Source organism: Anguilla anguilla, chromosome 9 (genome assembly GCF_013347855.1).
Source record: "Anguilla anguilla isolate fAngAng1 chromosome 9, fAngAng1.pri, whole genome shotgun sequence".
NCBI lineage: Eukaryota > Metazoa > Chordata > Actinopteri > Anguilliformes > Anguillidae > Anguilla > Anguilla anguilla.
The window spans coordinates 11,663,908-11,923,680 of record NC_049209.1 but is presented as its reverse complement, the minus strand read 5'-3'; the positions used below and the strand labels follow the sequence as shown (position 1 = coordinate 11,923,680).

Genomic DNA, 259,773 nt, shown 5'->3' with positions numbered 1-259,773 from the left:
TTTTTTTTCTTTTTTTCTGCATGGCAGAGTTAGGTTATGCATTTTGATATTCTCATACCACAAAGCTATTGTTTTACTTGACTTTTTTTTTTTTTGTTTGTTTATTTTTGCTGCCAGCAGTGATATGATTGACAGACATATGGATTGGTTAAAAGAGAACAAAACCAAAAGCTGTCTTCCAAATGAATGAAATTAACACCCCCACAGAAATAATCCGATATTTAAATAATCTGATCAAAGGAGGTTTTTCCCTCTAGAAACTGAAATATGATGCATTAGAGATCTGTTTGTTATTCTATTACTGACATGACCCGTTCAGATTGGGTTTGAAGTGAGTGCAGAAATACCTCCCATCACAAATAATACCCAGACTGAATTTTAAATTAATCAAATCAACCTTCTATTGGCATTTTCAGGTTCCTTTTGCTTTAAGATTAAATGTTTCATACATTCTAAATATACAGATATAATCTGTATTGTCATTAAAGCTAATGCCATGACATGAAGCTGCTGCAGTTACAAAATGATTATGATGATGAGGATGATGATGATGATGATGATGATTATTATTAGTAGTATGCCATACTTAAAAATAATGGCTTCAATATTATGTTTGTTATATTATTATTATGTCCTTTCATACTTTTTGATTCTCTTCATTTCATCCATATTTCACAAAAGTTTCCAGTCTCTAAATCTGCCAGTCATATGCAAATGTCTTACACGCTCCTCTTTCAAATTCTTTACCTAGGCATAATTAAAACTAAGAATAATTAAAATTTTGATTATTTTGATTAAGCTCAACAGGAACTTTGCTCTGTTACCACCAGTATCAATGTGACAGTTTCACCAGTCACAATATGAAAGGATGAGGTCACAGAATATTTTCTTGTTTCTGATGTCAAGCCGTGTAATGAACATGCTTCACACAGTGGTTCACTCTGATGTTCTACAAATATCTTGCTGATCCTCATTAAACAGGGAAATGTCCAGGTCACACATGAACACGATTTTTTGTCCAGTTACAAGGTCAAAAGATTCCCTTTGATATAGGCAAATTAAATTTCCACCCAGTATCCATACCTGTCCATTACATTTGCTTATTTGATATATTAAATTATGTTATAATTCATAAATGTACAAGCTATAAACTTACAACCTACAATCTTTTATACAGATGAATATCCTCCCTCGTGCCAAGGACTGCTTCATACCAAATATATCCAGTCTGGCAGCGCAACACAATTCACATCTGTATTGCGTGATGCACATAATGAACAATCTCAAGATACGAATGTGGAATTTCCATTGAGCAATGCCCTCGACTGGGAATTTGTGTCAAACAATACAAAAATTAAAATGCACACATACAAACTCCAAAACGAGCCTTTTATTATGTTAGTTATAGGGCTGGGTTTTTATGTGAACAGACTGGTTTCATGTTTTATTAAACATGAAGAGAGTTATTTCTTAAGAAATTATCCATGCTGCATTTATGCTCAGTGAGCAAGTATGATTTTCTTGTTTAGATTTTTTTTTAAACCATTATGTCTTTTAAGAGTTTATAATTTCATAGAGCTCTAATTTGAAATGTTAAAAATGTGAATGAGTCCAAATAAGCGAATGAGTCTTCGGAATATTTTGTTGTGGAAAGTTGTTCGATGAATATTTTAGAATATTTTGGATAATTCCATTCACACACATTTGAGACTTGAGGGGAAATTATCTTCATAACATTTGCAATTTTTTATATGATTAAATAATTAAATAAGTGCAGTGAAATGCTGCTCAAATCTAGGAGTTATAACCCTTTTTAAGCAATAGGAAAAAAAATCCCTTGACCTCAATTTCATCCACTGGGAGCTGGAAATAAGTTAATTTCATATTTTCAAGAAAGACAGATGCATTTTGAATGCACTGCTCTGACGGATATTAGCACACCCATAACTAAACGATAAAGATGTGAGCATGGCTACCTTCAGTATGCGCTGTTCCTTGGGGTATTTTCCAGCTACAAAAGGCCAGTTGTACCCTCTGCTTTCTCGTATGTCACTGAGAGGCGTCACTCATTCTATGGCATAGCAGAGCCTTCTTTATAAGAAAACTAGTGGGTTACGCCTACCTTAAGGGGACAAGAATGATACAAACTTAGACATCTCTGCTAAGCCTGTATTCTTTGAAGAGAATACTTCTTATGCCATTTTATACACTGTGCTTTAATGTTTAGAACTTTTTGCACTAGTTCTAATAACATTTATTTTCGGAGATGGTTTGGAAACTGTGCTATATAATTCAGTTGTATAACAAATATTATATCATATCTGTGTTTCTAGTCTTAACCTGTATCTGTAATGTTTTACCGTTTCTGTTGTATTTTGAGCAGAACCGTTCCTGCTCAATGTTTAACCCCAATAAAGACATACAAGCGTTCTGTCTTAACCTGCAGCCTCTTGTTTTGTGAAAGGACGAGGAAAAAAGAAGATGAAAACGCTCAACTATGTTTTACTGTTTATACTTTACCTGTTTATATCACTATTAAATCCAAATGCTCTGAAAGTCTTTTTATTTAGAAATAAAATTAGAATGAGAATGACTCCTCTACTGTCGTCTCTGTTTACATGTGGCATGTGTCAACAGTTTGTGACTTTGGGTCTTGATATAACAAATCCTTGCCTAGAAACACTTCGAGCCAGCTTGGAACCTAACAATATGATTTTTTTAGAGGGAGGTATACTTAAGGAAATCATCTTTATTTAAAATAATATTGTTTAATTGAGAATAAAATTTGTTTGCAAAAGAGATGTGGCATACCACCTGCCTAGAGAATTCGTCAGATCACTATGTCAGGTTTCAGTGTGAACAATGTCAGGATATACACTATATGAACTGAAGTATCTGGACACCCCTTGGTCTGGGGCTGTTTCTCATGGCCCCTAGTTCCAGTGAAGGCAAATCTTAACGCAATGATATTTTAGATGCTTCTGTGCTTCTGTCTTTGTGGCAACAATCTGTCCTGTTTTAGCATGACAATCTCCCCAGGCACACAGTGAGGTCCATGGTGTGGGAGAACTTGACTGGCCTGCACAGATTCCTGACCTCAACCCCATCCAACACCTTTGGGATCAATTAGAAAGCCAACTGTGAGCCAGGCCTAATCACCAAATCAGTGCCTGGCCTAGTCTAGTATAAAGCGTTCCCAGCAGATTGAAGGCTGTTTTAGCAGCAAAAGGTGGACCAACTCCATGCCCATAATTATGGATGAGATGTTGGATGTCAGATGTCCACATGTAGTGTATGTTACGTATAAGTATATTATGCGTACATGCATACAGTACATAATTTGTGCGGTGTGACAAGATGTTAAGCTGTGGTTCCCACTCACTGTGATCTCAAAATATTCCATTTCTGACAGTCCCATTTTGTTTTGTTTTTTTGAACTGCTGAGTGCATCCCCATATATCACTATAACAAAGAGATACATTTTTACTTTAATCATGCCCCATCTTCCCGCACATTTTTGAATGCAACAACCAATTGAATGCAATAATAGTAAACTGTTTTAAATGGTATAGCTGGTGATGATACTATACATAAAATATATTGACAAATTGCCATTGATTCAGCTCTAAGGAAGTTTTTACATTTTCAGATTACTTTTCAGATCATTACATTGCAGCCTTCATAGGGCATGTATATTATGAGGAATGAAGTTCTTCTTAACTTCATCGACTCACTTAATAAATATAAATCTTTGTTGTAAGACACTCTGAATAAGTGGAAGGAATATAATGCAATGCAATACATTCAAACACACAGTGTCATGTAAAAACAGTAAATTAACCAGGGGTTTGGGGTAAGATTTGTTCCTTCCTGGTTTTGAAGAGAACGTTCTCTTTATTAGGACTGTGTTTTATGCCACTCAAAGTAAAAATTTGTGAAAACACCTGCTCCCAAATAACTTCACACATTTGACCTTTAGAAGGTGGTTTCACAGGAGAGACTCTACAGTTGAAAATAATGTTGAATGATTCCTTCAGCTGGAACTCATAGACTTTAGCCCAACAACCACGACATATTGACACGGACACGCACGTGTGCGCACACAAAGGTTATTTCTAGCAAAATGAAAATAGAAAAGGGTAAATGCTTATGAATGCAGCTGCAGCAGCTATTATGTTGCTTTTAAATAAATTAAATGCTTTCTCCTTGAATTAAATCCTCTGTATAAATAAGGGTGGTCAACTCAAGATATAATGATGCTACTCTCCTCAGTATATCATGGCAATTCACCAAAAAATATTAAATTGAACCTTGTAATGTGGTACACCCAGTCTCTAAATCTGTGTGTGTGTGTGTGTGTGTGAGAGAGAACTTTACCCCCATAAGCTCTCCACACTAAAACAGGAAACTGGCAAAAATGTGTATGGCACCTCACAAAATCAGTGCAGGTTATGGCAAACAACTTTATAAACGCTGAAAGAGATAATTCACCACCTAGTGGTTCTGCATTGCGGTGCAGGTCATGGCCAACAGGTATATGCACATTGAGAGAAACTGTGCCACCTAGTGTTTCAATATTTTCTGGGAAAAAAAAAGAATTCCATGTTTAAGCAAAGGCCAACTGGTTGCTAAACTTGAGTAAATCTACTTACACTAATAGGTTACTGTTAATTATTATTTCCTGCTCATGTCTCCTGTCTGTTCTGGTCACTCATTGGTGGCCTTCTTTTTTTCCTATTTTCCTTTTTGGATAATAATGTGATAGACATTGCGGTATGAAGATAGGTTAGCTGTGCACTGGTATTCACTTTTTTTTCCAAGACTAATTATTGTTTAGTTTTGCTATCATAAATGGGCCTTCTGTGCCTACTGGTAAAATGGAGGTGAATGTAATGTAATGTATGTGTCATGGAGTGAAACCATGACCTGTGGATATTTACAGTTTCAAGCATGCGCATATGGTCGAATGCATTTAGACCCGTTCGTGTTTTTTAATTGCGCGCAACGTAACAACCATATAAAGTAACGTGAGGAGGGGAAAATGTACTTACCATTGTTTGTGTGTTCCGAAGGTGAATTATAAATGAACGAGAACGAGAAAATATGGCAAAAAAAGAAACAATGTTCGTTTTACCGCGAATTTAAAATAGTTTTTTTTTTTTTTTAAACGACCGCAATTTCTGTTAAATGAAATTGGTAGCGGTACCGTTGTTTGTCGTAAATTTGTGGGGGTAAAAAAGTTCAATTATTGAAGGTAAAATGTAACATTCATGTTAAACGTCGTTTTATTTTGCATTATATTAAAAGTTAGCAAACACCAACCAAACATACAGCCGGTTTTTCTTGAAGCCTTCCAAGGAAGCGCGGGCTATGCCATAGGGCTTTTTCATGAGGGTGTTTGGGACACGTCATGTGTGAAATCCCAAGGGGGGAGGATGAATACATTTGCTTTTGTTTTCCGTAATGGGAAATTCATTATTCACATTCATTTGTTTATGCATAGTAATTGTTTATTGTTTGTTCTTGAAATGTAAATGTAAAATAAGACAAAATGATATAGGGAAGAAACTTTATTTTTTTTGTAATAGGATTGCCGGGGGAGGGGCTTGGGCTATATAAGCCAGAGGAAAAGGTGAGATTTTTATTTTCTGTGTGTGCTGGGTGGTCATACTAGACCCGCAGCTTACTCCAACAGGTAGGGCCTACTAGGCATAGCCTACTGTGTTTTGTTTACTCGTTTTTGTTTTGTTTTGTTTTGTTTATGGTATTTGTTGTATATATATTTTGTCATGTCGTCACCTGCACCGGTTCTGGGTTTGAAGCACGTCTCCCTAAACCTGGGTGAACAGAAGTTTTTGTCTCCTGCCACTCTTTTGCTGCTCCAGCTGCCGCTGGACTCCCTCACAGTATGTGTAGAGTATGTATATGTAAAGTATGTATAGAAACACACAATTGAACATGGTACATGGTACTACATGTTGGCCAGCTGATGTAGTAGTAATCAGATGAATGTGACTTACATAGAATTCTACAAAGCGGTTTAAAGATACATTTTTGCTCACGATAAATAACATTTCATCCATTTTATTTGCCAGATGAAATCTTGTTTTGGAGATTTGGACAGACAAATGAACCACTTTCAAAAGCCTGCAAGTGGTTTGCAACCTGTTGCATTCTCTTTGACCAGTGGTAAGTCGCTGTGGTGAGGCTGTGCATGCACCATGAGGCAATGTGGTTCCTGAGTTATTTCAGTCACCTGTCGTGAATCCCTGCACAGAGCACTTACACAATAGTAGAACAATTGACAAAAGGACATTGTATAGACGTTTTCTACTGTAAAAACTAAAGTTTTGTAGTTACATAAGTGTCACTTTGCCAGCAGAGGGCACCATTGATGAAGGCTAGAGCAGAGGACACCTGACGTTATGGGACTAAATTTCCTCCACAGTACCCATGTCAGTAAGTTTGTGTTGTATCATAGTTACCAGAGCTACAGTTTGTTTCTGATCATGTCCAAATGTTCACGTTTTGTTTGTAGAACAAGTGAATTAAATTATCATTCCTCTTCTCCTTGTTTATTCTCACAGTGATTTGAATGACTTCTTACCCACAGACAAAAAGATCAAGTAGTTTATTCTTTTGTGAGTTTTCATTTGATTATTTTCTTGCATACATCTCTTATTCTTTCAAACTGGAACATCATATGACAGTTATGTTAATGGAGAAAGCGATCGCATAATGGACATGAGCAAGTCACTGACAACTTTAGTAAATCTTTGGAACAGGTCTGTGGTTTCTGGGTGTTGAATTATTCCCAAGGAATGTGTGTAGTGTGCCACACATCTTTGTGGAATGTCTTCTAATGTCTGTCCTCACACAGTATAAACATACACTTGCACGCACGCACGCGCTGCCCGTTGTTGTATTGTGAACCAGAGCAGCTTCTTAGAGCTTAAACATCTTTAAACAACTTCTCTTGGGAAAAGAAAAAAAACAAAACAATTGAAACCAAGTTCCATGCTCAGTATTGGAAAGTGATAAAAGGCATATTTATATTAAGATCATTTTTATCGCCCTTGGAATGGTTCAGCTTCAGTGAGTCCCTTCAGAGGACCATGCTTTAAGGGAGTAGATAGAGGATGGCGCTGTACATCTGTTGGACAGCTTGCCAGGGACTCATCATGGGAGGATGTGTGCGGTCAGAGGCAGGCTTACACCTGCTGTCTAATGCAAAGTTTCAAAGTAAAGCCTCACTGCACAACAAGATATACAATTCAACTAATGTTTGTTCCACAGACATGCCAATTCATTTATGAAAATTACTTAATGCATTCCATGTTAAAAGTAGTAGCCTTAGCAGACAATCACACAGGGCTAAACTAACATGTCCCCATGCTCTCCTGATGGTTCTAATCTCTTGTGTGTGTGGCAGAGTATTGACCCTAGATCTTCCATAAATTAAAGACAGCCATTCGGACCATAGCCTGGGTCAAATATCAATGACCAACTATGCAGTAATTATTACAGTCTCATTTAAATTATGCTCATTTTCAATTAATGTTACAGAGGAAGCACATACCTAGGCTATGTAACATAGCTGTATTTAAAAAATTGTAACAATGGACTCGGAAGGAATTCATTACAAATTACCGATCCGATTTCAATCAATTTTTCAAATGGGCAAATGATTTGAAAACCGGTCATTCCAGCCCAAAACCGGGATTGGCATCCCAGAGTATATTGTAAGTGTTTTTACAAAGCAGGTAATGCAGCAGTTGGGTAAATGGGGTTTTGCGAGTTTTCTCTAAACCTAACCCTAAAGCCAAAGCCTGTTTGGCAGGAAGCAGGACACAAAGCTGATTCATCTGGTCGTATATTCAGCTTGGCTGGCAGACAGGGAGGGAGTCAGTGCCGTGAATAACGTGCTGTCCAGATACTCTTAGAAAGTAACGGTTTGGGAAAACATTTTTCCCTCAAGCTGGACACGGTAGGAGGGGCTGGCCCTGGTTGTGCTGGTTTTAATGAGCCCATTGGGCCACTGAGGACGCACAAACAAACACACGCCTCTCTCAGCCAGATGGTGACAGCCAAGAGAGCAGCATGTTGGCCGGAGCGGCCCTGAGTAGTAAACCAGCTACCACTCCCAGAGAGAAGGAAACAACATAAATATGTGCACATAAATGTGATCGTTATCACCGCTGGTTTGTTTGCGGTGCTTATCCAATTGGATAATTAAGGCCACAAGAGTGTGGAGCAGACAATGGGCTGCCAATGTGTGTGCCAGGAGCCTCTTAGGGAATGCCTCAGAAGTGGGGGTTCAGACGGGCAAACCATAAAAGTTTTTTTTTATTTTTTATTTATTTCTTTAAGAAACATGAGGAAATTATTAGTCCCCTCTATTTTAATCATACTTTTCCAATTTATCCCTGAACACATTCCGTGATATTAAAGTCTCCCAGCCTTGTGACAGATGCACAGACAGGAGTGAGCTGTGCCAAGTGCTGACAGATCCCGCTGTTTCAAAGGAAGCTTGACACTTTGAGGACTACGGAGGAATGGCTCAGCACATGTGAACGAAAAAGTGGCCATGGCTTCTTCTCTCACCCCCACCCCCCACCCCCCTCCAAGAGGTCTCGTGCTGCAATCCAGAATCATCTCACTTTGGAAGAGTATATCTTTATCAGCATGCAATTGACATACAACAGTTGTGAGGCTTCAGTATCTGAGAGAGATGACTTCTTAAAGTGTGGGGTTACAGTTTCAGTCACTCAGACAGTGTGATCATTCAGCAAGTGGCACTTAATGTGATCTTAGTGGGCATCTGTTTGTGTTAAATTCAAGTGTGCAGCTATTGAAATAATAAACATATATACACACACAAAAATAGTATGTCTTGTGGTATGTATTCCCTGTTGGGTACTTTCTTAAAAATATGATAAATTTCATAGTGGAAGGTATGTGGCTAGTTTCAAATAGAGCATACTGCTGCAACCTCCCCATAGAGTTTAAAAGAAAGGTCCATAATATTGGCTCAGTACAATATATTGGAGATGAAACATTATTATGCCTTGACTGAAAGTTCTGAGTCACAGCACATCAGCTATTTTGAAAAGTCAGCAATCCTCATTCAGTGTCATAATTTGAAGATAGATAATGGATTTCTCAGAGTCCAAACAACTTGGCCCATGTGTCTGAATGGCACACATGGTTCAAATACATCAACAATAAAATTACACGCCTCTTATGACATTACATGCGATAGAGCAAGTCTCTGTCAGGAGTTACGATCATCATTTATGGTGAGAGTCCTGTGAAATTTATTTGCCTGTAAAGAGATCTTCATTGTGTGTATTTGTGTATCATTAAGTTATTTGACATATGATTCACATATGTCTCTTTCTTTTAAGTGACAGAACAGACCACATGCAAACATATTGAGCTACATGTGTCAGCATCATGCTTTAATGCTTTTCATTCAGATGTTTTAAAGATGTAAAGTCCCATATGGTGTTAAAAGTGTTGGTATTTCTTCAGCTAGAGACATGATCTCAGATAGCATGTAACTAGTTAGTCATAAAAGAAATGGAAGAATCAGGGACATTTGGAAAGTGAAATCATGAACATGACTTGAGAAAACATTCAATTACACAGAAACAATGTGTTCACGTGTGAGCTCATTATTATTATAAACATATTGGCCACTCATGTGTCTTGGTGTGCTAATTTAATCAATATGTGCTAATTTAGTTAAAAATGAATATGGACGATGTGTGTATAGAAGCATAAATACAAATCACAAAATATCTGTTTTAAAATAAAAAATAAAGAGTTCTGATGATCACAAAAAAAATTTTTAACTTAAAAGTAATATTACATAAAACAAATAATATTTTGCACTCCTGATGGCAAAGCAGAGGCTTCAAGCCTAGTCCTAACGATGCAATTAGCCATCAATCATCAGGATTATTCATGGCTGTGGAGTGATTAGTTTCATTCCAATGGTGCAGAATGGGCTACATTCAGTAAGGTTCAGTTACTGCTGCATCAGTGCCCCCTAGCTGCTCTCCAGGGCCCTATAGTTACCTGTTATCATCAGTGTCCCCTAGCTGCTCACCAGGGCCCTATAGTTTACCTGTTATCAACAGTGTCCCCTAGCAGCTCTCCAGGGCCCTATAAGTTACCTGTTATCATCAGTGTCCCCTAATGCTCTCCAGGGGCCTATAGTTTACCTGTTGCCATCAGTGTCCCCTGGCTGCTTACCTATAGTTTACCTGTTATCATCAGAGTCCCCTAGCTGCCCACTAGCTAGATGACACTGATGATTACTTGTAATCATCAGTGTCCCCAAGGTCCTTACTAGTCACTAGAGCCCTAGTGTACCTGCTATCAATAAGCATCTTCCTTAGCCAGCATTACGTCTTCTGGAGTGTGTTGGGCGGCTTGTAGTGTGAAAAATAGTCACATGTTTTATTATGAGTATTCATTAGGTTCATTTCAATCGCTTATTTTTTCCATCTTCGTCTCCTCAATCCTCATGTGACCTTGAGGTGGATTAAGGTCCATTAAATGGTCCTTAGAGGAATGAGGAGGCTTCTGGAGGATGCTTCAGTGAGGATACATAAAGGAGGGTGCAGCCTTTGTGGAAGTATCACCTGTGGATCCACCTCTCCATGTCTACCAGACTGCTATGTTTGTAATTTATGTTGCTTCAAACTGATTCTTCACTGAGCAAGGATATTCCATTTGCCTAATTCATGTTGCCTCAATTCCTCTGTCCTCGCATCTCATCCTTGCATCTCCTTCTCATGTCCTCTGTTGGGTGGAGCTTAGGAGCAAAGAAAGAACACGAGGAAGACATACATGGACTGAAAACAAGTTATTGGAATGACCCCACACTGTTCATGAGCTTTAGCTGCACTATTTCATTTTAATGTTCTGATTTTGTTCTGTAACTTTTTATGTCATTGCCCTGTTTGCCTGGGTTAACACTCAGTCCCAAAATAAAATTGCTTTAGTGCTCGAAATTTCCTCAGTAATTTTTTTTACTGATAGAATCTAGTATTTCACACAATGTCAAGACAGCAAAATAGGGTGGAGCACCAAGACTAAATAAATTATTTGCAGAAGTGGTACATGAAAACCTATTTTGTACAACAGCTGGTATACCATTATTTTATTGAAGGACTGTTCTTCAAAGCCTGAACTAACTTTGCATGCTGCATAATTACCTTGTTGATGTTGAAGACACATTTCTACTTGGCTATTTAAAAATATCTAAATTTCAGTTTTAAATTAAAATTTGCATCACACCATTCGCTGTAACCCTGGGGATTAGGATGACATTCGTATGCATATCTCATGAATATATCTAAAATTCCTACAAAACCCACAATCCATTGCTCCACCTCACTTTGTCTCTGTTCAAATTACATTTAAAAATGGCATTGCTGTTATTATTGGCATCAGACAGTCATAGCTGCACAGCTGTGTCAGCAGGCCAATGTCCTCTATTAATTTGGGAGGCAGCACACTAATACGTTCTTCCAGGCATGCAACTAGCCACAGATTATTTTCACCCTGAAGTCCACCTGCCACAACTGTGTGTCACATCCATCAGGACTATAGTACATTATCTATCGGTTGGGGATTTGAAACATTCACAGGTATTTGTCATAATTTAACACAAGAATAATGTTCATATTAGCTATATAACAGGTGAAAGTAAAGATATGTTTCCTGAAACAAATATTGTATAACTTTAAAACATGCACTTATGTCTCCATCAGCAATCCATCAAAACTTTGATCAACAGGTCTACAGTAGCCACAATTTCACATATTGACATATAATGCTTCAGACCACATTCCCTAGCCTCTTGAGATGGCAGGCTGAAGAAGCACAGGGCCAAGTTAGATGAACATATGTACTGTAGGAAACGTGGTATTATTGCAATTGTTATGGTGCACTTTTTGTCAGACATATGGGTCAATGCGTTTGCTGTATCATACTATAGTCTTTAAATAAATCATTCGGCATGCAGGCTGATTTTATCAAGTGTATATATAGAGCACAATTTGTGCATGCAACTTTTGAAAACGTTTTTGTTGAGTTGTGTCATTTTTATTATGTATCTACAGTAGGAAATAATTTCTGCGAAAATACACCTGTGGGCGCCACTTAACTAAGTCTGCAAATCGTGCTTACATGCCATCTGACCGAAGCAGTAGGATAATGTTCCGACAACCAGAAGGTTATTTCATCTTCACGTGGTGGCCACATCAGAAATGAAACTCCTGAAGTAGTCATGGAGTAGCCTATTTCTTCAGAACTATGAAAAACCCAACCATAACTTTACTTAAACCTGGTGCTCTTCCGCTTATTATTACAATACATTTTCCATTTAGTTCCCATATAATCATCTGGGTGCTCTGTCCGCGGGACTGATAGGATTTAATTTGGTTAACCCAACACATGCAGTATCCAATCAGAGTAAAGGAGGAGGTTCCCACAAATCTGCCCTGCAAGTGGTGATTTACCGGGTTGCAAGCTGTATCGTTTATTCTGATCAGATAGAAGATAAAGAGTGCCCTTTTTCATGTTGGTCCGTTGGTCGAAGTTACTGGTCATTTGTGGATCAGACCCTAGAAAATAAGTGATTATGCTAAAATAGCAACACCTGACACTGTTTACAATGGCATCTAAAGGCTTCTCGAAAAAAAATGTACTTCTAGAGGAGAAAGCATTGAAACCCGAACTTCCTTCAACCTGCACGTGCAGGAAACAGTGTAACAATTGTAAGATATTCCTTGGATTCTTCGTGTTATCCCTCTCTTTGCATTTTATTACATTATTCTGCTATTTGGACCTCAGATCTGAAGTAAAACGCGAGATTTTACAGAAAAACCGGGATGAAATTCTAACGCCGGGTGCAACTGCTCTCAGTGAGCTGATTTCCCCCGAATTCCAGATTTTGGACATCAGCTACCCTGCAATGGAACAAGAGGTAACTGAAAGTGACTTTTGCAAAGTAGCAGTAGCCTATACCCTAATCATTTCAAAGAAATGTTTACAGCCTGTCTGTTTCGAGTGAAAACGTTACAAGTAAAAAAAAATAATAAGAAAACGCTTTGCTATTCAGGCACAGTTATATTAGGCTATTGCATATTATTGGTTTTGGTTATTGTGTCGATGTTGTTAGTTGTCGTGGACTAATGGTCAAATGCGTGTTTATTTTATACGATATTTAACGTGATACGAATAAATTGCTGTATCATGCGCATATAATTAACTGTAGCCTAGGCATACAATTAACCAAATAAAATGATTATGTTTTGGCTAGATTGAACTGTTCATTGGCACCTACATTTTATATGTGATCCGACATTTGCAGTGATTTATTATTTATGAAAACGTTTAATTTCGTAGCCCAATGGTTCTAGAGAGGGCTACCAGATTATACTCTAGTAGCTGGACTGCCACGAACCGCCCGACGGGGGTCAAAGAGTTACCAGGGACGTTTATGGCTTTGAGAAGCCTGAGGTTTTACTGTCATTGTCAGTCAGTGTTTCTGTTGGAGTTATAGATTTCCGAAATCATGTGGTCATTCCATGAAGGAATATTGTGAGAAATGACTCGCGATTGTATTTAAATGATTCATGTTACCAGTATCCGGTCCTGAATTATGGAGTGGTGCACTTAAGAAGGCAGTGTGCGATATGAGGTTTAAAGGTGGTAGTAGTGTGCTTTTTAACGTGCACAGAAAAACTTGGTGATATGCACTTAATCCTTACATACAAACCTATAATATAAATAAAAGAAACGGAGTCAAATTATTGAGGTAGAGTGCAAAAAAAAAATATATATATATATGTTTGCATGAAAAGTATTTCATTAGACACATTCATGAGCTATTCCTTGTATCTTCTACATTATACATTTTCGTTTTTCTGCCATGTTCCATTTCTAAAGATTTAAAGCACTGCATTGGTTAATCATGTTATCAGTTTACCTGAGAGAAAAAAAGGGTCCAGTGTGTACATAGGGTGTGTTAAGTTACTTTAACAAAACATGTATTTACATGCAGCACTAATTGTTTGGCCAGTCACTGTTTTTGTGCCTGAGTGAATGGTATGTTGTTCTGAAGAGGCTGATCAGAGACAGTTCAGTCTGTGACTGGAAATGGTTATACTGCCCAATTACTTCTTCTGCACCTTTTACAACTGTTTTAAAAGGAGGCATTGGTTCCTAAGAAGTTGATTTTATTTTATGCAATGTTATTAAATCTTCTGCAGATTGTAAGGTAGGTATTTTTTTTTTATTGATATAATCTCAGTCATTGATGCATGATAAACTGGTCACATTCTAGTCACCTGAAGAAATTCTGAGGAACAGTATTTTTAATGATGCATTTTATAAATATTGCACTTTGCTCAGGTCAGTAATATAGAGCACTTGTACGGTTAGAATCCCTGACTGCAATTCAGTGCGAGTCCAAGACATTTTGATGGCTTCATGAAGTTTTTGAGGGGGAAAAAAACTGCTTAGACCTAGGGAACAAATATGTTGTGTTTCCTGTGAAGGGTTCAAGTGACCCAGTGTTGCATGTTGAGACGGGCAAACAGCTGAACTTGAGACAGAAACATGCCAGTCTTACAGGATTCTCACAGATTCAGCTCTCTCCTTTAAGTATTGACAAGTCACTTAGACTTTTCCCTCCTTTATCATATAGTCTTTTCTGGGTTGGTTTCAAATGGAAGTAGAAACAACAAAAAAAAAACTAAGCCATTTTGGGTTGTTACTGGAACCCATTCAGAAGCATGGTCTTCTTTCTCGCTATCCTGTGAACCTTCAGACTGTGAGCTTGCTGCAGGAAATGAACCAGTTTGCCACAATTTGTGGTCTTATGGGTGAAAGGAGAGGAAAAGGATGTATGCGGAACATCTGCAGTCTAATAGATTTATTCACGTAAGCGTGGGCGTCCTTTTCCTAGTAAGACAAATAGACAATGCATTTCAATTATGTGCAAATTAGAAAGAACAAAAAAGGAAATGCAAAAAAAAAAGAGAAGAAAAATCCATCTGGGCTTCATTGGTACTGCAATCAGATGGGATGCAGAAGTTTTAGTGTTTTGCTGCAGTCCTGTTATTGGAGCGACACAAGACACCACATCATAGCCTCTGACCTTCTTAACAAATGCAGGAAGACTTTCAGGGTGCTTAGTGTAATTTTGTCAAGCTTGCTGTCCGAGATTTAAGTTACCATTATTTCCGTGGACCACCTAAAGATGGAACTAGCAGCAAGGGGGGTGTGAGCAAATGAAACTCATCTTTGGGGCTTAATAAAAATCAGACCATTGTTTGTGGAAATTTGTAAATGCTGCGGTTGAGTTTAAGGATTAAGACTAAGTAAACTAGCTTGGTGAAGTGAGTAAATAAATGATTAGAACTTCCTAGGGTATTGTGGCAGGCTTCCAGAAACAGTGTGAAACTCCTGACTAGCATAGCAGCAACCGCGCAATAATCCGGCACCAACCCTCGCTATTGAAATTAAATCAAATCGTATGCTCTGTTCAGGAATTTGATCTATGACAGGAAATTACCTTAATGGCTCTATTGTGTGACGGCACTATAATGCTCGACTCCATTAAAACGAAGATGGCGGAGGAACACACACAGGTTAATGGAAGCTGCTGTTCAGAGCATTCAATAGAAGCCTGTGGGATCGCTCCATAATTCAAGTTTATTTGGGCCCATTTGGGGTGTGCATGCTTGCCAGGCCATTGAAAAGGCAATTGAGACATTTCAGCAAACCTCCGGTTTACTTATGCGGTGTTTAGGGTGGAGAGTTGTGAAAGGAAGGGTTTAGAATGATGGTCTGAGAAAGAAAAAACATAATGTCATTAGTGTAAAAAACAAAAGAAGGGGGGAAACCAAACCCAAGCTTAGTTTATTCCAAAGGTGGACTGTAATAACTGAGATGTTGTTAATGCGCTGCCACATGTATCTCAGAGCAATGTGGGATGCCTTAATCACAAAATGGCTTATGACCCTTTTCCACTAGAGTAACCTTTTCCAGAACTCAGGAACATTCGGTTTTCCATCTCCAGGAACTTGGGCGATTTTGGTTCCTGGGGCATCCTATCCCCCTTTTTAGTCCATGCTTGCGAGGTAATACTGTTCAATGGTGAGGGTTAGGGTCCACAAACTATTGGAGTGGAGCTTGCGGTACTGAACATTGCCAATTGGCCAAAAGCAATATTTGCAAGAATCGCCAAGCAGGCCAAGAGCTAAAATACGGGCAACAGAAAAACATTTAGCAGTAGCTAGGGAGCTTGCAAGTCCTCAAACAAAGGGAAAAATTGGAATGGAAAAACAAAACCAGAAAACATCATGGACCAGCAATAACGTGCAAGCTATAATCAGTGTCTGGTTGGTGGACGTCATTCAGAGGCAATTTTTTCTGTCACGTCCTCCTACTTTGCCTACGTTTTCACAAGGTGTGGTGGGAAAACAAAAATGAACACAGTACAGGAACCATGTAGACCCTGTTGTGGATAGTTCCTGCATTGTGAACCCAGTGGAAAAGGTCCATTAGTCTGCTGATTTGTGGACTACCTTGATCCACCTTGAACATTGCAGTGTCATACATTTGTGATATACCTTATGCTTTATTGCTTCTCCAAAGGAATTTGCTTTCTGCGAAATGTGAAACAGAATTTGCTGTTTAATAGCTTGAACAGAATTCTTACTTTAAAACCAATTTCCTGTGATGTTTTGGTCAACCTTCTCATCTGAGTTAGAAGGCATTTCAATATTTAGTCATTTCTCCAATGAAGTAAATATTGCAAATATCATCTGGTATATATGTGTATTTATTTATAGTGAGAATTGAGGTCCAGGAGGGGAAGATATACAGGCATAAATGTAAAAATATATAAGTAAATAAGCAGTTTTTAAAGGCCCTGAGCCAATAATAGACTGCAGTAGGTATACTTAATTACGTTTTTTAGATCCTGCACACACCTAGTGAGCAAAAGCCAAAATCTAGTGGGTGTAGTGGCTATAGAATGTATATTGGGTGGAAATTTACGTTGAGACACGTTTTGACATAAACAAACTCAGGGCCTGTATCAACGAAGCAGGATGATGAAGTTAGCAGGGTAACTGCATTGCGTAAAACTGGAACCCTCTCAAATGTGGAACATGAACTGGTTATCCAGCTAACTCAGTAATCCTGCTTCGTAATACGGGCCCTTGGTTAACCACAATATAGCTCAGGTTTGACCTGGATATACTGTAGCTTGGCTTCATCTTAGTTGGCTAGAAAACTCACTTTTCCACCAAATATAGCTGGGATTTCACCTGTTGTGCAGTCCATGCCCATTGAAAATAAATATATGAATTAGAAAACATGGGTTTGATTAGTAAACAAATGGGCTGAATTTGAAATTCTTTACATTAGGTGCCATTGTGTACCATTTACAGTAGCTCCTCTGTCAGGAAGGCAATGTACCAGGCTGGTATGCTGAGGGCTTTGTCCAATGCATGTTTCTCATGAACATTCTCATAAGGATCTGTCACATAATGGTTTCCCATTGTGTAGGATGGTTTTTGTTACACTGGTTATGACGCTGACATACAGATTAAAAATTTGTATAGAATTGATGACAGAAAAGCATTACATTAATATTTCAGTCTCAAAACAAGCAGAAATGTGCAAAAGAAAAACAAAAAACAAGTGTTTTGAGCATGTGTGTTGAAATGCAAATGAACCAAAATGTGGAATTTTGGTATGGTTCCCACTCTTTTTAATATGAGCACTAATATGTATTCTATAGCATATCATGTATTTTATCTGTGACATGGGATAACTAATCTGGTGCTACCTTGCCTTTGTTATGACATGTTGAAGTCTTGTGGCAAATGGATATGCGGGTTCATGTTACTGTAATTGATTATTGTTGTTGCGCTGTTAAATCTATATACCAATTCCTAAGGGAAAGCTTCTACTGGATCTAAAATGGCACTTTATGTTCACATGGTGCCGTCTCCACATGCACAGGTCTGACACTAAGTCGGAAAACTTAGCTAAATGTCTGTTGCGTGACACCGATGCCAACCCTCTTTAGGAACCTGACCTTCAGACTGATTACACTGCCTTTCAAGACAGCTTGAACATGTCAGTTAGCTGGTGCATTACTCGCAGCTGAAAATGCACTTAAAGCATAACGTGTTTTGCCTTGTCATTTTTTTTCCACCCTAGGTAAATCTAGCCATGAAATAGACTAGCTGTGAACAACAATACAATGACAATGACTTCTGATAACTTCGTTTTTAGTCAGGCGTTGCATGTGCATTGTCACATAATGTAGGCAAAATAACAGGAAGTGGCACTGAGACCACAGACAAAGTTGCGATGTGCAGTTGTGTGATAAATGGACCGTTTTGCTTATTTGGTGGACCGGATGGCCATCTGTATATTTGCCATCTGTGCCGGTTTGTAATACAAACAACTGCACTGGAATAACATTACATTACATTACAGGCATTTAGCAGATGCTCTTAACCAGAGCAACCTTCACAACTTTTTACATAGCATTTACATGGCATCCATTTAAATTAATCAATTATATTTTCCTACCTATCATTTCAGCCCATGTGTTTAATTGTTCATAATATTTGTATTGCTTTCAGGTTGCCTGTAAAGATTTACAGTGCAGTGATTTTTCATATACATTTAAACATAAATTAATGAATTCTGATATTGTCTTCTGATACAAGGTGAAGCAACAGTATACTGACCATAGCCTTGTATCAGTACTTTTAACCTCATTGCAAGTGAACTAGAAATGCCTATAGTGTGGACTTGGTCCTTTGAGCTTGTTGATTTATTACACCAGTTATAAAGTGGGTATATTTTTGCTGGTTAGATTCCCCATTGTTTTTCTGTCATAACTCTGTTTTTTCTGGCAAGACATTTTTGGGAGAGTGCCTCATATGATCACTTTGATTGTGTACATTACTTGTGTACTTGGGTGTTTACAATGAGTTTCAATGAGGGGGAGAATAGCTATATCATATTGAGTATTTACATAATACTGCAAATACAATCCGTGGTCTGGCTCCCAGGCTATAATGAACAGACTTGGGGCATTGCATAATTGAATGAAATTACTTGTGTATACCCATATTGTTTTTCATGTCATTTGTCACTGGTGATGTTGGCAGATCTTTGATGAAACATTAGTGTTCCTAAAAGTAATTTTAGGCCAATCACGGTTTTTGACATTTGATAACATCAGCATTGAACAACATCAAGCAATTATCCTTTGGCTTTCTCAGGTGAACTCTCAACTAGTGAGGTCAGGATGGAATAACTGTGATGGCGATCTTGTTTTTTCCTAATTTATAATAAAGGATTGTATCTAATCTTTAACCACAAGTGTTAATATTTTTATAAAATTACTCATGCTTTAGTGAGACACCCATGTTTGGTGTTTTTTTATTTAATCAATGCTGTGCAATCTGGAATTTACGCAATTACACCTCTGGGGTATACTGCTATGTTTGAAGAAAATCTGTGGCTTTTTATGGGATTTCATTGATGGCATGATCACTATGTGATTTGGAACAAAAGTTTTTGAGCTTGGTACTTTGGTTCTATGTGAAGCAACGTAGTCCAAAACACACAATAACCTTTATTTTTGTGTGTGGTTTCTTGGTCTCAGTGGTATATTTTATTGCAACAACTGGTTTTATGGAAAGGTTTGAGACTGTACAGTATGTTCAGTGTTTATAAATCTAATTTCTACAATGTTTACCAAAAATCTGATCTAATCTAAGAAATCTGGTTTTCCAAAAATATGCATAGTGTATAGAAATAGCATTGTGAGTTTCTGAAGACACTACTGATCCAAAGGGCATCTTTTTTTATTTTCATTGTTAGATGGACATTGAGCTATACAGTTACTCTTAACAGTTTATAAATCATTCTTAGAGAATCATCATACCAGGCTCATCACTGAATCCAAAGTTGCAGTGATGAACCCATCAAACAAAGCTTCTTGGCTTCTTTTTTTACAAATGTTATTTGTTTGCTTAGTTGTAACATAATCAATTCATCAAACTCTTGAAATTGCAAGGGAGTTTCATAAATACACTTGCTTGATTCTCTTTTACTCTTCGGTTATCTGTTGCAGACAAGCCAGCTTAACATTTGAAATGATCTGTACATCATAGGACTACTATTAGTTGAAGAAAGCCTTTGAAGTGGCAATGTATATAGTTAAAAAGTGATTCTCCTCTCCAATCCTCTGCTGTCCTTTGGGCTTTGTTCTGAAGTATATAACTACAGCTGGTACAGTTTTTGGTCTGTGCTCAGTGAATTTATATAGCCTGTATAATCACTGCATATAGGCCTAGATGTAATTCTTGTGTTATCATAAACAAGCTTCGGTCTTTGAAATGAGAAGGGAATGGCATAAGACTCTTCTGATGGGGTAATTCTCTTTCACAACAGCAGTACCCAAGGTGGCATAAAGCATACTTCTACCAAACTGGCTCTGAGGTGCACTGCACAACCGATCTGCACCGTTGTTTTAATGTATTTTAGTGTATCACTAATTAGAGCAGAACATGTGAGGGGGCCAAGTCTCAGATGTTCTCATTTTTTTCTGGACATCTGTTGGCTCTCTGGTCAGTCTTGGAATTTAAAAACATTTATACGTGGTTAAGGGGAGATTTTATGTTTTATGTATATATGTCAGCTTGGCAAATGATTTGTTCTTCATATGATATTATCTGTGGTTAATGATTTGTTTCTATATGTTTTGAGGAAATTTCAGAAATTTCCACAATTGGCTGGATGGATCTGTAGTTTTATCGGTGTGCTAAATCAGCATCCATCCATCAAGTTTTTTCCTTGTAAATCTGAATTTTGCTTCTGTTCAAGTCTCAATGTGTTTTTTTTTTTTTTTCTTTTCTTTTCTTTCCCCCCCTTAACATTGTGGTCTGCTTGCAAGTCAAAACATCCTTTGCCATTACATTGCGTACACCTCTGTCTGTACCTGAAATCAGCATTGCATTGTAATTTAGTTTAACAAAGAGGTGTCCTTGGAAATGACAACATTCTTTTCTTTCATCCATGTCAGCCTCTCTTATCGTGTTACAAATATGTTTCAACAAGAGTTTGAGCCTCGCAAATGCTGCCGTGACAGCATCATACAAAATTATATTTTGTGTTTGTCACGCAACCTATAAGATCTTGAAATGAAACACCACCAAACAAAAACTAAGGCAAGGAATGTTCTAATTCGTCATTTGTGATGGAAGGCCTGCCAGGCTTCCAAACTGTGTTTAAAAAAAATAAAAAAATAAAAAAATTTTTTAACTGGATTAAAATAAACAGTTTAATTTCAATCAATCTAATTATTGTTTCTAATAGCACATATCCACATTCCTCATTCTTTTTCAGCAGAGTATTTGGGGCAATATATTTTTTTGGCCCTTAGTTTTGTATATGGTATCTGCATCCTTTCCACTATCACAGCTCAAACTCAAAGAAATTTACAGTCTACTGTAATCCATCTCCCTTTTCCTCTGTAAGTAGAGCCTAAGGTGTAAACGCATCACGAGACAGTTATGCCAGTTATAAAATGCGATATGATTTTTGACGGATTCAAAATGAATCCATCACTATTATTTTGACATTTGTGTTGGATTAATCAAAATTCAGTGCAATAATCCGATAAGGGGATGGTTCACTTTCTGACTGAGGTTAGTGAAAAAATGCAGAGACCAGATATAAATATATTTGAGGAATCTGACATTTATACTAATGAGTAATGTGACATTCTGAAAAGCAGAATTTATTTTAAATAACATGTTAAGCTATTACTGGTCATCATTTATCTTCTCTGCAATCCTTCAGTGAGCTGTACACTAGCTCGGACAACTGGCACGAGCAGAGAATTCAGGCATTTTCCACAATGGGAATTAAAATTCTGTTTTAACATCTCTGGTGCTGACAGAGTATATACACAAATGGCTAGTGTCAGTAAAACCAATATATATATATATTTTTTAATGAATTTATGAAATTAATTAAATTTGTTTTGCACATATGCAAATGTTTTTTAACTGTTTTATTTAGTTTTATAATTTACTGTAAAATAAACCACATGGGTTATTTGGTAATTATACTCTACTTATTCTACTAATAGTGATTTATGGCATGGGTTTTCAATCTTTGCTGATCCAGCAGACCCCCATTATAAGTTAAGGGTTATATTTTTAAAATATCCAAATCTATATTTAGTCATTGCATATCAAGTCTGGCCAGGGAACCCCTACAGTACCTTGAAGGACCTCCAGGGGTCTGCGGACCCCAGTTGAAAACCCAAGATTTAAGGGAATCATTTTGTTTCCCATTTGATTATCCCTTCATAGCATTGCATTGTTTTGGGCTGGTTTCTCCACATATGCTAAATCTGAAATGAGATTATATGTGCCAGGTTGTTTTTATTACATTTTTTGTCAGATGATTTAGCTTAATATAATGTGATTGCAGCTGAACAGGTTCTATCCGTTAAATGATCAGAGAGAAGCAGTCATATGTAACTTAGAAACTACACTGATATTTTGAGAACCAAGGTTGATGGCAGAAACCACTGTGACGGAATGGAGAAATGATTTGCTTTTGAGAAGTTCCATGAACATTTTAGAAAATTTGCTGTATTTGGTGACTTTGAAAATGGGGAAAAGGCATAAGCCAGCCATCACTGTAGCTGTGAGACAGATGTGGAGCCGAGTTTTACGGAACGCGTTTCATGTGGTATTCTGGTTGTCCCAAATTGGAATTGTTAAAAGCCACAAGTCACAGAATCTGTGCCAGGAGGAAGGGCAGGGCGAGCAGAAGGGGGAACAGACAAAACAGTGGGGAAAAAGAGAAAAAATAACCGAGGTAGCAGGTGGAAAAATGTATTTGCCAGATTGCTGACAGGTGCTCCACAGCCTCAGTCTCAAGGTTCAAATAGAAAACTCGGCATGGGGAACTGGATGGCTGTTCAGTGTTTGGCTGTGTGCCGCTCAAAGCAAGATGTGGCTTTTCAGCTACTTACCTCTGCAAGTATACAGAATTGTTGGAATCACATCTTTAAAACCTGCATTTATACGGTGGCCACTTGCCAATAGAATCCAAACACAAGCATTCCCAGGCCAGTCTTTTCTTCAGAGAGAATTTTGCTGACAAAGACAATTTTACATATGCACTTTCTGTCTGAACACATTCAAACATCCACATTCCAGCATGTATGTGTACATTTCAAAGGGTGATGTCATGAAAAAAATATTTTATGCATATCTTAAAGTTTAATGCAACATCCCTGAGGCACTTTTACATCTAACGTCAGCTTTTAAATGTTCATGTGGCTTCAAAAGAAAGAACGTTGTGAAAAAACATCTTTAATGAACCCTTTAAAATCTGGCATTAAAGACTAAAAGAAAGGTGGAGCCAAAAAAAAACTACAAATAATGACTCTGGGATAAAGCTGTTGAAAACATTCCAGGCTTTTGTTTGAAAAGGCCAGATGACAGTATGTAGTAAAATTGTTCTAAGCTCAGAAATGAAGAGTTGGGATGATTGTACTCGCTCTTTTGCTGTTGCTTTTTGGGTATGCAAATGAGTGCCTTTATCAGTATTGGTGATCACAATCAACTTTAATGTTTCAATACAGGCATTATTTTTTGGATATTTTTTACACAATTATTACAGTGAATGGGCTCCATTAAAACCAATTTAAGGTTGCACAAGGAATTGTCAACGAGCATTGTCAGAGAATTGGGAAATTGGTTATTGAATGTAGTCTAAATAAATCTATAATGTCTCTTGCCTTGAGGAGACATTTATGATTACACCATGTATGTAGGTATAGAGGCATGTCTCTCTCTGTTTCAATTTTTATTCTCGCAATTGCAAGCCGAGATTGTCTTCGTTTCTGAAAGTGTCATCTAAAAATATTTGTGATTCCACTGACCAGATGCAGCTGAGAGGCATTATTGGGAAGGGGTGGGATAAGGGGTGTCTGGAAAACCCCAGTCCTGTTGTTGACATGCAGAGTGTTTTATCTCAGTTGCAGTGTGAATTGACTTTTGGAAAAAGTGTTTGTCACATATGAAAAGATTTCAAATGCGTAATGTCTAGCGTACACTACAAAATTTGTAGTCATGACGATTGCCGCGCACTCCCCCCTCCAATATCTGTTTAATATAAGACACAATTGCGTCTCTCTCGATCTAGTCTCAGTCTGCGAGAATATAAAACTGATTTGATTTTATCACAAGTCTTTAGGCATGGCTTGTGGCTGTGTGTGTACTGTAAGTGTTCCCAGGATGGAAGTGCCAGTGATTTTTTTTATGAGACCGTAAATGTGAGATGCTCTCCGTTGCTGTGATTTTGAAAGTCATGTGGTGTACGCAAGCCATTGCTTTCCTGGTTCGTCTTTCTCTATCATCCTCTCTACTGTTCCAGCTCTTAGAAAGCTATTAAAGAGGGATTCATTCTCTAGTAGTGGTATCGCTGATAAGGTCTGGATAGTGTCGGTCTGCAGCTTTCTGTAGTCACATGACACAACGAACAGCTGTGATTCCTTTTGCGTCTGCATTGCAGAAATATAAGTAAATTGAGATTGAGTGTCCATTGTTATTTGAACAGGTTCCAAAGCAGCACACTTTGTTTCGCAGTGTCGGTGGATTGTCAGCCCTTCCTGTTATTGATAGCAAGGACAGTTTCATAATTCATCCAGAAACTTTAGTCAGGCAGCTGCTTTTGGACCCCCTACAAGTTAAGGAAATGCCTTGTGCATCTTGCTAACCTCATTGGTTGCCAGTGAACAAGACCAGGCAAATCAAGGACTGGGCTTGTTCCAGAGAAACTGGAATCAGAAGGTGGCAACATGGCTACTCACAGACTTGAGAGGAGGTTACTGTCAACAAAAATAAATAACATGCTTCAGTAAACCTTTTTCTTTTTTTTGTGTACATTAAAAAAAAAAAAAAAAAAAAAAAAAAACCTTGTGAACAGTATGAATGTTGTAATGCAATGTTTCAATAAAGTGACTGTTTCATTAGGGCATGGAGAACAGTGTGACCACTCTTAAAAGGGAGCAGAGATTCTCAGCCAAATATCACGTGAGGATTTTGAATGTTCCAGAATAATCCTGGAGGGAAATTGAGTTTGGATTAGCTCCATTAAAGTATCCCCTTGTACATTAGTGCTGCCATAAATTGATGACACGCAAATAATTCTTGTTTTTGTTATTTTTTCTGGCTTTTTAAAATATTTTTAATGGAAAGCATAAATGAAATGTATAACTGATGAAATTGCTTGTCCAAAACTAGTCTGAAATTCATACAAAATTCAAGTTTAGGAATGATTTGGAATGGGCTACTCCCTTGTGTTTGGAAGTTTGACATCAGTCAGATAATATAAAGAATCCAGCAACAAAATGCCCATTACTAAAACTGCTTTTACATTACAGGCATTTAGCAGACGCTCTTATCCAGAGCGACTTACACAACTTTTACTTAGCACTTTTACATTGTATCCATTTATACAGCTGGATATATACTGAAGCAATGCAGGTTAAGTACCTTGCTCAAGGGTACAACGGCAGTGTCCTTACCCGGGATTCGAACCTACGACCTTTCGGTTACAAGCGCAGTTCCTTACCCACTGTGCCACACTCCGTCCTTTTGAACATGTAAATGGGCACCTAGCCATTAACTTCATATTTCTCACTATAGATTGGTTTTATTGCTTTGTCTGCCACAGTGTGTTCTGATTTTGGGCCCCATTTGTAGTGTGGGAACATGTTGAGCTGGAGCGAAGTTTAAATAACATTTTCACAGTATTAGTGGTCATAATTTTAAGAAAGAGGCTTATGAATCATGTGACAGGTATCTCTTGGCTGTTGACAAAAAAGCAGCCTGTTTGTTGTGTTCAGAATGAAGGGGGGAAAAAACAGCTTGAGAACAGCTTACTCATGACTTGCTGAAAGGCCCAGACTTTGTTTGGGAATATTTGTGATTTGTGTTGACAGATTTTTGAACTCTCTGAAGAGTTTCTGATTATTTTTATGTTAAGGTACATCAGCTCCTTAATGTTGAGGTGCATCCACTCGATAAACTGGACTTCTTTTCAGGCTTCATTGGAAATTTCACAGAAGCTTAGAGTTTTTTTTATTTTTTATTTGTTAAAGTAACAATTTGTTTAACATGCTCAATGTCAATTATCACAGCACAATGAGCCTTGAGGTAACTAGGCTGATCATATCAGTCTGGGGAAGACTGAAACTGTCTTTAGGATTCCACAGTGGAAGATCCACTGATGAACACTGACAGATGTACTGTACTGGTCGATGCCATCATCTTCCTAAACCAGTCCGCATGTGCAAAGCAACATACCCCTCTGCATTTTTGTACACTCCCTGAATGAACGTAACCTTGACTTGTCACTGAAGGCAACACTGCATCAGTCTGTGTTCAGAAAGTCTATATTAGAATGTGTTTGCGCTTAGACATGCCCTTTTGCCCTCCAATTTTTGTGGTTAATCCTTTATTCTTAACAGCCAAGCTATTCTTAACCAGTTATTCGCCTTTTTTAATGAAGTGTGGGCCAGAATGTACCAATTCTGAAATATTTTCTCATTGTGGTTCCATGTGTTCCTGGTTGTGTTGTCCACAGTTTCATCAGCCCATGTTAAAACCACCCAATTTTATGTGAACTGTGTAAACGTTTTCTTAGTGGGGGTTTCTCTGTCTTGCCCTTTGCTTGTGTTGTTCTCAGAATGATAATTCTCTTTAGTTTGAGAAATACAGATGCAGTCTGCTGTGTGGGTTCAGGACATTTATCTCATGGGTCTCATATGATGCTATTAATTTTCTCTGAAATGAAAAACTTGCTTTTGAAAACTTGTCGTGGCATCAAGATCACGACGCGGAGTAGGCTTACAAAATGTTACCGAATCCCTCGAGAATCTCAAATATTCAGACCCAAGATTCTCAAAATTGCGGCTTTTGCTACTGTGGTAATGCCTGGCCCATTGCCACACAGTGTCTCATGAGTTGGTGAGGTGAGTCCGTTTGAAGACTTGAACACTGCTGGATTCCACCTGGCTATGGAGAATCCTGGTTCCAAGAAAATATCTACCTAAAGGAGTGATGCACTGAAGTGGGCCAGCCAGCTGATTTATGTGATTTTGAGCTAGTAAAATGATGGTAATTACTTAAGTGTCTGTCAGCACTCTGCCAAGCATTTGACCGATCCATCTAGCATACCAATTTCAAAGTGTATGTGGCTTTTAGGGGAGGGGGTGGGCTAGCTTAGAGCTTCCATGACCATACTGCTGGTGCATCTGTAATGTATAATCTGTAAACTAAGGCACACAGCAGTTTGTCAAGGAGTGAGGCTTTCAAACACTGCCAGATATCAATAATATGTCAATGAAGGGAAAGACCCTCCTTCCTCCTTGAACTGTGGGGTGAATTGAATAGATAATTCATAAATGTCAAATCTCGTTGTTCTAATGCAAATAATGATTCCACATGTTATTGGGGGATATGGGGGGACACTGTATGCTTTAAGGTCCATTTCAGTATGAGGCCAATTCTTTGCACTGTAACATCAACATTTTCAGATCAAGAGGTATTGGCTAAAGGACAAAACTCTTTCAATGATTATACATTTTAAGTCATTTTTAATCAAAGCTCTTTCTCTTGAAGATGCAGATTCATTTTATTCCAAGGCATTTTGGACAGAGAGATTTGGGGATTACTTTTGTCAGTATTCCAAAGGAGGCTGACTGATCTTGTGCCCACAATGTTGGTTTCTTATTTTCATGAGACAGCCAAACCCTGGTCTGATATTGTTGCTGAAGGAAAGACTATAATTTTAAATAGAGATCCGTCTGCATGTGAGTATTACAGGATCCCCCAACAGCTTGGACAGCTTTTAAGTTTGGAAAGTCACTGATATTTTTTTTCGGCAAAAAGCATCCTTAAAAGAAACGGAATATAAAATGGCTTTATCATAAAATAACTAATTCCGATGTTGTGTTTTTGCTTTTGTCTTACAATTTGTATTATTATATTATATTAAATATTCTTACATACCCATTGATGTTACTTTACCATTGATGTTACTTTTGCAGATTACATTTCTGTAATGTGAAATTTTTCACAGATTACATTTTTTATACATATGTTTTACACTGTTTACTGCATACGTGTGTAGGTGCACACATGCATGCACTGTTAAATTTGTCTAAACTTATTTAACACTAAATGCATTTAACAATGCGCTATAGGTTCCATGTTATTCTATACTATATATTACACCATGCACATATTTGGTGTAAAGAACAGGGATTCAAACATGCCATCTACTTTAGTGTGCACACATAAATGGAGGACACTATGCCATTACCCAATTATAGGGAGATTACTGCATTGACCAAATACATCTCCATATGTGTTCATTAAACAAATTAAACTATCCCACAGATGAGATTTGTGAGCAGTTTTTGTTTTTATTTGTCCTGGTGAGACTTGCTGGGTTTGTGAGTTGACGGCTGTCTTCTCCTGTATGTAGTTACATTCAGGTACTCATTTCCTTTATGCTTGTTTGTTTGCTTTAGCCTTCTATGAATGGTGGTCTTTCATTTTCAGGGGTATTTGTTGAGTAGTCCCTTTCTGGAACGTTTCTTTCCATTGCTAGTCAGTCATCGAATGACTGTTGCTTCTACCTGCATAGGAAGCCTCCAATCTGTTGAAGGCATTGGCATTGTCTCATTTCAGCTAGTAGTGTGCACAAGTGTTTTTTCGTGTTGTTTTGAGGAAAATGCTGTCAAATGTGGTGGGTATTTGGACCAGATGGCAATACTCAAAGGAGGTGAAAACTCAAGCAGCTGTAAATATTTTACTACAAGTGCTGTTTCACACAGATGTCAGCATTAAACAGTCGTGATTACAGATACCACAGTTTTGGGGGTTTGAAAGACAAGAGTGCATGGCCTTGGACAGATCTCTCCGGCACTTGGAAAAAGGTTCTGACCGCTCTTGAAATGTGAAAGGGCATAATGATCAGTGTTCTTTAATTAACTTTTCATTACTAGTGCTGCACCTTAGCACACTCTAGAGTAGTTCTCTGGGTCTAGATTACCTCAAACTCTTATGAGAAAACTGTCTCTCTAGCCTTGAGAAGAGGATGTTGAATTGCTTTTTCATAATGGAAAGATGTTGGCACATTGTTGAAGGATACCTCTGATTTTGACCTGTGAGCTGGAAACTACTTGTTATTGTTAGTTCCTGTAATTTGAATCATTGCTGTGAAGTTACCAAGGCGTTAGATGGATTTTACCATTAATTGAATTTATCTGGAATTCAATTTTAACCCTTTAACTGTCACTCATTTAAATAGGTACTGAAAAAATGATTTAACCAGGAATTCCTATAAATAGAAGATCAAATGGCAATGTCTAGCAGTTTTTTCATAACTTGACCTACCGTATGGTTGAGATGTCAGTTTATGGTAAAAGATGCCATTCACAAACTATTTTATTTCTGAACATTTTTCCTGAAAAACAATCATTTTGACCTCATTAGAACCTTAAAACACTTCTTTTTTTTTTTTTTTTTTTACACTCCATCATTAAGTTTTTGGCATGGAAGAGTCCCATAATTTCTTATGGCTAGGCACACACATCTGTATATATTGACATCATATAGCTTTTCTACTTTAAGATGAATAATGAAATTGTTTATATGAACAAAATTGGACAACACATTACTTCCAAGTATCATGGAGTTCATTTTTATTAATTTAATCTCAGACTCATTAACTAGGTATACATACTTGTGAATATTTACAGTGAGCACCATAATGTTTGGGACAAAAACTTTTTTTCTTTCATTTGGCTCTGTACTCCACAATTTTAGAATTGTAATCAATTTGGTTTCAGCATGTATAAATTACAGCACTTTACATACATAGTGCCAATTCCAGGACACCATAATGTTTGGGACAAATAGCTTCTCAAGTGCTTCTGATTAGTTAGGTGTGTTCCATTGTTTCCTTAATGCAGGTATAAGAGAGCTTTCAGTATTTTGGCTTGATTCTAGGCTTTTCATTGCCTTTGAAGTCTGTTATTTCCGTTTGTCAACATGAGGATCACAGCTGTGCCAATGAAAGCCAAGGAAACCATTATGAGAAATTTATAAGAAGAACAGTCAGAGATATAGGCCAAACTTTGAACTTACCAAAATAAACTCTTTGGAACATCAAGACGGCACTGGTGAGCTCAGTAATCACAAAGGGCTTGGTTGGCTAAAGATGACCTCTACAGTTGATGACCTATAATTCTTACCATAATTAAGAAAAAAACACCAAACGCCTGTCTGACAGATCAGAAACACTCTTTTGGAGGCATAGATGTGACAGTGACTACAGTCTGCAGACAACCGCATGGTTTTGTAAAATTTTGGTATAATGCATTTTTGACATTGTTCATATTTGACAACATATTCCTATTCTTTGACGTCTCTTCTGTCTGAAAAATGAATCCCTTACCAAATTCCTGCTTCATGCCCTAATCTTTGTGGAGTGATTTATGGTGCTCTCTCTGTCTTCAAAGTGGGAAAGTGTGGGAACTTCTGGTCAAAGTTTTTTAAAAGTCAGCTAAAGGGTTAAGGTGTAACAGAAGACCTGAGACCTGGGCCATCATTGCAACATGAAGAAACCATTACAGCAGCATTATCAAATGGTGAATTTGGTCAAATGCGAGTGACTATGGGTCTTCTGATGACCAAGAAAGACTGGTGTCAGGAGCCAGGCCGTGCCACTGGTCCAGCTGCGCACCATCTGGACATTGCTGCAAACAACAGGAACATCTGGAGGTTTTTTAATGGATGAGCCCTTCGATCACATCGGGCCATAGCCAAGGGAATCCTGGGTTTATTAGGTGATTACATGATGCTGGCTGGTTGATCACCAGGACCAACAGCTATTTTCAGCTTCCTTGACAATGTGGATGGTAACATTTGCTGTCTGCCAATGTGTATTTCCTGTACAGAGAAGTCCGTGCAAGGTTTGTCTGTCACCTCAGGTCTACCATGAACTTTTATTGTGGTGCACAATCAGAGTTACTGTTAAACATTTTGGGAAAATGGTGAATTAAAAAAATGCTTGTGAACACTACTGTTGAGGTATGTTCACAGCTCTCCCCAAGTGCGTATTAATTACTGTGGCAGTAAGTTTATTTAATTAAATTAATTGAATTTATTTTGTTGTAAAAATGTGGGGAGAAAGAAATTAATGTGCTCACACAGAGTACCATATAATAATATTTCTCCCAGAAAGCTAGTCAGCTTCATATTTTGTGTACCAATGAAAGCAGTTCATAATTGTATTTCCACAGAAACTGAGCATCTCTGCAGAGAGGGAACTTGGTACATCTGTCTAAGCGGCTTAAAGGGTCCTGTTCTGGTTTATGTCTGTCTGCCTTTTCCCCCAGCTATAGCACTGGACCAAGAGGTTTGCAGAGTTCACATGGCATAACAGTCTCTCTCTCCTATTATCTCCGTCCACAATGCATCATGTTGTTCGCATGCTATGTGCGATCTTTGTGTATTTGAACTGTCCTTTTTTCTCACCATAAAAATCCTTGGAAAAGTGAAAGCTTTTGAAACTTGGCCAAATGGAGTTCTAAAAAAGAGTTCTAAAACATCAGGAGATGGGATGTCAGGAAAATAAACAGGGGTTGGCATATTGGCATGAGTTTTATACATGTTCTCTTTATTTTCTGGGAAAACTTGCAGAGGCATATAAGGTCAGTTGGCTGCCCAACATGTTCTACGATGAGTCTGCTGCCTCTTAGATAATGCAAATTGTCAGACGTGTTGCGATCCATGTTGCATTTTGTGTTTTTTTTTAAATATCTGAAATATGTTTAGTGTTCATATAGTGTGATAATTTGTAGTGAGGCAATCCTGCGTTCTCAGAACTGCTTGTTGGATAATTACCAACTTGTGAAATAAGCAAACTTAATCATGGCATCGTTAGTCTCTGTTCCTCTATTTGCCATTTTGTTTTATATGCTCGTGTGTGTCAGAAAATAAGTATTTGTCACTGGCCAATGCAGTTTGATTAGCGGTAGTTCTTTCACTGAAAGTTTCAGATGTGACCCAGTCAGAGGGAAATCCATGTCAGAGCTAATGAAAAGCAGAAGCAAAGTCTGAGAATTACACTGAACTTGTTTGGTTTCTAAAAGTAAATCTTTAGCTGTGTAAATAATCTCAGTTTTGAAAATGACACTTATGACCACAGAGTTGGCAAAGTGAAACTACTGCATATGAGAACCAACCTATGTTTGTGGAGTCACAAAAAGTTGCCATTGTGCTATCATTTGAAAATTAAATATGCCCAACTGTTTTCAGTGCTAGCAAAGGAGAATGAATGGGACCAAAATATTAACCTCAAGGTGATGTCACTTCAGTTGCAGTCCAAAAGAATATACATTTGCAATGGTAATACTTTATTGCATTGTATTGGACTCTGTACTAAAGCTTGTAAATCACCTGGGACAGGGGGATCTTCCAAATTAATACAGTATGTGAACAGAATAGGGAAAAATGGCTTCCAGGATAAATCCTAAAATGTCTTTTCTTTTTTTTTTTTTAAATTGAAATTCACTGCACCACATGAGGCCCTATAGTCTGTAGTCAAAGTTCCGGGCCTTGGCCTCCATTGTATCATCAGCAGATTTATAACCAGGAGTATACTGTGGTAGGGCACAATAGACCTTGTTTGGCTAGGGTGGGTCATCTAAGCTTCATCAGGTTAGTGCGACTTGAATTACTCCTTCCATAGATAAGTCTGACGTCTTCAGGCTCCCAGTGTTCAGTGAGATACACATCTCTTTCTGTTAGCACTAACCTACGGTGCAGTGTGGACTGTGTGGTGCAACATAATCTGGTTTGCATGAGAGTGGCTGGAGGATAGTATGCGGATAGTGTAGTGGGTAGATCAGATGAAAAATTGAGGAAGTTGGCAATTCCAATGTGGGCTGGAAGGGTAAAAAAAAGAAAAAGAAATCCTGCAATTGAAAACATTTATGGCTTTTGCACAATGAGGGGCTTGAGGTCAAATTCTGTGGGAAAATATGAAAAAATATGTTTGAATCTACATTGTGCCCCTAGAACGCAGAAAGGGTGATGAAAAGTGTGGGGTTCCTCCAGCCACTGTTCAGGCAGTCGTACGAGAACTGTGTAATATTTAATAATGCAAATATCATAATATGAAAACAAGCTACTTGTTTGAAAAATTGAACATTTCAGCATAAAAACAGAATGAATACAAAGACTTAAGGGGTTAAGCTACCCTACTTTGACCATGCAGAGGTAGCATAATCCTGGCTGTTAAACTGTTGCATTATTAAGAACATTTAAAAAGCAACCATGAAATCAGGGTGCCAGATGGAGAAAATGTTGCATGTTTGAGTTTAGTTTAGTTTAGCCTTGAGTCTAGACCATTGAACTCAGAACTGATGTTTCCAATCTTGAGAGATAAGGAACAGCCATTCTGGTTTTAATGCATTGTATTTGTGCTGTTGTGTAAACCAACATCTCTCATGCTAGGTCCATGGGACATACCGCATGTGCTAGTTCTTCCAGTTAGAAGAGAATTTGTTTTGACTGAGCTGTGTACTGATCTTATGATAACTGTTTTGAACAACAGAAAACACTCTGCCTCTTGGGGTTGAGTATCTGTTTCAAATCCGATGTTCAAACCCCTGTGAACATTGTTAACATTGAATGCTAAATACAGACTTTGTTTTGCATACAATATGCTGTTAAAGCAATCATTTACATTTTTTGTCCATTTCTTGTCAATTTCAATTAAATTCAAAATGAGGTGCTACTATGAAATGATTTTGATGCTATGGGTGATCTCCAAACATCCCTAATGTCCTACTGCCACACACCGTGTGACAGCCCTGAGAGGGAGATGCAGCAGCGTTGGGTTTGTACCATAATTTGCCACATGAAGAGAGAGAGTGCCCACCCACACCAACACAAAATCAAATAAACGAACACCTTCACCCTTCCCCATCACGGGTTCCAGGCAAAAACAGGCTAAAACAATAATACAGATGAAACTAACAAAACGAAATGGAAGCTTTTCAGTACTCCCTTATCCAGAGCTAGCTGTAGGATTTTGGTGGTCCTAAACAAGGATGTTAGAGGATGAACCAATCACGGAACCAGGGGGATGGGTTGTACAATTAAAATGTCTTAAAATATATGCATTAAACTTCAGTTCTGTGGCCCAGGCATGGCTGTGGGCCTAAACGACTGCATAGAGTCAGCAGTCGGCTCTGCCACTGTCAAAGCTGGCCAGCTTTTCAGCTGACCAGCTCCCCTGCCGCTTTGCATTTGTCCTTGATGCTCTGCAGGACTAGAAGACTCATTCTCTGTCTGTGTGTTCCCCCCATATTGTGCGGAGGAGCACACCTTTAAGAACTTGGGCTGATTAGTTAACTCAGGTGATTGTGCACCCTCCACCAGCAGGCGTGGGAAAGACTAATCTGATTCTCCATCAAATCTCAATGCCACACCTGTTTAGGTTGTTTAGGTTGACTGATGCTAGTGCAGGCTACAACAAACTGCTAATCTAACTCAGAACTGTCAATCGTGTAATAAATCTATAGAAATGAGCACACAGTCCCTGTCAGTTACAACTAAAATTAAGCCCTACAACAATCAGATTTCCTAGACTGAAAACCGCAGTTAACAGCTAATCACATTCTGTTATGCGAATGCAGCTCTGAAAATAAATTTTCTCTATTATCCACATTGTTCGATTTATTATGAAACATTAATGATAACACTGGGGAAAAAATGGAAACTGATTTGAAAACTCTAGACTAGATGTAAACACTTGCATACAAGTAAGTTGTATTCTAAATATAACAAGTACTCATTAATTCCTAAAAAACATAACCACAATAAACTGACATCTGCACAAGTGTATATTCATGATGTTCACCCAGCTACACACACACTTTGCTGATTTTGATGATGATACGAAGTCCAAATATTTCTTTGCTGGGAGGTTTACACAGACACAATTTCTGCTAAATGCCGACACCAGCGCTGAATGAGACTGGTTCAACTTCTGTCACTGATAGAACTTCTGCAGTGTCCTAAAATTTGTCCAGAAATTTGTACCTTTGTACAGAGATAAACTGCTTCTTTGCTGGGAGTCAAAGGTGAATCCAAAGAATAGTTAGGAATTTCATTCATGAGCTTACATGACAATTGGCAGAGAGAACAGATGGAGAGGCCATTGAAAGAGATACCAATCCCACTTGTGTAGGCAGATTCATGACATCCCTTTCCTCCCCTATCCAGCACAAAATCTCAAACACAACAGGCGTGACCGCACAATAGCTTCCTGGAAGTCCATGAATGCTAATGGGAGGCAGAAGCCCGAAGACACCACAGTACATTTATTCATTGGCATACAGGAAATTGTATTGCCCAATCCACAAGAACTATCTGTAACTTCATGTAATTTAAAACAGCTTTTTAACCTGTCGCTGACAATAATTTAATGTATTTTAAACCCAACGGCTCTAAGGACTGAATTTTAGCCATAACACCAGACAGTTAATACAATTGTAATCTTACTTTGCATGGTTCATGTAGGTGATCTTGTATAATGTTATGGGTTATTGTAAGTTAAGTCATGAACTTGTTCCACCCTTAACATGCGATACATTTATCGCCTTTAGACATTAACACTACCATGAGCTTTTATGCTCATCTGTTTTGGCTTCATAATTTAATATTACGTAATTTATATCAAAGCCAAACTTTCAAAGACGCTGGTTGGTGACTGGTTTTCATATTTTTCTGCCGGGAAGTTATGAGGAACAAAATTTTATGGCTTGAGGTGCTTTGGGCTGAGCAGAACTCCACACACTAGTGAAAGGGGATGGAGACAATGCATGCTTTGGATGAAAATAAAAAAAAGATGTCCATGCTGGAAGACATTTTTATTTAGTTTTTTTTTTCCAATATTTAAACCTGTAAAAATGTTCATATTGTAATAGGAGGAAAGTTGTGTAAGACTAATGTTGTCAGCATAAAAAAGTATTTTTAGCATTCTTTTTACAAATTAAATGTGACTGTTTTAAGAGGGTTAAGGAAATGGATCTAATGTAAATAAATCACTTTGAGCTGTTCAACTGTGGATTTAAGAATGATATTTGTTTTGCTTTTTAGTAATAAATTGTTCCCTTGTGTAGATTCACCAAACTGCACATATCTCTATATATAGAAGATGTTTTGAGGCATTGCTATGGTGGTTCGACAGCTCATATGCTGCTATATATCAAATTCAATAATTCAGTGTTTTCAGGTTCAGGTTTCAAATAAAATTCAGTAAAAGTACTTCAGCAAAATTAATATGTCATTCATTTGGAAATAACTGACTCACCTTCATGGTTGGTTCAAACAAGGCAGAACTTGGTGCTCAAACATTTTAGGCTGCATTGGCGCCGTATGCTAACTAAATATGATTTATTAAAGAATCTGGGCAAAACAGGTATTTGGAAAGGTACAAGTTATGCGTCCATCTTTGACTTATTGCAGAATGCCTAAATATCTTTCATTTAATTTCTGGTGCAATTACCACAATTTTTTTTTTTTTTTTTTTTTAACGTATTCTCTGAGCTTAACCATTGCAGTGGATTTTCATTTGACGGATGATGACATTGCACAAATTACATCTGCACAATCTTTCTGGTTTTTACTATTCTAATTATTGTCACTGTTGCTGTTGTTATTGCTGTTATTGACATTTGTTCAGTTATGAATGTGTAACACAATGTTTTTAAGGGTATATACAATTGGATTACCACCATGGTCCAGTGTATTAACATTAGCGATTTACTGTAGCAAGGTGACGCAAGTATTTTGTATCGCAGCTGAATGGGAACAGTTTGGTGAGCTGTGGAAAAGAAAGGGTATGTCGTCTGCAAAACAAAAAAGAAAAAAAAAACAGAACACAGAGTGGGGAATGTAGGTTCCTGCTCGCTCGCTGTGCTGCCCGTGGATACCTGCCAAAAGCAATGGCTTAAGGAGTCCTGAACACTCGCATTGCTACAAACGTAGCTAATTTATTTTGAAAGGCCATAATTCCTCATATGTGTGGCCTCCCACCCCCTCACTGCTTTCTGTGCTCAAACTTGAGACTAATGCTATGACAAAGTTCATTCTTGATCAAACGTGATTGTGCCAGAAAAATTTGACCTTGTTAAATCCATAGCATGGCCGTGTTTGACAGCCCTTAGAACACAAGCCATTGTGGTATTCTGGTGTTTGCTTGTTGTGTTGAAATGGAATCATGTTCCACTATAACAGATGCTATGTATTAGTTTGTTCCCCAAAGCTACAAATGAGAAGCCACATCCCAAGCGCTTCGCTCACGCACTCTTGTCCCTTTCACAGGCGGTCACAGTCTTATGATGAGAGTTTCCATTTTCTAAATATATTTACACATAGTGTGAACTTGGATTGGATTGTTGAACTCTGTGTATATTAGTGTTGGTCTGGGCTGAGTAAGTTTCAGGCCATCCATACTAGGTTTGGGTTTTGGGACCTGGGATCATGGGTTTCCTGGAATCATTTTCAGTCTCGTCTACTGAGGAAATTAACACAAGAAGTCTGTATTTTTACATTCCTGGAAATGGGAGAAATCGTAATATGCAATGCATAGTTAACAAGTAAACCGATATGATATGCGATACTTTTTAAATGCATGAGAAATTTCTTCTCATACAGACTACATTTTAACAGCCTTGCAGTTTGTTTTCCTGTGCATAGATTTGGGGATAAAATGGGCCTGTTCTTCTGTTTCTTTTTTTTTTTGCCCACCTTATGTCCAACTAATCAACTGTCAGAATAAGCCATTCATAGAGGTAGCACAGTTAGCTTGCTGCCCAAGGATATTGTCTAAAATATTTCTAAGCTCATGGGCCCGTATGGATTAAATTCATATTGATCGTCTAGCTATCGGTAACATAGCCTGAAAGCACCTTTTGCACCCAAAAAGTTGGACTATCCCTTTAAGCATTTTGGTCAGGGTACCTGCTTGGGCTCTTGCCATTTTTAACTAGGGTGCAGTAAGCTGTTAGAATACACAATGGATATATTTTCACCTAACAGACAGGTTAATGATAAAGTACCATTTAATAATTAGATTTTAATCACAGAAGCTGACACTTTGTTTAACCCCTCATTTTCCAGGCTACATATGATTTAAGTCACGTTTCTGAAATATGCTATACATGCCATGGAAATTAATTTACACATATTTATAATGTGACTTATTTTAGTAGTATATTGTAGCATAGATGCAGTATGGATTCTCAACAGTCATGATGCCTGTCACACCCCGCCCTGGACGTATCGAAGTGTCCTTGAGCAAGACACCTAACCCCTAACTGCTCTGGCGAATGAGAGGCATCAATTGTAAAGCGCTTTGGATAAAAGCGCTATATAAATGCAGTCCATTTACCATTAACCATGTTCCTCTAAAATAGAATAAAATCATACATCCTCAGCAGAAACTGTTGTGTGAATGCGGTGGAAGTTCTTGCCCATTTTATCCAGGGCAATATCAGCTCATTCCTAAATTGTCTTGCACAGGTCTGCACTAGTTTCAGCATTTCCCACAGGGCCAAAGGTCAATGCTAAATTATACATGTTTAAACATGCTACTGGCTTTTTGTCAGATTTACTGGCTACTGTCAGATTGTGCCTTGAGGCTAGTTCTATCTGAATTTGTTCAAGATCTTGCAACATCTAGATCAGATGCCTGTCTGAGATTGGCTGATGAAGGCTGTATTGTCTCATAGTAGTGCACAATAAATCTAGTTCCAGAGACAGTTCTGATGAATTAGGTTTGCTGAATAGGTAGTTGGCAAGGCTTTCAGGGAATGACCAACATTTGTGTTATTGCACCTACTGTTCCAGGAGTGAGAGTGCAACCATTTACTTAAGGCAATCTCGCATTCTGTTCACTGTGAGAAAGCAACACATTTTCACTTGATTGCAGTTGAGCATTGTAGTTTAAAAAGCAAGACGTATTTTTTGTCACAGTTTTGTGAGTTCAGTAATCATCAAAATTAACTGGCTAAACTAAGTTTGTGAAGAAAACGTGTACCAAGCCACAGTGAAAACCCTGCAAACTTCAACAGAGTACTATCACTGCGACTGCTGCAGCTCAGAAGGTTTGAATAATTCAAACACCTTATTTTCTCCTCACTGCTGTTTTTCTTCATGAAAATGTGATCCATTACTGTTTTCACTTGGTTTGGATCCTTCAAGTTTCAATGAGAAATGGAGCACCGATGCTACCATCTGAACAAGCTCTGGGAGGCACATGTATGCTCTCTCCTAAAACACAAAGCAAACAAAGGTTTGGAGAACGCTGCAGTGTACAAACACTCTTCTGTTATTTCAGTGGAACAGAGCTCATCAAGGACAGTGGGTGAGTTAATTTTGCTTTTACTGACTCTCAGTATTTTGTTGACACTTTCTCAGCCAGAAAGACAGATGTTCTTTTTGGATTGTTTTCTGAGACAGGTTCTCCCAAGCTTCCCGTAAGAGCATGGCTCTCCTTTCTTTCCACCGCAGAGTCCACCTGGTGCTCTTTGGTTTCTGTAAATTATTGAGTATCTCCTTGGTTTTGGCTTATCTGATAACTTAAGAGTATCAGAATTGTAGAGGCTGCTTGATCTAAAACAAATCAATAAAAGGGTAGCCCCTAGCTATGATGTTTTATCCCTTTGGCATGGTGTTCACATAGCATTCCTGAATGCGATAGCACTCTTACATGTGCCAAATATGCTGTACGTGTCAAAGCAGGATCAGAGTACACCCACACACACACAAAAAAAATAGGACTGTCACTCAGTCTGGCTTTTTTCCTGTACACAATATGAGGTGGTTTTGCCCAGTTAATTTGAGTTTTGCACCATTAGTCACCCTGACCCTTCAGAGTAGCTAATGCTGTTTATAAAATGAAGAAATGTTCTGCTCTCTTTATTTGGTGTTTTTAAGGGGGTGAACAAGGGGTGGGGTGGGGTAGGGGTCTGTGGGAGGCTCTGGGTGGTCTGTGAGTAACATTGCAAAATTAGTGGAGTCCTACATTTTTTTTCTGATGGTGCCCTCTGGCCATCCTGTGATTGGCCAAGCTGAGACCCCACACCACCCAAGAAAGGGCCATAGCAGCTCAACCACATTGCCTGATGTGTCTTCTCAAAAACATTACTAATGCGTGTGTGTTCTGCAACAACTGGCTATCTATACAGTAGAAATTGATTGGAAAGGCCTGTCTGCTGTTACAAATAACACTTATTCTCGCACCAGAGCAGGCTTTTGCTGAATTTAACTATAGTCAATCAAATTGACCTTTATGGTCTCATCCCTCCCAAAAGTTCAAGGGTCAATTGTATTTGATGGGTAGATTCTTATAGTTCTCAGTGCCCTATTTCCTGAGGAAAAGCAAAACTAACTCTGTAGCAAGCTTCAGTTTCTCCATTACAGTGCAATAGAGGAGATGACAATGTCCTCCTCTGAAAGGTGCAATTTAAAACTCACTGCAAACAGTTACCCGCATAGAAATGCTTCTCCACTCAACAGAATCATGTTGCACAGTCTAGACAATGTGTCTCTCTGGCTTTTCAGGGCCCATCTTATTAGGTTAACGTTTGGCAGGTCAGCATCCGAATCTGTGGCAATCTTCTTTCAGGGGCTCCTCTTTCCGCTTTTACACCCATTACCAGTCCGAGCCATTTATCCTCCATCACTAATTCCCTTTCAGCGGTATCCCTCTGCTCTCCCTCATTATCTCGTCCCTTTCTTTCTCGTACGGTATCTCACTTCTCTACTGATACTAGTATGAGGCTCAGGCTGTCCAGATTTAGGGATTACTGCTGATTTAAAGCTGGACGGTACTGTGGTTCCTGACATCAGAGTAAAGTATTTCAGTTAGGACATGAAACTACATCCCAGATGTTGTGGCAGCGTTACAAATGTGTAATTTGATTAAGGAACTGGAGGTTTGAATGCACCCCCCCTATACATAATTTTTAAATGAAAATTAAATGCTCATCTATTTGTTAATTTTGTTGAGTAGCCTTTTTTTGTATTTTACCCTTCTTATGTAAGGATATGTTGTAGGAAGTATTTTAAAGCAACTGAAGTAAAAACAGGATTTGCTTGTAGAACACAAAATTGATTGTTTGGTCTTATCCTTAGATGGCCCTGAAGCAGTGTCAGAAACAGCTTTTGAAAAGTGTGGCTCTTGGCTTTTATCCTTCTGCTCTTGATTTAATAAGAATTATATGCACACGATAAACATTATGGGGAGTGTGTCAAAATGTGAACAAACATGCACAGCGTTCTGCGTCTGTTAAAGCCGCCTTCAAAGATTTCATGTTTACCACTTTTCAAAACTTGTTTCAGCAGTAACATTGTTTAAACATGTAAACAGAGTCATCTGCTTCAGTTTAAAAAGATGTTTGAGTGAGTGATATTTAGCTTCATTCTTGTGTGTCTGTGTATTCTCAGTATTTTATGGTTGAGGATTAGACATACTTGATCTGTTTTACAGTAATGAGATACATTAATAAGGTCTCGGCTTGTATCATGAGAAAGCGTTTTCCTGTCGTCTGTGTAAAAATGACAGTTGGTATTTGAATTTACAAGGTACTGTGGGAGTTGTGGTGTGAAGAAGCATGTCAACAGTATTTTTATGAGGTAGTCAAATGCACAATAAATTAGTTCAAGTTGTGACTGCAAAGGATTAACAAAAAAAAAAAAATGATTTGCAGTGTTCAGGTAATGCATCATTCACCAGGTCTGTGATGAGGAATAACTTCATCTCAGCAAATGTTGGTATACCCTCAGTTGTGGCCACTGTTGGGTTCAACATATAAGTTTATATATGACTTATGACTATATATGTATGACATCATAAGGACTGTCTTCACATGGACATAGCATGTTGAGCTTGAACTTCAACAAATTGAATATTTTTACGAGCAAACCAATTGCACCGGACTCATTCTACAAAGCAGCTCAGTGTCATAAGCAACGAAGGACAAAGCGAGTAAAGCAGAGCATGCCCTTGGTATATTGAGTTTACCCAAGAGGTATAATGAATTGAAATCCCCACCATGCATGCTCAGAGGGCAATTGCTCCTGCCAGACTTTTCCAAACAGAATTCTTTATCCGCCCAGCATGAAACCAAATACTTTAAAGGACCTCTGGGCTTGGAGCTGAGATTGCTTTATTTGCTTAATCAGGGGATCTTGTTCAGCCATAATAAAAAGTATTTGGCTATTGCCTGGCTTTGAGATTTGCATATAAGTGTTTAGTGCTTGATTTAATTTTGGTTGCAGAAACTGGCATGGTGATTGGCAAGATGATTCTTTGGTGTGTCTGCTATATGACTTCTTATTCAGTAAAAGAGGTGTTTTTACCAGGGAATAAGAAATAAACATGAGGGTGGGCAAGATTAAGGGTATCATCGGGCACACATCACCTGATCTGCTAATGACGTAACATGTACTTGTATGGCAGTGTTGAGACTGGTGAGGAACATGAACTTGTTATTCATGTTTTCCATGAAATTAAAAGATCCTCTTTGTGAAGTAACAGCTTTCATGGTCTGGCAAAGCTGTTCCTGCTCCCCAACCCCTCCCCCCCCCCCCCCCCCCCCCCCCCCCGATGTAAACACCCAACACTTGCTAATATTATAGAATTGTCATTCTAGGTTGTTGAGCTATTAAAAACTGTTTACACATAATTTGAACGTTACATATAATTATTAGTTACAGTGTTTTCTTCATGTTCAGTGATTAGTATGCATTTTATTCTTCCACACTAATACATAAATTGCATTTCAATCAAGAGAGGCAAAGAGATGCAAGATCACTGTATCGTTACCGAGTCACTGAGTTGCTCCAGAGGTAATTTCAAAATAGTTTATCATGTCGATGAATCCAAGGACTGAGAGAGAAAATCTGTTTCCGCCACTTTCTTTCCAGAGCTACCATTTGCACATTTCATTTCAAGTGCATATAGTGCATTATCATTGTATATGTCTTTATTTTTTTCATGTGCATGCATATACTCACTTTGTAAACCTGGTACTTGTAGTTTTAGAGAAAAAAGGAAAAGAAAAGATGCCGAAGACTATGCCAGGCTAACCTTGTATCCAGCTGCTGCAGATTACCCTAATAAAAACCTGGAAAAGTTATTTACAGAGAGGTAACATTGTTTCACTGTTACAAAGATGAGAGCAAGCTGATTTTTTTCAGTAGATATTAAGCATTTGAATGTGCAAATGGGGTGCTCGGCATAATTATGTCTAGTCATTAGAAAGCAACTTGGACTCTACATCTTAAGACACTAAAGGGCCAGTCTCTTACAGGGTGTATGTGTGTGTAGTGAATGTTTGTCTCCTTGGCAAACAATGAAGTATTTTTAGGTATTGTGAGTGCCGTATGTTTTAATGTTTGCCATGTGTGCAGTTGGTGATAAATGCCAGTATTTGGGAAAGGAAGCAACTGAATGGCCTAAAACCTACCTGCAGGTTACCTCCAGCTGTGATCCAATCCCTGCTGACTGGAACTTCAGCTCTTTCCATGTTGCCACGCACATTACCTCCATTTAAAGGCTTTAAAAAAAGGGTGTGTGCATCCTCTCAAAGGCAGAAATGCACTGTATTTGCACTACAGGGCTACAATAGAAAAACACTTGGATAGGTAAAAAAGCTGGACTGTGAATGACAGGTGAACATCTGTGTATAGAGTTATTGCATGGGAGGGAGCAGGACTGGGCACAAACATGTAAATGCTGAGTCATACCAATGTATCAGAATCACCTTTGCAGTGTATAATCATAGCAGTAATGATGGGGATCATCATCCCAGAGGAAGGCATCAGTGTCGTAAATCTATAAGATGCCAGGAAAGCGCTGTATTTGGCACAAGGTTATGGGTGTTGCTTGTTTTTTTATTTTATTATAATTTTTTTTATAGGCCGAACCATACCTGCTTATTCAGCATTTTTTGTGTGGAAATTGTGTGCCTTTTAAATTCACAATAATTCCAAACCGGCCTATTTTATAGTTCTCAAGGCCACGGCAATGTCACCTAATCACCAAGAATAAAATAGTCTGGCATGGTGAGTGTCAGACAATTTCGTCAGGGGGCCTCATACTCGCCCATGTGAAAGGCCCGTGTCTTTCTTGCTTTCTAACCACAATTCATTACTGAACCCACGCCAGAAAGCATGATAAATGTGCAGATATCTGGAATCATCCTTTTGTTTAAATTCCTTTTTTTGAGAGAGATTGCTTCCTGTGGAGATATTCAATTGACTTCTGGTTGCCAGTGTGTATTGTGTCATGTTTTCTGGATGAGATTGAGAGATGGAGTTTGGGATAGCACTGATGGATCTTGCTGTTCTCACACCTTTTTTTCGGGAGCGAGAGTAAGACATTGATTTGTGTGACCTCAAACACTCTTGAATAGGTTACTTCTGGTCCTCATGCACTCTTGGTTAGGTTCTTGTTTCTTCAGTCATGAAAACAGCACTTCAACTGTGATCCTCTTTTATGAGGACTTTAGGGCTATGAAGCAGAGACAGAAAGGAGCACAACAGGAGGTAGTTTCACTGTATGAGCTGTGGAAGGTGCCGTTTGGAAAAGGAAAAATATCAGCAAGACACTCATCCATGTATCAAAAAGTTAATGTCTATTCATATGGCATATCCACTGAAGGAATCTTTAAAGCGTATTGTACAAACACCTTTTGGCTTATTAACTTTCTTCAGGGAATGGTATATCATGTAAAACCCACATGTATTTAAACCAGCCTACTAGTCATTCAGTTTAGAAAAAAAGAACATTCCATGGTTGTAAAGATTAGGGCTTTTGGGAAATAATACTTACTGTTATATTTTGAATTCCTTTTATATTAATTCATTGGGGGTAAAGCCTGAATATGTGCCTTGCAGATGCAGTGTGAAACAAAAACCTAAATGAATATACTGAGAAAAGATTAACTATTTATAGCGAAACCCCAGAACTGTATGTAGCCTACCGGAACAAAGGCTCTTCTAAAGCATTTTTATAAATGCTTGTTTCATCTAATAAAACGCTTTCCATTTTAGTCATTCAGCACCTCTTGGAGCATTCAGTGCAAACTTGTCTTCACAGCAAGTATCCGTACACCGTGTGTTTCAGACAAGTTAGAATAAGGTGGTTCATGGATTTAAGATTTGTAACACCCAACCTCTGTATAAATAAAACGAGACATGCAATGTTTTCTTGGGAATCTCTCTCTTTTTTTAGAAATTATACAAAGCAGTAAGTGCAATGCTAAATGTTAATGTAACATAGCTTTTCAATTACAAAAGCACAGTGTGTTACCTTACATTGTTTCACAGCATTGTTTCTGAACGCAGAAAGCACATATCTGGTTTTCAGCATGTTCGAGGTTTTGACAAATGCACTTTGTGCAAGATATAGGAAGGAAAGGTTGGGTGTGAATGCACATCTGACGGCTTGTGTGGAGTGTAAAAAGTGAATTATGTCTAGCAACTAACAGGTCATGTAATCAACAGCAACTGTTGATGTGAAGACCAAGAAATATTGTCCTAATGCAAGCTATCACTTGTTCACTTGTTCATGGGAGCCAGCATGAGCCCCACCCAGCAGGCCCAGTAGCTGTTGAAGGATGAGTTTGCTCTGTATTTGATTAAATGCCTACACTACATTTGACTATATGTATTTCACAATGTTCTATGAGCACAGGCTTTCGTAAATAAAGAAAGACCCCTATAATGCAATATATAAAAACATGAACTGCTTGAAGCTGTTGAATAACAACCTGTCGCTGAATATTTGTCAGATGTAAATATCAGTTTACTTCATTGATGAATCTTGGCACTGGCTGGCAAGATAATATTTCATTTTGTTACTGCTTTGCATTATATTATGTGCAAGCGTCAGGTTTCAAACTGCAAAAATAATGCAGTGGTTCATTTATTTCTCTCAATGTTTTGCCTTCAACAGGACAAGCCTCATATAGGTTTTCACCTCACAGAGGAAAGTGAAAGGGTCATTCAGCGGACCAAAAGGAGTCTGAATAAACGACTTGAATCAGGTATGGGGAATTTCTTTTCATGGTGTTCATGTTTTTGATTGGAGAGATCCTGCACCACAGTTTGGTAATAACGAGGGGGCCTGAGGGGACTGGGCCCACCCAAACAGGATGCTAGCCTCACCCACTAAATATATCAGATTGTTCTCATATAAATCCATAATACCAATTCATCTCTTTGTAAGTACTGCATGAATCCAGTACATACACAAATAACCTCATTGTGCACACAATTTTCAAGTTTAAAGTTACGACTTTTATAAATCAGTTCAGTGGAAATCATTTTGCCAGTTACAAATGATATTGCATACTGTTGTTCATTTAAAACCAATATGCACTTTTGAAAGACACGTGGTCCAAGCCCCTGATGTTGACCTCTGGCATCTGTTATATTGCACCTGACACCTCGTTTTGTCATAATACCCTTGCAGTCATGTGCATTGACTGTAATTATGGGATGTAAATTCCTTGCAGGTCCCATTTAAAAGGCAGACTGTCAATCTGGAGTGTGCATGCATCACTGCTGTTAAAGTAACTGCCTGCTAGTTGAGTTATCACCTTGTTTCACTAGTGACGTGAGGTTAGGATCAGCAAAGTAGGCACTGCTTACCCAGTAAAAATTAAACAGAAATGAGATTTTCTTAAGGAATGGAACTTTTTATTGTTATGTATATTTGTTTATATGTATTTTTATTTTGCATATCCACTTTCATTTTAGTGGGGTTTTTTAAAAAGAAAAATGAAAGATGAAAGAACTTCAATTGGTTCTATGTTAAAAAGCCCTGCCTTTTTGAGTCTAATCTCTCTGCTCTTTGGTGTATGCCCGCTTTGGTCCTGAAAAACTACACAAGGTACATCAAAGAGCTCAATGCGTTTAAGCATAAACGTGTTAATAATGTTGAAAAATCACATGACTGTGAGTGTGCGCATCAAGAGGCTGCATAAACGTGAATCAGAATTACAATACGTCACACTGACGGAAGATAGACAGCAACCAACAGAGCATAGTGATGCACGTTGTATGGGTTGACTGAAAATCAGTGGAGACCCCATGGTTTATCCCTGGATTGGGTGGGTCGGGTCACAAAACATGATGTTCTGATTAATAACAGATGGATGGTGGAGAGGTGAGAGAAATTTGTGAGATGAATAATATTATTTTAGATCAAATACAAATGTATTATTACATCTTTCAAGCTTAATTTTTGTCTGGTATCCATCGGTCCTTTTTGTGCATCTGTGAGAAGTTAATTGACTGCTAAGTTACTCAGAAATGCAAGGCACATTTTTTTAGTTTTTTAATAAACAAACTCTGTCATTTAAGAAGTGTGATTCTCGGAGTAGTGTAGACGAAGGAATTGACTATTTTGTGTTTTTAGCCAGTTCATATATGAGTTCTCGGCTGGATTAATGAAATCATGAATGAGCAAGTGTCAGAAATGTGTCTGGTTAGCCAATTTTTGGTTATTCTTTATTAAACCAAACAATGTAAATGAATGAGAATTAATCTTGAGCATTTCTCCCTTGAAATCAAATGCAAAAAACATGTAGCTTAATGACTGTTACTTTATGAATTAATTTTTATATTATTTCAAGAGGGTCTGAGCATAAAAACAGTAGCATTGCTCAAAGTCTGGCATATGGCCCACAGGTGACCTAATTTATGTTTGTTTTTTTTCAAGAAGCAGCTGCAATGTAGGACTTGTTAACTTTTTTTGAAAGTAGCTTTAGCAGTGTGCAGTGTGGTAAACCGTATTCAAAAATTTCTGATTCTGATCTTCACATCAAAATGATACTGCAACAATGCATAATAAATTTGTGTTAACTAACAGGCGCACTTGTGAGAGACATTATTTGTTGGTATGTGCTGTAAACAACTAAAAACTACGTTTTTCATCCTTCAGAGGTGGGTATCATGTGTAAATACAAGATTTATTTGACGTCGAGTCGATCTTCATTAGAAGTAAATCTGGCTTTCTGAACAGCCAGTGCCTACCCAGCCACAGTCCTCACTGCATGTTGCAGGGTTTCACCCTTATTCCACTTTCATTAATCTGTCAGCAGATACAGGTTTATGTCCTGAAGCGGTGTCAAAAATATGCTGGTAGTTTACAGGAAATGACATCAAATTTATGGGCCAAATTGTATTCTTTTATAATCTTTCATAGCAGAATACAATTTGCTCATGTCACTTTCCTGAGTCCAGCTGTTGCTTGGACCTAATACTTGCTGTCTAAATACTCTCATTGGAAATGGTGGAGGTCTTTGTTCTAAAGCTCATAGACCAATTTGAAAGTTACTCCTGGCTTCCAGCAGTAATGGTGTTGTCTTTAACTTTAATTTGGGGAAAGTAATTCACAATGCTGTACCCGTTCTCCATTCCAGCATGAGTGCTATTCTCAGCTTTCCAAATGGGCCAGAGACAAAAGGCTTAGCAGTTCCTATATGTCTTCCCAGGTTTACCACTGTACCTCCAAGTGCAGTTTGTGCCACCGTGCACCCTGAGATCAGTGAAGTTCTTATTGAGATTTTTGTGTTGAGCAACCACCTCAGCCTTGATGGCAGTACACCATGGCACAGCCAAAACCTGGAACAGCTGTGGAGAGGTCATTCAGACTGGTGAAGGTAGCACACAGGTTTTTATATTGTATGTTGCATTCTATTTTATATATAATAGGAGTGGCATAGCAGCACAGTCCAATGGAATGAATATATAGCACGGCTTTGTTGAATGCTCAATTCGGTTTGGTCACTTCAGACATTATATCATATATATATATATATAGTCAAATATGTAAGGGATAATCCCTCTCGTTATCGGGAAATAATGGCCCACACTGAGGCGAGGACCCCCACGATGCGAGGCAACACTCTCTCTTTAGGGGTGTTGGCCAATTTTTATTTAATGAAAAAAATGTTGTTGTTTAATATCGTTCATTTTTGGTGAATTTATTTTGGGTTTGTGGTTTTGCATAGCAGATTTATTGTGTTGATTTAACTTACTGTAATGCAAATGGTATTTTTTATTAGTTGATGGATGATTGATCTCAGTAAATTTGTTTCATATTCATTTTGATTTATTTGAACTAGTAAATTAACTGTAAACCAAAATTCTGTCATTTATTTTTCTTTTGTAAAGTAATTAGCCAATGTCTACAGCAGACCTCCAAGGTGGCAATCGGTCATTATTTTTTGATAGCGGACATATATTTTCCTCATGTTTTTTTATGCTTTAAATGCCTTTTAAATGGCAAAATGAGTCAAGATAGTGACTCATTTTGCCTTTTCCATCTCATCTTAGTTTTTTCAGCTGAAATGTTTCTTTCTCCATCGTATGTTTTTTCTCCATGCTTCATAGATGAACAAAAAGAAGCATGCAAATATAGGATATAATATACACTAAAGTACTTAACAATTTTCCTGGGGATGGCTAAATTGGGCACGAGGCTAAAATCAAGGTAATTACCTTCTTTCCATCACCCCGCTGTCTCAATTTGACAAGAAGGGAGTTCTTTTTGATGTGGTGTGCTGTTCAAGGTGAATGCCTTGAATGAATTCATTACAATGCAAACACTTGCTGCCTTTATTCGCCTCCAGGAGTAATATTCCTGCATTTCTGTTATGGGCTCCTGCTGCTTGCCCGTCATGCAGAATTGACATAACTACCATAGCCTCCCAGAGAGGTTACTTTACTCTTGTAATGACTGTGCCATTCAGCTATTGTTCCACCCATTTAATCCAAAAATCACTCAGTGAAAAAGCCATTTGTACATGTTAGGCCAGCCTTGCTGTTTTGCACCGTGGATTTAATTACAAGGAAATATAGCAGTTTTCTTATTTGCATTGGCATTTAGAAGCAACATTCTTAAAGGATCCCACTGAAACATCTGCTTCTGCGTTGCATAGGCATCCACAAAAGATATGCTGTGAACATGCATTCATGAATCTTGTTAGTATATACAGAGGTGGTGCATCTTAAATGTAACAAAGTTAAATTTGCAGCTGAACAGGCTCAAATTGTATCTGCCATTGAGGGGACACAGTCCAGCACAGCAGTCACACTCGTTTCAATAGGCTGATGCTACCACAGTCGTAGTAAGGCATCCTATGTTCCAGAGTTCTTCAGTAGTATTCAGTATTGCATATTGATGCCAGGATAGGGGATTTATTTTTATAATTCAAACAGATGCATGCAAGCTCAGCGGCAATTATGAAGGTGGCACATCATCTGTAATATGTCAAAGAAATCTTGGCAGCAAGAAGAAACACCAGAACTTGTGCTAGCCATATTGAGATGTCTGCTTGGCCATAAAAAAAAACTAACAAAAAAAGACTGTGTTTCAAACTATAACAGTAGAGAATCACAAAAAAAAATCAATCCTCAATAGCCCTGCTCAAAAAAGACCAGCTAGGATTTTAAACTGGTTTCAGCTGTGTTTTGACCATTCTAGCTGGTCATAGCTGGTCAGTGGCTGGACTAAGCTGGACTGTGGCTGTTTAAAGCAGGTTAAACTGGTAGAGTAAGCTGTTGGACTAGCTGACTATAGGTTAAAACCAGCTAGCAGCATCCAAAACATCACTTAAACCAGCCTGAATAGCTTAAGCTGGTCCAGGAAACTGCAATCTGTGAAATATTTGCTGATGTGTTGTTTTAATACTTTTTTTTTGCATTCACAAATATTAGAGAAATATTTTTATTGATTCTGGCAAAAAAAAAAAAAAAAAAAAAAACATGCAAAAGCCTGTGCTGAAAATGGCTTGCTTGGTTAAATGTCTGGTTTCCAGTGGGCGAGGCTAACTGGGTGTTAATTACATAACAAAAACCTTAAGGCCAGTGAAATCCTTTCTACATGTAATATGTCAATGATGCTGTCACCACTTTTGTGTGGGTAATGAAAGCTAAGTTGAAAATGCCAAAGCATTGCCCCTTCTCAGGATCTGGAGAAAGCAATATGCTTTTTTATTTTCCCATAAATGGAGAGACCTACAATAAATGGGTTTTGTTTCTGGACCCCACCGGTACTGCTATATTATGATAACCAGTATAATTAGTATTTGCAGTTCCCATTTTCACATGGACCTTGTTGCAGAACATGGTGGATTGGTATGTAGACCTACCGATAGCTAGCAAACAATTAAATAGCTTTCAGGCTTTGACATGTGGAAACAAAGACTTTTCTTTACTAGGGTGAAATGACCGGAGTTTGATACTGCTATAAAGCCTGCTATAATGTGTACAGTAATGTACAGCAGCTCAGTGTTACAAATTTATTACACATTGATCTTCAGGTTTAACTATGCGGCAGTGAAGCCCTAGTAGCCTATGTCTGGTAGTGCAAGGTTACTGCATGGGACAATCTGCACTAACCTAGCTAGCAATGAGGAATTGTTTACATATGACCTGTCTTATGGATATTAATGTTAATGAGCACAGGATACATACCCATCCTGTCCTTGTTTTCTGAACAGGTCACAACAATCATATAGTATTTATTACAATTTAATGGTTATAATTGGGTTAAAAACCTGAAAGCAATATTAAGAAGACAATTAGTTGTCACTTCTGAGGAATATAACCACAATTTGAGTCCGGTTTCCTGGACCTTTAAGTTGAATTTTTCAGCAGGGCGTTTATTTAACACTGCATTATAATCATCTTGTTGCAACAAACAAACATTTGTTTGTAAACAGCCTTATGCAGAAAATGCTTTGAAAAGTTTTCATTAACGAGTCTTTCCCCAAAAAAGTTATCACCCTTAATACCTCTTCACAAATCTGAAGAATAACTGGTTAAATGTCATCATGAGATGCACAAGAGTAGACAAAAAACCCTACCTTCTTTAAAAGTGAAAGTTCACTTTGAGTAAAAATAAAAATGAAAATTTTCGGTTTTAGTGCAAGTTTTCAATTGCCCCAGACAGTTATGTGCAATGAATGGTATTTGAGATATTTATAGATGTTTCTGACAACCCTCCAGCTTTACTTGGGCTGGTTTTGCAATATTTGGGGTTTGTGGTCTAAAGCAAGAAATTATGTTCTGTGTCACTCTGAGAAAGAGTTGTAATGTTCAACCCTGAAAGTGATCCATTCCTTTAAGCTCACTGCAGAGTAAAATTAGCTACACGTGGCCCAAAGCATATCCAGTACATGCAATTGTCCTTGACTCATTATCCCAAGGCCATGACAAAAACAGAAGAAAATATTTTGTTTAATTTGAGATGAAGATGGACATCAGGACATCATTTTCATCTCTCCTATACAATATCATTCAGGTTCTATTTCATGGATAACTTTGTCCTAAACTCTGCTGCGGTGGAACAAGTCTAGAAGACTAGAACAATCAAATACACTCTCAGCATAACCACTGTTCCATCAATCATAGTTGAGTGAGTCTAGCAGGAAGAGCATGTGTCGTACCTGGACCGAGTGTGAAAGGTACCACTGAACGTAGTGGAACACAGCTACCATTTTTATTAAAACATAGGAAAAATCACCCATTGGTGTGCAACGGAATGAGGTTGTATCAGTAACTGGTGGCACAGTGGTGCAGTAGGTAGCACTGTCGCCTCACTGCAAGAAGCTTGCGGGTTCGAATCTCGGCCTTTCTGTGTGGAGTTTTCATGTTCTAACTGTGTCCGTGTGGGTTTCCCCCGGGTACTCCGGTTTCCTTCCACAGTCCAAAGACAAGCAGATAGGCCAATTGGAGACTCTAATTTGCCCATAGGTATGAGTGTGTGAGAGAATGGTGTGTGTGGTGTGCCCTGCGATAGATTGGCGGCCTGTCAGGGTGTATTCCTGCTTCTCGTCCAATGCATGTTGGGATAGGCTCCAGCACCCCCCGCGACCCTGCTCAAGATAAGCGGGTATAGATAATGGATGGATGGATGTATCTGTAACCATGAAGAACTTTTCTTCCCTTTCATGCAGAGGTAGAATTGAACAAGAAAACAAGACACAAGCAAACCTCTAGGAATGTGTGTGTGTGGAGGGGAATCTGAAGACACTGACATGTTAATCCCTGCTTCCCTACATTTTGCTTATATTCTTCCTTTCCATTAGTGAAAGGAGACGTAGAAGCAGAATCTGGTTGTGTAGACTAATCGCACCTTTTTCCTGTGATGGATGGCTGCAATCTATGGCAAGATCTGTGTATGACGTCCTAATCCTTTTTGATCTTTTACCATTGCAGTTTTAAAAGGCACGGGAGGAACTCCACCCCCATTTACACCAGTTCCCCTGTGTAATGGAACTACAGAAACACAGAGAAGCCTGAGTGCTAATCTTTATTGAAAGGTACAAAATGGTTGTAATTTTCACCTGCTTGTCAAACACATAGAGGGATTAAGAGGTCACTGTCATAAGTGCTTTTACAACAATAACCCCGAAGCATGTCTTGACACGGGTTGCCCTCATCATCGTGCATGAAAGCTGGGGGCTTTGTTTTTGGCTGACATGCCATTCTTCCCCATAATCATCACCTGCACGTGTCACCAAATTTATGGAAATTCTTTCAGACCTCTGAAGCCGGCTGTCTCTACCTTTCTTCAGTCAGACAATGGAGAGAAACATTCTAACTTTCAAGTTCAATTATCTTCTGTTGCCAGAAAATGGGCTCGACATGACGACGTCTTTATTCAGTTAAATTTATATAGCTTTTCTGTAGTAGGGAAGCGTTTTGCCTTTGAAACATATTTAGCAAAGCGGGGCCTGGCAGCTGGGCAAGAACTGTATGTAGGCCATACTTTCCACTGACCATGATAGATGTAAGTATAGACCGGTATATGGAATCTGGATGCATAGCCAATGGATTCAGTAAATCAAAGAAGCATTAAAATCAGATATTAGATGCTTTTGCCTGAATTTTCTTTTATGATTTGCATGATCCGCTTAATCTCTGTTCAAATACCAATGGTCTATGAAATTACTCAACTTGACAGTTTATTAATTGCAGGCTTTAATTCAGTCTTAGTCAGGGATTCTAAAGATTTAGCAAACACTGGAAAAACTGTGTACACATGTAATTTGACATTGGTTCAGTTCAAATCTTTTTGTTCACTTAGTCTGTACACTGAATAATTCTTGCTTAATTCATGTTCATGGATCTCCAATAATGTCAATTTTGACAATCATCTTTCTTTCCAAATGGTCCTGAAGTGTCTTGCTGTGAATAGTACAAAAAGACCATGTACTGAAGAAACCAAGACATAGTTGCATTCATGAAAAACGAAGATTGACGTGTTTGATTTAACCACTGCAGTGTGTCATTGCCTTTGGGGCCTGAATGAGCCCTCACTGGCTTGATTCTTCTCCCTCCATCTCAAATTTTTGCCATGTTATTGCCAACAGCCATGCAGCTGTTCACCCTTGAGGCTCCCCCAAATTATATTAGCAAATCTGTTGTAAAAGTTCAGTCTGAAATGAAATCTGTACAAATATAGTTGTTTGTATTAGCACACTGACCCAGCTGTTTTATTGGTCATTTGGCCTGATATTTCTCTGCACGCATCAGAAGAGACCTCATTTTACAATGAATGTTCATTGAATGTTCGTTGGCTGACTCATTGGTTTGAGGAACAGACCATTTGTTTTTAATGTTCTTATTTGATTTGAAGATTATATCTGTATCATTTTCACAGTCCAGGAGGTGGCTCATATTAGCCAGATGGCTCCATTGTGCTTTATGCAACTTAGGAAAAACAAGACGTCAAATTTCTAAATTTGGGACTGCTTGCATCCCTATAGTGACACAATTAGCTGACAAATATGTATCCCCTTTTCCCCCATATGACATTTTTGTTAACTCTACATTTCAAAATAATACAATTTAACATGGCCATGTCAAGCAAACAGTCCCAGGGCTGCGCAGTGACCCTTTGCCCCTGTCTTTTGGTACAGGTCCCCCCAGACAATTGTGTGGATATAATGTATAGGTTACAGGTAAGGGAATCTCATTCCAAGAGTTTATTTTGGTCATGTTGATGCAATCACTTGCTGTTCCTCTTGTAGAGCAAAACCTGGAACTCATTCTAGTTAATGTTAGCTGAAGACACTCAAATGACTTTATGACATCTAGGACTGCCTCACTAGCTGGCTATTGTTAAAATGACCAAAGCCACTATTTGTTCAACACAGCTTATGTGTGGAAGGTTCATTTCTGTTGCCTTTTCATCAATGAGACTGGATCTAAAAGCAGCTAGTCACAGTCTCCTCAAAGCAGACCTATGGTCAGTTGGTTTCAGTTGTTACATTTTCACTGCTGTTTTGGGGGAAATTGCTCAAGGAGAGAGATGATCAATAAAAATCCACTCTTTGCAGGGCAGATCCATTAAGTCTTCTATATTAAATGAAAAACTGGTCTGTAATTCCTCAAGATGTTTTTAAGCTACCGTTTAGGTTTTCATTTGTCTTTCCAGTGGATTCAAATAAGTTACTTTGTCACAAAGCATTCTTGATGCTTTGTTTGAATCACCTGTTGATTATTGCACTCTTGACAGTCCATCCAATATACTGTAAATTACAGCATCAAACCTTGCTTTTATTACATGAAGACCATTCTCCAAATGCAGTCGGTTTACATTCTGTTTCCATAAACAAACAGCTGGATTTCCACAACTGGTATATCACAAAAGGGCGAAAATCCTTGTCCGTCTTGGTATGAAAGTCAAAATCTTCCAGGAAAGTGATTGATTTTAATGCAAATCTACCTGCACTGAAAGTAAACACTGATTACCAGAAGACCTGTAATATTAATTGCATGATAGTTTTAAGTTCGATGTCTGTAGGTTTTTCTCCACAAAGTGAGTCACATCCAGCCTTTAAACTGTTAAAAAGGAACATAGGAAATTATCTTTCCAAAAATGAGGCTAATTTTTGTTGACCCAAGATGTGATTTGACAAGACAAGTGCAAACAACCTGCTAATCATTATTTAATTGGTTGAATTTGTTTCCCTAATATAAAATAATCAGAATACTGTGACTGCACATTTGAAGAAGGGTTCATTATAAATCAGTGAATTATTGTTTCATGAATAAATTGAAGTAAGATGAGAAAGGTAAGCAGTTCATTGACATTTTTTTACTGGCCTCAGGGCCTGCTGTTTTTCAGTACGTTCCACAATTAACTGTTTAAGTAATGAAGTGGCTAGAGTCTGCGCACCTTGTTTCCAGGGCCTAAAATGTGTTGTTGACTGAAATGAGACCACGAAAGATACTTTGGCTTTCCAGAACTGGAGTTGGATAACCCTGATCTGTAGAGAGTATTGGTTTCTGATGGATGTTAGTCATCTGTAACATAAGTATGATACACTGCAACTATGGGATCTGCACTACAGGACTCGGTGCTGTGTGTTCTAAATAGCTAGGACTGCTCTTGGATATGACTTAAGAGACATCTACATTATCAGTCAGAGAAAGTTGTTGGAGGATTTGCCAAAATCAAAATTCTCTTTCATGTCGATGCACTTTGCTGTTAATAAATATTCATTATGCCTTGCAAGCCTTTTTTTCCAACAGATGTGTTTTTGTACTGTGTGTTTTGAAAATGTGTTTTCAATGTTAAGGCCCTCTTTGATGCTAATTTGTTCCATTCATTATACACTTTTATCACTTTTTAAGCCACAGTCTGTTTGCACATTAAATGTGGTGATTCCTTCAAGACCTGGATTCTCTTGGGTATATAACTGTTTCGACCTAGTTCCCCACAGAAGACAAGCTAAGCGCCTTTCTCTTGTTTTACTTTGCCTTATCCTTAACACATTTCAGTATTTACTGCCCGTTTTCCACCCATTTCGTCTTCATATTATATATATATATGAAAAAGTGTAAGAAACATACAAAGAGGCTATACAAGAACATTTTCTACATACCAGAAATGGGAAGCATAATGAAATGTACCCAAAATAGTTGTAATTCACATAAAATATTGACAAGTTGGTCCGGACGGTAATGGAATTATCAGAAGACCTAGGAGTTTGCAAGTAGTCCAAAATAATCCTGGTGGAATCTTGTAATGTGTGAAGCTGCATGATTCCCAGTCTTTGCAGATTCTTAAGATGTATGCACCTCTAGGACTAAAAACCCATGATTTAGCACAGATTGTTGTTAAATGTGAGAGTGTGTCAGACTTTAGTTGTCGGGAACTCGACTTGTAATTGTTATTGATGGCAGAAATCGCATGAGCCTTGTGAATAAATGCTCCCTCGAGCCACTCTGTTACTGAAGAGACTGGAGAACACATGGTGCACCAACAACTTCATGAAGGGAAAACATTTCCAATGGTAGTGTGGCCTGGATCTGTGTGTATCCTCTACTTTAACTCATCATTAAATGTTGTTGTTTGTTGTTTTTTCTCCCTCAGAAATGCGTAAATTAATAAATTGATGCAAAGCACAAGTGTTGATTTAATCCAGGCTGTTGTAACAATGAAGTCATTGAAGAATGCACAACTAAATGAAACATCTGATGAGCATGTTTTCCTGGCAGTGCATGTCTCCATTTCAGGCACAAAGTCATGTTGCGGATGGCACCAAAATATTTTGTGCTTCTTTTGCCCTGTGTGTGTAATTCTGCAAAATGTTTTGCAAAGTTCCTATATTTTGACTGCAGACACACTTATTTACAACATATTTTGGTTATACACACCTGAAATACCAACTTATATACAAGCACATTGTATAATGAAGTGCTCAGTCAGACATGACAACTTGGTGTGAACCGAACCAAAGAAGAAAAAGCAGTTCTTGACAGATGCGCAGATTTTGATTCAGTGGCTTTGTTAGTTCTGACATACGATATGCTTAGGGAAACCTTTGATGTAAAGGAGATAAACTACTTTTACATTTCTAAAATGCAGAACTTGTCTTATTTTGTCCTCAAAATAATTACTACATTTTATAGGTGCCGTAGTCAGTCTGCTATATCCCGGCAGTAAATGAAGATTAATCAGCTGGATAGAAATTTAATTCATTAGTGGCTCTGGATAGATATTTCAATCATTAATGCACCTTTGATTCACATTTGGTTGCTTGTCTTTTTCTTGTTTGAGGCCTTACTGTATTTCACTGAAATAATTATTAGACCATTCATGAAAAAAGAGTTTTCTGATCAGATATGTAGCCAGGTAATACAATATCATAACGTACATGTGGTTATTCCACATGGGCCTGAATGCCTGCTAGTCAGGGACATTTTAACATTGGTCAGTGATTTTCAGCTAGTTGTTTTAGTTCCTTTGATTATCTTCTTTTTGTTCAATGTTATTCATTTTAGTTAAACAAATATTCTGAGATGTGCTTGTAAGGTTTTGTTTCCACAGCTCAATCTTTTTTTCCCAGACAATATATATAATGAGCTCTGTAATGTTTGGGACAAAGACATATATACAGGTATAATATTTATATTTTTTTTGATCTGGATGTCTACTCCATAATTTTCGATTTGTAATCAAATAAGCATATTTGTATATAGGACATTGTGCTTGGACTAGTGCATGGACTAATATGCTTTTCACTGTAGATCAGGCTTTTAGCAGCCATTTCCTAAATTCTCAAGCGTGAACATTCTGTCAGGAACACTTCCTCCTTACATATCCATTTCGAGAGTAATTTAATGTTTTGATGCAAGGATAGCTATATTCAAAGCCTGTTTACTTTTCGCATCAAAGAATGCATTGAGCTTGATTTGAATGAAACTCATCTGGAAAAAATAAAAATTTAAGCCAGCATCTTGGGCAAATTGTTGTTTGTTTGATCTTCAAGTGTTTTGAGGAGAAAATGATTGCAGGGAATGCAGATAAATAAACATTGCTCATTAGTAAAAGTAACGTTCAGGCATCTATCAAGCAAACATCTTGCTTAAAACATGTTACAAAGACGTTAGGTGTATATATATATATATATATATATATATATATATATATATATAGCGTAATATTCCTATTGATAGTGTTTTGAAAACTTTATAACATGCAACTAAAGCAACTTTTCAGTCAGGCTTGCTGTGGGTAATGCCTTTTGGGAATGTGCATGTTGTATTTGTTTATACATCTTTGAGAACATGGGTAGTATTGGTCACATGAAAAAGCAGTTGCTACCAGTGCAATTATCAATATTGTTATAAGCACTCACTTCCTGGGCAACTTAAAACTCTCATCCCTCTCATTTGTACAAATTACAGATACATTTCCATAAACTGAAATTGCCCACGGAGCTATGCTTTTGGTATTCCGTTGCACTGCCATTCACAATTCCCATTTATTTAAAAAAATGTTATGTCATGCAGTTAATGTTCATTATTGAATTTTTTTTTTAATTCGAAATTCTGCATTTCTGAATGCCATCTTCTCATGTTCCATGTAAGGCCTGACTTTCAGTTTCACGCATGTGAAGAACTCCTCAGACAGAGAGAACTTACTGCAAAAGGCAGTGCTCTTGTTACAAAGGCCACCACCTTGTGAGTCATTTGCCTTAATCATAAAAAATCTCAACTCCCAAAATGATAATTGCTCCCAGCCACACCCCACTTCCATTGAATACACAGACAAAGCCTTTTGTAATACAAGCGCAAGATCAGAAGACATCTGCAGCTTTGACTTTTTACCCTTACGTGTACCAGATTTCAGATAAGTTTCTCATTATGAAAAATTTGTGCAAGTGCATCCAATACATTATTTAAACGACATCGGGAACACATCTTAAGGATCTAGAAGTGTTCATTTTTGAATGGTGAAAGGGTACTGATGAAACTGTCACCTGATTAAAACAATTGAAAAATGCTACAAAATCCATACAGGAGAACCTCAGAGATACTATTGCATTGGGGAATACAGATACATTTCCATAAACTGAAAAAGAGTTTTTCAGAACTTTTCTGTGATTTTCAAAATTTGCCAGTTTTAAGACTGATTCTTTCTGGTTGGAATCGTTTTTTAAATTAATCTAAATCATTTGAATGTTCATTATTTGTAAATATGTCAGCAGCTACATGATCGCAATGTTTATGTTTTGCTATTCAGATCATCTCCAGTGACCCACTATTTTTGGTCTCTGAACAGTTTGTTGTTCTGACCGCTCTAAATCAAACATGTTTGATTTCGCCAGTTGTATTCTTCATATTTACTTTGATAGCTACTCATTCTGTAGTCCTTTTTGTGTCAGCGATGATAAACTTTAATTTTAATAAGGCACAGTTATGGAAGCTACTTTTTTTTTCCCCACACCACATTCAGCCACTTACCAAGGTTTTTTTTTTTTTTTTTTTTTTTTTTTTTTTTTTTTTTTTTTTTTTTTAAACTCTCCACGGTTCTATTGTTGATCATGCTAAGTGGTCCTCATAATTACAGGGAAAAGGATTTCGGCAGGATAGTATATGCGAAAGTATAGATGATGAGACCCTCTTAAAACTAGTAGATCATGCACGAGGAAGAAAGGATGACCTCTCCAGTTAAGATATGTCTGGGCCATGGTCTGTTCCTGTTGCACACTGCACTAGACCCCTAGCAGAGAAAAAGCCACTAAACAGTCTTCACTTGAAATTATTTGAATTAGTCCATGTTTAACAAAGGGAGTTATTTAAACCCTGTAAATTATTCCTTACGCCTCACTGGCCACTCATTGTTCATTTTCCAGTTATGCTCTGTATGCTTTGGTGGGATGAGTTGGATGACTGTTGGATGACTGTTTTACCTAAGTGAGCTTCCGTCAGAAAATGGAGGTGGTATGTTAACTCATTTAGAGCACCGATGTGCTTTATGATCGCCAAATATAAGGTTTTCATTCTGCATGTAATATTTAAAAATGGAAAATTAAATATTGGTTTCACTGCTGATTTCAATTGGCTCCAAAATATTTTTAAAAATGTTTCTTCCTTTTTAAACTGCCTTGCCTGCATTGTGCTTTTAATTTTAAGGGTCATTTCCAGGATCAATCCTGAAAATGAACCGATCCCATGTTTAATTTTCGCCAGTGTTTGTTCTGATATGGCATTTGGTATGTCCTTAGGCTTGCGACTATATTCAGAATGAAAAATAAGCATCATCGCATTAACTTCTTTCTGTGAAGATGAGGTAGAGTCGAGTAAAATATTTGGTGTCATTTGGATTTTCCATTAATATCATTGTTTTAAATTATAAGTAATCATATATTTTTATACTATCATTACATTACATTACAGGCATTTGGCAGACGCTCTTATCCAGAGCGACGTACAACAAAGTGTATAACCATAACCAGGAACAAGTATGACGAAACCCCTAGATACCTAGAAACCCCATCAATTTGTGGAATACTGATGAGTCCCATTGTCTTTTTCAAGCATACCTTTTCTATGACCCATTTTCTTGGCTTTATTTTGGTAAATAAATGAAATCCTGAATTTTTCTTTGATGTGCAATGGCTTGGCTGCCTTGAAATATGATCTAACATTGGCTGCTTGTGCCAGTAAATTATGGCTTCATTACTCTACTAATCATCACTGTTAAGAGCTTAGAAATGTTTGAAGAGGATGAGGGAAATGGTGTTAATAAGCATGCTGCTGTGAATTCTGAATTTCGGCTTTGGCATGGCCTGCACTATCAGCAGCAGCTGAGACAGCTGAAGCATTTAAAATGTACTGATTTAGTTTTAAAATCAACAATTTAGACTCCTTTTTACATAACTGTTGTGTGTGTGTACAGATATTTAGCATGTTTCTTTTCATGATATACCCAGGACACACCCTCGTGAGTCATAAGTTCACTCGAGTTTCAGGCAAACTTCGGATTGAAAGCGCAGATGTGTTCGAACGGCTGTCTGGGGTTTCTAGTCCGTTCTAGTCTGGCCTGATTTAATTTAATCTTTTATGTCCTTCAAGCTGAGAGATGACATCAGATGCAACACATTATGAAAAAAATGAATGGAAATGAATGGGTCACTCTGACCTTCTGGGCGATGTAACACAAGGGAGCCTTTGTGAGCAGCAGACAAAACATGGGTTGGTTCCATTTATTGTGAGGATGAATCAAGTGCTTGTAGCAATGAATTGAACATCTTAAATCTGATTCCTAGTCAACACGTATATACACAACCGGTCGTCCTCACATAGTCCTTGCGTTTGTTTTTCTCACTTTTGTTTTAACTTATGTAATTCAATATTGCAGATAAATTCACTGGCATCCTTGGTTAGCTTGGATGGGCTTTATTCTTACTGAATCTCTTTCTTTCAGAGTCAAATGGAAAACGAAAAGAAAAGAGAAAAGGTAACACTGGACAAGTGGACTTAATATACTGTAAAACTATTTCTATGAATCTACCATATGAGCAATACATACCCTTCATAAAAATGACACAACACCTTTGGCACAACATAAACATTCATAAATGCAAGTCAAATACAAGTAGGCATATGGAGCCAGATTGTGTTGACCACTCAATGAATATAGTAAAATTGCATTTGTTTATTGGCTAATACTGTAAAACAATCTTAATTATAAATAGTATGCGTCATATTTATATATACACATTACACATTTTATTATATAAAATATTATATTATACTACTGTAATTCTTTGTCATTTAAGGTAAGAAGGGGCCTCCTGGTGCACCAGGCCCCCCAGGGCCTCCAGGACCACAAGGGCCACCTGGAATTCCTGGAATACCTGGAATCCCAGGTAGCAATGCCATGGGACCCTCTGGGCCACCTGGTCCCCCTGGGCCCCAAGGACCACCAGGACCACAGGGGCCCCCTGGCCCTCAAGGACCTGCAGGTACTTTATGTAACTGCAAATTATTTGGCACTCAAATGTAGAAAATAAAAATGTAGATCTCCGGCTTGGATTACAAAATCTATTGTCTGTGTATGGAAGTGGGTTTGAGCTGGCAATTATTTAGGGCAGTGTTTTTTAAACTGTGGGTCAGGATCCAAAATTGGTCACAGAAGTATATTGGGTGAGTCCCTGGAATCTGTCTATAGTTCATTAGGTTTATGCTAGTATATGTATTTCACAGGTCCCTGAAAAAGAACCAAATTAGGTCCAAAGTAGGGTCCTGTTATTAAAAAGTTTAAGTCAGTCATTTTTTTGTTTTAATCAAAAGGCAAATGTGTCACAAAGTGGTGGCGTTTTGAAACAAGAGCTTTTTCTGTCTAGGGCTTTCATTTGGAATATTCCATTTCAAAGACATTCTATAGATTCAAATATTTATTGCAAAATTGACATGAGAACATCAAAGTTGCATCGTTAATGCATTGCCAAGAAATACTTGTTATGTCCACAAGGGAGAGCAAGACAGCCTGTGCAAAAGTAAAAGAATGTATTGCAGCGATGGACTTTACAAAGACCGTGCGGAACTAGGATAACGCTAATGCTTTATTTAGTTGCCAAAGTTCGTCATCAGACCAGGGGGGTGTACTATGACATAAGATTATGGGGTTAGCGAGCTAAGCTTTAACCCTTTGAGCAATCAACTGCTTTGAAAAAGCAGTCTCCATTCCTGGAGGATCCCATCGAGCTCGGGGGTCTCTTTGCAGGGTGGCGGCTATTTAGAGGCCCAATAAATCTGTTGGCTTTCTCTGAGGATACGCTACACAAAAGATATAGATTATCAACAGATGGAATGCAATGCATACAATACATACAAGTTTATGAATAAGCTTTGGTGTAATTGTTTCAGACAAAACATTATTAGCATTAAGTTTAGGAGCTTTAGAATGTGCAGTTCAGAAATAAACTGTAGGATAATTAGTGAGTGTCAATTTATTAATTATGAATGGTAAGGCAAATAAGGTATTAACCTACAAATTACATGATTAACACACAATTTTTGGCAGCAACCCGTTTTTTTGCCAGGGTTGTTTTATTATGGCTGTTTCATGTTCTTTGTATCTGTCCATTACATCCGTCAGTGTCAGTCTTTTTTCCTCAGGAGAGAAATACACTGCTTGTGTATGGTCCATGCTGAACCACTGTTTAGGTGTGTGACGATACATCGGATTGATGTGTCTGTTCAAAGGGCAACAATCCAATCCAATCAATACAACATGCGAAGATTGATTTGTAACGTTATGAATCATAGCAAAATATTTATTTAAATGTCCATAATCTTATACCGGTTTGCCCTCTAGCAACACTGCCAACATTATAGTTTACATTTCCTACTTGACCTCATCATCACTCACACTAGTGCTTGTTAAACATGACGTCAATAGGTTGGACCCTTGATAGGTCATATATGCACGTTGTAAGAGAATTGTGTTGGCTGGATTATATATATCAATGTCTTACTATATCAGATTGTGATATTTTTTGTGAAATTTTGTGAACTTTTTTTTGTCCCTGGTGAGTTACAGATATCAATAAAATGTTTATTAAATGGTTTGACTTTTGTTTTTTGTTTTACAGGAGGCTTGGATAAAGTGAGACTCAGAGATTCTCAGGTTTGTTAGCATGTGCCATTGTCATTGTGTTGTTTCACGGTAGATTTAGATTGGTCTTTGTACATTCTTAGTAAATTTTTAGTACAGTATATGCACATCAGCTTCTGGTCATTACAGAAAAAATCATTTTTATATTCGAAAAATGTTTCCCTTGAATGACTTTTTACCAGATTTCTCATTTAAAAAATGACAAGATGTTGATTTTCTTTAATGTTTCTCATGAATATATTTAACAAAATATTGCAAACAGTATTGTGCACTGGCTCCTTTTAACTTGTAAGTTATAAGCAGTAAGATTAGTCATTCCCCTCAAAAATAATAAAATAAACTATTGTTACATGCTCCTGTGTTCCTCAGCCTGCTGTAGTACATCTGCAAGGCCAGGAGACAACAATTCAAGTAAAGGAAGGTAAGCGTTAAATTTTAGAAGCTAGGTCACATTTATACAGTCTCCTCGCAAATAATACTATTAATACTGTCCTTCTTGTTTTGTACTGATTTTTTAGTAATAACTTTTAAGACACCATTCCACTGTCAAAGAATGAGTTTATAAAGTTACTGAAAGTTAAAATTGGTAGTACATTGAATAGTTGCGTTTCTTTAAATGTGTACAATAATGAAATGTGTCATTCACTGAGTAGAGCCTTCTGAAGTGTTTTAACGAAGAGAGCTGTGTGCACACTTACCCAGCCGAACGAGAATGTAGAACTCTGCCTTCGGATGACGGATGTTGAGTGACTGCCCTTTTCTCACGCTGAGATCTTTCAGAAGGCGTCCTCAAAAACTGGAAAATGATATCCATACACCACAAGGTGTTCAAGATGCACTCGCGCTCCGGAGAGCTGGAGGTGCTGGTCGACGGCACCTACTTCATCTATAGTCAGGTAGAAGTGAGTACGGTCTTGGGCCTAACTCCATACCTCAGCCGCATGCCACTCAATCCATCTCACTGCAGGGCTGCCCCGTAAGCCTGGAGCCCAAATTCACTGGGTTCAAGAGGAGTCAGCTGATTTCCTGGTACCTATAGACAGTTCGCTAATTTTATTCTGGCTATTCATTGCGAGTGTACCTTTTTAAAAAATAAAAACAAATAAATAAATAAAAATGATAATAAAATGACGAGCCAAGTTGCCCTGTCCTCGTCATCATCTTATGTTCTTAAGCATGATTAAAGACTAGCAATGAAAATCCATGGTTTTGCATGCACAGTATCATACAGCAACTGCAGTGGGAATGGAGAAAGAATTAATGGATGTTGAATCTGCAGTAGGTACCACATGCAAATTTAAGTTTAATACAAGTAGTAGTTGGCATTGAAATCAAATGCATTGGTGTCCATCCTTGCTTGACTGATCCGTTCAAAGAAATGGTCAGCTGTAGAGTTGAATTAGTCATACTATTGAAATGTATTTGTTCAGCATGCCTTTATATTTGTAAGTATTGATGGTTTTGTATTCATCACTGTGTGTTAGTATACATAAGTATGCTTAAGTATGCACACATTGCTGCAAGTTCATTATACAAACACACTTTTCTTCGTGCCTTTGCTTCTGCCATGCGTGGCTGCCAGGTTTACTACCTCAACTTCACTGACATCGCCAGCTACGAGGTGATGGTGGACAAAACGCCCTTCCTGCGCTGCACGCGGAGCATCGAGACGGGCCAGCGCAAGTTCAACACCTGCTACACCGCAGGGGTGTGCCTGCTGCGAGCCCACCAGAAGATCTCCATCAGGATGGTGTACGAGGATACCTCCATCAGCATGACCAACCACACCACCTTCCTGGGCAGCATCCGGCTCGGCGAAGCTCCGCCCACCAGCCACTCTTGAGCGATGCTTTACATGTTGGCTTCTGTCCCATGGAAGAAAAGACTCATAGTCAATCAAAGTCTCCCTCCTTACTAGCTATGTCTAAGTATGCCCCTGTCCCCAGGTACAAACACATTTATGTGGTGATATGGGATCAGCACATTTCAGAAGGACGCCATATCAGCCACTTAGGACTGAAGGCAAAACCATGCTTTTCATTTCCTCCAGCAGTTCTTCAAGCATGTTCCCAGGCTGCGCGTACCAGAGCTGCAGGCTTTGTAGCATCAAAGGAGGAGAAATCAAACTCCCGTCACCCACCCATGCAGAATAAAGGGGAACACCTCGTGCTAGTGCTAAGTGTCACAATGTGTGTGTGGGTGTGTGTGTAACAGTGTAACAGTTATATTACAGTCCTATTATCCAACAAAACGGGCTTGTTCAGAAACTGAAATGGGCAAAAATCTTGGCCAAACTGTTTTGCAGAAACAAGATAGCTGCAACACCCAAAGTCCGGAAGAGATTTATGAGCAGGCATTAGCATTATTCACTGAACCACAATTATGGCTGTTAAACATACATTACTATATGCTTGTCATGTAAACTAACTAAATACTCAGCTTGACATCCACCTGTTAAACCAAGCAAAGGACTGAATTCAATATAAAGAACCTGTGCAATCACTTTCTTGCATTTAACATGTCCATTAAGCCACAAACAAATGTACAGTAGCTTGTGTCAAATTTATAAACAAGAAAAATGTTTTGAGTTAAAGTATAATTTCTATGTATGAGTCGGAGGTTTGACATCTTTCTATATGGATGCTCACTTCAAGTTCACTTTTGTTCAACGGCCCACTGAAGTCTCGCTGCTGATTGGTTAAACCATACCATCATGTTAACACAAGAAACCTGGCTGATAAAAATATATATCTACTAAATAAAATAAGCATTATGTCGTTCTATATGTATTACTTAAAATGGTTGATATGGATTGCACAGAATCTGTTTATTCAAACACTGTTTGGTGAGTTTAGTTATCAAGAAATGGAAATTCACATAATGTGCTTGTAAATACTGAGTTAGTCCATGCCATAGTTAAGAACAAATGTTGATTGAGCTCTGGTTATAGTAAGAAGCTTGTAGCCCTCCATAACTCAATAGCTGATTCAGTCTTGAAATGCATTTAATGAAGTATGTCCATCATTAGCTTTGCTGATATTAATGGATTATTTGTGGAAAAGGGTCACAGTAGTTCCTAGTTGTAAATTGTAATTACTAAATGGTCCTTAGGTACCTCACTCCCTCTTTTTAGATAGGCAGCTAGAATCTGTGACAGCCAAATACAGCCTTTGTATCTCTTCCTTTTATTTTGGACTGTGAGCATGATCAAAATTGGTCAAAAGGTCAATATTAGGCCTTTTTAAGTACTTTTCATAAATTTTCAAAAGTGTATCTTAAAAAAGACCTTGCGTAATTACAAGTGTGCTTAACTAATCAGATATAAACATTTATTGCAAACAAATAACATATTTTGATTCTGTGTCTGACCCATCAAACCTGTATAGCATGGTATATTTGCACAATGCTTGCTCTATTTCCCATAGAGAAAGTGGTGTGGTAATGTCCATGTGGCTCAAATCAAATCTGAATCTGGCTGTAGCCTCTAATCTCAAGGGCAGTGCAGTCCTCCAGCACATGAACTGTAGCTGTTCAGTGGAAAAAGTGTTTTTTTTTCTTATTATTATTATTCTTTGTGTAGGGGGGACCCATGTGCACATAAATATACACATTTTGGTTTGTAGCAAGAGCAGTGGGGTGTCATGTAATGCCAATGCTAAAACTTAAGATTGGCCGAAAAATGCACTGCTGCTATCAACAATTCCGAGTCAAATGAAAACATAAGATAAATTGTCTTGATCTTAAGCAAGACACCACAAAAAGGTCAGTGCACAGAAATGAAAGCCATACAGGGTCTGAAGAGTCAGTGTCTTAGGCCTATTACGGTTAGGTGAGGGAATAAGCCTAATTATTATGTATGTATGCTAGTGTTCTTCATGGTGATAGCAATCATGTCACGCACATTTCTCTTTAAAGATTGTCTCTTATTACCAAGGCCAGTTTCACATGGAGTGAAGCAAGTTGATTGGTCATTACTACACACACATTTAAAGTTGTGAAATATTTAGTACTTATTATTAAATATTTATGTGCTTATTAATTCACAACAGTATTATAAATAGTTTTTGTTTTAATTTTAACTTAACATCAATTTTTATGTTAACATAAAAACATATTTTTCAAGCCACAAAACACAACTTATGAGTTTTGAGAGCAATTCGAGATCAAAGTGTTGTTAAATATTTGGGTATTTATTGAATTATAGCTGCCCAAACTCTAGAAATACAATATTACATTCAATGCTGTTTTACCAGTAGGATGGGTAAATATGCAGATTCTGAAGCAAGAGGTAATATGTGTTTAGTATACCACCCCCCGTTAAGTATCAGATTTATGTTTGGTTGTTTGATTGTTTCAAAGTTGAGGTCCTTATCCAAGTTAAAATGAGACAATGGCTTTTATGACTCCTTATGAAATGAAAATATGCCACGAGGCCCACTTGCACTGAGATCTGTGTATCTTTGGCAGTAGTTAAAACAAGACAAATAGTTTTTTTTATGCCCCACCAGTTAACAGCATGTTCTCAAGCGGTTTGTTTGGATGCGAGTGGACTTTGAACTTCAGTCATTTGGAATTTGGTCACAGTTTGTGATTGTATTTGTAAGATTCAGCAGAATGCTAAAGGAAAATGAATCTAGTTCATTTGAAATTCAAAGTTTATTTAAACAGTCTGTATCAACCTGTTGAGGCCAAACTCTTTGTTTCACTGTATGGTCAATGTTCACATTGAGTGCACACATTTTAAAATTCATTTACACGTCATATCACTGAATAAATGTATAATTTTGCTGCCTTGGACAGCTTGTCTATTTTTAAAAAATATGTATTTGATTTGTATGTATTTTGCATTTATAACATATACAGCATACACTAGCTGATAACTAACATTTCCATCACATCACTAGCAACTATGGTTTGTTATCCTGCTTCACAGAACATATTGTACATTTGTATACTGTATTGTGATTGTACATATGTACATAATAGTAATACTTTTTGTAAATTGACTTCATTTCATGATTTATACAATTAAAGTATTTTTCAGTCATAACTTAATTGCTTGATGACCGTTTTTATTACCACTGCAAATACATGCACACATACTTTCATATAGCCGCAAACTCTCCAGCCAACCCGTTCACACTCTGATGTCCAGCAAAGCTGATGTGCTCTGTCTCTTGCACCACAAACAATTTGCTCCCATTTAGTCTTTCTCTCCCCCTCTCTCTGATGGGGTTTTCTTCAGTAAATAGCTCAATATACATACCACTAGTTGTAGCCAGGCAGATACTGTTCCTAAAGACTATAGCACCCCCTTTTGGTCAAACACCCAACAGGTCTATCAAGATCCTGACAGAATGCTCCGTTTGATATTCATCCAGGTGCAACATTATTTCTGTTTAATGTAGCGAAATAGGACGTCAGAAAGAGACATGAAAGTTCAGACAAAAAAGTGCATGCTGTCACTTTCTCATTCCACCCTGACTTACACAGAACAAATAATTGACATGCTGATACATGAAAATCTGAATATGCAGTTACTCAGTGAACTACTTTAAGGTGCTACTCCCTCAGATTTTGAGTCACAAATATTTAGCCACATGCAGTGCGTTATTACTGATCTTAATGTCCTCTGTTGACGAATTGTCATTCCAAGACTAGCAGATCTACTTAAGAGATCCTCAATCAACTATACACACATATATGTGTGTGTGTGTGTGTGTGTGTGTGTGTATGCGCCACCAACTGATTGAGATCTGACCTGACCTGTAATTTCTTTTGGGTTGCAGCACCTTTCATTGTATGGATGTTGTATGCATTCTAACGAAAATAATTCTTGTACAACAGACAAAAATATTTAGTCAAAGAAGTCAAAGCTAAATTGAGATGATCATATTGGCTTGCATGGCTAATTTATACTCTAAATCAGTGGTTCTCAACAGGGGGGCCGGGGCCCAAAAGGGTCCTGGAATATTTCCATGGACACAAGGGGCCTTGGGGACAAAAAGGTTGAGAACCACTGCTCTGAATAACTCTGAAATCCACTCGGGCAACCAAAAATATATTGGAGCCACTTGGGTAATTCATCACAAAGGGAAAATGTGTCACTTTCACAATATAAAACAGCCACCTGTGGAAATGCCAATACACACTTCTGTCTCGTGTGTGACATTTGACCTTTGCAGAAATGGCTAACGTCCATCCTGAATCAGCATTGTGGGTAGGAGGAGCACAACAGGAAGAACAAGGCCCCATAAGAAGGCTCACACCCGTACGGGCACCTTTCATAAACATGAACATCCTCTCACCTCTGAAACAGTTCTGACACCCAGCATCAGGATAGGAAGCTAACAAAAGGGATTCACTGATGGTAAAAGGGATTTTTGCAACAAAACACTTGTGTCTCTTGAAGTTGTCAAATAAACATCCTCATTCTTTGGAACTGTGTATTGGTACAGACTACAATGGCTTGCTACAGTCAAGAGGGTGTAACCTGCAATTACAATGGCACTCTCTGTGCTTGTCATTTGTATGGATGTTCATGCTTTACACACCCAGAGACCTTTGCATTGATCTACTGAAACCTGAAAGAAGAATGTGAGACCTGGCATTAAGCACCCAAAACATAAAGAGAAATAACGTTGTATGAGACCAAGGCTTCCCTTGATGCCAGGCCTGTCAACTCAGGATCAGTTAAAAATGAGGTGTCAATTAGGTAGTCCCTGGTGACCAAATGATACTTGAGTCCAAATATGTAGCTTCCTCCATTTGAAGCCCAGTGTTCTTCAATTTTTTAACTGTTATGTGAGCATCTTTCCACTCATTTTTATTTGTATATTAATTTGCATTCACCCAAGAAGGACCTTGTTCAAATTCATGTATAACTGAAAATATTGATAAACTTATGTAAAATGTAATGACAAGCACTGCGCAAGCCTGAAAATGGCACAGAGCAAAGCAGTTTTACAATAACTGTGAAACAGAAAACACCACACAAACAAAAAACAATAACTTTTATAAAACACTGAATAGTCACGTTTAAATAAAAAAGCAAAACATATCCCAGTTCATGCATTCATGCTTCCAATTAGCTAACACAGTTTTTTAGTATCATCCTTGTTGCTGCTGTAGCAGAATTAATTTGAAATGATCCACAGTCAACTGCTGAATTAACTTAAACTGCATCAGAGCTTTTTCCACAGATCCACTCTCCATACATTTCAACTTCAGTTTCATCTTAAATAATGGCAAAGTATAAAAGTACATTTGATGTGCAGAGTATGCCAGCATGAAAATATGCATTCTTGCATTCACCAGAGTTCAAACAAAAGTTAGGTGTCACATTTCACAGAACGAAAGACATCTTCTATTTGGCTCCTGGTTGTTGAAATACATGAGTGGTAGTTAGAACTCTGAAGATGAAATCCCAGGAATGAAATATGTATTCAGCTTTTTCTGTTATCACTTTGCAAAAGCCAATTAGGACAGCAATTCCAGACAAGAACGTTACAGGTAGCCTTGCTCTCTCCTTCAATTATGCTTTAGAACAGATGCCCAATATTTAGATAAAACATGGATTACATGTGGAGAAAATGCATAGGCCTATAGTTGATATTGGAACAACTATATTAAAATTTTACTTTCACTGATAAGAGTGGCCTGCAATGTTCACAGAAAATTATACGCAGGGCTCTATGTGCAAGCACTGGATGACGTGGTCAATAAAGCTTTTTTGTTCACAACATTCATCTTGTTGCTTTTTGGAATCAGCAGTCAGGTTCACCAAAAGATTTAACTGGAAATAAGTTTTTATAAATTCAGAGAGGTGAAAAAATAGTAGACAGTTGATGTGCAAGCAATTGATTGTGTGCATGTGTGTGCAGAGTTAGTGGTATGTTAAATTCCTCCAAAACAAATTACGCTCAACTGTTTTCCCCCACATTTTTTGACTGAGCCCCTAAATTTATTCATTTAGAGGCTCAGTCAAAAAAGAAAAATGTAGAACCATAATATCTTATTGCCTTAAACCAATCCAAAAACTTTCAAACATGTTTGAAGAGGTACAATAAAAAAAAGTTGTCTTATGGATCATACAAGAAAGTCGTTCAACTTGCATTAAGCAGACAGAAGCAATAAAGGCAACAAAATGATTTTCAAAAAAATAAATTAAAAATTAAAAAAAAACCCTAGAAGGAACGTTCACAGAAGTGGACCAAATGAAATTCAGGCCTCCCCATAACAGGCAGTCAGACCTGAAGGTCCCCCAACCTGCCTTCAAACAACTAAAATGCACCAACAAAAAAGAACACACCCCCAAAACAGAGAAGGTTTACTAAAGAAACTAAAATCATGTCCCCCAAAAATAAATAAATAAATGAATAGCTCAAATGGTTATGAGGGATGAACACATAGGCTCCAATAAGGACAAGTGAGGCTAGGTTCCCAATTAGCACAGGTGCAGGTATTTCTCTATAACAGCAGGTGTGGATGGTTCCTAATCAGCACAGGAGAAGGGCACCCATATAGTACTTCAGGGAAAAAAGCAGCAAAACATAACAAGAAGAGTCCTAAAAGCTACATTTAAAGATGGCTTTTTTCATAATTATTGTTTTTTATTTTCTTTTATTTCTCCTTGCAATTATGTAAGTATTTTATGCTCAATTCAGTTTATATATTATATATATATATATATATATATATATAGTTTGTGCACAATTGTATTTTTTATACAGATTATTCCTATTTATATTATTATTTAATATTGTTTCTTAATGTATCTTCTTGGACATTATTTCATGTATTGTGTTCTCACTTTTAATTCCTAGTTGATCATTTTTGTGTTTTTATTGTCCTTTTCTGTTTAGCACTTTGGGCTGCAAATGTATGCAAGATGCTCTACAAATGAAGTTAATTATTATAAATCAATCAACTTTTATGTATTGAGCGTATTTTACAAAGCATTTGTCACAATACATTTCACAGAATACCCCTGGCTTCACAGTAGAATCCATCCTCTTCTGGCTAGCTCAAGATGTGGTGCCATTGGATCAAAACATGGTCGTCTTGCAAAAGAGAATTGAAATCCCCTTGCAAAAGAGATTCCAATCTCAACAGGGCATTCCTGGTTAAATAAAGGTTAAATTATTATTATTATTTTTTTTTTTCAGTCAATTTTTAGTCAACTGTTTTTCAGCTCAGGACAGGTTGTATGAAGCATCTGATGGTGGGGGACTGGGGGGCGGCCTCAGGCTCAAGAATTGCTTTGGATTCGGGGCAGGTTCCCTTGGTGGGAGAGGGAAACAAGAAACGAGACTATAGAGTTAGGGAACAGCAATGGAGAGCAAACAAACATGGTTGAGATGGCAATATATGTCCCCACCAAGAGTTTCCAATGGCAGCACAGGCATGAGAAACGAAAGAAATCTACCCACTCCCCAGTGAAAACGGGGTCACAGCTGTCTGGTGACAGACATTATTATTATTCCCTTCTCTATCTCTTTCTATTTGTGGTTATATCGGTACATGTCAGTAAAAATGTTGTCATTGTTGTCACTTTGACAAAAAGGTAATTATTATTTCACTATCGGGATAAAATGGTTTAATGTTTAGCATTGAGTAAAGATTAACCAATAGTGTCAATTTAGGGTGTGGGTGTGGTGAGAATCTTCAGCAAAGTCTTCACACCTTTCCCTCTCACCTCTCAATCATTGGGTCTCGGTTCAAGGAAGGTGTCAACCTTTGATCTAAATCCACAAATTAACTGTTTGAAAATGTCCCTGAAAGTGCTGTGCTTTGGCAAAAGTCAATCAAAATAGATGACAACTAATCTTTAGCTGACTATGAGCTATACAAACTCCAAAAAGAGTTAAGGAGATTGCTTTGCTGTTACAGTATATGTACAAAGCAAGTAATTAACAGTCAAGCCGGAGTTAGTGGCACTAAGATGACTCGCCCCCTGGTCCTCTTTAAACTTAGGTCTCCCCCTTGGAGTGTGCAAGATCCCACTGTGTTCTGAGACACGTCTCCTCAAATCTTTTCAATGAGAGTAATTAAGACACTAATACGATGTCCAAAGCCTCCCTATGAAAGTCCTGAGAACAATATTACATCCGCTCATAGGGGGAATAATAATGGGTAGGGGCTGCATAAATAGTGCATTATAAACTCAGGACTTTACCCCCACAAATTCCCCCTGAAAACCTTTCAACCACTAATACCAGACTGACATAGACCCCCTCACTTCTTACTAACACTAAAATAGTTGTCTGTTTCTGTTAAGGATTGGTGGACATAGCCTACATGTAGCCTATTACAACCGCAACAATACGTGCAACTGGCGATTCTATCACCAGTTGACAGTGAAAATAAATTGGGAGAAAATAAATCTCACTATGCCAAATTAAAATGGCAATAAATTGTGTAGTTTACAAAGCACTTTTGGTTACTACTTAATTTTTAATTTATGGTCATTGGAGTTATCTTGTTGCATGCAATATTGAAATTGGGTTGTCATAGACGCAATAAAGAAATAGGTGGTACTTCGTCATCTTTCTCAACACGGACAGATTATTTGTGTCAAAGCTTCAATGTATATAATATTCCACGCAAACAGAATATTGCGTGGAATATGAAATAAATAGATAAATAAATAAATAGATAATCGTTTTGGTCATTTAGGATTTTTAAATTTCTTTACTGATATTCAAGTAGCCTACATTTTTCACTTCATTTCAACTTTATTCAAGACTCTTCTTAAATAGAGGTCCATAGCAGGAGTACACACAGACTGGTGGGACTTTGCAATGCGGTGCAATACCGACGTGTTAAACTGCCCAGGTGAGAATAGCAAAAGACAATGAATGCGTCACTTCTGGGTTTTCGGTGCAAATCCGCGAACCGTAGGCTGTTGAGCATGTGAATAGCTATACGCCTATCGTGATGAGATCAAATAACAAAGTGAGAAAATCACAGTTTTCATGAATTATAATGATTATGTGTATCTTAATGTCCAAAGAACCCAGCAAGTGGCCAAATGTAGCACATGCGTATTTGCTGGACGGAAACGTGTGCTCTTAAAAAGCTTGAAAAGGGAAACGTTTCCTGTCAAATATTTTATTGTCCTAATTGCGATAGCCTCCACATATAGGATCAGTCTTCCCATCGCATTTTTATTTGTCAATGTAGCTTTGTATTAAACTACATTAGGTATGATCAGTTTAAAAAATGGTGTGTTTAGATGGTGAATACGGATTAAACAGTTCCGTTTTGGTTTAAGGGTCGACTGCGGTCAAGATATGCCGATTTATTTCTGTAAACTCACTAATTCGTGCACCATAATAATTAAACAATTCGCGATATCCCAATACATTTACATGACGGGGCAAAAAAAAAGCGGGCTCGTCCGGGATTTGAACCCGGGACCTCTCGCACCCTAAGCGAGAATCATACCCCTAGACCAACGAGCCATAGAGCTCAAGCAATGGTGGATACGTATATAGTTCTAGTAGTAGTAGATAAATCTATGGAAACTACATAGTATGTGAATTTTAGCTCCATGCTGTTAACAAAATATTTCAGCAATGTTGATGTTTGGTAACAGTGATATCCATACCGAAACAGTCATGAGTCAGATGGACACAATATTGTTTTTACTGCATTGTTTCATTAAAGTAGTCTTATGGAAGCGTCTCTTTCAAGTAGTCTAACTAGTCGCGTTGGTAAACGCCTCACATACACAACTACTTTGCCTAATGACTGGGATCAATCGATCGACCGCCATTATAATAGCCTACAGACGACGAGGCAACGGGGAAGATATTTTCAGAGCATTGTACTAACCGCCTATTAGGCCTACATGTCGTAAACACCCACGGTGCCTAATTTTGAACATTTGAATGTTTGTTGTGATTAGAACAAGTTACTATAAACATATTTAGATTGAAACAAATGTTAGGGCTATAGTTATATAATAAAGATTTGAAAATGCATCATTTTGCTTAGCATATTGTCGTGGGACGGGTATGCTTGTGATTCTAGATGATTGTGGCCAATGCACTTTCCATAGTCACACCAATCAAGTGAGTACCCTACGTTGCACGGGTACGTTCACAAGTTAGTTTTGCAGTCTACGCCCAGTTGACTGACGTTACATAGGCTACATTGCACATTTTCGCGTGAAAGGCTGTTTTATTATTTTAATGAAAGCGCCACATAGACATCGATATTTGCTCATTACGTGACCCTGGCCTTACTTAACATTATTTGGGAACCAATGTAGCCTTGACAAAAATAAGACAATTACACGGTGTCAAACGAAAACCTCCCACTACAGAGAATTTATGTAGCCTATGTTGATGATGAAATAGAAGCCCTTAGACGCTCTAGCCGAGATCATTTAGCCACTTAGTCATAACTCCCTAGATAAGGATTTAATCCCAAGATAAAAGATCAACATAAATAAACAATTTAAATCATCCATCCATCGTGCAAAAAGCTAGCATTTGCTATGTGTATTATTATTATTATTATTATTATTATTATTATTATTATTATTATTATTACTACTACTACTACTGCTACGTAGATCTAAATATTTTCTTATAATAGTTTTGGTAGCCTACAACTTTTTTCGCAAGACAACAAATGTATGCAAAATGCATTCATTGTTCATCCATTTGATTTTAACGTCTGATAACTCGGTAAAGAATACTTCGGACATGTTTTGAGTGCGGGGACATTTACGCCAACATGAATGTGGTTCATTCAAGCACACTAGGCTACCTGAGAAGAGTGTCATTCATCTGTAGTTTAGTTGTAAATGGGCGTGGCCTGGGAAAAGTCAGGAGATATAAAGGGTCAAGCCACAGCCATCCCAAAATATTCCCAGCAAGAAAGACAGGACGTTTGGATACAATTTACACTTGGTTACTTCTGTCTGGATTACAACACTGCTGACTGCATTAAGAATATCCAAACAATTACTTTTATTTTCACAACTGAATTTCCAAATTGTGGAGGAGTTTTGCGATTTTACTGAAATCTACAGCAACCAAGTAAAATGAATTACTTGTTTGTCATGACATTTCTTCTGTGCACGTATTGTTGTGGAGGTATCCATTGGCTGTAAGTATGACGTTTTTGTACTTTGGACTTTTTTAAAAGCCAGGTCTAACCCTCTGCTTGTTCAATGTTTCTTTTGGCGTGCCACATTTTGAGACTGTTGGATTCTGCGTGAATAGTAAATGGAATGTTTGCTCTTTTTTCTAGTGGGCTCACGGTAAATGGGAGCTCAGTGGGCTGGAACCAAACCCATCACTGCAAACTGTTAGAAGGTCTGGTTCCTGATCAGTTCCAACTTTGCCGGAGAAATCTGGAGCTGATGCACAGTATTGTTCAAGCGGCCAAACTCACCAAAGTGACGTGCCAGAATACTTTCACGGACATGAGATGGAATTGTTCATCGATTGAGAATGCACCGCATTTCACGCCGGATTTGGCGAAAGGTAATTTCATTTCTAAGGTGTTTTACCTTCTTGTTTTTACTGAATGTTAAATGTGGCCTGATGGTCAAACGCTTTGTGATAGCCTATAAGAGCAGAAAAGCAATACGATTACTGTAATATGTTCGTGTATTTTTGTTTCATTCTAGGTACACGAGAATCTGCATTTGTGTTCTCGCTGGCTGCCGCTGTTGTTAGCCATTCTATTGCTAGAGCGTGTGCGTCTGGCGAGCTCCCCAGCTGTTCTTGCGCGCCTGCACCGGCTGAGCAGGCGGGGCCAGACTTCAGGTGGGGCGGATGTGGTGACAACCTTCGCTACGGTCTTCAAATGGGCTCCGCTTTTTCTGATGCACCTATGAAAAACAGTAGATCTGGCTCGCAGGCATTCAGACTGATGCACCTTCACAACAATGCTGTTGGGCGACAGGTATTTAACTCATTAGATTATGTTTAAAAATGTCCAAAGTTAATCGCCAACATATCGCACAGTTTAACCAATTGCTCTCTCCCTTTCAGTCACTCATCGACGCTATGCAAACCAAGTGCAAGTGTCACGGAGTATCGGGATCTTGTTCAGTCAAGACATGCTGGAAAGGACTACATGATATTAATCACATTGCGACAGACCTGAAGTCCAAGTATTTGGCTGCAACCAAAGTGATACACCGTCACGTGGGGACCCGTAGGCAACTGGTTCCCAGAGAGCTGGATGTCAGACCTGTGAGAGACAGCGAGCTGGTCTACCTGGTCAGCTCCCCTGACTACTGTGCACATAATGATAAGCATGGATCATTTGGAACACAGGACAGGTATTTCCCATTATTTGTATTCATCAAAGTAAATTGCAGTGGCAGTCTACATCTGTGAAAAGTTCGAGTCATTTGTAACAAAAATGTTGGTATGAAAATATTATTGAGCATACCAACTAAATTAACAATTTTCATTGTATTCTCTCCTGATACAGAGGGTCATTGAATTCTGAAATCCTACTAACTTGTATTAGTAGCAGAACTGAGAGCGTTGTTGAAGAATTGCATTTTTTTCTTTCATTAATGCATTTTATTATGTAGTGTATTTATTATGTAATGCAGTGACTAACATTTCACTGCAATTACACATACTACATGGTATTAATTCATTGGTATGTTTTCTTTTGCCCCTAGACAGTGCAATAAAACATCCAATGGCAGTGACAGCTGCAGTCTAATGTGCTGTGGGCGTGGCTACAATGCATACACTGAGAGGATAGTGGAGAGATGCCAGTGTAAATACCACTGGTGCTGCTACGTCACCTGCAAGAAGTGCGAAAGGATCGTGGAGAGATATGTGTGCAAATAATATCCTCCAAGGGTAGTGGGACTGAAGACAAAGCACTATACTTGCTCACCACATTTGCTTTATTTCTACATCAAGTGGAGGAAGACAACTTCCACAGTTCCCATTCAGGGCAAGGAACAATGGGATGGGGTTTTTCCTGGTCATCGGCTGAAGAAAGGTCCCTGAGACAGACTCCGTAACACAGCACAGAGAAAAGGAGATAATCTCAACTCATCCTCTTTCCTCAGACACCTTGTTTGAAAGTTGATTCCTAGGGTTCGGCTAAGGCCTATTGCTCCAGCTGATCGGAGCTTTGTCAGAAGACTGTGTTAGTTGCAGAAAGGGGCTTACATGATTGATTGGGAGCAATAGAAGTGCAGGCTTAGGGGGTCAAATGTTCTTTCAATGGAGAACTGACTGAATGGATCACAATGGCGTGAATTACAAAAAACACTATTCAAGCAGTCCGCAGATGCTAATTGCCCAGGCAGCTTTTAAATTTCTGAAGAGCTTCTTAAACACAGTTAAGCAAACAATTCTAATCGTTACTCATTAACTGATTTCAAAAAGAATAACTGTTCTTCGATGTTGTCTGAAGCACTGCAACTCAAACTGCATGTACAGTTGCCAAGGGAGAGATACATTCACTGTCCAGTCACACTGCACTGAAAAGTGAAAGAAAATGATACTGTTGGTTTTGTTTTCTTGCGAAAACAAAACTAGTACTCAGTTAATTATTCATTTACATGAAACTATACATGTAAATAATTAGCCATTTATTACAAAGAGTGTAATTTTATATTTATTTTTAATAAACATTTATATAATGCTTTGTTTGGTCTTTTATAATGTACTTTACATATAACAATATGGAGCAAGAAGCCAAAATATGGTAACTTGATCAGTATTGCAGTGATCTTGATACATCTTGACAGAATTATTATCACTGAAATATATGTCATATATATGTATGTTTTAACTAAATGTTAACAAAACACACGCATGCTAAACATTTCACAATATCACTACTTCCCCAAATCATAGACGAGATATATGGTCTACTAAAGTTAAGCATGGAAAAGGTCTGTCTGACAGTTGACACTTGAAGTCCTAACTGTGACCTTCAGAATACCAAATTAAGCATTCCCGATTCAGCTACTGTGAAACAAAACCAGAACTTGAGGATGAGCCAGACATTGCGTTCACTTCCTACTTGTCATTACACAGCCACCAAACAGATATGTCAAAAAGATTGCCAAGCAACATAGCATTTAAGGTAGACATGCAAATAAATGATTTTCATTCTGTAGGCACCATTGTTCATAGGCTTTTGGACCAGGTTTATAACTGTCAGAGTGCTGTAAGTGTTCTCTTATCTCTTAGTTATGTGGGGTCTAAAAATGAACACCTATTTTAAGTAACTTATCAAATACTTTATTTTAACTGGGTTAATAAAAGAATGTACTGCAAATCAACAATAACAGAGTAGGCCAAGTTTAATTTTGGCTGAAGACCCTTTCTTTTTCCTTATTGCAGGCCACAAATCATGCCAGGTTTCGTCATCATCAACATCATAAATTAATTTATTTGTGGACTATCAGGTACCATGTCATCTTTATCAGCTCCTTCTATTATTCTTAGAGCTGGCCATAGTTTATTTATTTAGTATTTATAAGTTGATGAAAAAGTACTGATGGATTTCTTGACTGTCTGTGGGGAATGAGTGTTTAAGTGACTCTACACAGACTGGGGACAGGAAGGGCATTTTTTCCACAAATAAATCTTCATAACAGTCCACTGAGAATCAACAGAATGTCTGAAAGCCAGATCATAATGGCCATTTAATTATCCATGTGCTGTAATTGCAATGAGAATGGCAGCATTGCTATGATACAATACAGTAAACGCATCCACGTAGTATATTCATGCTCATCCACAGAAGAGAAAAAAGCTGAGAAAAGCTGTGATCATCTTGAGTAAGTGAATGCAGGGCATCTCTGAAGAACCCAGGTTGCATTTAGGTCCATACCTGCAGCTTTCAGAATGGTTTGACAAACATGTATTACCAAAAGTATCTGGTCACAGTTAAACTGACTGTCTTGCTGTATCCCTTACATGTTGGGAAATGTCTGCAAAATGCCTTTAAAATACAGATTTATTTTCCCTTGCTACAATGACCCGCCAAGGCAATGTGTTAAAATGCCTTAAATCTGAAAAAAAAGAATTAAATGTTACAAAAAGTAATATACAAAGCAGACATTGGGGTTTATTTATTTTTTCCTGCTCCATGTCCAAATATACAGCAGAAAGTTCACAGTAATTATTTTATTGAATTTATCTTCCGTTTTGGTTTTATTGGCAGTCCCTGGCACTTTAGCCTATACGAAAGTTAATATCATGTCCTAATTCTAACTGTAGACATACTCATTGGGCCTCATTCACTGAACACAGAAAAAGTAGCCTAATTTATAATTGATTATTTATCATAGCTAAACAGAATAAAAGGTATACAGAGATGGTGGGCCTCTAAACTCTTGCGCTCTGCTTAATAAATAGAAAGCAAGGTGAAATATTTTGTTACAAGTTGAAATATTTTGTTACACATACTTTGACATTCAGAAATATTCTTTGCTGAATAATTGTTCCTTTAAAAAAAAATCATAGTATAATCTGGTTGTTTTTGAATCTGAATGATCTATATTTAATGTAAAAAATTGAAGCATTGTTTCACTTTCATACAATACAATGGATTTGTGCAGGCAATACAGTCCATCATTGAAGTCATGTGACCATTTATTGTGAGCACATGTAAAGAAAATCTGCCTCGCTGGCGCAAACCAGGCAACTGTGTGTCAGTGTCAACAGAGATAAGGTAAAGAAGCTCTATCTGGCATCTGTCTCCACTTTCTATAAATTTGTCTTAGTGTTAACTTTAGATGTCATATCTCTAAGATGAAGTGCCTTTTCATGATATGAGAACCCATCACAGCATAATAAAACAAGATAAGGACTTCACAGAGAAATATCAGGGACCTTTTTCCAGTAGCCTTTTCTGCTGACAGCTTGTGCTCAATTGAACTTTATCTTACCATTGTTACAAAATCAAAGGGCAGGTATTTACAGGACACTTTTAAACTGTGTGTTGAAGACCTACTTTCTTAAGGACGATACCAAAAATGCTTCTTCTGCCGTTCACATAAAACTCACAGTGAACAGTGTGGTTGGAGAGTCTGGCAAATTATTTATACTTTTGGTTGAAAAATTCCTTGTGTTATGTTAGCTGCTGAGGTTACTGTAATAATGTTTTTTGAGTACCTAATAAATAAAGCCGTAAAAATCTGACAGTCCAAATGCTAAATTATTGCAAAATTATATGAAAAGTGATTTAGCATATCCTAGGACGGCTATTACCATGGAGCTGAATTCTTGGACAAGATTGTGTACTTTTTAAACACTGCTCTAAGGCAATAAATCATTTTAATAGTACACATGGAACCTGTTGAGGCCATTAAAATTTACATGTAGTTTGACTGCTGAGAAATATTGAGCTTAGCGGTAGATTCTCCATTGTAAATTTTGTCCTTTAAAAACAGTTGCCTCACCTTGGGAGGTGATGATCTGCGATCACAGATGCTCCAGAAGGTATTCTAAGTATTTCTGCTCAACAGGCTCTGAGGAGCTGCGTGGCTTTTCTTAGGCAGAGATAATGGAAGAGGTGACATTCAGCAGGAAACATCCCCCAGGTTAATTTAGGATATTGCTCAAGTCTGTTTCCAACCCGTCCTCATTCAAACAAGTCCAGAAAATTATACATAAAAAGCTAACTGAGAACAAAATGTAAATTAGTGTAGAGCCTGTCTTCTAATTGAATGTTACTACATTCCCAAACTACTAGAAGCCTACAGCTTTACCAAGTGCCCGAAAGCTATATTTGTGTAGGGCGTAAAAACGAAACTTAAAAAAAACCTATGTTGATTTCAGTTCCGCACAAGTCACAGATATTTTCTTTTTTTAACCGGAGTAGGCAAATAAAGACTAAGATCTTAGCATATAAATGCTGGAAGGCATAATGTAGTTAGTTAAAAACAGCAATAGATAATATATTATCAAGGAACAGAGAGAATAATTGATGAGCATTGTCTTGGTGCATTTGTGCTATGATTGATGGGCATCAAGAAAATTTCACATAGATGTCAATCATTTACATGCAAATGCGGGGACAGAGATTTACAACTCAGAGGCTACTTCTCTCACCAATTTGGGACACAACTCAGCCAGGAGACACATTGCAAAAGAAGCAGGTGCTTTGTACTTCCAAATTTAAAAGCACATTCTATATTTAAGTTTAGCTTGTAGAGTTTGCGCTGTTAGGGGGAACTGAAAATCACTCGTTGAATGTGGGAGCCACCTAATTTAAAGCAGAATTCAGACAGAGGCGGTGCATTTTGCTTTTTCTTTGAGTGTGCTTTGTGAGTGTGCAACATGTACTATATATATCAGAAATCATATGTATAATATACCTGATGAAAATTATGTTATATAATCACAAAACTTTGTCGTGAACAGTCTGGGTAATCTAAAAGTGTACGTATTTACACTACACATGTATACTACGCATTCAAAGTTATTTGTCAAGCAAAGAAATGTGAGAGAAAAGAAAAATGAACTTGGCTCTGAGCATGCTGAGCTTAAACAGAAGAAGAGTAGAGTCTGAATGATAATCATGGAGGCATTTTCGAAAGCCTGTTATACTCCATAGGGCTGTTTCTCAGGCAGTCCCGACTTCTCACTCCAGTCATGTGCCTCTCCACACTGCAACCCTAAATGCATGGAAAAGATTTTCATCAACATGATGGAGTGATTCCTCTTCCATTCAATTTGCCCTTGATAACTCTGGCTTTGGCTTCTCTGCTGGTGCATAACTTCACCATCACTATTCGACACAGGAAGGGTCTGAGTTCCTCCTTGAGGGAAATGTGAGTAAGTAAGAATTGTCTCTGTCAGCTACAGAGACACGGAAGACAAATGCTCCCTACCAACAGGCTTATGGGCAAACTGCAGACCTTCTGATGCCTTTGAACAGCTCAAACATATCCCTTCCTCACGGTTCTACCTGATGCTCTTAATTTATTCAGATTGCCCATTTCCTGATGGAAGGAAATGAAAAGGGAAGCGGCACTTGTGTGAAAAGATGGGGGGAAACAATAAAAAAGAAACTGCCAAAAATCAGGTTTTTCGGGTAAAATTTAAGCAGTCTGTAAAATACTCAAGAACCAAGAATTAAAAAGTAGACTATGTTGCTCACCCCCCCCCCCCCTTAAAAAAAGGCCAAACTGAACGTGTTTGCAGAACAATTGTTTAAATTCAGAACTGCTTTTATATATTAACTGCTGGCTGATGACTTAAAAAGAAATCTTGTGTACTTTCAATAAAACAAATACAATTTCATATTATATCTGAAAATTCATGAGAAGGGATTAGTAGAAACACCCGTCAAACATATTATATATCCAGTGGTATTTTCAGATGTTCTTGACACCCGGGTCGAGGAGCATGACATAAAATTGAATCCACAGAAGTATAAAGTCCTGCATGTTATCCACATGAGGCACCCACTGCCCTGTCAAATTTGTCCATTAACCAGAACATCTTGGAAGTTTGCAGCACTGTCAAAGTCCTGGAGATCACCATCCAGGATGACTTTCAATGGGACTTTCACTCTACGTCGCCTAAAGAAATTTTGTGTTTGAGAACAATAACTAGAAAGCTAGAAAGCAGACAGAAGTGAGCCTGCAACATCATACTTAGAGATACATAGGGTACCCAGATGCACTGGATGTTCTCTCCAACTGAGCACCCTATTGGAGAGATGCACGTAACTGCATTTTGTTAAAATCTTACTTCAAAGACTGGCTACGCACACCCCCCCCCCCCCCCCCACCCCCCCTCTTAGGAAGGAGGTCCCCAGTTGGCCATCCCCAATATTTTTTTGTTCCAAACATTATGGTGCGCACTGTATATTTGCTTCCTAGATATGTGACCAAGACACATTTCATTGATATGCAGCCGGTGGCATTTCAGCCACGTCTGTGTTTAAACTCCATTACCCCTTCTTTTTGCCATTTAAACAGGTAAATATTTGCCTTCCCTCAAAGCTTAGCGAAACATCCCTGACTTCCACAGGCAGGGCTCCCTTAGGGAAGCTGCCACGGAAACCAGAAGGCTCTCCACGATGACACTAGCGCTCCCAACTGTATAAAGCTTATTTTTCAGTAATAAAATGTCACCCCTGTTACATACTATATTGCTCCTACAAATGCAATATGGTGCAGGGAAGTGGACAGGTTTTTCTGATAAATAAAAAAAACAAATTACAGAAATATAAAAACAGATTACTCTGATAATCACAACAGAACTGAGTAATGCATGCAGCAATTATAATGTTAAACTAAATATGCATTTTGCATAAGGTTTATGTAATAATCATCTGTCACAATGGACTAGAGATATGACTTTCTCCTTACAGTGACCATCTCACATTCAGAAAATTTGTAAAGCCCTCCGGCTATGTAAAATCATTAGCTCTGGGTTGTAGTCAGGGCTTTTCCTGTTTCTGAGGCCAGGGGCTCAGTTAGCAAAAGCACAAACAAGAACTACCACAAGATTAATTGCACTTAAATGCTAGGATTTTTTTTCAGTGTCTGTGTTTATAGTCTTGGAGCAGTCCTTAATTTAGCAAAGAGTAATCATAACATTTAAGTCATAATGACCTCTCAAAAGGCAAAAGTGGACAGAGAAAATAAATGGTTTTCACAGTTTTTTTCATGTGTGGTTCCAGTGAATTGTGCCTGCTTGACTCTTTCAGGATGTGGGTATAGTTTGAACATAATTGACACACTGAGAAACAATTTCCTGATAAAAAACCATATCAAAGTATACAGAAAGGACTTATGTTGATATGTTTTTTTGGTAGGTGGGGGATTAGGCAGTATAACCATGTGCAGCACTTCCAAATAAAGCCAAAATCAGATCAAACCCTCAAATGAGGGCTTTGTCATGTTGTGTGTAATTAATTGACACCAAATTAGACTGTCAACACTCAAGTTCTTTGGCTCCTTCCTGAGTGAAAATGAATTGGAATAACTGAGTATCTAGCTTCACACTTGTTTATGTGAGTCTTTGTGTTCACAGGCATTGGTAGGCTTTTTCAGTGACTGCTGCAAAAAAAGGGCCAACTGGGCCTGCTGAGAAGAATGTTGGTGTGACCACCCACATACATCTAGAATAAGTCATCCTATAGAAAGGTTGGTTAAACTTTGTGACTGTGCCTCCTTTAAGGCTCCAGTTTACCAAATGAAAATAGACTTGACAAAATGTCAGTTCATAATGTGTTTGCAAAAAATAAATAAATAATAGTAATTAAAATAAATTTTAAAGCTGCTTTTAAAAAAATATCCTTCATGATCCTTCTTACAAATATGTAACCATAGAGCTGCAGGTATGCTCTACATATGCTTCACAAAACTAAAGTCTTGTACAATAGTTTAAAATAGTTTGTATTTTTTTTAAAGTTAATTGTTGCTTTCTTTCATTTTTAGCATCAGACAATTAAGAGACATTTTGCATTTTGTTGAACACTGTGGCATTCCATGAGGCTTTCAGCCGGGTCCAGAGACTCTTCCTTATCATCCGTGCAAATGTTTGTATTTTTATTTTTTAACTAACACAGCATCATGATTAGAATTTGGTGCAGTGAATTCTTAGCTACAGTGTGGTTGTGTACTTTGTTTAACTCCCAGAGTGAATGGTGTCCCTTCCCCCAATATACACATTGTTTGGTCCCCTTCCATCTCTGATGGCTTAGTGATGTCTCACTGTAAAAGGTTCACCAAACAGGTCCTGTCTTCTCCTGGTCACTTCCACCTACTTTAAGAAGTACACTACATCTCTGGATTTTGCATGAAGAATCCTGAAGACTCCTCGGAACGTCCTGGGCAAATTAGATGTGTGTGTACAGAGCTCACTCAGTACTAATAGCATGACTTTTGGAAATAAGTTCAATTTGAGAATAAAAAATAACATTCCAAAGGATGTCAAAAAGAGTGCGACTCGATTGATACAGCACATAGATATAAAAGGTTGCTTGAATGGGATCACAATATCCAATGACTTGACAAAAGACAATCAGTGGAAATTATTTTATTTTGCCTATCATTCAATAATGAAAGGATATCCCTGAGATAATTTAAAAAACCAGTCCTTCTGTTCTAGTGTTGGTATTGTTCTCCTGACAGTGACAGGACTGGGCAGGTACACGTCTCCACTCAAATGACACTAAAATACCCATTGGTCCATGAGCTGAAGTCACTAGTTTGGTGTACTGCCAGGCTTAAGGGGCACAATGAATGTCCAGTTGTGTTTACGGAAGATTAGTTGATGTAGGCTGCTCACACACTCAAATACCACAGATCCTGTAGGACCTTTGTTAAAATGAGCTTCTTCCCATGACTTCACAAGGTAAAGCTGCAACTGGGATGCGGCTCAGGTGAGCGGCATCATAAAAGAAACCTACTTTTAGAGGTGTATTCAGTATCAGCAAAAAGTGCTGAGCTTCACATATGCAAACCAAACAGATCTGTTGATATTACATTTAAGTAGTCAATGCACCTGGTCAGAACACTCCTATATGGTTCCTACACTGAGACATTAGGAGGAAAACACCCTGGGCAGGCCGCCAATCTATTGCAGGGCACACACACCATTCACTCACACACTCATACCCACGGACAATTTTGAGTCTCCAGTTTGCCTACTTGCATGTCTTTGGACTCTGGGAGGAAACCGGAGTACCCGGAGGAAACCCACACGGACACGGGTAGAACATGAGACATAGTTTGCAGATTAAAGTTTCTAGTCTGCTTAAAGGGAGGCAGTTTAGCTCTGTTTTTCAGTGCCCACACAATAAAAGGTAAAATTGTTGTTGACTGCACTCTGGGATGTAGCAGTTCTCTGGAGGTTTCCAGGAACCAGGACCATCCTCTTGATGAAGGGACGGAGTCTGGGTACTCCCCTGCTATCTGGATTTCTGCACTGCTCCTCACTCGCTTCTCAAATTATCTCAGGAATTTGGTCCTCCTTTTTCAGTCCCTGGAAGCTATTTTCACCTGATTTAGAGCCAGTTAGTCTGAACAATTGCTACAAATTGGTGCTTCCACATCTCAGATGGAAAACAATACAAATGGTCTGTTCTAGAACAAATAGCTACAAATGGCTTCAAAGTTCCTTCCTAATTTTGTGAATGTCATTAAGACCATTCATTAAGTACCAACACAGTCAATGTTACAGAACTAAAAAATGAATGAATTGAAGAAAATACATCTGATCTAACCCAAGAGAAACAACAAAAACAGTTACATTTGAAATGCATCTAAATTCAGATATTGCCTTAACGTTGTGCAGCAATACCATGGATTTTCATGCAAATGTGATCACTTTTAGCTGTGTTTGTAACACACGTTTGCCAGAAAATCTCTTCCAAACCATGTGTCTGTCATCTCTACACAGACTTTCTGTTCTCTTGTGACCTCCACTGTTTACAGGTTACAAGTCAGCCATGAGGAAATGTGAGTAAATTAGAATTTTCCCTGGACAATTCACACAATCCAGGCATATCACTCCTCATTTAGTCTCCTACATGTCCAACAAACAACAGAACATTGATAGATGGTCACTACATTGTGGAATTTCAATGAAAACAATTAGGCTAGTTTTTTAGTGAACAAAGAAAGGGTACCACATTCCAGTGTTGTACCCATAGAAATACATTGACTCCTGACTCCTCCCCCTTCTTGTTCCACTCAGTAGAAAATTCCTTGTTCTCCCACTGAAGAAGATAGTTGAGGCAGTGAAACATACACTGTATGGCCAAAAGTATGCAGACACCTGCCATCCAACATCTCATCCAAAACACATGTGAAGCAATTTGCGCCAAACATTATGGTGCCCTGAAATGGGGGGCACCATAATGGGAAGTTATGTGCCAATGCGAGAATTTTTTTTATTTATTTTTTTGTCCCAAATGTTATGGAGCTCGCTGTATATTAACAGTATTCAATTAATCAGGAAATTTCTTTGGTCCAGTGACACTAATCACAAAGAGTAGGGGGTTCCCCAGAGCCCCGACTAAATCTCAAAACTGGCTCTTTCAACCTGCCACCTAATTATCCCCTGATTTTACTCGCTAAAAATTGTTATCTCCCTTTCCATCTTAACCACGGTGTGGTGAGTGTAAACTGCTAATTAATGCTAAAACTTTTACGATACACCCTGAGAAGTAAACTCGACTAGCATATTTTTTCTGACCAGAGTGTTATTCCATAGGACACTTCTCAGTGAAAAATAGCATAGCTCTACCTGTATTATTATAAGGAATGTATATGGCTCAGTTTACCAGTGAACTGTAGGCAAGTGGTGCAATAATTGTTGCAGCAAAAATATCTTTCATGCAGTGATTTCAGTACATACCTGTAGCCAACAAACAGCACTAAAAATGTAATACTTTCCTTAATAGTGCTATTATTGATAAGTCAATAACAATAACAATCCCCCCATGAGCTAGAACTATTTGATCATTAACTGAATTATAGCTCCTGCTACTTTGTTGTCTTTACAGTTGTTTTTCAAAGAAATGCCAAAGTGCCAAGCTTCCATGCATGCAACAACTACTGTAACTTCAATAATCAAAACAATGCCAATGAAGGTGGATTCATCCTTCCATCCATTATCTAAACCTGCTTTTCCTGGGCAGGCTTTCAGGGGTGCTGGAGCTTATCCCAGCACCCATTAGGAGGAAAACACCCTGGGCAGGCCGCCAATCTATTGCAGGGCACACACACCATTCACTCACACACTCATACCCACGGGCAATTTTGAGTCTGCAGTTTGCCTACTTGCATGTCTTTGGGCTCTGGGAGGAAACTGGAGTACCCGGAGGAAACCCACACGGACACGGGTAGAACATGAATGTAGCAGTGCCACCTTGTGGTAGTCTTGATACATGACCACTGATTGATAATTAAAAGTTAGAGAAACTAAACTGAAAGTCCAATGTAGCACTTCGTACGTGACATTGGGGTTTTACAAATTAGTTTCATAAAGGTTTCATTGCCTTGTTTCGTGAAAGAATATAGTTTGACGCTGTCCTCGGTTGCAAACCGACATATTTTCATAGAGGACGTGGGTCTGTGCATATTCACAAAGTCTGGTCAGTTTAGTAGGCTACATTTCACTGGGGGGAAGACTTCAGGCCCATCAACACAGCTTCATGCAGCTATTTAATTTCCCAGTTCTCTCATTAAAGCACAAACCAGCCCGCATATGCCCACACACTGTAAACTACTTTCCCATAAGCCACTTTTGCGAAATATTCTGAATACAGGAAGTGCGTCACCGGAATATACGGAGAGTGAGAGTAGTCATATCTTATTGACAACAACAGCACGTAGGAATAAATAAAATGGCAGCTGCAGTTGGCTCAAATGAGGCTCAAATGTCTGAGTCAGAATTGCCGAAACTTTCTGACTTATTGGATCGTGGATGGAAGCTATTCGATGATGTGGACAGCACAAACGAACCAACTGGATCCAATCAAATACAGGTTAAAGTCAAGCGTGGGATTATGCATTTGGAGGAAGCAACGCGAATGGTAACCCAGCTCGACTTGTTCAGGTAGCTAGCTAACATAAGCTACACACTTTGTTAGCTACGAGCTAACGTACTAATACTATTACAGTACTAACAGTGGCGCAGTGGATACTTGTAAGCTTAGCCAGTTGGTAACGTTACAAGCGTATCTTGCGGTAATTTAGTTGTTTAGAGGCAGGTTGCCAGCTAGCTCACAACAACATTTAGAATAGCTGGTAGCTAGCTAACGTTAGCCCGACCCGCAAGCGTAGAAATGTGTTACCTCGGTGGCACAATTATGTCAAGAACGTTTATAATGGCATCATAGCGCGAAAGTTTTAAACCATATCGCTGCAACCCCCTACAGAACAAAAGAAAAACTCTAGGCTACACCTTATTGCTGAATTCCCCTCATCAGTCAGTGTGAATTCCAAAATGCATTATGCTACATCCTCGCCTGCTTAGACTTTAGTGGATGCCTCTGCCCACTTTTTGCAGTCGGTCACATATGCACATATTGCCTCTTGAAGTTACCGTCCATTTCCCCATAAGGTCCATCCTGACCAGTACAAATGGCTCAGACACCTGAGCAGTTCCAAATGATTTAGAATTGGACAGTAAAATATTGGTAACCTTATATACAAAGAGACATGAATACATTAAGTGTTGTTTGATGTTCTTCTTCTGGTACCAGGGCAGTTATGGAATAAGATGCTGTCCTATTTCCATGTCAATGATTACTCAGTAATAACATCTCTGCCCGTGGCAACCCATAAACATGGCTGAGGCTCACTTCAGTTTTCTTACGTACTAACTATAGATTTGCCCCTGCATTTTATGGAGTGGTGTTGGGATGTGCTCCGTGTCATATGATAGTTGTAATACTTGAATAACCAATTTTAGGTGAAAGGGAACTTTGACAAGGTTGACCCTACAAGGTTTTATAAGCACAGGGCTATGGCATACTTTCTAAAAATAATAAAGTGTACTTTGTTGACTTTTGAACTATTATACAATTCAGGAAAGTATACTTGGGCTGATATATTTGAACTTCTTAGCAACCTTTAGTACATCAAGTATACTCAAGTTGGCAACAAAAATGATAGCTACTAAAATACTTAACTAAGCCTCTAGTGCTCACTGTATTTTTAAGATACTTTTGAGGTTTACTGATTAAACAGTGGGCCAGTTTAGTCCCAGAGTTGCGAAAGTCACACTAGTGGGTCTATATTTAAACGTCACTTGTAGCCTACAGTTTCTTTTGAGGGGTTCCATCGCTATATTTGTTTAAACGCTATGAATCAGATTAAGCGGGTGACTGACGAGTGTTTTATTTATTTATTTTTTTAATACATGGTAGGTTTGATCTAAATGCAGTGACCGCATTTAAATCATTCGTATCTCGATATAATTTTGCCGCCGTGGTAACACATGTTAACGTGTCAGGTACTCTTCACAGTTAGAATAAATTTTAGGACAGCGATTCCGGCATTGCTTGCGTCGAAAAGGATGCAAGATTTCACTTGCAGTTACATCTGTCCAGGCTGAAAACAAGTCAGGGGTTTTTAACGGTAGCTAAGAAGAAATTTTACGACAACGTTATCTAATTACTTCGCTAGCTAACGGTAAACCACTGGCCGACATGAAGTGATTTATAAATTGCTTCATAGATCATTCTAGCATTTGCAGGCAAAGTATTCAACTAGGTGATTGCTTAGTTTGTAATTATCATGTAACGTAAGTATTCATTTAGGTGTGATTTTAGCGACATGGCTAAGCTAACGTTGGCTATAATACAGTGATGCTGCGATTTCTAGGTAAATGGCTACTGATTTGTGTACGCGTAATACATTGTAACATACGTAGATATCTAGGCAGCTTACGACTTGTTTTCCTATTGGTTACGTCCGTTACGTGCTTGATTTAACAGCCGAAATGAAGAACTGGAAGAAATTGCAACTGCAGATCTGAAGTACCTGATGCTGCCTGCACTTCTCGGAGCCCTTACAATGAAGCAAGTGAATTTGGCAAAGCGGCTGGAGCAGGTCCAGAGTGCAAGGGTTTACTTTTTGGACTTCTTGAAAAGATGCAAAGAATACGGAATGATGAGTTTTGAACTTCCCAAAACAAACGACAGTTCTGCCGACACACCGGAGGAAGCAGAGAATGGTCCAACACCATCTTTCAACCCTCCAGATTTGATTGCCATGGCAACGCAGAGACAAGCAAAAATTGAAAGGTTCATTTTTTTTCTGTTGTGACTTAAACTCTTATGTAGTTTTCGTAAATATAAATGCATAGTTAATAATTATAACGTTAGCTATAATAATTACGACATTTCACCAGTGCTCTAAGTACATATTTTTCTGTACACACAAGCATCCACTGAAGGTTTTCCACAATATTATTTCCCCCCTCAGATACAAACAAAAGAAAGACACAGAAGCCAAGCTGACAGAAATCAGGTCTGTGGTAGAAAGTGGGAAAGCTGAGGATGAAATGGTTCGGGACTTCTACCTCCTCAATGTCAGAAAATGGATTGTCATTGCTTTGGAAGAAATTGAGAGCATTGACCAGGAAATTCAGATTTTGAAGAGAATGGATGCATTTAAACAGGTACATGTCTTTAAAATCTTGCTTTAAATGTAAAATGGTTGGGGTTATTGTCTTTAGTACGGGATGGGTAGGACCTAGCGTACACTGATTTGATTTAGCCCCCCCCCCATCCTTACTAAAACATTTTTCTTTTTAAATGGTTAGAATCCAGCCAAACCATCACAGTCCCAGCAGAGGCCTCCAATGAAGCCCTTCATTCTCACTAAGGATGCTGTTCAGGCTAGGTATGCAAGTGCAATACATTATAACATTTTGATTGGCTGCTGGGGGAAAAAAAAACACTGTAATTGGAATGCTAACATGTAATTTTTATTGTCTTTAGAGTGTTTGGTGCTGGCTATCCCAGCCTCCCAACTATGACAGTGGATGACTGGTATGACCAGCACAGGAAGCATGGAATGCTCCCTGATCAGGGAATCCCACGCAGTGCAGGTAGGATAAATCTGCTTCTGGTGTGCAAGCGGTTTTACTTTACAGCCATTTAGCAAATGCTCTTATCTGGAGCAACTTGCAATCAAACACAAGTGCTACCTTTGGGGATCAAAGTGCAGTAATATCCTAGAGGGAGAGTTTTTTACAGCCTGGGGTCGGTCAACCCCATTGTGGGGTACCCTTAACACCTCTGTCCTCTTTCAGCTGAAATTGACAATGAGGAGCGGGAGAAGGAAGAGAAAGAGCGACAGATTGAGAATGACGATGAGGAGGCTTTGCAGAAAGCTCGCGACTGGGACAACTGGAAAGACACCCACCGAAGAGGCTACGGCAACCGCAAAAACATGGGCTGATGCCCGTCCTGTTCAAAACGCCATCTTTCAGATGCACAGTATTCACAATGGTTTCAAGAATTCCAAGACACGCAAAATAAATAATTTTGAATAGACCGGTCAAGAGTTGCCTGTGGTGAAATGTGGCAACAACCTGTTTTAATGATGCTGTTTTACCTTAGATTAGACAAAATTCCCCTGTGTCTGCTTACTTGATATTACTTCTTTGGCTGTAATACAATATTGGGAATGTAAAATACTGGGTATTTGTTCTTGAAAGTGGCAGGGGTTAGTCAAGGTTGGTATGTCCTGTTTTCCTGAAGATCAGTCTTTTGACACTTGGCCGATTATACATTTGTTGGAAAATCCCATGTTTTCAATCCCTTTGCATTTCAAAGACGTATTATTCTTGTGCTTGATGAAGACAACTTCAAAGACCCTATGGTTTTTCTTCTAAATTTCCCCTTTATCTGATCCCTGGTGTACTCCCATTTTGAAGCTGGGCAGTTGAGAAATACATTTATTTTGTAAATATCAGTACCGCCATTCGTGTTGCCAAAATATAGCGGATAAACTTGGCTCTGCTGAATGTGTCAACACAAGAAGTCAAAGTGTACTGCCGTGCAGGATATAAGGATATGTTATAGTTTCGCTACTTGGGAGAAATTGACTCCATCTGTTAAGGCATTTACTTGTGATGTGGATATTCCCTTCTCTTGGTTAAATCCATGTTTAGTTTTTACCAGTTTATTGTGAATAGATTCATTGAATTTACTCATGTAAGTTGCAACGTTGTCATAAAAAGTTGGCGCGGGTATCCCAGTTTTATCTTTTACGGCCTCTTCAAAATGTCCATGAGGCAGTTCTCTTACCCCTTAGATATGATAAAGCATTGTATTCTCATTTTGACAACTTAATGAAATCAAATATAATCATGGTTAACAAAGCCTACTTCTGAGCATCGAAGCTGGTCAACCCAATTAGCTTCAAGTGAACGGTCTTGAGGGATCAGGCTAAGAAAGTGATGTGATACAGTAACACTTTGAATCTTTAACATTTCCCTTTATATCAAGAGGCCTTAAATGGATTCATAGCTTCGTGTGATGGATGCCTCTGAGCCAAAAAAGAGACACAACTTTCTTTCATGAAGAGATTCTGCTTGTATAATATAAATATGTATGATCTGTTTTCTTTTGCTGGTACATATTTGAGTTTATTTTTGTGCATTTTACAACATGTATTTTACATTGTTTTGTGCATTAAAGAGGTTACCCAAATGTGGCTTATTGCTTACCTAATCATTACGCATCTGGAATCATTTATCATTTTATTTCAGTTTTGATGTCACTTTAGGTAAAAAAAAAAAAAAAGTATTGATACATTCTAATGCACATCATTTGAGATTTGTGGTAACATGCTTTGTGTGTAATCCCCGCAAATGAAACCCTAAGCAGGGTCTATGAAAAAAGTCTGCTTTATTTTGCAAAAATAATTTTTAAGCTAAAAATGCAAAAATTGGAGTACAAAACATAATCCCAATAATAAGGCTGAGTGAACAACAAAAAAAGACAGAATATGGTACTGACTGAGGTTGTGACATAGGAATTAAAAACTGACAGAGACCAGACAGGCATTTAATTGTAATAATCATACTTGTAACAAACTTTGTGACAGTGGGGCTGGAAACTTGAACATATTGGACTTTATACATTTTAACAGAGGTACTCATCTTAACACTTAATCCTTTGGAAGCCTGAATGTATATTTATATATCTCGACATTTAAATGAATGAAATAGAAATGTATACCATTCTAAATAATTGAGTGTTCCTCATAGCTCATCATGCCTTCCATCATTTGGTTTTAGAAGTCTACCAATTAGAAGAATGGAATTGGTTTTCTTGTCCTGAACAAGGAAAATGAAAGGATGGTCAGCGTAGAAAAGCTTGGGAGTCTTCAGCTCCTCTCGGCCAAAAACATTCTCATCAAAGGGATTGCCTCCAGTAGTTATCTCGAATGCTGTGGCGTGAAGGAAATTTGAGATATGCAGGTCTTTCTTCCCTGTGATTCCTGAAAAATCTGCCTTGGATTTGTCGACAGCCTCCACTAAACCCAGCTGCTGCAGGTGTTTCTGTGGGTAAAGAATTGCAAGTTAACTTCCCCCCCACTTACCAGTGCTGAATGCATTTTAGTTCTGTGTACGTATGAAAGTGAAACGCAAATTAAAATGAACTTGATTTGGAAACTGAAAATGTGGCCAGAAATCCAGCACTCACTTGGAGCTCGTGTTTGACATCAAGGTCTATTTTCGGCAGTGACACAGCCACGGCTACTTCCTGCAGCTGTTCTGACCAACGGCGGAGATTTTCAGCGGTCAGCATGTTCTCCAGCCTGTCCAGCGGCTCCACGTGAAAAGGCATTATGATGATCAAACTGCTTTGATTCTGACCCAGCGGCATCTCAACTATCTGCAACTGATTGGCTTCATCTTCGTAATACTTGTAAAAACCTAGCGGACAGAAAATGAATCAGTATGAAGTGCAATATCCATGAAAAGCATTATTACATATGTATGTGATGGTACCCCAACTATTCCTTACCCTAACCACCAGAAAACTACAAATAAAGTGTTCAAGGATACACAGAATATTAGTTTTAAAGATGAGGGGTTGGTTTGCCCTTCAGTGTTGTCCATAAATATTTGGAGAGTGACACAATTTTTGTTATTTGGACTGTTATTTTAGTCCACCAAATTTGGGATTTGAAATGAAACAGTGAATATGAGGTGACAGTGCCAACAGTCAGTTTTAATTTAAGGATATTTACATCCATAGCTGGTGAGCCATGTAGGAATTGCAGCTCTTACATTATTAAAACACAAAATAACTGGTAGCTGAAAAGTATATGAAGTGTATGAGCAATTCAGGCACAAATACAAAGGACGTCTTTTCCCTATAAATCTTTGTCACGTTTTATGCTCCATGATGAGAACATCATGGTATTATTTAATTGTGTACACTACTGTCATTTGAACTATTTTCCCTGCCATGAGCATAGACAACTAACGTTCCACTCAAGAACCTCTAAGTTCCCCACCTGTGCGATGCATCATTGGCACAGATACGGTGCGAGTCCGAGACATCATGAAACCCCGTTTATCCACCATGTTGTGGCTAAAGGCCTCACCCCAGTGGGCTGTAAAAATAAACATTTAGGTCCAGTTAACATCAGTACAATGAATGACACTGATAAATAAGCTGAAAATCATTAATGATCAAAACCAATTATTAAGCATAATATAAAATGAACTGAGACTAAACCTTGTTTACAATGTTTATTACGCAACAGTTAGTTCCGGATGAATAATTTCATTGGACAAGTGCTGTTCCACGAGTGCTGATATACAGTGCAACAACAGTGGAACTTTTTACTGTGGTGTATTGTTCCGCTTTGTTCATATTCTTACTGATACATTGTTGAGAAAAATGATATTTTAATGGAATCCTGAATTAACTATATTTGTTGGTGGAGCAGAAACAACAAAAGCATAATCTGTTGTCTCAATCATTACTTGATAAATAGTTTATAGGCTAGCAGAACCGTGGTATAAAAGCAATACCACACTGGGGATTATGTTGTTATACCTAAAAGACCAAATCACAGCCATGTTGTTATACAGTATAACAGCCCTATCTCTCTCTCTCGTTTGTTATTGCTTAAGTATAATGCATACAGAAGTGGGCATATAACTCAAAGGCTTTGGGTTTGACTCCCATTCAGTGTGATGCTGTTGTACTGAGCAACAAACCTGAATTGCTTCACTAAATATGCAGCTGTATAAAAGCACATTATGTAAAAATATAATCTGTGTAAGTTGCTCTGGATAAGAGTATCTGCTTATTTCCAAAAAAACTAAATTACATTAACCACTGGGGAAACTCAATTTTTAACAGCACTTTCAATATGTTTCTATTTTACTTACGTTTGAAGTACATGGTATTGACAAACATGGCTCCTTCAGACTCAGGCAAATCTTTAATTATCTCAGGCAGTTTTCCCCCAGTCTTCAAGGCTGCCCAGTTGTTAATTTCTAAGAGGGCATTTCTTTTGTCCCTGAAGTTGATTTTGTTGTGGTCGTGTCCGTAGTGTGCCTTGCTCTTCTCAGTGAAGTCCCTGGTTAACTTGGCCCAGGCCGGCCCGTAAAAGCTGCTGCCGATCTTCCAGGTGGTGTCACCGGCAGCCTCCTTACTGACGTCACCCAGTAGCTCTGACATGGACCGGTGGAGCTTGTCTTCATGCAGCGGCACATTGAGGAGAGACTTCACCTGACTGGCTGTGCTCTGCCTGGCACCCAGACTCATGACACCGAGAGACGAGGTCAGCACCAGAGGGGAGAAGAGCACATTCTGTGATTTCAGAGACTCGTCCTTAACCATGGTGTGATACAGGCTGAGGCCCAGGTTGTTGGTGCTCTCTGATAACATGGCAGATGGGTCTTTCTTGGACAGAGGCTCTGCAACCACTATGCAGAAAAGAGCAGCTACTACTGCTACGCTGAGAGCCATGGCTTCTTGCAGTGGGCACTTTCTGACTGCAAGCAAACACACACACACACACACACACAATTATAATGAATAAACTGTTTAGTGCGACCGCATTGAAAATGCTATGTGTATTTTAAAATTTCTTACCAATTTTGCATTTTTTGTTCTTGCAGTAGATTCATCTTTAATTCAATACTGTATTTCCCTGCAGTACCTACAGTGTTTGTAATGTTCAATTCAACATAAAACAGTCCCTTCACGTGAACTCAAATATATCAAGAATTTACATTACTAAGGCTACTAAATGTATTAATTAAATCGATTTAGGTTTTTACTGGGAATAGCCCTTTTCAATCATTAGATACTGCAGATAGTATTGAGTTGAAAATGTCTCATTAAATTTCTCATTTCCATTTTATCCACTTCATGCAATGCAATCTTTTCAATGCGATGTAAGTCTCTGTGCGGTCCATTCTGAAAGAAACAATTTTACATGTAAAACATGTTTGCATGTGACAAAGTGTTTTATTTTTCTTTCTTTCTTTCTTTCTTTTTGCGCCAAGCATTTTTTGCTGAATCTACTGAAATGCCACTCATTAAATCCTTTGCAGACCACGGCACATGCGGTGTAGTTAGTTGCCGAGGTCTACGACGGACTGTGGAGCAAGTTTTTCCATGTAAGCTAATTGTTAATATGCCTACAAGTATTAGCATACGTTCTTACTTCCAGGCGATTTCGTACATCTAAAATGATGACCTCATTATATGCAAGAAAAAAACAAGTAGGCCTACGGTTGGATAATTATTTTCCATATCAGAAATATGCCCTTTTGTAGAATAACCTAAAACAGCCACAACACGAAACATAAAATGCAGTTGCAAAGTTACCTTTTTGTCGTAGGTGAAGTTCTTGCCGTTCCTCTCGGTCCCCTTTCTTCGGATGTCCCAGATTTCTTTTCAGCTGATTTATACTGTTGCTCACAGAAACTTCCAGAACCCCCCCCCCCCCCCCCCGACACTTCGTTCACAACTGCCTTTGAAATGCGAGCGGGTTTCAGAGAATCGCCTCCCCTGTATCATCTAACTTAAGTAATATTCATCAGACAGGCATTACAGAGAAAAGTTGTAACAGATCGTACATATTGCATCATCCGATAACATTATAACAAAGTAGTAATTTTAGGTACATGCACATGTCAATATCTTTAAACTAGCCTAAATAAAGTTTTAATGTTTCTAAAACCGACTCTGGCAATGCAGAGTGTATGTAGGCTAGTGTAGGCTACAGATGTTGCGTGCTGATATGCCACGTCGGCAGGACGGCTACTCTCATCCTAAAATTCTGATTATGATTACAACGGTATTGCATCATTTGCAATTCGCACGTTTAAATCGCCAAGCGAACGACGCTTTCTATTGATATCATAGCTATAAATGTAGTTTTTTTAATTTTATTTATTTTTCTCATTTAGCTACTCAGAAAATATTAAACGAGCAATTTTTTAAAAACGTAAAACAGCTTTGACATGGCATTGGAGTGAGATGTAGTAACGCCAATATCGATGAGGAAAACTGCTTTTGTTTGTTTCCTTACATCCAGACAAGTTTTTCCAAAGCAAACAGCCTACTATACATAGGCTACCAATTTTATGTGTAAGCTTATTATAAATACCGTGACCGGAGTGACTGTTTCTTTTCTAAGTAAAACAATGATGAGTACAATTAATGTCTTCAAAAATATAAAACCACTTAAGATGCCTAAGGTCTCCCAAAGCTCACTACTGGAAGACGGTTTTCATTACATTACAGGCATTTAGCAGACGCTCTTATTGTATCCATTTATACAGCTGGATATATACTGAAGCAATTTCGGTTAAGTACCTTGCTCAAGGGTACAACGGCAGTGTCCTACCCGGGAATCGAACGTACAAGTCCAGTTCCTTACCCACTGTGCTACACGCCGTCCTTTCAACACCATCTAGCGTCTCTAGTCTCTAAAATCTGAAATCTGAATCTCCATTACTTCCCTGGGCACCAAGCCTTCGTTTTCTCTTTTGATGGCATTCTGTAAACATATAACAACAAAAAAGTACGTTGTTTGTTATACACAGTAAAATGCCTAGTGTCAATTCAACTCCAACAGTGTTCATTTCACTTAACAGTACCATTTGGTGCAACATTCGAAAGTGGTTACCAAATGTTATCAGTTAAGAGCCGAATTAACACTGTTAGAGTTGAATTATCAACTCAGAAGCGGAATAATCGTAACAACTGTTACATTTATACAGACGGGACCTTATTTATTTATTTATTTATTTATTTATTTATTTATTTATGGTCACCTAGCAAACAATTACTGCTAAAATTCACTGAGAAAACCATACTAAATTGTAAAGTACAGATGACTGCTTAATATTATGTATCATTTGATTTATTGTAAATAAAATCAATGCCTTCTACCCGAAAATTACTTCAGGAACAGATTTTTTTTTTTTTTTCAGAAATATTCCCACAAATGTTATTGCTCCGTTCTTTTGAGGTAGGCAGAGGTGGAAATATCTAATTTAAATATATAAATATTAGGAAAGTCAGAAGTCCATATTCATTTCTCACATGAATAATCCACCAATCCATCTGTTCACTTTTAAAAATAAAAAAAAAGTTTCACACCAGTAGTTACATGCATTAAATGTTTCTCTTAATGTGTTTACTACACGAACACGCCATGGTTTTGGGTGATAACACCATTTATTTTCTACCTGCGTCATTCTTTCATTTATTACGGCCATTGGTTTTGTATGCTCCTTTTCTTCAATTATTACGGCTATTTAGTGTCCTTCATTTCCTTGATTGAATTATACGCGTGCAAATCTCTTTTTACAATTTGCACCTGTTGGCTTTCTATTTAAACCCCTAGCAAACCGATAAGCTTTGCTTCTGTGTCAACTTGCGTTACACGAAGCTGGTAACTTGGTCAGTTCGGTAATAGGTTCAGTTATTTTGTTCAGTAGTAGATCAGTCCCTCTTCTGCGTCCTTTGATTTACGCGAAGAGTTACTGCGGAACTGAATTTTGAGGTTGGGGGCTACTAAATTAGCACCAATATCTTTACAAATTTCTACAACTCTTGTGGTTCTTTTGACAGTCCTCTGCGCAGGGCTGCTCTCAAAGTTCTCACGTTCACCAATCTATTCAGACTTGTTTTGTTTTAGTATACTCAATACTCCTTAAGCCTTAGTTTCTTCACCCTGTAGGCTACTCGGGTTATTAAAGCATTTTCTTTGTTATAGTCTCCCATAGGAGTATTGTTTTTCTTTTCGTAAACTTTTCCCCTATCGTTTTGCCTCTAACGAGACTTAGTGGTTATTCCGCCCAGGTGGATAGTTTAAAGTATCCTGCTCAGTCGCGTTTGGTCTCCCCAATTCCCCACTCCTTTTTGGGATCAATTCCTTTGCAGTCAATTCAAGAAACTCATTAAAATTCAATTCAATGAATAGAAAAATGGCCATTGTTCTATTGATTTTTTGTTTTTTTGTTTTTTTTTTTGTTATGTTTGGGCTTATCAAAAAATGGATGAAATGAATGGAAGGAAACTGTCACAGGCTAAATCATTAGGGTGATTAAATAATTGAGAGCAGAAGTTAGTATGCAATCTGAGGAGAGCACTCCTTCCTGAGTTGATGCATGATTGATTTAGTTGCTGTGGTCAGTGTATTTATAAATCATCAAATCTTATATTTATCATAGACATACAGTGTTGGTACTATCACCTGCCAATACCGGTTGGACAGCACCTTTAAATCTCTCCGTAACTGGTCCAATGAACATATACAGAGACGTATACGTCTCACAGGACTGAACAGCAGCATAGAACCCCTGACTTCTGAAACACCTACTACTTAAATTATCACCTATATAATGGAATATACTGGAAGCTCTGAAAATCAAGTTAGGAATGATCAAATTTCACATTCGTTAATGAACTTGATTCCAGTCCAGACATTCCATGCATTCATAAACAGAGACCCACCACTACACCTCCATTTACTATAGTTATCTGAATTTATGCACTTGAATAATAGCTAATGTAGACTGAGTAAATATAACATTTAATGAGTCATCAGGAGAATGTTGGACCAAATAAGAATAGCAGTTTCCTTAGCATAATGGCTCTTGCAAGTAGCAAGAGAGAACAGAATGGTATTTTGCACTGTGGTACCTCTTTTCTCCTTTTGTCCTTTCTTTTCATTGTGTGGGATTTGCTTTGTTGTATCCTAAGGATAAATTCTGGCATGTGGCAAAAAATAACGCCCAAACAAATGAACCTTGACACACATTGGGAGTTTGTACGTTAAAAAAATAAAAAATACCTTCAGTAAAATTTCAACAATGGCTTAAATCCCAGAAATATACTCAGAAATCAGACCCAAAACATGTAATTATTATTGTTTATTAATAGCTATATAATAACAAAAAAAAACGTTCCCCCCAAATCTTAGTCACCTACTGTCCAACTGCTTGACTTCAGCAATTAAAATAGCAAAATACAAATTTTCAATAGAGTGGGGAGTACAAGTAAAAATAACATTGCCTGAAAGATAAGTGTACATGTGACCAGTATTAATCTGGAGCAATAGAAACAGAAATAGCAAAACTATTTTAAAAAGTGTGAGGACTGAAGTGGCAACTTTTTGTTTGGCTCAAAGGCAAGAGAAAATGAACTGAAATGTATGGAATAAAAAATTAAATTTGCACTCTGGGTAATGCTACCATATAAAGAATACCATATACTGTATGTTCTCCTGGGAATTACACAAATATTACATTTTATGCAGGCTAATTTGTAGTAAATCTATCCATCAATGTTATGCAAGCTTGATGTTATGCAACTGTGCCATTTTTTGTGGTAAGTGGTAAAGGGCTAAAGTGTGAATGAATTAAATCTATTGCAACTCTTTATAATGGCTAAAGTACTTTTGAATTGCCTGTTAATTTTGATGATTTTTCCATCCATCCATCCATCCATCCATCCATCCATTAACTATAGCCGCTTATCCTGGGCAGGGTCACGGGGGGTGCTGGAGCCTTTCCCAGCGTGCATTGGGCGAAAGGCAGGAATACACCCTGGACAGGTCGTCAATCTGTCACAGGGCACACACACAGTTCACTCACCATTTACTCTCACACTCATTTGATGATTGTTTTGCAAAGTTATTTTAAACATACATAATTTCGTAAATGCCACCTAGAAGGCAGCTACTTTTCACTTATGTAGTATGTGATTTTGAACAGATTATAATTTTATTTTCATATAACACACATAACAATTAATTTAACAATTTGTCTGTAGACCATCTGTTATGTAGTCATTTTAATTACTTATTTAAAAAAAAAAAAAGTTTAATTTCATTAGTCTTTCAAAATATTCCCTATTGTTTTGCTGCTCTCTTCAGAGCCTTTTGATTGGTGCTGAAATCAGATTTAGGACCCTGGCATTAGCTTGATGAAAAGCCAAGGCTATGCACCTTCCAAATTCAATCACCTTGTAACTTCACTTAACAGTCTGTCCGCAAACTAAACACACACCTGTTCAGATTTAGCCTTCGCTTCCAGAATTTGGATTTACCTACACTGACCATTTATTCTGAAGTGTATTCCAATACAGAGCGTTGTAACACAATGAAAATATTGTGCAAATATCTGCAAGCATGGAACAATGACGGTACTATGCATACGTTGGTTTTATGAATCATGGCCTGGTACCATAGTCATGGTAAACGTACACTGCTTTTACCGATCTGTGTTAACTAAAGCACTTATACATTCTCTAAAGGAAATAGTTTTTTTACTGTTATGATGATGATAATCACAACATTTAAGGGTGAATTTTTAAAATGAGTTAGCCATGTAATCACCAGGAGAACCCACACGGAGCTGTAAGCTAAAAAAAAAAAAAAAAAGAATTCTTTATTTATATACGAGATAAGATTAACTATTGGTCTTATAAAATACAGTAAGAACAACAGAAGAGTATGATCTTAGGTGATCATATATGATATACAAAGGTCATATATACATGTATATTACCCCAAAATTACATATTCATCAATTTTCAAAAAATCATGGTCATTGATTTAATTAATTTACAATCAATTAAACAAACCGTAAATAGTGCCCACCATAGTCAACTGTATATTTGTACCACATCATACATCATTTACCAGTGCTTTATACATGTGCAAATTTGGATTATAATTCTGTTTTTAATTTTTGTACCACGGGCACAAAAGTATAGAGAAAACAAATACCTGTATGAAAGAGAGAAATAAAGAAGTCTTTGCCTCAAAATCACCATTGCAGTGGTGAAGCTGAAAATTGCAGTGAACATCAGATTATGTAGTGCAAACGGGGTGAACTTTCATTTCATTGCATTTTCAAATAAGATGAAGGAAAAACTATTGCTGCAAGTGCAGCAACTGGTGTTATTCATACATCTCTAAAAATGACAGCTCATAGCTTGGTCTGGCACATTGTAAGCATGGCCACAGGTCTGTCAGCTTGGTACAAATCTGTGATTATTTACCCAGCAAAGCCTATGATGCTAGTTCATGGAGCTAGCTAGATACAACACAATTGGATATCACAGGTTAACACAAATTCTCACAATAATTTACCGCACAAAGCCTATGAGGCTAACTAATGTAGCACTATAGTGTTAGACATAACCTAACCTGATAAACCGGTTAGGTACACTGCTGTACAATGAGACACGTTAATGAAAATGCTAATGCTAATTTTCCTCACAAAGCTTATGAGGCTAGCTAACTAGATGCACCAGTTGTACTAGTGATGGAAATGATCATTAACTTTATTGATTTAGATCATGACTGAGACTTATAGTGTATTTCTATATATATAAAAAAGAATGATGTAAAAAAAGAATTTGTTTTTCCAATGAAACACAATGCTAGGTTGCCTGCTTAAGTTCCCACCATCAAGCTCCACCCAAGAAAATGCTGAAAAAATCCTTAGCACTCAACATTTTACTGTGTATCAAAATGAGGTACAACCAGAATCAAATCTGTTATTATACAGAATGTCTATGACACAGGGATGAAGGCAACTACAGGTGACTACAAAAGACTACAGTAAACATGTTGGCCTGATGAATTACCACCATAGGGTATCTGGGCGCATAGGTATTGCAACAGAAACTTGATAAATTTACATTTCTAATGTGATCAGTAAGAAGTTAGTAGCCATATGGTTGCCAAAAAGTGAACTGCACATTAGGTTGCGCAAATGGACTGCTGCAGAGGTAGAAGTGTGATAGTATGGCCTTCAAAAGAGCACAAATTTACTGCATTGATGTGGAGATTATATTTTGCCCCTCACCCCCGATCCTTGCTATTCACAACTTAACCCCTGACGTGCATATAACACTGCACACACAAAAATCTAAACTTGGAGGAATTAAAAATGATAACCTGGCTGAACTTATCAATAACCCTACCACTGGAAACCTAATGACTGGGCATCCCTCTTGTTAATGTAGGCTGGATTAGCATGTGTGAGGTGATGAATAGGACACACACATTTTTACAAAATTCAGGAGTTAAAAAGAGCACCATGATAAACCCCCAACATGGTGTAGCATAGATATTTTCCCAAGTCACTAAGATATACAGAACATTTGATATGTACACAGTAACATGTCATGTGTTATTTCAACTCTAATAGTGTTAGTCCAGCTCTTAAGAAATAACATTTGGTCTCACTCTGGAATATCTGTTAGGAATGGAATTAACACTTGACATTTTACTGTGTAGTTAATGTCAACGTCTGAAAATGATGTAAAAATAATAATGGAAAATAGTGGAAACAACCTTCAGGCATTAAAATGCAGTTTGGAAAAAAAACGATTTCTTAAACTTAAAACTTAAACTTAACTTTTCTATCAAATGGAGAATCATTTTAAAACTGAAAGTACATGCATCCATTGGGTCTGTGCCATAAAATTGGCTTCTCATCGTATGAGGGGAAAATCAGTTCTGAAACAGAAATACACATTAGCCACTCGGTGTAGCTCAATTCATAACGTCTTGGAGAAAAGCTTCACACCTAAAAATCTGAGTTACCAAAGTCCTAACCCCCAAAACATTAGATTATTTTAAGTAGCTACGCCAGGGTTGAACTTATTATTATTATTATTATTATTATTATTATTTGTTAATATTGCTATTTTGATTAAGTACACCCAGACAAATTCTTGACATGGGCTATAGGTCTTATTACTGTGGTGGTTCATAATTTTATGATCCATCAATCAACTACTCTTATTCATTAAACAATCATGGAATTAACAAGTGAACTAGTAATGGATGTGGCCAGTTATAAAATCATGCAGATAAAATAACTCAAAACATGTAAAGCTGTATGCCCACTGCAAACATGGAAAGTAAAATTAGGCTTAATGAATCCTGTCCTGGGACTAGAAATGAGGACGGATTGTGCTGCTTTCTATCAACGAGGGATCCAATTAATTCTGGATGACTCTGGGAGTGAAGACTATTACTTAACCAAATTCAAGTCATTACTCCTGTTTTAATCTTAGTCCCAAACCCTACCCTACCCAAGAGGAAAATCTGCTAGAGGGCGAATGTAAATACCATGGTACAAAATGACATCCGTTCCTAGACTCAAATTTATAGAAACTGCAATAAAACTGTTACAGGCAATATTAAATGAAACATAAGTAACCTTTGCTCTAGCACAATGATACCCTTCCTTTTTAATTACATCAGAGACCAAGAGACCCTAAATTAATTCAATTATAAGATAATAGACAAAGGAAGCTAAAGATTACAGCATAAAGCAGATGACAGGCATATTGAGAATATACAAGAATGTAGTCGTGTTTGATATGTTTTTTCATATAGTTATATTCCATTAAGTTCAGACAGTTTCGTGTATAAACTGGATCATGGCTTATTTTCTTAATTGAATTGTGCTGCAATGAGAAGTCCCTTTGTCCCTGTAATGTTAAAATCCCCCTTCAAAAGCTTTTAACAAATACACACAAACACACTCATACACTGACAAAAGTCTCCAATTAATCATTCTATATGCCTCAGAATACAAAAAATCCATAATAACACCACCTTGAAAATTAAAAACCCCTATCTCTGAAAAGGAAGATTCAAGTCAGAAAATTATATCTAGAGCGACCCTCATTTTTCAGTTTACAGTACCTAAAAATTTCCATAGACATTAAAGAACAAAAACAGGAATGGATAGATTTTGAGAGCAAATAAATAAATAAATAAATTCCAGACAACATTTAATAAGCAATAAAAAGTTATCATGCAGATGAGAAAAGAAAAAAAAAAAAAAACCAGAGGTGGTGAGTTACCAGATATCACTTGTGAGTCCCTCTTGTGAGAGGGGCATGAACTTTCTGTTGAAGAGGATCTCCGACCTGCTTTTGACCGTGGAGTTATGCTGGCCCACCTGTCCATTCAGCAGAGTCATGGGGATGTTGCAGTACACGGGCCGATGTCCCAGCGTGGCCACCCGGATCGGGGTGGGACCATTGTCAAAATCGTATCTGCGGCAGTAGTGCTTCTTCTGCGTGTGGTTCATCTGGTCGAACCTGGGGATCTTGGTGTGGGCCGGCACCAGGGACGCGGAGGCGGAGGTCATGGCGATGGTGGAGACACCGTGCAGGTCAGCGAAGAGGCCCTGCTCCCCGGAGTCCAGCATCTGCCGGCGTGACAGGCTCTCATTCCTCCTGACAGGCATTTCGCACAGGACCCGCTTCCAGAACTTAGACGTGAGCTCATTGTCCTTGGGGCCCCTCCACTTGACCACGGAGAGCAGTTTGATGGTGTGCTTTAAGGCTTCCACCTCCTGGTAGTTGATGACCCTCTGGAGGTCGCTACATTCGATCATGATGACCTTGATCTCGCCGGTCACCAGCATGTTGTGGAGATGGGCCTCCAGCTGGAAGATGGTCCAGCCGCGCTTTGCCACGAAGCTGGGCGTCAGGACGATGATGATCCTCCGGCTCTGCTCCACACTGCGCACCAGGTCCTCCACATACCCTGCAAGCCAATGCAGTAAGAGAGTGCTGAATGAGACAGACATTTTTAACATGCTAAGAACAGACATGTCATCTTTCCCCTTCATTTACATCTGTTAAAATGTAATGTATTTAATGTAAAGGCCAAGTAGCCTGAAATTGCTAGCTAGTTGGTTAGAAATGGCGGTAACACAATGCAATCCATTGTTGAGTATTAATTTTTTTTAAATACAGAATATTTAACATTTTGTCCCATACAATTTCCTCTACAGGAATAATGAATAACAGAAATGTAGTTGATTGATTGGCATTTAAACAGCATAAGAATTGCCAGTAGTGAAAAAAATTGTCTCAAAAAGAAATACAGAACAATTCATTGAATGAACAGAAAGAAAAGCTGACTGAGGACTACTGTGAAACTACCGTTACCTTGGCTATGACTCATTATGGGCGTAAATGACACATTTGATCTTTGCAGGTGACACATTCCCAGAAGATAGATACAATGATTGGCCTTGCGACATTCGGCCTTCCTCGCAGGAGCCTTGTGATTCACACCACACCTGTCAACATTGCACACCAATATTCCCCTGTACATTGCTCTCTACAGTCCACTCCTGTCCAAATGCCTGCTGCTGTGCTTTCCTGCAGAGACATCACTTCCCCCACTGCCCACATCAACCCCCCTCCATTTTGGCTGCCACTGACATCAGCGTCCAACCCTCATTTGACAAATTCTAAGCCACTCTGGGGAGCTACAAAATCCCGTTGAATGTGAAAAACTAGGGTTCAAATCAGCAAAATGAGCACAACTGTGCTTATTAATACAGTTGCTCTGAAACTATTATAGTGTTGTTTTACAGCGCTCAGCACTGCAGTGCCATCTCAGAGAATGCCCTTACACATTTAGAGGAACATTTAAAGATTTGTATGGTGCCACATTATGTTTTTAAATTTTTTTTATTTCAATTCATCTTGCACTAGTTTCCAAATAAAAAAGGGACAAAATATGGCAATTTCATGGTCAATTTGTGGTGTATATATAATCCTATTTGAACAAGCTGTACTGAGCTTTAGAGATTTTATTGCTTATAATATAAATCTATTAATAAAACCCTCAAACCAAGTGTATACAAAAGCTAGTGAAAGCCCTCTGTGCTATTTATTTTGCTTTGTGGGACCTTGGCCTGTGTTTGACAAATGGCAGTACCCAATGTGTGCAAGCTCTCTGTCTACAAACGCAAACAAAATTATCCTGCGTGTATTTCAGTTCTTTGCATCATTGAAAACACTGGTGTTTCTTTCAAATTGTATGTGATCAAATTTGGATGGCAATGATGTAATTTTGGAGATTCTAACAGGCTTGGGATCAATTTAGATAAAAGCTTACTTCATACTCTGATGCAAAACAGCCGATGCAGAGTGAAATTACATATAAACAAGTGTGCACATACGTATCATTTAAACTTTTTATTTATCTATTTATTTCAATTAATTTATTTTTTTGAGGGGGGTTCAGAGAGTCTTGGGTGATTCTTGGTGTTCCAAAACACTTTTGCCTGGATTCAGGCAGCACTGGCGCACACAAATTCAGAGAACTGCAAGCGCTTACTTTTGTTGATTGCTCTCAAGGCTTTTTTTTTTTCTGGCAGCCCTTCCAAAAAAGCCAATAGGCATGGAGGTGAAGTCTGATGGCTGCATCCTGGGGGCACAAAATCTCCATATCTGCCAAGTTTTGTAGATCTCCAACTTTTAATATACCAGCAGATAAGAATGGCTGCTTTAGGGCCCATGGAATAAGACTGACAGCAGAGCACATGTGACCCTTCCAGCTCCCTGCATACAATTTTAAACATTTCCTCTGACTGCCGTGTAATGGCCACAAAGAAACCGACACTGGCACACGATGTCACGTGAGATGAGTGCCATCGCTTACCGCTGCTGGGGATGAGGTCGCGGTCGGGGATGAAGATTTTGTACCCATAGTGTTTCTCCAGGACATCCGGGAGGACCTCGAGAGCAAACTGTTCCTCCTCGGTCGAGTCGTGCTCGAACAGGCCCAGGTCCACCTTGGTGTAGCAGAGAGATGCGTCGTACTCCTTGTTGTCTGTTGGCAGAAAGAGTTATGTTGACCACAGCAATATCACAATGTCACGTCCCAACCAGTGGCACGGAGAGTGAACAGAGATATTCATCCCTTTTCCAACCATACCTTGTGCAGTAAAAAAATGTGTGTGTGTATATATATATATATATATATATATATATATATATATATATATATATATATACATTTATTACAGAAATAAAATAAAAGGTACCTATCATCATACACCTGAGTGTTATTGTATCAGTGTTTAATATCTGAGATTTTAACAAACCGATCAGTGATAGATTTTGAGTGATGTTCTCTTCAGAGATGATATACTGCATGTGCCAAAACATCTATCATCATCAGTTCCCCAGATCCCATCACTTTATTAATGTCGTTGAGGGACAATAGTGCTGCTATGATTAAGAACTTTTACCCTGGCTCACCTTTTTTTGATAGTCTTGTGAAGTTATTAATACAAAACCTAGGTATGGATGATTTTGTTGAAACGTTTACTCATGTTTATGACAGAATAAAGCAGGATTTGTACTGCCATTAAAGAAAAACTTCACCACAATTCAATCTTCAATCAGTTCAAACTATACAATGTAACTTACGATTATTGTATTTTAGTATTCTCCCACAAGAAATATATGCTCGGAAAAGTTGATTTGGCATTGTCAGAGTTCCCCGCAAGCATTTTGCAAACATCCCATAGATACCATTTGCTGTGACCCATGGGCACTTGAGACAAGGGAAGTAAGGATATGACTGTGCTTTCAAGATAAAGTAAAAAAAAAAAAATCAGAGAAGCCAAAGTGACAGTAACAAAGAACAAGTACCCACACACACAGAGTTGATTGATTTTAAGACTGTAAATATAATGACAAGCAGCTGACAGCATGAATGCCAATGTAAGTACAGTTTTCAAACAGGAATGGAGTTCTTCCATTCTACATCACCTAGAATAATTCTCAAGAGCATTATCATGTCAAGTGAGTATTATGTACATCATGGTCTGAGTGTTTGAATAATAATTTACGGATAGGAAAAAACATTTTTGACATTTGGGAGAATAGTTCTTTCAAGCAAAGATTACAGACTGAAGTACCATTTCAGACTAACTGAGATGTCACCCATCAAAACAGCCTTCTGAGGTCAAATTCAGTTTTACTTGCAGGTTATCCGTTTCTGGAAAGTCTAGCTTTCTTTGCGATGTCACACACACTTGCCCCTCAGGAGATCTGAGGGACAGACTGGGTGCGGGCTTACCATTCTCCGCCTCACTTCTCCCAAAGTGTTTGCGGTAGCACAGCATGAGCTCCACTTTATTGCACTTGTAGACAGCAGTGAGGAGGCCGAGTAGTAGCAGGACCACCCCAAGGCCACCGGCAAGCTCTAATCTGCGCATATCTGTGGGGAGTATCCCAGGGTCAAAGGACAAAGGGCAAAGGTCAAATGTGAGGCTGGAGAAAATCTGTACAAAGCAAAGCATGAAGGAGTCCAGTAATCTCAGACACATATTTGTGACACAGGAACATGGCCGTGGGTCACAACCAGTGGCATGCAGTCAGAGTAGACAGGGTTGGGCCAGGGATCACTGCCTTCACTGTGTTGCCTGACATATCTATGCTAATTTCAGTGCATTGTAATTAACACATGCATACTAGTGACAGAAAACCCCTGCCATTGTTATGACCAAAAAAAATTAACCATGTGCACAAACATTAACTCTGTGTGTGAAGTAAAATGAAAGAATGTATTATTTTGCTGGATTTTCACATGGTAGTTGCTTCCTACTGTGTCTGCATAACTTCATATCCCTAGTTTAATATGGCTGATATGAATCTATGATAGAATCTAAAAAACACCCATGATGTAAACAGTCCAACATCATTTATAAAGATAATTTCTACTGATCAACAGCAAAACAATTGTGATAGGGAAAAACATAGTTTTACAGTAAGGTTGAGTATGGCAGCACATAACAATTAAATTGTATGAACTTGTGCACATCATTTACAACAATAGTCATTTCATGATTGTTAATGAGGTGTTTTAGCTAATGTGAAACTCAAATCATTGGACTGAACAGATGTGAGAGATTGACTCTGCTGTGCGGGGTAGTCCATGTACTGATTTAATGTTATTTTCTGGACTGAGTGATTGTTTACGCTTGCTGTGTTTACAGAAAAGCAGCTTTGTGGGCCTCTTAGGGGATGATTCAAAGCAGAACCTCACACACGGGCACTAGGCTAGCACACACATTCACACATCAGTCAAAGCAATGGATAACTGTGATAACTGTCATTTTTTAATTATTAATGGACTGTTGTCCCTGCCATTTGAGAAGATGAAATCACAACTCGTTTCCACCCCTGATTTCCAGGGTTGGTGAAGACCACTTTGAGGGTTAGTGGAGACTGCATGGCCTGAAACGCAGACAGATGAGAAATTATACCTCCTGCTACAGCAGTACACAGTAAAATGTTCAGTGTTAAATCAACTCTTACAGAGTACATATGTTCACTATTGGACTTTTACTGAGCAATTTGTACTGCTGGGTCCTTTTCTGTATGACAGGATATTTAAATATACAGTACTGTCATGCTTAAATTCAATGAGGAAAATATATGCAGTGAAATGTCACTTTCTTGGAAAAAATCTTCATAAATGTCATCACACTACCTCTAAATTCTAATGAGACTCCACAGTACTGTGTGCACCAGATTAAATGTTAATTCACACCAGTAGAGGTCTCTATACTCCAGTTTGTCAGCCGCATGGTCAGAAAGAATAGTTATGTATGGTAGTAGGAGTTGGGTAATTTATTTTATTGTGTTACAGCTATATCCAATAGAAATAAAATGGCTGTATCACTGTTGAGCAACATTTACATGAATAAACACAGATTTATTTTCCAGTACAGTATATACAGGCTTCTCCCTGCTTCTGTCATTGTAGGCAATGATTTGATGGGTATATAATTTTGGAACCTCCTTGTCATGCACCTCCTGGTTGCGCCTTTCCTTCTCGTAATTGTACTTGCTCAATTGTTCAGTAGCACTCGCTGGCAGCCTAACACGTGCTTGGGGATTGGTTGCTTTAAAACAATGGCAGAGATTAATATTTCAGGCATGTGCTTGATATTTGAATTTTGCGTGAAAGCAATCCCAAATTATATTGTTTTCAAAAAACACATTACTATTGTGGGTTTTGATGTTTTAGAAGATACTGTAGATACTGTTTCAATAATTGTGTTTCAGTAACTGTAAAATCAGAGTCGGTTCCAGATCTCAGTCAAATATCATCTTGTCACTCAAGATCATGCAATCTGAAATAATTTAAAAGCACTGTATTTAACAACACAGCCATTATTCAAAGTGTGTATGAAGCATATTTACCAGATTCCAAAATATCCAGACTATGAGTTCCAGATGAGGATTTAGAAATGAATGGAATATTTATGAAGTGTGATATACTGATTTACATTGCACATCTCATATCCACAGCATATATATGCTATGCGCATCATTTGTATTAAGATGTGATTTAGTGTGAGTGTGATGTTCATTAGATTGACAAAGCCATTAACATATGGTGCACTACATTGTGTATTCTGTTTATAGGTGGGGTGCTTTGAAGGGATGAAGGATTGTGGGATTTTGGCTTCCTCCCATACTCTTCGCACTCAGGGAGTTTTTCAAGAAAGAAAATCTAGTTAAATCTCTGAATAAATCTCAACAAAGGTAATTATTAGCTTCTGGGACTATTCAGTGAGATTTTAATCAGAGAGAACATAAGAGAGTGTCTGGTCAAGTTTGCCTCATTGAGCTGAGCATTTACGAGCACACCTGCCAGCACCTTTCTCCACATTGTAATAAGTCATATGGGCAGAGTAGTTTGCACCCTTCGTGATACTCCCGTTCTAAGAATAGCCACGGTAATTTACAGCGGATGTGAGCCACTGTTCGTTTCAAGAAAACCTTCAGTCTTCCCTTCAAGGAGCACAGTGGACTATCTGAGCAGTACCTCTTTTCTGCAGAATGGCCCTGCCATGACTCCTTCCGATGTGGTTCTCCACGTAGCAGGTGTAGCTGCCCATGTCCTCTTCTTCCACGGCGTCGAAGGTCAGGGAGAGCTCCACCTCTTTCTCGCCCAGGTACTCCCTGAGGACCCTGCCGGGTGGGGGAACATTCGGACAACCAGAGGCTTAGGGGCCCGCGTGACCTCACCAGGGGGACAGAAGCGCAGTTTCGCCGAATCTACCGAAGGCTCACTGCCAAGGCCATTCTAATTAATCACCATTGCCCTCAATGAATGTCTCCATCGGTGGGCAGAGAAAAGCCTCCCTCATGCCATTAAGGAAAACATGTCATTAAACATAACGAGCCTCAGCACAACCTCCCCCATGCTAACGCGCGCACTGAGCGCTCGTCTAAGGCGCGTGCCTCCACCGCGCGTTATGAGGCACTTGATGAACACCCTGCTTCTTTAGCGCAGGTTGCGGCTTCAGGGAGCCTGGCTATCAGCGGTGATTGACTTGCGGTCTGTGGCATTGGGGATGCTGCGGTTAGCAGCAATCCCCGTTAACCTGGGGAGGATGGTGGGCACTTGTCCGCAGTCTGGGAAAAGCTAGCCAGACGGACCTGCCCGCCTGTCGTCACAGCGTGAGATTGATGGCCCTGTCTGCAGAGTGAGTGAGTCCAACTGCGATTTATCTTTCGTGCAGGGTGGGAAGCGCATTTGGTGGTGGAGGGGGGAAGACATTTGCAGCCCCCGAAGAGAACCTCACCATTTACGTGTCAAATTTTGTTTTGTCAGAGATGCTGTAATTAGCCTTAGAGTAGCGCAGGCCATTGGATTGTCCTATCGGTCAGAGATACTAACAGAAATGTCTCACAGGAGGGGTTCACTGCCAACAAAAATAAAAGAAGCTTTCCGCATTATCAGTGACTTGGGACTTTGAGAGAGCTGTGAGGACTCCTACCTTTTTTTTCGATAATCCTTAATTAGTGGGTTCACACTGATGGTCACACACACACACACTCTCTCTCTCTCTCACACACACACACACACACACACACACACACACACATGCAATGCAGCATACACTTTGTTTAATCCCTGAAAAGAACTGAGAAACTGGGTCATGGGTTTTCGCTCAGTCTTCATGCCCTGACCTGTGCTCTGTGGACGCTAAAGCATGTCTCTTTTTAAAGTGGGCTTGCTGTTTGTTCTATGGTAGTTACATGTTTTTCTTTTTTTCAGAAGGTTCTTAATTCTTCCACCAAAAGAAACATCTCTCATTCACAAAGAACTTGCAGAAAGGGAGCTTGTAACGATTCCTTGCCATTCTTATTTCCTCTGTATGAAGCCCTCACCCAACATGCCGAGGTTTCTGCCCATTTGTCTCCCTGGTAAGAGGCTTGAGGGAATTTGAAGAACCAGCTTTCTGTCTAAATTCGGGGATTTTACACTGCGGCGGTTCAGGGATGAGAAGAAACTCTGCTATTGTTTCCAGAGTCACCCGTAGGAGACATGGCAGGATATTAATAGGGCAGAAAGCAGACTGAGATTTAAAGATCTGCCTCGTGATGAGTTGTTTTTTGAAAGTCACCGTGCACTTTATCGTCACAAAGTGCAACACGAGGTGTACCTCTGTGTCCTGTGGACTTTAATGCAGTGCTCTATTATTAAACAGGACTGCTTCATTTGACATAACAGTTTTATGAGGGTAATAACGGGTTTAGAGAGTTCTATCCTCCCCACCATCTTATGTGGACTAAGGGGAGATTAAAAACAGGAAGCTGCTCCGTATCCCTTCCACATCCACAGTAACTCAATTTTGATTCATCCCAGAACCCCAACGACAGGGCAGTCCATTATCGACCTGCTTCGCTGTAGTAGCCCCATGTGTTTAATTTCTCCCACTGTCCTCTTGGTTTTTGGGGGCAGAAAATCGTATGGAAGAACCATACTCCGGTTTCCCCATGAGAACACACCTGATCGCCTGAAGACACCAACCGCGTTTCAGGTGTGCATCGTCAGTGTACGCATGCATCAGTGGGCAGTGTGTGTATGTAACTGCTCCTCTTTTCAGAAATGTGTCTTATGAAATATAATTGCTTCCTCCATGTGACTGAGCAACAGCTTGTAAGCTGCCTTAATCAGTCAGGAGGCATGTCCAGGGTCTGGACCCACTGTACCGGCATTGAAAAAATCCTTGTCAGCCGCCAAAATAATGTCTCGCACGGCACATCGAATATAGATTTTGAAAACCATTCCATTCCAATTTTCCTCAAATAAAATTTGTATTGTGAAAAAAAATTTTTTTTTGGTTTTAACTCTCTTCATGATGTGCCAAAAATGTATCCTTTGTAGTCCAGGCAGTTTCATCTAATACAATACCCCACTCCACCCTTTTTGCTGTAAGCGCCCTTACCTGACTTCACTTTCTTTTATGTGACCTTCCAGCTCCTCCACAAACTTCTCCCCTTTCATCCAGTAGATAATGGGTCTGGATTCACCGCTGTAGCCGAAAAAGGCCCTGCAGTCGATACTGAGTGGCATACCTGCGTAGAGGGAGGGGGTGAAACGGTGGCCGTCATATTGCGCGGCTCAATCATGTGCAACTCTGAAAACTCATTTGGTGAAAGGCCTCTAACGCCATGGCCAAGCACAACTGCATAGCCATGCAGAACTCAGCCTCTCGCACAACGCTGAAGGCGTCTATTCAGCACCATCAGTGTTTGGTAGTCCTTGTAACTCCCAGCTGTTCAGGGACCCACGCTGGTCAGAGCCAATCAAAGGCAGAGGATTACCCTGAAGATCAAAGAACACAACCCAGACCCCATGGGTTAAGGGAAAAAACTTAAAAAAAAAAAAGAAACAAGCCTTTTAATAGATCTAGGACCACACTCATTAAATATTTAACACCACCCCTGGTTTACACCTCAGCTCCTAAGACAAATAAAGTGGCACCTTTAACCTTGACAAAATGATTGCTAAAGCTGCGTATGTGAAAGTAGCAGTTGGCTGAACAGATGCTTTCATAAGATGAGAACGCTACATAAAGTCGTATGTTAACTGTATGACACAGCCCGCTGGGCGGCCAACTCTCAAACCATATACAAATCCCCTTTGCAGCTGGGGGTTTGATCCTCTGCCCAGGAATTTCTGTACCGCAGTCAAATCTATCTGTAACTCTCTCTGCTTTCACCTCAGCTTTCGCCTACATAAGGAGGGCAGATTTCTGTCCGAGTTTATTCAGTTGCGCTGAACTGAGAGGTTAGTATGGAACATTTGATTTGTGTCTTTCCACAAAATTTATTTCACTTACATAAAGGAACCCGTGCCTAAGACTAGAGTGCAAGATAGATCGTAATTGCATGGGATGACCATCACAAGTGCCTTCCCATCTCAAGTGAGTTTTTGGATGCATGTTAAAGTTCTGCAGTTGCACAGTAAATGAGTATCTATTCACATAAATGGTTTATCACTTTAAATAATTGTTCATAAGCAAAGTAAAGTGGCCATCTGATGCTGGTCAATTAAGTATCCTTTCACCCCTCTAAATTATAATTGTTTGGCAATAGAGACATTCATTTCTTAAACCTTCTGCTACCACTTAACTCACCCAAAAAAAACTGTATTGTGGAGGATCTATTTTTGTAGATGGGCAAGGAGCCAGATTAATGCTTGAGCATTAGCCATGTCCTTACAGTAATTCCAAGATCGTCACCAATGTTTGATGAAGGTGTTGATATAACTGAATCTGTCTGGGACATTATCCAATTCCCCAGTTCTCATCTACAACTATAAAACACAATGTATCATAATTCTATAACTGTCACAAGATATGTGAAAATGATAGAATGTCATCTTGCAGAAGACTTGCATGAAGATGTTTTCCATCTGTCAGAGCTGAGCTGTGCAGGCTTTTGTATATTACATAAGGCAATAAAGTAATTATTATGAGTTTGCTTTAACTTTTCCCAATAGAGAATGGATGGGAGAAAAAAGATTTCCTGTTATCTTATTAATTTTTCTCTTTTCTCCAAGGTGACCTTTCCACTGAAATTTTTCAGCCAGTCTGTAGTGCCAGGTCTGCCTGATTGTGGCAGGGCCAATTTTATTTGCCCTTTATTTATTCAGGGAGTCAAAATGAGATCAGAGATCTCAGTTACAGGTGAGCCCTGAACCTATACTGCAATGAACACAGGGTATTGCCCCCTCTGATTAATCGGTCATGAGAAACACAGAGGTTTTGCGATTAAAAAGTAGAAATGGGGATGGAGTCAGTTTTTTTTTCTCTTTCGAGAGAAAATGAGAATGAAGTTAAACAGGAATACATGTTTTATGTTTAATAATCAACACTAAAATAAAAATCATTCATTTGAATGGAAGTTTGGAATTTGGCCAGCATGTAGCAAATAACAGGTCAGATCATGGTGACTGGGTGCATATTGTTTTCATTTATTTCCTTTTTTTAGAATTGATTTGGGAGTCAGAATCCTATTTCCATTCACATTATCACCTTTCTGTACCTGTACTCTGATTTCCATCTTACAGTGCTTCTGTCCATGTCAAGGTGAGTGAAGTAAACAACCTTCAATATTCAAACTTGAAAACTGGAAAACTTAACTTTTACTTTCTCCTGACTGATCTTGTGGCACTGTAATTTTGGAATAAAAACTCAAAGGCATGTTGTAGGGCCTGCAAAAACACAGATTCTCAGTGTAGCGAGAAACTGTATAAATCCTGACTCTGCCAGTGCTGGATGTGGGCAGCAGCAAGGTGGCACGTAATTAGCTGTACCATTGTCGAGCAAGAGAGGATTCATTCGGCAGGGAACTACCCATTGTGCACAAGAGAGCCCTCTGGCCAACCTGGGTGCCTGCAGGCTGTGTAAACAAGGCATTCTCCAGTGCAGTGACAGCACAGCGAAGCCTGGCTACACAGGCTTTAGGGGGATGTGTGTACTCATCTGCAAGCTACCAGACTGAAGATGTTGCAGTAATAGAGCTAGGCAACAACTGGCAATGGCAAAAAAAAATTCACTTTGTCGATCCTTAATTGATAGCCACCTCTGACACACAGACTAACTATCTCTGGCCTGGAGAGGTGCAGGGTTGGCTGGTTTTTGATTTACCCCTAAAATCAGCTGCCAATATAGACCCTAGAAAAAAGGTGAGAGAAATTCGGTGTAAATCGACTGTTTTAATTGAGCAATTAAGTGCTGAATAACAAAGAAATCACTGGACCCTATGGCTCTCCAGGACAGGGCTGACGACCTTGATATGTTTTCGTCAAGGTATTTTTATTCTAAAGGCTTTGTTTTTGTAAGGCCTTGGTCGTTTATGCATTGCTTAATGTTTATTTGTATCTTGTTCCATTTCACTGCCTTGACTGCCAGGAAAGATACATGGTAAATAAAATATACCATTACTATTTGGAGGATGTCTTGTGTTTCAGAGTAAAGTGATTTTTTTCTTAGCAGAATCGACAAGTTTTTCATTTTTGCAGAGAAACTCATTTCACCCTTGCAGTTTGACATTCTATTTGTTTCCTACATGTATGGCACCTTTTGTTTGTATTGTTGTGAAAACCACTCCCATCCTTTTCCACGGAAATAACAAATTGCAGTGTCATCATCCATGTTGAAAACAAAGACAAAGAAGAAAATACAATGAAAACTCATGGACCACGGACAATAAGTACAGGGACACGTATGATGATAATGTCACTCTTTACGGGCAAAAAGAACACAATTAGGTTCATTGCAAATCAATTCAAATGACATTATTTGGCTATCATTTCGCATAGGTGACCACTGCCAAAAAAGCTTTCTAAACTTTCCACAGCTTTTGTCCAAATACATGGGAGTCAGTGCATACTGAAACTACACTCAAAGGGACCTTACTGAGATTTAAATTCATCTCATTTCACCACATAACGGTCATTTAATATGAAATAATAATGGCTGATTAGGTCCTACCATTAATTGTACAGATATATTTCAAATTCAGACTATTCTGACAGCCATTATGTGCTATCCTGTGGAGAATCACACACTTTCCCCTGAGGCACCCAAGAGCTTTTCTGTACTCATGCCCCTTCTGAGATGGAATTCAGTTCAATTTTATGTGTACAGCACTGAGATTTTTTACAGAAACACCATCACAAAGGCATTTCACAGGAAATGTGGGAAAGACTGAGCCTAAACATATGAGGTGAGTGGAATTCAGAATATCTAGATTTTTTTGGGTGAGATATCCTTTTAACGGAAGTCCTTTTGTGTGGAACAAAACAAAATCCTAGAGTTACTAGATGATTCAGTTACTTGGTGGATTGGGGCATGTTACAGACACAGGGGGTGAAGAAGGACTCATCAAAACAAAGCTAGAGACTGACTAAACACTCTTGTTTTGTATCAGTGCAGGTCAGGGCCTGAACCGACACACCATACAGCAGTTGAAGTTTTGTCACAGATCAGCCGAAGGCACGGGAGCGACGTGTGCAATGTTCTCTCGCGCGTCAGCGAAAGCTACCAGCTTCGCTGAGAGCAGGCCGAAAGAAGCTTCCGGATTTCAGAAACCCACTGACCGCCAGAGGTGCCAGGTGTAAGCACAGGTACAGGAGTGTCTCTGCGGGCCTGGCTTCAGTTCGGCAGGAAGTGAAAGGGGGGAACGGGAGCACGGTCCCCAGATGGCTGTAGGTCTGCTCACTGCAGCTGCTGTGAACAGTTTGGCTCAGCAAGGCACTCTAATGGGTGACTTCAAACAGCTGACATCACTGATTCTCTGGCACCCAAAGCACGCTAACTGGGAATAAACCATCAGTGCCACATCAGGAAACGTGACAGTTCGGTATTGTTCAAACTGCTTCCATTAGACCTCATAACAAAGCAGGTGGACCCTGGTCTTACAATGCCCTCTATAACGATTGGGACGAAGACAGATTTTTTTCTTTATTTGGCTCTGCACTCCACAATTTTAGATTTGTATTCAGACCTGGGTAAAATACGTATTTTTGTTTTGGATTCAAATACTTTTCTGTGCTCTATTGATCTTGCCTGGTGTAAATTAGCCTGCCAATATGACCAGAAGGCGGGGTTTGCACTTTTTGAGAGTATCTCATTGGTTCCAATACACCAGAAAAGAGCAGTAAAGTGTAGAAAAGTATTTTGTAATCAAAGAATTTGCATGGTGCAGATTCTCAGTTTTTATTAAACCATATTTTTTAATACATTTTGGTTTCACCAAGTAGAAATGACAGCACTTTTTATACATGCTCCCCATTTCAGGGCACCATAATGTTTGGGACATATATGTTTGGCCCATACCTGATCTGACCCAAGGTCACACAGCTAAAAAATAGGCCTGATACTCGGTCTGATCACATCATACTTTCAGGCCCTGCAGGTTCTGGTCACGATGCAGACCTCTATCAAATGTGTGCTGCAACAAAAAGGCATTTCACATGTGCTTACACACACTTTAAAACATTTTTCATCTGTATTTGCACTGCAGCAGTGAATAAAAAAATGAAGAAAGTTGCAAGGTGCCTGTAGAAAGGTACCTCCCACCTGGGAGAACTCTATGTCCAGTTCTTTGCTTTCCACCATAATGAAGTCGTACCCCAAATACAAAACAAGTTCATTTTCAATACCAAGATTTACTGCTTCTCTAGGGCATATGCATGACAGATCTACACTCCAATGTTCTTCAGTGCTAATCCCTGTTGTCTAAATTTCACTGTTTAAGGGAAAATAATAAAAAACAGAATACTCATTATTCAGATATGAAGGTGCCATACTCCACCTCTAGAGTAATAAGAATAGATTACTTTGTACAAGAATAAAAAAGTGACAGACTGAAATGAGAACTTCGGATCAAAGGAAAAACACAGTAGCAGAACCTCGCTGCTCCAGGCTCTGGCTGAATCATTTTAATCGTGAAGTTTGTTGCCGCCGACTCCTGAAGACCCGCATGTGCCTGTACCTGTGGTAGAGGTCTGCTTTAATTGCAATGGAAACACCAACTGGCTGGTGCCTTTCAACAACTGTCCAAGGGGTCAGAAGTGAATCTCAATGAAAATCAACACTGCCATCAAGGAAGCTGTGCTTTCAGTGACAAACACCTCTGCACTGTAGCTAGGAAATATGGCTTTCAACTTCATATCCAAGCTGTTTCATCTCACAGCATGGGCACACACATGCGGGATTTTACACTGAGGAGGTTTCCACTGAGGTACACATTTTAATCACAATAGCTCTCTATGCCCGTCAGGGATATCCAGGGATTAATGGGAAATTAAAAATATTTTGCGTTGACTGGTATTGCCTCAGAGTATACGAGGCTGTTATTAGAAAAGATTGTCAAGATAAAACTTCCACCATATTTTAACACCTATAAACAGCACACACTCAGACTGGTAGGGGATAAATATGTTGCTGGGACACCTTCCCTTTACAAATGAAGGGAACATATTTAACACTTATTTAATATATTTTCTAGAAGGAACAGGGCATCTTTTGTATGATTCCAACAGTCAGTGGAGACTTTTAACAGAATGTCAGTTACCATTGTAGGGCATTTCAGTTATGCATTGTACAGCATAATAGACACAAGGCTTGCATTAACATACAGAATTCAAGCTACATACTACATCTTCCACAGAGTACAAGGACATTGGTGTGTATGTTCATTTGTGGTAGATTACAGGATTTATTTGGTCAACGGGAACATATATCATTGCGATTCACAGTTCACTGCTTTAATAGATAGTGTCATATATGGCTCAAGCCTTTGCAGTTGTTTTATTACAATTTATCTGACAATTACATAGGGGTGAATATATTGTGTGCTACATGCTGGCACACTCTCAAACTATAAATAATTACAAATGCATGGATCTGCGCCCAGTGCAGCCCGTACTTCAAAAGCCTCATCTGAAGGCCATTCAAGCAAGAAGCACACCACCTATTACACTCATATTACACTCGAATGAGCATGCTCAGAAATTAATAAGAGCACCACGGCTTTTAGAAAATTCACACTTGTTTTTACAATGGACGTCTCAACCGAGGAGTGGGCTGGAGTGGGTAAACAAACATTCTGAAGAAGCGGGAATGATTTGCGCAGTCAAATTGGCTGTTTTTGTTCTGCGGCCTGGCTGCGGCATATGCCCAGGGGTGTGCTTCAGAGTAAACACCCTCGCAGGCAGCCAGGAAGTGAAACATCCAAATGTGCTGAGCAGGCGACCGGGAGACAGCCCGGCCTAATCTGCACGAGTGAATGCGCTGGCACCGCAGTGTGGCTCTGGGTACACCCTCCAAATTAACAAATTAACAATTAACAAATACAATGAACCGAGGAAATCAAAGGAGATGAGGATCATCAAATCTTAAAACACAGTCACACCAAAATAAATTATAAACGGCAGACAAACGCAATAAGGATGAAGACTGGAGATGAAAGATTAAGATAAACATAATAAAAATGAAAAGCTGAGTGAGTTTTTCTGGATAAGAGCCTCTGTAAAAAGTCAAAATGTAAATATAAATAAGGTTTAAACATGATGTTAAACATTTTCATAATACTGTCTTCCTTTCTCAAGAAAATACTGATTATATATGGACAAAAAAAATACATAATTAATGCAACAGAGACTCGCTTCCTGGAAGAAGACCTGCAGTACATCCCAAAAATTTCTACTGAAAAATATACTTATATAATCCAAAATATTAATATCATTCATGTTGTAACCACATTCCAAGGTTTATTTTCTATTTATAATATGTGTAGTGTACCCAAAATCTAACCTCTATCATTTGTCCTTAATCACTGTGGGGTTCACTATATTCTTGGAAAGTGAGAAACTCAGGCATCTCAGAACCTAGCACACTTGCCCAATTATAAAGCAATTCCTATGCTGAATTTTGACATTTAAACAACAATGCATTTGTCTTTGATAATGCAAGTTATCATGGCACTTAAGGAGAACAATACAGTACATTTCAGACTTTCTCACAAAGGCATGCAAAATGAGATGGGGCAGTAGGTGTTCCGCTACACTGTACCACTCCCTGTACTGAAATGTTCCCCAAAAAACTGATAGAGCAGACAGAAAACTAATTTAATCACAAAATTTAAATATTACTTTTCTTGTTTCATTTTCATTTGTTTTAGCCTTTCATTCTTTGAGCATACACTGCTGCAAGCTGTTTCAAAGTTATTTGTCTTATTTAACTATTTTTGTGCAAGTAATACAATTTTTATGAGTAGACCTACTTCCAATTGTTTAAAAAACAAGGTCACTGCTCTTTAAAAATGCCAGTTACACATCAGCAGTTCTAGGCACTAGAAGCAGCAAATAACAGTTTGAGAACATTGCCATCAACCCTCTGTGCTTAATTATTGACAGCTGACAAAATTCAAAATGAAATACAATAATGGTAAAATGGAATTATGTAGCTACTTTTTTAATGGCCGCCATGGCAATGTTGCTACTGTATAATGTGGTCACTAAAGGCACTGTCTTAATAGGTTGTTAAAGTTTGCCACTAGTTTGTCCTAAGTAAGTAAAAAAAATCAAGTAAGTGTACAAAAAAAAATAGTTGGCCTTTTAAAGTTGTATACCTGATGATTTCCTGCCTGTGCCAGAGAAAGCTATATTCTAGAATGCTTGATGGTATGGGTTTTAAGTTTGCTGGTCTTATCTTTTTCCCTTGACTTTATTGTGTATATCACAGCTGTCCAATTTTAATTCAGCAATTTCCTCTTAATTAGGGCTACTAAGTTGTACAAGTCATCAGCAGAAGCACACTTTCCAGGGATGTTGTTGTATTGCTGGTTGGGGTTCATGCAAAGCCTGTGCTCTTCTTGTTGTGTAGTCAGTCTTGTTGTAATAGTGGCTCAAAAAGTAAAAGTGCATTTACATAATCATGTTTCTTTTTTGGTACCACCATAAAGTGTTGGAATAGTTCACACAATGACCGCATTGCCGTTAGGAATACAATATTGTCATAGGATAGCTCCAAGTAGTGCGGGAGCAGGACACAGCGTGTGTAGAAAATGTATTCTGAAAAAACCTATGGCCTACCCACATTTTCATAGGCCTGCACAAAAATGTATTTCTGCCTAAATCCCTGGTTTAAACAAACTTACTTTAAAAAATTATAACTATGATCATGAAACTACTGACCTTTAAAAAACTTAACAGTTTTTTCATTCTCCTTTTTCTTTTTTTTTTACAACTTGAAATGCCAAATGATAGTTGTAAACATGTCTGTAACAAGGCAAGCCACAGAGGAACAGTACAAAGGTGTCACCACCAAGCGGATGGAGGAAAGTGTTCTTTATTTGGAATGTTAATTGGATGATAAAATGATTGATGAATGCATGTTCTCCCTGTGTCCTCCGGGTACTCCGGTTTCCTCCCACAGTCTAAAAACATGCATGTAGGCTAACTGGAGACTATAAATTGCCCGTAGGCATGAGTGTGTGATTGAATTTTGTGTGTGCCCTGCAATAGATTGGCGACCTGTGCAGGGTGTATTCCTGCCTTGTGCCCAATGCATGCTGGGATAGACTCCAGCACCCCCTGCGCCCCTGCCCAAAAATAAGCTGGTATAGATGATTGATGGATGGATTTATGAATGACACAGTCACTCTTTTCTTACATTGGCTTGCATCATAATGTAAAATACTCCAATAAAGGCACTATTCCAGTGCAGATGGGCCTCATCTGGTGTTGAATTCGGACTGTGATGACTGTGGCCGACAGCCCTGTAGGGCAATGCACAATTGACTCTAATGTCACCCATGTAATAAAAGGTTTCATTTGGCAGTGATTAGAGGGTCTCAACGTGCTCTTGCCTCTTCCACTGGTTGACTGGGCACCCACAAGACCACCTATTGAGCTGCAAACAAGGCGTTTTCCTTTGACTCATGTCAAGCCTGACTTACGAACAGTATGGTAAGAAGTTGAAATCACATGCTTCGGAGAAGAGCACATTCTTGCCTGGGCTTACCACCATGCAAAGACGCCACTATTTGCATCTGCATTTGTTCAACTGATAAGTAAAGTATTTGTATTTGTAATTGGATAGAAACCAGAAGTGTGCATGGTTTAAACCGGAAGTGACACAAAAGTCAAGAGTAACAGATTTCTAGCTGTTTTGTATTTATATCCGCTATCATTGATTATGTATCCACCTAGTATTATGTTCATAACCGCCGCTCGCCCCATCCTTTAAAAAAAAAAAAAAAAAAATCCAATATATTGTAATGGCAGGGATCAGACCAGTCTCGAACATTGGGTCTCCAGGGGATGGGCTGCACTAGCCACTGCACTAAAGATGAATTCACTGTTAGCAGAGCAGTTAGCCTCAGGAGTATATCGCTACTCTACTCCCCACCTTCCACGGAGCACGCCCTCATTCTCGCATGCCACTCACAGGAAGCCACACCTGCGGGGCACTGCCCTGTCCATCGGAGCCATTCACCAGTGAAAAGGCAAGGATCTGGCAGGTCTTGAACTCGGATCTCTGAATTCACCGTTAGCGAAGCAGTTAGGCAGCCTCAGGAGCTTATCACTACAGTGTAGCCACCCTAAGTGACTATAGCATTCCGAGGAAGCTATTACTGAATAGAAAATACATAGTGTATGGTCAGATATTTCAATGATAGATTACAGAGGCATATTATGTTCCTATCTTCCTACTTCCTACATATTCTGTTCCTACTCTTAGCAGTGATTATGTGATTATGCCCGCAGGCAAATCACCTACAGGCTATTTAGGTGAGGGCTAGCGGGAGAGGGACTGCGTGAAACTTTGATGCTGACTTGCTAACTCCATTATTGATAAAGAAATGTGTGACTTTTGTTTTTGAACAAATGTATGAATCACACCCTGCTCGCTGTTAATCGGGCAAAAACATAAATGACAGTAGTCATATAACTACCGTCTGAGAAACGAGGCTATATAACAACACTGAAGGCAGCTCCAGCCCAATCAGACATGGATAACCCACAAAGACACCTTTTTTGTGGCTCTCTCCCTCCTACATCTTATTCTTCTCTGTGCTGTGGCAGCTCTGAAAATGTGATCAAGTAGCTGCAACATACAAACTGGCACTATTACTTTGCCATTGGATATAAATTAATATTTGGGCATTTATAATTATGTCATAATTTGTGAATCTGAATTGATAGTGAAAGCTATGGCAGACCACAGAGGAAAAAAAAGATTGAGCAGCCCAAAATAGGGAGGTTTTTAAAAAAAAAAGTATAATATCAGTAAAGTACTTTCATGAACCCATGCACTGCAGTTTGAAAGCAGCCAAGACATTAAGTGTTGGTTGGTAAGTATAAGGTATCAATTTCTGAGCTTTTTAAATGGTGTCTACATTTTTTGACACTATCTGTTGTAATGAAATAATTGTGATTGAATGAAAAGCTGACCTGCTATAAGGACACCATGTTCTCTTTATATGTTATACACTCAATTATGTGAAGTTCTCAAAATGGTTCCTCATTGTCCTTCTGACACAAATAAAGTATACGCTTCAGGAACTGTGTCACAACCAGTGAAGGACAAAGTAGACTCACACAGGGCCCGTTACACTCCAAAACCTGACTTCACCAAGTACAGTATCCTTCAAATGAAGCTTAACTCTCCTTATCCTTTTAATTAAAATTAAAATGATTTTTTGTGCATCAAAAGATGTCTAGGTCTCCCTATTCCTTGTGACACATAGTTGCCTTACCACAATCACTCAGTCTGCCAGTTATACTTGGAGACCTTTTAGACCCTTCTCTACATTCATGGGATTGGTCCTGAGATAATCTAATTACATTAATAAAATGTTTAGCTTATAAGGTGGCACAGTTCTTAGAAGAAAATGGATGGGAAAGGCTTTGACAAAAGACACTGCCCATGGTTGAGCACACCTGACATTGCAATTAAGGGAGCATCTGGTCAGATCAGAGAAAGAATATGGGTGGCCAAAGAATGTATGTGTGTGTGTGTTTCATCCTCAGTATATTTCTTTTTTTCAAAGGACACAAAGAAATAAAATCATTTTCCTTCCAGATAATTTTCCATTTGCAGGTTGTTTTTGGCATTTCTAATGATTCCACAATAAAAAAATAAATTGAACGTAAAAATATCTGTACATGAGTAATGACAAATGTTAGAGCTTCATTATGTAAACTGTGTATGTATTTAGCAAGGCACAAATGTGATGTGTGACAGAATTCCTTCCAGAATCTTGCATGTGTTTCTCTAGAGATTTTAACTTTCTCACAAAATTATGCCAAGAAATCCTGGGCTCTAAGTCTCATCCTGTTAACTGCTCTTGTATACAATGCACTACAAGAGCTCCATCTTCATTAGCTGCTTTGTGGAGAAAGAAAGAACTGATCTGAAGTCAGAGGTTCTGCCTCATCGTGTCAGTGCTCAAAGATGCTGATTCTTCAGGCACCCTGTTGCTAATTATAGGTCTTTCTTGTGTAAAGGTTATGAGGAGCTGATTTTCATGGTGCTATTGAATTTTCCCTGCACTTAGCATCCCCTGAGCTAATTAATACTGACAGCTGTGGCCTAATAGTCTAGCTGCCAGATCTAGCAACAGCTATGCTGCTACAATTAATAACTGATTTTTTTTTTTTTTGAGCTACAGGCTACTGTCATGTTACTGTGGCTCAGTAGATTTTCCATGTGCATTATGTGAATGACTCACTTATAGAAATACATTTCCAACAAGCTACCTTCTGGCATCCAGCAGCCAGAGTCTTCCCACATATTCTTGTATATAAACTGGCATGGAGAGGCATTATATATTTTATAGCTACAGCTGAAATTCATGAAAAAAAGTATATAAAACAGTATTGTCAGAAATAAAATTCAAACCTTAAGTTCATTTTTGACAGTGCGTAATATTTCAATGTTTTTAAAGTCTGAGTCTATGAAATGGGGACTGAAGCAGTCTTTTGGAGTGCAAGGCTACACAGCTGGCCAGAAACAGCTGAGCAGCCAATTGTCCAATTACTTTTGGTTGACTAACTTTTGGTATTTAATAAATGAAGCAGGCCACTTACAACAATTAGTCATCACACCTGGATATAGGTTTTATGAACTACTTAAATTAAACTGCGCAATTTTACAGATCTTAATTTAGGAAATGATTATGACTGACCCAGCAGATTAAATTCCATCAAACTATAAGATACTGAACCTGCATCAGCAGTTTGCCACCCTGTTATTAGTGTGCTAACATGCAGCAGTGTGTGTTTTCACCTCGAATACTGAGATTAGCCAGGCTTCAGTATTCGGACATTAAACTCCAGTGAGACACAAGAGTGCAGGGCCAAATGCACTCAGTGTTTCAGAGATGAGCCTGCCTGACATCCACTGATTTAATTAATCCGCTGGGGACTCGGGTCCTTCGGCGAGAGACTTACCCAGTTGGGCGTCTATAACACTGGGAGGCTTCTCTTTGGGGAACAGCACCTTAGGAGGCCTCGCGGTGAGCAGAGCTGTCAGAAAGAAATGTAGTTATGAAAAAGCGGGTCTAGCTTCACTCACCAGATTATTATACACTGTTTGGAAGAGAATGAGAGGATTCACTGGAAATTCATCCCTCACAAGGCTGTTACTCCTGCAGCATCTAATATTCTATGCCAGAGACACAAATTATCCATGGTGAAACACACACATACACACACACACACACACACCTTGTGGAATAAGAGGCTTCTGAAAGACTGCAGAAGAGAAACAGACCTTCAGAACGCTCTAATAGCATGACATTAAATGTGTGTGGCAGAAGTATTGTCACATCACTTGAGACTTTGAAGAAAAGCTCAGCAGATTAATCACATTTATCCAGAGTCATTTTCCAAAACCCACAGAAAGCACTTGTAAGCTTTTAAGAAATATTTGATCTTAAACAGCTTTAAGATCAAGAAGTAACAAGGACATATTATATGAACGTTATCTCTGTAGTATAAAAGCAAAATTGTAGCTTTCAACTGAGGGGTAGCACAGATACCTAGTTTTCGGTTTTGTTTTAGAAACATTGATGCATGAATGTAGGACTGCTTGACAAAGCTTCACAACCGGTCTTCATCTTTGAAAAACATGGAAATGTTTGCCAGTCACTGACAAAAGAGGAAGATATTGGCCTGGATTCAGTCAACATTTGTCCTTAACTGACTTACTAGTAAATGCAAGCAGTACTTTTCCTCCACAAACTAAGCTCTGTGATTTAGCTTTAGTATTGATTAACTCGCCAAATGGTTTTCATGAAGGAGAAACATTTTTTTGAATTGTTGATTAATTCCCAGTTGATATATCATGAATTGAGCCCAATAAAAATATTACACCAATTTGCTGATCAGCTCAATGTTTCCCTTCCTCATTCACAGGAAGAGAACGTATAAATCTCAGTAACATACACTACATTTCCAAAAGTATGTGGACACCTGAACATCACCCCCATATATACAAGCTGAACATCTCATTCCAAAACCATTGATATGCAGTTGCACCCTCCCCTCCACTCTTCTGGGAAGGCTTTCCAGTAGACTTTGGAGCATGGCTGCAGGGATTCACTTCCATTTAGCCACAAGAGCATTAGAGAGGTTGGGCATGGATGTTGGGCGTAAGGTCAGGCTTGCACTCGGCATTCCAGTTCATCTCAAAGGTGTTTGATGGGGTAGAGCTCAGGCCAGTCAACTCAAGTTCCTCCCCGCCAAACCATTTCTTTAAGGACCTTGCTTTATGCACGTGGGCATTGTCATGCTGAAACAGGAAAGGGCCTTCCCCATACTGTTGCTAGAAAGGTGGAAGCGCACAATTTTCTAGAATGCCACTGTATGCTGCAGAATTAAGATTTTGTTCACTGGAATTAAGGGGCCTAGCCTAAACTATAAAAAAACAGCCCCAGACCATTATTCCTCCACCACCAAACTTTACAATTGGCACTATTTGGGCCAGTACGGTTGGCACTATGCATTCCACCAAACCCAGATTCGTCCATCAGACTGCCACATAGTGAAGCATGATTCATCACTCCAGAGAACGAGTTTCCACTGCTAAAGAGTCCAATGGCGGTGTGCTTTACTCCACTCCAACTGATGCTTGACATTGCGCATGGTGATCTTAGGCTTATGTACGGCTGCTCAGCCATGGAAACCCATTTTATGAAGCTCTTGACAAACAGTTCTTGAGCTGACGTTGTTTCCAGAGGTAGTTTGGAACTCTGTAGTGAGTGTTGCAACCAAGGACAGATGATATTTAGGCACTACATGCTTCAGCACTCAGCGGTCCCGTTCTGTAAGCTTGTGTCACTTACCGCTTCATGGCTGAGCTGTTGTTCCTCCTATACATTTCCACTTCACAATAATGGCACTGACAGTTAACTGGGGCAGCTCTAGCAGGGCAACAATTTGATGAACTGTCTTGTTGGTAAAGTGGCATCCTATGTCAGTGCCACAATAAAGTCACTGAGTTCTTCAGTACGACCCATTCTACTGCCAATGTATGTCAATGGAGATTGCATGGCTGTATGCTTGGTTTTATGCACCTGTTAACAAGGGTGTGGCTGAAATAGCTGAAACCACTAATTAGAAGGGGTGTCCACATAATTTTAGAAATGTAAAGTAGCACTCAATGTTACAGTACCACCGTATCAAGGGTAGTGCGGAAATTGGCCCTGGCTAATTTAGTCTTTTCCGTGTCTAAACCAGATAGAGCAGGAGCGAAGCAGGGCCCTCTCATCCATCTTTGAGGCTTGGGAAGGGAAGAGGAGGGGGAGGAGGGGTAATGCTGCAGCAGCCTTGCCATGCAAATTCTTGCCATCCCACTGATACTTAATATTTTTCCTGCCAATCGGACCACCTTCCTGCAGCCCCACACGTCATCAGTCCCCTTTCAGACGGACCCCCACCGTATCTACAAGCCCACTTTGTCCACCTCTTCATTGGACCAGGCGGCAAAGTGCCTTCCCAACAGAGAGGTAACACCTTTTCTGACACATTGGTTAATTATAAATAGACCCAGTGTCCTTTTTTTAGCAATATTAATGACACACGCATTAATATCTTGAAAATGAAATGCTACCTTCCTTCTTGCGGGTGGATAATCCCCAAAGTAATAAAACTTTGATATTAAATCAAGCGTTTATTAAGGTTACACCAGGGCATGTCCAACACAAAATGTTGAGGATGTGATCTTGTCAGAAAAAATCTTTTTGCACCTTGGTCAATGTGATATATACATCCGTAGGTCTAAAGCGTTTAACTACAAGTACCCTTATACATTCACATTTTGCAATTAGCAAAGACCCTAAGTAACTTATGCAGATTACATTTCTGCATTCAATACATGATATTTAACAAAAGCAATTTGGTGTAAGTACCTTGCATACAAATACAACGGCAAGACCCCACCTGGGAAAAAAACCCAGAACCTTTTAGTTCCCTAACCATTATGGTACACCTTCACCCCAATGTGTGGACCAGACCAATATAAATCACATACACCAGTAATGGCATTTGTCATTTACTTTGTCCCAAGTATCAATCAAAATTTACAATGGTGATTTTTCACAAACATATCAACATTATTGTAACTGTTGCAGTGATGTCACATTAAAGTTTTGTGAACCTGGTCTGCTTTGCTCTCAAGAAGCAGGAATTTAAAATTTTGTAAAGCATATCAATGTATTCCCTCATTTGTAAATTAATTCCCTACATGGAGCGATACCAAACTTTTTCAGACAAGAAATTTATCCTTAATTTTATCTGCACCCTAATTTAATTCTGATGTAGATATTTTTACATACACCTTTAAAGCAGGGGTGGCCACACTTTTTGGCTTGGCTAGTTCCATACTTTTGCACAGGAATGAAAACTGTATTGATCTTATCAAAAGTCAAAAACAAATTTCCCAAAAAAGTTGGACTGTGCCTTTAAGCCTGCATTCAAAGTTATGGATAAACAGTCATTCAACCCACACCTTATTTATTTATTTACTACTACTATTTATTTCTTTCTACTATATATGCTTTCTTGCTTGCGGCTGTCCATCGTTGCCAAAGATAACGTCACTTCCTTGGGGGGTGGTTAGTGGAGTGCTGTGGCTACCGCTGCTGTCGGCGGTGCCATTGGAGGTGGCTGTGAAGCCCGATCCTTGACCCGCATGTCCTGCCACAGCTGGGACACGTGAGGGCTGAGTCTGGTGATGCTTGGGGTTGTTGTGCATGATGATTCCTGCGCTGTCGTTGCGCTTCTCTCTGGGACGTGCGTTTTGATTCAAGGAGGCCGATTCCAGAGTTCACGGATGCGGTCCAGGCCCGGCGGTCCATGGCGGTTGCTTTAAGGGCCCCTGGCTTTATTCCACATTTCTTAAGTGACTCTCTAAGATGGTCCTTGTACTCCCGTTTTTGTGCTGTTTATTTATTTACACACACACACAATTGAGCTCTTGCAATCACCGTTCTGATTATAAACAACTTCAAAAATGTATTTGAATTTTATACGCACATGTACACTTTCTGTACTACTCTCCCACTTTATTGCATTCTCTTTACTGGAATATTGCATCAACAGTTACGTAGACGGCTCTATTAACCAACAGTCAAGCATGAATTTGCATATATATAGGATATCATCTTTAAATAGGGAACCATGCCAAGTGAGCATTAATTCTTTTTAATAACCTCAATAAATGCTGTACATATGTATTCCAAAGCCATTCAGTTAGCTATATTGAAAATGCATCTTTGAGCCATGCATCACCTCACATTCTATTAATTCCAAACATAAAAAATTATTTATATTCTTGTATTCAGTAAGTGATTAATGGTCTAAATTGGTACTGCTCCATGATTAGACTGCAAACAAGGACATTACTGCTTCTCAAACAAGGAAAATGACACACCAGTGAACTATAAATGGAATTATGTTGTTTCCCGATGCTATTTTGAAAAATAAGCTGAAGTAAGTGAAACCTGCTATCACTGAACTATTTGCATTACATTACATTTATTTGGCAGACGCTTTTATCCAAAGCAACATATAATAAGATACCAAAGGTCATTTAAATAACTACAAAACACAGGTTTGATAAGGTACAATTCTCATTATGTAACAGTTATTCATAGCCATAAACACGTTAAGTCCAGTTCACACAGTAAGCATAGGCTACATCAGAGAGTAATGTTAAGTCAAACTAGGAGGCACGCCAACAAGCTACAACATCAAGATAACGATACAAGAACTGACAGAACTGCCTGGTAGTATAGGGCAAAGTCAGATTTCTACTCAGCACTTGTCATTCAAGCATGACTAATATATATATATATATATATCTGTTTTCCCTACATTCAGTAGGCAAGAGCAACCCTTCTGAGTATGTATGGGCATAATGAATGTCCCCTGATGAAAACATGCTGCCTGAATGATTGTCATGTTCATAATATATCCATCCATTTTCTATACCCGCTTATTCTTGGTCAGGGTCACGAGAGGTGCTGGAGCCTATCCCAGCATGCATTGGGCGAGAGGCAGGAATACATCCTGGACAGTTCGCCAGTCCATCGCAAGGCCTGCACACCATTCACTCACACACTCATACCTAGGGGAAATTTATACTCTCCAATTAACCTAACCAGGATGTCTTTGGTCTGTGGGAAGAAAGCGGAGTACCCAGAGGAAACCCACGCGGCCATGGGGAGAACAGGCAAACTCACACAGAAAGGCCCCAGCCGGGATTCAGACCAAAGCATGCACCACCATGCCACCCCGTTTATAATATAGACCTCTGACCTCTTCATCAGGTATAGTAGCCTACAAGCTAGTTACATCATACATAATAGGCTAGCATTGTTTTGTTTTTTTCATACTGGTAGCTAGCTTCACACATGGCACCATTTATAATACACAGTTTGTGGTTTATCTAGTGCTAAATTGTTAACGTGTCATTATATCTAATTAATTAGATTTGTGTGAGTGAAGAGCACTGCCATATAGAAAATGCTACTGTACTACTTGGCTAATGTTAATGATTTCAATGTGATATATTGATGTGCTTCAGCTTGGGACATTATTACAACAATTTAATGCCTACCACCATTCTATTAATGGAAAACTGTTTAGAAGAGCCTTAAAATGCAACAAAGTTATATTGCTACAAATACTAATTTGCTTTCACATGTAAATGAAAAAGTACTTACGTTAATTAGGATAGCAGATAGCATTTATTTTTTTGCAGGGGTTTATCATTAATTTATTAAATAAATATAAATATTTTATATTTATTTTTGTGTGGATTACAGGCTGACATGATCCCATCAATTAGTGGAGAGGACCATGGGTATACGCTTTTTATTGGTTTACTGATTAGCCTATTTTCTGCTCTTTATTTATTTTGATTAGTTTCAAAACGAAAGTAAATCGGTGAAAAATTGAAATATTGTGACATTATCAGGTGAACATCTAATCAAATAGAGAAGAAATGTATTCTAATAGTTCACAATTGATATTTCTAGTCGTTAGACAGCGGCTAGTGGTACAGCAAGAAATAAGATTGCTGCTTTTGACAGTTAGAAGATCTGGGAAGGTAGAACATAGCAGGCCATCTGACAGTGCAGTCTATTGGCAGTGTAGGACCTCAGTCTGCTACGGGTGGAGCAGCGTCTCAAACAGATGGCTGGCCACGGCAGGGAGCCCGGAGTCTCTGTTTGCAGGCTTTTGCAAAAATGGTAACATTTATAAAGACCTGGACGTTTGCCACCCTACCATTTGGAGCAGGCTTTTCTCCATCCCCAGGTACCCCAGTCATTCTGAAGTGGTAACATACCTCGCTTGGCTCATCCTGAGAGCTTCCACACCACCGTTTACAGCCAAAGCCTAATTAAGTCTGACAGCAGCAGAGAATTTCCTATATACTGTAGAGGCAGTATTGTCTCTCGTCTCTCATAGAATAATGGATGTGCATTTTGAGTATAGGTCTTTGATTCAGATTTTGCATTTGCGATTTAATGATTTCGATGGTGAACTTCTCTATGCCAAATGTAAGATGGCGGATCACATGTAGCATACCCTATATATAGGTTAAACATCTCTGACAACCACTGTTTGATCTAATGACAACTGTATTGTAAATATGTTCATTCACATGAGACACACAATGGTAAACTGACTCCTTTCCAATCCACAAGTGTTCCCATCATGGTAAATTATGCTTTTATTATGTTTTTTCTCAATCAAAGTTGAGTGATTAGTAATTCAACCACAGTATTTAAATGACATTATAACATTGGCTATTGCTCACTCCAAAATGACATACTGTTTTATTTACACATTTTACATGTGTGGATGTTTGGAGTGGCGACTGCAATTATTTAAATGACGTTATAACATTGGCTATTGCTCACTCCAAAATGACATACTGTTTTATTTACACATTTTACATGTGTGGATGTTTGGAGTGGCGACTGCACATCTATTCAACTATAGAGGTGTCCAGCCCATTGCTGATGGCTTTTTTGGTGAAACATCTGGAATGGAAGGCTTCCAGTGTAAACAATTCTCTGAAGTTGTTTGTTGAAATTTTAGTATACCCTTGTATCTCTAATTACTGCTACTTTCAGCTCAGTATTGGCTAGACATAAGATCACCCAACAGCGACACTTGCCTATATATCTACAGTGCAAGTCAAGTAATGGTAAAAATAGGGCTAAAAGGAAGGATCAAAAACAAAACTATCAAAGCTTGGATATGTATTGTTTGTACAGGCTGGGATGGCAGGTCAATCTTGATTGATGGTAATCTTTCAGAGTGCTATTGCTTATAATGGTACACTGACTGTATTAACCATGGTTGTCTGCTTTCATTTATTCTGACCTTTAAAATGCACACTATTATTTTAATCCTAGTTTCTGCTGTGGTTTGGACACCTTCTGACCATGGCTTCAACCATATTCAATTATTTTAATTGAGCACATAACCACCTGCTGATGCTTAATTAATAATGTGTGATATGTGCATTTATTTCCATATCAATAATTTAAAAAAGCTTTGTACAATATACAGCAATGATTTGTTTATTCATTATGCATTATTGATAGTTTGACTGCCTGATGATAAGCTCCATTATCAAAGGACTAAAATTCTAAGCTTAGAATTTATAAATACATTACACTAAGTGCTTAATTATACAATTTATTATAACACTTCTATGTGATAATTACATTTAAAAAGGAAACAAGAATTTACAAACTTTTTGTGAAAATCATTTTTGTTCACTTTCGTCTTTAAAATAACTGTCATACACCTCTTCAGGAAAAGTTAAGATAATTGATATTAGCATTCACATGTGGAAGTAAGTGATTGCAAACATAAGGGCTCAGTTATTTAATTGAAATGAATGTCCATCGGTGTCAGTGAGCAAAAGCATATAGACTGACAAAAGATGACTGTCAATAAAAAGACACTCCAATTGACCAAATTCTTTGAGTTTAATTTAGGCATCTCATGTTCACTGTCTCCCCGGAAACAAATCTCTTTGTGGCATGACCACCCATGTCAAAACATAGTAATAAATCACCTGAGCAACCCTGTCAGACATTTTGAAAGAAAAAGCCATATTCAATGTTGAAGCTCATTTAAAATTTACAGGTGCAGTTCAATTCATGACCCTGTGCTCTGTAGGTTTTATTGGCTTTGCATCAAACATGCCCACATTCTGACTGTCATATTGAGATGGGACATCTGTAAGGGCCCAACATGTTTATGCACCATGTCCCAAGGTAAATTCTTGCACATACACTGTCGTTCACTTAAACTCATTTTAGATCTACAGGAAAACGGAGACTGTACAACAAGCAATTAACTGGCAAACATGCCTACAGTAGTCCTTTCTGCAAACATAATTGTTTTATATTCTTCTGACTGATGATTGTATCCTCATTGTGCTTCTTAAATCTGGAAGTTTTTGGTCAACCTAATTTTCAAAGGAGTTATGGTTTTAGACCAGGGATTAGTAGCACCTTTCAAAGTTCAAGCATATGAGTTCTTATCACTCTGGAGCACAGCATGGCCCAACTTTAGAAAAGTGGGCACTCAAATCTTAAGCACTCAATCCCCCCCAGGTTATGCACTCCACAAATCAACCTTTTCATTAAATAAGGAAAATTGACAGGCATCAAGATTAATGCCTCATTTCCTTCTTCCTCTAAGTGAAAAATTAGATGACACTCATTAGTGTTATCACTCCATTCCAGTTACAATATATGTGGCCCAGAAGAGAGGCCACTCATCTTTGGATCTTTCTAATTAAAACTTTTGTGGCCCATTTTTAGAAAGTTCATGCAAAGGAACGTTAAAATCCCCCTCCTGAATTATATTTGGAGTATTCAAGCATTAAAAAAAATTAGGACATCAAGGAATTTAGTCTCATACAATGTTTCGAAACCTTATGTATGCAGGGACAGACTTTGTGAATAACTAGCAGTAGCCTACATGAAAAAAAACACATTCACACATTTGTACTCCTTTGCATTTAAGACACTAGTTGAACATAAGAATGAACAACACAAGCTAATTTCACCAGTGCCACCTTATTTATTGTTCAAGAATCAAACTCATCATCATGATTACTATGCTTTCTCTGTACAACAGTCTGTGATCATGTCAAACTTAACCTATAAGCCCATTCTACAGAAAACATTGTTTAAACTATTCAATGAAATAATCTATGGTCATTTTTTTGGTACTGGTGTTATTTTCCAATATGCAAAGATTGCTGGGAGATATGTCTTTGTATGCTGTCGTCCGATGTCGAGTGTCTATTTGTCATAACTGTTAGTTTTGGTGAGCAAAGCTAGCTAGCTGAGGAAGAGAGCAAAGAGGAGTCCTAGCTACAACTAAACATTGGCCTATCAAAATGCCTTATAAACACAAAAAATAGATCTCAGAAGAGAAAAGAGAAAACGGACCAGGACAGAAAGGTAGACAAGTCACCAGAGTTGCGTCAGAGCTCGGGACCTGAAATTGAAGGTGATTACTGATAATTTTGTAAATGAAGGCTCGTCAGATGCCCGTCAAATGAGTGAGTACTTTTCAAGGGGATTTGTGTTGGGTTTCTGATGCTGCCAGCCTGTTGTAGTTTCAATTGGGCCACCGCCATTTGTCTCAACAATTGTTTTTTTTTTTATACAGCAAAGCAGCAGTACTGAACGGTAAACCTTGATCACACGGTAAAATAATTCAGATAATGATAACCATAATCCACATGCATTTCTTAATGGGTTAGTTCACATTTTTAGAACCAGGTCTGCTGAGCTACTCGCCACACATCATGTGATAAATTGGTGGGCTCAAGCCCTCCCAACTTGTGTACGCATAGCTCACTCTCTGTTTGCCGTTAGCTTTGTTAGCCAAATAACACTGATATTGAACAATGGCTGTGTAAATATTACGATCAATAAATAACACACGTCAGACCAATATCTGCGTTTATAGGAAGCAGTGTATTTTTTCCCTCCGTTTTTGGCTGTTCTTATCTGTGTAAAAAATGCAGACCTCTGAGTCTGATATTAACCTCTGGACCACAAGCATATAATTGAGCATGTGCATAAAATAACAATGATCTTGAAAAATAATGCCCTCTGGCACACTATTTAGCAACTGAATGACCGACGCAGTGACCATGCCATCGCATAATGAAATCATTTGATGTTACTGTAATTTTGAGGAACAATTTGTATGCATCATTGGAATCATCAACAATTTGTTAACACAACACAAGTTTAGTAGAAGCACCATAACAGCAATTTGATGTGTGAGAAATGGGATGTTCTCAAATTCATAACTCAGCATGATAGTTTCATAATGGTATCTGCATTTCAGCTACAATCACTCATGATATCCTGCCCTCACCAAGACCTTATTTCTCTGCCAACTCTTTCGAGGAAGAGGATTGCCTTTCATAATGGTTCCCACAGGTTTCATCAGTAAATATCATCTTTCTGAAATGCAGTTTTATTTATATTGAAATACTGAAGCTCCTAAAATAATACAAATGACTTAAATACATATTTATAAAATGCATCATTGATGTTCCTCCTCTTTTAGAGTGTGTACACACAATTTACAATTTACACACAATTTTAATGAAAAAGACAGACAAAGTGAGATTATTTTTTATCACTGTGGTTGAATGGATTACTTCAGGTTTGTATGCTCTTTCTTTGTGGTATCCAGAACCTGATCACTTGTCCTTCTCTCCTGTCTTAAGTATTATCATGTTGCTTCCACTACCACTTATACAAAAAATCAAATAAAATCCCTGAGGTGTCAATGTCTTACATACATATGCGAAGGCATGAGGGAACATTTTGTGATGCTAAGGAAATGCAATTTGTGGCTGTTCTTCCTGTGCTGGCGTTATGAAATTATGAATCAATTTTTGTTTTGCTACCATGCTGAACGATATACTATTAGTGTTTTTTCTTTTCTTTTTGTAATAATACACAGTTAAATGATCCCACAGTCCATTGCTTCCTCAAATTCACATTCTCTACCTGCTCCATTGGTGGTAATGTATCCCAGGAGCAACTTCAAAGACAACGGGCTTGTTGAGAATGTGATGGATGTCAGCCCTATTAATTATCCAGCTCATTACAAAGGGAAAATAAATCACTTTTATCTGGAGTCTATCAAGTCTGGCACAATGGGCCACCGCAGGTTTCCCCCAGTCTCCTGGTTTCATTAAAAAGCCTGTCACCCTCTTGCTTTGCAATAAGGCATTCCTGTCACCATGTCCGATTGTCAATTTCTACAAAGGAATTTGAATACAGCCACACAAAGTAACTTATTTCACCTTTCTTCCAAAGGATACCATTAACTCGATAATCTCCAATAAAGTGAACTCAAACCAGCTCTTCCCAGACGAAAGCAATTTCAGTAATTTAACATCAGACTGAGGGGGTCAGTTACTTTTAACTGTATACTACTTTAGAATTCCCTCAACTAAATGATTTAACCTCTTCTCCAATTTGCTCTGCATTAGTTGAGATGACAGCCTCTCCTGCACGTTGGCATTAGATAAGTTCCCACCCCTTTCCTGCAATCAGTAAACCAGTGATTAATGTCAGAGAAGGATAGGGCCCTTCATTCATTCTTCTAACGAATCCTGGTGCTCTTCCCTCAGGAGACTAAGGCTGCGATCACACCGGACACGCTCTAACCGCTGGGAGTTTGAAGTGTTTTCTACGCTGATTTGCACCAGGCGCCTCACGCTTATCCGTCCAGGGCTCCTTGGTGTTTTCAGGTGCACATGCGGCTGAAAATCATCCTATTTTGAAGCGCATTGAGGAAAAAGTGCTTCTCTGCCGTCCAATCGCATGAAAAAAGAGGCAGGCCTTGATTCTGCCGTTAGATTCCACTGTAAATAAAGAAGATGAAAGAGAAGTTGGTCGTTACAGCTTCTGGCCACTCAAAGTTGTACGATTTCACAAATCGTAACTACCATGACAAAAATAAGCGGTCCAAGGCACTGCGACAAATTAGTGCCATGTGGATGTAGACAGCAAGTTATTTTCGGGCGAAATTAGTTAGCTAATGCCATTAAATACATTATGCAAGTGATTGACAGGAGTAGAGTGTGGTTGCCTGGCAACAGCAAAAAAAAAGACTCCTCCTGCGCCTTTTTCAGGGTAGGCTTCATAAAATCAAGACAGGCAGTGCATCTCGTGTTTTTAAGCCAATAAAACGCATCCGGAGTGAATGCAGCCTAATGCTGCCTGACAGAAATCGTTCAGAAGAGATTCTTGTGCCGTTGTCATCTTCTGAGCTTTATTTGAAGTCTCCTGACGCAAACGACGCAAACACAGGAGCCATTTGGATCAAGAAGATGACACCCCCTCCAAGCGATCAGACTATCAACTCAACTCCCCAAGGTCACACCACTGACCGCCACCAACAGCTATAAAACAGGGCTTGTGCCATCTCCAATAAGATCTTTGTCTGGGGAGGAATTAAGAGGCTGGAAGGTGGAAGGCAGTGGCATCAGGTTAATTAAATTTTCCCTTTCTGCACTCCTGATGACAGTTCCTTCGTTATTCTGTGGTCTCACCTCTGCTCCTGAGCGTGGCAAAACCAGTCCATTTATCTACGCTCTCTTAGCTTCAGTCTACGCCATGAATTCTAATGTGCGTCCGTCAATAAGATGCCCACCATCCGACAAGGGGAAAAACCCCTGTAAATTCTCCTTATAGTATTTTTTGAAGGAAGCTAAGTGCCAGAAGATTAATTCAGGGCATTTGAATGGGAATGCAGTGATTTTGAGGAAGAAAGTGACAAAAAAGAGGAGGGTTGGAGTTGGATTTTTGGGGTAAAGTGTATATTTAAAAAAAATGGCATGTGCATCTGAGCCCCGAGGACGACACATAAAGGCATTACTGAAAAAATACTCAACAGAAGTAAATCGAGATCTGGCAACAACCTTGCAAATGCGATGCGAAAAAGCGATTACATTTATATGTATCATATGTCGGATGCATAAATTCATTATTGCAAGAAAATTCCTCAATATCCAAGTAAACAAAGACATGGTTTTTATACCTGCTGTCCACTCAAAATATGCATGTGCAGGTTTTTATCTTTGTAGGGTGGTATTACAGAAGTGTGCCCCTTATCAGAGCCCCAAAGGGAAACAGACTGTGTTTACTGTGTTGACAGGGAGTCAGCGAGGTTTGATAAAGAGACAGTGCGCATTTGCAAAATATCCTATACTGGACCAGCATTACGTAACCCTTAGGTTCCCCATGGTACAGTGTAATCACGTTTCGTATTGCTGGAAAGGTTGATGTCATGGGGAACAAGTTGGTGTCTTTGGTGGTGCGGCATAGCAGGTGCTGACTAAAGATCTTGAGACCTATAGGTCAGCATCCAGCCAGCTGCAAAGGTTATCCCAGCGTGATAGGCTTACAGAGATAGTACAAGTAAGATCATAGATGTATGGTTTTGTCACGATTGTGTCTTTATTTGATGACATGGGGTTTTTCTTTGATCTTTGGGTATATACGTGGAAAAGTGGAACAGTTTTGGGGAGACTTGTCAATACAACCTCCTGCGCACCATTTGTGCATAGCCATTTCACTACACACAGACTTTTGCACCATTGTATATTGCCATTATTGAACACACTGTACAATACACTGCATTCCCTTTGCCCTGACATTTCTCTTTGACTGTTGCCGCTGCACACCTAGCAGTTTTAAGGTTCTAACAAACACAGAACTCTACACCTCGAAGGATATCTACACGTCATAGCCACTCGCCTATACACTAGTGCCATTGCAACATACACAACTGTATCTACAGTATGCAGACTACACATGCCAGAGATATGGCCATGTCTACCAAGATAGATAGCAATCCATATTGAGCCACACTACTGGCGGATCATTTGCAGTCTCCTTCTATGTAAAACTGTTAGCAAAGAGGAAAAGTTAAAAAATTACGTAGGAGTCAGATAACTAAGATATCATTAAATTAATCCCGTTCCAGTAGCCCCAGGTTAAGACTACTCACGTTCCTTGGCCACTCAGATACTTCAGCTGGTTGGTGTATCCGAGGGTATTCTTACATCTTCATGTTTGGAGCCCCTACTTCACAGAGTAGGGGCTCCAAAAAAACAAAAACAAATGAGGCATAAGCATCTGATACTACACTGCCTGGCCAAAAAAAATCGTGCACACTAATATTTTGTTGGACCGCCTTTAGCTTTGATTACGGCGCACATTCGTCGTGGCATTGTTTCGACAACCTTATGCAACGTCACAGCGTTTATTTCCGTCCAGAATTGCATTCATTTTATTCATTTATGCGGCAATAAAATGAAGTCAGCTGAAGTCAGCTGAGTACCTGAATGTACTGAATGACCAGGTTATCCCATCAATGGATTTTTTCTTTCCTGACGGCACGGGCATATTCCAGGACGACAATGCCAAGATTCATCGGGCTCAAATTGTGAAATTGTGAACTGAGAGAAAACAGTGAAATGGTAGCTGGTCAGAGGAAATTGGGCTCCCCCCTATTGAGTCTTAGTACCCCTCAAGGTTCCTCTTACCTCTGGCTAGTTTTGTGGGGGTTTAGCCCAAAGTATACCATGAAGTATATTAGGAGAAACTCTTTGTAAAAAAAAAAAAAAAAAAGAAAACACAATATAAATAATACTGGATTAATTAATTGGTTGACTGTACTTCTCTTTCACATTTCCATCACCTGTCACTTCCAAATTAATGCAATTAATTTAAAGATTTCAACAGAATACAATATTACGTGGATGACAATCTGACCTTCTTCCTTGCAAGCACGATGCATGAAGGCAGAGGCAGCAGGTTTTGGTTGAGCCTTATTAATGGTGACTGGCTGAATCTCCTCCCCCAGGCCCCCCCTCCCCTCACTTGTGACCCCAATGGAATTCGAATCTGAAGCAGACCAGTGGATCAGAGGTTATGATTTAGATGTCGTACAACAAACCCATGAATATGTGGAACAGTGTTTTTAGGAATTATTTTTTTCCTTTCCACAGTTTCTCATACAGAAATGTATTGTACTGCATTCAGAGACCCATTGATTAAGGAATAAGTAAAACATAAAAACATTAAAAATGTATGTGGATTGAAGCATTATTTAAATGTACTGGATTGCTTCCTTTATATAATATCACAATTCTAAAGTTTTAAACTGTATTTTACAGATGCAAATTGAAGAATAAAAACATAGCTCATGAAGGGGGGAAAATGTCTAACTTCAGAGGTGGGATGCAAATCTGTCCCAAATTGATTCAAAATGAATGGTACAGTTACAGTTCACATGCATGCACTACAGACCATTAAACACCGGGAAACTTTATAATGAATCAAGCAGTGACAGCTTGCCTTCCATTTAAAATCCCAAAGTGAAAAACAATCTTCAAAAACCACTGTCATGATGATGATGATGATCAGCTGCCAGTTGCACAAAAATTGCTGTCAAGTTTCATAACTAACTGCACTCCACGACTAACTAATTGCACTCTTTGTAAACACACCTTCACATCATTGCTCAAATTCACCAAAAAACAAGAGATACAGCACTGCTTTTTTACTTATTGACAAGAAAACTTTGGATGTCCATTCATTACCTTGTTCAGCACACAAATGTACGCAACATGAGAATTCAGGCTTTTACATGCTGTTTCATTTAACTTTATCTGACATACAACATATAAGTTGTAGTTTTTCTGACAAAAAAAATGCACCACTCCTGAGTCCATTTTGTCCCAACACTTTTGGTAAAAACGGTCACCCTTCTACCACCAAAATTCATAAAATGTGTATTGCCACTGAAGCATGTTCACTCTTGAGAGCATGATAACCAAAAGTTAGATTACCTTATTTCGATTAAAAGTAGAAATATATTGATGAAAATAAGTTGTTTTTGTCACAGATATATTGCCTTTAATGTGCATACAGTGCCCTCATAACGACTGGAACAAAGACATATTGTTTCTTGATTTGACTCAGTACTCCATAATTTAAGATCTGTTACCAAACAATTCCAAAAGAAGCAATTGAACACACCTGACTAATAAGAAACACCTGTGAAGTCTTTGTCCCAAACATTATGGAAGACACCGCATGTCTTATTAAAAGAGTGAGTAACAAGCCAAAGTTATGATTATGAGTAGCAGCACTACATAACTTGATATGGTATAGCAGTATTATCACATTATAGTTTTGGTCTGTGTACCATGTTTAGTATTTACATCCACAACCACCACCCAATCTAAGTATTTTGATAATATTCAACACAAAGGAGTGCTATACTGGACAGTCCACCTGCCCCACATCCCTGTATTGCTACAAGCACAGTAGGTTCAGTGCTAAATCCACACTCAAAGAGAAAGGGTAAGCGAGGCAGATTGCAACATTTCACTTCTGTTACTTTCGGTTGAACTGTAATTGACAGGAATGCCCTAGAACATTACTGATGGTCTATAATCATAGCAAAGACATGATTATACAGGGGTGTTGCCAGGAACGACATGAAGCAGAGTAACTGCAAATCTCTGGAGGCATGACTGTATTCAGGATAGAGCACGGCCTCGATTGCTGTGCTGCTTTTATAAAATGTTTAGAGTATGCATAAAGAATTGATGACACAATATAATTTATTTTGTAATATTATTTGTAAGTAAAGGTTTGTGCGTGGAGTGACACTGTTTGCAAACTGGCTGTTTGATTAACTGTTATTGTATTGAATTCACCACCACCATAGAACTCCGTCTCAGCCAATCAGCATCCAATATAAAAAAAATAGTTTCATAAATCTTGTTTGTAGGTGACAAATATTTACATTAACTAATATGTGTATGTATTTTTTTAAATAAGCAAAAACCTAAAAGCTTTAAACACTGGACATGGTGAGTGAGCCTGTGAGGATAATACTACCTCTTTTTAATGCAGGCTGAATAAATAAATAAATACCAATATCTGCATCCTACTTTTTCAGATGAAGACTTCAAGAGAAGCCAAACAATGGCAGGGTCGATAGAAGGCTGCTTCTCAGGGAAAAGGCTTAAATTTTCAGTGTCTTTTATTTTCTATCTGCATGAGTCACTCTTCCAAGGTGATCGCGCTCATCCTGTTCAAGCTTGTTGAAAAGAAGAGGTTTCAGGTCTCATGATAAATTGCACTGTTGCCCCAAATGACCGTAAATCAATCTATGTCTTACTGCCCTGTCATCTGTCATTTAGGAAGCGACTACACTGGCGCTGAAGACGACTTGGCAACAGGACCACTGTAGTCTTAAACTGCCATTATACTGGTTGCTAAGAATGTTGACTCAGATGACAGTGTTACAATGCTTTTTAGAAATCTACAAAAAATATCATATTGAGAACAAACTTTGACCTATTTCAGGTATATGTGATTGAGCCTTCTTAAACCAGCGAAAAATATGGTGTGATTTTTTTATTTGTTTCAGCATGTACTAAAAGCAGAAATAATGTTATTTGTGCCTTTTGACTACAATGAGTACAGTAATTACAACCAACTTTGAAATACTGCATTCCATTTCAATCATCACCTGAAGGCATACCTGGTCATTCGTCAGCATTTGATTTGTTGCTGTTGATCGAAAGGCCATCTTTTCAAACAGCCATTTATGTAGCACACACTGGCCAGCCTTAAGTCCTTTTTTCTAAATGGATACAGTTGGTGACCTCAGCGGAGTGTGTGGCATGTTGAGTTGGCATGAAGCAGTTCATAGGACTCAGTGTAATAATTTTCATCAAAATAATTACTTCCTCAGTGCTAATTAAAAAGCCAAATCTGATGTTGTATGTTCGTATTGCCTTGGCAGCATTACAGGAGTGTACAGTGTCAGAGTTAAAGATTTCTTAGAATTTAGAGACATGACCAGCTAGGGAGCAAAAGCAGTGTATGGAATTATGGCAAGCTCACAAAGAAGAGTCACTACCACTTCCACTGGCCAGCTACATTATGGAGGGAAAAAAAAAAACCTTTGGTCTCATTTTTCAATGCTGCACAGACACAGGTCTGTATTAGTGGGCTTACTGAAATGGGTGATATAAAGATGATTTTTTTTTTCAGAATTTGGCAGAAAAAAGGGAGCTCAGAACAGAATGATGAGCCAATAATTTAACTGGCTGCCAGCTCAACTGATCATGGAAATTTAATTGGAACAACGGTAAACAAAATGTAATTTCATGTAAATTATTCTTGGGATTTCCCCCAGTTTTAATCCTAAAATGGGCTTTAAATTAGCTATCGATACATCCATAAATCCATTGATCCTGACCTCTGCTATAGATGGCTGTTTCAGCACGTATATCTATCTCAACCACCTTCCACATCTAATGTATTAATGTTCATTCTGTCTTGTTATCTGTTGGCGTGGTACATCTGTAGCCTTCACAGATCATTTTCCATTTTAACATCCCTTAAGCAATTGCACATCCCAGAAACGTCAATTCAACGCTTCAATAACCTGCTTAATTACAATAATGATTATGTTTAAATATTATATTTATAATGCGAATGCAGTGCAATGAGTCATGTCACAAAATCTATCAGCTTTTAGACTAATTAAAGTCGTATCAGTAACTGTGTTTCCTTCTATATTTGTATCTATTGTACTAAAATCAGGTCATGTAAGGACAAAACAACAGACTGAACATATTTTTAAAAATCTCATTCATATGCTTGTTTAAGAGAAAAAAACTTGGAAATTAAGACTACCAATACGCAGTGGTAAATGCTGGAGATCATGAAGAGATACAATTAAAACCAAAATTAAAAAGGTTCATTTAAATTTCAAGGTTATTTAAATGTGCTGCAAAGCCACAACCTAAGAGTCTGGTAGGGAGCTTAGAGTAGAGCATCTCTCAGCTGTGTATGGGTCTAACAGACTGAGCATCCTCATGTCTCCCCTGTGTCCTGAAGCGAATGTTATCCTCAAGCTTGACAAATATTCAAAGTTACAAGCTGACACGTGCAAAATTCTTTTTTTATTTTGCACACATTCGCGTGATTCCTCTTTTTTTTGTCCCACACACTTACACAATTATGTCTTTGTTTGTTATTTGCACAGATTTGGCCCAAACATTACAAACAGTATCTTACTTGATTACAGTCCATTATCAGGTCAAATTGTGCACCTCTATAAAGCACTAATGTAGTCTGAAGGGTAGTTAGAAAGGTGTAAATACTACCTAAGAATTGTGTACTGTTCAGAAGGTTTGTAGCTGCTTTGTCTACATCTATTAAGCAAGGTGATAAATGCTAAAGTGACTTTGTGCACATCTGAGTATTTTGAGAGCTTTAAATTATTAATTTCACAGAGAAGCTACAAGCCTCCCAGTGGGATACAACAGATGTCTCGTCTAATGACATTAACACCCCAGCTTTTGAACCATGAATGGCACTCTAAGATGCTACACACATTGATGCTAATACAAAAGACATAATAGACCTATGAGTTGGTACCAACAGATATTTTGCTGGCATACAGAAAATTAGGTTTGTGATGTCTCTGAACCAGAAGTTTGATTGACTACCCTAGTCTCATGCACTTTGCATCACCATGGACACATGTCATCCTATCAGCACCAAGGGTATGAGACCAGTCTCAAACATTTTATGATTATATAAGCCTCCAGTCTGCCCTAAAATAATATAACTAAATCCACTCTGAGGAATATTGGACTGTGAAACTAGTTGGCTTTGAAAACATAAAAAAGAAAACCAGCCACACGGAAGTTTAATTGTAAAGCTGGTTAATAATCTGATCACAATGATGTGAAGGGACATGACCAGGTTGGTTTGACATGGGGAAGTCAAATTTTTGGAGGCAACAATTGGACGGAGTGTAGCACAGTGGGTAAGGAACTAGACTTGTAACCGAAAGGTCGCTGGTTCGATTCCCGGGTAAGGACACTGCCGTTGTACCCTTGAGCAAGGTACTTAACCTGCATTGCTTCAGCATATGTCCAGCTGTATAAATGGATACAATGTAAAAATGCTTTGTAAAAAAGTTGTGTAAGTCGCTCTGGATAAGAGCGTCTGCTAAATGCCTGTAATGTAATGTAACAATTAAGTAAACAACAGCTATTCTAGAATGAAGACCAGCTGCCTTTGATAAAAACAATGTAATCTAACTAAATCAATGGTAAATATTATTTGTAAATCCTTTTAAATAATGTCAATAAAAAGAAGAAACCAGAAAAATTAGAAAAGTAAGGAACTGTTTCCATATCTGGGAGAAATGACTGTGGTGCAGAGGGGAAAAGCTGCTATTGAGAATGTAAAAAGTAAGAAAAAACTTGTCCCTGGAAACTATGATTTGGTGTTTAATTTGCTCACACAAAGAGATGGGGAAATAAGGCTACGAGTGGGATTTAGAGAGCAAAGAGGAGAATTGCAACCATACCAAGAAGTATAAATGGCCAGTGTTTCTCCATGTCTCATAAACTTGCCAAAATCAGAGTCTGATCATTCTGATCATCAACAAGATCTTGTATGTTTTTCCTCTCTTATTAACATTATGATTTGCATACGATTATCTGATAGATACGGATAGAGACGGAATGTGAATTGGCAAAACAATCACTTAAATCCAGAATTTTTATTTTTATTACTCTGGATTGAAATTTACTTAATTCCAGGTTAGATCCTGTATGCGTGAGTGCCAATTCCTTGGTTTCTTCCTTAATTTGCTGTATAGAACAATCTAACTGGGAACACTTTTTCAATGTACAAGTTACTCACACATACAGTACAAAGTACTGTCTATAAGTCATTCATTCAAACTTGCAAAACCTAGGCCTGCCATTAAAAATATTGACATCAAAATGAGGCCAAGTTACAACAAACAATATTGGCTACCTTAGCTCACACAAATTAAACAACCTACCCAATGTTTCCTAAATTTCATGTAACTTTGCCCTGCATTTTTTCATCTTACCACCTTAAAAGGTGTATCTGACTTGACTATGTGTGAGTAGCTTGGAATTTTTGCATGGTGAAAACATTTACTTATATATTGAGACATCATTCCTTTTTGTGCTGTGTTTGTTAGGAGTAACGGATGATAATAATGCACATAACTGTATGAATCTTAAGGCAATTAAATCTAGAGACAGACATGGATACGCATACATACATGCAAACACACATTATATATCATAGAAATGCATAGGCTTGAATTCAGTCATCCTTTACCTTGACCACAATTCCCAACCCTAATTACTCATGTCTTTCCCATAGATCTAAATGCAGATGTCACTTTTGTCACTGTTCCAACTGAAACACTGGCCAGTTGAGCAGTCTTTCTGAAGCTCCTTCCACCCGTGCCCCAAAAATGAACCCTCTTTCAAAGACACTTAGATATTTTCCTCTTGCCATCTTGATCCAAAATCAAGGTCAACTGGGTCTAATCAGCATTTTTATACATGCTACAGAGCATGATAGAATGTTAATTGCTTAATTGTATCATTCAATACACCTGTATGGAAGCATCTGCATTCATTATGTTTCTTCACTCATTTTTCAGGTTTTTTTCTTTAATTTGTCTCCCTCTATATATGTATGTACGATGAATGTATATACATGTGTTTGATACATGTCACATGAAGAAAACTACATTTCTGTATCAAATATCTGTGGTCATCTTTCACCCAACATCTACTTTTATATCTTTTACCGAACATGTTTCTCGTCTGGTAGCAGCGTGTGGCCTGTGGAAGAATAACAGGACCTGACAATGTTTGATTGACCATACATCGTCCTCTTCTCTTTGTTTCCCTTAACCTCATCACACGGTTCACAACCCTTAGACAAAGCCCACTTCAGAATCTGCCACATGAAGCAGATCTTCAGTCAGGAAAACCACGCACTGTTGCTTACAGTAGTTTAAAGAGATGTGGCAGCTCATATTTTTAAATATCTCAATTTAAATATTTGTATGAGTCTCATAGTACTGAACTGTATCACGAACAAGTTCTATTACACTTACTGTAATTTGATATAACAGCTCTGATGTTACTATAGCAGCTCTGTGTGGAGGTATGGCGGGATATCTCATTCCAGACGAATGCATGCACAACATTAGGGAAACCTGATGGTTTGCCCTTCTTTTGTAATTTTCTCTACTTTATACAGGCAGGGGGAAATTCAGAGAGGGTTACAGATAGAGATGAGATCAAAGTATAGGAAGTGTCATGGTGGGGAATCAAGCCCCCAACCACATGAGGCATTCATATTTTCACTTAGCCGCCTTACAGACTGTGCTACATGGCCTTCTCAACCATGCCATCTTGATTCATGCAGTGACTGCAATGTGTTTTCCTCACCACAAGAGGCACTTGATAATGTTGCATGCTTTAAATAATCACAACCAAAGTAATTCATAACTCACGCTCATTGCTGTTTCTTTTGAAATGGTTATTTTCAATTTATGCGGCAACATACTCCTCACTGAGCCACAGCAGGGGAACAAATAGTTTATCCATAAACACACCTTGCATCCCTGACACGTCAGAATACAGGGAAACTGAAAACCTTGCTATTACACGACTCATCAGATGTGCTTTATTTTCCTGAATGGCACGCTTGTTGCAGACAGCCCCGATTTTGCTCACGGGCACGTACACGCGCAGAGCAAAGACTTCTGGGAAAGCTGGCAGTTTGGCATTTCAGCTCGTCGCGTGGTGACCCGCTAAACGGCTGCGGCAGTGTTAGTACACTGTCAGCCCAGCCCTCCTGCCCATGTGTCTGCAAGCGCATGTTTTGGGAGAATACATTCCCAAATAAATTACAGTGGTGTCTCCCTTTTAGGTGGCATCTTCTAATGTCCAGTCTTATGATCTTAATGCATTCTATAAATCACATGCACAACATACAGTTTCTGTACAGTTTCTGACATGTTCTCATTCCACACAGTACATTATAACAAATTATTCCGTGTATTGCCTTTTCATTTATAATTATAATTAACCATAGACAGTACTTAGCCCCCAGAGGTTCCAAGCAGTGTTCTGGGATTATGGTCAAAAACCTTTCCTGTTGCCCTCACAACCATTCTGTATCTCCGGAACACCGCTGCCATGTTTCTTAGCCTCTTATCTTCTGAGTGTGTGTGTGTGTGTGTATATGTGTGTGCGTGTGTGTGTGCGTGTGTGTGTGTGTGTGTGTGTGTGTTCTCCATTGCATAAGATTACATTCACTACGATTATCTTATCCAGAGTGAGAAAGTGAGGAACATCAGCATTAGTAATGCAGTGAAATATCACCAAGAAGACCTAATTATAATCAATAAAATTGCACTTCAATCACACACACATGCACACATATACTGTACATCATTACAGACTGGGAACTAATCTTTATAAATGGCACTGACACCGTAGTTACTACCTTGCTAAAAGACAAACACAACTTCTTCCCACAATAACTTTAGGACCTGAGATAACCTGGTTTAGCTAGGGACAATTTAGGGACTCATGTTTTTTGTCCTTTCAGGTGCAACTATTGTATTCATGATTTTGTCCTTCTGAACATCTAAAAAATGCATTTAACCATAGATGGTCTGCCTTTTAAATCTGCATATTAGAATGGGGAGTATAGTTGCCTACCTGTGACTTTTAACTCTGTGGTTCGCCGCACCAGTCTGCTTCCGTACTTGAGCTCACATGTGTAATTCCCACCATCCTCTTCCTCAATCTCAGGGATCCAGATAGTTGTTCTGTTCACCACTATTGAACTCCTCCATGTTTTCTTTTCACACTCCTGTAAGAACAGGACCCACAATTGTCATATCCAGTCCTAATTACTATGTAATGTTTCTGTCCTAGATTCCGTGACCACATGCCGGTACATGAGGTGCACTTTTTTAAGCATTTATCAGGCACTCTTTTACATAGTATCCATTTTTATAGCTGGACATTTACTGAAGCAATTCAGGTTCAGTACCTAGCTCATGGATACAATGGCAGTGCCCTACCAGCCCTGCAATCTCTGAGTTATAACCCTACTTCTGAAAAGGCGATTTCAACCTTCCTGCCAGATTTTTGAACAATCACATCATGAGATGTATGTGGTGCATGGACCCATATTAATAAAACAAAAATACAATTAAAAATCAGATCTCATCTACATTGCATTAAATGATGGCATTACAAAAAAATACAATGTCCACAAACCAATGGTATTTACCTTGTACCAGGCAAGAATGGGCTGTCTGTATGGAGCCAGGTAATCTTCAATGTCAGGGCAGGTAATGGTTTTGCTCTTTGTGATCTCGGCCTTCTCCAGGTAACGGATCTTGCTGCTGTAGCAGAGATCAGAGTCTCTGTCCTCCACCGTCAGGGACATGGACACTTTCATACAGTATGTGGAGTTTCTGCAAGGGACAGAAACCTTTACATTTCTTACACTACCTTCAGCAGTCTGCTTTGTGCAGAAAGCAATTACTGACTCCTTTTTTCAGTCTTGTTCATGGTCTAAGTATACAAAGGGAGTTAGTTAGCAAACATTAGCACTTGCAGACCAAAAAAGGAACATGTAAATTGTTTTTTTTTTTTTTTTTTTGCCATTTTAATGGCAGTTAAAAGTACCCACTTTTCAGTTTTTGGTTCATGCTCTCAGTAGTTAGTTAGCAAACATTAGAACCTGCAGACCAAAAAAAGAACATGTAAATTGTTTGGCATTTTAAAAACGCAAGTGCATATGGTTCAAAGTGGGTAGGTACAGTACGCCCATGGAATGAGATGAGGGTGTAGCTCATTTTAAAGAAAGAGTTGAGTTACATATCATAAAATCCTAACTTAGATTTCTATGATTAACCCATCCTGGATTTTTGAATTCAATTAAATCCTTAAAATCCAATTTCTTGCCATGTACACAATTCAATTTCTCATATTGTGAATGCAGATTGAGCACTTCAGATAATTACTCAGCATGCCACTGGCATCTAAACATTAAAATTTTGCTGTCTTGTGCATACAACAGATTCACCTTCATGCTAAAAAAGTACTGTACCCAAGCAGCCATGAGACTCTTAACAGCTGTTAGGTTAGCAGAGCCTGGATGATTTAACATGTTATGCAGTGTTTTGTATCATGACACAAGTACACATCGATAGAACGGATCTTATTAATGCAATAGGTACCACTGCTGAGTGAGACTTCTGTCACCTACACACAGACAGGTACTGTACGTATCTCACAATCCAGGCATTGAGTGAGGTAGTGCCAGCCTTTTAATTAATAGTCTCAGTTGCTGGCAGTTCTTAGACCCTAGATTTGTATTGTACATGGTTCCAAACGCACATCTGCAACTGTCTCTGTTTCATTTACATTCAGTGCAGTGTTCACAGAATTGTTAAAGGTTTTGATAAAATTACAATAATTTGCTAGTGTTACCACATATATGAAACATCTGTTTCTCTTGTTATGAGGGGAAAAATGAGTCAAATGACAACAAGACAAATGCACTGTCTCTATGGCAAGCACTGAGTATATGTTTTCCTGCTTTAAGACAAAACTGTAATATAGCTTTGTTTAGTGCAATCAAGCCTGTAACAGAAAAAAGGGGACAGATGGCATAGTCTGCTAGAATAGAAGAGCATTTCCTGTGATTTGTAGCTGACAGTTAAAAGGAGTAATCATGTTTAACTGTTGTTTGGTACTGACTCATTTACATCTTGTTTATCAAGTCTTGTTGCCTTTCAGGTAATTGTTCTCAAATGAAAGCCAGCTCTTTCCAACTGAACTATCGGCTTAACAGAAATTGTTTTCTGTATGCTTCAACACATTTCCAAACTGGTTTATCTAAGCATTAAATGATGCATTTACAATACCACGCAGTTTTATGAACAGTCACAAGGTGTAGTTTATTTTGAAAAATTCTGTTGCTCTGAACTTGTAAAACCCTGAAATATTATTTATTTATTTATAAATTATTTGCATTTCCATTTCCCACTGTGTGCACATGTACAGTATTGCAAAGAGTAAGACTGTCAGGAATTGTGTTTTACTACATTTTCAGTGTACAGAACACAAGTAAAATAGGGAGAGGTTAAGGTTGGACTTTATATTTATTCACCAACTCAGCCGAGGAAAACCACAGTCAATATCCAGTGAATACGTTCCTACATACAACCAATACTGGGTCCAGACAAAGCTGAAAGGAGAACAACCGCCTTTTAAACAACACTAGACCCTGGCTTTCTGTGACCCGACATGGAGTAATGGTTATCTTTCTGCAAGAGAAAGGATGGACGTGAACTATCACCATTTATCCACAAATGATGCTGTCCACTCTCTAAACTCTAAACAGGCTTTTGAAAAGATCAGGGGATTTATCCTGTTGGATGGTGCGTTCCCGAGCAGTACGAGTAAATGCATCTGTTAATGTTAAGATAGCAGTACTAATCTTCCAGCATGAGCACACTTGGGGTAGCTTTAAAACCTTACATAAACACGAACAATAAAGCAAGTGTGTTATTTGGGGTAATGCAAATGGACAATACGGTATGTCTGTAAAAAGAACCAAAAACATGTTAGTGTGACTATATTATTTGCAATTATAGCACGATTGTGCCATGTGATTTATCACTCAGCCGGGAAAAAATGTTCCAGTTAATAGAAGGGATAAAGATGTTTTTAAAGCAATTTCTGCTTTTAAGAGTTTTGCAAATAAAATGTATTACACAGGGTTGTATGTTTTGTGGGGTTAACAGTCACTCAGGTCAAAGCCTTTACCATAAATAAATACACAAGGCAAAAATTCAGGTCCCTTTCCCCTGCTCTCAGAGCAATAGTGAAATTCTCACACTCGCTTTGTTGGAGTAACATTTTATAGTGCAGTCCATTCTCAAACCCAGACACAGATCCCGTATTTTCAAACCCCCAGTGTGGTCAGGGGGTCGATTCCCACCTATGACACTTTGTGGACTGTGATCCCATGTCTAATCTCAACAAACAAAAACAAAAAAAAAAAAAAAAACTGGTTGTGTGGAACATCACTCATTTCTGTAAGCTGGCAGGATGGTAATGAAGAGCAGCAGCGTGTGACAGCAGAAGGGACTGCCAACCTTGCGGCGTGTGTGTGCCTCCAGTGAAGGTGAATCACCTAAGATAATGACCGCATAAAGCATAGAGAACTATGTTGGTAAACCAGAGTGTAACTTATTGAAGTACATTAAATCTATCCAAAATATCAATTCAACTGGGATGTTAAAATACTTTTTCAAATATGCCAACAGAATGCTAAAGTCAAGAAACTGTAACTGAAAATGAGTTTTTGCTTCTACTACAAAAAACACTTTATTGTTAATTTTTTCTGAAATTTGACTCTTTCCACATAATGCTAAAATAACACTGACGTCCTGAGTAAAATAACCTAGTGATCAAAATCTAAAAACATTTGCAAGTGTCACATTTTGCAAGTGTATATTGATAAACACTGAATAAAACATGTGCAGTGTAATTCCTAAATCCATTATCCCAGAATAGCAAATCTTTGAATCATATGCAAGCTTTTGTAGGGTAAATTTCTGGCTTAACCATGAAATGATACAAGTTTTCTTCAAAAACACATTTTGGGGAATTCAGAAATCCCTAACTTGCAAGATTGACTCACATTGGTACATTGGGGAAAAAAATTTTTTGGGGGTAAAATGTTCCTTTGAATACAAGGTTAGCAAGCTATAAAGGCATTAAGGTTTAAAACTTACATCTGAGAAAACAAGCCTTCAGCTAAGTTTCAGGTAAATCCCATTTCAGTCATGCTGAACTTCAGACAAGTACAGTAACTACAAATGTGCATTGTTTTTTTTTATTGAATACACAATGTGTGATTTTCCACAAACCGAACGCTAAAGAAGCTATTTTTTGCCATTACAAAATACGGCGGAAGCTCAAAGAGCCCTACCTCAGGACGCAGGTGTAAAATCCGTTGTCTTCCAGCTCGGCGGTTCGGAACCAAATGGAGTCCTCCTCCTTGCTTAACCTGTGTCCTGAGAAGATGATGGGCTCCTCAGAGTCGCCCTTGTTCTTGTACCAGATGAGGCGTAGCTTGGCGTTCTGGGCCATAGTGTAATTGGTCCTGATGTAACTGTAGAACAGGGCGCACTTCACTCTCACCGGCTCGCCTGCCAGAGACCTGTACGTCTTCAGATCCACCGACCAGTCAATGCAGCCATCCACTAAAAACAAAAAACACCAGTCGGTGTAAATTTAGTTATGCGTCCCATTGCAAAACATAACTGGAGTTTGTTGCAGCTCACTGACTGTAATGGAAGACTGGCTGCTACTACACTTTAGGTAAAATGCAAATTCTTCTTAAAGTGCAGTCTAAGTGCGTCTATCTGCTATTAGCATATCCGGCCCCTGCAATTTATGTGCTTGTTACCAAATGGACCTTTTCAGAACTTTCAAATCTTCGCATGAATAATGAAGAGGTGAATTGTTTTTTTGTTTTCTTTCCTAGAGGAGAGAAGTGCAAAGATACACCTGATGACATCCTGATGATAACTCGATAAGGCGATTTTATCTAGAAGAATCCATGCAGTGAAAGTCTGATCATTTCAGTGGTATTTTTGCTGGTATATCTGCTGCACGTGAGAAGTAGCACATTAATTGTGACTATGGAAACACAAGAGCAAAGAGATAAAGGACTGGATCAGTTGCATAGAAAATCAAGATCAATTAAAATCAAACAAAAAATGTAACAAAGAAGCATAAAGCATGAATGTACACAAACACCAACAGACAAGTCAGGAATCTAAATTGGACCTCTTTTAATGACATTAGCATTTAGCAAATGTCATCAAAGAGGTAAATTTGTGATCTAACCGCATTGCTCAATTGAGTTCCCATTTCAAAACGCTTTACTTGGTTTGGACAAAGCTCTGTTAAATAAACAAAATGAGATTTCAAGGAGTTACTTGGCCTTAAGGAGCATAAGAGCATATTTCTATAATCTATGAGCAATTACACATGCGTGTGTTTGGGGAGGAGGGGTCTTGCTACTTGCTGCTTGCTGTCACATCAATAATTTTTGCCTTCCCTCTCTGCCCTGCTGTCTGCAGTAGTTTATGTAATAACTGTCACTAATCTTTTAGGGCAATTATTTTCTATGTACATTGATTTTAATTGCTCTTATGTTTAATTACATTAATGCAGAGCAAAGAACTTAATGGATGAGAGTGGTGACAAGTTGGGAGCATTAGCTTTTTGCAGAGTTTTTACACTGAAGAGGCACATACAGAGTTTCTGCAAAAATGTAAATAAATTCATAGCAATTCAAAAAAATATATAAATCACAGTATGTCCACCTGGTTTTGCAAACACACTTTTGTGATACAAAAGTAAATAGAGTTATAATTAACTAATAAAAATTATGATTTGCAAATAAATACCATGTGATTTTATAATTTAAACACTCTTATGCCATTTAGGTATAGTATGGTAGCTGAATCTATTTTTTGTGAATGAAAATGCATTTGTGATTCACACTTTCAGTCCAGTTACATTGGAGTATTGTGTATGGTATTTACAAAATATGATTTAAATCTGAAAGCCGTTTCATATTCAAATGCAAATAGTTTATTTGGTAATTGTTATCAACTAGATACAACATGTTGGTTGTAACCAGGTTTGTCCATACACAAATATAATGTATTGTTCTTCTACTAACGACATGAACAATTGACACTATTTAGTTGAGTACAGATGCACATGGTGCTTGGAATATTTGCCTGGGCTTCTTGCAGATTCACATAGTGCATGCATTATCAAATTGCGCCATACTGAAGACATGCCTTTCTGCATTATGCTGATCCTCCGTTTCCTAAAGTAAGTCTTTGGACAATGATGTGCTCCCACCTTAAGTCCATGGAAAAAGCCAGAGCATGACAGGACTGCCTGGTGATCATAATGAAACTTTAGCTTATTGTACACTGTCCACAGAATTCTGAGAAGCCCTGCAGACTCAATTTGCATGTATAGAGAACTACGGCAGCATGACCACTAGTCTCCAAGGCTAGTAAGATGGAGACGGTTTCCCAACATTCCATTCCAATTAGCCGGTCTTCAATTGTTAAATGTGTCAAATAAACATCTCCAAATAACAATGGAAAACTATACATCTATGTGAAAAAGTATAGCAAATCTAAGCCACTGACATGTGTTTTTTCTTCTTCTCATCACATAAAACACAGGCATGTACACATAGACAGTTATGTTCGAGCTTTGCTATTGTGATTGTTCTAAAAAACAATTTAAGGATAATACTGTAATACACTTTCAATATACTTCAATTTAATTCTATTTGTCTAGTACCTCTTACAGAAATCCTGTCCTTAAGATGCCTTTCAGGAAAATTATGGAGGCCACACACATACAGTGTGATCCAGTAAACCCACTGTTGATTTTATGTTGATGACTTAATATTCTTTCTGTTTAGTTTCCCTCACAGAGCTCTTTATCATGTTCTGTCACTTAGGTATTGTCAAGTGATGGTCCAAAACCGCATTTATAACTGTTTGCATCAAATGCCATTGAATTTAAAAAAAATATGTTAAATACATGATATGATAATTTGAACATCATTTCTAAACCATATTTAATTTAATATTTAATTACGCTTTTTCCCCTAAAATGGGGGACTACGTATGAAAATGGCTGCAAATCAGTATAAATGTACAGTACATTCCCTCAGATTAAAGCAGACAATCTGCACTTTACCCTCATTCATTGTTTTATGTACAGAGCCAAAAAATAAAAATAAAAAATCAGTCACTGCCCAAATACTTACACACTGCACAGTAGTGTGATACCCTCAGCAATGATACTTATGGGTACTTAATTTGTTTAGTTATATTTGTGATATTCTAATCACACCCCTTTTGTTTGTTTGCCTACACATTTGGACAGTCACATTGCATGTACACATGTATTTTTCCACTTTAAAACAGCGAAGGTTTGAGAATGTATCTTAAGCACCATATAGTGTACAAACTTTAGTGGTTCAAGAAAAGAAAGGCTACAGTCACAATGTGCTTGAGCAATCAAATTCCACAAGAACTGTAACTTATATTAAAAAAAACCTTCCAAATGTGTTATATATCATATATATATATATGGCAAGTATCGCTTTAATATGATCTGCATATTTATACAGGAGTTGCTTCAATTTTCAAAAGCCCTCTACTGTAAATATAGTCCTTGTAGAGTGTAAAAACGTAGTACAGGTTATGAGGTTATGAGGATTACAATGTGGGCTGATACCTGCATGCATGGCTAGAAAGTCATTAACATTGAGAGTAACGGCAGTCATGGACAACCTGTGATGGTGGACTGCAGCTGTAAACTTAATTTAATCTAAGAGGATTCAAATCCCCACAAGCGATTGCTAGCACATAAATGGAACAGCCCAGAGCTTAAAGAGGGCTTTAAAACCAATTAAATTGTCATATTGCATGTATATATTTTAATGCTGAACTGCATGTATTTTTTCCTTGCTAGAATGGGTTTTGCTGACCATGGTGTGGATCAAATAAACAGTTGCCAGTTGTCACTGATGGCTCAGGACCTGGACTTTATGTCAATAATTCCACGCTATTCCAGAGTGTTCCAGAGAAGAATATGTTGCACAGATAAAAGTATACTGATGTTACAATACAGCAAACGTAAAGTTATTGCTGCTAAAAGAGGTTATACAATCTATATTTTTGAACAGATAATTGGAAGGTTGTACATTTTTGTGTTATTTGCTATAACAACGAGGACTTACGCGATGATAGATTCAAAATCTTCCAAAAAACAAGAAATGAGTTGGGGGTGGGGGGAGGGGGTACTCATAGCACTGTGTGTGTGTGTGTGTGTGTGAATAAATACACCTCTTTGTCTTTGCCATGATTATTTGTCCCAGGTCAATTCCCATGCCAATAAAACAATCACAGGGAAAAGCCACAAAAGCGAGTTGGACTGAAACAGTTTAGTCACATCAGTGTAATGGTTACAGCACAATGGCTTTCTCGAACTTCTCTCTGAGAGACTCAATGCATCTTGCACTGTATAGTTGCAAACACCATTTTTCAGGTGGGCTGATTGTGTTGGACAGCTGGTGTATTTGTCACGTTGCCAGCACAAGGCATTCTGGCCTCCTCCCCGCTTCCCCCTGCGATGCTGGCTCTGCGCCGAGTAAACTCCCCATGCAGTTTGTTTGGCTTTGCCAGTCATTAATAAAGAATATAGTGACCTGGCCTTCACTGACAACGGCCGTCCCCTGAGAATAAGTCTAAATGACTGCAGTCTTTTCTGTGCTTAATGATCTGCTTCAAGCAGTATTGTTATTTGGGTGTAGATTGCCTGCCAGTCCAGGTAACCTTCCAGAGCTTCAGTGTGACAGCTTCAGTCACTTTGGCTCACAGATCTTTTATAGTCTGTTAACAGCCTAAGTGGTAAGAAAGTTATAACTAATCCACTAATCAGCAGAATAATTAATCTGTGGTTTATAGGGTATCTGTAGAATGTAATGCCAATTAAAATTTTAACATCAACCTTAGCAAATGCTGTTTAATTATTTCCAGACTTATTAAGCCAATGGCTCATGAATTAGTCTGTGGTTAATTAATGATTAATTAGTGACATATTTTTAATAAAATAAAACATGGTCGCCTTCTGATTACTGATCACTGTGCCATGTTTTGTGCATCAGAGGCGTGTGTCTTTGCTTAACAGTAAGGAATTAGCTTCCCATGAGTTGAGCTTTGTCACCTTTTAGATCTGTGCACTCCTTTCTTTCAGTTGGGACATGTATGAAATGTTGATTTAAGGATTTCCTGGCCCCAGATGTAAAAGGTTTATAGGTTTGTCCTTTGAATTTTTATTTTATTCATTATTGTTGTTTATTTAATTAAAATTTGTATTATTTGGAAACTTCCAACAAATTGGAACATACTTCCTCCTCGTTTCCCATTACCGTGTGATGTTCTTAGATCACACTTTGACTGTTGATCACACTTTGACTGTTTTCAAAGTGTGCTCATGAGAATGTCCATGTTTCCCAAACCAACACGAAGTTCCGAAATATACCCTACGTAAGCATGGGAAAGCAAATGACAGCACCGGGCCAATATACTGCAAACACACGGCCTGGTTGTACATACTCAATGTGGGTTCTTACAGTATGTCACAGCGTAGGTAATAAACCCAAGTCCTCAAGGGGGAGATCTAGGACAGTTGAAAAAGACAGAGCGGAAGAAAGCGCAAATTGAAGAAGATGACTCAATCTTGACATTGCCTGCTATAGTGCCCCCTTGGTGTGACACTTGACACTACAGCTTGCGTTGCATCAAGAATTCCAAGTGACACATTTTAGAATGCAATGACGTGTGAAATAGACTTTGCGTAGCTTGAAGCATCCGTGTTTCAGTACTAACACAGTATGTTTCAGGCATAAAGCCGCTTTTTCATGACAAGAATGAAATGCTGTGTTCAATACCAAGCCAGTGACTACACGAGAAGAATCGAGTGTAGCCAGCTGTTGAAACTTGACGTCGTCCATCCAGGAAAGCCGTTGGTACGGAAAACAGTAACAAGCGGTGATAGCAGTAGGTTGCCTGCGGTATAAGGTGAAATTGTGAACTCACTATGTGAAGCCAAAAATCCTAGATTTATTCCAAAATGTTCTTCAAAATGTTTACATCTGCCTGTTTCATACAAAGCCATGAAGTGACTGGACACGTTATGAATGGTCAGCTTCAATCAAGGTCAAAGTTAAAATGATTTCGAGGATCACAACTTGCCATTATTTTGAGCTGTGCACTACGCCAAGATTAGTGCTGTTGCCATGTCGGGCAATAACACTCCCTCCAACACTCACACCACAGTAGTCAATTGACCTTTGTCACTTTAAGAAAATCAATAAATCAGCCATCATGAAATCCATATGGCTCCCCCTTTGTGACTTTTCCTAAACATACTGTATGTATTGAACATTCTGATATAATTTGAAAGGTCATGAACGGTCAAATTCACCGTCATATACACTATATATATACAAAAGTATGTTGAAACCTGATGTCCAACATCTTATCCAAAATTATGGGTGTTAATATGGAATTGGTGCATCTTTTGCTGCTATAACAATCTCCAGTCTTCTGGCCAGGCTTTATACTAGGTGCCGGAGTGTTGCTGCAGGGATTTGCTTCCATTCAGCCAGAAGAGCAAATAGTGAGGTCAGGCACTGATTGGGTGATTAGGCCTAGCTCGCAGTTGGCTTTCTGACTGATCCCAAAGGTGTTGGGGTTGAGGTCAGTGCTCTGTGCAGGCCAGTCAAGTTCTTCCACACCATTCTTGACAAAACCATTTATACATGGACCTTGCTGTGTGCCTGGGGGCATTGTCATGCTGAAATGGGAAAAGGCCTTCCCAAAACTGTTGCGGAAACACAGAATCATCTAGAATGTGATTGTATGCTGTAGCATTAAGATTTGCCTTCACTGCAACTAAAGGGCCTAGCTCAAACCATGAAAAACAGCTCCAGACCAAGGGGTGTCCAGATACTTTTGGCCATATAATGACAAGGCTGCCAATCCCATATGCACTTGTGTTGCAAAGTAATCTAATTGTTCTTACGGTTATTACTGTATGACTTAGTTAACTTAATATACTGTATAGTTAGCATAACTTCAACTTAATTTAGTATGGAATCTAGGCAGTTCTAGTGTTAACCTGCCTCGTAGCCTCGCTTACTTAATACACCTGTTAACCACTACTCCCAAATAGGCCTATATCATCTATGAGAACAAAATGGTAAATTTGTTTTATATTCATTTCAATTTATTTGAATGAAAAAAAATCACTTTAATTCAATACTTTGTGTCAAATTATTCAATGGTTTCTTTCATAAGGTAAATAACCATGCAATCAGCGGAATAATCCACTCCAAGGTGGTCAGCTATCAAAAAATAATAATCTTAACAAGGGGCGACATAGCTCAGGAGGTAAGACCGATTGTCTGGCAGTCGGAGGGTTGCCGGTTCAAACCCCGCCCTGGGCATGTCGAAGTGTCCTTGAGCAAGACACCTAACCCCTAACCCCTAACTGCTCTGGCGAATGAGAGGCATCAATTGTAAAGCGCTTTGGATAAAAGCGCTATATAAATGCAGACCATTTAACAGAGGCAACCCACCTCCATTTTGTGCCAGGGGGTTCCCCCCCACTCTGCATTGGTCATTACTTTTCAATACCTGACCACCTCATTGTGGATTCTTCCTTAAATAGAATATAGAACCAAGCCAGCTAATCACATAACCACAAATATATTGCAATGTATCAAATGTCTGCGTAACATTCTTATATTCTGTCCAGTAAAATTTCATGTTAATGACAATGTGCAACCTATTATAACAGATGCATAAAATAAGTAAGGGTATGACCAAATAGTCATGGTAGGGTAAAGTCATGGAAGAGTACCAACTGCCTGGGACTCCTTGGCATAACGTTCCTCATTAACCATTCATCTCTCCTGACATGTTCAATTTGCTCTCAGAGCTAGATCAACCGGAAGAACTCTCATATGCCATCGTAACTGATGGAAAATTTAACACTGCTCTGTTGTGTCATTCAAAGCCCCACAACCTCCCCTGAAGAAAGGTTTTTGTTGAGTCCTGACACATTTCGCAAATTTGTTCCAGCCTGCTGCAGACAGCACGCAGTCACATGATGCTTGCTTTCTTTTGTAAAATGTTGCGTTGCTCAAGAGAACTGAAAAAAAAACTTCAAAAATAGGACCTAAAAAATGCTCAAATTTCCTGCATGTTGCATTTTCAGTGATTAAATAATATAACTAGTCAATATTCACATTAAGTGCAATTTGAACATAACTTATTTGTAAATATTCAAGTCTAAGCTCATAAATTGGAGCATTTTTGTTGTTTTCAAATTATGTCTGTAATATTTGGGTCATGACATGAACAGTTTTATGTCATTATAAATAGGTGGGTGACGAACACTGATTTCAGTGACAAATTCTACAATTAGTAAAGTTAATTTGCTGGATTTCTCAGGAAAATAAAATAATACTACCAGTTTCTATTTGTATGAATTTATTGTATAATTAAAGACCTAATAATATGAATGATGACCCTTTATACACTTTCCGTTCAATATTCTGTACTACTTGTTTCTGAAATGTGTTCAAATGTAAAATACACACACACACACACAAACCCAGCAGCACAGAACACAGTGACTTGGAGCGCCAAAGAACTCAGCCAATTATCCAGAGTGTCAGTGAAGCAGCTGGACACCTGTCATTAGGCCCTGCTGGCTATACCAGGGAAAAGGAAAAAGAATCTGTCACACCAGTGACACTCCAGCGTGGATGGAGCAGTCAGGATGAGAAAGTGTGTGAGAGAGATGGTGGGAGAGAGAGGGAGAGAGTGTGAAAGCAAGACATTGTAGCTAATAGTAATAGCCCTAAGTTTAGACTAAAAAAATCAGGTGAAACCTTACATGGCACATTTCACGTAGGATGATCAGTTTGATGATCAATAAAATTTGAAAATAATGTTTGGTAACAATTAAAAGCAGCGGGCTCAAACGAAGCTAACAATGTGCACTGCAGTTATAGTGAATGTGACTTAAACCAAATGCGCAAACAGAGGCCTGTTAAACAGTAATTAAGCATTCACAGGTGGACATACAGCGAAAATGTGATGGCACAATCACAGCTACCCAATCTATCTGCACCGGATGTCCTCTGGTTACAGCCACGCTAGTCTATCTCATCATCAAGTTTAATGTCCCAGTGCCTCACTGAGGCTGTGGATATGGCAGCAGACATGAGCTTATTAAAGCTGTTATCAGCTGGGGCCAGTGTGTAAATCATTCTTTACATTGGCTCACTTGTGCTACACACATTGGCACAAGTGAGCACACATCAGCAGGCAACACACCGCTCGGAGCTACAGTGACCCGCCTTTGGTTCTTTTCCATTGTTCATTTAATACAGTTTAATGCTCATTTGGGTAGTTTTTTATTTTTATTTTTTTGTACAACTTAGTTTAAATTTAATAGGTTATTTCACAAGTTTTTTAATCTAGTCTCCACCTCCTTGTACTTGATCCTCTTGGGATTACACTTTCACCCTCAAGGGAATGAATGCACTTTGACCCCTGATCTTTTTGTGTTTGCATTAAATGTCACTGATTGTCTGCTTAAGTAAAATAAAGACTCATCAGAGCAGGTCTACTGCCAGAGAACAGTTCAGTGCCCTAATTCACTCAATGAGAAAGGAAGTTCCTGTTTCAGGACTGTATGTGCTGAGATCGTGCCTACTCACTGGGCAGCTGCCCATACATTTAGATTACATAGCCATAACACAGCTGAGGAAACCAGGGCCCAACCAACTCAACATCACAAGGAGGCTAAATTAAAAAGACCAGCCATGTGCACAGTTTATTTCACTCCAAAATATAGGTTCACTCTCCAAGATTAATCCTTTGAACATATGTGAAACCTTCAATGTTCCAAGAAGCTGTGCCAGTTTGTGCTGTGACCTCTGAATTTTGATTAGATTTAGAGGCTACAAGGGGCTAAAATGTCCTGTATTTGAAAAGTAACTGGAAATGTAAATTAATTTACCTTTCCACCCAAGCAACACTTTTAACAATTAGTTTTTTTTTCTGCCAACAAAAAAATACAGTAATTTCTCAAATTTGGCAGAATAATTCTTGAACGTTTACAAACACATTATCCCCCTCTCTCATTTCTATAACTTTCAAAAAAGATCACAAATAAGTTACTCATTTTGAAAATATTTTTCTCCAAAATAAATCTAAAGAATCTCATTTATTATCATCAATGCAGATCGATACTCTAGCCACAATAAAGATTCAAAGCTCTGCATCCTTTGAATTTGTTCCCAGCATCGCCGAAAGATATGAAATTGCACAGTGGGATCTGGCAGAGCCTGAGTCGAGCCCGCTGCAATGGCAGCGGAGTGTTTCTGGGCGCACCGTCTACTCTCCAGAGCACAGCAGGCCTCTGCGGATGCTCTGCAGACCAGCACCGTTGTTCACAACGCACAGAGTGGGGGGGCGGGGGGCCTGCAGGCTGGGGCTCTGAATCCAAACACATGGGACCCAAACCCTCCAAGAACATCCATCTTCCCTGGCACCTGGTCTCAGGAAAGCTGCCACGCAGACGGAAAGGCCAGGCCGGTAATGGTCTTTCGGGCTGAGGAGGAAATGGCAAACCGCACGGGCGAAAGGAAGAATAACCGGGAAATGCCGGGGAGGATTGAACAAATCTGCGCAGCTAATATGCTACCGTGGAGTGTTTCCAGGAAGAAACACAGGAAAACATTATCTGGAAATAAATAAGTCGTGACAATCACTCCATCACATGCTGGTCCTCACTCATATCCGTCTTACGATGCTGATTGTATTATAGAATAGCAGACCATTCAGCAAGCTGTCTGCGTGATTTCTGTGGACACACATTACAAATGGAACAATATCAGTGTGCATGGAATTGCTGTTCTCACCAAACATAAATGTGATTATCCTGATGTCAGCGTAACAGGAAATGCTTATTGGAATGGCAAAATATGTCATTCGATCCTGCTATGGAAAAACAGAAAATAACAAAAAATATTTTTTTTCTGGTCATTTCTGTTTTATTTCATTTGTAAAAGTCAATGTAGGAAGGGGAAATGACTGCACACTGCTTAACGCGGGGAAAAAATAGAGAAGCAATTACTAACTTACCAAACTAGCGTGAGTTTGTGTATGCTCTCCCTCTCTCTTTCATGCACCCCCATATGTACAATAAAAAACCCAGTATTTATTTTAGCTTCACAATTCCCATTATGTAGCCTAGCATTAAGCTTGTAAAATAGCTTTACTCTTCTAATGGTTACAACATTTAGAACTGTTACAGCAAGGCTGCTCACACTGTTCAGTTGTTTGATGAGTGCAGTCTTTGGTTATTCCAGGTATAATTTCTCCTTGGAAAATCTTATCTCTTGTATGTAAGGTTTTTCTTTGCCCTTCTGGAGACCACCCAAAGTTCCCTGGAGCAGCTTTTTACAATCCAGTGCCTCAATTCAGTCCCTAACTTACACCAGTCCCACTTCAGTCATTGTTTCTGCTTGGTATAACAAACTCATAAATGCTAAGAATACCCATTTCTGTATGGCTTTTAATGTGAGTCAAGATGAATTATGATATTATTTGCATTTTGAATACTGTTTATGTTCCAAAATGTACCTTGAGCAAAGACATATAATTTTATTGTATTTATCTGTTTATTTTATGTAGCATGTTGTGGAAACAAATACACTGTTTTTCCTGTTTTTTAAGGAGGACCTACAAACAGATGCACCCGCACTTCCTGCACTTCATACCTGAGTTTTGACCAAGTGGATCACAAACGTGCTCAAAAAGGCTGTGCAAGGATGGAATGAGTCCATGTCCACCCCAGCACAGCAAGCCAGCGGTACATAGTCTGCAATTCAATTATGCATTTTTCATGCATGTATTTTGTAGGTCATAGTTTTCCCTGCTTATTCAAAGATTTTAAAAATGTGATGTTTTTTTTTTTTTTGTGCTGCTGTGGAACACTGATTACTTAGTGTTACTAACTTTTTGACCCATCTCCCCTTTGAGACAATAGCCTGACACCATGTTGGTAGGTGATGTCACTACACAAATTAGAGCATTCCTCATTCTCTTCATTACGTCCAATTTAAAGCCACACATCACTCAGAATTCAAGCTCTGAGCCCTCAGTACCCTTGGATTTGCTCATCAAGGGGAATCCACATGGTTAGGTTTCCATTTCTCAGCGTTTCAAAAACGAATTTGAAAGAACAATGTCAAGGCCTGCTTCCACATATACCATAGGCTATAATTTAAAGCACTCCTTTAATAGTCCCAGTGTTTGTAATGAACCTTTGGTTTCCCAGGAGCAATGGTTCACATTGCACCCTCTAATCAGCTGCCATGTTCTTCTGGCCCTCCACCAGTAACCAACAGAAAACAGGTAGCAATTACTATCAGAACATATCCACACTGTTCTGCTCTCTGCTAGTGGTAACTAATAACAATCTCAGAGGGGGAAATTCTAGCCCTGTGTTAATGTCTTGCCACTTATGAGTGCAAGGCCTAAGCTACATTGTGGATGCAGGTTTATGCTACAAATAGCCAGTTATGCAAGTTGAAAATCAACTATGTCGCATATGGTCCATTGTACAACAAGAAACCTTCCAAGAAATGGTTTCCTTTTCTTGCAAATGTTGCCAACTGAATCGCCTGCAGAATTTTTGAACACACCACATGGCTTCTGAAAAATGAAACACTTTATACACTGAAAATGTTGCCACATATGGGTGTCAAGAAACTGTCAGAAGACAAAAGGGGGATAACATACTCAATCCCTTGCCAAAAGCTAAAAAAGAATTGCCAACATTAGAAAGCACCCCATTTAAAATCTGGTGGAATCTGGAGTTGAGCAAACCTGTGGGTGTGCCAAAAACTTACTTCTAAGTGGGCCAATAACCTTATGTAATACTCAGTCAGTTGTTAGGCTAGTTATATCATTTTAGCATTATCTAAAATCATTGCATTGTAATGTAAATGAAATTAAAATGAATAAAAAGGAATTTGGGAACATAAGCGCAATATGAAATGCTTTTATATATCCTGTGCACACATTGCAAAAATCCAGAAGGATAAAAATATATTTTTGGGATTCATGATTGCTGCCTTCTTTCTCATTAGGTACACATAGGTAATACATGTATCAAAATTTGGCCCAAATTGCAGTCGTGATGTCTCCTACTGATGTTCTTTATTTTCATTTCAGTGGTCTCAGTTCTTCAGGTATTACCAGTGTCTCCCCCAGAATACTGTTTCCTCTTTATTTCTATTGCAGGTTATTGGATAAATTACCAATTAGCAAGCCAGGAATAGCCAGGGCAAAGCAAGTCTTTTCTTTCTACCACAGCAACTGAGAACTTCCAGGAAAATTACAAGTAAACTAAGAGCAGTTGCAATCTGAAACTAGAATTCTGGTTGACATTTTGCACCAAGTGGCTTAAACAAATTGTATATATAAAAAAATGCATCTAAAGCAGAATTTCTGAGGTAGATGCTTTCTTACATAAATAAAAAAATGTAAGGTTCAAAAATACAATGTTGCGGCAAACAGCACTAAGCTTTACTTGGTAGTCAATACTTGACTGAAAAAGTTTTTTTTTTTTTTTAAGAATTCTGTTCATTTCCATGACTAAGGCAATGTTCTGTCTTAGCATGGCTATGAGAAGAAACAGTGGTTCACGGTCTAAATGTTAACCATCATCCCACTGCTTGGATGGCAGAAGGAAAGGCACTTGCATATAACAGGTCCACATTTAAAACAAACAAAACAAGTATTTTTGGTTATGATAGTTGATTCAAAAATACCTAATTAAAAATACTGCCAAAAAGCTATTTAAGGTGAGAAAGGCAGTGAGTAATTCACAAGTTCTGACATTCAGAGATGGTTTATTAGAGAATATATATCACAAGACAGTCTTCATTGTTGTGGGAGATTTCAACCCCTGCAACCTTAGGATAGCACTCCCCAAATACCTCCAACATTTATCCTGTAACACCAGGGATGAGCATGTTTTGAATCACTGTCATACTACCATTAAGAGGGCTTACAGATCTCTACCGGGACCCCCATTTTTGAAAGTCTTACCATGTATCAGTGCTTTTACAAACAGAGGCTCCAGATCATCAAGAGCACGAGTAGAACTATACAGAGCTAGACTGAGGAAATTCAGCTTGTTAAAATCTAAAATCTAACCTGTCATGAACAACATCCCAACAATGTAAAAACTTTGTAGTCACAACTTTCCAACTTTGTTAACATGTAATATTCTTTAAAATGTAAAAAAAAACATACTGAAACTGGCATGTACAGTAAGCAGTAAAAGTCTTCTGACCCATTCCAGTTTGCATATAGACTAAACAGATCTGTCTCAGATGTGATCTCTCTGACTAGTAACACTGCCTTTGAAAAAACACCTGGACAAGAGGAAAATATATGGGTACATACAGTATGTTGCTTGTAGACTACAGTTCTGCTTTTAACACAATTATTCCTTCATAACTGGTCATTAAACTGAGGTCACTGGGTATTGATAATACTGTTGGAAGCTCGATTTTAGTTTTTTTTTACCTGGTAGACCACAATCGGTTAGAATAGGTAATGTGCAGTCCTCCACACTCTTCCACTGGCTCATCACAGGGATGTCTCAAGTACACTACTGTATTGTCTATTCACCTACGACTGTCCTGGCATGCACAGTAGCAACTGCATTACTGAGTTTGCAGATGACACCACTGTTCTCAGTCTAATAACCAATAACAAAGAGTCAGCCTACAGAGCTGAGAAGCAGAATCCTGTGCTGTGGTGCGGGACTTGAATGTCATAAATTGTTTATTGCTCATTTCAGGAGAATTACCGTAACACACACTCCCATAACTGTAAACGGGACAGGTGTTTAGTTGAGTAAACAGCTGCAAATTCCTTGCAAGTCATGCAAATCTGGGGCTCTAACACCGGTATTCTTAGACATAAAGCAGAATCTCTGTTTTCTTTCTTTTTTTATGGAGGTCATGGACCTGGTCCGTAAAAGAACAGAATGACATATAAAAATGACTACACTAAGCACGTATTGCTGTACATTGTCATTCATCTGTTTCCCCTTTGACTCTCCCATGGATACTGAGGCCCTGAAGGAGCAGAGGTAAAGGTACAGATCCATCACACCATGGATTAGAGAAGGATGTTACTCAAGCTTACAGCAAAGTAATAGCAGGTGATGTCTGAGCCCAGAGCCCGGAGGCATCACACGCATGCACACATGTAGACCTAAAAACTGCATCTGTTTCCATACGGAAAACAGGAATTAAGGGACCTGACTGGTACATTTGTGACTGACTGGTATGTATAATTTAAATATATAATACACAATAAATAGTAAAAAAAACAACAAACATGTGCACCATCCCAAGTGTAATGCCAAATTGCTACTGCATTGACTGAATTTTCTGTGCATACTGTTTATACTAGTACTACAATCCTCACCTGAACACTGTTGATAATTTTTTTGTTTTTTAGATTTTAAAACATTTCAGTCAGGACAACTCATGTATTTCGATTAAATATACTAATGAATATGTAAAGTAATTCAATTTGGTTTGCTGCTGAATGCATCTGCTTTAGGAACATTTACTTGAGGTAGTGCATGCACCAGCGTGCACTAACCTATCAAACAGGGATCACTATAAATATCCCCTACTAAACAACAGGTGAAAGTTGGGGTGGTAGAGGGTAGCACAATTCTGTGAGCTGCAGCAAACGGAGCATGCAAAGAGCAGTGCAGGAAATGAGCAGCACCACCTGGATCAGACATTGGCCATGATAACATTATGTGGTAGTGTACAGCAGAGTGCCTGCTGTTTCCTGAAAGACCATATCGATCTCTGTCCAGCATGGAGACGAAACACAAGATGTGAGCCTGGACCAGACATTGGCCATACTAACATCATGTGATAGTGAACTGTGAGTACAACAGCGCACATGCTGTTAACTGAACATCAGGAAGTCCAAAAATTGATATCTCAAGTTAACCACTGCACCAGGTGACGCCAGGCTCAGAAAAGGACATAGTACTACATACGGCTACTTTTGCTTAAGTCAGTGCCCAGCAACTACCAGAAATATATTTAATTTATTAAATATAGTAGCAAAAGCAATTGGCAAATGTTAGCAGCACATGCACGCATATTTAGATGCTCATGAGCTTAATTAATGCCCTCGCTATTGCATCTAGTGTAGCGTTCAAAAGCAGCAGATAACTGTTGCCATGAGTGTGGCTGTGTGAAATTCAGGAGCTGCCACGGTAGCTGCACCGATCCTGAAGGAGTGGGCAATCGCAGCCCACTGCTTTGGCACAGAAGATGGCGTTTAGTGCAGAACCAGAGGCTGAACAAGCATTGCTGGCATCGGTCATGAACACAGGCTCATGAGAAACAGCATAGCAAAGAGGAAATTGAAGCCTGCAATAATGATTTCGAGAGAGAGAGAGCTGCATTTTACGAGACCGAAAGCACTTAACGCGGTACGAAATCACAAACCATGGGAATGTTAACCCGGAGAGGTGAAACAGAAAAGGCAGCAGAGAAATAGAAGGACCGTGCAGAGTCATGGGGCTTCAATGTTGATTTCACTATCCCTGACCTCATGCAATTAGCAGCAGGATGCAATAAGGGCACGTTTACACTGCCTGGCAAAAGTGACCCAATTCCACATGTGGCAAAGATTGGATATGTATCATGAGTATGAAAACAGGAAAAAAGCACACGGAATTATATATATTCAGATCTTTTAGGGCCACATTCATATGTGGAAATAAATCCGATGGGAATCCGATATCTGGCAATGCGACTCATCTAAACGTAGAGATCGGAATTTCCCGATCATTGGGATTCACACGTGATTAAAAATTTGATGTTCTCATACTTCATACTACTGCTAAAAAAGGTCTTGTGAAAAACACGTAATTTGCATATCATTATGTTCGTCTTCCATTGCAACGATAGACTATGGAAATTGGCAGCATTCTCTGTGCAATGCGCACAGCTCTTAAAGGGAGTGAAAAGAGGTCATTTATACTGTAATTTAAGAGATATGATTGTGTCAAATCAAAAATGTCATCTACATACCAAAATCCATTACCACAACATTTTTTTTTCTAAACATGATAATTAAGATTTGTTAATTTATGCCCAAGATAATCTTGCATTATAAAGAACCCTGTCTAAAACGTTTTTTGTTTTTTTTTCCATTATTTTGTTTGTAGGTGGTTTAATGATGTAAGTGTCCAGAGACGGTTGTGTGCTTCCATGTGTAGCTTCTAAAAATAAGCAATACAATATGTGTGGGGGCTGTGTGGAGCTTCAAATGCCACTGAGTATAAACCACACAAGTTTAGTTAGACAGGGATGGAATACAGAAGGAAAAATTGCATAAGCACACAGTTCACTCTGGAGGTATCTTCCATGCAAATAACTTTATTAGGAAGCACTGAATACAAATACAAAGACCGGAATACAAAGACCGTGTTAGTGCTGAATCCAAGCCAAAGTACTCAATTTGAGAATGTGCATGGGTGATAAGGGTGTCTGATAACTATTTTCATTAAATAAATGAAATAATAATTTTAAAAATGTTTTTTGTTTACTCAGTTTCCCATTGCCTAATATTACATTCTGTCTAAAGATCTAAAGTCATTCAGTGTGACAAATAAGCAATAAGAGAGGAAATCAGGAAGCGGGCATGGAAACTTTCTCATGGCACTATATCTGTGTAAGTGACATCTCAAAAACTTTAATTCAGTTTCATACATTCATTTTTGGTGAAACAAAATGATTCTGCAAGCCATTCAATTAACAGCATTTTAAATTAGTTATAATTAAATCTAATTCACTGTTGGATCACCCCGTGACTGTTTGATACTCTGCATTTGAAACAAGAACAACAAGTAGAGAGCATTTTGGGGCAATGTCATATACAGTGCTGGGACCAAATAAACCCAATTACCATAAGATGCGCCCAAATACAAATATATTGACAAATTACAGCATTTCACAAATTTTTGAAATATAATTGCTAATTAACAAGCACGATATTTGGCCAGGTTAAAAAACTGCAGTGGCAAGACCCTAAAGTTGAATATATAATCAGTTTAACATATCCTAATTTCACAGGCAATGATTAATCACAGATAATACTGGGGCACCTTTTTAAAAGTTCAGCTCACATTCAGCTCAACGATCATCACATACTGTAAACATGGCTGTAACTTTCAATGCATTCATAGCATGACAACTGGTGTAAACTACTTGGGGTGGTTATTGGAGTGCAGTGATCTATTGGGGAACAGATTGCAAAGACCCCTAAGTGAGGTCTACAGTAAGGGTTTTCATAAATAGAAAAAGCATTTAATTATTTAAAAAAGCCACATATTGGAACTTGAATATTATAAACTGAGTTCTACATAGAGACAGCAGGATACAGGGCCAGTAAATTTTAAACATTTATGACTACATATTTTGCGCATCACTAATTTATTATTGTGAATTATTAATCATTTACAAGATTTTTTTTTTTGATTTTTAATGTAAATATCTTTATTTTATCATAAAAATGAATATAAATATCTTCAGAAAAACTCAGATCAATGAATCTATATTCCCAGACCATGCTGGTTTATTTTTTATCAAAAGTTGTAGTTCTTCACTGGTTCCCACTGGTTAAGGAGTACACTGCTAGTGTCCAGAATTCAGTAGAGAAACTGGCTCTAATGCATCCTTTACAATTCCAACTACCCTAATACATATGCCAGTCAGGTCTGGACAACTACAGTTTTGGAACAACTTGGCTTGATGTAATAAATGGTGACTGTCTGTCTGGTAAAAGCACAACTGGAGTGAAGTGAATTTACCTCAGATTTCCAACAGAGATGAGATGATGATAATTCAAACTCTTCTGTAACAACAACAAAGCCAAGATACGAAAAAGCCCATCATGTTGAGAAACTACAGTAATGTCAGCCATTGCTTTGACAACAAATGGTAAGATTATTATTAACTACTTATCAGCTACAACTCCCCATTCAGGTGAAGCTCGCATCAAACAGCTATCAACTGTCAGTGAGTTAACAGCTCCATAATTATTTACCGCGTCAAACAAACATTAGTTTATGAAATGTATTCCATTCTGACAAAATGTTGGTAGTAAGAAAGACATGCAGGTGCAAAGTTAGAGCCCTTAAATAGAGCCCTCAAAAGGATGTAAAGCTATAGCCCAGCTCTTGACTGCTGTTCCAGTCTTTGCGATGTATGCTACAAAGAGATAAAACCACAGTTCAAACCGTTGCTTAGTATACAAGAGAATCATTTCAATATAAAAGCTGCATGTCCAAACTCAGAATGACGTTTGAGAATTATTAAAAAAGAAAAGGACGTTTGCAATTTCTCATGTGGTTTCTTGTACAAGATATTTTTATATTTAAAAGTGAACTCCAAGAAAAGAAAAACACCATCTCCGCTAATGGTTGATGTATTGTGCTTTCCTCCATGCAAATTATAAATGGGGACACTTTGATCCACATTGCCATCTTCAACAGTATATTCAAAAGTAGAAAATCAGTACCACTGATATATTCATTTTCATCATGTTTACTGCCCTAATTAATAACCTGTTTTTGGTTACACAGCAAAATGGTTTTTATTTTTTTAACAAAAAAAAAATTGATTTCACCCTTTGACAATGACGAATGACTCAGCGAAGCAAATCCTCCCTCTGCTCTACAAAATACCTTTTGAACACAATCTCCTGTTTTATACATTTCCCATACGGTAACACATATTGCAGGCAAATCCAAAATGCTTTAAGTTGCGTGTGTTCTCTCACTGGCTGTCCTGCTCTTCCCTGCTCTTAGATGCCCTTTTAAAGGGCTTCCGAAAGAAACGTAATTGTGCTCAGTTATAAGGCCGCAGAAATAATTCCCTGCCTGCCACATGTAAATGCATACATTTCAAGCATCTTATGAGGGCAAAACCATCTGAATATATAATAATGGATAGAAGTTTATAATCCACTGTGAGAGTTAACATTTACTCTGAAGAATAGAGGGCAGGCACAGTACTGAAATCAATTTAACTGAGATTAGTGGAGCATTAACATATCAATAATGAAACAGCAATACTTTCTGATAACACCCATTCTGAGAGGGACCAGTACATTAAGATAAAGGGCTAGAGCATAATTTTGTTATTATACTAAAGTTTGCTTTTAATATAGTTTCCCAGTTTTAGTCAGTGAGACAGTTCTCACTTAAATTGAGGGTACATTTGCCATCCAAACTGTAGGTGTGCCGTGAAGTGTCTGTATATGAAATGTGCTTGGATATATTACTCATTCTGTGAAACAAATACATGTAGGCCATGTAGGTCATAAACAAATTATTACTGAACTTATTGCACGTTACTCTACTTGCACTGACACGACCCACCACGACACATTGTGGATTGCACTTGGGTTGCACTGAAGTAGAGCTCAATGATTTCTCTTCCAGCTGTCACATCTATCATCTTGGCATTTCCACAAGGTGCTAAACTGAGATTTGACACCTGTGATAATCCAAGGCCTAATGCTCTACACCTATGTTGGTGAAATACAAAAGTGTCAAAGGGAGATATGTCACTCTTAAAGGATTTTCATCAGGTGTTTCAGCTTTTACAATTTGTGCAATAATTAGAGCCATTAATGGAAGTTCTTATGTAAGCAATAACATAATGCACATATTAAAATTCAAGATTGGGGTAGCGTACTGTGGCGCCCCGATCCCTTATCGGTGCTCCCCACGAGACCACCAGGACGGCCGAGCCCATCGACACCGGCGGCCGCTGGGAAAAGTGGTGAGTGGGCGGTACCTAGCAAACCCCTGTCTAGAGACGTTCAGGACCCTGGACAGCCCCCCGGCAGACCAACTGAGGCGACAACCGGCAGCACCATGGACAGGGCTGCAGCAGAGGGAAGGTAAGGGGAATTTTCCACTCTGCTGCACACCTGCAACTGCTTACTGGATTGGCTGCCGGCGCCCACCTGAAGCTGCTTGTACTAACGAGCAGGCAGGCTTATATAGACCAGCACAACCCAAGGAAAGGGAGTTGCTGGGTCTTTCGTCGCTGCTACGCTGGACGACTCTACCCCAGGAAGAGACTGGAAGCGGCCGTGGGCTAACTCGCTGGAAACGGAGGATCACCAGCCGGCAGCCGGAGCAAGGAACCGGAACCGGACCCGGATCGGGCTGACCACGCCCTATCCCCCCCTTAACCCACTTCTTTTTTTCGTTTCTCTCCAGAAGAGGGTGTGAAGACCTGGAGCGGAGCACTGATACCCCGACCGGGAAGACTTTTTAGTTGGTTTTGGCTCCCCCTACCCCTACCCCCACTCATTACAAGTATTAAAGACCTTTTTTGTTAAACACTACCTCTGCCTCACCGTGCTGGTTCTTCCGTCACTCAACCCCCCGTTGGCTGAGAGAGTTCACAGTACAAACAGTACAGTACAAATAATGGAAACACTTAAAAACATTTATCTCTGCCCTTTCTTTTTTGTTTCGCTTCTTGGGGCCATTTTCATCTGTAAAAATGTATTTGTATTTGTCTTGATCATGAGTGGTAGCGGCATTATGTGATGTGAGGCAGGGCTGGGGGTGGCCACTGCTCACGTGGTGGACAGACAAGACAAAAGAAAACAAAGTTTGGCTTACCGCCTTCCAAAACCACAACAAACTGGCATGCACCCATCTCTCCATGCCATCCCCAGCTCCCAAACACATCTCTTCTAGGCCTAGGAGCTAGGCCTCTTACAGAGCCCATAATTAGGTAATAGGCCACAGCTCATGTGATTACAACAAATCACAGCTGCCACCATGCCTGTCTGGAGGGCTGGTGCTGCCCCCTGGTGGACAGCACCCACATTTCCTTCCTGGCACCACAATGACCATCAGTAATTGGAAGTAATGCATGCAAGCCAAATATCCAAAATTAAGATACATTAAACTTCTCAATTATGTTGGTATGAATGAATACAAATAGGAAGGTGTAATGATTATTAGTTGTTCTACGGTCTTCTACAGTCCACAGAAGACTTCATGAACAGAACTGCAAAGGCTACACTGCAGGATGCAAACTACTAGTTAGCCGCAAAAACAGGACGGTCAAGTTAAGGTTTGCTAAGAAGTACCTAAAATACCCTGTGAGTTCTGAAAAAGGGTATATATTTAAAAGTTAATTCCAAAAAAAGGAAAGCACCATCTCCACTAATAGTCAAGCTTGAGCTAGTGCTACTAGCCATAGTCCATCTAAAGTTGGAGTTACCATTCTTCTCTTGTCTGCATTAGTCATGCAAGACCAACACAACTGTTTTTATTATTCACAGCTAAACTGTGTTTAAAAGCATGCCATAGTAAAGCACATGCCCTCAGCACCTGTGGACTTGTCTTGACGTTAAATGAGTGAGTCTACAGGAGCATCTTCTCAAGATTATTATCAGAAGCCTTTGATACCTAATTATAAATCACACAGTGTAAATATGCACATTTTATATATACACCCAGAGGCTCCATATGATGGGGGAGATGAGGGGTGGAGCTAGGATGATTTGAAAAGGCTCTTTGAATCATGACAGGAGTGGTGGGGCCCAATGTGAGATCTTTTCATGAGGCCCAAAATTCTTTGCGGTGTCCCTACATACAATGAGGTTACGAGGCACAAAAATGTTAGCAACAGAAACAGAAAACCAGTGACAGCCCCTCGGCACATGCAACGTTTCTGTTTAAGGCTCACAAATGACATCAAACCTTAATTCCTATGATAAACACGTTATTATAAGTATTTTGCATAAGTACATTCGGCTTAGTTGTACAATAAAATGGTTATGTAACTGCAATTATACTGTAGCACGCAAGCACTTTTGACAAAACAGTCAATTGAACAAGTCCAAAATACCACTGAAATTCAAAACTCACTTTTCTATCCTTTTGTAAGGTTCAACAACTCAATTGTTCTAGTGTACATAATTACTCCATATCTAAAATAAACAGCAATAATTTGGGTTTAGGCCTTTTTAAAAGGCTTACATTTATATATTCATTCATCAGCCAAACATACTGCTGTTTCTGTCACAAATTAGTTTACACTTCAGCATTGCTTTTCTCTTGAAATTCATCAAGGGGAAATTCACATAGGCATTTATAGACATGGTTTTTATGACATATAATACATTTAATGATACAATATTCAGAAAATAGCGTCAGGGAGGAAGGAAGTTCATACAACTTTCTTTCAAACTAAATATTGTTTCAGCCGAAGCGAAGACGGAGTAGATATCTGTTTTGGGGATTTGATTAGAATGACTGTACTTTTATTCAGCATACAGATTGACAATGGGCTCCAGTGGTCCCATATCTTACTCAAGCGTTTAATCACGTACAGCGATGTAGCTTGGCCATGAATATACATATCATTAAAATGTAAACCAGTCAAAAATATTTTTTTAAATGGCTGGTGAGTACATGTCCATTCACTCTACAGTGACATTCTGTATATGACCAATCCCTTGGTGTACAGGTATTGTAGTTATTGTTAGTGCAGTGACCTCTATTCAAGAACTCTGTAGATTTATAGTGGTACATGTCTAGTAGGGGTGCAACGGTACAACCTGATGATGATATGCTGCAATAGTGATACTCTGAACAATGATATGATTCTTCATTTTGATACAATTCTTAACTCTTAATTTATAATGATATGATTCACATTAATTGTTATCAATTGTATGTGACCACTAGATTTGGCAGATTCTCACCACCCCGCCAGCACTCAAGAGATCACCAAAATAACAGACAGTATAACTTTCAAAGTTAAAGACTGTGTTTAACTTCAGTGACTCAATTTTCCTGGATAAAATGTCAAGTAAATTAACGATTCATTTCAATAAAAATCGAATCATACATGTCACACGCAGTTGCCCCACAACATTCGATGCACTGATGCCTCAGTGTTTCTTAATACCCTTAATGCCTAGCATACAGTAGCAACAGTGACCTGCACACTGACACTATTATTTCTTAAGTACTGCAGTCAGTGATATAGCTGAGGAATTGCCCATTAAATGTTCATCACATAATAAAATGAACTAATAGGCAACAACATTTATTTCTGTAAAGCATTCATATGTAAATGTGTATGTCTTCAACCCGTAGAATGGCTTTGTTGCATTGTGTAAGCCAATCTATCGACCCAGCAAAAATTTCCCTCTAATTAGAAAATGAAACAAATCCATCAGAAATCTTGTTTCCCTGCATTATTAGTGCCTCCACCCACCCTCATCTATATATAGCTATGACAGCCTACATCCTGGACTTGATCCTGTTATTTAACATCCTTTGGAAAAAAGGATGTAAATTAAGATTTGGGCCTGGAATTTCTACTTGGAAGGGAAAGACATAACTGTCGACAATCTCCAAAGCCCAGAGGTCTCAGAGCCTCTAGAAGAGAGGTGTTAAACACTACAAAAGTGTTTCAATTTTCAATGACTACACTCCATGAGGTATGAGTAAACATTCTGATCTCCATTTAAACTGTATTGCAACCTATGTCGTCACATCAGCTAATTATGTATTCGTGCAACAAAACTGGTCGCTTATCTGCAGCTGGCTAATTTTTCATGCTTTCGTCTTGGAGGGGCCATCTTATTTATTTACTTACTAACCACGGCAACATCAAAGTGTCTCTCTGGCAGTTTGGCATGCAGAAAGTCTAAAAAAAAATGCAATTGGATATACCGATCCAAAGACCAGGTCAGGAGATCAACGTATATACTGACTTGGAACTGTATATGTCATGCTATTATCTGTTGCCCACTAAAGTGTGTGACCCTGGACGGTGACATTCGACATTCCGATCCTCAGAACCCAAACATCTGCCTTCCATCAACAACGGCTTTTGTTTGACAGTCACAGTTATTGCATCTTTTCCCTGTATTCCGATGGAAAAAAGTGCAATACATCCACATTTGTACATTGTTAACCACAATACCACAAATATGAAAGTGACTAATTCATTTTATCATGCTTGATAAATTTTGCTTTAAGGGATATGTTTCTGTACGCACAGTTTGGCCCCCTCACTTGTTAAGATGTGCAGATAAAGGTTATCAGATAAGAGCCTCCATACAGAAAATAGGCGGATGTAAAAATCACCATACACCTCACAAGAGTACAAAGCGCCCCACTGTAAACACATACAGTATAAGACCATAGAAACAAAGGTTACACAACTCTATATAAAAAAATGGAATTGGCTGAGGCATGGATTAAAGCAACATTTGTTCTTACTGTAACTTGGTTTTAGATTTAAATGCAATATTCATGGTTTTCAGCTTAAACACAGTTTGAAAAGCTAACTCGATTATTTGGCAATATATAAAATAAATTGTTTGTGCGTCAAATTTTATGACAAATATTGATTCCATTGTGGCCTACTTGATTGAATTATCGCGGCTTTTGTACCATCAGGAGCATTTACAAATGAGCTGTTTACATTACTAACAAACAAAACAACAAACAACACCACTGCAGTGCTAAAGTATAAAGCTGTATATATTTTGTATTTCCCCTCAATCCATCCATCCATTATCTATACCTGCTTATCCTGGGCAGGGTTGCGGGGGGTGCTGGAGCCTATCCCAGGATGCATTGGTCAAAGAGGCAGAAATACACCCTGGACAGGTCGGCAGTCTATCGCAGGGCTTTCCCCTCAATACATTAGTTAATTATTGCTTAGAGAAACAGCACATTATTTTGGAAGTATCTGCATATGAATGATCAATTGAATAAACTGGCTTAGAAGAGACTTTTGGAAGTGAAATAAACAACGACTGGTAGTATAAAAATGTGTGTGAAGATGGTGCATGAACTTGCTGAACTACAGTACATCCTATATTTAGAAATTGTTAGAGGCTGCGAGAGTACCTGATTTAAAAAAAAGATGCTATGCATGGAAAGCTGCTTAAAAGACTGCAGGAGGAGAGGGAATGGGGCACATTTCTGAGACTCACCAACAAACACACACACACACACACACACAATTTTGCAACACATATCTCACCAACTCCAAATTAATCTAACAAAAGCACATTCCTGGTGTGAAATCTGCTAATGCATTATTACTCACTAGGGCAGTTCAGTTTAGAGACCATAATGCATTTAATTAATTAAATTTACATATTATCACAGAAATAGTAGACAAAAGAGACACAGGAGTAGGTGAAATCATTTATTTATATCATTCCTCATCTCAGAAATGAATTTCGCATTGTAACAAAACCTTAAAACATGGCTTTAGAATAAAGAATACAATGTGAACTATTGCAATCTCGGTCTTTGAATCAAGGAAATTGTGCTTTACTTCTTTTTAAATTTGCACATTTACACAAGTCTAACAAGTACACATTTTTGTAAAGGACGTACATTGCACCATGGCTGAAAAATACATATGGCTGAAAAATATGCAACATGGATATTGATTCATAGAGGGGGATGGGATTTTAACAGAACAATAATTGATAATATGAGAAGTGGTGACAGTAAAATAATACTGTTAGATATTAAAACAGTAGCTTTTCAGGAGTGGGCAAACTTTTCAAAATAAGACAAGCTAAAAAAAAGGTAACTGGGGTAATAATGGTTATTACCAAAGGAACTGGAAAATATTGTGGGTTTGATTCCTAGCTTGGATGATGCAGTTATAGCCGTGAACAAGGTACTTAACCTGAGTTGCTTCAGTAGTCTATCCAGCTGTGTAAATGGATAGTTTGTAAAAGTGTCATTTAAATAAGTTGCTCTGGAGAAGAGAGCCTGCTAAACTAATTGCTGATTTCTGCCCATTTCTGAGAGTCAGGCAGGCACTGATTAAGATTTCAGAATATTCTACTGCACTCACACTCATTCTAATCATTCCACTTTGTTCAAATTTAAGAAAATTAAGATTAAATCTGAAACAGATGAGAGAATGCACAGCAACATAGTTCTGAAGACTAATTTCACACAGCCTTATTTCAAGTCACCAACCCTATAGACGTGTAATTAGTGGTATAATTAGATGTGCCAGGCTCTTTTCTTCTTTTTTCCACTGTACTTTCCAAAGACTGTATATTGTCAGGTGTTCTGAATGGTAGCTCATGGATTCTGTGTTATTTTATACTTCACCAGACAAGCAAATCAAGAGCAGCGCGGCTCTTGTGAGTGCTCATGTATTTTATAGAGCATGCTAAAGTGGCCAGAAAAAAAAAGAAGAAATTATTCACTTTTTATGAATTACCACATAATGATAGCATCCCTGTGGCATTGTGCTCAGCTCTTTTCAGACATTTCCTTATAGAATGAACAGCCAACTAATTTGCTTCCGGTTACTGCTTAGTAGTGACCGCATATGCCATTGTACAAAGGCTGAAAGTGCAGGGCAGGGTTTTCCACCTGAGAGAAAGAGGGTGGCACTTTTATTTTTAACATAATTAGTTAAAAGTCACAACCCAAACTAAGACTATATAGCGAAGGGGTTGCTGTGCCCAATCCAATGATCATTCCTTTAGGAAGCAAAATGGATTAGGTGTAGAGACATGACGTGCAATACAGTTAGAATTATGGACAGAATTTCACCAGTCCAGTGTCCATCATTGGATCAAGTAAAGGTGAGACTGACAGAAATGTATTGAATCCTTCCAGATTTAACATCCAAACACCTTGGGCTGTTGCAAATCCTACAGGCCAGGCTACAATTACTGTACCTGGGCTGGTGACAACTTGCTGAAAAATTCCCTGTCAATTATTCTCCTCATAAAGATATTTTGACAGTGCAGATTCCACTTGTGCATGATTATATACATACAGGACATTGGATAAGCCTACGTCTAGATTGCATTAACACCATAAAGCTTTCCAGTTGAGATATGAGATGTGTATCCTAAATTACTGAATAAGTGAACATATTAAGTGAAATAATTCTAAAATAATAATCTAAAAGAACTGAGAGAACAGAAATATTCTTTCTTCCAATGAGTAGCTATTACTCAATGACAATTTGACCTGAACTGTTCAGGGCTAAGAAAAATCTAAATAGTGACTACATCACCATACAGGCCAGTATTTATCAAATTGTTGCAAAGCTGCTTAATGCAGACTGATGTTGGTTTCAGTTAGTTAGAAAAACCTGTTAAAACTTCAGGGAAATTTTGGGTGTCGGTCAGGAACAGTAGTTTCCTATGTCAACACATCTATTTCCAGAAAGGTCTGCACACTCTCGGGCCATGTCTGTGATCAGGGATTTCTGGACTTGGACATTTCCGATGAATTCATGGAATCTGCCTGCATGAGGGCCGAGGGCCATGTCTGATCATTATGCCAAGTGTCTGGACAAGAACACTCCTGTACACAAAATGATGTCTGTTTCTGACACTGCCACACATGGCAGGACACATCCAGAAATAACCAGATACAGAGAGTTTCAGATTTGTGTGCTGTGGTGTCCGCCCTGCAAAGTCAGTGTAATGCCGACTCAGACATGTGAGTACAGAGTCGTACAAAATACTGGAGCAAAAAGCCCTTTTGCCTTATTTTGGCACAGTTTCTGGCTCTTGCTCTGACTAGATCAGACCAAAAGTTGGATCCATGGCTTACATTTAAAAACAAGATGTAGACAACGAGTTGGCATCATGGCTGCCATAAGAGACTGCTGTCCTTACCAGTATCTCTATAATGGTAACGATAACATGGACAGGGACCTGGTCTACAATGTGAAGTTTTGGACAAATGCAACAGTAATTGAGAGATACAAATGTATGCTCTCTCTAAGCTGTAATAGTCTTGGGCAATAATCAACCTTGCCCTGTGAAAAGCACTTCCATCAAGATGTGTTGTCAGAAGGGTGACAAATCAAAAGGGAAACCAACATAGTCTCTTTGGCCACCACAAGCCACCAGAACAGCTTCAGTGGGCCTTGGCATAGATTCTACAATTCTCTGGAACTCTACTGGAGGGATGGAACCCCCTATTTCCAGAAGGTATTCCCTCATCTATTGTTTTGATGATGGTGGTGTAGAGCGCTAACACCTCAGTTCAAAATCTCCCATAGTTGTTGAGATCTGGTGACTGTGAAGGCCATACCGTGATTCACACCATTTTCATACTCATCAAACCACAAAGTGACCCCTCATGCCCTGTAGATGGGGGCATTGTCATCCTGGAAGAGACCACTCCTATGATGACAGAAATGTTTCATCATAGGAAAAAGGTGATCACTAAGAATAACTTATTTGCAGTGACCCTTCCTTCTAAGGGGACAAGTGGACCCCAAACCATTCCAGGAAATGCCCCCCACAGCATAACAGAGCCACGTGACCTCCTCACTGTAGGGGTCAAGCTTTCAGGCCTATACTGTCCTCTTAGTGTACGCCACACATTGACTTGCCCACTTGACGAGAATATGGTGAAGGATGACTCATCTGACGATATTACTGTTTTCCACATCTCTGTAGACCAGTGCATATGGCTTTGGCACCACTGAACTCAAATGTGCATTTGTCTTTGTAATGAGGAGTTTATGCACTGCAACCCTACAATATCCCTCTGTGTAGCTGTCGACGGACTGTTCTGACACAGTCTGATCACATCCTGCACTGACCTTCTCAGTCACCTGAGGAAGAGTTTCTCCTGTTTTTCCTTACATATTGCACTAATGCACGAGAATCACATTCATTGAATTGACCGCTTTTTACAACAATTTCTGACCCTATTTATTGATGTCTTTCCCATAGATCTAAATGTAGATGTCACTTCAGTTACTGAAGCACTAGCCAGTTCAGCAGTCTTTGTGACTGAGGTTCCTGCCTCAATAATGAACCTCTTTCAAAGTCACTTAGATCTTTTCTCCTTTCCGTCTTGATCCAAAATTGAGGTCAATGGGGCCTGCTCAGTATTTTTATACATGCCACAGACAATGATAGGATGCTAATTGCTCAATTGTATCATGCATTACACCTGTGTGAGTTGCAGCATTATTTATTCTGGTATGCACACACACAGGGGAAGTGAGATCAGGAGATTGTCATTAAAACGTTTGAATCCAGGCAAATACACCTGTTCACACAAAAGCAAAAACCATTAAAGGTAAATAATATCTAAATAACTATCAACTTCACAATTGAGCAATTATATAATATAACTTGCTTGAACCACTTCCGTTCAGGTCCCGACCATGTCACAGAGCATGACAGGAAGTTAATTGCTTAATTGTATCATTCAGTACACCTGTAGGGAAGCATCTGCATTTGTTATGTTTCTCCACTCATTTATTCAGGTTTTTCATTTAATTTGTCACCCATATATATCGTAAGTCAATTCAATTCAATTCAATAAACTTTATTTATCCAAGAGGGGCAATTAATTGCTGGGCAAGTCACCATTCACCAATCACCAACTGATTATACTTCATTATCACTGCCGTATTGAGTAATCCCTGTATTACTCTACTTTTGTGCGCTGCACATAGAATTAAATGATTATGCATGATTCATGTTTGGTCCTTGGACCACAAATGAAGATACATGCTGAATTTTCTAATTGATTAAAAAAAGTTCCAAACAAAATAAAATATCAATTTTTAATATTGCTACAGTACATTTGTAACCCAGGATTTGTTTCTCTATTCTGTGACTTCATTAAGAAAATCTCCAGGTTCTGAAGGCTTTAACAGCTCTACTGATGAAAAATAGAGGTTACAAGTCATTTCCATAATTCGTAAATTCACCCACTTTTAAGGAACAACGGTTAATATACAGTCAGCAGTAGTAATACTGGAATATGTGGAACTCTGAATTTTGGTGACCAGACCAGAATTTTGGTGACCAGGTGCAGCATCATTCTGTTACTGTAATCACATTAAACTGCCGGTATGATTCAACACACATCCCTTAAAATTTTCCATAATTCGTGAATTGGATTAAATGGGTCACATTCAGCTGGTCAGTTCAATGAGTCTGTTAATGCAGGCAATTGAGTTTGAGAGTCAATGTCACTCTACCTCATTTTAGACTGAAAATATTAATAGACATACTTAGGGTGTCAGTACTCCTGTAATGGAGGACGACTGCATTATCTAACACTCACAATCATTTCAAAGGAACCTAATGCAAAATGTTGTAATTTTGTCAAATAAAATAATTTTGTTATATTTAAAAATCTGCACAGGGCCTGAGGTAGATGCCGTAATAGACTTTCTGTGCTGCAGTGTGCAGTATGAAGCCTAGAAATTTGTTGATGTTAACTTGTTGATATGCAGCATTGTTAACGTTATTAATTATCAAAATATTCTTCTTTCCTTGTGAAATGTTTCACATGAAAACAGTGTCAGTACATTCATAGTATAAAGGTATTACATCAAGACATTACATACAGAAAGATTGCATGGACACAGTATTCCAAATACACCGTAACATGCTTAGTTAAAACAGCTCTGATAAGAGTACATCTGGTTCCTTCTGGACTCATATTAAGTGAAAATATCACTTCAGAAATACAAGTTTCCAATACACCAAAATAAAAAAAAATTATTTGCACTGAAAACCAAAATTATTCACTAGTCCCAGAATGTTTCTTTCTCCCTCAAGGAAAAGCTGAGTGAAAGATGATTCCATCACCCCTGTAGATCACTGAGAGAACAAAGTGAGATGAACACCTACTGGTTGCCTATTTTTGCATTGTGATAAGGGGGTTCGGCTCCAGGAAGGATGGCGTGGAGGAGTGCGTGTTGGCACAAGTCCCCTGGCACGGGCTCACTGGAGCCTACATCGACAGAATGGGGATGATCAGCCCCAGATGGGCATTCCCATGGGCCACTGGCAGTTCCGTTCCCCACAGACCACTACCCAGTCCTTGGCATCGAGGACTGAAAAGCACCCAGAGAGCAATGGATGAACACGGTGCTGGGTTACATGATCCTCCGACGTCTTCAGACCCATCTGTGGGGGAACACTTCGATTTGCGACTTGGCAGCAGGCTGACAGCTTTGTGGAGCTTGATTAAGTATGTCTGGATTTACAGAACGAGTGCTCCAGCTTCAGCACTCAACAGTCCTGCTCTGGGGCCTCCCCCCCTTCCCTGTCCCTAGAAACGATGGTCTGATGTCTGTCAAGGAGGAATATCATCCAATCAGGTGCAACTGATCTGTCTGCGGTAGGGAAAAGGATGACTACTGGCTATAATCTATGTTATCATTGACTTCTTCAAGCAATTAATTGAGAGACCTGGTGATTTAAACCATTGGCAATAATTCATCAACACCAAAGATGAAACAAGTAAGAAATATTAGTAGAAAACAGACACTACCGTATTGTTATTTCATGAAAATTATTCGTTGTCGAATTTGAGGGTTTGACTGCTGTCCAGCTGAAGCCATTTATGTCAGTTTCATGCCCTTGATGTACCAAATAATAAAATGACAGGTTTCTTACACAAACAGGTCTGCAGCGAGGGCTAAAAGCTTTGTGCCTTTGGTTAAGAGATGAAATGGGCAGTGACTTGAAGGGAGCTGTTTAAAGTGCCTTCTCAGCACAGGCCCTGACAGTCGTCCCCCCCCCCTCCCTTCTACCCTCATCAATACAGCACCACCGACAGCTGTGACACAAATCTCTCAGTATGACACTGTAGCAGCCGGCAGGAGGGGCTCAGGGACTGGCTGCTATGCACTCCCCAGAGAGGTGAAACTTGCCCCAAAGGAACTCATTGGTCTTCTGTCTGGGGGAACACATGGTGATATAACCAACTGTAATGCTACTGCTATTCAGGGCCAGATTAAGACTGCGTGGGCCCCACGGCAACGACAACCGTTAGGCCCCCCGCCCATTTGATAGCGCAGAAAATCATAAGTGCCAGGCTATCTCTGAATTATTGCTGCTTTCAGACAACTGTGCACGACAGAGGAGAAGCAATAGTCCAATGCACATGAACGCAGAATCCAGGGTGCTTAACAAGACACGTTCTAAGGACTTGTGAGTGAGATTGCTCAGACTTAATTGTCCCATGGCGATCTCATTTTGTTCTTTATCAGTAACCGTTTAGAAAGCTCCCCAGAAGCATTAGTCACAGGCAACGTTAAATAGATTTGCAAGGCAATGTCAACATTCAGAAAAATGTATAACGGACCATTTCCTTATGAGCGATAAAATTTCCTTCCGCCTTCTAGTGGCTCACTTCTTTAAATATATGCCAACTTTGTTCAATTTTGCATGTGTTCACAACGTATGTTGTTTCATGCTGTTAGCAAGGCTATGTTTGCTATGATTTTGCTACAACAGTATAGCTGTAGTTTTTAAGAAAATTGAGTAGATGGCTAGCTAACTATCCATTATAAAACACATTCCATCCCAAGATCAAACAGAATTTTATGCGAGTGACAGCGACTTAGCACAACGCTGGCTTGTCTGGCTGGTTAATAGGTTGTACCTGCAGTTTGGGCTATTTTCCAGAATCATGAACTTTTGCACTGTAAACTCATATTTATTATGGGATGGCAGTGGTTGTTTTACAGACATTAGTCTGTGTCAGACCCTCATATGCTGACAGGAAAATGGCACCTTCAACAAAAATAGTCTTATTTTAATTTTTGGAGCGTGACCATGGTAAAAACAGGATGTTTCACTCCGAGGTATGCAGAAGAGCCACATGAGAATCAAATAAATGTCTATTTTTATTGTACAGAGCCAAAAGATCTGGCTCCTTGAAAAGACTCAAAATGCCCATTTGTGAGACATTCTGAGGTGAGTGGGTTGAGCGAGAAGGGACAAGGAGGAGCTTATGCTCGATCTAGTTTGATGAACTATGAGGGTCAGTCACTCACAGCCTAGTCAACAGCCCTGGCCCTCTCGCACCCAGACAACACCCCCCCCCCCCCCTTTCAGAGAGTGCAGGATCGATAAACATGACCGATAAACAGGTAGGATTTGCATTCTTGGATAATTGGGGAAAATAAAAAATTTCCCGGACCCGGACAGCAAAACTGCTCAAGTTTGTTCCTAACACAAAATACATATGATAAAACAATGTGGAGGGGTAAAACTGCAGCTCAAACGTAGTTTTTTATAACCCTGCAAGCAAACATGTTTGGTTGTGCCCAGCTACTGAAAATAAGTCTGAGACACAATGAGTCACAAGTACAAGCATATCTGTGACTGATTATGTATATACTTAATGGATGAAATGACACCAGTGCTGTTGTTTTGTATTTTCTTAATGTAAGGCTGTATATTTCCAGACCCGTTCGACGCACTATTATTCTAAACAAGGATGTGGTCATGTACCATCATCAAGTAATTTGTAAGCCAAATCATCTAAATAATGAAACAATTACTGTCACGATTTTCCAGCAGGTTTTCATTAATAGTCCCACAATGACTACCTCCTACCTGACCTGTATTTGTTCATTAGCCTATTAAAGATGTGACACATCTAACATTTATTAAGGAGGAGTACTACCTTTTTTTGTCCTACAATAAATTACATTTTCCCATTAGCTGACTAGGTCATTCTGAATATTGCACCATCTTCATTTCTATCAGCTCTGCATGTAATTCCAAAGAAATCAGATTTGATTTCATTGTTCTCTTTCATATTTGATCTCATTTTTTTTCTCATCATTACCCCATGTGTTCCCAAACACTTGAGCCAGTCGAGGCACACTCCCCACTGTGTTTTATACTGTGTGCCACTAACTGTGACTGTAGGTGTATTTCCAGTGACCTCTTCTTGATCTGTTTTACAAAACTGAACATAGGGCAAATTAACAATACAATGTACAACGTGCAATATAATGCACATTTCCCATAGCTTACACCAAGTGCAAGACTTTACTATGCACTTATTTATACTATGAACTTGTAATCATTGACCCCCATCCAAACCCACTTTAGCTCATGTTTGTCTTGACTTGCACAGAAAACAGCAGATTAACCAAGTCATACTCCTTGTATGTATGAAAATGTAATTGGCCAATAACGTCAGATTCTGACAGAAATTCCAAAAACATATTTCTTGTGTTTATTTGCACTTATCACTTCAGTAAATCTGGCCTATAGCAATTTTATATTCACAGGGTTTCCAAAAGTGTAATTTGAGAAATGTGTGGCATCTGTGAAGAGCTCCATGGGCTTTCCACACATGAACACCTTCATTTGAACAGCATGCGTAGTCACAACATTAATAAGCGAGCTTATTTGTGTTCTCAACCTGAAAATTGCCAACTGTGTTTCTCGATGAGAAGGCTATGCAAATGGTCCTAGAGTTTTGACTATATCAACAGTTTGTCAATTGTTTGAACATGGGAGTTCAAGCAACCATATCTGAAGACAATGGATACAGGCTGAACTCTAGGCTTCCTGCAACAAATCCATGAGGCAAATAGGCTGCCACACAGACACATACCACATAAGCACAAGTCATTTGTTTTCAGATGGCTTTGGCATTTAAGCAGAAGCTGCGCTGTCTCCATGTAAAACCACAAATGGTGCCTGCAACGTTCTGCAATACCATCTGTGTTTCTTCAGTCAAACACAATATCACAAATTATCCCTTGTTAATTTCATCTATTTATATCATGCTTGAATGGGTAAAATACTTAATAAAAATATTCTCCTTCTAGTGTTTTATCCAGGATTAATTTAGAGTGGGACTCTAAATTGGCTACTTATAATTTTTTTACAGGGTCACTGTCAAATGTGGGCAGCACAATGGTGCACTGGTTAATACTGTCACCGCACAGCTAGAAGGTTGTGGGTTCAAATCTCGGCTTGGGGCCTTTCTGTGTGTAGTTTGCATGCCCTCCCCGTGTTCGTGTCAGTTTCCTCCGGGTACTCCGGTTTCCCCCAAAGACATGCAGGTACGCTAATTGGAGACCCATAGGTATGAATGAGTGAATGAATGGTGTGAGTGCCTTGCGATAGATTGGTGGCCAGTCCAGGGTGCATTCCTGCCTCTCATGTGATGTGGACTGTCTAAGGCTGCACATGTTTAGGCTGATGTTGTCAGTTTAGCAACTGACAACATTAGCCGAACCTGGAGTAGTACCCCTGCACCTTACCCTTTCCTATCCAGGCTCCCAGCCTGGAGGTGATACCACTACAGCCTGGAGTTAATACTGCTGGTTCCCCCGAGCCCGTCACTACTAAACCACACTATGGCAATTCCTGGAGTCTGACCACAGTTCTTTGAAACTGACAAAATACCCAGAACATTGACTAAGATGCTGTCTCCCAGCAGCACTAAGTAACTAGAAAGAGTGAAAACACATACAAGTTGACGCCAAGTTGATGTGGTGATCAACACCCCAGGAACAGACTCAGGAACACCAAAGGATGAGACGGCGATAGCAGGTGCAATAAGTGACAATATACTGTATTAACCAACGTGCACACAGGGAGAGCACATCTTGGGCAGTCCAAGTGAACTCTGAAGATATAATATAGATATGCTAAATGTCTAAATTTAAATGCAATGTTGATATGTTAAATGCTTAAATGTAAATGTAATGTGGATACTGTATGTTAAATTCCTAAAATGTCAACCATGGAGGTTTATCCAGTTAGGGAGCACTTTGTTAATACAATAACATTAGAATGGACTTGTTAAGTGTCTAAGTGTTGGGATCTGAAATGTATAAAGAAATGCATACTAAAAAAAATATTGTTAGTATATGTGACTGCTGCAATGCTGCAGTTTCTGTACCATATCTTTCGGTATGTTGTTCATTAAAACACCTTAACAGAAAATAAGAATCACCATGTTGCCTTAGAGATCTCTCTATTTAACATAGATTCACACTCCTACACAGGAGACATTAAGAGTGATTAATGAGGTCAAGTGAGTGTGCTGATTGAGATAACAATGAGATAACAGATGACACTCTGAGAATCAATGAGCTTTTAGCTGAATAAGTCTGGGCCTTTCCAGATGTGACCTATGCTGGACTTTTCCAAACTGGCCTAGGGGGAATGGCTGTGTTCACTCACCAATCATGGGAGAGAAAGCTGGACATTTCAAAAGTCAGCACTGCAAAGCTACATAGGATTGTTCACAACAATAAATACCTCATCCAACAGGAAGCTGGAGTCACATTAAGAGTCACAGTGGCCTGCTATGCTTTAGAGCTTCTTGCACACCAAATTGATATTTTCCTACAATCCAATACAAATGCTAGTATCAAGTGTGGCAGCCTCATTTATGTATTTCTGCTCTCTTCTAAAAGGATCTTCACAATTCAGCAAGCCTGACTGGTGGTGTTCAGTCAAGCAAAGTCAAGGTGTCGTGCCTTGGAAACAAATTTTTGCGTGTCATGTTTTTGGTGATGTGGAAGGACCTCACCAAGCTTTGTTATTTAAATGCATCACTTTTAAAGTCGTCATACCTGCCATTGAGAGCACAATAATGCACTTTCTTAAAGTTTAAATATGTACATTCTTTATCTAGTCTGCAGGTGACCACAAACTGTCCTGCTAGAGTTCTAACGAGAACAAATAAGATGAAACATAGGATACAAATCCTAGCCGGTAGAGCAGTTTTTCATTGTAATATTACAATAACTGAGTATTATTGGAAATACCAAGTCCAGTTCAGAAACGATAACAGTGCACATCCCTTTGTCTTCACACATTGTGAGAGGAAGCCACAGTTAAAGTGGTTCCCATCACTACTGTACTTCAAAGTGGAAATGTGTGACGTTGAAAAAAAGGACTGAGGAGTGTGAGTGGTGTGAGGGGGAACGTGTTGGTGGAAGTGTTGTATAATGGTTAGGGAATTGAACTTGTAACTCAAAGGTTGTAGGTTCCCAGGTGGGGAAATGCTATTGTGCGCTTGAGCAAGGTGCTTAACCTGAATTGCTTCAGTAAATATCCAGCTGTAAATGGACTGGATGTAAAGAGTGTAACCTGCGTTAGTTGCTCTGGATAAGAGCGTCTGGTAAATGCCAGAATTTAAAGTGTAATGACGGCGATTACACCAGTTGATGACCTCTAAGCTAAAGAGCTTATTTGTTCTTCCATGTAAATCCCATGAAAATCACACTGTATATGGCAATGAATTAAGAGTACAATAAGCTTTGCCCAAAGCAATGTCTGCAGTTTAAACATTTCAAAGGTGCTTTTGCCAAATACACAGAGGGCGGGATACATGTGAATCCCCTCCTTTCACTTGAGTGTGTGCCAATCATCGAGCAGTGAAGACTACTCTCTCAGCAGCTAGAAAGATCTGTTGACTCTATTGCCAACTCGTAACATGAATCACATGTTTTACTGTTGTTTTCTTTGTCAAACATAAGGGGCCAGATAATATTGGGGGGTATATATACACTAGGTCTTGTTAGATCAAAAAGCTTTCTAATCTATCATACTGTGCAGAATTCACTACAGGTGAGAAATATGGAGCCCTATCCGGGGTCCAATTACAGTTCACACAGGAGAAGCTTGCCAAACAGACTTATTCACAGGCTGACAGGTTGGAATTCATGGAATTCATCTGTTGACAGGACTATTCTCTGATTAAAAACACAGTGGTTCTCCATTTTTTCAGCATATTCAACCCAATGTTCTCTTGTGTTGCTATAGACTCCTCATCACTACTTTTTAATTGGCATCTAATTGGCACAAATTTTTAATTGCCATCTGATTGGAACTTTGTCTACTACGGTGAGAATTAAATGCTCAATGTGAGTTGTGCCCGTGGAAACAAGCTGTAATTTCAGTGATTTCATCACAGAACAAAAATCTGCATTTCATTTGCGCTTTATTGATGCTGCACTGACATGAATCACCAAGAAATTATAATCATATGAGAATGGAAAACAACACTTGGGGGCTGCAACACTATCTGTGCAGAGAAGAACTGGGTTAAGTTTCAGTGCCATGGTGGTAAACTATTTAGCAGAAAAAATTGCATGGCGGCCATCTTATTTATTCCTCAATGTGTGGGAAGGGGGCTTTTTATTATTATGACATGTTTTACAAAGAGTAAGGATTTCTAGTTGAGCAAGGCAAAACTGCATTGGGAGGGAGGTACAATTGTAAGGGTAATAACCAAATAAATGGCAGACAGCAATATGCTTTTAAACATATGAGCGCTATCATGCGACAATCCAATGATTTTGAAATGAATGTAAAAAAGAATTGCAATCAGGCTTATTACTACTACTGTCAATATGAAAATAGTTTGGACAATAATTGAATTTAAATGAAAAATGTGTTCATCATTGCACAGTTCCTAGTTATATACTTAATCGTACTTGATTGTGAAATGGCAAATTGCATCAGAATCTAGAGAACTCTCAATCTAGTATTTACAGTACAGAAACAGTACAGATGCCTATTTTGAAATAGAGAAAACTGCTGTCAAATAAGTACTGTAATGAGTCATAAAACACTTTGTAGATATTTTGTATTTAATTACAGAAACTGATACCATACCAGCTATCTAAAAGCTAATCATATTCCAGCCCAACCATTTACAAAACAATCCTTCATATTTACTAGGGCATCTTCTAGTAAAAACGTTTTATTACATTAAGGCCAAGATTATTGCAAATAATGCAGAATATTAGATTGGCCTGTTCTGCGCAAGCTGATTCTGAGATGAAGGGCTCAATTTTCCGGCTGGCATATGGTGTGATAGATCTGAACAAATTTATCTTATTTGAGATATGAGATTCACTAATTATTATTATTATTTTTTTTTTTTGAAGTGACAGCCCTATTCTGTACCACAAGAAAGTCAGTTTCCTCTTGGGAGAAGCTTCTTATGAGGAGCATATACTCATTTTCCATTGCAGGGGTAGGTCATGGAGACTGGCTGTACACCGGGGCGCAAATCACATGGGAATGAAAACGGAAGGTAATGAAAAGAGGTCATTTTATTGACTACGATTGAGTCTGGCTGCAACACACCCACTGATAATATACTCAGCCTAACCCAGGCCATTTTACACCTGCGCCCTGCGCTGAGAGCTGCAGTGCACACTCTTTGCTTCCCGTCACAGAAATACCAAGATTCAGTGGCCAAGCCCAGCGTGCACATTCTCTGTGCCGTTGACTGCAGCCATGTGCTGTGCACCATTGTTTCAAGAAAATAGAGCCCAAAGACTCGCCGGCCTCAGCAGAAACCTTCAACAGCTCATTTCATTTCTGTCCATCCTGCCTGGTTTAATTACATAGGTAGGATGTCAGTACTATTCTAGCTTTTCCACTTGTTACCACAGAGGCGGTAATTACCAGAGACATTTGAAAAGACTCTCAGCATATTTTTTTACAAGGATATCATCTACCATTATTAAGTACTGGACCACAGTACTTTCAGCCATAGGCACCAACTTTTGAAAATGACTGGGGGTGCTCATTTTGAAGAAAATGTCCTGCCTTTATCTTATCAAACATATTAAGTCACATTGACGGGGTTACATTTCAGCTGTGGCACAAAATGGACGTATTTACAAAGAAAAATAGTATGTTCAGTATTCCAGTGTCTTATTTGAAATGAAACACAAAATTGACCCTGTAGTCAGACACAGCTTTTTTATATGGCCATTAATCATAGTATAGGCTAACCTGAAAATAAAGTAGACTGCTTACCGAAATACTTTGGCATTGCAAACATTTCCCTGCACAATAAAAAAAAATTAATTAATTCACACATCCTTTAATGTCAAGCAGTATGTCCCCATTAGGCTGTGTAACAGTGACGTAGCTCAACCTGGTCTGTGTCACTGTTGACCTCAGGAATGTTTTAAAACATCAGAGTCCAGAAAAGACCTCTCGCTTGTACATGCTGTAACTGGTGTAGTTGAACAAGTCTAATGAAAGTACAGGGTACAGAGGTGCGGGAGACAGGAACCTTTTAAAAGCTGACATGTCCTACACAGTGCCTACTATGCTCAGGCGAGTCTGTAAAAACTTCAGCATATGATCACACTGCGTGTGTCAACAATCACAATCAAAATCACCTCCTTAAAAATCAAAAACAGCTTCTCAAATTTGTTGACCAGCAATAAATTTCACCACTTGATCCAAATGTCCCATGCTTTCAGTAGAAAATCTTTCATGTAGAACCATCAGTGCACAATCATACACTTCAGCATAATGACACTTGTAAAAGAACGTGAATGGGACAACCTCCAATTGCAGTTCGCTTTGGTGCTCATTACCTTCATGGCACTTGTGGTTTGGAAACATCTCCATTACTTGCCTTGCCTTGTTATGTTTGTCCAAAATTAGTCAAAGTTACCCCTTAAGTGCTGAAGAGTGGTTTTCAGATTCACAACGATCACAGAACCTTGTATGAAGCAGAGGGTACTGGCCTGTACTGCCATGTTTGCTGCACCAACATGCAAAAACAATTTCAAAAGCAAGTGAAAAACACAGCAAATGTCCCCAATCTTGACTGAAACCACCATGCTTTGGCACCAATTTCAGTGGTGTCTTCATTTGTCATAGTCTCAAAACAATCCATCAGTTCACTGCGATTGCCTGTTACAGGTTTCTTTTACAATAAAGCACATAGTAATTAATGTTCGTCCGTTTCAAAGTTTAATTCACCTTTTCCTCGCTGCATGGTACAGTAAAGACATTACTACAAAGCAGTTTCTCCGCAATTCAGACAGATAACTGCCTGTTAACTTGGACAGAAAATTATGACAGGTTCCCTGATTACCTTCACGTGCGATCAAATAGACTACTAAATTAGCCAATCATTACAGGATCATCACAAAATGATCACCAAACAATTTGGAGGCAGATCCTACATATGAAAGATGTAAGACTGCCCCAGTCTCTCTTTGCCATGTCTTGGTTGTGCCCTGGATTATCAAAATGATGTGGGAAATGTTTGATGTTTTAAAATCAATAAGAACTGAATAATTAAATGATTACATGTTCTTTGCAGTTTTGAATTAAGAGGGGGGCCTGTAATACTCAGGTTCAATGCTCTTCTGGTCTGAAGCCTCTTTTGATCCTAGCCAGCTTTCAATTAGAAAGCAATCATTTATTCTCCCAGCTCCCGTTCAAATCCAAACCTCAGTAGGTTTGCCACAATGAAGCCTTGTAGTCTCCTTAAATTCTGACACTCTTTTTTTAATTCATTTTGACAATTTAATCAGGATTTTTTTTTAAAACACAGATTAGGAAGCACCAACCTGGAGTCTTAATCCTGGGTGCAGTTACACCCTTGGACCAGGCCCAGAATCTGAATTTCATTAGAAAAAATCCCAACTGTATAAGTGCACAATGATTAAACTGCAAACTATGTACACTGGATGTACACTAAGATTAATCCGAAGCTAGTAAACTATTATGCAAATTTCAATTTTTCAACAAACATGATACAGCAAGTACTACTGAATGATTCATTGTTACATTATGAAAAGATGCACGAACACATGCATAAGCATTTATTGTGTAGTTATATCTGACAATAATACTGATACTGTTTATATATAAATATAGGGTACTGGGAAGTGTTCTGGCCCACACTGATATTTATATGTAATGCATAAAAGGACATTGCAAATAAAAAGACTAGACATGGAGAATAATGTGCAATGAAAGAATACCTGATTATTTCATGCATCTAGTGTGACACACATCTTACCAACTTTAGATTTGCAAGATGATGAGTCACGATTAATAACGTATGATAAAGTGAACAATTATCTAATTGCTCTGCTTTCAATAAAATGAGTAGAACTGACAGAAGTGCTAATCCTGGAATGTTGGAATTTGCAAATTCTGCGAAATCTGGATATATTTTAATAAACATCTAATTAATAATGAATGCTGGCAATGATGACTCAGATACTGGGCAGTTTTGTTCATATAATAAATATAATAATAATAATACTGACATTTTGTAACCACTCTTTTGGGTGACAGTAATATGCACAGTTCTAATTCTGGTAAACATGGCTCATATTAAATCCTCTTTATTTATCCCTATGTACTTTATGGCGAACTTAGACAAGAACTAATGAGAGTTGAATATATAGAGCATATAGTTAAAGGACTGTGTCAGCTTAACACTAGTACATTCTCCTTCTCCAAGTGTGGAAACGTATTTCCCTTGGCATTTACATTGATTTCTCCCACAAGCAATGTTCACGCTTTTTTTGCAACTTCACTCCCTGAGCTATGGAACACTGACCTTCCATTCCTCTTGCACAGTGAGCAGAAACTCAATTTAAATCTGCTTTAATTCATTTTTAGCATGACTTTAGTTTTGTGATAGACAACTATTTCAACAGCATTTGATGATCCATAATTATATGTCACCTCTTACTACATTAATCAATCTGAAGTTTTATTATTAGATATGCCATGGAACAATGCAGTTGTTTGGCATGCCTATAACTTCATTTGGTATCTTAATGAGCACATCCATAAAATAATTCAGGGTTTTCACTAATTCATCAATAAACTGTGTGACAAACCAGACTTTTACTAACAGGAGCAAATAAGAATTATTGCCTTACAAACAGAAATCAGAAACCCTGCCATACATGATAAGATTAAATATGAGAGCAATGATAAATAAATAAGTTGATAAATAAACGAGACCAGGTCAAAACCTAGTATATGGCTGGACCGGGCGACCAATGGTGTAACTTCATAACTCGGCCGAACAATGGTGTAACTTCATCACTCAGTCACTCAGTCACAGACATTCGCGTTTGTAGGGCTGGCCCCGCCAAAAAATAATCACTGTCATCACCATGGATTCTAAGGTCCTCACACAGTACAAATGTGTGATGTGTGACAAAAAAGAATGCTGACGCTATCAATTCAGGGGTTACATACAGACAAAAACTCAGTTTCAGTCAGCACAATATTTCAGTGAAAGTTACATAACTGGATGTAATTATCACACTTGTAGAAAAGGTGTCAGATAGCCCCACTAATCAGTGCACCTTTCTTATACATACCGCAGAGACTCCACAATCAGTTCTAGAGTGAACCTTGCAGAGGATTTACACCAGAATTGTTACAGAAGTGTAACTGGGTTTTGCTTGTCATTTACATTCATGTGACTACAATGTGTTTCCCTGTTAATTTTGCAAAACAGCACAAACATTCGTTTTCATCCAAAACTATTCACACCCTAGAATAAAAGTGACTGTAAAATAAAAATATATGAGCTAGATTTTGTGCTAAAAATATGAAAAATGATATTCTTTATTTAATGTTAAAATACTTGCTCATAAAAATCACAGTAATATTTTATCAAGGAATTTCATTTGTGGACTGCCCTCTGCAATCCAAACCACAAATTTTTGGTCTGAAGATTTAGATGGCCATTTTAAAACAGTAATTTCTTGGTTGGTTTTGAGGCTTTATTTTGTATCATTACCTTATGTATGAAGCATTTGTGGTGAGGAGGATACCAGCTGATTCTACATGATTCTACAGACCATAACATTTGGTTCCAATCAAAGTTGCAATGCAAATTCATATCACATTATACGTTACAATGAATTAACAAGCATAAAGTTTAAATATATGTGCATAAATAGTCTGCCTGTCATCCCTGATGTTAATACTTAGGAATCTGCGTAAAACCAGATCTCCCAACCACAGAAATGTAGTACCAAGTTTAAGTTTGTTTTGATAAATGAAGCCTCAGGCAATCTTTAGGGCTGAGAATGTCTGCATAATGGTTCAAGCAAAACAATATCAATCTTTGGTATATACAGAGATTCTAAATTATCTGGAGGAAGAAACTGCAGATGAACTACTTCTCTTAGATTACAGTTTGTGCAGCTAATTTATATAGAATTAACCCAATAGTGAGACACTGGGCACCTACAGCTCAGAATTACAGTCACTACAGTCAATTCCATAATGAATTCTAAAACAGTACAGATGTTTTGCTATTTGAGGATACATTTGTTATAGTGTTTACATTGATTGCATCTGCAACTTCAGGATAAACATCCCTCATCCCCCTGGAAGAATAAAACACAATACAAAATCTAGAAATAGCAAATATGTACAGCTTGTGTGAAATGCAAGGCGCTATTAAAATTTTAACTGGAACATGAAACATAGAACATATGCAGACAAGTGAAAAAAAGAAGCCCCACCCCAGAATTCTCCTTTAGTTCACTGCAAACCCTGAACCCTTCTCTCTGGTTTCTGTATCAAATCCTAAACTCTTCTCTCTGGTCTCTCTCTCAAACACTGACATGTCTGCTCTGGTTTCTCACCCCTCAACACAGCCAATTCTTTTTGTCGGGCATACCAAAACCACCTGTTTGCATCCCTCTGCGTGACTGAGACAAGGGTGGCAGTCAATCCTGTGAGAAATGAGAAGTAACCTGAACTCTCACTTTTCATGGCTCTAGGCATAGACGACAACAGAAGGCAAGCAGATGGAGCTGAGAAGCTGCTATGTGTCGTTCTCCCACCACTCCATTTTGGCTGCGATGCCAACCAGTATGTTAGCGAGGGAAAATCTAACGAAGAGAGAGGTTTCTCCAGAGCCAGTGTCTTTCGGTGTTCAGCTACACTCTGCACACCATCAATGACGGTTCTTAGAAACTGTGCTACAGCATGAGCTTTTAAATCCCTTCATTATACAGTTATTAATTTAAAATCTGACTGGTTGTCTGGGCAGAATAAAAGAAGAGCCCCTACCTTTCATTATGCAAGCATAATGCTGAGTGTGACTAATGTAGACATTATAAACCATTGTGTAACTACTGAAAAAGGAGAAACTGACTAAAATTCAAATCCAAAGGATAGCCCTTTGTAAGTTTGGAGGGCTGTATGATCATGTATCTAACATTCACTACACAATACCTCAACGGTAGATTTAATGTAGCACTGTATTAAACAAGAAATGCAGGGAAATTTAGCAACAGAAGCAGACTGGCTGCTATCTGTTATGCAGTGTGAGTATACCAGGGCCGGCTGGATCTGGGGGAAATGGGAAAATTTTCCCTCTGCCCCCCAAACTTCACAGATAACTAACCCTACATGAAAAAATACATTCATATACAGGCCCTTACATACAAGTCGCTCATTAAACATCAAAAAATACGTGAATTTTCCTTAGCACTGTCTGCTTTTTAGACAATTCAACAAGCAAACCCATCTTGAATATGGTTAATACGATTTTGTTGTGCAATAGACTGTGCTCATGTCAAATTTAACCTATATGCCCATTCTACAGTAAAAAGATTGTATACACTATTCAATGTAATAATTTGTGGCAACTTCTTCGGTACAAATGTTATTTTCTGATATACAAAGATTGCTGGGAAATATGTAGGTGTATTGCTGTTGTCCAATGTCAAGTGTCAATTTGTCATAACTGTCAGCTACTTTTGGCGGTCAAATTGTAAGGTCAGCTAGTTAGCTGCAGAAAAGGGCAAATAGGGGTCCTATCTACAACTAAGCATATCAAAATGTGTTATAAACAGAAAAAGAGAAAAGAGAAAATGGACCAGGAGAGAAAGGTAGACAAGTTGTCAGAGTTGGATGGTTTTGCCAAACCCACAACTCAACCATGTCAAAAAGTTTGTCGGACCCCAGATATATCAACAACATTATTTGCTCAACTGCTTTAAAACTGAAATCATCAACAAACATTTCAGTCTCCTAACTTGCAAAAATGCAAAATGTACATCATCCAGTAACCTTCGGTGAGAAGGTTAATAATTTTTCATCGTCATTATTGCTGTAACGGAAAACCAAGAATAATAACTAAGAACTACAGAATAAATCATGGATTGCGGATTTGTTTGTATACACACATGATTTTTCGTCTGGACTGAGATATCCACAATTTTGGCTGTCTGGTACTTACATGCTTCATTTTTTATTCCATCATTATGTCTGATGAAACTGGCTGATGAAATGTTCAATTTTTTTTGGAAAATATATTAATTACCAGCATACATCCCTTGAGACGAAACATCTAGTTTTTAAGGCAATCCTGTGTCAATGCAATAAAAATTACACACACATACACAGATGCATGCACACACATAAGAATAAGTATGATATCCCAATAGTGCTCATTATCAAACCGACTGGAGAAAAATGAGGTAGCATGAAACTGCAGCTGGGAGTGTGACTTCAATACAAATGAAGAATCAGGATGGAGCAATACTGCCTCCAATGAGGCTCCAACTAATTAATCACAAGAAACAATCAGCTTAAAGGTCTTTCAAGTCAGGATGATGTGACAGTGTGTTCTCATGCCGGGTTTCTGTAAAGAGACTGTTTACTCAGAAGTGATGGGTCGGAGCAGGACAGATGGTAATCCCTGTCTTGATGTTACTTCATGAATTCAGTGTAAAATACTTGCAGAGGAATTAAATACCACTGAAAACTCAATTTAACAATGGTGCTATTGCCGTATGAGCATTACCAGATGAAAATGATCTTTATCATTACATGATATGCGTTCCCTGTCATTCTGCATTCAAAAACGTATGAAATCATGTCAGGGTGTACCTCTGTCATCACCTAAAACTCAGGTTATAAGAATACCTCTTTGTCTTTTGAGCATTGATTTGCTCAGACCTACCAACACACTACAAGAAACCATTCAATAATATTTTATCTTACTTTCATGCAATTTTGCTTTACAAACAACCACATAAATTTTACAGAAAAAAAAAAAATGTATTCCTCACTAATGGCTCCCATAGTTTAACTCATCTCATAAATGAATTTGTGCATGATATGGATAATCAGGTCTTGAATAATTATAAAAATATACTTTTAATGGTTTTAAACCTAAGATGACAAGGTAGTACGGGAGTTTTCCATTGTTAGTTTTCCATTGTTGTGAGGTCTGGGTAATGTCACCTCAGCTCTGCTCTCATCTGTGTAGCCCTAGCCCCACCCACCCTGTTTGCTCTGGCAAAAGATTGGTTGTAAAGGCGCGTTGAAATTTGAAGCAGCCGATTTCAAAGCCTGGGGCAGATAGAAAGACCAGATTTTTTTTCTTAAACCTTTTAATTTATTTATATCTGTCAAGATGTGGAGGAAATTTAACCAAATATGAGTTGTAAAGTACCCTTACAACAAGCATACATAGTGCATGTTTAAGGTATTAAAACACATTTTAATAAAAGCAGATTTAACCACATGTGAATTGTTAGATTATATTAAAAACAAATCTAAAATTGCTTTATCTAAAGCCAAATGATTATATATACATAAACAATTTTGAATGTATAATACAGACATTAGAACCTAAATTAAGTGACCTAAATATGAAAATCTGTAGAGAAGACTGAGCAGTAAAAGGATTTTACAAATATATAAAGCCACCAATTCCCGAGCCAGTAATTCTGTAAAACCATTAACTCAGAAGTTTAATGATTTACCACAAAGTGGAAGGAATATCTCCCGTAGGGACATTTCTGTGAACAGCCCTAACAGATGAGTGTCTAACAGCCCAAGTCTTCATTAGAGTGTCTTTGCTCACAGTGACAGATTAATCTTTAATAGAAAATACTATCCTATATACAGGTATAATATTATGGATCAATGTATATTGCATAATTATGGAGAAACTGTAGACAAACAATCTGTTTAACCTTAAATTCCCATTAAAATGTATGTTTGCCCTCATATTCTACATCATTAAATCCTTTTTTCAAAACCTTAAACACTGTAACCTCAAACAAGACATACCAAGTGGCTGCAGCTCTCCTTTATCCATTTCCTTTTCATTTTGACACACTGTGTAAACATTTTCAATTAATGTATGCGCAGAAAAAGGGAGAATTTGAGTACTCAATGAGAAATGAATTCCCATCTGCTCTCAATTCACCCACTCTTACACTGTAGGTACAGGCTTCCTCTCACTCTCCTGCTAAAGGTGGATGTAAAGGATGATTCAGTACACCCATTTGGATACAAATATACAGTATACAAATCAAGTTAGTAAAAAAATTTAAAAATCATAAATAAATGAAACCACTCAGTGATACAAGTGTGTAAATGTGCTACATCTAACTTTAATAAGGACAAATTTAAAAAAGACATTGAGGAAAGAAGCAGAGTAAAAATATTGACTATGAATTTGTAATTAAATTGATTTTGCAGTCCATAAGCCCTATTGTGTTTATGTCTGTCTGTAACATCATATACTGGGGTTATCACCTCCAACAACACACCTGAGCCAATAGCGAACCCAACTTTTTCTTAAAAAATTATCTCTGGGGCCGATTGCCAGTTAGTTACAGTGAAGAAATGGCTGAATTTGTAGGTAAGTGCATAACTCCACCAGAGAGCCAACTAAGCTGAACCAACTCTAGCTTAGACCCAAAAAACCCCACTATCCATCTCAACAGTTGAGTGATATAAGATGTGGGAAATCAATAGTTAGCACCAAAAAGAATGTTAAAATAGCACTAACCTATTGAAAGACACTCAATAATGTATATAACCAAAATATTTTTAACAGTAATAGTTACATATCAAGGATGAAATCTTATATGCGTCCATAGGCATCCTCCTCTTCCTGTAAATCAATTCTGTCGCTCTCCCCTTTTGGCTTACTCCAGAAAACAATATCAGCTAGGTGAGCATATGCCTTAGCCATTCTGAAGAATAATTATATTTTACATAAAATGGCAGAAAACAACAATTACGTCTCGCCAGGTGCATGTCTTTTACTGCTATTGCAGAGGCTGAATGCATAACTCAGCAATGATGAGGCTAAACTTTAAGCTGGGCTATAAATCCCTATTTCAAAAGTCAAATTAGACATGTCATACATTGTTGGGAAGCTTTATACTGTCACCTACTAAGTAAAATAATTGCCAATCTAGCCAGAATGTACTAAAAATGGCGACAACGCCGTGAGCAGCATGCGTGGTTTTACGCACAACTATCTCAGAAGGTACCCCGGCATCACAAATGAGTGTATATTTCATAAACAAATTATTCAAGACAATATTGGAGCACTCAGTCTTAAAAGATTCTGCCCAAAAAACCAATGCTAAGGTTGTATATTTATTCCATATTTAGTCACAAATATTGTTAGTAGAACGACGTGGTATAATTACACAAGAATTCATCTTAATTCACTACTCAGTGAGCAGCGGTTTTTACACTGTACTGGCATACCCTCAGGCTATTCCTGCCTTTATCTTGTTGTTATGATGTAATAGAAATTTCTAATGGTGAAAAAATAATTTTATGAACTCCTAGATAGATGCTATTGTCCAGTCTGTGTCACACTTGGGGGGTATACTTGAAGATGAGACTGCAGGGAGGGGGTGCTTGTTAAATGGACAACTTATGCAAAAATGGTGGCATTTAGAATCTATTTATTTAATATAGCTGTCAATTTTTTACATTATTTAGGCTAAATTATAGTTGTTACTGTTGTTGTAAAGCCTAATCATTTTTGTTGGGTAACTGTACAGTGAATTTTCCTTCAGTATTACTTTTGAGTCAGATTAGTCAATAGCGGAACTTTTTGGATGACATGGGTCACATTAGGTCTGGCATAAAGCAAATACAGCATTTCACATTAAGAACATCAAAAGTAAAAAATTATGGTGGTAATGTGAACATGTGGGGATGCTTTGCTGCCTCCAGACCTGGACAACTTGCCATTATTGAAGGAACCATGAATTCTGATTTGTACCAGAAAATTTTTAACGTCCGGTCATCTGTCTCTGAGGAGAAGCTGACGCATAATTGTGTTATGTAGCAAGACATGCAATGATCCCAAACACAAAAAACTTCCCAAACAAAATTAAAGTTTTTGAGTAGCCTAGTCAGTCCTGAGATGCTGTGGCAGGACTTAAATGAGTAGTTAATGCTTGGAAACCTAGTAATTTGAATTAAAGTAGTTCTGCACAGAGAGTGGGCTATAATTCCTCCACAGTGATGTGAAAGACTGATATCAAATTATAGGAAGTTTAATAGTTAATAGTTATAGGACGTTTAATAATTTTAGCTAAATTAAGTGACATTTTTCTCATGCTGATGTATAGATTCATGTTAGCAAGCCAGCTCATATTAGTCAGCTAACATTCATTTCTTAGCCTCGATTTTAATACAGTTATGACTGTGATACAAAGGTTAATAAAACACAGCATACTGTATATTTTACTAACAATCAAATGCCATTTTCAAATATATGCACAAATTTACACAATTACCACAACTTTTGTTTTTAGCACTTACTCACCAACACGTTTGCTGGATTGCATGACCGACAATAGAAACAAAGCCGAGATGCACTTCTTCAGTCACAAACATCCAAAAGTCTTTAATACACCTTCTTTTTTGGAAAATGCTTTTAATTGGATAATGTGTGTGTGACTAACAGAATTATCAACCAATAGAAACATACTTTAAACACACCCCTTTTGCTTTTGATATGCCCCTTGCTTTTGACATGCCCCATACTCCTGCAGATACTGATATTTGAGTCTTTGGGCAGTCTGAAACCAGCAATGCTAATCTACAGATCTACAGTAAAAGACAAAGACTGTTAAATGACTTTTTATTCATTCTAAGTTACAAACAGAAAAATGATTAAATGCTTTTTGAAAAAATTGAATTCTGATAGCATATGGCATTATGTCAATCTGATATATTGCCTCCAGTGGAAAATGAAGATTAAGCATTGCTTATAAATAGATATTTCCTAGTAAAATATTGAGCTACCAAGGGGAAAATTCTAAGGGATACCATCAGGACAAAGTCAATACAGAGCAAGTAGCGCCTTCCATTGTATTTACTTTGCACATTCCATATAGGCAGCGAACCTAATTACTGAGGACAAATTGATTAGGAATATTTCAGAACCTTGGAAATTCAACACCAAGACAAATCAAATATACATTTTTGAACAGGGGTAGACAACCCTGGTCCTGGAGTGCCAGATGTTCCTGGTTCATGGTTTTTGCTCCATCCAAAGGTATAACTACTAAAGTGCAATATGTAAGATTTGAAGCTCGTTTTGAAGAAAATGTTCCACTACCCTCCCCTCCTGTTATTTATTTCTTAGAGCTTATCATTTATCGATATCTGATGGGATGTGAAGGAAATAAAACTAAATATAAACAATAGTGTTCTAAAACAACTAACATACTGCACTTTTAACTGTATTCATTTGTAAGCTTAATGAATGCATGTGGCCAAGCGCTGGAGGTATTCAGGAGCTCACCATTCAGGGTCAGGCTCCTAATAATCCATCAAACTCTTGCAATCAAGCATGGATGAACAAAAACCAGCAACATTACTGGCACTCCAGGATCACAGTTGTCTAGTTTGATTTAGGAACACAAGAAAGGTTATCTGTGATTCACTGACTTTTCACTATGTAGCTGAAATGTCAGATCACATAAATGATTGGGGGAATTAAATAAATAACAGATGTTGGCATGATATTTAGAAATTGATATGTCCCTCATTGCCCACCTGTGCATTGGGCTGAGATAAATATTGTGATGTAGATATTATCTGGCATATGCTGTTAGAAGTAATGTTGGATAACACCAGCATGAATGTGAGAACATACGGTACTAAACACAAAAAAAGTTGTTTTTTTTGTTGTGGTATGCCAAGAAAACCTAAATACATTTTATTAGTTAAATATTCATTATGAATTTATTTTACATTTTAAAATACAATGAGATTTTTCTACTTGATCTGCTCACACTCAGATCATGATAATGTAGATATTCTCAGACCTTTCGAGACCGCCATTCTCATATCAACTGTCAATCTCCACTCTTATAGGGCTGTGGGGTTTTCTTACAATATTTGCATTGTCAAATATTTGGATGTCATTTGGAGGAGAATACCAGATCCCTGCGAGCAGTAGTTCTGATGGGTTGTCTTGTGTTTCCAAAATAAAATATTTTGTGTATATGGAATGGAAGAGCACAGTAAAGAGTACCGTAAGTAAGCTTTTATACTGCTGAATTCTGTGGTTTGGTGCTGTTTGAAAGCCGAGGTTTTCCCCAGCGATTGTCAGGTTAAATTGAAGAACATAAAGCGCTCAGCCAGATAAAAAGCCAAAGGGTCTACTACAAACACAAACTGAAGCATCATTCTATGAAATCTAGAAAGCAGTTATGTAACCTTAATGTAGGGCTGTGATCAGTGAACATGCACAGTCTACTTTATATTTACAGACAGTCTGTAACATTCTGGAACATTCTCTACTTTTATTTTGGTGATAGTGGCCTAATGGAATAGAATAGGGACATGGTTTATTATTTAGTGGATGCTAACCTGTTAGCAGCCTCATAAACTGCATTATAAACATGGGTTTACAACTCTACAATGCTATGAAAAGTACACATGCATCCAAAATAACAAAATATATATTAAATATTACAACTTCTCAATCGATGGAGACTTACTGGGGGTGCCAGGATACATTCAGATTGAAATAAAATAATAATGAAGAAAATTTGCTTCAGTGTGCTAAACTCTTGGAGGTAAAATCAACCATGCGCTCAAAGTAAGATAATGGGGAGAAGATGTGAGAACAGGCCAGTATGTCATGGAGAGATCAAGAAGGACAAATTGGAAAATGAATGATGCCAGTTGGAAAGCGGCACACCTTGTCAAACTGTGACACATTGAAACATCCTTCTCTTGCTAACAGCCACGGAAGGCTTAATTGAACTGAGTAAGAAAATGACCTTAGGCTTTATTGTTTTCGTAACTCTCTGATGCGTGTCTTTGGAAACAGCACACAATGTTGCAGAGGACCAGGGTAGATGTCACCCATTTGTGTTGGCTTAATGCGTCTGTTCCTCTGCACAGACATTTTTGCATATAGCAGTACATTTCCTAGCTTTCGAGTATGATAGCAAGCTAGCCTCCATAACAGAAAAATGGCAACATGCAGAACAGATGTGACTAAATTGCCTTTCTCTTCCACTCTCTGCAGACAGCAGCCCCAGCTAGGTCACTGTTGATGAACTGAATCTGAGATTTATATTCTAATTCATTTTTATATCCTGCCCAATTGAATCTTCAAGACAGGGACGAGTATGGTATAACGAGCCAAGTAATGTATAACAGGACAAACTGAAATACTGCCTCATCATTTTAACTGCTGATTTAAAAAACATTTGATAGTGAGATGGTCTGAGGTTAAAGAATTCTGGAGAATAAAAATGACATGTAGAAATTGTTTTCCATCAACTTCATTTCCCCAGGAAAGACAAACAGGATGACTAGCATTGAAGAAGAAAAGGCAGAGAGGGCATAACATGGTTTTCTTAATGGTTTAATAACCAGGGGACCAGTTAGTATTCACTTCTTTATCAAGCTGACAACTCTATTGGATTTGAACTTGGACAAAATTAGACTGATTTTAACGAGTCACATAATAAAATAAAACTGCACAATCTCCCATAAGTAATTCCCCTGGTACGTTGGTATTAGCAACACTTCCCTTCTAATTTGTAAAAGGCAATTAAGCACAACCTAATAGCTTTTCTATTTGTGACTCCCATTTGATCCCCTCAACAGGAGAGGAGTTTCTTTAGGTCAGTTAATACACTTCAGCAAGATATGCATGGATCAGACTGAGGCAGTCCAAGCCTACATTACCAGCTTGCTTACTGTATGCACCTGGCCTAATTGAGTTTTGAACACCATTTATCTCCTCCATGTATTGTACAAGAAGCATAGAGTTAATTATTTATGTCCTTGCAAAGAGAACCTTCTAGCACGTCACACAATGAGGAACAGATGCAGACTGAAAGCACTATGCAGATCTTACATACTGATATTGCTCCCTTTTTGAGACATTCCTCAAAGTTATTTACTAAATCTTAAATCCATTTGTTCATAACATAGAAGGAATCCATAATGAACTTGATAAAATACCACATGCACATTTTCTAATAACAATATTGAGTAATGAGTATTGTCCAAAATTTAGGATACTGCTTTTCATTAGGGTGATATTTGATCACTGAGAAATCATGTTTATGGCGAGAATAGTGTAATTTAGGATATAAACTGGGGAACTAATCAATTGCTAATGCTAAGAAACGCAATACAGTTCATGCATTTTAACAGTAATACCTGTTAATGTTTTATTAGTGTACAGCATTATGGTTCATAAATGAGATTTAATATATATGGCAACATTTTCATTTGGATGAATAATAGAAAAGCTTAGGGATTCAAATAACCTGAACCTGATCACAGTCCTATCAGGCACTGGGTTATGATAAACTAGCTTGTTAGGTTATGTCAATAATATGTCAATAACCCAGTACATAAATTCACAATGGGATTTTTGATACACCAGTTAAATATTGTCTTTGCAGACCAGCACATAAATGAAGATAGTGATTTTCAAATTCAAGAGTTAAGACAATTTATTAATCCAAACATTATTATAAGCACAATGTTCTGCGTTGTTTGCTTACCATGTAAAATGTATTTTTGTTAAGTCACTTTGCTGACGGTTCCTGCCAAATACACTTTAAGTCACTTTTACTGAAGGTGTTTGCTATAAATGTTAAAACTGTAAATTATAATTGCATTGCTTATATGTCTGTAACGGCTGAAACATAATGGTTTTTGGAAGCTCTAATTACTTTCAGTCATAATTCTGTATTAATTTATGCACTGTAACATTATGTTTCTAAGTTTCTAAAATGGCAAAAAACCACAATACCTCCAACTGGTTAAATAAGGGAAAAAATACAGGTGTTAACCCAGTCTTTATAATCCTTGTCAGGATAGTTTTGCTGGTAAAACCAATATTTAGGTGACTGAAATTGTAAAGGTCAGTTGACATTGAGACAGAAAATCCCTGAACCCGAGAGATTGATTTGCTGGCAGAGCATTATGTGGCTTGAGAGAACATGCTGGAAACAAACAAGGCTCAATTCTGCCAGTCTTCTGTAAGTATTTGAAGTAGGTCCCAAAAGATGCATGCTGACAAAGTCAAAGACAAGGGCATTCAAACTGCACATGAATGCCTCCTTTGTAGTTTAACCAAGCTCCAACTAAAGAATGATCTGCTGGACAGCATGCAATACCTCTTTTAGTTCTCATGAAAAATGAATGCATTTTAATGTATGTTAAAATGAAGCTATTAATGATAAGCAATGTGTATATGTAAATATAACCTGCACTGCATTTATAATTATGTTAATTGGGATGGCAGGTACGACATCCCGCCAAGTTACGGCTTGGTGGGGTGGCATGCCCCATATCTATACAGCACCGAGAATTTGGCACTTTTTATGCATAATACTGCATGTACATGATAGTAATATGTATATGAAATATTTACCCACTTAAACATTACTTATAGCTACTTGTTATTTGATCTTTATTTCACACTAATATTTTGTTTAAACTATTAGAAACTATATACAGTATTATAAGTTAAATAATTGAAGGACTAGTAATTCACCAGTACTGTTTCTGAAAAAGAGATTTGCTCATGACTGAGGTGAATCTTATACATAGGTCTGCCTTATGCAATGGCCAATGCAGTAATATTGCCATATGGAATGTGTTAGGGTTTGTGGAGCTGTACAAAAACAATGCATGGCTTTTATACATTTATTATTTCCTCAAGCTTTTTGGAGATTTATTTTATTTTTTGATGAAGTAGGGTTTGTTACAGAAAAAAAACAAAAAGCAATCTGCAATCCCCAATGACTTGACCATGTTCGAAAAGCTGACAAAAGCAGTGTGGGCGAGTCCATATCCTCTGCCAATAAGCCTAACCTAGAGTGCAATTCAGAGTGCTTCAATACACAGAAATATTGTGAACATCCTACAAGAGATTGGCAGCTATCTACACTCAAATTTTAGTAGCAAGGAGGTTTATTTCACTTTTGCCTTCAGTACACAGAATCTCTGTAGGTAAAAGTGAAGGTCAGAGATTTTTTTTTTCTTTTGCCTTCTAAATACAACATGTTCCAATTTTCTCGCTGTTCAGTTGAATTTAAATGGAATCTGTAAATCTGACATGACCCGGGATTCAGATATATAACAAGTATTTATACCACAATGATTTGGTTCACTCAGAAAATTCACCGGGATATTTATTGTGAAAAAAGGAGAATACAAACAGTCGGGGAGAGCCTTGAACAGGTTAGACAGCTAGACTCCAGACTGAAGATATGCAGTGAGGACTGGGCACAAGCAATGGGCCAGTGAAGGATGATGCGGCACACACGCAAGTAGCAACACCAAGTGTGGAAAACAGGTCATCAAAAAAAATCTGTTAGGTATACACAATACAAAGTGTAAGGCTTTCCACACACTACAAATAGCAGTGTATCATAACACCAAATACAGGGGAAGAACAGAGAGAGTATAGCTACAAATATTCTATCTACTTCATGTCCCCTTCTCATGCTGACAATAAAAAAGTACAGATATAATGGATGGTTGATGGAAAATCTTTTTTTTTCTGTATTACAATTGTATCATGTCAAATAAAACAAAATGGAAAACAGTGTGTTTGAAAGTTATGAATATGTGGTGTGTCTTTAGTTCAAAATGTTTTAATTGTTGACTACCGTGTGCCTATTTATTGTATTCACCTCTCAGTTCTCTACACCAGCGGTTCTCAAACTGCGTATGCCGGTTTTCATTCCAACCTCAACTGCAATCCCAGAATTTTAACAAGCTGTTCATTTTTCATAATTAGATGCTTTTCATGTTTTAGAGCTGGGGTCCCCAGTCTTATCCAGGAATGGCCAGTGTGGGTGCATCTGATTCTACTAATCAAGGTGCTTAGCAAAGACTCTGGTGGTTGATTAGTAGAATCATTAAAATACTTGGATTGCAGCTGAGGTTGGAATGAAAACCAGGAAACACAGTGGTCCCCCAGAACCGAGTTTGAGAACCACTGCTCTACACCATGCAAAAATCCAATTTCATGGAAGAATATTATTTGTTTTGTCTCTTTTTTCTCATTTTTGTATTTATATACACACTGAAGTTCTCATCAAGCTCTGCATACTGCAATTGTCACATACCTTAACTTATAAAGTTGATTCAAAACCCAATGAGACCTCAAAGAAATATGCTATGTTGTTAAAGAGAAACATTTTACATTTTATGATGTTCCTGAAAATTCCATTTTATGGAGATAAAATGTTTTGTGTGGGTCGGGAGGGGGGTCACATAAGTGCACAACCTACTTGGCCAGAGAAAACACAGAATGCATTGCTCAAAAATGCAGATTAGTGACTGGTATAAACGCAGACTTCAAGAGGCTTGTACACAGGCCACCTTCTCTCAGCTGAAGCAGCTTGTTAACAGTGCAGCGTAGAGTCGTGTGTGGGCAAGGACGCAGCTGCTGGGTTCAGGTACATTAAGATGTGATTAAACAGACATTACCATTAAAGGGCCATCCTGTGGGCACAGCTTACCACCAAAGTTCATTAGAGCTTTCTTAGTATTCACAGCAAGTCACTCCATCAAGAAATCTGTCAAGCCGCCCACATTCGCAACAGTGGAAACCAAATATCAAAGAACGGTAATAATTTGCAGGACAGTTTTCTTTGCGACAGACACCATAGGATATAACAAAAGTCAAAGCAGTCTTCGTGAGGATACGGTACGTGTGTGAGTTCATTCAGAAATAAGTCACATATGTTCTGATTAGGAGTAAATATGCCAGCTGGATATGAGGTCACCATATCATGTGTTCCTTTTATTACAGTTGGAGCAAACAGAGTCCTTATTAAATGAATTATTAGAATCTAATATCCTTAGCCTGGCATAGTACAAAGCATTAAAAAATTATTAATGGATTGATATAATGCCCTACCCTGGGGGTATTACATACTGCAACACTCTTGTAAACACTTCCCTAAAACTCAATCATAAAGCAAAAACAAATATCCCTTCTAGAGAATATTTTAAAAAAACAATTCTTAACAATGCAACAGAACTATGATATTTCCATACAAAGAAAATGATGTATGTTGTGTCCTGAAGCTTAGATGCCAGCAAATAAAATTCAAAAGAGCTCTTGAATGTTTTTCAGATGATATTAAATAAAAGAGTGAAGCAAATGTCTGGATTCACACAACATTTGTCATTAACTTTAACTTTCAAATAATTTCAGATGTAAGATTTTATTTCCTCTGCATAGACGTTGGTGCAAAAATAGAATTTGCATCTATATGTAAATTAAAGTTCAGGGAGAATTTTAGCTGGCCATAATAAGGAGGTATAATGTAAATCCTGTATTGGCACCACCGAATGAATGTGCACATGATTGTTTTTCTTTCAAAGCAGGGAAACATTGATTATTTAACAGGCTAAATAATTGAACTACATACATTTTAATTTGCCAAAGCCATGCTTACTTGCGGCAGCTCTACAGGTACTTTTATATCTTGACAGAGCAAGCTGGAGGGTGGGTGTACAGTATGTTCCTAAGATGAAATCACACCTTTTCTGAAAGACAAAGGGCAAGGCAATGTTTCTTTGTCAATTTGTTTTATGGCTTGAACCCAGTCTCTTTCTGTTAAAACAAGAAGAAAATACATCCACAAAGTTTGAAATCTCAGAAAGTTTTTCAGTCACCCTCCCCCCCTCCCCCCTTCTATACTGCACATAGTAAATGCTCAATCAAATATAGAGGTTCCTTAGTCTGGAATTCCTACCTTCATACTGCCATAACACAATATGTATAAATGCAAAAAATACAAATATAAATGAATCAGAAAACATGCACTCCAAGAATTAACATTTATCTGTGCTGCCTTTTTTAAGTTTATCTGCTATTAATAAAACAGTTTGTGTTACATGTGCATACAGCCATGCATCATAAAAACACTTAATATTGCTATACTGAGAGTCCACTCAGAGCAGTGTATTTTACATTTAAGTGCTTGTACAAATGTAGGTTGTGAAATGTACATTGTGGTTGTATAGTATTATTAAAACATTGCTGTGGGTGAGGGACTAGGGGGGAACAAATACATCCTCAGCTGAACTTCCTGTTCTTTAGTGGAATATTCTAATCTAGGAGATACTGTACCCTGGGTGCAATCACATATAGATTATTGCATTACATGGCCACCAAAAAGATGGAATGTACAAAAAACTGAATAATCCTGCTGTTACTACAGTGGAGGGATAAATAATTTCATTCTTGTTAAACACTTTCTAAAAAAAAAACGCATGCTTCTTTGACCCTTGATACTGCAAGTGTGGGTTCAGTCAGAGATCTATTTCCCATAAGCAGAACAGTCTTCAAACATTGGATTCTTTATTCGCATTATTACGAGCTGGTGATTTTCAACAAGCCACGCTCCGCTTGAGCCCCATGCCACAAATGGCCTGGTGCACCCTGCAGGTACCCTGCACGAGCACTCACATTAACAACAGTTGTGCCATGACATTATAGCCATTACGGATCCTCCATTTCCTGACTTGACAACTGAATGTGAAACGAAGGCCTTGTTTAGACAGACCCTTTAAAGTGACCCAAATCCAATCACATGTACAATACATATTTAATCCTTTCCTTGAAGTCTAAGCAGCAAAAAATAATATAGGATTCGATACCCACAATTTCAATTCCTATGTGGGCTAAATATGATACAGATGTGATACCTGGCCAATGCTTAGTTTCTGACCCATTAAATTTTTTGCCCTTTCAAGTGCTTTTTTCATCACTCACCACTGGGAACATTAACAGTACAACTGAACTCACTAATTACAACTATAATTCTAATAAATTGTATCATCACATTACATGTATATAGCTGTTGCGGGACATTTTATGTTAAATGTTTTATAAATATTAACTCTCTTGACCAAATAAATGATTTATTTAAAAAATAAGAAATGTATTTTATTGCTTGCTATTACATTAGTCTACATCCTGTACTGTACATTTTATTGGAGGAAGCATATGCACATATGATGCACCGGGGCTGTTCTCCATTCTGCAGCTTTCACACAGAAAGCACCAAATAACACATAAACAACTATAAACCCAGTGGGTAGCTGACTGCAAGAAGGGAAGGCACTATGGACTGCATGTGGTTTTGTAGTATGCACCCCTCCCTGGCAAAATCACATAGCCAAGGACATTCAAAGACAAGTGCATGGCTTAATTACACAGTGGCAGGGAGACAGGCTGCATCCATCCAAGTCCTGTTTCTGTGGTTAATTTGGGATTTTGCGAGAAAAGAGGGCAGGCGTGAGTAAGAGAAGACATTTTAATTCTTTCTCTGATTGCCATAAAGCTCAACTGCACTTTATTTCCTGAGTGCACAGAGAGAATATACCTTCAACTAGCATTTGTAATCCATTAACAATCTTGGCTTTAAGCAAATAGATTAATAGATTAAGGCTTATGTTGCATAAGAATAGGAGACAAGCAAAAGGTAGAAAGTATGACTGAGAAAGACAAATGAAGAAAAATAAATAGAAGTCTATTAACTAGACTATTAACTGCAGTCTCTCAAAATCAAGCAAGTCCCCCTTCATTGGCTCATGTGGTTTTCATCTCGCTTTACCTAGTTTGACCCAGCCCTCCCTCAGAGCTCAGTATGTCCATCTGTCCACCAAAATGGGGAGAGTACACTTGTCACTGCAAACCTATTGTTGCTCTACCTCAGACTCAGACTCAATGGGTCCTATTTTTACAGGCAAAGTGCAATTGTAAAACTGAAGTGCAAATTGGGTGGTGGCAAATGAAGGCTGGTCAGACTGAATTCAAGTTCAGTAGTTTTGTGACCAGAGACAGTAGTACAGTTACAAACGAGGTTGGTTTAAGAAGAACTAATTACCCGTGGATGTGATGGGGGTTTAGATTCTTTATGGCAAATGAGATCACCCACTCCCCTTCCCTTGTTCCCCACACATCACTTTTCCCTTTAATATGAGTATGTTAACCCTTTATCAAATCAAACCCTACAACAAATGGGAAGAAATCTCAGGAGGAACCCACCTATAGAGGGGGAGCCCATCCTCTGCTGGCCAGATAGTGAACTGAGATTGTACATCACACAATCAGCAGCATTCTGAGTGAGCTGTTGCCCTAGTCCAGATGGGAGATCATCAATGCCTGCCCCAAGAGCTGGGCTGAGTAGGTGGTGCAGAAGGGGCAGGGTCTCTGGATGTCGTAAAGGAAGAATCCTCCTGCCAGACAAACTGTCATGACGCTCTCAGAGAGGGTCAGTCCCAGCCACAACGAGATTCCTAGCAGATGAAGGCAGTGACGTGAGGTTCCATTCATTTTCCAGCGGGGGGGGGGGGGGGGGGACTTAGCTGAGTAGTATAGTATCTCAGTTTTAACCAAGCTGAGCTTTAGTTGATGATTTGTCATCCAGCTTTAAATAGCTTGTTGGCAAGATGCGTGCCGAGACCAATAAATTGGTCGGGGGAAGAAGGGAAAGACTTGTGTGTCATCAATATAGCAATGACAAAACAGGCCATGGGAAGAGATGACAGAACCAAAATACCAAAAAAGAGAGAATAGGAGAGGACAGAAGTACTTTGTACTTGTACTTGTACTTTGTATCGTCTTGATGTTGTAGCTTGTAATGCCCCATAGTTTCACTTAGCATAGGTTAGATCAGAGTAATCTTCACTATAAAAACTGGACTTCCTGTGTTCTTGGCATTGAATAACTGTACAAAATGAGTATTGTACCCTATCGGACCTGTGTTTTCCAATGTAGTTGTTCCAGTGACCTTTGGTATGCACTTTTGTACGTCGCTTTGGATAAAAGCATCTGCCAAACAAATGTAATGTAATGTATTGTAAAAGACAGAACCCCCAACCCCCATGCAACCTGGAAGGCACAACAGTCGAGGTTGGAAGCAAACCAGTTGACAGCTGTGCTGCAAATATACAGATAGTCAAGGAATTCTAATTACCTAGAGAGACAGCTGTTTAGTTTATTTTTTATCTTTTACCTTTCCATCATTCAAGTTTGAAATAAGGCTTTATTATTTATGTTTATTATTTTAGGTTTTGTTACTAAAATTATTCACAACCTGAGTTTTTAAGTGTACCAAGCTATGTAAGTGAAATAAAACATCCAACTACCTTTCACTCTTCAACCAAAGGAGCACTAAATTGCACTTACATACAGTAGATGCATAAATCTATGTATCATTGTTACCATTCTATGATGCTTAGAGATGTTCATGAATTTTTATGAATGTTCAAAAATGCATCATGATTGCTTTATGAAGCTGGTTAATGCTGACCATAAAATTTCTGTTCTAGATGGCTGCAGTAACCAACAACATAGATAGGTTAATTTTGCTCCGAAATGCAACCTTCAGCTATGTCAGACTTATTTTTGGGTTGCACTGAGAAGACTTTAGACAGTTGTCTTCTGATTAGTGTGTGTAAAGAGCTCTGCATGTTTCCTACTTGCTGACTACAAGACTTAAACTCCCAACATACTGTCCTCTTTCACATCTGATCGACAAAATATTCAAGCACACTTTCTACTATCTTCCATTATGAAGAACAAACCTTGATGTACATATTTTCATCACCCAAAAAGATGTATGGAATTCTACAAATACCAAGAATAACTTGATAAATTTTGACAACAAACAGAATGGATGCAGTGTCTGTAAAACATTTGTTTTGTAGATGTTAGATGTCTGTTTAACTGCACACCGCCAGTAGGTTAACTGATTCAGAATTTGTTAATACATTTTTTTGGCTATACACAACTTTTGCACTGAGAATGACTCTTAAATGAAAAAGAGATTAAAGATAAATACCAGTAACTCTGGTACCACCCGACTGACAGGGTTTTCCCCATTTAGAACATGGTACTTTTTCAATTTTATGAAACTTGAAAAAACTGCTGTACCTATTATTTTAAAGTAGCTTCCATGTCCTGAATATATATATATATATATAATTTAATAAATTATAGGATAGGAATGGCATAATTCTGGCAGGCAGTCATGGTCCATTTTGAGGTGAGACAGACTTCCACCAGTAAATCTCTAGGTCTGCATACTGAGGACAAAAACGACTGATGCCATCCTAATATTCAGTGATTAGCTGGCAGTTGTATCTTTTATAATGTGTTTTGTCACTTATCGCATTGCTAATTGTAATTGTTCAAGCTCTCAAGCTCTAATAAGCCTATTAAGGTATAATTTAATTGTGAAAAAATAAATACACAATCTGCAGGTGGTCACATGATCAGTTTGTTTTGTTATTTAGTATGTGGGTATGTATAATTAATTGGAGAAGTGTTACTTTTTAAAAAATTAAGTATTTAATATATACGCATTCAAAGCTGAAGGGAACAGATGAAGAAATTTTGCTCCAACATAACAACCAACATTCTGTCGAAAAGGTTTTATTTAGCATTACCGTATCTTTACGCCTCCAGCTCTCTCTGCGCAATTCGTTAGATATGTATTCTCGAGGAGATGATTGCGAACATAATAAACCGAGCATTCCGCCAGATCATCGTCTATTGGATTTAACACTTGAAATCTCATGCTGGGGATGCAACTGACAGACAAGATTGCCTGTGTTTCTTCTGCCCACATAAAAGCCCACTTGGCTCTGATGGTATAATTGCCCACCACACACTCACCCACACACAAACAGGCACACAATGTGAGACGGCCGAAAACACACAGTACGCCGGTTTTCAAAGCCGACGCTCCACTGGAATATGCATTCTAAATCTCTCAGCTTCTCCTCTGAATTACCAGCCCAGGAATATGTTTGGCATGGCAGTGACAACACTATCGCAGCCTCAAAATGAAGAGAGCAGCGGAAAGAGGAGTCTCAGGAACACGTAACATGTGGTATTTCTATCCAGAGCGACTGCAAGCACTCGTATCTTAGCTAGGCAGCAGACTGCTTCTGGTGGCTATTTACCCAAACACTAATGCTGTGATCACACAAACTTCTTAAATTCATATAACCATTAATGACTGATCTGCACAATAATCCTGCTTTATTACATTACAACATAAGAAAGCATTAATGGGAGCTGGGATATGTACCGATACTGGCAAAGGCCCATCAATAAACCTTTCAATGTTTACATAATGAATGTTATACAACACGTGAGCTTACCAGAGTTTCTCTTTGAGATGAATTTCAAATTGATGCAAGCAGCTGAGCTGATGAGGAGAACCATGAGGGTGGATGGCTTCATTTTTAAGATTTCCTCGGTAGCTGACAACACAAAGAAGACACAAGTAAGGACATTTTGGTTTATCACCCCGTCAGACCTTTTTTGAAATTGACATTAATATTCACAGCTGGGTAAAGGATGTCTGCGGCTTGACTTTTAACACAGTGTGTGATATCAAACAGTAGCCTGGCAATTTCTTATTTACAAGGCGCTCCAATCTGTTTACTCTAATAGGACAATCCATTCTCTGAAATAGCTTGGCATTTACACATCTTTTACTCTTGATTATGCTAGACCAACACAGATGTTGTTTTGCTTCTTTTTTTTCCCCCATGTTCGCTGACTGAAGGGGTATGACAAAATCTCCAGTCATATTGAGTACTAAGGATCTATTTTTGAATTTGAGGAAATTATATTCAACGATAAAATGACAAAATTCCCAAACACATGCAATTTTACTTTTATTTCATACACAAATGTTTTAGCAGGTTAACTACAACTTAGGAAGTTTCAAAGCTTTCATTTTTAGCTTTCTGTGGGTCATTCATAAAGGGAATAAATACCCATTAATAGAATGGAATGTTTCAGATTAAATCATAGAGCATTACTGAAGGACACCTCTGAAACAAATAATTTTTTTTGCACCTCAGTATTTATGTAGAACATACCGTAAGCCTCAGATAAATCATATATTTTTTTAGAAAATGTGTTGAGAATGAACGAAAGAGCGAATCAGTGGATTATCTATCTGGCATGTGCCAAATAATCAAAATTAATAGAAAGCCAGAGGTTTATAGGATTTACAGGTTTAGTCCTACGGTTGTCCATTAACTGGGGTTATTGTCTCTCCAGCACTGCTCTCATTGCAGAATTCTCAAACCACCCAGCACAGGATTAGAAAATGTGCACTGATTTACCAAGCACTATCAGGCTGAAAAACTGGACTGCATGTGTCATCCTGACCCACCATTATCTGTTGTTACACTTAAATCTGTTCAAGATGGGTTATGGGAAAATGCAGCTATTCAGAAATCTAATGATTGTTCTGAACATTAAGCCGATTATTACACAACAAGGAACAAATTATGTAATAAATGTGTACAAAAGAAGGACAGCGTTGGTTCCCCTCAACAGTCCATTATTATTCTGGGTTTTGGCAGCTTTAGTCTGCAGAAATCAGCTTTCTGTGACAGGTCTGCCTTCACCTGACAGAGGAAGGGGACAATGTTTCCACAAATAATGAGAAAATACAAAAAAGCTATGCTCTAACTGTCAGGAGCAAGAATATCTGTCTAATAGCACACGCGCACACACATGCACACACACACACACACACACACACACACACAAAACAGCATTTCCCCTAACAGTATCCAGGTCTAATGGCCAGCAAGGCCCAGAAAATTCCCACCTTCTGCTCATACTCTGGAAAATGACCATTTATTTTTCTGTTGCTAAAGTGCTTGTACTAATTACTAATATTTCTTACAGTTGCTGTGATGATAGTCACCCTGCAAATAACTTATAGTGTATAAAAATAGATGACAGATAAATCCCTATATCATAACATCTAAATGAGGTCAAGCTGCAGTTAAAGCTCTTGAAATGACAGGGTTATCAACATTCAGTGTAACACTGGGTGCACTTACAGGTAAACCAATACTCTGGTCTTACCCCAATTATGGAAATACTCCGATTATTGAAATAGTCATGTAAAAATGTTTTTATCTGAATATCTTCAACAGTGCAAGGTCATAATTGGTGAGTTCAAAACCCAATTAAAATCTCTGGATTTTTGCCAAATCTTTTTTATTTATTTATTTATTTATTGGTGCATATAGACATCTTACTCCAATTTCTTTCAGCTTTTTCAAACTACACGTCAGGCTGAAGTCAAAGACAATGGATAAAAAACAAGGAAGGTATGACTCCACATGTGATGGATGGTACTAACCAAGCACATCACTTTGTTATCTAATTTCTTCTGTCAGCATTGGAAAAAGCCATGCCATTGACCCTTTATTTTGAAAACTTGCTTTAGCAGTATGTGTGGGATCATCATCGTCTTGCTGTAGGATGATGCACGATCCAATGAGTTTGAAGGCATTTGCTAGAACTTGAGCAGATAAGATGCTTCTGTACACTTCAGAATTAGTTCTGCTGCTGCTACATCATCAGCTGTACCTGTAGCGGCCATACAGTACATGCCCAAACCATAACACCACTACCACATTTCACAGATGAGGGCGGTGCTTCGTATCTTGGGCAGTTCCTTTTAGCCTACACACTTTGCATTTGCCATCACTCTGCTGAAAGTGAATCCGTTTACAAGACCTTTTTCCAGAGTTCAGCAGACTCCTCTGCAGACTCTTACTGTAAGTTTTAGCAAACTGCAACCTGGTCATCCTGTTTTTGCGGCTAACTAGTGGTTTGCGTTTTGCAGCGTAGTCTCTGTAGTTCTTTTCGCGAGGTATTCTACAGACAGCAGTCACTGACACATCCATGCCTGCCTCCTAGAGTTTCTGATCTGTTGGACAAATGTTTGGGGTTTTTTCTTCATTATGGTGAGAATTCTTCAGTCATCAACTGTGGAGGTCTTCTTCAGCCTACCAGGTCCTTAGCAGTTACACAGCTCACCAGTGCTCTCTTTCTCCTTAACACAAGAAAGGCAAAGTATTTTTACCTCCTATTACCGCCACGCTTGATACCCAGCAACATCCAGGCTCGTCCAGCATCATAGCATCTATTTCTGCACCCACAGTGACCTAATTCAATAAAGATTATGACACTGTATGTTGCAAAACTATAATAAAGGACACAACTGAATCAATTTCAGCATTTTTATTTCTAAAATATAGTGGTTTTGCTATACAGGCTAAGGGAAAAACGTAGCAAGGCATATGACAGGTACACTGAGAAAAATGCTAAAATGTGCAAAACAAGACAAAATGGAAAAAGCAGTTAAAGAAACAATAAGTGCAATATTTAAAATAGTCATTCCTACCGTCAGTACACTCTAGAAATTCAGTACGCTTCTCCCTTCTCCTGTTTCCACTATTTGGAGCGCACTCTTACTCTTCAAATCCAGAGAATGCACAGCATTGGTGGTTTGTGTGACCACACACAAATTGGTAGCACTTCACACTGTTGTCTTTAGCCTTTTTCCAACTGCATTTGCCAACCTGACACTGTATTTTCAGAGTTTATTCAAAGTCTCCATTTCAGTGAAAAACTGAACATAGGCTGTGTCTGAGGCATTATCTCTGCAGAGTTATAAACCATAATTTCTATAACTACAAATGCCACAATTATTCATCCTCACCCTAGAATCTTCTTCAGTATCATAACATGATTACAGTAAATGATTTTTGAGTGATTATTTGTGCAAAATCAGTTTTGATAACTCTTAATTGAGTTATTCATATCAAAGCATCAGTCATTTAGTTGCTGAATAGCATGCAGAAGGAGAGAGCAACACATTCACACCTGGGTACTAATACCTGCTGCCTGGCGGGGTATTTTGTACACTCCTGCACAAGTAGCCATTTCAGGTTTATGTATGTGTAATTCAGTCATCTACCAAGTGCAAAAACCAAGTCTAAAACAATTAGAATTTTTGTGGGAAGTATATATTTTTTTTAAAACTGTTTTTGAACAAGTTAAGAAAAAATATATTCAAGAAGTAATTCTGGGGATTTTTTGTACAATAAATCAAATCATACATAATTTTAAGCAGTCATCTGTCCTTGAAAAGTTACTGTCGTTTTCGGAGTCAATTTTAGCAGAAATTGTTTGCTAGGTGACCAAAAAAGGTTTTTGTGCACCTCAGTTTTTTTTTCTTCTGTTATAATTTTATGGAATGCCTAGAAATAAAAAGAGAACGAGAGGGTTGGTACACAGGGAGTTCATGGAGAGGGCTTCAGATTTGGAGATCAGGGACACTAGATGATGATGAAGACACATTAGGCACATTAAATGGTGTTTAATATTTGTTATAAAGAAATTATCTGAACTCATCAACATGTTTAATGTTAAACATGTTCAGCTGATTTGCTTGCTGCGTTTACAAAGCAATGTCTTCAAGATGCTCCAAGTGGTTAATGAAAAATAAAAAGCCACCTAGTCACAGGTATTTCTAATAAGCATATACCAGATTGGTCTGTATAGTACGCTGTTTGCTTTGAAAAAGCTTACATGGGTGTTTGGAAACAAACACAAGCCGCTTTCCTAATCATTTTGATATTACCACAACACAATTCACAATAAGTTACGAAGCTGCTTATGCGTCAATGTTTTTCATAAATAAAGCCCCATAATCTGAGGATGTGGTTGGTTTCACGTTACCATTAAAAATGTGTTTCCTAGACTAGCATTAGTATGTGCAGAACAAAACTTCCATACACGCATTTTAGGGCATTTTTATTTACTATAAAAATTAGCCCGTCCCTTTGTTACAATTATACTGACTAGGTTGTATGAGTGTAACATCTGACTGCTTGTATTTTGGTTTAAATTGTATTCCGACTCGATTAAGTTTTGAATGTAATTCAAACAGGTAATGACTACTGACAAGTTTGTAGTAGCTGTTTGAAGTAAATTTTCATGGCACTAGGCTAAATATTTTGTGAGTAAATGCACAAAATCCAAAACCTGTTACATATATACCGACTCTCCCTGATTTTTTCCAGGTGGCTGCTGTTGCAAAAGTGTAGTCTAAAATGCTAATCCAAAATAATTAGGGAGAGGGGATCTTTCAAGCATGGTGGACATGATGACCTTTATATGCATAGTTTCACAAGCCAGTGAACACCTCAGACTGCAGGATATGTGTAATATAGGTGCAATTTTGTCTCCTTCATTTCTTTCTGTTTTTTCAATTTTGTATCATCCACATTTAGCCACTCATCCAGAAACTAGATGTCCAGGGCTTTCAAATCCAGGTACTGATTTCTGATTCATTGCATGTACGGTGCGCACATGTGGCTTAAGGCTCTTAATATTCGCTGAGCAATTTTCACTTTTAATTAGGCCATCATGAAGACAGATCTTTGGAAATTGCTTGTCTGCCAAAAAAAGAAAGGGGAGTCTAGCACTTCACCAATACGCTGCAATTTTGCAGATTTTTATCAAGCACAACCCTGTTTTCAGCTCAATATTAAAATTAATCTATTCATTGCATCATATACAGCAGTTCTTTACTCAAAATACAGTTGTTTTCCAGTTAACCCTTGTGTAAGATGGCTGACTTCCTTTAGTCGGTCAGTCAATTGTTTAGTAGCGATCACATTTTTTTTTATTGCACAGGAGCTAAGGCTTGTAGCCCACTATTTTGTGTTAGCAGATATACACAGTAATAATCGAACAGTGTTAACTGATCTCTAACAGTGCTAATCCAACACTTAACTGAGAACATTTGGTCCCAGTCCGGAATGTGGGATCAACAGTTATCTACAATAAATCAACATTGGACATTTTACTGTGTAATTGTCAGGCGTGGTCTATAGAACAGCCTACACCTATGTTTGGATTCGTGCAATTCTTATTTTTAGCATATTCTAATTTTGCATTAAACGTGTATTGGTATTAATTAATTTTTTCTCTCTCTGAACAAACAGGATTTTTCATTATGTTGTTTATAGTGATGTTTGTTGTGTTTTTGGTTCTGGACAAATGAGCTTTTAAAAGCATATCACATAAAAGCTGTTCTTATTACTGTTTACCTTGTTATTCCTGCTTTATAATTCACGGTAAAAAAATACTTCTAAAAAGTAATCTGCAATTTTATTTAAGGACATGATCACACTGGATCCACGTCTAATGGCACTGCATTTATGTTTTAATTAGGATTCATTTAATTATCCCAATAAACTAGCAAACAGATAATGCATTATTAGAAATATTTTTTTGGTTTAGTAGCCAAATGATAAGGCAGTCCATTCTTTATAGCCTATTGTAGAACCCTCGGGTCAGCACTGAGAGTATAAGCGCAGTGACGTCGCAAATGCTCAGGTACATTTCCGGTTTCTGCGCTGTCCCCCAAGTGTAAACCATCATTAACTTCATCAAAGACTTTGTCAAAAGGAAGAGATAACAACAGTGCAATATATACAACAGTCTTTAAATATGTAAGAAAATAATTTCTTAGAATCGCTTAGTCTAAAAAACTGCCAGTCGACCAAGATTTTCTTTGGGTGAAGACAGCCTTAACTGTAAGACTTCAGTATCAGAGCAACACAGTACTGTGGGTTCCCCCATACAAACAAATCTACAGAATTCATCCTTCAGGAAAGACAATTAACATCTGGATTTAAAAAATAATGGTAAGTAATTTCATTTGTATTATTATTATAATACAACATAATATATCTCAATTATTATTTATACCAAGAATATACCATGACATATCTCTACATTTCCCCTTTATAAATGGTTCTTCTATAACCGGTATGTAAAATTGACGCACAATAAAGTCTCATGTTTACTTTGAGATTTTTTGAATAAGCTATTATTTCCTCTGTAATAAAGCATCAATCATTTTCTCTAACCATCATTTTTCTGCTTTCATTTATTATTTATTTGCTTTTTCCCCTCATATGGCCTGTAAAATACACCTTGCAAATGTATTGTATCAACAGTGAAACCAAAGGAGTTTAATTATGGGTTGTTATTCGTTGAATTTATCACACATATGCCACAGCTATATGTGTTACACTTCACACATCTCCAGGAAACAAGACTGTAGCACAAATACTTTGACCTCATGAAACCATGACTTAAAAGAATGTGCAATATGTCTCACAATATGAACCCTTTTTTTCCTTCGCTCACAATCCAAACAAAAAAACATCCAGTTCCTGAATCTGTTGTCCACCAATGAGATCTGTAGACTTAAGCAATAAAAATAATTTTGAAGCTATTCACCAATAATAATCGGAGACTTATACAATGTAAATCATTTTTAACCATCATTTACGATATGACCAAAAGAATCCCCTTGGTCTGGGGCTGTTTTTCATGGTTTCGGCTAGGCCCCTTTTCAGTTACAGTGAAGGCAAATCTTGATGATACAGCATCCAATCACATTCTAGACAATTCTGTGCTTCCACAACAGTTTGGGGAATGCCTTTTCCTGTTTCAGCATGGCAATGCCCTCGGGCACACAGCAAGGTCGAAATATAAATGGTTTTGTCAAGAATAGTGTGGAAGAACTTGATTGGCCTGCACAGAGCCCTGACCTCAACCGCATCCAGCACCTTTGGGATCAATTGGAAAGCCAACTGCAAGCCAGGCCTAATAGCCCAATCAGTGCTCAACCTCACTAATGCCCTACTGGCTGAATGGAAGCAAATCCCTGCAGCAACACTCCAATGTCTAATATAAAGCCTTCCCAGAAGAGTGGAGGTTGTTATAGCAGCAAAGGGTGGACGAACTCCATATTACTGCCCATAATTTTGGATGATATGTTGGATGACAGGTGTCCATGTACTTTTGGCCATGTAGTGTATATCGCTTCTGCTGGGGAAGCTCATCAAATATTTTATTCATACATTCATTCATTCATTCATTCATTCATTTATGCTCAGAAATGCACTGAATTCATGGTACAATATGAAATCCATAATTGTATTTTTCAGGAAAATATACATCAGATATACATCAGATTTTTCTTTGCAACTCACTGCTATTAAGAATAAGACATTTTTGAGCCAACAAAATCCGCTTTGTGCTATGTACAGCCACACATTTAAAAAAATTCAGTGAACTCTGTTCTGAAAGAATAAAAATCTGCTTCTGAAAAAAAATAAAATGGCTATAGGTGAGAAAATGGCAAAAAAAAAAACAGAAGTTTAAGTTATTATGCAATACTTGTTCCATGTTATCACAAAGCTTTCCAACACAACCAGTCCAACATATTATCTAACAAGACCAGGTTAAAACCCAGTATATGGCTGGACCTAACACACGTGATCTGGCCGACCAATGGTGTAACTTCATCACTCAGTCAGTCAGTCACTCACAGACATTCGCGTTTGTAGGGCTGGCCCCGTTGTTGCGGTCCAGCCAAAAAGACTGTTATCTTGTTATCCATTTCATTACATTTATTTGGCAGACACTTTCATCCAAAGTGACGTACAATAAGTGCATACCAAAGGTCACTGGAACAACTACAAAACACAGGTCCGATTACAATACTCATTATGTAACAGTTATTCATAGCCATAAACACAGTAAGTCCAGTTCACACAGTAAGTATAGGCTAGGTCAGAAAGTAATGTTAAGTCAAACTAGGATGCATGACAACACATGACAATGAGCTACAACATCAAGATGCTTTATCCAAGTGCACAATACATCTATGAAACATAAAAAATAAGCTTAAGGATGTGACATAACCACAAAAGTGGTTTTATACAATCATCGATTTGTATGGAAAATATATGCTCTATGTGGTTATTGATTTGTACCGAAAATATACTGTATATGTTTTAAGTACTCTTGAATCAATATTAAAATAACACATAGTCAGTCCAGAACCCTTAATTGTTGGAATCAAGTACCATTATAAAGGAAACACATTCCTTATTTACTAAATGACAAATAATTTGTCTAATCATTCAGTCACAAAATATGTTTTATGTTAAGAAATTAATTCAAGTTAAATTTGTGTCGTATAAAATATAAAAGTGATATAAAACTGCAGCTTTAATTTCACTACTTTTACACACAGCAAGAAGAGAGGTGTATTACAGAGAGAGCACGAGAAACAAGACAGACATTTTTCTATTCTATTGCTGGGATTTGTTTTAAAGCAAAACTGTTAAGTTAAACATACAGCATATGATGTCTCTTAAGTTAGTTTCAAAAGTTGAGTACTATGCACTAACACAAACACCAGCTTACCAGAACATATCATCATTTTTTTCATACATACTGAACTTGCATTTACGCAAAGAGCTAATACACAGCAGCTTGGCTGCCTGCAGTCATTGTGTCACCGACCTATTCCCTTGTGCCATGCTCTCTGTACTGCTGGGATAGGGCCATGCAATCCACTCTAGAACATGGGTGCACAAACTTTTTCAGTGAATACCCAAATATATCAATCAATGCTTTTCACAACCCAAACTGATGTAATTCTTATCACTGACAATTAATTGATAATTAATTGTTAAACTGCTCACAATAGCCATGTTTTTAATATCTACAAGCTAAATGAAAGGACGGAGTTACTGAAATTAGCAGGCAATTATTCACAGAAAGCATAGTCAAATCAACAGAATTTCAGAATTTATCGATGAACCATAACATGGATAAAGTGCTCAAAGCTGCCAGACAAAAAACCATATGATAAAACATTTATTCTCATTAATGTTACAGTGATCGTCAGTGAGTTTGTTTTTAATGCTACGTACCAGCCACTTATTCGTTTCCCAGTGGGAAATTTCTAATGCTAATAGAAGCTAAAGCCGTCAACTATCCTATGTTATATGAACAAGTTAATTAGGCAGAATCGGCACTCGTGAGTGCAGTAAAAAATGATGCACTAGTAAGCTTTTGCATAAGTCATATGATGTACAAATGAAAATTATAAAAATGCATTTTAACTTTTTTTTTTTTTCTATTTAGCATTTATTTGTACAAACACGGAATAACCTTAATGAATACTAACACCTTTTTCCATACAGGCCTAATTGCATTGCAGTGTTGGTTTAAGCTACACGATTCCAAAACCAAATAGATCCCCCATGACCCAATTTTGGCTGGCCGACCCAATCTTTGTGCACTGCTGCCCTAAAAAAGAACTTGCTAGCCAAATAAGAGCATCAAGGAAAGCAGTTTGGCAGACTGTAGTAGAAATTATGTAAGTCGCCTCTCTCTCTCCATTGAAAATAAATGACTTCTGGCGGGAGTGCTGTGGGAGTGTCATATGTGGTGCAAATCCGGGGTAACTCAGAATGATTTCATGGCCCAAACTTGTGCACCTTGTGCAGTTTGTGCACTGCAGCTCTAGAACATTGTTCACTGGCAGTAAGAACAGGCACACACTAGTGTGAAAGAAACGAAGAGGGAGACAGATCAAAATAGCCTTTCAGAAACACAGAATCACTCTCTTTCTGAATACAGTATCCACAGATATCCACTGACACACACACACACAAACACACAAACACACAAACACCCAAAATGAGTGTGTCAGTCTACCTGCTCATTTACCCTCATGAATGTGCCAAATATGAGATTCATGAAAGGTGTCCTGAGAGGTTACTAGCATTTTAAAATGGAAACTGGTGATCATATTTGTGTGCATTGTTTTTAAAATCGTGAAGAGCGAGTGAGATGTGTGGGAACTGTGTTTTCCATTTTGGGAACATGAATACAAAAAGGTTTTTACACATTTCAAGTCCACAAACGATAAAACTTTGAGAAAGATCTGTCGGCGGTTTCATGCCAGAAACCTCTGAGAGAAGAAACAACATTTTCCAAATTCTGGTGCACTATCTGCCAAAAACGAAATCACACACAGCTTTCAAAAACCTGCAAAATGGATCTTCATATAGAACTGATTTCAGCATCATATCCCCTTTAATTTGAGAGTAGCATACAAATAAAATAAAAACTCACTGATGGCCAAAAAATACCAACAATAAAAAGTATTCAATGCATCCACAAATAGATCATCTCACATATTACTACAACAAAGATCATAACTGCACCAGGAAAACAGGGAAAAAACAGGAAACCACAACTACTAGTGTGAGAGAGACAAAGAGGAATAAGGATTAAAATAGCACACACACATACAGACACACGCATGCATACACACACACACTGGAGAGGATCAAAGACTGCTATTAAACATTGCGCTGTACATCAATCTCTTGATCACCAGCCAACAATGATTATACAGGCATGCAGCTGTTTTCTTACCAACCTCCTTTCTTATCTTGTCAGTGAGAACACATATTTTTTTGCCCATGATGTGAGAAATTGCTGTAAATTGTAAAAAAAAATTTTGCAGTTAGCACCTGTTTAATTTATTATTTAGATATTCAGTGGCCGTTCTTGTACAGAGCAACTTACACACACACACATACACAACCCATTTAAACAGCTGGATATTGACTGAAGCAATTCCTAGTCCAAGCCTGCCAAGAGTCCCAACTGGTAATTGAACCACAACCGTGTCTTGTCAGTATCTGACCTTTAATATTTTAATTTAGACTTTGTTTTTGTCTGTTACTGCTTTGTATTGACATGTATTTGCGTTTTGTGTGTACCCCAGGAAAAGTAGCTCCTGCATGTGCAACAGCTAATGGAGACCCAAATAAACATAGAAGTTCAATAGTAGTCAGGTTGCACATACAATGTAAGCACACCAGTATACTGACCACCTCAAATAACCACCCCTTATTATAGCTTCACAAGAGAGAAAAGTGTGCTCTCAGGCCAGGAGGGCAAATCTGGAGAAGTCACACTTCCTTGAACCTGTGAAAGCCAGCACAGAGTTGGATGAAGACACAAATGCATTTATAATAGTAACATTCAGGAGCATCTAGATTTCTCATCCTATTAAGGCACTGTTCTAGTGCATGGATTGGCCACACGGTCTGGACACAAATCCAGACTGTGCCAGCGCAGTGGCCGCCAGGCCCACACAGTGAAGCAGTTGGCTCTAGATGACAGGTTGCCTGAAACCCTCCTTTATAGTGTTGCATCATGCACCCGGGACTCCTACTGGTCAATGTGGTGCGTGCAAGTCTGCCTGTTGAGCTGCACATATAATATCTTCCTCCAATTCATGTCTGTGCGAGCCGAACTTGCAAACTCTGGTGTGATAAGAAGGGGCTGCCAGCTTCATGTTCTTCAGAGATGAGCAACCATTTGCAGTAAGTCATGAATTTAAGTAAGGCTGAATTCAAATGTGTATTCATCAAAACTGCTTTATTCTTAGAGCTACCTATTTAGATGCTTTTATGATAGTTTATTGAGCCATCTTTTATCAGCATTAAGATGCTAAAATTACATGTTTATGAAAATCCAGTGAATTCAGTGAAATTGTTATGCAAGAAACTTAACGAACTGATCATATGATCAGATTCCCCTAAGCAAGTTTGTTTGTTTCTGAGGTTATTTAATGACACCCAGGGTTACTTATAGTGCTTATCAGTTTTGTACTCTGAGGGAAACATTAAAATATTATAGTTACTGTGATAAAACGCATAGCTCACAGCTATAGCAGTGAACAGAATGCAAACCCAATATTCAAGGACCAGAGTCCTACACTACACTAATACCCACAAATCAGCCTCTGCTTAAAGCCCAGGGTACAGTAAATTACAGCATGGCAGTTCAAATAAAATTACAGCTTAGCAATAACACCAGCTCCGGAGAAAGAGCGTACAGAGATGTCTGGATGACAATGCAGGTTGTCACATGAACCTGCAAGCTTAACAACAATAATTAATGTCTGCATGCAGCAGGCAGAATGGAATTTATGCACACAGTCTCTATGCTGTGTACAGTTGCTCTTGTTATGACTCATTGGCATGGTCTACAACTGACATATTCACTTGGTAAATTAGCATCCTTTGTCCTTTGAAGTAGCACTCCATTGTTCAATTGATTTTTTGTGCTTCTCTTGCTCCCTTCTGATTCTTTTCAGAGCAAATAAATGAAGAGCCAAATGCCGTTCATGTTATACCCTGATAGACAATGACCCAGTGCACCTCACCAATGAAAAACTTGCTCAACATGTGATTGCATAGGAGGCAAAAGCTCAAAACTGAAGAAATATATTTTATTACTGATCATCCCAATTAAAATAATGTACATCACCAGACATTATCTTCATGAATGGGCATGGCTTTTTACAGTTTATAATCAGAATGCAATCATCCAGAAGGAAGTTAGACTTTGGATGAAGCGTTCTATGGTCCAACATGGGTCAAGTGGAGGCCATTGGCTTTCAAAACGGCAACGGTAAATGTGTATATCTTTAACTCCTTCTGAGACAAAAGGTATGCAAAATGATCAAAGTGGACAAGTATTTTATTTTTTCACTGTACTTCTGTGGAAATTAGCCTGAGGCCTTTGTAACTGATTCTCATTGACCCAGAGTCACTGCGTCAATGCTAAAGCTATTAACACCATGGCCGACGACTTGCGTAAAAAGTCAGTGTGCCATATCTCTTGCCAGGAATGCATTCAATGCTCTAGTCTAATGTTGGTCAGTATTATTAATCCAGTGATATTACTGATATCGATTCACTTCATATTTCTTATTTACAATAACAATGAACAGTTACATTGTGGTTCCATATTTCCAAGTCAAATATAGCTCCTCAAATGTATTTTTTTATATGTATAAATAAATATTTTTATTTTACTGAGTGAAATATAGCCCCTCAAGTAGCATTTTACAATTAAGAAATTAACTGATTATGTACCATATAGGAAGACTGTACAACAACTTCCATATTTGCAATGCTGACACACAGGAAGCAGAGAAAATCCTCCCCCAGCTATCAATTTCAGAATGATTTAGCAATGTGTGCACTGGGAATCTCGTCACAAATTGGCCAGTGTCAGGTGAGGCCATCAAAATATATGAGGCAATATAGTTAGTATATAGTGAATTACCAGCAACCAAAACAATTTAGGAATATTTAAACAGCATTCAACTGCTTTTACTCAGATTAATCCACGTTTTCATGTACATCCACTCAGAATCAAATGACACTAAAATGCCAAAATATTGTTGCAAATCAGACGAGGAAAATGGACATCCATTTCGTTCAGGTGCACCATGTGTCAGATGTATTCACAAACAAATAAAAAATAATATCAATAACACTCAGGCATAAAATGGACATTTTCATGGCCTGCATCTTCAAATTTCTAAAATCTAGTATCTCAGAAAATGTATTTGAATGTAATGTGCCTTTCATGATGTTTTTTCTGATTAAATGCTAATCATCAGGGGATGCTGCCATTACATTTTATGTAACTTACCTGAAACATTTTTCTGTGACTTAGGAGAAATCCATTCTGCCTATTTGAGGAATGTTTTCATCACTATTTCCAAACCAAATGACAATCGAACTGGTATGTTTCCAAATGGTTCTATCATTTTATGTTAACTGAGTACAGCCAAAAAAACAAAAAATTAATAAAGGAGAAGTTGGGAAAAAAAAACCCTGAAAGTGTTCCAGTGTAATGGAATACCAATATTCATGCATAGTATGGTGACTGCTTTCTATCAACATATGTAAAATGTATAGATGACAAATATTTTCATTTTGTACAATGGGATAGTTTTTCAATATGCAGAGATTAACTGGATATGGCCAATTGGCCTCACCAATAAGCAACAAATATTTGGAATGTACCCTTGCAAATAAATAAATAAATAAATAAATAAATAAATAAATAAATAAATAAATAAATAAAACACTGCCAATCCCAACCCCTCAAATGGGTGGCCTACTGGCTTTTGTGAGTCTCTTTTGATATTGCCGGCACTGATGCATTTATCAAATGACCATCATAGCTTTTGAAAGGCCATCCTTATTATGGCTGTACTAGTACTAAAAAAATACACAATAAATGACAAAAAAGATAAAATGTCAGCTGTACTATCTTGATATGAAAATACTGTCAAAACAGAAAAAGAGTGATATCTCCATGGGGAAATGTGCAATTGGCTATTGCATCTCCCTGGGTATGGAAGGGTTCAGTTAGAGATCTGCATTCATCGCTATCTAATGACTCCAACTGATCGATCAGGCATCCATGGACTTGCATGTGAAAGGGTCATATGAAAGGTCTTCCTCTGATTCCACTCTGCAAGCTTATCTGTAGTCTGCAGTGTGAATAAGAAGAAACATCACGTTTCATCGGAGAACTATGGATGTCGCAGTGGGATTGCAGTGACGATTGGCCATTCCAAATTGGGGACGGAATTGGAGATGCTCAGAACGATGTTGGGAGCCAAATTATTTTTAAAATATATGTATATGTAGACAAAACTTAGTGATGCCTGACTACACTGTCATACTGGATCTAGCTGATAAGTAGCAAACTTCTGGAAATGGTACAGGCTGATGGTGCATGGCTAATTTACAAATAAATACAAGTTAAAGTTAAATTGGTTTTAAGAATATTTTGACATGAGATAACCTTATATCACCCTATATCTTGCGATTCAACGCAGCTGACTGCAGGAGAAGTTGCATGTTTTGCAGCTTGCTTTATTGTCCAGAGAGTTTGAGCACATGAAAGGAATCCAGTGTTTGATGTAAATTGCTCTTTTTGTAACACTTCCCAAAGCAGGTTAGGTTCAGTAGCTTGCTTGCCAGATTTTTAATAGTGATAGCCACAGGAGAGGTCCTAATTACATACTGTCAAGTGGATATTTAGCCTTCCATATGTGGTTATTAAATTAGATTTTTTCCACTTGGTAGTCAGTGCCTGTAGACAGTGGTATATTTCTGGAAATTAAGCTTCCTGCTTCCACATTGAGATAATCAAGAACAAAAATTGTATTGTGCTAGTGCATATTTAATTTCCTTGCTTTAAGTAATTTTGGAAGTAATTTTATTTATACAACCATTACCATTGTATGAACAACAATTATATTATTTTCTAATAAAATTCACCAGTCTTTCAGCATTTGGTTAGCCTTTGAAATGACTTTTTTTTTTCTTGTTTTTTTCCACTGTTTGAGCCTGTCTAAAGGTATGGCCATCACCTGTCCTACTATTCAAAGTAGGACAGGTGATGTCCCCCCCCCCTATTGCCACCCTTTTTAAAAGTTGCCTTAAAATGTATATGTTCGTACAGAACATATACATTGTTCCTCTTTCAAGGCCTGTAGATCTTTTTTAAAGAACTTTATTCCCCACAATGTAATTGTTGACATTTTCCTTTTTAACAATAAAATTGATAAGCTTGATCAAGTTGTATTAATTAAAAAGAGGTCAGAAGTTTTCCTGTTGCTTTGCATGTTCCTTTCAGGAAATTTTCAACCTATGCAAAACCAATGCAATAATTTCCATGTTATAACCAGAGTTGGACTTTGCCACCACCCAAACCATGCAATTGCGTGGGGCCACGGACACTTGGGAGGTCCCCTGCTGGGACCACAAGCAGAAGCCCATGTATTAACCTTGAATACTGGTAAATACATAGCCGTCATTTCCACAGGGGACGCAACTTTCACAATCCAATGTGAACACGGCACAAGAAACTTGAGAATTCAATCAAAACAAATACTAGCGTGTGTATTACATGCCCTCGAATCAACAACCATATCAGCTTCAGGGTCATTCACTTTTTTAAAATTTACAATAGTCTCTGAACATGTCAAACATTTGCAGAAAACATATTGCAAACACTATTAATTAAATTATCTGTGATGCTTTCTTAGGCAGCATGTGTCTTCTTTTTTGATATGCTGGGAAACATGCCTGTGTATGCTGTTGTGTAATGTCAAGTGTCTGTTTTTTATAATATGATGATGCAGAATGATGCAACAAGTAGACTAGTTTGGTGGGGAAAATTGAATAGCAGCTAGTTAGCTAGTGAGGGAGATAGTAAATAGAAGTCTAATTACAATAAAGCCTATCAAAATGCCTTATTTAGAAAAGTAGGTCTCAATGGAGAAAATAGAACAGCAGAAAAGGTAGCCGAAAGGTTGCCAAAGTTGGATGGCTTTTTTAAAAAGCAGTCACAAAACCGCAACTCAACCGTGGCAAAACATCTGTGTGACCACTACCTACAGTTAGGCCACTCAGAAGGGACATATCAGCAACCTTCCCAGCTCAACTGTGGTCATTCCGGACCTGTTTTACAGCTGAGATTCCTCAGCACAGGTCAGTCAACTTGCAAACATGCTTATAGTGGAACGCCATTGGCGTGAAGTCTACGTTCGGTGTGGTGTGTAGCTAAAGTTACTGCACTGTTATTATTTATGACATTGGCTGTCACAGTCGCAAAGCGGAGCACTCATTTCCTAAATTAGAATTAATCAAGAACTATATGTGAAGGGTAGTATAGGGCAGGAGAGACTGAATGGACTACATTTTCTATCGAGAGTGTCAGAGCCCGGGAGCTGAATTTGAAGAAGATTGTTTAAAATTTTGCATAAGGCAAGGATGCCCTTCAAAGTAAGTAGACAAAGTGGTCTTCAAGGGGAATGGTGTTTCCAAGGGGCCGCATTGCTGCAGTCGATCAGAACCAATCTACCCCCACCCCAAATCACAGGCTGCTGTGTTCTGCCCATCCCCCCACCCCCCATGTTCAAAAATAAAAGTGGCATCCATGAAAAATATTGAAGAATAACTATTAACTATGCATGGTCTAAGACAAAAAATAAATAATAGAAAACATTTGATTTTATAAACCAAATACATCCTGTCTCAAAGTGTAGTTACAGAAGCCAAGAGTAAGTATGATTTTAAGACACATTAGAGATCCATTAGGCATACAATACAGTTCTTGACTCACTCACATGAAAGCTAAAATAGGTGATAAGACAGTAGTATGTGTATGAAGATGAAGCTACCAAAAATATACACACATGCAGGCCAGACAGGTTACAGTTTTCTCCTCCTTTCATGTTGTTTGTTTTCAAAATCTGATTGTAGGATTTGTACAAGCAAAGCAGCCTTTGCACTAGCAAGCAGTGTGGGGTGCCTCTTATAACATGCAGGGGAAGGAGATAGCTGGTTTGTTTAGAAAGCATAACAATTTGACCAATATGGCAGAATTTATGTAACCTATTGTAGCTTTTACAGGAAACTGCTTTGGGGGCCCCAAAACTAAGCTTTCCTTGGGGGCCCCAAAATGGATAAATTCACCACTGGTTATAACCTCTGCAAAGTGACAGCTTTTTGTGAGAAGTCTTAAGCATATGCTGAGAATGGGCTCATTCATTAAAATAAATAAATAAATAAACCTAATACGCAATTCAAAGGATCATTCTTACAATAAGTTTTACTATTATGATCACTGATTGCTGTAAGAAGGATGATTTACATTGCTAAAAATCCTTTAATGAGAAGATGTATCTGATCTGACATGGTATTTAATACAGGAGCGACTACATGATTTCATTGGATTTCCCTCCTCCCCAGAGACCTGCCATTGCTGTCGACCAAGAAAGTTAGTATGGTTTTGTTTAAAGGCAACATGCATAATAGTGATAAATATGATATAGCCTACATGTTAATACTCTTTATATCCAGTCCTCTTGGCTTTGTCTTTTCTTTGCATCTTGTGTGTCAAGCATTGAAGGCACTGAGAACGTTTAAGTAAACACACTAGGATGACTTTCGTGTCTCGATCATGTCCAGCCGTAGGTTCGCGAAATCCCCGATAACAATATGACCGTTTAGGGGTGGTTACGTGTCGATTAGCGCTCGAAGAGACTGAGGGCGCACCAGATTTATGTGCAATGTTCCTGCTTCCCTTCAGTGCTTTTAACGATTGGCAGAAACACTAAAAGCAACGGCCACAATCCGACCGACTTGCAACCCTGAACACAGAGTTGATATATAGTTACTTTAAATCAATATGCCCTGGCAGGCACCCTCACCATGAGCGCACATCTAATCCAAGCATACGCGATATAGTATGGTCTTTCGTTCGACCACAGCGAGAATTATATCAGCCTTACTTTGGGAAGTCGCGAGCACGAGAGTTAAAACTGTGCAGTAAATATGTGACTTTCTGTGTTTGATCACACGGTATAGCCTATTATAAAATCACAAATAATATCATGTTTAACTATTTTCAGGGTAGTCGTTCTAAAACACCGCCCTTTACTCGCCCTGCATACTCTTATGCATCCATCTGCCCTTACACATAAACACACAAATCACCAAATTAAAATCATAAAGTTATTTCGAAATTAAACAAAAACGTCGGTTATCCTGTTGCTGCTGTATGCCGGCCTTAATGAGTGCTCAAACTGATTCTTTTCCAGTGCGTCTGATATTTTATTATTTTTTTAAATGTAGGAATAGAATATACACTAGTTTAAATCAAACAAAGCACACTCCCAAAATCATGAAAACTTTGCAACTTACCTGAAATTGTGTATCCTTTAATCAGCCAATCAACATGGACTGCTTCGTTTTCTCTGTGGTATTTCCAGTTCAGAAGTGTGCTAGTTGATAGTGCATCGGCTCATCTCATATTCTTTCCCATGTATGTCATTTGCATTCTGGGAATATGTGTTATATTACATTATAACTGCAGAACTATATTTAGTTATAAATATAGTTGGGCAAATAATTATAAATTACTAGTTTGATTACGTTCCATACCAAATCTATATATCATGCAAAGGTGATTATTCACGCCCGCGTTAGTTGATTGCGCGCTTCGGTCAAAAGACATTCGGAGACTTGCCTATTTACTCTGGAGGCAAAAAAGCAACTTCCCACTTTCCGAAATCCTGGACTCTTAGGTACAAGGGAGTTTCTCCTTCCCTTTCTCCTCCGTATTTAAACCTTCTCCGTTCTTGTATCATCCCCATAAGCCGAGTCGTTCATTTTGCTACAGAAAAGCTCCACGTCTGATTTTCAGCGTTGGAATTCCTGTGTTTCTGTGCAAGTGACTGAAGCGAAGAGATGCGCGAGTTGTCAGTCCCTGAAACCTCTAGCTCACGCGCTCATTAACTGGCATCTAAACCCAGTTACACAGGGAACATTATCCAGCAGAAATTAGTTCTACGGTTTTATTTCAGGCCACGTGTCTCCACTGACATACTTGTACTGTACAAATGATAACAAAAATAGCTTTAAGAAAGCGAGTAGGGATTCGCAGTTTAATATCTTTTATTATTATTTATATCTTTTATGTACTACCTATCGCCTCCTTGTGGTTGGGATGGATGTCAGTCCAAAAATGTTTTCATTTTTACGCAATGAAGGTGAATTTGTGATCCTGGACTTCGAATTGTTTAACACAGGGCTCATTCAGCATTCATCCAACACTACCACTTTGTCTTGAATTAAGGCTACAGACAGGCAACCGACATCTGTGCGGACACATATTTTCATACCAGACTATTATTTTTGTCAACCTTGGAATTTAACAAATACACATTGTGCTGATGGGAGTTCCTTTAGTCAGAGAAAACTTAACGTAGCGAAATGGCGACTGGAAAATACTATTTAAAATAGAAAATAATAGTACTCTATCAAATCTATCATAAAAAATGAATACCGTAGCCCTGTGCATCGTATCAGCATTGTAGTAGTTGTATTGTGTATATTATGTATTGCTTATAAATCATAGCCGAACATGTGATCTATTTAATCAATCCAATGAGGGGTGTAAAAATGTGAGCTACAGTGCTATGAAGAAGAACTCGCGTATTCGTTATTCCGCTTCCTTATTTCTATTATTGCATATTTGTCATACTGAATGATTTCAGATCATTAGACAAAATGTAATATCAGACAAAGGGAACCTGTGTAAACACAAAACACAATTTTGAAACTATTATTCATTTAATTAAAAAAAGATATAATTGTACATTGTACGTAAGAAATAGTAAAACAAAAGCACTTCATAATTTCACCATAATTGCAAGTGTGACATGAAGTTGGATTACCTCAAAAGTAGATTTTAAACAGAAGCAGTTTCCAGATCCAAAAATAACCACATTAGCCCACAGCTTTGAGCCAGGCTTAATGAAGTACACATTAATTGAAGCATTAATCTGATTTGAGTGACAGTCCATCCCAATAGGATTTGACTAGTTGTTTAATTACATCTGGACTTTATTTGAGGTCTGTGAATACTTGGACATAAACTAATACCGTACCACCAAGACTCCAGCTGTGTGGGTCAGATTATTCATTTATCAATGGTGAAAATTATTAGAATTAAAAAAGAAAAGGATGACTCATAATATGAAGTAATAAAGTAGTCAACATGTTAAAATGTGCTTTGGACATATTACATATTTATGTGAAGGAAAAACCAAAGGAGGACTTAAGCATGACCATCAATTATGGGGTCACATAAACCGAGAATAATCTACTTCAAAATTTATTACAGATCTAAACAAATCACATCTGAGGTCCTTTACTGACAGTGACAGATACGCTTACTTAATGTTAATGAACTATGGACTATGATCAGCCATACAGACATTTTAAAAACATTTTCCACTTCTAAAATCCTGTGACATTTCAAATTAAATTGTATTTCAGACATTCTTTTCCCTTTCTCGTACTGCATATAAAGTCATGCAGTTTCTATTCAATTTTGTGTCTTGTCTCACTGAAGGATAAATGAATAACTAAGAATACCGCATAGCTCAGTGGGCTGAGTCAAGTGTTTAAACATGCATTTTTTCAGTATACTGTGAGAGAGTGCAGAATTCAGTCAGTTCTTCCAGCACCGGGAGTGATATTTTGTCAGAAAGAAATTTCTATACCCACCACTTAAATCACTTCAGAGAGAGGAAGCGAGGTGCAGCTGTCCTAAGAATGAGCAGAGGTATCATGGGTAATGGGGTTCAGGAGAGAGGGGTGCCCTGTGCACCTTTAAATATACTCTACACTGTAAATATACCATACACATGACAGACATACACTCTTTCTTCCGATATGGATGCATGGTGTTAGGCCCCATCCCATTTTCTCATATGGTTTTTGATATGTGCGTTTTGTTCGGTGGTCGTGCAAAACGCAACATCCTAACATGGTTTTGATGGTTTTAAGAGCAGCTCTGTATTCAATCTTTTATTAAGTGATGTCTTTGTTGTTGTCGACGGACTGTTCTTGCTGACAGTCTGATCACGTCCTGCATTGACATTTTCAGTCACCTGAAGAAGAGTTGCTCTTCTGTTTTTCCTTACATATCACACTAATGCACAAGCATCACAGTCATCAAATGTGCGCTTTTTTCTGTGCACAATTTCTGACCTTATTCACTCATGTGCTCCCCATATATCTAAATGCAGATGTCACTTTAGTCCCTGTCCCTACTGAAACACGTCAGCCGAGCAATCTTGGTGACTGAAGGAAAAAACCTGAATAAATGAGTGGAGAAACATAATGAATGCAGATGCTTCCATACAGGTGTACTGCATGATACAATTAAGTAATTAACATGCTCTGTGGCATGTGTAAAAATGCTGAGCAGGTCCACTTGACCTTGATTTTGTATCAAGATGAGAAGAGGAAAAGATCAAAGTGACTTTGAAAGAGGGTTCATTATTGAGGCACGGATGGCAGGAGCTTCAATCACAAAGACTGCTCAACTGGCTAGTGTTTCAGTAGGAACAGTGACTAAAGTGACATCTGCATTTAGATCTATGGGAAAGATATCAGTAAATACGGTTGGACATTGTGGTCAAAAGCATACATTTGATGACCGTGATGCTCGTGTAATAGTGCAATATGCAAGGAAAAACAGAAGAGAAATGCTTCCTCAGGGGACTGAGAATGTCAGCAAAAACAGTCCATTGACATAGAAAGGGATATTATAGTAGGGTTGCAGTGCATAAACCCCTCATTACAAAGACAAATGCACATTTGAGAGTTCAGTCATGCAAAAACCACAGACACTAGTCTAGAGATGTGGAAAAAAGTGATATAGTCACGAGTCATCCTTCACCATATTCTCAACAAGTGTGCATGTATGGCATACACCAATAGAATGGTACAGGTCTGAATGCTTGGCCCCTACAGTAAGTCCAGTGGCTATGTTATGCTGTGGGGGGCATTTTCCTGGCCTGGATTGGGTCCACTTGTCCCCGTAGTGGGAAGAGTCACTGAAAATCGATTAAAAGTTATATTTAGTGATCACCTTTATCCTATGATATGAAAACATTTCTATCCTGATGGGACTGGTCTCTTCTAGGATGACAATGCCCCCATCCTCAGAGCATGAGGGGTCACTGAATGGTTTGATGAGTATGAAAGTGATGTGAATCATATGCTATGGCCTTCGCAGTCACCAGATCTCAACCCAATTTAAAACCTACTGGAGATTTTGGACTGGCATGTTAAGACAGCACTCACCACCATCATCTAAACACCAAATGAGAGAATATCTTTTGGAAGAATGGTGTTCCATCCCTCTCCAGTAGAGTTCCAGAGTCTTGTAGAATCTATGCCAAGGTGCATTGAAGCTGTTCTGGTGGCTCGTGGTGGGCCAACACTTTACTAAGACACTTTATGTTGGTTTTTCCTTTAGTTTGTCACTCGTCTGTATTTCTTTGAGTTCACTGTTACTTTTGGCTCAATCTTGAATTGGAAATACGGAGGTTGCCTGATAGTTCAATTGAATTGTACTTTATTTTTGAGCAGCTGTAGGCTGCAATGTACCACATATGGCCAATGAATTGGAGTATGAGCTAGAAACCTGATTGCTTTGAACTTGAGGCAATTATGCAAATAGATCCTTTCACATTTTGCATGAATTGACCACTTACAGAACCACTGAAAAAACACTTACAGATGTCAATGAAAAACAGCAAAAAACTTGTTTATTTTATTCATTTGTATTTGACCTTTCCACTATCTGCGTTTGGAAATGATGCAACAGGCTAATGGGGTGCAGCTGGGGGCAACTGACAATAAGACTTGCGGGGAGGAATAAATGGGGCCAAAAATGTGACCAATTTTAGTTCTGTGCTGTGTAGTGAAATGCAAGGTTGTAAAGTGTGTTTGTTTATTATCGTTGTCCTGTGTTGTGTAGTACGGCGTTGTGCAGTGTAGTATTGCGTAGTTTTGCATTGTGTTGTACAGTGTAGTGCTGTGTATTTTTAGGTGGTGTTGTGCATTTGTAGTGTTGTGTTGTTTTGGGCTGTGTTAGTGTACTGTTGTGTCCTTTTGAGTTGTGTTTTGTCTGTCGTGCTCATGTTCTGTGTGACGAAAACTCACCTGAATGCACTCAATAATTCACTGCTACTATGAACAGTTAAATAAACAAACATGGGTGGTTATACTTAATACTCTCGCGGTGCTGTCAGGTGACTGGGTGGATACCAGTGGAGGGGAATATAGGTAATGGGGAACCTCTGACAAAATATGAAGTGAATAAACTGATGCAAAATCAGCAGCTTACAGATCTATGTTGAAATACAGAAACCATCAAATGATACCTTTTGTACATGTCTAGTGTGATGGAAGCACTGATTGCAGCAATAGCAGATTTTGCACCAGAATTTCTATTTCTGATGACCTAATCGTATTTCTCAGAATGAAATGAAGTTCTGTTTAAAACACTATGTGTGCACATTTGACATGCAATTTTTTGTCAAGCAAGTTTAAAGAAAAAAAAGATTAATTGGCATAATGAGTGTACACTTTACTTCATGTCATTAGCATGTAATTGACCAATTGAGCATGAGGCCTTTGGATCTTTATTATTCCTCCACTTCAGTCCTACAGATGATGAGCAGTAATGAAATTAGAGCTTGTGTTCACCCACACTGCTCTCGGCATTGCTATTCCTGACAAGCTGCGCTACCTTCCAGCTTCCTCACCCCAGCTGCTGACATGGCAGTAATGTACTGTCAGGGACGAATCCCTCCCTGCCTTGAATTAACCCATTTTTCTTTTAGTCTTTTGCAGGTATCCACCAAATCACCAACAGAAGACGAACAAGGAAAGTAGAAAAAAACAGGGAAACTTTATACAAATAGCAAGAAAACTCAAGGCTCTGTCAAGCCATATATGCACCGTTTGCCATTATCTCGCTGCTTATGTCATAAACAGCTGATCAGCATTCTAAACCATTGACACTTTTGCATTCTACACAGCCGGAAGCTGACATGTTGCTAAAGCAATATAGAATGCTGGGTGAAGATGGGTTTCTGGGACGGGCAGCTTTACAGCTCAGCTGTGCACGGAAACCTGGGGCAGCGTATTCAGTATTGATAAAACAATCCCAAATTGGTGATTTCAAAAGCTAAAATGGATAAGGACACTTGTTTTACATTGAATATCATAGTAACATCAACACTGAGCTAACTAAGCAGTTTGGTGTATATGCAACATTTATTCAATACATTTAAGTAATGTTATACTATGTTAGAATCTCATTACATAAGAGTGGAAAGTCATCAATTGCACACACAAAAATAACTGTGCTGTTTAAAGAAGTTTAGGCATTGATGGCTTTTCATACATAGGCACTCAATTGAAAGAAGACAGCTTTGCTATGATTTTGCTACAACCGTAGATATAGCTGGAGTTTTGAAGCAAATGGAGTAGGTGGCTAGCTAGCTATCCATGATGGAACTGCGAGACTATTTTGACAAAGATTAAATAGAATTTTGATACTAAGGAATTGTATAATTCCTCAAAAATTCCTCTTGTATTGTTTTTGCTACTCAGTGAGCAGTGTTTTCACCACTGTATTGGTATACCTCCGGGCTATTGTTGGCTTTATCTTGTTGCTCTGATGGAACACAAATTTCTGGTGGTGAAATAAGATATTTTATCAACACCCAGATGGGCTACTGTCAGGTATGTCATGCTTCAGGGGTATATTTGCAGAAGAAACTACAGAGAGGGGGTGCTTGTTAAATGGTGGACCAGAATGAAAATAGTGGCACTGTATTTAGAATCGTTGTAGCATATAATAAAGCTAGAGCACAGAGTTTGTTGTTTACACTCATAGTTTAGTTGCAAGAGCAATGAATGAAAGTTGAGCAATCTAGGCATGCCAGGGTGCCGGCTCTTAGGGGGTTTGCACAAAGAGGTTAATTGTCTAAAAGTAAGCCAATTGTCTCCTGAGTGTCTAGTGGGGCCCATGCTTTATTTCTACAGTGAAATTAATTTGATAGCTCTAAAGGGCTGCATCTATCCTTAATTCTATTTTTTTAGTGGAACATATTTATTTATTAATAAGCATTAAACGTTTTTTGGGTTTTATAAGACTGTTTTATGTGTTTTTATTATCACTCAAGATAAACTAGGTTGCTATGAATTATTTATGAACCTTCCAAAATCACCCTATGGGCATGGAGCAGAGGTTGCTATGGGGTAACATTTCCTATATAGTATAAAAGGGCCATTCAGTTCTATTTTGGTTTGTTTCTCGTTTATCCTCCCTTACAGAACACCTGTTAAGTTTACTTGTTGCATGTGAAAAATTTAATCAGAAGATACAGTAGCTCACTCGAGGGAAGATTTATCCAAAGCTTTTGAAACTGAATTGTGCAATAATGAAGCATAGACCTCTCAGTATAGGACCATCAGAACAAACTGTCTGTTGGTTTAAAAATTATTTATCAGGCAGATCACAGTGTGTGCAGGCTGAAGATATAACCTCTAGCTCCCTAAGCATATTTAAGGGTGTGCCACAGGGAACAGTCCTGGGGCCACTCCTTTTCACTATTAATATTAACAGTGTTGGTCATAATGTACCCAATGCAAGCCATCATTTTTATGCTGATGATACTGTTATATATTGCTCTGCTCCTACAGAGAATCAGGCTCTTTGCCCACTACAACTTCCTTTTAATACTGTACAAAGTGCCATTCATGATCTGAAACTTGTTTTGAATGTAGACAATTCTTGGTCTACTTCTATCTTATGTATTCATATACAAAAGAAAACTGTAGGACATTACTGTTTACGTTCCCAGCAACTCCTCTTGCTTTACGTTCCGTTGCCTGTGTTCTCCAGGACACTCTTGAAAAAGCCATTTTTAATCTTAATGAGGTATTTCTGGTTAAATAAAGGTTCAATAATAATAAAAGATCCCGCGCATGTACACATTTCTATGATTACATTAGTATTATTTGGTAGACGATTCTATACAAAGCAACATATGATAATTTCATACCAGAAGGTTGTTGGAGAAACTACAGAACACAGGTTAGATAAGATACAATTCTCATAAAGTACCAGTTATCCATAGCCATGAACATTAAATTTAGTTCACATGATAATCATAGGCTAAGTTAGTAAAGTTCTGGCAAGTCATAAACTACTAGTGAGGAATGATACAAGCAAATGATACAGAAGAGCTACAACATCATGATGAAGATACAAGTGCAACATAAAAGTGTTATTAGATCAAGATACAAGTGATACATCAGTGATACTAGATTGAGGATAACCCTGCAGAAGTGTAGTCTTAGAGTTAGTCAAGTTGTAGTCTGAAGAGAAGTGTCTTCAGACCACAGCAGAAAATGAGCTGTGACCAGTGGCGCAGGTTTCGTTTGAACATGGGTGGGACACATTAAGCGGTGGTCTGTTGGTCCTCCCCCAGGAAATTTTGAGCATCAAACACTTCATTTCCTGCATTCTGGTGAATTTGTATGTACCAATTTGTGCCTTTTCTGCATCAATTTATGGTTGAAATGTAAAGGAAAACACAAAAATGCACATATTCTACATATTGTGGGGGAGCTAAGGTTCAAAAGAGATATCGATAGCTAAAACAAACATTTTACAAGACGTGTCCATAACGTTACATAAAACATTGGCTAAAAACATGGGGAGTCACGTTAATTTCCTGCTTAGCAACAGAGTGTAGCTATCGCCAGGTAGTTTTCTTTTAGTTTTAGTTAAGTGAACATCACATTCAGACAGTGTACCGACAGCTATTAACTAGCTAGCTACTTATCATACTATCAGATATCATAGTTCATACATTGACAACTAGCTAGCTAACATTGACGTTAGCTGGCATATTGATAGGTAATGTTACAAATATAAGATTACCGTTACCGTTCTTTCCAACCGCTGTGAGTCACTGACTTTAGCTGAAGTTTTTCCGACCGTGAAAACTGCCTGGCTTGTTTACACTTTGGACAGATGCAAAATGGGAAAATCTATCGCTGTTTCCGTCGCAGAACTTTCGACACAAGCAAAATCGGAAGCGCTATCCTAAAATTTCTTCTTACCATTTTTAGTTCTATACGGGTTATGGGAAGTGAAGTCCATAGTTTGATCGGCTTGAGCAATCACCTCTAATTGTTGACTACATATCCCATTTCGCACGGATGGAAGGAAGTGCAAGTCACCCTGCTGCAACAGAGCAACGCGGTCAAGCTGGCGTGTAGGGTTGAATTATCTCCTGCAGATAGGACGGGGCTGTCCTGTTGGCTGTTCTTTATGATCACCCGGTACCACGTGAGTTCACTTTCAAAGATACAAAAGAGAAAGGGTTGAGCAGTTCTGCTGAATTAGTGAGTAGAAGTTTTACAATGGTGGCTCCACTCAAAAAATAAATAAATAGAAAAAAATTACAATAAGAGGTGTGGTGGTGACAGAATAACAGGACTTTTCCAGAAGTGCTCTTTATCTTTAAATAACTAAAGTCTCAAGGAGACACCAGTACAAAGCCTCAAGAGCGCTCCAGGCAAGGAATGTTCTTTGTTTTCTCCAGAAATCATTTTGATTATTCTTGCATTTTGAAAAGCTTGATAAAGATGTGCACATGGAAAGAACTGAGTAAAGCAATTCGATATGCTGACAACAGCTGACAGCTTACAAATTTCCTCATGCAGTTAGTACAAAATTAAACTAGATGATAGGGCAAAGACAAAGTCACTTTGATTCAAAAAGATACCATCACTTCCTAGTTTAATTGAATGAGAATATTCATATTTGTAGATCTGATTATGGATGGCATGCCATCATTTTGCTTGATTAGTGTAGATGTAAAGCATTTGATTTTAATGTAACATTGAATATGTTTTGTTCAACAGGATGCTGAGATGGAAAAAATGTATCATATAAAATAGGTCTACAAATAAATACAAAAAAATAGTGGCGTTTACATTATACTTTTCTCTCCCAACTTTCAATAACGTGCAGTGCAAGGAGTATACAGTGTTACAAATGTTTCTGAGAGCTACCCAAACAGCATTTTACTTTGGAATGGGAAAAAAAACTGCATTAAAGCAGTCATTCAAGTTCACTATGCTAACCAAAATACATTCTAAATACATACAGATTGTATCCATAAGAAGCCCAAAGAAGTTAAGTCTTGAAATAAGTGGAAGAACAGAAGCTCTGAAACCTGGAATAACTGTAGTTTCTTTGGAAATAAGCGAGTTATGACGTTGGGATAACGGATGTCACATTTAACAAGGTTCAGATTGTGACAAGACAACTGGTCGGATGATAGCATAGACCAGGGGTGCCCGATACGTCGATTGCGATCGACCAGTCGATCGTAGAGGTCATGCTGGTAGATTGCCGCGTCATTTAAAAAAAAATGGGTCCCATTTTCATCTCATTTCCCTACAGTTTCTGCCTGACAGACAGGTAGCCTACGCTTGATTGACGTGAAATGTGGACAATCTGCTGCTGTTGAGAACATTGTTACATTAAGCGTGTCCATTCATTTGTGATATGGTTAAGTAAATGTCCAATATTACGAAATAGCAACACGATAACTTGCATTTTATGTGGGGTAGAGCAGGTGTGACATGATAAATCAGGTCCATTTTAGGCAGAAAATTTCACTTTGAATATACAACGGACAATGGTGTTAATCTAAAATCTGGGATTTATGATATTGGTGTCATGATTAAATTTTTTTGCCAGTACAGGTTTCTATTCAATTTGGCTTATATTTTTACGTGATAGTAACACACTTTTCCAATGCAATTGGCACAGGACAATCATGGTGGTGACATGATCTGGTCAATTTTAGGTTTTGCTTTCAATATCCAATGGACAATGGTGTTTTAAATCTAAACTGGGCTTTTCTTTGTTCACTAATGATGCTGGTCTAACGATTTTATTTTTGTGCCAATACAGCTACCCTACAATTGTAGCTACTTGATTTTAGAAATAGAAACTACTCACATGGTACTGGAAAATGTAGGCTAGTTAAGCTAGTAGCTCTGCCAAACACTAGATATAGAACTCTACTACACACACACACACACTCACTCACACACACAAAAATGTTGGCTAGTGGTTGAACGCAGTAGGCTATTATTAAGTAGACTTGAAAAATAAATAGTTGGATTTACTAAAAAAATAAAATAATTGTTGGATGTTGCACGCACTTAATAACCACCTACCGGGACAATCCTGACCGCATAAGCTAGTCGGATAGGTTCGGAACGGTAGTGCATAGGCCTACCTTGCGAGTTGCGACGTTACGCCCTAAAGTTTTTCTTATGATGTGGTCCTGATTAGAAAAAAACAATTGGGAGCCCTCAACTTGTATAATGTACACCCGCCCTCAGGCAACAGTACTTGAAAAAACAATGTTTTCTTGCTTGGTAATGTTTTCCCTTTGTGTCATAAACCATGAGAGGTAATTTATTTGGGAGAGGTTTACTGAAAAGATGTTTGTTATGAGATTGTTGATTGAAATACAATTCCATTTTTAAAAGGTACAATTCTGCAGTTATTAATAAACTATGCCTGGGAAAAACTGACAGGGGAAAAATACATTTATAATTTAGTTTATAATAGTTTAATTTTATTTATTTGTATTATTTTGTATATTTACATGCACACATGCACGCATGCACGCACACACACACACACACACACACTCAATGGGTTTAATTAAGGTAGATGTCTGCTTATCATCTAACTGTTCCAGTACTTCTTTTCCCATTGAGCTGAGATCATGGTCAGACTTTTTCAATGTATGTGTGCAAAAGAAACGCTTTTTGCTGAGATGTGTCCATGATGTCAGAGATGAAAGCAGTTAAAATTTGTAAACACCAATAGCATATTTGTTCAGGGCAAGTGGAAAAAAACATTGAGATGTAGAAGTTGAGAATAAGTCCACCTTTCCTGTAAATATGTCCTTGAGTAAAGAAATGGTACTTTGAGAAGAATGCTATTTGGATACCAGGGTAGTAATATCCTCTGTGATATAATAAATGTTGCACATGAGCACAAATGTAGCATATAAGCTACTATCTTGTTAGTATGCAGTATTAAGATAATGTGATCAGTTCCTCCACACTTCCTTTACAATAACAGGATGCAGTATAGCATTCTTATGGAGGATAAAGCAGCACAGACCTTCCTGTGGTCACCTCCTCTTAAAGCCTGCCTTTACAATTACTTAAATCTCCATTCAGAGATTTCAGCATTAATTTCTCTTCTTATATCCAACCCTTTGCAGAAATGAATTACACTGTTTCTGTTTAAATCGCATCTATTTTTTCTGTGTGCACCACTTAATTGCCAGTGTAGCTGTAATTTCCCATACTGTAGACCTACCAGCATAACTGTTCATCTTCACATAATTTATGCACACACAAAGACAAATCCTATTCATAATCATAATAATGTTATGCCTTCCATGTCTCCTTTGCAGCTGAGATGTCCATGCAAAGCAAATAACTTGTTTCCCTTCCTATATTTTTCATGGCCTCTGTCAAAAATTCCAATGAACATTAATTTGACAGCTAATCCCTGAATATTTATAGTATCCTGCAGGACTACTACATTGCTGAAAACAGGTGCAGTATGACATTCAAGGAAATGCATGTATACCGTTTAATTTTTGGTAACTATTTTTCTTACCAAAGATGAGCTGTCAGGTGATGCCACAAATGGAAAACAATGCCATTGATAAGGTTCCATATTAATGTGAAAACTAGAAAATCACAGGCTACAAAAACATCTGCAGAGAAGGCATGTCCCTCGTCTCCCAAACCTGTACTAACCAGCATGATGCATTTCCCTGAACTACAATAGGGGCGCTCCCTCTGAAACATTATCCTCCATATGTTAAAAGGGATTATTCTGCATGAAAACAGCCTCCCTTTGAGCATTTGGAAGATGAAAAAAGGGACTTTTATGTCAGGGTTCGGCACAGAGGAGGATTTCATGCGCTCTTATGGGCCAATCCTTTAAACAGCTTTCAGCCACTTCCCCTTTCATCCTCATGTTTTCACACTCACTGCAACAGCTTTCCCTCTGGGGAGACTCATGATGACATTTATCTCACAGAAATATATATTGAGGTTGTCAACTTTGAGCATTTTGTTCCATAGATGGATGTATATGATATAGCCTATCCTGTAAAGCCATGGCGGAGGTTCAATAAAGGCTGCAATACAGTGAGAGGGTATATATTTCTTTAGAGATTCAGTACTGTGAGAAGCCCATAGCTTTGAAAATAATCACTAGGGATTTGAATACTTACCCCTGCAATTATCCTTCACAATTAAAATGTATGACAGAATTATGAGTCATAATGATTTATTATAAAACGCATGGATTTGAATCACTTGAAGAGTGATTGTGTTCTAACATCTGGCCCACACACTGGGAATCAGAGAAATCCCTGCACAAAAATTAAACCTGTTCTTTGGCATCAAAAAAGAACGCTGCCTGGTGATCTAGCCCTGCACATCTGCTTCTGTATTTTGGATCTGACAGATTTGAATGCTTCTAAGAGCACCAGAACAAATGCTTGCTTTTCCCGCTGGAGAGGTCTGAAGCACATGCTCAGCTCGGTGCCAGCTCTCTGTGGAAAAGCCTGTCTATATGTATGTCAAGTCCCTGTAAAAACAATGGCATGGCTAATCAGTCCTGTTCCTTCCATTCAAGGATCATTTCAGAAAATAAACCTGTCATCTGAATCAAGCACTCAGTAATGGCGTTGGTTAAAAGCCTGGGTCTTGCTTCATGTACATGGCTAACTCAGTTAACCTGATTAGTTTGTTGATATTTTGGGATAAACAGGATTTTCAGTTTCATTAAACAAGTTCACAATTTAGCCAGACTTGTTACTGGGGCAAGTGTCTTAAGTCCAAACCTGTGAAGCCGTAAGTTTATGCTTAAGGAAGCTACTTTTCAATTATAGATTACATATAACATATTGAATTTTAAATTGTTGCTTTGAAACTGCTTGCAGCCAAAAAATATGTACATTAAATACTACTTCCAAAAATACAAATACATATTACATGTGGGATTTCATAAGTCTAAAACATTAGCATTGCTATTGAAGGTTTTTTTTACAATGCAATTTTCAAAATTATTCAGTTCTGGACAGGGTAGCTTGTAAAAAAATTCACCTGATAGGATCAATTTCATAGTGTACTGTACCATGGTGTGGGGTTCTGACACTGGCAGTGCATGAAGTGGGTCATACCTGGACTGGACGTTTTGAATCCCGGTACTTTCTCTAGCATTCCGCTACTTTTTCAAAGCATTCCCCTACTTCTCAGAAGCTCTAAGTATGATATTCCCCACATTGCACAATCACAATCCCCCTCCCCCCCTCCCTATTTCTGAAATTGAAATATTACATTCTCTTCTCATCTGGTCACCTTTGTTCCTGCACTTTTTCACTTCAAGCACTGAACATTTGCAAAACATGACATAAACACACAATATGAAAATAAATACACAAACCTCAACCCCAGCTTTGAATTATTCTGTTGTGTGTGTGTACTGGCACACAATGTGAAAAAAAAGCATTTTTCAAATAAAAAGGTAACTGCGTATAGTGGACAACCTGCTTTATTTAGTGCAGGTGGGATTTATCAAACTTCTGTCTGAAAATCCAGTGCTCAAAGTCTGGTCTATTTAAAATTTTCTCCATACCCATAGCTAGGTATTTTTTAACTTTAACCTTAAATTGATCAATCAATACAGATTCAGATCAATCGGCGCCAGATTTGTCCTAATTATTAGCAGAAAGGAAACAGGAGCAGACAGAATTGAAGCAGGCATTTCACACTTTATGGACCTTGTTCCCCAGCTTGAGAAGCCAAAGCAGCAATTATTGAGTTCTGAATATCAAAAAAGATCTGTTACAAAGGCAGCTCAAGAGATCCTGCTGTTAATTGGCTGAAAATCTCAGGGGAGGATTTTTTTCCTTCAGGAAACTGGGCACAGGGGAAAAGTGAATAATTGTTCCTTAATAATTTCAAGGTGCGAATTTTCAAAGGTCTCTCTTTGGGGTTCTCAATCTCTGTTCTCTGATGTAATGGGAACGAGGGGAGCTGTGGCCATATTAAGATAAGAGTCAGAGCAGCAACTGCTTCCACCTGGCAGCCATATCTGACTCATACTAAGTTCTAAAACCAATCCCCATGCAGCAAAGTGGCCTGGGTAGTACTTGTTCACTTCTAACTAGAAATAGTGAAGAGTTTGCAAAATACATTTGGGAGTATGGCTTACAGCTACCTCTGGGGCTTTGAACATACTGTGCATGCCATATCATTGCCTTTTCAAAGGCTTATGTAAGAGACAGTGTTCAAGTTTCAAGGGCTTCCTGAAAGCATCCAGCAATTCAGCCCAATCCACTTGTACCCATTTCCTAAATGATATACAGTAGTTTTAAACATAAAATCAGCATATTGGAAAAATGGACAGTGGTGAATTTCAGATTCCTAAGCCATTTTATTTTAGTATCAACTGAAATGAAATATGACAATGACATTTTAAATAATTGTATTGTCCTTTATTTCAAGGTCTTAAAATGAAAACCAACCTGCCACCACCCCCAAAAATCCTGATTTGGACAGTTTATCTGTCTGATTTGGAATTCCATCAGTCAATAAAAGGAGTCATACTGTATCAGGCATTTTTTGTAGATTTTGTGTCATTTACTAATGCAGTGAGCAGTAGTAGTTGTAATTATAGTTGTGCGCAATACTGGGAGACCCAGAAAACACTTTATAACTTCAATTAATGTAATTGTCTGCAAGAGTTGGTCACACTCAGGACCCAGAAGGTCTGCTTATTAATAACATTTTTTTAATAACATGTGCCATTGAGGCATTAAACTAGTGTCTTGTACAAGGAATAATGGTGAAATGATGGTTGAATGGATGATGTGTTACTATGCGTAACAAATTATGAACACAGTGTCCACTTAAACCACGTAGGGCTGAAGATGTTGTGTAAATGAACAGCCAATCTATATAACTGTACTCTGAACTGTAATCGCTTTTATTTCATGATTATTCATCACCCTCCCCAGTGGCCACAGCCAATGATGGGATAGGATGGTATAAAAATGAAAAATGTAATTACTGCTGATAAGCTATGGGGAGACTGGCTGTTTAACCCTTGGGCATCACCATAAAAATCTGCTGAACCTAATCTAAACTCGTAAGAAGGAAAAAACTTAAAAGGAAATAGAGCATTAATAAAGTCACACCCCCAACTCTAGTAGTAGACATGCCATCACTTGGAGATAGCTAGGTTAACTATTCTGATAAATAAATAAAGTAAAATAAAATAAATAAAAACCTGCATCTCAGTGTAAGGTATGGAGCAACAAGAACCTGTCTTGAACAAGAACCTACTCATGCAGTGCTACACAGAAAAAAAATTCCATTGTTAATTCAACTCTAACAGAGTATGTACTCTGTAAAAGTTGATTTAACGCTGAACATTTTACTGTGTATCTAACAGATACACATGAAAAGATGTTTTAAAAAGTTTTAACATTGCACTTTTGTTGTGGCTTGACTGTGCTATGGAGTGTTTCTAATTCTAGAATTCATACCACCATGTATTGCCCTGGGTGAGGGCATAAATCCATTAAATGAGAATTTTGTCCATACAAATATACAAATATTGTTTGCAGATATGAGGATTATTCAAACTGAAGCAAACAAGAATATATATTCCCCTGCTACTTCTTGTTCATTTTATTGTAACTACAAAGAAGGCAAATGTATAAAATCCATTAAAATCTGTCTCAAGGGTGGTTGTTTCTTCTTTGTATCAGACACCTGCTAATTTCATCTATATACAAAATTGTGTATCTAATTGTTTTTGAATATACTTGGGTTTAAATGGGGAAAAGAATCACCCATTAAAAATTTAATTGTATACATTCAATATAACGCTTAACAATTAAAATGGCGAAGTGCATGTCCCGCTTTCTGCATTAGTCTGGGATGGTGTGAAGATTTCAGTGTGTGTTAAGCTACATGTGTTTTCTATTCAACCATTCTGCATGTAAATAAAAGATTAAATAAAATGTTTAAAATGGCTAAATTCTCCATTATTTGCAGTCCCCCGCTATTACTATCATAACCTATTGTTCAGCTGCTGACAGAACAATCTTACT

At 38.3% G+C, this 259,773-nt stretch overlaps 5 protein-coding genes, 1 long non-coding RNA gene and 1 other non-coding gene across 9 annotated transcripts; 4 read left to right on the top strand and 3 right to left on the bottom strand.

Annotated features, from left to right (window-relative positions):
* The first annotated feature begins 12,541 nt into the window (after positions 1–12,541).
* eda (ectodysplasin A) lies at positions 12,542–69,742 on the top strand. The gene is made up of 8 exons (XM_035434464.1): positions 12,542–13,003; positions 46,210–46,300; positions 62,497–62,529; positions 62,852–63,037; positions 64,670–64,704; positions 65,062–65,113; positions 65,464–65,594; positions 66,275–69,742. The coding sequence occupies exons 1-8, from the start codon at positions 12,692–12,694 to the stop codon at positions 66,533–66,535; spliced, it is 1,101 nt and encodes a 366-aa protein (XP_035290355.1). The 5' UTR covers positions 12,542–12,691; the 3' UTR covers positions 66,536–69,742.
* A 6,343-nt stretch (positions 69,743–76,085) lies between these two features.
* On the bottom strand, positions 76,086–76,157 carry trnap-agg. The gene has a single exon. It is a non-coding gene; the product is annotated as a tRNA-Pro (tRNA).
* A 1,342-nt stretch (positions 76,158–77,499) lies between these two features.
* Positions 77,500–79,632, top strand: wnt11f2 (wnt 11, family member 2). The gene is made up of 5 exons (XM_035432983.1): positions 77,500–77,814; positions 77,959–78,194; positions 78,341–78,618; positions 78,708–79,000; positions 79,355–79,632. The coding sequence occupies exons 1-5, from the start codon at positions 77,750–77,752 to the stop codon at positions 79,527–79,529; spliced, it is 1,047 nt and encodes a 348-aa protein (XP_035288874.1). The 5' UTR covers positions 77,500–77,749; the 3' UTR covers positions 79,530–79,632.
* An 11,346-nt stretch (positions 79,633–90,978) lies between these two features.
* On the top strand, positions 90,979–95,851 carry igbp1 (immunoglobulin (CD79A) binding protein 1). Of its 2 annotated transcripts, none has more exons than XM_035434462.1 (6): positions 90,979–91,212; positions 93,121–93,429; positions 93,611–93,806; positions 93,951–94,030; positions 94,129–94,238; positions 94,443–95,851. In XM_035434462.1, exons 1-6 carry the CDS (start codon positions 91,046–91,048, stop codon positions 94,589–94,591), a joined length of 1,011 nt encoding a protein of 336 aa, XP_035290353.1. In that variant the 5' UTR covers positions 90,979–91,045; the 3' UTR covers positions 94,592–95,851. The 2 variants fall into 2 exon arrangements, with proteins under 2 accessions (XP_035290353.1, XP_035290352.1); XM_035434461.1 differs by having other exon boundaries at positions 90,981–91,235.
* Positions 95,852–95,883: 32 nt separating this feature from the next.
* LOC118236246 (serpin H1-like) lies at positions 95,884–100,107 on the bottom strand. 2 transcript variants are annotated; one of them, XM_035434459.1, is made up of 6 exons: positions 100,003–100,107; positions 99,262–99,588; positions 98,553–99,161; positions 97,667–97,765; positions 96,847–97,079; positions 95,884–96,701 (listed from the first exon to the last, which is right to left on the bottom strand). In XM_035434459.1, exons 3-6 carry the CDS (start codon positions 99,133–99,135, stop codon positions 96,402–96,404), a joined length of 1,215 nt encoding a protein of 404 aa, XP_035290350.1. In that variant the 5' UTR covers positions 99,136–99,161; positions 99,262–99,588; positions 100,003–100,107; the 3' UTR covers positions 95,884–96,401. The 2 variants fall into 2 exon arrangements, with proteins under 2 accessions (XP_035290350.1, XP_035290351.1); XM_035434460.1 differs by lacking the exon at positions 99,262–99,588.
* A 3,440-nt stretch (positions 100,108–103,547) lies between these two features.
* On the bottom strand, positions 103,548–243,588 carry LOC118236723 (X-linked interleukin-1 receptor accessory protein-like 2). The gene is made up of 11 exons (XM_035435307.1): positions 242,846–243,588; positions 223,694–223,795; positions 158,812–159,085; positions 155,092–155,278; positions 154,512–154,665; positions 130,760–130,834; positions 117,732–117,861; positions 115,319–115,464; positions 112,559–112,699; positions 111,131–111,301; positions 103,548–109,216 (listed from the first exon to the last, which is right to left on the bottom strand). Exons 2-11 carry the CDS (start codon positions 223,773–223,775, stop codon positions 108,522–108,524), a joined length of 2,055 nt encoding a protein of 684 aa, XP_035291198.1. The 5' UTR covers positions 223,776–223,795; positions 242,846–243,588; the 3' UTR covers positions 103,548–108,521.
* On the top strand, positions 179,477–180,007 carry LOC118236724. The gene is made up of 2 exons (XR_004767071.1): positions 179,477–179,554; positions 179,880–180,007. It is a non-coding gene; the product is annotated as an uncharacterized LOC118236724 (long non-coding RNA).
* Positions 243,589–259,773: the final 16,185 nt, after the last annotated feature.

Excerpts from the sequence above, each read along its gene's own strand:
- eda (XM_035434464.1), top strand. The coding sequence starts at position 12,692 with ATGGCATCTAAAGGCTTCTCGAAAAAAAATGTACTTCTAGAGGAGAAA. Across the intron at positions 13,004-46,209 it reads ACCCTGCAATGGAACAAGAG|GACAAGCCTCATATAGGTTT; the intron begins GTAACTGAAAGT and ends TGCCTTCAACAG. Across the intron at positions 63,038-64,669 it reads TGGCCCTCAAGGACCTGCAG|GAGGCTTGGATAAAGTGAGA; the intron begins GTACTTTATGTA and ends TTTGTTTTACAG.
- wnt11f2 (XM_035432983.1), top strand. The coding sequence starts at position 77,750 with ATGAATTACTTGTTTGTCATGACATTTCTTCTGTGCACGTATTGTTGT. Across the intron at positions 78,195-78,340 it reads CACGCCGGATTTGGCGAAAG|GTACACGAGAATCTGCATTT; the intron begins GTAATTTCATTT and ends GTTTCATTCTAG. Across the intron at positions 78,619-78,707 it reads ACAATGCTGTTGGGCGACAG|TCACTCATCGACGCTATGCA; the intron begins GTATTTAACTCA and ends TCTCCCTTTCAG.
- igbp1 (XM_035434461.1), top strand. The coding sequence starts at position 91,024 with ATGGCAGCTGCAGTTGGCTCAAATGAGGCTCAAATGTCTGAGTCAGAA. Across the intron at positions 93,807-93,950 it reads GAATGGATGCATTTAAACAG|AATCCAGCCAAACCATCACA; the intron begins GTACATGTCTTT and ends TTAAATGGTTAG. Across the intron at positions 94,239-94,442 it reads GGGAATCCCACGCAGTGCAG|CTGAAATTGACAATGAGGAG; the intron begins GTAGGATAAATC and ends GTCCTCTTTCAG.
- LOC118236246 (XM_035434459.1), bottom strand. The coding sequence starts at position 99,135 with ATGGCTCTCAGCGTAGCAGTAGTAGCTGCTCTTTTCTGCATAGTGGTT. Across the intron at positions 97,080-97,666 it reads GCCAATGATGCATCGCACAG|GTTTTTACAAGTATTACGAA; the intron begins GTGGGGAACTTA and ends TCTGTCCGCTAG. Across the intron at positions 96,702-96,846 it reads ATGTCAAACACGAGCTCCAA|AAACACCTGCAGCAGCTGGG; the intron begins GTGAGTGCTGGA and ends CTTTACCCACAG.
- LOC118236723 (XM_035435307.1), bottom strand. The coding sequence starts at position 223,775 with ATGAAGCCATCCACCCTCATGGTTCTCCTCATCAGCTCAGCTGCTTGC. Across the intron at positions 130,835-154,511 it reads CACAGAGTTAAAAGTCACAG|CTCTGCTCACCGCGAGGCCT; the intron begins GTAGGCAACTAT and ends TCTTTCTGACAG. Across the intron at positions 117,862-130,759 it reads TGTTATAGACGCCCAACTGG|GTATGCCACTCAGTATCGAC; the intron begins GTAAGTCTCTCG and ends CCCTCTACGCAG.